This window comes from Cuculus canorus, chromosome 2 (assembly GCF_017976375.1).
Source record: "Cuculus canorus isolate bCucCan1 chromosome 2, bCucCan1.pri, whole genome shotgun sequence".
NCBI classification, from domain to species: domain Eukaryota; kingdom Metazoa; phylum Chordata; class Aves; order Cuculiformes; family Cuculidae; genus Cuculus; species Cuculus canorus.
The window spans coordinates 9,698,360-9,935,312 of NC_071402.1; the positions used below are offsets into that span (position 1 = coordinate 9,698,360).

Genomic DNA, 236,953 nt, shown 5'->3' on the forward strand with positions numbered 1-236,953 from the left:
CTACACTAGTACAAGCTGATTTGTGCAAAGGAGTCTGGCAACTACACAACTTCAAGTGTCCTCGCAACCCTTTTTTAGTGTAGACCTGACATATAGCAGCATCAAGAGTAGAGTGTGAATGTGGTCTCTTCTAATTTATCTTTCCCTGAGAGTAATTTCTTGCATTGCTATACCTCAAAACCTACCTGGTTCTCCATTCCACTCCTGTGACCCTCCCAAGACAACAGAAAAAAGGAGTCAAGCAAATGATGGGAGAAGCCTAGGCACACATATCTGGGGGCTTACAGCTGTCCCAGCGAGGCTTGCATGTGAACCAGTACACTGCAGAGACATAAGCATGACACTGCTGGCAAAGTGAAACTCAAGAGCCTACTGAAAATCTGGAAGAGGCTCTTCTCATTTGTTACTTAGGCTACTTACATCAGGTGTTTATTGCACTCATCTGGTTGTAAAACAGGGATAATAAGAACTGCCCGTTTTGCATGCAGGAAGGAGAAGTAAATGCTTCATATTGTAAGCTATTTGATTTTTATTTGCTTGTTTGTGAAAAGTAGAGAAACATCCTATAGAGACATAAGTTCTGGAGATACAGAGTATTCACCTTCCCTCAAGGTCTGCTGTTAAGCATTTAAAGTAGTAATGCTCTTAAGCATCATCTTGCACAACCTGTGGTGGGATGCACCATGTATGTCATGTTTACATTCAATGCCGTGTTCTGTAAGCACTATGTTAACCAAGTTTGAAGTGATGACCATCAGCAAAAGAGGACCATGAAACCCAGGAGTCTGTGAGAGGAATAACCAAAGGAGGTGAACCACTGACACCAGTCCCGGGCCACCAACAGGCTCTTGTAAAGCCGAATATGAGATCCTCTAGCAGCCTGGTCAGTCATGGGGAACAGCATGCACAAGACAGCCATGAGAATAGTAATAGGGAAGACGTGTTTCACTCAGAAGAAAAGTTGACGGTTGAAGTGGCAGGTTGGATTTGTCTGGGCAGATCCCAAGCACCTGACTGCTGGAAATCAGCTTTCTTGTCTTCCATGAGGCTCCACTGATCTCCAGTCTCTGACACAAAGCCCTTACTGAGAGCTAAACACAGGCTACTAGGCCTATTTTTAGCCTGCTAAAATATTCAAAAAAGCTTTAAAAAGGGTGTCACTCTGGAACTGGATTCCAGGGAGGAGTGTTGTGGGTGTTTGTTGGGTTTTTTTGTGTGTGTGTGAAAAATAGCTTCTCAGAAAAAGTACTCCTTTTGGAGGATTTGTGGTATCTTGGCAAAGGAATAATTCATTCAATCATAAACAGTCAACACTCTGAGTGCAATCGGTGTAAATCAGGGCAGCTCACAGCCTCTGGCTCTGCTGGCATTTCTGACTTCAGCTGAAAAGCAGGTCCATGGCTTTTAATAGAAGGATCACTGCCAAATTTAAGAGCTTCAGCTCACATTCAGACATTTATTGCCAGGCATGAAAGGGGTGCAAACTGCCATGCAAGTGATCTGAAGCAAACACGTCTGTCAGTTTGACTTCTTTCTCTGCCTGTCAGCCCTCTGCTGCCTTTGAAAGCAGCCAGGCTCATGACTAGTGTGTTTGCCTGTGTCGGCTGGGTTGGAAACAATTTGTCAGGCTGATCATTTAACTGGCTCCATGGGAGCCTGTCTCCTAAGAGTGCTAATTCCAGAGGATTCCCACAGGCCGGCATGCACCCTTTACATTGTGATGTCCAAGGGCTTCAGCCTTCATCTCACAGCACAAGTCTTGACAGCCCAGGACACTGCAACAAAAACTGTGGAAAGCAGTATTAGAGTCGAGCCCTTTGCCACAACTTTGGATAGCTTTGAAAGTCTTATTTCATGCCCACATATTATGTGGGCATTTAAAAAATTATTTCTCTAAGGAATATCTACCTACAAGAATTAATACCAGGTAACGGGTGCAGTAATATGCTCGGCTCCTAAACAGCTAAGTTGGGTGCCCAAATAACTTTGATTTTGGAGCAAATGGGAGATGGGAGATAGCACAGGTCTTTCTTCAGCACATTCTGGGAAGAAACTGTCTCTTTTCTGGATGCTTTATCTCTCCCCCAGAGCCCCTTCCTGGCAAGGAAGATATGGGATGAGGTCCATCCTTCCCCTGCTGTAAGCATTGCTAGAAACACCCCTACAACCTCTGAACAAAGGGCTGATGTGCACCACTCCTGGCTGATCTACACCACACCCTAAGTGATAGGATCTGATTTGCGCAACAGCCATAAACTTTACCTCTGCTATGAGTTAGGATTGTGAACAAATCCCACCCATTTAGACTTTTTCTGCACTTCAGGGATCTGAACAGGCTGGACCGCTGGGCTGAGACCAATGGCATGAGGTTTAACAATGTCAAATGTCGGGTCCTGCACTTGGGGGACAACAACCCTATGCAGTGCTACAGACTAGGAGAAGTCTGACTAGAAAGCTGCCCGGAGTAGAAGGATCTGGGGATGCTGGTTGACAGACGACTGAACATGAGCCAGCAGTGTGCCCAGGTGGCCAAGAAGGCCAATGGCATCTTGGCTTGTATCAGAAACAGTGTGAGCAGCAGGTCCAGGGAGGTTATTGGCCCTCTGTACTCGGCACTGGTGAGACCGCACCTCGAGTACTGTGTTCAGTTCTGGGCCCCTCACCACAAGAAGGATGCTGAGGCTCTGGAGTGTGTCCAGAGAAGAGCAACGAAGCTGGTGAGGGGGCTGGAGAACGAGTCTTGTGAGGAGTGGCTGAGAGAGCTGGGGTTGTTTAGCCTGGAGGAGGCTGAGGGGAGACCTTGTCACTCTCTACAACTACCTGAAAGCAGGTTGTTGAGAGGAGGGAGCTGACATCTTCTCCCAAGTGACAGGGGACAGGACAAGGGGGAATGGCTTCAAGAGGTGTCAGGAGAGGTTCATGCTGGAGATTAGGAAAACATTTTTCATGGAAAGGGGCATTGGGCACTGGCAGAGGCTGCCCAGGGAGGTGGTCGAGTCACCTTCCCTGGGAGCTGTTTAAGGGATGGGTTGGTGAGGTGCTGAGGGAATGGTTTAGGGATTGTTAGGAATGGTTGGACTCAATGATCCAGTGCGTCCTTTCCAACCTGGTGATTCTATGATTCTACAATTCTATGATTCAGGCTGGGCTCAGCTTCGGAACCCAATGATGCTGCTTTGGCCTGTTCCTTTGGTTTCAGATCATTCTGTTGGTCAGATTTTTGCTCTTTCACCTGAGCACAAGTTTTACTTCAGAGTTAAACCTCCAAGCTACTAGCGCCCCACATGATCTAATCAAATCTAGATACTTCTAATTTGTATATCTGAGGTCACATCCCTCTGACCAGCAAGTTGCCAGCCTTCCTACTCCAGCATCTCTCATCTCCACTTGGCTGCCTGTGGTCCTTTGCACTTCTTCTCTGCACTGCCAAATACAGTAATACCTGCATGCAGGTTTTATTACATCATGATGCTGCAGAATTGTATCTCGGTCTACTACATCACTGAAATGCTTCATTTCAGGTTTATTAAGCTCAGTGTTTGCCTTTGAGAACAATTTTCATCATAGTCATGCTAATAAAGGGCTGTGATAGATGCAACTAAATGCCTGCTTGAGGTGGAGCCTATCAGTCTTTTGGGCTTGAGCTGTGCCAGTTTATGTAGTTACAGAATAAGGTAGTGAGCACCCAGCCATTCACGTTTGACTTGTCACTTCAAAGATCAGCCATTAATTTAAACTTGTATTTGCTGTGATTTATGATACAAGTACCAAGCAGGATCTTCACAGAATCACAGAATCACAAGGTTGGAAAGGACCCATTGGATCATCGAGTCCAACCATTCCTAACACTCCCTAAACCATGTCCCTCAGCACTTCATCCACCTGTTCCTTAAACACCTCCAGGGAAGGCGACTCGACCACCTCCCTGGGCAGCCTGTTCCAGTACCCAATGACTCTTACTGTGAAGAATTTTTTTCTCATATCCAACCTGAACCTCCCCTGACAGAGCCAGAATATATCCTTGCTGTACCTAAATAAGCTGTTTTTAATGTACCTAGCCAAAATCTTTTAAGAAAAAAACTTTTCACTGAAAATTCATCCTTCTATTAGCTAAAATTGATGCATTTGGGCAATTATGATTTCATAATGTAATTCTTTTTTATGAAAACCATAGCCTTCCTGCTGTTGGTGGATTTTTTTGGTTTTATTTTTCTTTTCTTCCCCTGCTTCCAAAAAAGAAATAAAAAAATCAGAAATCAGTTAATCTGACTCCTGCAGGGTAACAAAAATCTTAGAGTGCATTACAAAATCTTTTTTTTTTCCATTTTTTTTTGCTTTGGTGTGATTTTTTGATCATATTTGATTTTTAGCCTTTTAGCCCAGGGAAACTCAATTTGCTTTGCTGTGGATAGGCAATTCTACTTCATGCACTCTCTACACATGATGTGTCAGTTTGTGGGAGCTGAAATGAGAAGAAACAATAAGTCTCTTTGGTCTTCAGCTTGAGTTCTCATTTCATGTACGTGGCCTGACACATGCACACCAGATCTCTACCTTTAGTGGCACGTGTAAAATGCTGTTGTAAATTGCTTGTAACTCCACTGACTTCTGTTACACTGTTGTAAAATAAGGGTATGTGGAGTAAGAGAGTACATCTATGTTAATTATGAATAGTGGTCATGAAAAGTGCTAGCTGCCCCTGAAAAATGTCTAGATTTTCACATAAAACAAAAATGTTTTTGTCTTGCTAAATATTTCATTCTTCACCAAAGAAGAGAACAAAAGGCTAATTTCCCGTTTGCAAGCCAACGTGCTGCTGCCAACTGCAATAGTGCTTTGCAATGTGGACATCTGACCACAAGACTCTTAAATAAGCACTGACAATTGCACAGGTGCTGGGTGGGTTTTTCAAAGCCACTATGGGAACTAGGCATCCAAATTCCCTACTGGTTAGTGAAATCTATCTTACAGAATTCCTTAGTCAGCTTTGAAAAACAGATGTCATGTTTAAAAAATATCCAGTCCTGTCCGACTTTGATACAGTGGCCTACAAGATACTATCTATTAGCTTCATTGACTTTGCTCAGTAGCCTTTCTACAGAAGGATTGTATAGGAAGAAGCCAAGATAAACTACTGAGACATTGTGTCTAGTGGTGTGATAGCAGAATACATAAACAAGAGTCAGGAAAAGGTGGTCTCTGTAAAACAACTAACAGCTTTTGTAATAACAAAATCTGTACTTGAAACACGGCATTTTCCACACCCAGTCATATAGCCAGTATCCTAAAGAGTAAGTAAATTTGGCAGGAATCCTGGTGCAAAACTCCTTGATGACACGTCAGCTGAAGTTCATCGAGTTGTAGTCACTGCTGGAATTAAAGGCTCTTTCTTGGGCAGCTGGAAAACTAGGAGAGGGAGATAACATCATTTTGTCCAAAGGCCATGGTAGAAGATTCACATCTGCAGGGGCAGGAACTAGTGACCTCTCTGCTTTGGGCCAGATCAATGTCATGGAAATAAAAAAAGTTGAAAGCACTGACTACCATACTTCCTATTAGCCAAATTCTCTCACCACCTGAAACTTATATAAAATCCCTGCTAGGCGGGTGTCTATGTTTCAAAGACCAAATGAGAACCATGTGGAGGATCTCTGGCTTTGTGATCATATTTATTTTTTTAACTTCATATAGGGAGGAGTCATGGTCCATAAATCTATAATTACTAGTATATAAGCCTTTGCTATATACTGTAGCTGGAGCAAATTAGAAAGAATATGAGCCTTTCATACAACACAGAGCACTAGCTGTGACGCTTCTATGGTGAAAGATTGAGTTGTTAAATTTAGCCAAGAGAATTATATGATGTGGGTCTTTGCAATAGCAAGAAAACAACTGTGCTGTTCCAGCTGTATGTGTCAAGTACATATGAAAACAATTAACATTCCAGCATTGCCATTTTTGTCAGTTTTTTTCTTTCCAAATCTGTATGGTAAAATCTTTCTAATACTCTACATTTTTTATGTTGCCTAATATCTCCTGCGCAAAAGAATCACACAAAATGCTGTAGGTTAGGTATTCAAGCCTTAAAATACAACATAACTGAGCTCCATATACAGAAAGGTTCTGATGGCTTATCTTTCAAATAGTTCAAATGAAATAACTAACTTGGTCTACTTATGTGTGTGTTCCTAAGAAAATTTCGAAGGATGATTCACTTTTAATAAATTATAGGTATTTCCAGTAGGAAGGAGGAAAGTGTGGCTCTAGTCAGCATGCTTCTGTGCATTGTTTCACTACCAGATCACTGAAGTCTTAAAGCACAATGACCTAAATAGTCTGAGAATGTATTTTTCTTACTAAGAATTATATGTGGGAGCAGACTTAGCCTCTCGGTATCACTAACGCTAAAGTCTCCTGACCTCTCTGTCACTCAGCCCACACATAGGCTTTTCTAATTAAATCTCTTTATTGGATTTGACTGGGCTATTTCTAATGGTATGATTCCCCATAAAGAACAGTAGTAAAGTCAGGAAGGTGACCAGATTTACAGACATAGAGTGGATCACTTATACTGCTGCAAAAGTCACTTTAGATTTCAAAGATATTCGAGCTCATGGACCCAGGATAGAAGGCAGGTGAAATATGGGACTAGACAAACATATGGAACCATAAGATTGCATTTGTCTGCACAAAAATGCACCCTGGGAGAAGTGAGTTAAAAGAGGTATGGAGAGTGAACAGGACTAACATAAGGGAAGAAGAGGGTGCAGAGAAATCATAGAATCATAGGATCATAGAATCGTAGAATCATAGAATAGTTAGTGTTGGAAGGGACCTTCAAGATCATCTTGTTTTAACCCCCTGTCATGGGCAGGGACATCCCACTAAACCAGGCTGCCCAAGGTCCCATCCAACCTGGCTTTGAACACCTCCAGGGATGGGGCATCCACAACTTCCCTGGGCAACCTGTTCCAGTGCCTCACCACTCTCATAGTGAAGAAATTCTTCCTTACGTCTAGTGTAAATCTGTCCGTCTCCAGTTTATAGCCATCCCCTCTGGTCCTACCCCCACAAGGCTTTATGAATAGCCCCTCTCCAGCTTTCCTGCAGGCCCCTTTCAGGTACTGGAAGGTTGCTATAAGATCTCCTCTGAGCCTTCTCTTCTCCAGGCCGAAAAAGCCCAACTTTCTCAACCTGTCCTCATAGCGAATGTGTTCCAGCCCTCTGATCATCCTTGCAGCTCTCCTCTGGACCCCTTCCAACATCTCCATATCCTTCTTAAGTGGATGGGAGAGAGTATTGGTTTTTCGGAGGAGGAAACAGAGGGCTGTAAAACAGAGTATGAGGGCTTCTAGGGAACCCCGAGAGGGAGAGAGAGAGGATAGTCCAAAGAGCTGCATCCCATTCCACAGGGTGGGGTTGAGGCAGTCAGTCACTAATGAAATGAAGATGTTTTACAGAAATTCATTAGTTAAAAAGGCTCTTTTACCAAACTGACAGTCAACCTGAATACCTTAGGAAGGATGACCTAAAAGCCTGGTCATACCGTCCTATCTACCAAGCCTACCAGAAGGCTGAGACTGTCATTAGGAGACTACAAGGCTAAGCTGCTGAGTTTCTATCTCAGAATTAAAATCTTTTCTCAAATTACACTGGCTTATGTGGGCTGAAGATGGAGCTGAATAGTGAGAGGGGAAAGATTATATATATTGGATTTTACTAACAGGATTCGGTACTGAAGCCTTTTAAATCTGTCTAACAGCTCCATGGGAAGCAGATTAATACTGGGGTTGCTGTGTACAGCAACTAGTTCCCAAAGATATTTAATTCTGTGTGTTATATTTTATGCTTTATGATATTGTGAAGTAGAAGACAGTACATTCACAGTATTATGAAAGGAACTCTAATAAGCTGAGCATTTCCTGTTGGAATTACTGAATTAATTGGAAGGGTTTGGATTTTTTCCTTAGGATTTGATAATTTAGAAGCCAATTGGAATTTGGAAGCGGGCCTGTGTGGAATGACACTACCAAAGCTGGAATACACAGCAGGAACGAAATTCTTCATTTGCATTTCTATTTGTAAATATTCATCTATACAAAATAATAATTAAAAGTATATGCTTGTGGTTTACTAGTATTAAAATTATTTAGCTATTATATTTAGCATTCCAGTGTCCATACAATAGCATTTAATGTATCTTCAACAGGAGCTATGGGATACTGGGTTGATTCATCAAAACTGTTAATCTTATGGCCCATTTTTCCCCCAAGTGATTATTTGACTCAGTGTGAAAACACAGCGTGGCATATAGCTATCCCAAGTCCATTTTTTGCAATCAATAGTGCTTTTAATGTCAGTATTTCACAGGGATTTTGCTGATATTCCAGAGAATTTGATTTTTTGGAAGAGTACAGTTCAGAAACAAAGATCATTAGCTGGAAGAAGATGACTCAGTGCCAGGACAGAAAGACAGGAAAACTACAATAGAGGGTACAGTGGCCTAAAATACTTTTAGATGAGCTATAATGCATTTGTTTTATGGATGAAGAAGAACGTTCTTCATTTCCTGAAAATTATTTTTTTATATACACACACACATATAATTCATAATGAAGATTCACAAGATTTTTAGGGTCAAGCTGAGGAGGACCAGGTTGCTGCCACTGTGGAAATTAGGTGACAGAAATAGATAAACCCACATTTCTCTAACCCAACCCACTGTTAAATGGATAAGAAATACTGTAGCTCAGCTTTGGATCTTACCAGGGCTGGAGATAAGCATGACTGTGTACATACGTGGTCATATGTAAAATCACATCTGTTATTAAAATAAGATGTTTTGGCAGGGTGCATTAAGTTTTAAATAGAATCTATTAGATATCAGTTTCCAGGAGCAGTCTCAAAAGAGGAAAAAAGAAACCCAGTCTTGGCCAAAGAATCACAACTGCTGCATCTATAGTTACTGCAAAGAAAGCATCCTCTGTTGAGTTATACAATTAAGGTCTTGGCTTTTAAAAAAGTTCTTAAATATTCTCTTTTTTGTTATAAACAGTTAGCTAGCACAGGTAAAGATAATGATAGAAAACACAGATTGATTTCTCCACCTTTACTTTTTTATATTTAACCAGTTAAGCCTCTTAATTCTTCTGTGCCTTTTATTGTTTGCTGAACAGGATGTAAGTACAAAAACTAGGAGTGTTACAGTTTTCTTCTGGCTAGGTAAAATCTTTGGAAACCTCGATACATGGCAGACAGCAGTAACTGCTCATGCACTGGCAAAGGTCCCAAGCAGCAAACAAAACCTTATGAGTTGTTTTATTGAATCATTTCAACACTGAACAATAAATTTGGGTCCTACTGAAACCAATAGAAATTTTGCTTTTAGATTCATGGCAAACCTGATTTCACTTTTTGTTCTTAAGTATCATGAACATGTGTGTGATATACTGTCAATTGAGAATTATCTGTTGCCAAATGATCTCAGCAATGATTTAACAACCTAACTCAAAATACTTTCAGAGTCATTAGAGATATCCTATGATGTACTTTTCCTTACGCTTCCAAAATTATCCTGTATCTCATGTCTTTACAGAAGATAAATGTTCCAAGGACAGCATATTTTAAGCTTTAATTAATACATGCTTGGTATTATCTCTGCCATATGTTGTGCTTTACCCAAACGGTCTTATATGTATTTTCACAGGTGAGCATGAGCTGAATATAGCATGTGTCCGTGCCTGGCTTCATGTGAACACACTCAATGCCTACTCTTGGTTCTCTTCTTACACCTTGTTTCCTGGATTCAACCCCTTCCCATTCTGAAGCTTTTTAATTTTCTCCAAAATGTCAAACCAGGCTCTCACACCTACCAGCAATTTGTCATAGGATGATTAATAAGAAAGAAAGAATGAGATATGGCATCTAGCAAATTTGAGCCTTATCAGCTGGGGGACTTCTCAAAGTTTCAATGCACATCCTTTTCTGGCTGATGGTAAAACAATGTGTTGGCATTTGTGTACCTGCAAGAAATAAAGTCCGAGTACTTTTGTTTTGTGTTTTGAGTTTTTATTGATACTTTATCTTTCAAATTACAGTTTCTTTTGAACTAAAATAATAGCTGTAGGCCTGTTTTGTGCCACATTCAACATATTTCTTGAAAAACTACTTTCTTGAAAGGTCTACATTAATTGTTCAGAAAGTTAATTAAAGAAAACAACTTATTCATCCAATGTGGCCCATTTGCATGAATGTATTGTATATTTGTGTGACAAACGCATCCAGTAGCACTGTGATTTTCTACCTGCTGTAAGCCACTTTGTCTCCCAGCGGCTGGCTCTCCAGGGAGGTAAGCCCTTCAGTGGGAGCTTCACTAGGCCTGTTCTCTGCAGATGGCTCTCCATTACTTGAATTTCCTGAAAAGGCGATATAATTAAGATTAAAAGAAATGACACATCTTTGATGCAGCAAGCTAGAAGATATGCACTTTGTCAATGACACTTAAGAGCCTTTCTATACAGGTATAAATATTTAGGAAACTATTTTTCTCAGTTTGCAGTCCATTTGCAAAATGCTTTAGGGTAATGGCAAACCACCTAATGGTAATCATCATGCTTCCAGCATACTTTACCTAGCTGCCCTGGGAATGTATAATCGCTTGCACTCCACTTATGCAAGATGTGTTCTATTTTTTGTGTTACATCCTGACACTTATTCAGGCAAGAAATGTGGAGAGCATTATTTTTTCACCTGTCTGGCATACACAAAGTCCCAGGCACCCACCTCCAATAGATCTATCCTTCCCTACTCTTTATCTTCTATGATTTTAGTCTTCCACTCTGTTTCAGTAGTGCAGTTCCTTCAACAACACCAAACTTTGCCAAGAAATTGTATTGATGGTGTTTATTTAAAGTATCCTAGCCAGAGCACTGTCATTACCGCACAAATGTCCCACACATTGAAAAAATTTGTTTTCTGGTGGAGATTTCCAAAAAGAAGGTGTGGATAGAACGGGTAAAAGATGAATGCTAACCACAACATTCCTGATTCGGTCTTGATTCAAAAGTCTGAAGTTGGAATACTGGTGCATTATTTGGACTTCTGTTTGGCTACATGTGGTTTCTCAGAGCTAATGGAGAAGGCTTCAGCTTTGCTAGACATTGAATATTCTACAGGTGGCATTCAGTCTGGCTAACTTAGACACAAAGTATGTCTGAATGTCTAAAGTTAGGCACATGAGCCAGGCAGACAAGATTTCACTTTGGAGAAACTAAAGGTATCTCCTTCTCCCCAGGTGCAACACTGCTTACAGAGGCCCCCCCTTATTTTAGGGGGACTGGTTCTGTTTAGATACCAGTTAGGTGAGTAAGAGATGTAGACTGAAACCACGCCTACCTGTCTGGGATGCAGTGACAGGACCTTTATAAAGGGACTCGCTGCTAGGCAGTGCAGTCCACCACAGTATGCAAGGGGAATTTTAGCATTCAGACATTGTGTCTGAATATGCACAAACATTCTGGAGCTCCTGTTTTTAACTGAATTTCAATTTATCAACACATTCCATGGAAAAAGTCATCCACAGCTTTTCTCTATAATGGCCACTCTTCCTGTTACTCATTTTGATGTTTCTCATGGAAATCCTCATGATTCAAAATACAAAGCATGTCTTTGAAATGCAGCCATGGGAACCCCATTTACTAAATCCAAACCTTTCCAAGATCCTTTACTTTAATAATTCCCCACTTAAATCGCCTCTCAAAATGCCAATTGTACGAACTTGTTTCAAACAAAATTTCAGCAGATTGACAGATCATCTGCAATGAAACAGATTCACTTTCCTCCATAATTTGTAAAGACACTGCTAGTAAATACCATGAAGAATCATTGCATTTATAAATTACTTTTGCTAAGTTGACTTCAATTATGACAACATACATTTCAACTATATACCATGAACACATGATACATTCGGTCATTAAATATTGCAGTCTGATCACAAAATGAAACACCTGCTTCACCTTCAACAATATTTTTTACTAAATGGAAAGAAAATTACAGGTACCATTTTTGTTGGATATATCCAGAACAACTTCTAGTTCCAGCAATGAATAAACTAAAAAAATATGTAACTTCCATTGTACAAGAGATTCTAAATATGGGAGTCTCTGTTCCAGAAATTGCAATGTGTGAGTTCAGGAGTAAATCAGTTTTCTGTTGGACTTACGACCTAGTCTCTAAGATATTGAGCTTTGAACCTTTAGTTATCCCAAATTTGACATTTCTAAGTTGAGGCATTTCACAAAAGGATTGAGAAACAAAAAATTGAAAAGCCAGTTGCAGTTCAATTTTATGATCACTTGTTTGTCCAGCTCTCCATTTTACTGAAATATGTTGATTTTCTTCTCGTTATAGATCACAGATTATACCTTAGTCTGGGAAGATACTGATTTGAAGTAAGAGGTCAGATGGACAAAACAGGATTCATCACACTTGAGACTGCATCAGAATAGAATCTCTATAGCATTACACTTGGATGTGTAAACTGTAGTGTTTCATTAGCAATGCCTCTTGCTAGCACACTTGTGAACCCCATCTACTTGGCATGAGGCCATAAATAGTGACCCACAACAGCTGAGACTCAGAAGTAATAATTAAGTGTACAATTCAGTCCAAAAATGCTATCATGAAGATTTATAATTACATAAAGGCAAGTTCTTCCACTAAGTATGTGTCAGATTGGACCTCACAGCTGATGCTCAGGATGGAGTGCCAGATCAGTCATCCCTCAGGATGGAGTGCCAGATCAGTCAAAAGTAGTTTTCAGCATTGCACTCTCAAATCTAGCATCCTGTATCATACCAGGGTCTCATATGATGGCCTAGCAGCACTCCAGAAACAGAGTCTGGAGCAGGCAGGTAACAACAGAGGTGCAGTGGTTCAGTTGCAATGGAAGATACAGCAAGCTATCTCTGTTTCAGGGAGGCACACCAACAAAGCAGAAACATGATATTTGGTGACTTAAACAAAAAAAGTCTGAAGATTTCAGTTCCCCTGAATGAACAGAATTGAACGCATTCCACAGTCCCTTTTCTCTACTTCTGCTGAATATGAGTTTTGGACTAATGCAAGTGATGAACCTGTACTAGTGGACTGAAAATGCTTTGGCGTTAATTTTGGCACAATCCCCTCTCAAAAACAAATTGAGGGTGTTCAGCCATCATCATCTGAAGTTCATGCAATCCTTCTAGTTGAACTGATGAACATTCCAAATCTTTATTTTTTTTCATAAGGAATTAGGCTCGTATTGTTAACAAGAGACCTGCAGTGGGAGGTTCTTTTAAGTTACCATCTAGTGTTGAGGTATGGAGTGGAAATAGGATGGACATGATACCTATTTAAGTAGTCATATGAGAAGCTTCAGTATTCCAAGGCAAGGTAAGATCAAAGATTACTATTAAAGCAAGGTGACAATCCAAGGCTGCTATGAGACGGAATTCAGTAGAATTGAATTGTGTGGTTGCATTACCATGGTGCTGAGACCAAGTATATACTGGCTTGAAGAGCAGGAAGGGTGTATTCACTTCGTCTTGCAGAATAACATGTTGACGTACTTTTTAAAAGCTTCTCCTTGGCAATCTATACTCCATAAATCTCAGACTTTGTGGCTTTTTTTCCAAAATTTGTCTCAACTTTGTGAACACTTTCAGTGTGTTTTTCTCTCAGTCTCTCAATTTTTATATTTAACATTCAAGTATTTGGGTTTTGGCCACTGAAAGGGGCAGGATACTGAAGTAGCCAGATCTTTGGACTGACCTATACATGAATGTTGTTGTGTTCTTATGCCAGTTTGGATGGTTTTAAACCTTCTCCGTCTCAAAACCAATCTGCCCTGACAGGTATTTTCCCACCTTTCTCCGGGATTTTTTGCTAACACTGAGAGTAGCCTCTGTCCATGGTGCTCAGTCAACTGGTAGTTGTTCTACCAGAACTGTGACTTCAACATCCATAATGCTGTGAGATTAAGTTCCAAAAGATCTAGAAGCTATACCTAGGACTGTTTAAACATCAGAACCAAGTTTGGCAAATTAGGAATATATCAACCAGTGGAAAACCATCAAAGAGGTCAAAATATCACCTCTGAACTTGAAAGACAGTGAGGGGTACAAAGAAACTGATGAGAATACCTACAGCGAAATCTTGAGTCTACTTTTGAAGAAAGACTGTGATTCAAGCTATATCTTGAACAAAAGCATTAATGCTGTTTCACCTATGAAAAATATTTTTCCACACTGGCATAACTATAATATTGACAGAACTACTGACAGGGGAAAATATTCAGCAGATAGGTTAGATTTTATTTAATGACAGAAAATATGTTGCTCACCTGTGGATGCTCTCAGTCTTCTGATATAATCAGACCAAAAGGAACAGTCTGCTTTTTTCAATCCTTTAAGAGTTGGCAAGGAAAGAGTGAATTCCTTGTAGTTATCACCATCATCATTTGACAGATACATAGGCCACAGGGGCATCGCCTCTGACGTTCTTCTTGAGAAGCTATGGGGGTAATTTGGATTTCTAAGGGAACAGGAGAAGTGATCATTAGAAAATAACTACATGAACAATAAAATGCAGAAGGAGATCGACTAGGTCAAGGAAATGTGTATTTAGTCCCTCTGATCAGTAGGATTCAAATTCAGTCCAAACTGGTGAATTGTTTATGGTGTCACACCTGACAGTAACTTGTTAGTCTGGTTCACTTCCTACAGAACAGGTACACCAAGCCTGTATAGACAGGTGTTCAGGAACACCCTCAACATGCCTTTGTCTCAAAGAAACCCAAGGTATTCTAAAAAGCACATAAAGTCATGTTTCCCTCAACAGCTATCCAAAGATACTACTCATTCTTGACAACTTGGACACGATTTTCCAGCAGCGTTGACCAAAGCCCCCTCTCTAGGATTACAAATTTCTAGAGGAAAAGGAAGCTCCTTGAGTGATGAGAGGATCTGGACTACATTCTCTCTACTCCTCTCCCCCTTCCCAGTCAAAGCAATTCTTGAATGTCACACACTTACCCAGAGTTTACAAAATTGGAGATATACTGCATAACTTGCAAGGAAAGCCTCTTTTCTTCTAAAGTAAATTGCTCTTCATACTTTGGGTAAAATGGCAGTCCAAATGTATACTGAACATCCAGCAAGAGCTCCTGACCTGGACTAAAAAAATAAACCAGCATTTATATATTTGGTGGAGAAAGGGAGCTAATTTAATTCAAAGAACAAAGAAGTTTTAAATAATTAATGATCATTAATTAGAGTCTATTGAGCTGTGGAGTTTCTTCAAATCAGAACACAAAAGAAGAGCAAGTACTAACAAGAAGAATTGACATTAAATTAATGTAGAGTCTTTAACATCAATCACAAAAAGAAATTGTGGAAGATGGCAGAGCATATTTTCTAAATTAACTGGGCATAGAAGAGAAAGTGATAGAGGGAAAAAGATACTTGGCTATTCCTTCAATGCCTCTTAAGCTTTGTACAGATTTTCACTAAAATTAAATTCAGAAAATGGAAGCAAGTGGTGACATGGAATCTGGCAGCCACGATGGAAGGTTAATTATGGTTTATTTCACAGATTTGGAATAAAATCCTGGCCCTTCTTAACAGCAGTTGGAGTTTTTCCATTGACTTCACTGGAACTTCATTCTGCCCCAAATCTTTGAATAAGAAAAGATGTAATAGGAGATGTTTATGAAGATTTCTCTTAGACATAGATTTAATCCAATTTCTCTGCTGGCTGGGTGGTTTTGGTTCATACAGTCTGTTCTCTTCACGTTTTACACGACAGTCAAGTTAAAACAGCTTGAGATAATCACCTAGATCAGATTTAAGAAAGAATAATTTTGTTTACTTCCATGTAATACTTAATACATATAAGAAGGAATATTTAATAATTCAGAGACAAGACTGGCCAGGCAAGATAACATTTGTAGGACCTAGCAGTAAAAGTTACACAACTCAACATGTTCAAGTCCTACAGAAGATCAGTGGGCAACTTCTACTAATTAAATTATACCTAAACTATGCTGAATGCATAGCTTTAAACCACAGCTCAAAGGAGATATTTCTGGTATGGAGTCCAACAGCATTTTCTTTATTCCACATTTAGACAAAAGTTCTGCAAGAAGGAACAGATGTCTGTGAGGTTAGGACAAACAAATCCCAGCTCCACTCAGCAAGATTTCATCTGCAGCAGCTGCACAGGTTGTTGTCAAAAGGTGGCACAACTGAAACCACTTTATCTTTGGACATGAAATGGAGCAGCACTGATTTGGCCCTGATACTACCTCTAATGGAACAAGGCTTGTAGTTCAATCTATTATGGGCAGGTGGACTGCAAGTAAGATGACTCCTCTACATTTTATGACTGGTGGCACCAATAGTTCTATTTTGAAAAACAAACACACAACCTTCTAAATGAAATACATCTTTGGTTGTATTTTCCTTAGTCTTATCATAATACCTCAGTAATACTTTGCATCTGGAAAGTGAATTATTCACAGAAAAAATGTAGAACTGAAACAAGATTAAAGCATATTTTTCTTCCTCAAATGTTTATAGAAGGATTACGCAAGATCATAGTTTAATAATTTTACTTTAAAAATAATTTGCTTGGCCCGGTATATTACGGCAATGTTTAGTGTCAGTATTGAAGCAAAGGTACTATATACTTCAAGGAGCTGTTTTCTTTTCAATAAAGAGGAAGAGAAGAGACGAGAAGAGAAGAGAAGAGAAGAGAAGAGAAGAGAAGAGAAGAGAAGAGAAGAGAAGAGAAGAGAAGAGAAGAGAAGAGAAGAGAAATTTTACAGGCTTCTTTCAGTATTTCTGTTTGATGCTACCACACTCTGGCCAGAGGAGATCAGTAGAATGAGGATGAGAAAGAAAACATAAGACTAAGATGTGAAAGAGGCACATATAAATGACGATGCACAGAATAGCAGTAATGACAACTGTGAAACATCTAGAGGGCAGCTAGAGGGAAAATATCAGGGGAACATTTCCATCTCCTTTGCCAAACTCGATCATCATCCATTAATGCCAGAGAGGAGTGCGAAATGGCCAGAAACACCCAAACAAGGAGTGTGGAGTCCTGTTGGAGCTCCGAACATGCTCAAGGTAGCAGTGGGTAGTGATACTGGTTTCATTGGAAGAAAAGTGGAGTGAGAAAAAGAGAGGAGTGACAGAAAAGCATTTATAGTTTTGCTGTTGCATATTGCTAGCTCTGCAGGGAGGCTTTTTTTGCTGAGCTGCTCCAAACTGCAATCCTGAAACCCCAGGATGCCATACAGGTGCCTCTTAATGGGGGATTGCAGAGCCCAGCAACTGGTGTACTTCAGAAGATAAATAAAAGAAAGGACTGCAGAGACAGTGGCAAAAGGGATTTTTAAAGTGTTTTTAAGGAAGGCAAACTAATACCAACTAATTTCCCCAACAGAAATCTCTTTCAAGGAACATATCTGTTATTTTAATAACAGCAGTGTATGTATTTACAAGTAAGGATGGGATTTTGGATTTGGTGACTTCATGGGACTAGTACTTCATATGAAAGTATTGCTTCAGATCTTCTGTGCATACCTTTTCTTTTTAAGATATTCAAATTTTTAGAAATGGATTCACAGCTCTTATTTCACAGTATAACAGACAGGTAAATTAAGCCATGGTGAAGACAGGAGCAAGACCCTACTGCTTTGTTCACACTAAAGTGAACTAAAGGTCCCTTTCAAGAATTATTACATCACTTCAGAAGGAGACACTACTGGACTTCAGCTATCCCGTTTACAGAAAAACAGGTAACAAAATCAGAAACTGTAACATTCATAGCCAAAAATTTAACAGCAGACCCTGAAATATCACTTGCTGAGAATTTTCATTATAGAGTGCCAACCTATTTAACTGGGAAAGTATTGGTTCTGAGAAAATTTTCCTTAAGCCTGAGATGGAGTTTCCATATAAATGCTTCCTAGCCCTCAAATACTCCACTGCATTCTCTACAGAACCGTGATTGCTTTTGCATGCAAAGAACAACAGGGAAGAGCAAAAGACAAGGTCTGGATTTAGAACAAAAGTACTCAGCTTATGGTTGATTTAGTTCAAATTCTGTCCCAAATAAAACAGAACATAAAACTAAATCTGGATTTCCGACATTTGAAGTGAATATCTTAATCATAAGCTTTTGGAACAGCAAATAAATAAATAAATACATAAATAAATGAATGTATAAATAAATAAATAAATCCAAACAACAACAACAAAACAACACAGAAACCCTCAAACATTTTCTTTGCAAAATGTAATTGGCTATCCATAATCATAGAAGAGCAGAAGACTATGACCTGGAAGATCACCAAGATATTCTACATTAGGACTGAATGCACAACTTTGAGCTGGGTCTGCAGAGACCTCAAAATGTGATCCACTGTAAATTAGGACATTGTAATTGAGATTCCAATACTGTGTCCAGTTCTGGAATCCTCAACGTAAGAAGGATATGGAACTGTTGCAATGGGTCCAGAAGAGGGCTACAAAGATGATGAGAGGAATGGAGCCCATACAAGGACAGGCTGAGAGAGTTGAGGTTGTTCAGCCTGGAGGAAAGAAGTCTCCAAGGAGACCTTATGGTGACCTTCCAGTACCTAAAGGAGGCCTACAAGAAAGCTGGACAGGGACTTTTTACAGGGGCATGTAGTGACAGGGCAAGGGAGAATGGCTTTAAATTGGAAGGGGGGAGAATTATATTAAACGTTGTGAAGAAATTCTTCACAATGATGGTGGTGAGGCACTGGAACAGTTTGCCCAGGGAAGTTGTGGATGCTTCCTCCTGGAAGTATTCAAGGACGGGACCTTGAGTAGCCTGATCTAGTAGGACGTGTCCCTGCCCATGGCAGGGAGGTTAGAACTTAATGATCTTTAAGTTCCTTTCCAACCCAAATCATTCTATGATTCTATATATGTAATTTTGAACTTTATCCTTGCTGTAGATTTGGCTAATCATTTTATACTGGAAACTGATTTTGATGCTTATTGACTGACTATGGCTTAATACTTCTCTTTTTTTTTTTTTTCTCTTCAATTTAAAACTAGTCCTTACTCTCCTAATGTAACAATTTAAACGAATCTCAAACCTTTCTGAGACACAACTTCTATTCTTAGTTGGCGTCATGCAGTTTTGGGCTCTTTCTTAAAACTCCATACACAGGTAGAAGCCAATATAAATTAACTCAAAGTTCAAATGACATCCTACACCATACCAAAATACCGAGCTTCCCACTGCTATCCATTCATTTAAATTTTAAAATAACAAGGTAAACATAACTCTGGTTAGAGTTCAGCCAGAGTTACCAGTAAACTGCTCAGGATAAAAAAGCTTCTTGTAGAAGAGCTGCTTTCTCGTTAGTGAACGTAACAAAGGGATATTTATTTATCAGTCTTTTTAGCTGTATTTACTAATAATTATAGATATTTCAGTCCTCACAGAGCAAAAACAACTATTAATGTAATATTTTTCTAACATACGGTTTAGAACAATAAACTCATGTGTGGCCACAAGTTTCCATTTCTTTTTGTACTTTAATTTTTTTTTTTTACTAATAACTTGACAAAAGAACCAAAGAAATATAAATTTAAACATACTAAAGAACCTGACATCACGTTTTAAATAGTATATGTGAGGAATTTAAGTGATATTTTCACCCCAAAATTTATTCTATGTTCATTCTTAGAAACTATTTTAGCTAATTTTCCTCATACTGCTTTTCATACAATTTTATACACTCAACCTGTTGCCCATTCTATGACACTAGCACCTTCTTTCTCACAAGGGATGCTGTTTTGGCACTCTAGGTTTGGGATTTTTTTTGTTCATTCATTTAGTTACTCTTCTAATGAATGACAAGTTTGGAATAAATATAGTGTCACAGCCATATTTCTCAAGTCCCTGAAAAATCGTCACCCTCAAATTATCTTTAGTCTCCACCAGCTTTGACTAGAGATGTTGGCCTAAATTCTCACTATTTTATGTGATATAAAGCCAAGCTACATAGCTACATAGGCCTAGAAAAATCTAAGCAGATAACTTCAGAGGCTTAAGTTCCCAGCCCCATCACACTGGGGACAGTAGCATCATTAGTGATAAGTGGTCCACTGGTCAACTGCTTCCTTCTTCAATACCCGCATAAACCTTTCAATTCATCTAGTCCACTGCAACCCACCCTCTTCAGGAGATGAAATAGAGAGATCTGCTCATTTTGTTTCAGCTACAATGACTGTCTGTGAAAAGTAAAAGGAATAGTGTAATCAAACTCATGTTAGTGACTAAATTTAGCAGATATTGGCAATCTGTGACAGATTTGTGAGATAAGAAAGCCGTTAATCCTTTAAATGTCAAAATTTCTGAGCATAAGTGCTCATCCTAACAATTCTGTGAAGTGGTCTGTGTTAGAGATGGGATCACGGTTCTGAGTTCCTCGCCTCATACTCAAGACGCAGTTCAGTATCCCTTTGGCAAGGATAGATCTATCACTAGGAAAACAAAACCCATGTCCACTGTCAGTTGGCTTTGGTGAGAATAAGTCGTTTACATGCTAATTGGATTGAACAGCATAGGTGAAACCCAGAATCATAGACTTGGTGACCAACCCTCTACTAATTTCAGTCAAGATAAAATTTCTTAATAACTACGTCACTGGAGGAAAGTGTATGATTTATATATAAAATGCACTGCCTGTATGATTTTGTGGCCTCATTCTGTGTTTATTTTCAATAAATGAATTTAAGGGTTTTTTTCCAAGAAATATTGAAAATACTAGATGTGGTTGTTTGTGCACATCTATACTCTTTTCATATTAATACCAGCAGATTTACAGAGTGGGATCAAGTAGCCTGAGCCATTAAGGGGCACCATCTCATCAGTGTTGTGGGAGAGGAGCAGCCTGCTAATACTGCACTTAGCCTGGACTGATATGTTCATTTTGACGATAAGAAAAAATAATTTCAAAAAAATTATACATAACCACACATCTTAGAAAAGGAAATGGTACATGATCGCAGGGAGACAAAATAATCAAAGGATAGCTGAATATATATAGAAATTTAATGAGCCAATGGAGGGCCCTCTGTGACCTCTGCAGTTCTAGCGATGCATTTGGCTCATTGTGACTCCTCACATTACAAAGTCCTGCCAGACAAATGGGGGAAAGCATGTGAAAAACAGATGAAGGTTTTTCTTTCTTCTTTTCAGGAAAATCAGGACATATGGAAAAATCGTAGCTCCTAACAGGATTAAAATGCCAAGTTTATCCACCTTTGTCCCAAAAAACCCTATAGATACATGTGACTTGCAAAACTATCCTGCAGTTTGCTCTGTCTTTTCCACTCGGATTACTCCCAATACACACAATGTTCTACTTTGCGTTACAGCTGTGCCAATTGAAGGAAATGAAACTGAAGTAGCAGATAATAAATTCAAGAACCTGAAAGTTCACCCTAATTGAAAAAATATAAAGTAGATCTTAATGCAGGAAGAAAGCACTTTTATCATCTTGTCAGAACTCCCAAATAACACAGATTACAGATTTTTTTCAGTGAATTACTATATTAGAAACCTAGTAATAGGCATATTGACATTTGAGTGCATCCTTTGTGGGACAGAAATTCGTGCATTTTTTCAGTATGCCTACTCCTGAGCTGAATGAGAGGATGACTCTCCTTAAACAAGTGATGTGTCTATCCAAAGACACCAGATCACCAAGAGAGACCTCACTAGGTATATGGTCTTTTTCTTTATCTTCCTGCTTAAATTATGTGGGAACAGCCTGTCCCCATGAAGCACATGCAGTTCTAAAAGCTGTTTTGTACTTTTTTGTGTCTTTAACTGAATTTTGATTAATTTAAAGCTGATTTCTGCTTTTTCTGAGATTAGTACTTTGCCTTTTCATATTTATGGCTAATTTTCAAAATCTGAAAAACCTACTGAATTGTAAAGGCCCCTAAACCACTCTGTGGGAAGAAAAACAAATTGTCTAGACCTCAAGTCTTTAGCAACCCAAAAACTATCTAAAGACTTGAGAATGCCGTGATGTGGTTGAGTCAGTGGGAAAGTGTTTTCATAGCTGCAGCTGGCATAATGCAATAGCTAAGGCCAGAGGGACGAGAGGCAATTCCAACTAGAGAAGCAAAACAACTTTTAGGAGATGAGAGGGGTATATCTTTATAGAAAAAAAATTACAAGCTGTTGTTGCATCAAGTGTATGTAACTACTTAAGTTGATTGTAGTGCCTGCCCAGCTAAGGAGGCAATGTGCATCTTGTCGTCACCACCTTTCTGGTACCTTTCCTGCTCTCTGTGTTTAGATGTGTTTCTTTGAAGCCCAGAGACATAACTTTCAGTCTGGTTCACCAGCATCCACTTCACATTGTAGGCTCCCAACGTGTGGGGTGTTTGGACTAAAAGCTATGGTCAAGGGGAGCGACTCAAGCTGACAACAAGCGGCAGACAAATTAAAGGACTGCAGAGTAGTATCCCAGGGATATGATTATTATAAAATCAAGAGAGTAGAAAAATCTCCTTTAAGTGAAATGATATTAAGAACAGCCAGACTTAACACAGCGCATAAATACTAAACAGAAAATGAAAATACATTTGCATAGTTGAATGCATTTTTACACATTTTTATCAGTCAGAAATTCTCGCCTTCAGTTACAGGAATCATAAAAAGTGTCACCGAAATCCAGCCAACTATGTGAGCATTGGCATGGAGCAGTCTTTGAATAACTCACACCAACGTACACAAGAGCACACAGTCAGGAGGTGAAGACAGTCCCTATTAAGATGACTCAAAACAGACAGCAGCTCATTAATCTTGGATGAATCTGTGCAGTCCACAATGGTTAAGAAAAGCTTTTGTGACAATTATTATGGTAAAGTAATGACTATAATATAGAGCCTCATTAAGTCCCAGTTTAGACCTCTTCAATAACAATAATGACAAGAACAATAGTTTTCCATCTTGCTGCAGCTGATAATCTGGCTCCTCAGTTAGCAGAGCACTGATTTTTATCCACTGTCTTTAAGGCAGCACATCTGGCACCACAGTGTGACTTGGAAACTGCTCTCACATGGCAAGAAGTGCTATTTCATATAATATGCAAAAATCACTCAGAAACCTCTTGAAGGGTTAATGAGGCAAATCTTTGTACAGTTTATAATATTATCCTTGTCAAAACATATTTCTCCTATCACATATTTTTTTACTGTAACTAAATCTATACTCCAGCCCTCCCCACTAATACTGGGCAATGCTGAGCAGTTACATTCCTCCCACATTGTTTAGAATGAATGTTTGCTCCAAGACCTAAATGTTCTCAAAAAGAGAGTAAGAAAATGGCATCTGGATTATGTATATGTTTTTACCACAGATCATTAATGTCGGAGCTGGCTACGCATCTCGCTCCTTATTCAAATAGGAACTGAAGACTAAAGCAGACAGGGTGTCACGCCAAGCTGAGGAGAATGCTACCACGTGGAAGGAGATATTAGTTTGCTCTCTGCAAGGTATATGCACCTATATGAAAACTGTCAGTTCATGGTTTCATGCTTTCCACATATATCATGGACACCAGTTAAGAGTGGCCTTTTTAATCCTACCCTTGTATCTACACATGCTTGAATGTATGTACGTGTACACATTTTAGAAACATCCAGTCATGAGACAAGCTTTTGCTAATTGACTTGTACTGGTAAAAAAATCCTCCCTGTTTAATAATTTTGTGTCTACTTTGCATCATTGCAGTTGGGTTTCTCTTTACTGGCTGATTTCTTCCTCCCTTTCGTTTATTTTGCTGTGAGCTATCAAGGAACTGCTCCATGTGAAACAAGAGGAAATACCAGTACTTTTTCATCTCTGCATTTTAACTCTCTCTTCTATCACACATTTTCAGAGACACACATAAAATGAGAGTGAAGTGACAGAGTAGGAATTAGAGAACACATTGCCATACTGCCTCTTATCTTAATTAGTGAATGGCCACTTCCCCAGTCAGAATATTTTATCTAAGGCTAAATAGCCTTCCATTGCTGCAGTTATCTGAACACAATATTATTTTAATGTGTTCTTTTTTTTTAATGTATTGTACCCATATAAGTTAGCTATTAGCAATTATTATAGAGAATACATAATTACATCATCATCATTTTTGTGATATAAAAAACAAACACAAAGAGGGAAAGGTCCATATCCTGTTTAAACAGAGATCGTAAGAATTTAGACACTAAATGGGTTGGACTTAGATGATCTCCAGAGGTCCCTTCCAACCTCAATCATTCTGTGACTCTGACTTTGTAAAGAACAAAAAATCATTATTTTATCCCTGATGTTACCCTACAGAAATAATACACTTTTACAAGCAGAGGTCTTTAACTCAGTTAACCCAGATGTGATTCAATATCAAGCAGTTTGATCAATCATTTTTCTGTCAAATACCTGAGAGTGACTGGAAATATCATCTAGCACCCAGGGGATCTGATCAAGTCTGTGTACTCACAGAACTTCCTCTACATGCCTACCACGTGCAAAACATACTTTTGGTTATTGTGTTCATTAACGCACAGAAATGTCTGTAGGAGGGTTCTTCTGTTAAGGAATCTAGTAGCTAGAGTGTTTGCAGGGTCCCAGGTTCAATTCTCACTTCTATTGAGCAAGTTCAAACCTACATATCCTAACTTCCAGCCTAAGCTGTAGGTTGCTTGGCAGTGTCTGCCTTTCCTCCTCCTAAGGAGAGTCACAGTTTTCAAAGAAGAACTTGAGAACTAGCAAGATTCATTACTCCAATGGCTAGCAAAGTCCCTTAGGAATTGGTGACATGGTTTCCAGTTCTTTCCCCAAGATTAGTTTAGGTATTCTACTTGAAGACTGTTTCATGTACATTATCCCTTTTAATCTGGTAGGGCAAGTTGCCAATAATATTCCCAAATACTGTGTTTTGTTGGTGTCACATTAGTGATGATTTCTTACATTTTTTAACAGTTAAGGTCACTCTCCCCTGTGAAGTTCCTACCCTCAACAGCATCACATCATCGGTATGCAGTGAGGCTGCTGGACAGCCTGCAATGCACGTGTGCTATATGGAAGGGCAAAAGTTGCAGGGAGAGGGAGGGAGGTCACATGGCAAAAATGAGATGAAGAATAAGGAAGGACCTATCTGAATGAATGATAACAATATTTAAAAAAAAAAAACCCTCGCAGTATATTCAGCAAAGGTCCTACTGTGTGTTCCCTTGGGAAAATGAGGGTATCACTTCAATAAATAGTTGCTTTGTACTGTCAAATGAGATCCTTCAGTACGCTGACATGCTGAATTATGCAATTTCTGTTCAAGCGCTTGCTTTTGTAACCTAAACAACATTTATTTTAACAATACTTAAGCATAAATAGAGATGAAAGAAGAAAGCAAACAAGCATACAAAATTTGGGCCCATTTCTCTTTGCAAGTAGCTTAGCCTAAGGCATTTGACCCTCCACCCCACATTCCCATAAGTTTCAGACAGCATACTGGCTTTGTTTGGGTTTTAAATAGAGTTGTGTAACAGTAAAATCATAATAATTTTTGCACTAAAATTTAAATTAATTATCTTAGAAGACCACTGACAACATCAATATTATTAAAAAGTGTAGCTAAATGCTACATAAAATACCACTACTCTGGAGAGTTGAGGAGATGTAAATAACACAAGCACAAGAGAAACCTTAAATAGGGGTAGATAGAAGAGGAAATTCTCATCAATTCAAAATCACTGCCTCCAAGCCAGTGACTCTAAGTTGTAGAAGTACTATTTCATCTACTTTCAAATAAGATCTTATTGTAGATGCCTGGGTCACTATCATTCTGCAAAGCAAGAGAAAAGTTGCTAGCTAATTTGAGAACACATCTTTTCTTTTTATGTGTCTGGATTTTTGGCATAGCATAGCTCAGCCCTGTTGAAGCCTTGTAAAACTCAGTTATCTGAAACTATCGGTAGCCAAACAGAGCACTGTGAACATTCCCACTGGAGCTGCCAGCAAAATAATGTCTCCCCAAGGATTAACTTCTTCTCAGCTAAAAAGAAAGTGAGCCTGTGTTACTGCAGTATAATGGCCTTCATCTGTAACCTAGATCTTGGCTGGCTTCTTTCAAATGCTTTTTCACTATGCTATCAGGAAAGGAAAAATAACCCACATAGTTCACAGGGAACTTCACAGTATCAAATGGTGCCAGCAGGAACCCACTGTTCCTGCCCTGAGCCCTTTAGGAGAAAGCCTAAGAAGAACGATAAGGTCTGGAAAATCTTTTTTGTTTGGAGAAGTACAGGGAGCAGGGGACAAGTATTGATCCATCATAAGGGAACAACTGAAAGATAAGTAACCCTGCGTACTTGCTGCCCTAATATGTGGATCTCTGGGAACAGAGGGGTTACTGTCTCTGCAGTTTCTGATCATTCAGCCCTTCAGAGCAAGGCACCAGGAGCCACCATGGTGTGTAACATAGCCCAATGTGCTGAGTGCTGCCCACAAAACTCACTGCCTCATCCTAACTTCTGGGAGGTGCTGGCTCTAAAATAAAACCAGGGAAGGTCACCTTAATAGACTTTAACTACCAGTTTGTTCTACACTCAAGGAACAAGGCATTTGCATCTCCCACAGGCATTTAGACCTTTCTGTCTAAAATATCATAGAATCGTAGAATCATAGAATAGTTAGGGTTGGAAGGGACCTTAAAGATCATCTAGTTCCAACCCCCCTGCCATGGGCAGGGACATCCCACTGAAGCAGGCTGCCCAAGGAGATATGATACAGCTTCTCCTGATGGAACTTCTTCAAGCAAGCTTCTAACACGAAGGATGACATTGACCCTGAGTATGCGAATACTCATTTTAAAAAAATTTTTTTCCTGACATGAGAGAGTCTTCCGGCTGATCACTGGTCATGATACTGGGCAGGAAGGAATAAATCCTGGACCCTGTCCACACTGAAGGCCAGTCAGTGTAACTGTGGTACAACTGCACTGACTTCAGAAGGGGGCAGTGTTAAATTAATGTTGAGTCTTTAGAAAAGGTTACTCCATTTACCTTTTGAGCAGTGGATAATGATAATTCAGGCCACATTTTGGTTCTTTGTGGAAGATTTATCAGATATAGAACAGAAATCTAAAAGATTATCTGGAACTGGCAAAGGTAGGTAAGTTGGAAAATGGACACTTAATTTAGACATCTATCTTGGAGTTCAAGTTCATCTGCCTCAGTTCAGAAACAGCATTCCTATACAGTCAACAGAGAGAAACAATCTGTTACAGCCCAGTCCCTCCTCTGCTAATCCAAATCATTTCTTTAAGGTACCTACATCTATCCATGTATTCCACAAGGTGCCCAAACAGACTGCCCTGTTTTTGCAACCTCTAAATCCAAGAAACATAATAAAATACATCTCCTTACCTGCTTTGTGAGGAGCTCTCGGGTACGTAGTACATGAAGACATTTCCTCTAGAGGTAGAAGCCCAGTGATTTGCCATGTCTATGATAGGGCATGTGATAAACTGGTCTCTGATAAAAAAAGGAGGAGCAGGGAATAGACACAGTCACATACGAGAAAGACAGAAAGAAAAAAAACCCTCAACCAACAGGCCTCTCGATATATTGATAGCTTTCTTTAAACCTTCCAAAACAGCTCATATCTCTGCCTTCTAGTGCACTTAGGGAAACCACATTCACCCTCTATGAGCACAGGACAACTTAGAATTCACTAAAATTACTGTTTTATGGAGTGCTGAACAACTATAACTATGGTAAATATACAAGATCTGACACATAAGGAGTATCTCGACCAAAAAACCAAGATCATTTTAGTCTAATTTATGTGGGCCCGTGCTTGTAATAGTATAAAGGTCTTTCTTCTTGCTCCACTAGCTTATGGTAGCATCTAGTGGAAGGACATACATTTCATGGGTTAAGGATCAATAATATTGTTTCTGCATTTGTACCCATCTGATTATTTGAGGTAGAGTTCGTAGAGCTGGAAGAGGTAAGAGAACACTTTTGGAAATATCCTGCAGGACTTCTGGCAGGGCTCATTAATATAGAGTATGTGGTGCAGTGTGCTTGAGAGAGAAAGTTTAAACAAGAAGAATGCAATGAGATAGTTGAATGATCAATTTATCACCAGGTATTACAATACAAAATTATGAGCGAAGCAAATATATCCAAACCTTCCAAGATTCCACTGCCCCAAGAAATGAGGCTGGAAGGTGGGGTGAACTGTTGCTGGAAGGAAAACAGGTGGTTCAAGAGAGGCAGGCAGAAAACAGGACACCTTACTACAAGATATCTCATAATGACTCCTTCACATAATATTATGCGTACACATATCACCACTTCTTATTCGACGTATGCCCTAAGATTCAGCACACTCTTTGGGTGCTTATATATCCATAACTATCCAAGCACACACAAATGTATCTGCTGCAGAATTAGGAGGTTTCAATTCTCAGTCTAGTTAATGTGGAACAGTAGCTGTTCCTTCAGACTTGGTAGGTCAAAAAAGAATGACTGATGGCAAGAAAGAGTAGTGTTAGAGAAGCATAAAAACATGTTGTTATATTTAACTAGCATGACTATGAAAGCCACTGTTTGGGTAGCTATCTTGGTTCAGCAGAGTTTATTTTAAGCCCATCTGTGACACCACAAGCTACGGGCTCACTGACCACAATGCTCTTTGACAGTTATGGTTGACAACACCCATATGAAATGAAAATTACTGTTCTTCACATGCCTACCGGCATGGGGTTTTAGAGGAGCAGATGGTCTTTGAAAACTTGGGAGTCTACAGAGAGCATTAGCTCTTGAGAAATGCTTTGAGATACATTTCACCACTCACAACTGATTCTCTGTTGGTGTCATGGGGTGAAAGAGTCAGCTGTCCTGGGGAAGGAAAAAACTAATAACAGTAACCACAAAAATGAATTGGTTGTTTATTACAGGCATGGAATACTATAGTGAAAGGGTTGGGGGGGTAAAAAAAAAAATTAAACTAATTCGATAGCTGCCAAAGATACCACAAAATTGCAGCTAAAACAATTTTTATAATGGAAATGTATGCACAATGTATGTAGTTTTTAATAACCACTTAGGCTGCTTTCTCATACTTTACAACCTGTGAAAATTATAATTATTTATAACTTCCTGTCAGAAAACACTTATTGGGTTACACTGGTAGCAAGGTTTTTCTCAAAAAGAAAGTAAAAATAATCAATTCCCTCCTCCCCCACACCCCAAAAAAACCCAAACCACCAAAAACAGAACAAAAAACTTCTTTTCTCCATCACTATGTCATACTGATTTAGGTGACTGTAATGCTGTAACTGCTGTCTCTGCTCTCTTTCTGCTGTAGTTGGAGTCATCTCCAAAGTGTTTACACCACAGGTTTATCATCAGATATCCAGGTTTCACTGCTCATACTTCCGCTTGCTCATGGTGACTCTTTAAGCCATTCACTTCTTTCCTTGGCTTAGGATTTGTATCACAAGCAGGTACACCCCACGCCCACAAGGCTGTTGCGAGGCACTTGTAGGCTAAAAGCCAGAGGATCTACTTGTGCATTGCATCCCTGCTGCAAGCAAGCAGTCTGCTACCCATTGTAGGTTTCAAAAGTCTGTATTTGCACCACGCTAAGCCCTGAGCTGAATGTGGGTGACCAAATGCAACAGCCTCCTGTTATAATAGCTCCTTATGGAAGTATCTCTGGATAGGAACAAAAGTTAAGGTTTAAGTCCTTCAATGTTTTGTTATGGCTTAGAACTTTACTGGTCTGACTAAAGAATTATAGCCCTATGGATATGGTGGTGATAGAAAGAGATTCAAGATGAGTTCTGCCTTTGGTTTTAATGTTCATGAACCACAGGATTTCCACGTGTGCTGCATGCAGTGGCCCAGATACTGCAGTGATAGGTGGCTTGTCGCTAGGACAGACAACAAGACAGAGCAAATGTGGCACAGCCCACAAATGTGGACTTGAGAAACATAACAAAGCTCAATCCACAGTCATCTGCCTTGTTTACTCCATGACCTTAATGCAGTGGCACACCTGGACCACCCAGAATCCTTTCCCAAACATATTTAGTCACCACTGTCTTGGATCAGGTGTTGCCAAACTACTCTTGGCTCCTATTCTCCAAGGCTACCCTTGAGAAACACCTCACACTTGACAGAGGATGAAGACTTCCTGAAAGGAGGTCCTTTCTTTTATAGAAAGGAAAACTTTGTCTCTAAGTTTTTATGGAGAGGGTCATAGCAGGACAGAAAGCTGTTAACACTGAGAGTGCTGATACTAGCGGCTTGTAGGTATGTCTCAATTCAAAACAGAGGTGAAACAGCTTGGATGAGCACGCTAGGACTCAAACCACCAGCTTATAAAACGTATCACCTTAGAAACGTAAAAAGATTTCAAGTCTGCTTGTGAATCAGAGACAGAAACAGGGAAAATTGAGTGATTAACTTTCTGAAAATGGGCTCCATTTAATACTCAGCCCCTGAGATTGCACAGAGGCAGGAAAAAGGGGGCAAGGAGGTTTCCCTTCAGTTTGCCTCCTTTCAGATAAAGGCCCCACCCCACCACAGCTCAAGATCTGTACCTGGCTAAAGTCAAATAGCTGCCCACTGGGGAGAAAGCAAAATCTACAGTCTTCTCAGCAGACCAAACCACCGTGTGAATCAAGCTAAAGATATCCACCAGCCTCTGTGGCCTATCACAGGTTTCACATCTACTGTGGAGTCCTAGCTCAAGAGGGCTATGGACTCTTCAAACTGACTGTTATCCAGAACTGACAGACCCTGATGCCATACTCAATTAAAGGATAAAACTATGCATATATACTAGGTGGTGTGAACATGGCCCACTGCTCTTCTTCCACTTCCTGATGGTTCCTGCCTGCAGTGTTTCAATGCAAACCATGGGAGTGTGGATACTGGAGGCAAGTTGCTCATGTCTACTGACATTTCATCACTATTTCCATTGGAAGAGGCTGGGAGTCCCTGTGGGTCTGCAGTGTGTCCTGACGGATCAAACAAGCCAAGAGTCAGATATTGTGTGTTCTCATTTCACCTCCACTAGAAGACTTCCTGCAGAAGCATCCTAATGCCTGATTCTGCTTTCTGTCACCATAGGAAACCATACACAAAGGGATCACATTGTGGATTGAGCAACATTATACAATCACTGTACAGCAGCATAAATGATTACACAAGGGTCAAGGAAATATAAGAATAAGTTTCAGGGGATTCTTCTACCATATGTAAAACAGACATTAGAAATACACAGAATGGGGCTGGGAGCCACTTTTCTTCATATTGACAAATACTTTGCTGTTTGGCACAGGATACTCACCGGTAGAAAGCCTGACATTGAGAAGAAATATATTTTGCAGGTTTCATAACATAAAAATCAATGTAATTGCTGAAATAAAAGTTTTCAAGCTTGACCACTCTCCAAATTCTAGGAATAGTATCTGACTGTATAATTAGGTGACTATTTGTGAATAAAAGCCACTCTATTAATTCTTTTACTGTCACAAGAATAAGAAGACTCAAGAAATAGTTGATGCAGACTATGCAAACAACCAAGACATCTTTGACACAAAAGAGTACACAAGGAAGCATTAACACTCTGAATCCAATATAGAGTTAAGGAAAGACAATTCAGACTTTTCACAAGGTATAAAAGTCTGTGCGATTTGTGTTTACCAATGACATTGGAAGCCTCATAGAAAACGAAATCATATTCCCCATTTTCTGTTCATTTGCATAAGAATTTCCCAAGTTCTTCTGAACATAAATGCATGCCTGAGATAAAAAACCCAAAACACACAGTTGTTATAGGATGCATTTCTTACCGAGTGGCATTTTCCAGAGCCCTGGAAAATGATGAATAATCATCAGTTGAGTGTTCGAGGGAGTAATACCATGTAGCTGCATCTTCAATGAACAAGTTGGAGTCTTCTCCTCCCAGAGAGTTTTGCAGAGCCTGATAAAAGGCTGTTTTGCTGTTGGCTCTTCCTTGACTTTCTTCAAATTTCTGAGAACAAAATGCATACATGGAATTTAGAAAGAAAAATAAAGCATATTTTTTTAATGTAACAGTATAGGCTGAGATCTCCCTCTGCTGGAACAAGACCACTCTACTGTGATCTCTGATTCCCAGGGGAAGAAGGAGGAGGGGACAGTCCTACTTCTGCTTTCCCAAGCCAGCCAGCTGAATTGCCTTCCTCAGAACATACTATAGGACTGAATTCCTGAGTTGGTAGGTCCAAATCATAGGTACAGTGCTGTGCGGATACACCTCTAAGACTAGAAAAATATAGCTGTCTCTCACAGGAGTAGTCCACATGGAGAATTCTCCACCGTAGGTGTACCCAATGCTCTCTTTCTAATGAGGTCCCTGCAGGAAAACTAAAAAGGAAAGAGGAAGACACTGTTCCTGTCCTTTGGGAAGTCCACAAACCAAATACACCATATATCTATTTCACGGCCATATCACTCCTGCCTCTTCTGGAAACACCTACAAAGAAATGCAGCTGCCTTAAGACCTGTATTTCTGTCCCTCCTCAACTAATATCTGCTCTAGCCCTGCAAAAGAAATCCCCTTCCTCCAAATCACAATGAAAGCAGCAGCAGTCAGGATCTTCAAACTTTGTAAGATCTGGGGCATTTCAGACACAACAACCTCGAAAAGCCCTTTTCTCCGGATCTGTGGTCTGAAACCTTTCCTGACATAAAAGCATTTTCACAAGAGCAGAGTGCCCATGTCACTGCAGAATTGCTGATAGCAGAGGGACCATCTCCTGTGACAAGCTCTGTACCCTATCCTACTTCACCAAATTGAAAGCCTGCTGGAAGTTTTCAATACATCTTTCTTTGAGGAAGATTTTTACTCTATCAATCTAGACTTCCCACTACTTTCCTGAACTTTCCTATGGATCAACTCTTTTTTAAAGCGGCCACCTTGTAGGTGCACGCTGGCTGAAATTTAGTATAAGAACTTCAGAGAGAAAGACATAATAAACCACCTATATTTTTCTAGACAGTTTGTCTGATGAAAAATACATTGTTGTCTGCCTTTCCAGTTATCCTAGATGCTTTACTGAATATATTATTTTGATGGCCTGCACCCGGTTTTCATCACGCACCTAGGTCTTTCCACAACCCTATACAGAAAGTACAGAGAGAATAATTACTTTTCAACAGATTCACAGAAATGAAAGATGGAAAATAAGTTCCCGACTACTGAGGCTGAGATCTGTCCATACTGGCATACTCTGATGCTTTGTGCATTTTGATAAGTAAGTTTACAAGAGATTTTAAAACACTACCAAATATTGTAAGGTCAAAAAAGATCTTGGAAATTCTCCTCGTATTTGTAATAAATTCTTTATGCTAGATTTTGGCCCATACAATGTGAAAAGAGCCATCTGGTGCCAGTTTTAGTAATACAGCTGTACTTCGAGAAAGGTCTGCAACTCACATGACACGTCACTTCATGTGCAAAGTTGGCACATATGAAACTGCATAGCACACTTGCCTGCAAAATCATTCAGTTTAAGCACAGCAAGGACCCGTATATTTTCCTGTAAGAATCAGAAACCATCACTGAAGACCGGACTGCAAATTCAGAAGTTGTATTTCCATTGGCTTCTACACATGTTCATTCAGGTTCCTACTAACCAGAAGAGGCATTGCTGCTAATTAGGATTCTCTCATTTGGTGACTAGGGCTAGTGGATTTGTTAGAAGCTATGGACAAGAACAGCTACTTTTCTGTGTCAACGCAAAGCCTAAGTCCTTACCTGAAAAACACCCTGTACAAAGCAACTCTCATGCAATGTTTTAATTTTGTTTAAGTTGTGTTTTTTTACATGGATTTGTAATCTTATTTTACACCGGTCATGGATACTTGAAATAGAGAAAAGAAAGAAAAAAACAACCTTTAGGGTATTATATACCCTACCTTTACTGCCTCATCAACTGCCAAGCACTAAATAAACATTACAGTTGAAAAATAGAGAGAAAGAAGTGGATCATCATACAATGCATTGTTAAATCAAGGAAATCCTTGCCATATGGTTTTGCAGATACCTAAACTGGTGAAGATGAAGTTTCATGAACAAGCTCTTTAATGTCAAAAAAACCCCAACCCTGCTTATTAAATACGGGAAGATCAATTCAGGGTAGGAAGACCCTGAGCGGCAAAGTCCTAGAAGTTTGGAGAGCATTTAGCAGAAGTATCAGATTTGCTTACTCTATTCTCACAAACATCCACTCAGCTATTGCTGAAAACAGCATTCCGTGCTAAATGGGCCTTTGATCTGACTCAGTGCGGTCAGTCTTAGGTTTTTACTGCGCCTATGTGCTAGTTTCTGTGATCTTCAAAATACATCAGATATTCTGGTGAACTTTCTCAGCAATCATTGATAACAGAGTGGAGCTCTTGAGATGTATTGAGTCAGATGAAAGAAGACTCAACCAGCAAAGATGGATGAGAAACAGAACTGGCATTTGCAAGACATTTTTCATCCCAACCATCACTAAAACAGCGCAACCTGAAACACGATGTCTTCAGTGTCACTTTGGCTACAATATAATGTAAACATCTAACCTTAGCATGATAGCACAAAACAAAGTAATACAATCAAAATAAAACCCATGAAACAGTGAAAAAGTAAAAATATTGTAACTTTTCAGAAATTGATTCAATTTGACCAATTTTCCATGTTCAACAAATGTTTCCCTTTAGAAAATGTATGACCAAGGAAGAATTTCCAAATAGCAGTAGATGCCACAGCTGTTATCACATCAATACAAACAGCTGCTCATGATGTAAAATAATTTACATTCTGCTAACCTTCAAAGAGGTATAAGCAACTGGCCTCAGAGTTACAGTAGAGTTTTGAACTTCTTTTAGGAAGTAAGTTAGAAATAGAGTCAGCAGGTGCACCGCTTTCTACTGTTCTTTGGTGATGCAAATCAGTCATAAAAGTTGTATACATAATGAGTTATATAATGTTTGCTGTTCTTGTTGCTGCAGCATAGCTTCTGGAGAGTATGAATGAGTCTTGTCCAGTGTTTTACTTAAAAAGAAATTGTAGCAGTTGGTAGATCAAATGTTTACATCTTCCGGGGAACAAAATGTACTTTTCTGACAAACTGAAATAGTGATAACACTAACAAAGTATGTACAGGTCTTAGGTCTTAAAGGGCTTTTGATAAACGTTGTCACAAAAGATGGTGAAAGACCTGCCAGCCAGTCAGCACAATGCTTTAAGGACTCCAGCTAGTTCCAAGATGAGGGAAAGAGTCGATATCAGCCTATTCTCATCACTGATGACATTTATGAAGATACTGATGCCCTGATCATTAAAATTAAGATACACGTATCTGCCACCTGTTGTATGTTGCTGAATACCTTTATCCATAAAGAAATTAAACTGACTGTAATATACTGCAGAATGGAAGATCTAGTCTGCGTAGATCCAGATGCTTATATGAACTAAATAAACTGTAGCTCTATTTATCTACCTCCCCATTTCCTGGTTCTGGATTCTGCAGCCAAACAGATTTTTTCTAAGGAGGGAAAGAAAAAGAAAGAATATACACAAAGTGTCCCAACTAAATGGAAAGTTTGCAGTCCTTTCATTGTGGAGATTACATAGTAGGCACAGAACATATGGAGGATATAAACAAGACCATACTGACTAATATAAATATACAAATACAGATGTGCATCAGCATGAGTAACTCTGCACTTAATGTCAGTAGGAACCATTAGATCCAGCCACCTAAGCATCACATGTAGCACAGGGATAAAATTTTGCCCAGTTGGGAACTGAAATCAAAATTTGTAGAGGTTTATGCTCAGCTGCCCTAATCTGTGACTGCTCAAAAGTAACATCCTTGGAGGCCTGCCATGGGAATTGCAGTTAATAGGTTCAGGCCAAATCAATCCACTTGCCAGACCAAAATGCATTAGGGCATCACTTGCCATTCCCTTAAGAAGCTCTGCTTTGTTTCTCACTTAGTTTCAACCATCTGATGGCTGCACTGAGGATGAGTACGAAATGCTCCAGGAAGTGGTAAATCTGTCTCAGTTCACATGAATAAGCATTCAAGTGAATGCCACAAAACGGTCATTTCCATAGGCAAGACATTGACCACGAATGTTCAACATACTCTCTGCTGTGAGCATCACTGAGACCTCAGCCTTTAACTGTAAACAAATCAAACACAGATGTTTTGCTACCACATAAGTGGTGCCTTCTGTCTTTCTATTTAATTTTTAATAGTAAAAAGGTCTTAAGTGGCATAAGCACAGTGTTGCAGTGGGAGTACAGACACCCAACCTAGCCGAATGCCAGTAAGCCCCCATAGAACAACATGGTGTCAACTGGATCTACCAACTTTAGATCTAATTGCAGTCTAGAGGTTTTGCTCTCAATTCTAAGACTCTCCTGCTATGAAAGTCTTATCAAACTTGCATGCAGCTCCAGTCTAAGAAGCTAAGATTTGCATCATGTCTCAAGTTTGCTTGCATCCAATGGATAAAACAAATAAAGTAGAAGAGTGGGATATAGTGGGAGCTGTCTCAAATCCTTCTAAGGTCTGTAGTTAGGAGAGGACAGCATAGATCAAAGATCCCATATGACATTACAACAGAGGAAATGGGGTACAGACTTCTCGGTAGCAACTACCACTTGTACCAGTTTCTACCACTGGGGCTAAATAAGTCTGTCACCCACTCAGGACTTTATCATCTGACTTTGCAACTGCACATGGTCGTGTCTATGACATAGAAATGCCCTTGCAGAACTGGAAAATGCATGGGTTTAAGTATCACAGTGATGGAGAAGTTATTGTATTTCCCAACAATTAATACAAACTGCATCAACAGGGAAGAAAACGGAAAAATTTAACCTTGCAGCAAGTCTTTAAGAATACAGTCTGAAGACAGGAATGCAGACTTGTCAAAGCAGTCATATTTCCTCAAGTCCTAAAAACCTGAAGGCACAGGAAAATAAAAATAGAGGGAAAAGAGCATAAAAAAAATCATTGGTTCTGAGAACATGAAAATAGCTTAAGGAAGTCAAAAGGGAGAAAACAAAGTTTAACCATGTGCCAAGAACATTTGAATTTTCTGGAACACAGATAAAATCTGACTTACAGCAGTAGCACCAAGTAAGGGATATACTATTATAATAGCTAGTAAAGTTAATTGCCCTTCTAAGTAAGGCTAGTTAAACTTTTGCTGAAGGAGATCAGAAGATCAACAACAGGAGATTTTGAAACATCTCTTATGTTGAGGTAGACATGACCATTTCTTAGGGTTGAGTTGCATCAAATTTTTGAGTCCCCCTCCATTCTTATATTCTGTGAGCCTTCATATAAAGACAATATTCCAGAATTTTTTTTTTTTCAAAGGCAACATTTTACTGTTGAGCTCTCAGTTGGAAGTGTTTTTGCTTTTCATTTCAACCTGACAGTGCTGGCTTTTAGCACTTATGGCTTTCATTAACACCATGATTTGTTGCATAGTTTCTAATACATCATGGAATTTCATTTTGGTTATGCACACTGTCACATGTGGAAATAGCAGTAAAGGAAAGAATTTCACTTCACAGTCTTCATCACATGACTTGTAATGAGGTTACTGAGGTTTATTCTGTCTGGTAGGGTCTGGAGGCGTCTGCAGGCGTCCAGCATCACAGTCTATTTCCTATGACTGACTTCCTCTTTTAATTGATTCCAAGAGAGAAAGATACATAAAATAAGAGTAGGAAACTTCTAATGGAGACTGAAAAAAGTAATATAAAATTTATACGTGTGGGTCAAAAAGCATTCTTTCAAAGGGGTAATTTTGTTATTAATCCTGAAGTAAATTGGTCTATATGTTATTGGCTACCAGCAAAGAGAAGCTGCGATTGACCTTTCACTGTCTCCTAAGAGTTGAATTCTACACAATTACAGAAAGAGAATAACAGACCTCCATTTCACTTAGATAACCCTCAAAATAATCCCTGGCGCATTACATTCTCCTGTTGATTACTTAGCATATATCTGAGCACGTAGGAAGGTTTAATTTAATTTGGCACTGTAAAACAGGAAAGTGCTAACACTCCCGTCGTAGAGGAGGATGAATGAACAAGAAGAGGTTGATATGCTGTCTCAAGAACAGACAGACCTTAGCCCACATGTCAGGCCAGTGCTATTCTTAGTCAGTGCTGTTCTAGTCCATATTCAGAATTATCTTTAAAAGAAAATGCACTCTTTAACAGCAACAGAGAAAAATGGTTGTCACAAAAAAAAATGTTGGCATGGAAAAGACTTAGTCCCACTGCACAATAACCAAGTTAAGAGCTTGCTTTTTCTATGTGAGATAGAACTGAAATTGCAATATAAATACGGTTTTAGAAACTGTAAAGCATATTGCTGCATATTAATCATAGAATCATAGAATGGTTTGGGTTGGAAGGGACCTTGAAGACCATCTAGTTCCAACCCCCCTGCCATGAGCAGAGACAACTCCTACTAAATCAGGCTGCTCAAGGCCCCATCCAACCTGGCCTTGAACACCTCCAGGGATGGAGCATCCACAACTTCCCGAGCAACCTGTGCCAGTGCCTCACCACCCTCATGGTGAAGAATTTCTTCCTCATGTCTAGTCTACTAGACTCCCTCAGCACGTCCTTATGTAGGAGGTGCTCCAGCCCTCTGATAGTCCTTATGGCCCTCCTCTGGACCTGTTCCAACAGCTCCATATCCTTCTTATGTTGAGGATTCAGAACTGGACACAATAATCCAGAGGCCTCACAAGAGAGTAATAGAGGGGCAGAATCACCTCCCTCGACCTGCTGGCCATGCTTCTTTTGGCCCAGCCCAGGATACGGTTGGCCTTCTGGGCTGTGAGCACACATTGCTGGCTCGTGTCAAGCTTCTTATCAATCACACCCCAAAGTTCTTCTCTGAAGGGCAGCTCTCAATCACATCATACTCCATCCTGTATTGAAACCCCGGATTTCCCTGACCCAAGTGTAGGATCTTGCACTTGGTCTTGTGAGGTTCTCACAGGCCCACTTCTCCATCTTGTCCAGGTCCCTCTGGATGACATCCCATCCTTCTGGTGTGGCAACTACACCAGTCATCTTGGTGTCATCTGCAAACCTGCTGAGCGTGCACTCAATCTCACCGTCTATATCATTGCTGAAGATATTAAACGGCACTGGTCCAAGTAAGGACCCCTGAGGGACACCACTTGCCACGGATCTCCATCTGGACATCAAACTGTTGACCACTACCCTTTGTATATGACATCCAACCAAACAGTCCACCCATCAAATCCATATCTCTCCAATTTAGAGGGAAGGATGTTGTGGGCAACCATGTCAAAGGCTTTGCAGAAGTCCAGATAGATCACATCCATTGATTTTCCCATGTTCATTGCTGTGGCTGCCCCATCATAGAAAGCCACTAGGTTGGTCAGACAGGACTTGCCGCTGGTGAAGCCATGCTGGCTGCCACTAATCACTTCCCTGTCCTTCACGTGCTTTAGCATAGCTTCTAGGAGGATCTGTTCCATGATCTTCCCTGGCACAGAGGTGAGGCTGACAGGTTGGTAGTTCCCAGTGTTACCTTTCCTACCCTTTTTAAAAATGGACACATTACCATTCTTCCAGTCACCGGGTACTTCTCCTGACTGCCATGACTTTTCAAATATCATGGAGAGTGTCTTGGCAACCCCATCATCCATCCTCAGGACTCTGGGATGCATCCCATCAGATGCCATAGATTTACATGTTTTCAGGTTCCTTAGGCAGTCATGAACCTGATCCTCCTCTACGGTGGGAGGGGGTTTTCCTCCCTGGTCACCATCTGGTTGTCCTATGACACAGGAGGGGTGAGGAGAGTGGTTGTCAGTGAAAAATCATGCTAAGTCACTACTGATCTCTTTTCATATCTCTCCCATAATATATTTGTTTTAATCAACAAATATGATAATGTCATCAGTTACCCTAAACAGGACTGTCTGAAGATGGACAATGCCATTGCATATTGGTAAGGAGTGTAATTCAAAAATTATATAAATCAAAAAGCCTGTGTCCTGGCTGTATATAATTGCTGTCATCACTACAATAATAGCAATACCATCAGTTCATTCACAGTGAGTCTTTTCCTACCTTAATTGCCTTAGCTCTGCTGATCAAGCCATCCTGCTGAGCACTTCCAATGAGGAGATCTACCTTCTGAAGTTGTGGACGCTGCAGGGCTTTAGCTAAAGGTTCCCGAAGGTAAACTCCATCCATTACTGGCCCCCAGTACTGGAATGGGCCACTTATAGCCAGGAGCTAGGTTAGCAAAATAAGAAAGAATAGTGCAGTTAAATTAGCTTACCCTGTTCATTTCCATTTTGCTTATGCTTTGGACAACTAAGTTGATAGCATTTAAGTGAATAAGGATCAGTTAACGTAAGCGCAAACTAATCACTGGCAGGAAACAATGTTTGTGCTGAGTGTCTCAGTAAATGAAACAAGCTGAATAGGCCAAGGGAACTGATTTCCTTATAGTCATAAAAATATTGATTTAAATTAGGGATTGGTTCTGTGCTGGTCCTGACCAGAAAATGTATTGCCAGTGGGTGTTTTAATCTGTAGGTAGAGGACCCATCTCTAGAACTGTTTATACTGCAGCTTTCACAAGTCTCCCACTTAAGAGACAGAACACTGATATCCCTCCCCACTTCCTCTTCTGCAAAGAGGCCTTACTGAATTTACAAACATTTGATCCTCCTCAATACCCAGGGCAAATAAGACAGGACTGAAAGAAAGTAAAAAGTACGTTTACATTAATTTTGGAAGACCTGGTCAAAGTCATGTAAAAGGAATTTAGTTTGAAAGAGAATCAAGCTGTGAGTATTTGTAAGACAGAGGTGGATGTCAAGGACATCAGCATCATTCCACCAAAGATAGTCCAGTTTGCTTTCACAAGGATTCAGCCCAATTTACTTTTTAAGCTTCTTCACAGCTTCACATCAATGGAAACTTTTTGATTCCCTGTAAATGGCATATATTTTGTTACCGTGTACCTTTGTCTGTGCATCATTGAGGACACGAGCAGGCAACTGGCGGAGGCAACCTATGATTTCCTCACTGGTGGATGACAGGCATCCCACATCTTCAGCCAGGACTGCTGCTTGGGTCTGCGCTCTCCTCTTAGTAATAACGGATGCTGGAGAAAAAGCTGAACCTCCCTGGAAAAGAAACATAATATCAGTCAAAACACTTACTGTCAAAACACCTGATCCCTTTGTACAGGTAAAAAAAGATCAGAAACAAAATTGGCCCAGTTGCAGAATGTAAAATGCCGGTATTTAAATAACAAGAAGCAAGTTCTAATGATCAAAGCAATGGGAAGAAGGGCGGGTTTGGCTGTTTCCAGCTCTGCCATGGTTATTTTGGAAGACATCTGAAAAGTGTCTGTATTACATCTATAATAAGGTCAAAAATCTATCTGAAAATTTTGCTAGAAGCAGAAACATTCAGACAGAAGCAGATACAAAGAAGGTGGTGTGAGGCAGATCAGGGAATGGAGAGTCCATCTTGCAAGAGGAAACTAAATCGAGCTTTTTTTCCTTAAATGTGACAAACAAGGACTGAGATCAAACATGATTTTTATGAATAAATCCATGAAAAAGAGCTATTTATAACTGAAGGGCAATGCTCATACAAGGCCAAGTGGGCATTAACCACTCACATTGAGAGTAAATAAATTTAGGCTAAAAAAGCTGACATACCTAACCCAAGGAGCAGTGAGGGTTTAGAAGAAATATCAACAGAGGTAGTGGGACCAAAGCTAAACCAAGTCGCAGAAGATCAACCAGAGCTGGAGCACATCAAAAGAGGAGCACAGGCTACAGTGAAATCTCTATCCCAGACTCCTTTCTATCTTTCCTACAGTTGGGCCAGCATGGAAAAAGTCCTCACCAAGAAAAGATGGGACAATGTTATTGAGTAACCACAAAAACTACTTATTGAAAATGCAGATAAATTAGCATAAATCTGATAGGATTTGACCTAGAACAGAAAGGCTGGAATAGCTCTGACATGGTTCAAATGACTAATTTCCAAACATTTACATCAGTTTACTATAACTGTTAAGTTTAGATTCTGTCTTCTGAAAAAAAAAACCCACCCAAAACCTAGATGCATGATGTGAAAGACCCTGATCTATTAGTTCTTACTGAATCTGTTCAAAGGATAACTACAAGTCTGGGTAAGCATAAAACTGGGGGAAAAAAAGTTAAAAAGAAACAGAAAACAAACAGAAAATTCTTAATTTGAAAGTCTCAAAACTTTGAGCCTAAAGAACTCTGTGCAGCCCTGGCCAGCACCCAGGACTTTTTTTTATACTTCAAACAAGCAGACCCATTGATACTAATGGATACCTTTGGTCACAACTGGACAAATTGGTTTCCAAAAATAATTAGAAAGAGGTTGTTGTTTAGATGAAGAAACAGTCTTTTTAGTTCACTGTATGTAGAATTTCTAGCTTCCTGAAAGGTTTCTCTTTTTTTTAAGGGATCTTGAAAACAAGCAATTATTAGTGTAATGACTGTGTTACAGATGATTGCAAGTAAGATTGTCAGTCCTGGGACACTAGAAGAGCCATCTCTTGTTTTAAGAGAGCAGAAGGACTAAAGAAGAAGAAATAAACACCAGTTGGTCTTATTCCTCACTTCTGTCCTCCATTTAGATGAGAACTTGAGTGACCAATGGGCTTTATCCTCACGTGGGATTTGCGGTGGCCTATTTTGCGTTTGTAAGGCATGATATTTGCCAGCTGCTGACTAGGTGCACTGAGTCAGTTGGTCATGAGTGAGAAAGACAAATATCCTTGATGAGAGCATCTCTGTGTGTGGGTGTTTCCCCAGGATGCAGAATGAGAACACTGCTTTTCCGTCTGGCCTTCAGAAGAGCACATTCATCCGTACTGGGATGGGTGAGACTAGAGAAAGGATAAACTGCATGCCAGTTTTCCTCAGAAGAGAAGCTTCCTTGCTGTTCCCTTGGAGCAAGGAATCATATGACTCCTTTGTACAGTAGAGAGATCAGATCTAGAATCGCACAATATTTGCCCACTAATCCAGCAAACTTTCTTCAACATCAGATCTGAATGTGGTCAGTATGTTTTATCTAAATGGCATTAATTTAAAACAAAACAAAAAAACCCAAACCAAAACAAAACTAAAAGCCCCAAATCATAACAAATGAAAGAGCTTTGGTTTCCCAAATTCTGAAAATGGAAGTTTCTGTGGAAATTCCAAAGGTGGCTTATTAGATGGCTAAGTTTGACAGGGAAAGAGAGTAATGAGATCAGATGACATACAGAAATAAAAAAATCCACTGAGAACAAGCAAAACATCGTAGTGTTTTTGAACACATCTCCTCACAGGGATTTTAAAAGCTGTGCAAAGTTCCTCTATCTGAGAGAACTCTAGAAACTGAAAGATTGCCCTTGATTCAAGTACCCAGTCAAACAATGATCACAAAAGGTTCTGGATAGAAGTGTCCAACAAGACGTTCCTGCAGAGGAAATGCTAAAAAGCCTGGACAGGCAAATCCTCATGTCACAGCACTGGATGTGTTTGGGTTAGCATTACATATGGTTCAAGATCTACATGTAGAAGAAAAACTCAAAACTTCTGCAAATATGTTTCTGAGGTGAGGGGAGTTCTTATTTGGAGCCTTATATTAGCTGTGGATATTTTCTCTTCTTTGTGTAAGTGGTTAGAACAGGTTTATGTGCCTTTATTCTGTTTTTTCCTTCTGTTTTTCATGGTAATGGCCACTTCCTTAGTCTGGTTTTGTTTTTTTTTTTTTTTTGCTAACATCCACATTCAGGAAGCATATTTTGTGTTTGGGGTTTGAAAGAGATGTGGTATTGACTACTGTTATTCATGTTTAGTTGTCATTGGGACTGGAAGCGGATGATAGGGGAACTTAGGACATCATTCAAGCAATAACTTTATGTTCCTCCCTCTGGTGCGTCTGAAATAAGTTCCAGGCTCTGGAAACAAGACTTCTCTTACCACAAAAGTTAGGCAAGCAAAACTGTAGTTCTCTGTTTTTCAAATTCCCATTGCAATTCATGCTCATTGCTTCCTCATCCTCACCAAAAAAAAACCCTCAGGAACACATAAATGAGAGCAGAAGATGGAGACTACCCCAAATTAAATTGCTTCCTTTTTGAGCCTGCAGTTTTCGCATTAAAAAGAAATCTTCCCTAAATGCTGCAGCCACATTAGAGGTATGCTCTGGACACAGAACATTCAGCATTTGTATTGGCCTCTTTCCTTATAAAACCATAATTTATTTGTGTCATTAGTCCCAGGAACCAGTAATGAAGGAGTTGTGTGCTTTAAAAAATAAGACTCTTTAAGCAGAAGCAGAAATAGTGGAGGACTGTTCATTTCCATTACGTGACACTCATATTAGCATCAACATGTCAGAATCATGAATCAGGAAAACAAAAGTCATGAGGTCAGCTCAAAAATAAAAAGCACTGTGTTCTTCTTGTTAGTCTTCAGTTTGTTTTAATTCTCCAGAAATTCTTCTATACCTATAGAAACAAGGGCTAAAAAATTCTAACTAAAAAATAACTAAAAAAGTTTTTTGAAAGCAAACCTTAAAAAAATGTGTGATATACAATAAAACTGTGAATGTTATCCCTCTTGCCGTCACAGGGTATTTCCTACCTCAGCATCATCTAGAAGGGCTTCACAGGGAACACAAGCCACATGCAGTCCTTGTCTCAATTGTCCTTTACAGATTGACCCACTGCCATCAGAGGAAGTTCCAATGACATTTTTGACAATATCTCGGATGAAAGCATTCAGTACTGAACAGCTGAGAAGACGCTGTTGCAGCTGTGTTGCACAATCCACAACAGCTATATTACACTGTCCCCCTGAACTCATAGGAAAAGTGGGAACATTACAATGAGTGTTGGGCAATAGTATGTACTGTAACAAGTTATGGCATTGAAAATGGAAGGCAAAGATTTCAGTACTATTTAGTTCAGGCACCGACAGCTTCACAAGCATTTCTTTACTTCTTTTTGAAAAAACAGAGGTTAAACTAGACAGTAGAAATTCACGTGCTAGGAAATTTTGCAACTTGCAATGGTGAGAGGTTAATGAATGCAAATAAGTATTACAAGAAGATGAATGCTTTGATATTGGGCTGTGACTGGCTGAGTTGAGGCTGGTACCTCTTGCAAACTTCTCTCTTGGGACATCATAGCTCACAGATTGGCAGTGGTGCGATCCTGTCCATCCCAATTCTCCCTCCACTTGTTGGGTACACCTGTCTATTCTCATTTAGCCAAATGCTTGTTTTCTGCTTCATATGTCTCACAGTTCAGGAGCTTTTCATTAAATAGCAACCCTTGCAGCTACTCTGATTACATAATAAAATAGAATATATAGACTAGTAATATAAGCTCTACCTCTGTCTCCCAGAAATCCCGGAAAAGACAATTGCCATATAAGCTGCAGTGCTGAATATCTTGTAGTTCCTCATTTACTCTGGAAACCAAATTCGGCCAAGTTTTTTTAAAAAAAAACTGATTCACACAGATCTAAGGATTAGAAACTTCACTGCAAATTATTTCTTACCACCCACGCTCTGTAAACACAAAACCTACGATTTCTCCTCACATCATGATCTCTTGTTTTTCCAGCCTGACTTGAAACTGAAAACCCTGCTTGAGCCACATTCGTCTCTTCAACGCATACATTACCTTCAAATTAATGCAGTTTTTTTGATGGCTACAAGTCAGCAGGCTTTCTGTCTGCTCAGAAGCATGGTACAGACCATCCAAATATCAAGATCAAAAAATATATAATGAAACCTGTTAAACCAATGAAATCATAGAATCATAGAATTATATAGGTTGAAAAAGATCTTTAAGATCATCCAGTCCAGCTGCAGACCTAACACTGTCAAGTCCATCAATGTCCTGATGCTTGTACTTTTCAAAAAAAGCCAGATGCACACAGTTTACAGCCAGAAATACCTGTTAGACCATCTGGTTTGACCTCCAAGTTTGCCAAGGCTCTCCCAACTGCTGAGCTCAAATGCTTCCTATCACTTAAAACCTTGTCTGTGTTTGATTAAAGACTGATCTTGCACAAAGCATCCAAGCTGACCTCAGAGACACCGAGAAATGGGTACTGCAGTCATTTCCCTCGCGGTTCAAGCTTGAAGATTTTCACTCCACTGACAGAAAACTGCATCTTATTTCTGTTTAAGGATATCTTCAGTTTAAGTTAATGCCAGATTAAAGAAACCGCTTATATCCTGTTTTTTTCTCCCTGTAAAAATAAGCAAGCTGCAACTAAGTGACCACTATATTTTTTCCCCAATTAGCTTAACAAATTATTCTCTAAAAGACTTTTTGTGCAGAGTTGTATTTCAATATCCGTCATTTCTTTTATTTAGATATTGTATTCTGCACATGGCAAGTGCTTACAACACAGCAAGGTTGCAAGGGTCTCTGTGAAGATATTTTTTTTTTCCAGGCTTTCAGATAAAGTCTGTCTTCAAGAACCTGGGGGAACAGAAATCTTTAGAATCAACTCTGGGAGTGTCTCTCACAGCTAAGGAGCTACGTGCCAGACACATGGCAAATACCAGCACACAAAATGTAACAGGGAATCAGTAGGTCAGTCCAGCAATGAACAGGGAGACATAAAATGTTTTTCCATTCATAACTATCTACTAGAATTTTGATTTCCAGATAAAAAATAGGGGAGAAGAGAGGGTCCTTTCTCTTCTTAGAAAAACAATGTTTTGAAGGTTTCTTTTTTTATACATGACTCTTGGCAAATCCCTCTGCTGTAATCAGAGACAGTCCTGCAGGTGCAATATTCCTCTCTTAAGGAATTCACTGAGTTGTTGTGTCAGGTTAGTGACTTAAATAACAGGAAACAAATACTTATAACATGACATATAAAGCCCCACTTAATTCCTATAAAAACTTTCTTCCTTTTAGATGTAAACCTTACCTTATGAATTATTTTATCATTTAAAACATGCTAGTAAGTGAACACACTGCCAGGGTAAATTGGTCACCAGAAAGAGACATAGAAACAAAGAATATTATTTACCCTCCTTCCCTGCAAACTCATTATTCCTCTATAAGAACAGTACAAACAATTGCTGGGGTCTATTGTGCTTCAAATAGAGCATGTTCCATCAAGCAAGTTCAACCTCTTCTTTAGGATGACCAATCTTTCCAGCTTAGTCTGCGACTGCCCTGTTCATGAGTGCATCTTGGGAAGTAACCTGACTTCTTGCAAAAGCACAAAGACCACCGGAGCCAGCCTAAGGTAGACATAGGTGAGGAGGATCAGAAAAAGGGAGAGCTCTGCTACTGACTGTTCCCCTGTGTGGTGCAGGCATCCCTCAATCTGTGATCTTTTAGTGATTTCAGAAAGATTGTACATCCATTCAGTGAATGCAATTAGGAAACACGCGTGTCATATCCCTGTGATTTGAAGAAATCAATAAGGTCCTAAACAATCAAAATATAAGTGGCAGGGACAATCATGGGGCATTATGGTAAAACCAGTCCCCTAAAGCACTGGCTACAAAGCTGTCATGGTTCTGTATTTTAAACTGACTTGCTTATCAAGCTCCCTGATGCTTTCCTGTCCCTTCAAGGTGAGGATATTCTCCTCTAATTAACATAGCTCCAAGTTTTGGCACAGCTTTGGGAACTCAATCACTGTCTCCTGTTTCCAGTTCTACAGTTCTACAACAGCTCCCACACTTGTCAACTCTTAGTTTTCATCACCAGATTAGAATTGCAATGAGCACCTACTCTGAACAGCTCTTGTGTAAAGTAGGAACTCTGCTTGAGTTTGATGGGTTTTCTGATGGTTGTTTTAGTTTGGCTTGGGTATTTTTAGTGGTGTTAGTTTGTTTGTTTGGTGGTTTTAACACAGAAATACAATTTATATATAAAATTATTAATATAAAACTAGAAGTGATCTTTTCAGATCATATCTTGATCATAAAAGCAAAGGGCAAACCTTAATAAATCTCTTTGATTCTATATTCATATCTGCAGTACTAGGGACTTTAGTGGTATTATTTAACAGGCTAGTATCTTATTTTCTTCATCCCATACACTGAGATGAGAGGTCCTGAGGCCCCTGCTTCTGCATTTTGTACAACTGATATGAAAATGTGCTTCATAGACAGACTTTCTCAATTTTATTTCATTGCTGATATTGACCTTCAATTATTTGCAAACATTGGTGTTTTAGAGCGCAGAGTAAAGAATAAAGTAAACCGTGCATTCCCACGCAGACTCAATAAAAAATGAAAACAAAGTTTAGTACCTCTTCCTGTCTGTCTGAAAAAAATAGCAGAAATACCTAAATAGATTTTAGGAAAAAAAAAAATATATAAAGGAGAAAGATAAACTCATTCTATGTACATAATGTAAAACGAAATTTTGCTCATTTCTCATATCTGCTCACACCAGCCCTGATGCAATAAGGTAAAAACCACTCTGTTTTCCTCAGCCCATAGATAAGAATTGTCTTGAGTAGTGACTTGCAACAGCAACCTCATCTGTTGCAAACACTTTGAGCCTTCCTTATTTCTCAGAGAGGAAGTATGTGGCCTGCTTGGCAAATGCTGCTCTACATGACAGTGTGAACTTCACAACACGCTCATTCGACCGGCTGCTCCTCGACTTGATCAGCTAAACCTTGCTGGCAGCAAGAAAGCAGTATTATGACTACAGCTTTTTTAAGAAATACTGCAATCGGGAATATCATGCTTATCATTTAAAGGTAAACATTGATCTGATACATTTTAGATTATCTGCATAGGGGACCAGATATTTCTATTTTATTTATATAATATAGACTTCTATTTCATTAACAATGACAGTGTTCAGACTATCAATTTCAAGTACCACCAAAAGTATAATAGAAAAGCCTGCCTTGATGCTCTTCCTAAAGACCGGTACTTAAGATAGAAGGGACAAGGAGCATTTCTTCTCAAAGCTCACAGTAAGATAGATGCGTCAGACCTTATGCTGAAGCAAACAGAAGCTTACTATCACACAAAATATGAGAAATGTGACAGATAGATTAGTGAGCTTTTTATTCAAAGTGTTAGAAGTTTGCATAATGTGATATTTCTGTATTGTTTCATAGTTACGTGTTTTAGTGAATTACCTTGATTACAGAGTTACATTGTTCTTTCTAAGAGTAAAGGTACAAGAGCCTAAAAGGTGAAATGATGCTCATTTTGATTCATGACAAATTACGGGACATTAATCAAAAATTATACAGCTTCTAAACTTTAAGCTACTTTTTCCCCACATTAAAAATAAAGGATACTAATACTTCAAACTAAATGGCATTCAGACACTACCTGTGAACTTCACTGGAAATTAAAGTCTAAGATCTTGGCGATATAGATATGAATATCAGGTAACAAAAATAAAACAAGCTATATCACCTCAGGAATGATGAATGTCCTAATTTTAGATGCCTGCTGTATTCCTTGCAGAGGGGCTTTACTCAGGTGCTTGTCTTGCCATTTTATTTCTCATATTTTAATTTCTTTATGTTTACTAACCCTCAATAATTTTAAATATTTGAAAAAAATATTGAAAAAATATTTTGAAAAAGTTATTACAAAGTGACAGGCTTTGCTATTCACTGTTCCATCTAACTACTCCAGAAGTACATTTTCTCAGAGAACAGATTCTGTGAAAGGAAATTATTGCTAGATATGTTTCACACCGGAACAGAAGGTGTAAATTGTACCACAGGTTTTTGGGATCCACCCAATGTAGGCCAGTGAGATTCCAGTCTTGACAGGTGAGGAGTTCATATCTGCTGAGAGCTTTGCCATTGTTAGATAGGGCACAAAGCAGAAGTAGGGCTGTAGATGTTCCTCACCATCCCTTTGGCAGCAAAAATAAAGCAGTAAAGATCAGTAAACCCTACTAACTGTATGTTTGCAAACTGCTACAGCTGCATCAACCTGCTTTCCTTAAATAGTATGTGCTCAAGTGGACAGGCGAGGGGAGGAATGACCACAGCTTAGAAGACTGCAAACATGATCTTAATGGTTAAAGTCAAATTTCCACACAAGCCTGATGTGGTGGCTGTGAGCAGGGAAAGCTGCAGGTAGAGTCTGGCTTGCAGCCCAGTGGTTCCCCCAAGCTGAACAGTAGCTGTGCTCCTCCGCGCAGGGCAATGGGCTGATATGACAAGGTGAACTTAGAGTCTAGCACATCTCTTTAATTCTTCTGAAAACCCCCTCAATTAATTATTTCCTTTGGATCTGAAATAATTATCTGCTTTTACAACAGAGGGATGTCACCTCTACTTGTATCCCAAGCTCAGTCACCAAGTTTAAGTGAGATGCAGTGCCTGGAGCAGATTCACCATTTCAAAATAATATCATCTATAAAGTTGTTATTGTTCTGCTGTTGACTGAAATAAAAATATTGGCTGAGCCACAAAATGCCCTACACTTTCCTGTAAGTCTGCTTTTGTAGCGTATCTTAAAAATTCAGAAAACCACCATAGTCTATTATATAGCAATGCAAAGGATTGACAGTCATGTGAACTGTTGTTTTAGGAACATTTAGGATACCAATTCCTACACAGTTACTCTAAAAACAGTGATATACCATTGCCAGCAAGCAAGTAGAAATAATTTTTTGCTCCTCCCTGCCCCTGCCCTCTTTCAAACAAAACTTCCAATTTCTTCCATTTCCATCCCATTTTCAAATGTCTAAGATTTGAGCCATACTGCAGGAAATTCACTCGACCACCTTTGACTGGATTTTAGGCACCTTTACTCTGCCCAAATGCATAATTGATGAGTGGACTTAGTGCTAGAACATAGTCTGATATCTATCATTTTCCTTTTAATCACTTCGTCTAAGTGAATCAGCAGCAGGGCTCACGGCTTTCCATTTGCTTGTTTTCATTGAGCACTCCTGCCATGAGTCGATAGAACATCTTGAACTCTGTCCCTTTCAAGGCTTTATGCTGCCACCAATGGTAACTAGTGACAGTAAAAGAGCATGGAAAATGTAATTAAACACAAGTTCTCACACTACTGACATCAAAGTCCAAAACGTCATTGCTCTTCACTGTTACCGTAAGTATTTTATGACATTTGTATTTTCCATAAGTCATATTCTTCCACATCTAAGGTAGCAGCACTGAACTGCATGCCCTGTCCTTTGAGAAGAATGATCATTTGTACGGCAGAAATGTGCCAAGCCAGTTTTGGCTGTGCTCTGCAAAAATACGAAGTAGGCACATGCCTGTTGTCCAGTACTTAATTCATTTAGACTAGACAGAAAGTGGTTTAATTATGAACTACATATAAGCAAACCTTCAAAAACACTTCAAGTATTTTTATAGCAATGTTTAGGGTTTAGACTCCTAAATACCATCTAGGAAAATGGAAGTGTCTTGCTCAAACGTGCCATGTTTTTAGAAAATTCGTAAGTGAGAGGTAAAGTTTTTAGAAGTCTTTTGATCATGGACAAATGTTACTTATTACTTTTCAAAGTGAATCAGACACACCTGAAAATTGCATCCACTGTATCTTAAGACTATGAAAAAAAGCCCTTGGAAGCACTCTGTCACTAGTCTGATCACTGATAGGATGACTTGCTCTCCTTGCCCTCAAATACCGAAACGCAGAATAAAGGGGTAGATAGAGGTAGGACTCCAGTCTTTTTATTTTTCCATACTTTTAGAGCACAAAATTCAATTACTACTCTCATCTAAATAACAATTGCATGTGTCAAAACTGTAAACGGTCATAAGATATTTATGCTGCCATGCTAAGCACCTATTTGGAATTGCACGAAATTTTTGGTAACCGTAGCTTACTTACTATACGCTTAGGCAAACTGAACTACCCTTTTCGAGTACTGCAAAAATGCAGGTACTATAGCACAGAACTCAGATGAGGTTACCTGTGCAAGCATTTATCACACTTCTCAGGCTGACTTTTTCAGCCATGTTGAGCTCGTTATTTCCATGCCCAGGAAATTTTGTTGGCTGTTTTGAAGATGAGCCAGGAACATAATATCTATTCCTATTCCTATCTATTCTATTCCTGCACTATTCCTATGCATATGCCTCTTATTCTTGATGGGATACAACTGAGTAAAATGTTGAAGACATTAAAATTGGGTCTTGTGAAAAAACATTCATAGTTAGTTCAGGAACTAACTATGGGAAACTATAATCTAGCAAATAGACAGTGCCTGCCAAAATGAGTTCTGATTTCAGTTTTAGAAACCTAAGTGCATTTAAATGGGGAATGATCTTGTGTTTTCTATCAAGAGAGACCCTTTTATTCAAACATGAATGGCCAAATATTTTATTTAAATTTATGGCTACTTTTTTATTCAGCTTCTAGACTTACTTCAGGTAATGAAACAGCTTTTTGCTCTTGTGAAAGAAGATTTCAGACCCTTGTCAGAAAGACACTGGCACAGCTGCATCCTACAGATGTGCCACAAACTAGTTCCTGAATGTAGACAATGTAAGGGTAATGCACTATTTCGCCAGTGAAATACAGATATCTAGCAAAGAGCCTTGGGGAACAAGCACTAAGAAGCTTTCAAATAAGATGAAGTAGCGTCAAACAGTGCATTACCGTCTGTTTTAGCACTGATCTGTTTGTGCTGATAAGATATTCCTTCTCTTTCTTTTGAATAGCATTTAATTTTATAGGATGCCTTCCAAAACTCACTGTAAAACATCAAAAATTTATGGTATTAAGCACTATAATTAATTCTGCCAGTCTTATTCCAAAAGAGGATTAGTAATAAAGGCTCACTGATTTCAGCAGTACCCTTTCAGTCAGGCTCTAGCCTGTTGTAAGTAAAGGGCAACTTACCAAAGGTAGTAATCACCTTTGAAATGTTTAAGCTAGAAAAGACTGAAAGATGCAGAACCCACATGATGCTGCTAGAACTCCTGTTATCATTTGCACAGTGCAACTGACAGAAATATATTTTCAAGAAATAATTACCTATCAGCTAGTATTGTTAGTTTACTTTAAACCATGATTTCAAATAGATACAGCTCCACTATAGCCTGTAGCTGATCTGCCTTCAAAAATATACAATAACATGATACACCTTCCATATCCAAAGTGATTCTCACTCTATAATCAGGGAGAATTAGGATGGGTGCAGTAAAGCCACGAGAAGGAATTGTCCCTCTCACAATATTTAGTCCTATGATTGATGCTGTTTCTTGTATATCCACCAAGACTTTTTAAGACAAGTATCTAAAAAATTTGCACCACTGGCTTTGTGCAGGAGGAGTGCTTTGAGATGAAATATTTGAAGCAAGGAGTTACAATAGGTAGGTAGGTAGGTAGGTAGGTAGGTAGGTAGATAGATAGATAGATAGATAGAAGGAAAAACAACATTGCCCACATTTGGAGCAAGCACAACTATATTAGATTAAAAAAAACTCCCAACAATGTTCTTAATGTTCAGCAATAAAGTGATATGCTATATAAACAGCACTGAAAACAAGGTACATAATCTAATTAATTGCTTTGTAGCTTCAGAACTCCAAATGTTGAAAAGAACATTTTGTATATGAAACGACTGTATGGGCATGGCTTTGCTGTGACTTCCTATTATGCTGAGGTACTGGTAATGGAAACTTTTACTACATTGCGTTGTTCTGAGCAACTTCCCTAGCTGTGGTTTTCTGCTATTCCCCTGATAAAAACACCAAAGTGGTGAGAGTTTAGCAAGCATGTAAAACTCTCACATGAACTTGACACAAGAGTTCTCAAAAGCAAAACTTTATAAAACAGGAGACACCTAAACTAGGTCATTTCTCATCTGTTGGCTTAGCAGGTGTTATTCTGATGTTTAATTTCAGTGTCTCCTTTGATTTAGCTCTGAAGAGCTTTAACAGAATTCGAGAGCGCAATGGGAAATAGTGTGAAAACACCAACAGCCTCTGAAGAAACAAATGTACTGAGCCAAACGGGTAAGCACTCATTTAATTTCTTACAAGAGAAAGATGCTTAAAAATATATGGCACATTTCATGTGTCTCCCTTCATCCACCTGACAGTAAAAGCAGGCAAATGCATGACTGCTGTGGGAGAAGGAGGGCATCCTCTAGACAGTGCCTATTTTTAGGTACGTTCTAGCTCATTTTCCAAGTTCTTTAATTAAAAAAACCCAAATGTTAAAACTATATTTGCTTGAAAGGCACTCCTTCCAATTCAGAAAGCACTGAAGCACTACTTCAGAAAACAGAAATACTGTATTTTTATATACTTGCCTGTAATATTTTATACAAATTTGTTCATGAAAATTGGTTTTGCTTCATTTAAGGTTAAAAACTTTAATGTTGTTGCACTTGCACTGAACCACTGTTAGACATTTGCATTAAAAGTAGCGCACACAGTCAACTTGTCAGCAGGTTTATCAACAAAGGTTGTAGAGATACGCACATTTCAGAGGCCAAGATGCCAAAGGGGGATATAACACAACTGCTCTAAGCATCCACACGTGAAAAAAACAGGTTGTAAATCTCCCACCTCCCTATAGGCTGGTAGAGGTCATGCATCTAAGGGGGAAAATAGGAGGTATTCAGCAAGCTCCTACTCTCAACCTGCAAGGGAGTAGATGGAGAGTCACTACAACCTCAGCACTCATGCCTCAATGCAAGAGACAGCTGGTACAAGAGGTGAGGAAAACAGCTTTTGGGTTTTGTTTTGGGTTTTGATTATTTTTAATTATTATTATGAGGATAGGGGATCAGCCTGGTTTCATTAGTTTTGTAAGGAAACTCAGCCCTGCTTCTAGCATGGCCAAGAACTAGTGGATATGGGTATCCATGTAGTTCTAATAAAGCAGGAAACAAATACTCTTAATAGCTACTCAGAGAGCCATAATATGAGCTGACAGTTGTGGGTTTTCTTACGAAGAGTGCCTTATGTTGATATTCCAAACAATTGCTGTCACAAATGCCATAACCATCAAAACAGAAACATGCATACACTCAGGGCAGGACCAGTCTGCCATGGCTGTGACTAAGTTTGTTTTTTCCTGCACATACTAAAAGTCAGGATTTAGCACAGCTAAAGCCAACTGCATCCCATCTGCAGACATAAATAAAACATACCCCTAAGAACTAACTCAGCAAACATTGATAGCACAATGACTGCAAGGGGAAATTACCCATTAAATAATTCAGAGCTTGATCTACATGCACTCTCCTACATGTCTAGCACAACTAGAGAGGTGCTTTGTCAGATCCTGCCTGACCTTCTGCTGACACTTGGGGAGGAAACAAGTCCCCCATAGCTGCAGTGGCATCTGCCAAGACCATAGGAATATCTCAGACACTCACACAGATTAAATTGCACTGGATACCTATGTTTAAGCGCACAAAGTTGGCTTTTTGGCCACAAAAATTAAACAAAACAATGGAATGACTGTCCTGTGAAGAAAGGCTGAGACAATTGGGGTTTTCAGCCTGGAGAGGAGAAGGCTTCAGGGAGACCTTCCTGAGCAGATCAAAGTCCAAATCACATCACCAAACACAGAAGATTGTCCTCCAGGCCAGGATCAGCCACCCATGATTTAAGAGAGGTGGAGGACAAATCCATGGACTTACAACACTCCAAATAGTAATTAGGTAAAGCAGATTTTACACTGGCTTATTTCAGTAAGACTGAATAAAGTGAAGGACTGAAACGGAAGGGAAAGAGAGAAAAGAACGCATATCCAAAAAGAAGACAGAAGAAAACAGATAATTGGAGTCTGCAGACTTGATGTGCAGTGTAAATATGTTCATCAGAGCCTTTTAAGCCTCTTGTGCTGCCTGAGAGCTGCACTGAAAGCAAAACATTATGCTTTCCTCAATTCCAGTGCACGAGTCTTGGTCCTGAGAATGGGAACAGTGCATAAGCTGCATTTCCCAAGGGGGCATTTGGACTCAACATATGACTGCACTCTGTCTGAAAAACCGCACTGTGTGGGCATCACTGGCATAACCTAAATACTGATAACAGAGTAGCTATGACAGCAAGGGGTCAGCAGGGGTTGTGAGCCCACCCGGTTCCCTTTCCTCCCTTGGGACCGTGAATCAAGGGTTAATCCTTACTGAGCTGCACCTGCATAACTCTCAGTTCCCAAGCTGGTTGGTTTAGATCTAATTTGGGTACAGCAGTGCGACTCTGCAGCCACACCTTACGGCTGCTGCACAGCCAGCCTCTCAGACACACACCAGTGCCCTCCTTTACCCTCTGGTATATGCCATGCCACAAACGACAGTATTTCTGCTGGGCAATAAACCTGGGATGATGCAGGGAGGTGAGTTCTAAGATTATTCTCACTCCAGGTAGGGACCACTCTGGTGCACACAGAGCACACCACAGCACAGTGGTTTTTGAGGGTGATTGACTGGATCTGCCTGTGCTCTCCCTTCTAATAGTGCTTTGTAGTCCATTCACAGTGAATAAGTGGAAGCATGCAATATTCAGCCTCACAAGTTGCAAGACATCCAGGGATGCAGACATCTAAACTAGAATGTATTTCAGGTTAATTTCCTACTCCTAAAAACGCCCAAACAAACCAGAATTAACACCTGATTCAGTGGAAATGACTGTGTTTTGCTCTTTCCACTCTAACTTTTGAGTTGTTCCATTTCAGACATAGTCTACGCTTGCACTGCAGAGAAGAGGTGGCGTTAGAAAAACTCAGGAAACTCTTCTCTTTTCTTTTACAACTTAAATGTGTGGAAAGTTCATCAGATTAAATCTATTAGATCATTGTGAAATTTAGGTGTGGAGAAACAGTGTAATTTCTTTAGACCCTGTTTCGAGGCTTTTGCATTTGAAAGGAGTTAGTATGGGTTCTGTGCAGTGAAATATTTTACTTGACCAAAAAACCCAGTGAGGCTTGATTTAAATACCAATTAAAATGAGGTCTTTTTTCTGGAGTAGGAGGGTTGAAAAGCTTTGGGTAGTACAAAACCTGTTTACTTTCACTGTAATATAAGCACATGTTGTTTAAGAGCTAACTTTGGCTTGGATGTGGCATCCAACACTGTGTAGTTCCTTTTCAGAACGACAAATTAACGTGCAAAATTGAAACAAAAACAAATATAAAGATGAAAGTGCAAGCAAAGTAACACAGGTCTTGCTAAAGTAGAGAAAAAGTCACATACTCTGCAGTGCATAACAAAATGCAAACCACCCATATGCAAGGAAGGAGAGCAGAGAAGCACTTGTTTTCCACCCTTTCAGTATGGAAACAAAACATTTATAAATAAACAGCATAAGTTTTAATAGAAGCATTGCTAAAGATATTGTCATTAACCTAAAAAAAATGGCATTCCATGTAGAACTGTTGTCTAACAACCTACAATAATAAATTAGACAATAGTGCTCTATCCTCACTCTGCAGTCCTCACAAGTGACCTTGTGGCATGTATTTCTCTTAGTCCATGGTAAAGATTTTGCTTCATTGAAAAAGACTCAGCACTGATACCTCAGTCTTGCTAACCCCAGGTACTAAGCAGTTTCATAGACAGAGAAGGTGTCTCAATTTTTAGTGCAGAACAGGGAAGCAATCAAAGGCATACTTAGCACAGAATTTCTTCAGCATAGTTGAACTAATTATATAATAAGTTACAGTAGACTAATCACAGCCGTTGGCTGATTAATAGAAAGGTACTTCTTAATTCAGTGGCATTAATAAATTAAGAAAACCATGGTGATACTAATACTAAACACACTGTAACACTAATCAATGTCTATTCCAAACTCCATACATCTATGTCTATAAGGATTCCCCCTAACTGCATTGTGGGGCTACTTCAATGAGCAAACTTTAGAAAGGCCAACAATGCTTACAGTCAGTTTGACCGTTAAGTAAACGACCCACTAGTTTGCATAAAACAAGTCTTTATAGCATAACAACAAACAGCTACTCAAAATCAGCTTAGAAAACATTGCTTTTTGTTTCTTTTAAATCATTTATGTGGAATGTTTTCCTTAACACTCATAGTCTCATTATCACTGCTATAAGGATAAAAAGTGTAAAATCTCTCCTTCTGAAAATATTTCTTTTCTCCAGGCTTGCATTTTTCCTCTAGCATTTCATCATTATTACTGTGAGTTATTTGCAAGTCCCTGGGACACAGAGGCTGAAAACACAAAGCCAGTCCCAGCATTCATTCAGGATGCTGTTTCTAGGTTTCCCTAAAAAAAAAAAAAAAAATCTATCTTTCCTAAAGAGAAGTAGATGAGGAATCTATATTAAATGAGAAAATCTAACAGGACACAGAAGTGTGTCTATCTCTCTGGGTAATTTCTTTCTCTCCTCCCTTGAATTCATTCTTACTTTTGCACATGGTGAGCTGCACAGAGTGGGCAAGTACGGAGGTCAAACCACCTCTGCAAACATATGATTACACTGTATTACTAAGGAATGAGGGGCTGATCCTGCTAGAGGGAGAAGGAAAGCTTTGTCACCCCATGTACTGGTGGAGGTTACTGCAACGTGCAGAGGGAAGGGACCTACTTCCAGGAGAAGTACAGGCACCGTATTGCATGACACTTCTCACAAGGATTTCTGCCGAAGGGCTGAAAAACTCAGCATAACACATTTCTAAATCTCCCACCCAGCAGCATTTACCAGACACCACAGTTTCCTGCTGGATGAGGAGCTCTTGCACATTTGATAGTCCCAGTGCAAAGTGCCTTCTCCATCCTTCAGAAAGACAGTAAACCCAGCATGTGTCCTGCACAGTGCTGCAAGGCCCAGAGTAATCCCAAATCATGTAAAAGGTCCTCTTCTCACTTTACTGACCTCAGTTCTGCAAATTGAAGTTGTCTAGTGATTTAATTATAAACAACTCTGTTGCCTCTCTTCTTTAATTGAACATAAAGAGTATCATGTGCTACCTCTAGTACAGTTTCCACACAAGGGGGTAGAATAAAACACTCTGGCTGATCATCAAACTAATTTTTTTAAGCAATGGGAAATGGGCAATAATGGCCACACTCTTATTGCTCTTGATCTAAATTAATGCCATACCTTTGAAAAGTATCAGTGGTATTAAACGATGGAACAATGCAACATGCATCTTCCTCTCCTTAAATGCAAATCATCAGCTTGGCTCAGAATTGTAGCTGGAGACATTTAGAGACAGTGACATTAATCAAACTGGGTTACTTCCTAATACTATAAATACTTACTAATTTTCGTAGTTTCAAACTGAATATGTCCTTTAAATATGGTAATTACTAGAAAAAGTAGTCTAAATTTAGTTTCGTACAATTAACCCAATTACTTAATTTCCAATATCTCCATATTGTTCTTGTAAAGTTATAGGCTCGTATTTAGCTTTTTATGTTTACCAAGTGACATTTCACAGTGAGACTTTTTTCCCATTTGACTTACTATATAAAATATAACATACATAATGAAAAAACAATTTCTGCTCCACAATTCTATTTTAGTTTCAAGTGACATTTATTTTCTTCTTTAACAGGTCAGGAGAGTGATTTCCTTGCTGTCCTCTATGACTATCCTTCAGCAGACATAAGCCAACCTATATTTCATGTAGGAGAAAAACTACGTGTGTTATCAGAGTAAGTTGATCCATTAAGAAAAAAAAAAAATAGTTTTTTTTACAATTGATGCAAAGCTCTGTTTTACATACCTGGCCCAAATTGGATGCAGTTCAGCAAAATGAACTGAGTTCAGAATTTGCAAGGAAGCATAGAATTATAGAATAGTTTGGAAGGGAGCTTGAAGATCATCTCATCCAAACCCTCTTCCATGGGCAGGGACTCTTTCCACTACATCGGGTTGCTCAAAGCATCTTCCAGTCTGGCCCTGCATACCTCCTAGGATGGGACACCAAGAACTTCTCAGGGCAACGAGCTTCACACTAAAAAATACCTTCTTTCAGCTTAGCTATGCTATAAATTTCATTATAGTTTAACGGTTTGGGATTTCAGACTGTTCTTTGATCCCTGGATTCCTCTAACGTGGTTTCTGAAGCTGGATTCAGACTCCATTCTAAAGTAGGTCTCAAAACAGAATTCTGCTTTGAAAAAATATTTTGAGAAAGTATCCTTCCCATGTTAGCCAAAAAGGAAAATAATTCTGAATGTCTCTGTGTCATGTGTATCTCTCACTTTCTCTATCACCCTTTTTATCTATCAGCTCTTCTATGATTAGGCCTAGATTTAAAGCAACACTAACAAAAATAAAATTAGAAATAGAGCTATTCTTCTTGTTAACTTTTTAAATTGATTCTGCATTTTCTTAATGTGGAAAAAAAAATGTCAAACATTTCCCAGCCAGTTCCACACAAAAATTTATGAGCTCAAGAAAGAAGTAGGCTTGAAAGCAGTAGTTCAGACTGGCCCTCATCTGTCATAGTACAAATATAGCCACACACAAGAGTGTGCACTCTTCTTGAAAAAAAGGAAGCCAGCAACCTTGATATTCTTTTACTCACAATTTGTATCCATACACAGTTACCTCCTAGAAGTTACTCAGTCTCCCAACCACTGTTTAATTTTTGTTTAAGCGGTGTAAAGATTTCATTTTTGCAGCTGGTAGATAAGTTCCAGGGGAGACCAGACACATTTCTAGCAGAGAAATCCTCTAAGGAATTTTAAATTTGTAAAAGAAATTCTCTACCTGAGAAAGTTAGAGTGACAAATAGTTGGATGACAGAACTACTCAAGAAGTATCACAGATGACTAATAAATTCTTGGACTCTTGTCCAGGTCACTGCGACGAAAATGGCCTTTGTCAGTGACAAGATGAAGGGCTACACAAATCGTTGGTCTGACTCAGGGTGGCCGCAGTTATGTTCTGCTGATAAAGCGTACTTTCCCTGCTCCCTGAATCTAGAGATCACAAGGCTCAGACAATACCATCAGATTCATTTTCTGCTGATTGAGAGCTTCCTTAAACCATGGGAAATCTTCTCTGGTAACTTCCAGCTGCTTAAACCTTGCTGCTGTTTGCATAACATACATGACATCGTACAAAAATTGCCTTAGCTTGGAAAATCCAGCTTAAAGCTTCAGTCCCAGCCTTCAGCAGCTATGAGCCCTCGTAACGTCACATAACTACATACCCCTGTATTAATGGGAATTATGTGTGGTATATCATATGTATACATGTGCTACATAGTACAATCTGCTGGACAAACTCTGAATAAAACTAGGCAGGTTTGGCAGTGATCAAGAGCTTCTCCTAACACTGAATAAGAGCTAAAGCAAGCCTTGATGGGAACTTTCCCCTTCCTGTTTTGAATCTGTGTGCTCACAGAAGACAGGACACCCCAATGCTTCATGCAAAGCATAGTATCCTAATGAAAGGCCCGTTCCTGCCTGCTGTGCTATGTGCTGACATCGATAGGAACTGTTTGCATGCAGATTCTTGCTGAACGTGAGCTCTAGAGACAATCTTTTTCTCAACTTAGCCAAAGAAGGAATACGTAATGGAAGAGAGCAGTGGCACGGCAGGCATGATCAGAGCATGAGTGACAAGGAGTCACCACAGAGAAGCTAGCGTGAGTAGCCAGCACACACTGCTTCTGTTCTATAACAGCAGCTTGTCAGCCTTCTACCACAGCAATTATATATAGCAGTGATCAGCCCCACCAATTCTGACAGGATATGGATACATGGAACACCCATAGAAAATAGAACTCCTCACGGATGCTTGTTATTGCTCTGGATTGGCAGCATTTTATAAGAAACACTAGCACAGTTTTTCACTCTCCATAATTGTTAGGCACCTCTCGTTACGAGATGAACAATAGCAATTAGCTGGCAGAGGTCAAACCAGATGCCCTCCAATGATCCTCCCCAATCGGCATAACTTCTATGGCTCCTGCCCCAGGAGAGATGTGCTGCTTTGGGACTTTCAATGATCATAGGGATTTTTCAGGGTTAGAATTACTCTTTACTGAGTCTCTCGGACTTTTTGATATTGCAATTCTTGGTTCTGTCTGGGAGAGTTGCAGGGAAAAAAAATGAAAATAACCTAAATTTCTTCTAGATAATTTCATGTGAGCTGCACACTCACAAACAAAACTTGTGTGGCCCTGAAATTTCCAGTAGACACTTGCCTTTTTTCCTCAGCATATGCTTTCTAGACCACGGTCCCAGCAGCTATAACTCAGGAGGTTTAACCCAAGGGTTTTCAGTGCAGCTGTTTTGACATACTGAGACTGATCTGCAGTTCAGGCATTATATGGGAGCATTTATATGAACATACACAAAAATAGTTCCCCAACACAAGAGACACTGTTATTTGGATTCAAACTCTTAAAGGAAAAGGTAGAGAGAACCCAATCACCAGCATCCTTGCACTAATCACTAAAGCTCTGCAGTATCCCTGTGAAAATCCTTGTTACTCTGCCCTTCCTAAGGAATTCAAAAACCAAAGTCAGCATTCAGTATCACAGCAAGAACCCAAGATATATCAGTGAAGAAACATATATCTGATCACCTAGTTTCACTATGAGGTTGTTTATTTTTTTTTTATTGGTGTCCAGTCAGCAACTCTTTGAAGAAAAGGAAAAAGGCAAACCATGAACTGGGTTCTGTTATACTGAAAACCCGTTTCCAGGGTCCTTTTGCTGAGTATCTCTGCCCTGGTGTTACAGGAGTAATTACAGGGCTGTCCAGACACAGCATATTCAGCTGCAAGCTGAGTATATTGGATACCAGTATAAGTCTAACTGCAGGAAGGGAAAGCACAGCATGGTATAACCACTGAGTATTTACTCTTCTTCTTTAGCTACAGAAAAAATATTTAATCATTTATGTTATTTTAATGTAACAAATGTACTTTATTTCTGTGTCCAAAGTTAATTCTAAGGCAGATTTAGAAAAGGAACTACTCTAAAAGAAACAAACTTGGGTCCCTTTCTGAATGCATAGATCCAAGAACACGGACAGAAGCTTACAGGCTAACCTGTGTATCTTAACTCATTTCTAAAATGAGGACAAGCTCTGAAAGTACATCTAAAAATATCCCTTCTCTTGCTTTCACACAGTGAAGGAGGCTGGTGGAGAGTCCATTCCCTTACAACAGGTCGAGAAAACTATATTCCAGGAAAATACGTAGCAAAGGTTTACCACGGGTAAGTAAATGCCTTTCCTATGGCCTTTCAACACTGCATTTGTACATGCTACATATACTATTCTGAGTACAGTTATTCAATATCGTAATAAAAAAATATCAACAGTGACTAGATAGACAGAAATTTTATTTATTCATAGTCCTTTATTAGTTTATAGTCCTATATTTCTTTGAAATCTGAGAATACTAAATTCCCATCTAAGTACAGAAAGGAAAATCCTAGTATTAAGAGCTGGAAAGGATCAAAAAAAAATCTCAAACTTTGTTTAAGCTATTTAAAATACTACTGTTTCATGGACTGATGTCTAATTTTAGGACATGTATAAAAACCCCTCAGATAGAAACAAATATTAATATTTACAAAAAGTAAAATTTGAGCTACAGTTGCTGATGAAAAATATAGACCAAAAAGAACAAGTAGAAAAACTAACAAGTCATTGAAGAATGTAAACTCTCACACTAGAAGAGCTAAGGAAGGTTCAGAAGTTTCCTGTTGCCCTAGACACCAGTAGGGAAAATGAAAAACATTAAGAGACACACTTGAAATTTTTCTGGCAAAGGTTTTAAATCCTGTTTAATTTTAAGCATATGAGCTGTGAACTTTACTGTGATCTATGTAGGTACTTAAATTTTAATATGCTTTTACATCCTCATGAATTAGAGATGCTTTCCCAAAGACAAGGCACAGGTATGGTAAAGGAAAGATCCTGTCTGAAGTTTCCCTAAGAGCATTTTGCTGATAGCTGACTGTATCAAATCTTACTGATGATAATAAACAAGAAGACTGATTCCACTTTCCTTTATCCACAAAGCAAATTAACTTGAATTACTAGACTATGCCTTAGCCAAATCAGAATTCTATTTCATTTTGTGTATATTTACAATATAATAAAATAAAATTTGGGGTTAACAGAAATGCTTTAAATGAAAAAAGGGAGTTAACTACTGTCACAGATTTGCCATCAATATACCACATGGTATAGTTGTAACTATTCAGATCAAGGTAATTTGAAAACTTTTATTTTCCTTAATCAGTCCAAATCTCATTCACTCTTCTCTTAGTCTCACAAAAGTTAACAGAACTCAATACATGAAAAAGAAGAGCAAAATTTTCTCCACAAACTGGAGAAATATGCCTGGACACAGTTGAGAGAATAACTACAGAAAGGCAGTGTTAGTTTTGCAGTCACTGTTCCTGGCTAATTCACTTTCAAGGCCACATGCTGCAATCTGTTTCACTGGTGTCCAAATTTCAGAATTTGTTTTTTCCTGCTTCACAGCTGGTTATTTGAAGGGCTGGGAAGAGAAAAAGCAGAAGAACTTCTACAGCTACCCAACACCAAGGTCGGCTCCTTCATGATCAGAGAGAGTGAAACCAGGAAAGGTGAGAAAACACAATTTTCCCCCCTTCATTTCAGGCATTAACAGTTTTACAGCTCTTTAATTCATTCCTTGTTCTGCTTCATATGGATCAGTCTGAAATCAGAAAATGTATGTAATAGGAAGGCAAAGGCACCCAGTGCCAGTTTTCACCAGTCACCTGTTTTACAAGTGGTGATGGAAACAGGGTTAGTGATGGCCATGGAAAGTTCCATAAGCATAAGCACAAACATGACACAGTTTTTTAAGCACTAGTATTTACTTTGGTTGCACGCAAAGCTTACTAGGCAGTGGGACTTCTCAAATGGAGGAAAAGTCAGAGCTTTGCCCTGGTTCACAGAAGATTGCTCAAAAAAGCTAGAAAATACAGTTCAAAAAGCAGGGGTGTCTGCTAAGTGCATTTCCTATATAAACAGCTGGTTCTTTTATTTACGCTTAATAATGACATGCCTTCAATTTTATTGAAGGCAAACAACTTCTGTAAAACTTCCTTTAAAATATTTTTTAAAAAATCCCGGTATAAATAACGAAAAACATACAAGAAATTTAAATTTAATTAAAATCTCAGGTGCTGATGTTGGAACTTTTATTCTCTTTGCTATGCTTCAGTATAAAGTACACTATGCAAGTAGAAACTAGGATGGATGGTCGGGGTTTTTTCAGATCTTTCTGGGTTCACAGCACTACACCTTATAGATACTGTTTGAGGACACCTATCTATCCAAAGCTAGGGACCTACTTTCATTTAATGAGTTCTCCTCTTTCTTCAGGCTTATATTCCTTGTCGGTGCGGCACAGGCAAGTGAAACATTACAGGATTTTCCGCCTTCCAAATAACTGGTATTACATCTCTCCACGGCAAACTTTTCAGTGCCTTGAAGACCTTGTGAATCACTACTCAGGTAAAAAGAACTACAGAATAAACATATTTTCCACTTGCAACAGTAAAACTGCAATATTAAAGGTCCAGAATAAGAAGTTTTGCCTACATCTGAGACTTGCAACTCCTACAAAGAACAAGTAAACGAAAACACTTTGGTTCACATCTTTTATGTTTTATCCTAAATAGAAATATATACAACTGAAATCAACCCAAGAACTCCACTAAATAAAGACAGATAGGCTCTGCCCATATTAGCATATGATATTGTATGGCCAAATAAATAGAGTTGTCCCTAACACTATTTTGTTCCAAACTAACATCTTGCGATTCCCTAGACAACTTTCAAACACAATCTGGAGGTTAACACAGGCCAGAGGTGTCCGGCACCTCTCAGAGCACAGCTGATGTCAAAGTTCAAGGGTACAAAAATGTTAACCTTCATGGATGCAAGTCTTGTTTCTGGGTCCCAGGGCCAGTGTCCAACTCCTGGCTCATTTTGTTTACCGGCGTGGACATGTCTAGTGTTTACTTATTAACCATGTAGGAGGTAGATAGCATCAGGGCATGCAAGATGAGGTTCTGCAATCACATTTCCCTTAGGAACTCCTGTATCACGCAACCTTATCTACAGTAGAAAATTCTTAGAAATATTGTTGGTTTCTTCCCTAATACTTTAGAACAGTATGGCTGGATTTTATCAGCAGAAGGTATCTCAAGGGGCTCAAGCTGTTTGCTCAAATTCACCAGTCATTTTTTACTAGTATCTGTCCAGTGGATGACACCTGTTTTAATGATAATTTTCTAGATTTATGGCACTCTAACCTGTGTCAGAGAGATAACTTCACAAACACCACAAATAAGTGGCTGCAGTTATCACACATTAAGATTAGAACATTTTAAAATGAGGAAGGAAGATTTCAATAAGTTAATTGCATAAAAGTTATGAGAGAACTGTAGATTCTGAACTCTAATTAATAATGAGTATTCTGTAATTTTGGAAGTGTAAAGCCACCATATCTGTGTATATATGACAGGTAAATGAAAAAGTGCATTAGCTAAAGAGTACTCTGATAAATTTGGGAGAAAAGCCATATTCACACTCAAAACATGTGGAAGAAGGTTTCATATTCAATAATATAAATACAGGAGTGAGAATATGAACTGGATCATCTCTATTTATTTATTTATTTTTAGATTTTAGTTAGTTGGTACCTTTCTCTATCTAGAAAGAAGCAAACAAAGCCTACAATTCGGGAAGGTAGAAACCCAAACATAAAACGATTGACATGTTTACTTGTGTTATAGGTGTAAGAGCAGACATAGCGAGATTTAACTCCCTTCCCTCATCACAAGATAATAGAGAATCTCACTGTAAAATAAAGCTCAAAGATGTAAAAAGGTGGTGTTCAGCCACAATGTTCTCTACCCGGGCAGAAAACCACAATATTCCTAGTGCAGTATTCCTAGTGAAGCAATGAGAAGAGGATGAAGAGAAGAAACTTCAATGAAAGCAATATGTGAACCTTGATTCATTCCCTAGCCATATTCCATAGCAGATTAGGTACACATACAAACCAATCTGAGTGGTTGCATCTTGCATCTATTTTACACTCTGTCTGAATGGCTGACACAATAGGAGGCAAAAGCAGAACTCACTGAGGACTCAGGAAACCTGAGGTTAAGTCCCTACTCTTTCACAAACTTCCTCCTAGACTTTGGGCAAGTCACTTTATATTTCTATATCTCAGTTCCTCACTTGTACTCTGGGAAATATACCCTATGATAAATTAAAAGGCAAAGGAATGAGGAAAGGAAAAAGTTAAGCCTGTATTTCAGTGTTCTTGCTGAGAACACACAATTTATCGAACGCTACTACTGCTATGTCCAAAGCTTTTTATTTGAATATGCACCAGGGAGTGAAAACAGTGAAGATAACAGTGGGCATAGATTAAATTTCTGGGTATTCATTTCCCTTTTCAGAAGTTGCGGATGGTCTCTGCTGTGTCCTTACAACACCTTGTCTTACCCAATGCACTAATAACAACAGCGTAGTGAATCAAGTTCCTCCTGTGGTGATGCGGAATAAAACTTTCAACTGGAGAAACATTCACAGGTACCACATGCAACGCAGACTACCAGAAACAAGGGTTTTTTTTTCCAGTCTTGTACATACTTGCACTAACAGCACAGAAGAAACAGCCATTTTCTTTTTCTGAGACCTGTTTTAAAGACCGGACAACCCACGAAAACTGGGTGTCCATCTCTCTAACTGATAGTCTCGGTCTAACTTTGAAAGAAAATATAGTTAACATTCAACTGTTTCTCCTGTCCAGCTAAGAGTGTGGCCATATATGCAGTCCCTTTGGGACTCATAAGTCCTCTCACTGAGGGGGTAGGAGTAAGAACGGGGCCCTAAAACATAGCCAGATCCACCACCATCGGCACACTAATGTGCAATGGCTTACGTGTGAGCCTCTGTAGTCTGAGGTTCCCCTCTGTTCACATGGTTGCCATCCCTGAAGCAGCACAAGTGCAATGAATACACTATCCCAGCATAATTCTTTCCTGCCGTGTGTCTCTCAATACACAGCCTACTTGCAGTGCATGAAATTTCTAATATCATGACTGCAACTAGAGAAAGTAGGTCAGGTTTCAGAATCTGATGAAAAATCCACCTACAGAAACAGAAGCGCCTTTTATTTTTGATGTGTAAATTTCCCTGCACTATCTTTGCTTCACAAAGTATACTAATTTGCTTACAAATGCAAGAAAATTTTGTGCAGTAAAAGCCATTTTTCCTACTGATAAAGAGGAAAGAAAGTATATAGATGATATTTCCTATTCAGGTGCCAAAATATATTTAGATACTACTGTTGTACTGATTGTTTCAGAAAATAGCTAAGTGACGAGAAAATCTGTTGATTTATGAGACAGGAATTTTTTTACACAACAAGATTAACATGATTTAGTTTAAAAACTGCTAATAGTACATTGATAGGCTCAGTTCAAGTAGCTGGAACAGTAACAAAATTTTGTTCTTTTAAAGGCTGGAGATGACTGAAGATACTGAAAGCACCCTGGCAGCAATAGATGATTCTTGTCTCAGCTATGGCCTGAGGGAAAGTATTGCTTCCTACCTCTCCTTAACAGGGGGTGACAACGCATCTTTTGCAAGTGCCAGAAAGAAGAAAGCCCAATCTCTTATATACACAGGGAGCAAACGTAAGAGTACCCTTCACTTGCCCCCTACATACTATGAAGACTAAATGTAACACAATAAGGGGAAAAAAAATACAACTGAGTGGTTAGAAGAGAAACTCAGCACATCCTGTGGTCCTGCAGTCCTTCAACAGCCGAGACACAAGCACACCAGTGGATGATCAAATGCTGGCAATGCTTCTGCATTTCCTCTTCTGAGTGTTAACTAGAGACTTTCTTAAGAGTGGTATCTCAGCCACAGCATATGCTGGGGATGTCCCCCGTGCACCTGAAATTAGAATCTGCTCACGAGCGCAATAGGCTCCAAGCTAAGAGCCAAGTGAGGCAGATGACTTCATCAAGGGTGATGCCAACCATGGTACAAAAGTGATTGCATAGGGAAGGACTAACTACAGCTCAAGAACATAAAATAAGCTTTACTCTGGTATCCTGAAAACCATCATGACAGAATCCATCCACAATGAGAAAAAGAAGCCTTTTTCTTCCCTATATAGCATCATTCATTGTCATTGACTGTGGGTCAAAAAGCTGTCAGTAACCCCAAGGAAGCATCCAACCTCTGACATCCAAGAAACACCTGATTTTATTGACTTCATACTTCTGTCATTTCTACCTTTTAGGGAAAAAAATTAGAACTATTGACTTTCCAGGTGGCATTTAATTCAACTGCTGGCAATGGTCTGCATTGCCACAAAATTAAGAACAGGCTTAACTCACTGAGAAGTCCCTGCTTAGCACTAAGGTGGGAGTACAGGTATATGCAAAAGCATAACTCAGGTGCCCATAGTCTAGCAGACACACATCTAAGAATAAAGTGGGGTTTAATTATAATGTGATAATATCATGCTTAACTGCAAGGGGAGGCTTGCAAATGAGTGGCCTTTTATGTGTAGAGGACCAGATTTTAACCTCATCTTCTGAAGGTACCCCCATATTTATGTATACTATTTATATTAATAGCAGCTGTTTTAAAACAAACTAAGAAAGCAAATCAGCAAGAGCAGATGTTAGAGTTTCCTGAATTTCTCTGTCAAACAGAAATGACACATTTCATTAAATTACTTAAAGATTTGTAAATGAGCTATCCAAAATATAACAAATTATTTTTTCTGTATGTATGTATCCTTTGCTAAGTTATAAAAGAGTCCTTTGAACCTGATTTGTGACGACTTTCTAAATCAATTAGTCATATCCAGGGGTGTAAAACGCTGCATTCTATGTTCTTCAGTCAAGATCTTTTCAATCTAATATTCTGTCATACCTTTTAGCACAGAGTTGAGTAATGAAGGTTTGAAAAGACAAGGAAAGGGGTTTATATTTTTTTTCCTCTGTAATAACTCAGCACAATTCTGTGCGTTTTTTAGGAAATCTAGGTGTTTGTAGAAACTCATTACTGTTGCTGATCATTATTAATATGTTAAGGTGACTGCCTATTATCCAGTGATGTGTATATGGAGAGCATGGCAGACTTCTAAGTCATAATTTGTATTTATTCATTAAAATAATATCCAGTAGGTTTTTTTACATTGTTTTTAGAAAACAGAAAACCTAGTGTGCAACTAGTACAAACACCTAGTTTTGCAATGACTCTGCCAGAAGATGTGTTTGATGGAATTTGACAAAAGGATCCAAGAGCCCATGTAACTAGGCAGCACTTGGAACACGCTCTGTAGGAAGGTGATGTGTCCTGATGACAACAGGTTCACACAATCACAGACTGGCTCAGGATGGACAAGGCCACTGGAGGCGACCTGGTGCAGCGCAAATCGGGTGGCACCAAGCAGGGTCACCTGTTTCTCAAGCAGGGTCAGCAAAACCTAGTTGCCCAGGGCCACGTCCAGACAGCTTTTGAATATCTCCTGGGATGGAGACTCCACAATTTCCCTTGGCATCCTGTGCCAGTACTCGATATTTAGGATTCATGTGAGAGCTCTGCACCTCATTGGAGTAGATTTCAGTAGGGCAATACATGCGCTTTTTCCAACGTTGGCTGCCCTGTTTCCATGGGCAGGAGTGACCTGCTGTCTTCCTTTGCTTTGGGTGGAGGAAGTCTGGGACCTCTCCTTCTGACACCCTCCAGAGAATGCCTATAGGGAATACCTTACATATCTGGCCTCCACAGCCTGCTGCAAGAGACAGAGGCAACCCATGCCATTGATCCATTCTTCTGCATCAAAATTGCACTGGTAAATAAACCAGTTAATCAAAAGTTGAAGTCAAACACCATGTTAATTCTCTTAAATGATTTTAGGCACCATAATTATTGAGACTACTTTGTTTCTAATCGCACTACTGAAAGATGAAATAAGTTATAAAAAGTACCCTTGACAGCTTTGCATTGCTTTTGTAACAATCTTCTTTTAGAACCGTTCCAAACAAAATCTATTATAGGGCAGACATAGGAAACTCAATAGTATTTTACTATTTCATTTGCACATCTTCTTGTAGAGAAAGTTTAATACATCACACCTCTCTGCAGACAGTATAATTTCTTTATGTATGACAAACACCCAGCCAATAATTGTAAAACTATCTTTTTCAGAAAAGCTGTATTGCTTCATGAGATTTTCCCTCAGGAAAGCCATATTTGGTATATATTCTCAGTTTCATGATTTTTAACCTGTGTGCAACTCTTTTTAAGAGTACTCAATGATTTTGGTGTCTTGGAACAAAACCAAGATATACCCATTTACAAGAGGTGTAAATAAGAAATCTAAGTAAGCCACAGTTGCATTCTGCATCACTTCATTACAAAAAAAAAAAAAAAATCAAAAAAGAAAACCAGATGAAGTACATTTTTAAGCCACTGTCATTACTTCTTGCTTTTTATTTTATCAGTGTATTTCACAAGAAAACTAAATCCACTATGACATTGTAAGGTTAAATATTTAACATTAATTTGAAAGTGGAGATCCTGCTTTTGCCAAGACAGTGGTCTCCAGAATTCTCAGGAAGAAAATTGTTAGAAACACTATATTAGTGGGAAGAATTGATACACGCACCTGCTCATGACATTTGTTACCGTTTTCCATTATTCAATATTCTGCTGTAGGAGTTCAAAACTTATTTTATAAAAGAAAAAATGTAATGTGGAACAACACTCCAGCAGTAGTGATAAGCAAAGAGGCCCTTGCATTTCCCTTTCATCAGTTGCTCAACTGGTAAATTGCTCTGTACGTTATTACAGCTGTCACAGAGCCACATCCTAAGACAATAAACCAACCAGTAAAGGGTTGGTTACCTAAGAGAATGAGTAGGATGGAACTGTATTTCAAGAGAAAAGGACTCTGGGTCTACTGGCAAATTAACCACTATGCCAAGAGGCATCTAAAAAATCTGGGAACGGTGTGAGGAATTATCTGAAAACGACACAAGAAAACCCCAAATACTGAACAGTGATTTTGAACAACTTCCCTTGCTTTCGCCACTAGAGTGATACAATTAAATAATCTTATTGAGACATGGGGATGCAAAAGGCAAGTTATGTTTCCTGGAGCGAGTGTACACTGAAAAAAAATTAAACAGTAAATAGAGATGCCATTATTTTCAAGGCAAGGTTTTATTTAATTTGGCCTTTGGTTTCCTGGACCAAGAACTCTGTTCCTCTGCTCACATTTCAAAGTGAACACTGCTTGCAGAGAGATCATTTTGTTCAAGTGCTGTTTCTGCCAGATGTGAAAATCACCACTGAACATTAAGCCTCATTTCAGAGCACACTGCTCTCATTTGAGGCTTTAAAGATCAATCATAGTATCAATGCTGATAAAGCTGATCTCAAAGTCCTGAGATTCAACATGGGAAGGGCTGTAAAAATACAGATCACTTGGGGTGAATGTGAAAACATTCCAACAGCCAACAGCAAAAAAAGCAAAAAAAGGGATTTTTGACTGACTCTCTGAAACTTGCTTTCTCTTTTAAATGAAATCTGTCATGAGATCAGATGAAAAGATCGGATGCTTTAAACACACAGATGTTTGGCTCATCAGTTTTGGAGTCTAAAACCTGCTGATCAACAGGAGTATTTACAGAATGGAAACCAACCTGTTGTACCTCTAAGTTATGAAACCAGACTATTTATATAATATACAAAACCCACAATGACGAAAACCAGATTCTTACTATGACTAAATCAATCATCAAGTGCATGTCTGGTACATCCTTGTGAAGCACCTAGTTCCTGGAGACAGCAGCCACAGGTGAGATGAAACTTAACAGCAATAACAGCCCTATTAATGTTGCCAAGGTATGGATGAAATAAAACCAGCACCCACGCACTGCAACATCATCATGTCTGTAAAAACATCCTTTCACAATGAAGTTGAAACTGCAGGAATGGGACTTACCATCAGCAACATCCTGCTGAAGAGGCCCATATCCACTGTCTCTGTGAGCAGGTGAATGCTGGTTACATCTGCCCCACCACGGTCGGCTCCCAAAGAAACCCGGGTTGGATCTCCTCCAAAGCTAACAATGTTCTGCTGCACCCACTTCAAAGCTGCCAACTGATCCAAGAGGCCAGCATTTCCACTCACCTCAGGAGAACCTGTTGTGGAAATTAAAGAAATGGGTCTGAAAGACATAAACCTAAAAAGAAATAAATTGTTACATTTTTAGCAGCTCTTGCACCTGAACCTTGACTAAACTGACATTGAAGTTCAAAAGCCTGAAGTGGTTTCTTCCAAGGCCTTCACTATATTAACAGACTTAACTATATTAACAGACTTAATATCAGTTTTTAACACTTCAAGAATTAAAAAAAGCTAGTGTAGTTACCACATATGCTTATTCACTAGTCTTCTGAAATTATCAGATATTTTGTAAGACTTCCCCACTCAAACAACTAGAAGTTTCATATTATAGGTGTGATGCAAGCCAGAGTAGAGGACTCTGTGGTCTCTGTCTGCAGAATATATTCAGCATGCCTACTTGGGATAGGATGCAGCTAAGAGTAACTAAACATTACTCTGTTTAATTCTCATTACTTTTAAAAACAGATGAACATCTTTTTCTCTGGATACCATTTCAAAGGAGGTTTTTATGGAAGCCTCGTAACAGAGTGTTAGTGTATTTCATAATAACACAAGAACAAGTTAATAAAAATACAAGAAATGACAGTTCATAGGAAGTTAATATAATTAACGATTCTTCCCACTGCATTCTTGGAGGTGCCCAATTGCCTTTCTTTTTCACACAAAAATAACACTCCATCTTTAAGCTTCATTTGGACACCTCATGGCAGGAGACATGAATCCAGGCTCAAGTATCCATAAATTGACTACATGAGATTCTTTTTCTAAACAAGTAACCTGATCTTTAAATGAATTAAAAGTAAATAGTAACTGGTGTGTTTGTCAAATTCAACCGACTGTTCCCCTGCAGTACACCTAATTGCATCTTTCTGTTTCCTAGATACCTTTCACACTTATTTGTCTAACTAATCATTTTTAAATCACACCATCTTGCATTTCTTTACACATGTACATATATTATTTTAGAAATTATAACATCACAATATGTATCCTTTGAGACTGGCCTATGCCTAAATTATAGAGATCTGAGTTATATGTATTCACATTTTTTTCCCATTGAAACAAAAAACCAAGTAATAAACCATATACTTCCATGCTTAACTATCACCACTTGAAAGTCTTTATTTTCAACACCAATCACTGGCAAACTTTTACTTTGATTAATAACAAAGTAATGTTGAAAGCTCCTAATTACGTAAACCTCTAGGCAAGCTTAATTTTACATCAATCAAAGCAGAAATAAGTAATTCCTACACAGCCTCTAAGAAAGGAATAGAAAATGAGTATTCATTGTCTAGTTATTTTTAATTCACAACAAGCTATTCATTTTTAACAATTTCAAATTCTCCATATTCAGAACTAGGGGAAAGGAAAAAAAAAAACACCCAACCAACAACAAAAAAGACAGAAAATCCGGGGATATAAACAGAGCTGAAACTATTCGTTTCTTCTATTGCCAAGACCAAAACATACAATTTTAAAGGATAGGTTTAGAAACTAGAGAATTAAAAGAAACGGATAGTGGAATAAAATGCTGCCTCTTTGTGGACAGGTAGCTATTTCTTAGGCAAAGAGCAATTTAAAGCATCCATCCTGTAGTAGACATCCACATGCCTACTGTAATGAGTTTCTGAGATATCAGAGACTGATTTCAGCAGTGGAACAGAACATAGAGGAGGCCAAATTATTTATAGCCTTGCAAATCTCACAGATATCCACATCACAACAGCCATCACTACAAGTGCTCTTTCAGTGGGTCAGGCAAGAATTAAATTGCCCCAGAAACTACTACCTTCCGCCTATAGCCATCGTTTCAGATGGTCAGGCCAAGTCACACCAGTGAAGCAACGGAGGAAAAAAACTCGAAACCTCTCTTCTATAGTTTTCAGAGTTTTCTTGGATTTTTTTTCTGCACACCATAACTACTTCCCAGGATTCTCAATTCAGCAGCAAACTCATTCTAAGCTGTTAAAAAGGATTCAAGTGCTTGCTGCATGCCTCTTGAGACCTCCCAGAGGAAGTGAAATCCATGTAAAAGTTGTAGCCACACTATGTGCATTGCAACCAGTATATTAAACAACTAGACTGAGGAGGGAAATATAACCAGTTCCTTCTGCCCTGGCAAAAACCACAGGCAGGTTGTGAAACGTACAACACTGGTGAACAGAAATATGCATGGACATTCACAGTAGCTAGACCAAAGGAAACGTGTTTGCCAGCAATCTTTTCCACTACTTGAGTGATAGGTCTGGATATAAATCTCATAAGCTGTCTTTTTGCAGGGAAAGATCACATTCCTGGGGACCACAGGAGAATGAAAAAAAAAATGGTGTCCGGAAGGAAGTAAATAATGACAAGCATATGCACTTCATTTATTACTAAACAGGAGAATAAAAATAGTGTTAAATCTAAGCTTGAAAATCACCCAATTTTATATGACTCCATGGACTCTTAAAAGAACCAGGCCTAGAAACATGACTGTTTTCTCCATATTCTTCCATTCATATCATTCACCTTAACTTTTCTGGGTGCAAAGACAGAGTTGAAGGCACTAGTAAGAATGTGCATCACTATTTGCAACATTAATGGATGATACCAAGTCAAAGTAAACATCCTATATGCTTGGGAGAAGAGCTCTTTTAATGCTTGTAAAAGACCTGTCAATGAGAGATCAAAACAACTGCAAAACTAACAAATAAGGAAATCTATGGTTTTCACTACCCTTCCTCCCCTAAAACCTCCATTTAACATCTTCATTAATAGTTTTGCAATTAATAACAACTCAGGTTTAGAGGATTCAACACTGCTCTCTAGCTGAACAATGAAACTGATATTGCTCACAAGATCATAACCTTTGTTTGCAAATTCAGAGCCTTCCAACAGTCCTGCAGCTAATGTTCCCACAATCCTAAGGGTAAGATCCTGCCCCCTTTGAAACTGATGGCAAAAATTCCAAATTCAGGATTTGTCCAAAGCCTTCTGTAATAGTGGAAATGTCCCTGAAATATCATTTGAGCCTTGAGAAAAATGCTGTATTTTACCCAGCTTGATAACATTCCTTAAAAATATCCAGTGGCTACTGGTCATGTACAGAAGGATTCAGAGGTGATGGGCCAAAGAACAGGCCTTGCAGTAAGTGCATTACTCAACAGAATAGGTATGACTGAAAAAACATGCTGACAGGGAGCCTGGTACAGACATACAGGTTGTCACCCCAAAATGGACTAAAGGAATATAAAGGTGACACGAGTGTGGCATTGAATGAATGTATAGGGCTTCCCAATATTGTGGGGCTTAGCTTGCTCTAAGAACTCTGACAAAGAGCTTTTCCTACTTGCTACAGTTCCCTCTGGAACTACAGGTTTTCCCTGATGGACAACAAAGATAGCCCGCACAGGAAGTTCCACAGTACAGAGAAGAAAGACCCTGAACACTCCTTATCTGTAGTGTACAACCCTCGTCTGGAGGTTTGCAGAAGTACAAATTTGGTACATTCAGTTCATACATTGACTTTTGGGGACATGAGGGCATATCCCTATGAAAAACAGGCTGGAGAATTTTCCTAATCTCTAAATTATTGACCATCATATAACTGCTGCTATACAATATTCAGCCCAGATAGCAGTTTCCACTCAGGAAGAAACCTAGGTGAGATTCACAGGGCTGAAGGGTGTTGGTGGGTAATGTGTGGGCAGCGCTGCGTAATGGAAGCTCACACAGCATGTATCCACGCTGCATTTGGCTCTAGCCAAAATGAAGCCATGGTATCACTTTCATAAGTATCCTGTTTGCACTGAAGAAAACAGTACCTCTTTCTCCAGATATACCTGTTACCAGCTTCTTATCTAAACGATTAAGGAGTTCATAGCACTAGCTCTCTTGCTACTGAATGAAAAACAGTCTTTACTAGGAGTGAGCTTTAAATAAAACAGTAAAACAGAGAAGGGAAACAATAACCAATAGCCATAGCTATAAACCCAAACCAGGCAAAATCCACTCAGTGTCACTAGCAGTAAATACTCAAAAGAATCATTAGGCACAGTACAAAGGTCTGGTATTTGCAAGGATGGCAAATATGGTGTCCTAAATGTTATGAAGTTACTGAAATGTGCACTAGAGAAAGCAAGCATTGCGACCAGACTGGTGGAGCCAGAGCTCCATTTGCAGTTGTTGCAATTTTCTCTCCATGCTTCTCTACCTTAAGTTCCCCTGCCCCAGCCAGAACTGAAAGATGGTAGAAAGAAAAATGTCCACTACTTGCTTAAACAGGCAAATTTGATAAAAAGCCAAATTAAAAAAAAAAATAATCCCAAAGATGAGCAAGGAGACATGAATGTGCATTTTAATGTCTACATGCCTATTTGCAGAACATAAATTCCTGTATGTAATAAGAATTTGTATAATTTTTAATGGCAATTTGTCTTAGGAGGCAGTAGGGAAATGAAAGTGTCCTTTACAATAGTATGTGGGGAATGGATGCAGAGAACATGCAAATTTCAGTCATGTCCGGGACAGTAAGAGCGGCTAACGGAATTCAAATTAAACATGGCAAGTCCTTTAGAGAAGCCAGGCCGAATTACTGAGGAACCAACAAACTATCTTTGCATCATACTTTCTGTTTTTTCACATCCTTCTTACCATTAACCTGCAGTTATTCTCTCTGCCTCTTCCCCATTTTGACATGGGCACAATCAAGCATTAGAAAAAAACCACAAATGGAACACCTGGAAGTTGGACATGTTGAAAACCATGACAGTCTACTGAGGTTAGCAGGAATTTTAATGCCTAACCTAGCCTCATGTTTGTCTGCAAAATCCAATATCCACAATTTCATCTGTAAACAGAAGTCTACCCAGTGCTTCGCTATAGACGCTTGGGGTTTGTTTGTTCTTATCCCTTGCCTCCAGTCTCTCCTCTTTCTCTTCAGATCAAGACCTCCCTCTTTGCCATTTTTCTCCCCAAAGCCAGTGAAAGATACAGGTTTCTTAAATTTAAAAGTAACTAACCTTTAAAAATATATATTAGAAACAGAAGTGTTGCAGAATGCAGTTTAGTCCATAATTGTGTTTATTCTAGAAATCCATGACTTACCAGTACTAAGGAAGCCAAAAACACCAACCCGGTAGTTTGCTGTCACGACAATCGCATTACTGATGGCAGCAATATATGATCCATCTATGGTCATCTTTCCCGTCTCAACACTGCAACTCCCTCCGTTGTGGAAGAATAGCAGCACTGGCATGTTTTTGACCTGCCATGACAACAACCAGGTTTATATTCTTGCAGCCAACTGCTCTTGTAGGTCACTGATGAGAACACAAGCATCATCCCCACTAACATTATCTAAGCCATTCATAGCTCTTTAACTCTAACTATAATGAGGGAGAATCTATCCAGCCATCTGTCTGCAATATTAGGGCTAAATTTTCAACCACTAAAGAGCACACTATTTCCAGTACAAAGATGATTTAATGCCACCACTGTGTTCCACTGGTCAACAACTCTACCAAGTTAGCTCTAGTCAGACCCATCCTGCTAACTTGGTCATTGAGCACGTGGAGAGCTTGTCTTTGCTGCGATGTCTGCTTTACAAAAACACGTGGGAAAAGTTCAAACAAGTGGGAAAAAGGAGAAGGAAAAGGCTTGTTGGCTTGCTTTATCTTGAGCAGCACTAACTCAATAGCTGTGTAGGGCTGCTTCGTACTCTCTACTCTTCAGCTCTTAAACACTGCCTAGTCTCAAAAAATCTCACTTGGCAAGAGCTCTTCATTGCTCCTTCAACCCCCTGCTACATATATACATGAGTCCTGATGAAAGGACTTTGTCTCTGAGTGGGAGAGACTCACCTCTGACGAAGCACAGAGGGTGTCTGCCTTTGAGAGAGCCCAACAGGACTAAAATGGGCTGCTAGGACTTCTTGTAGAGAGACACTAAATTTTGCTCAGAAATTGAGGCTTTTTTTTTCCCCAGAACACCACCCCATCTGTGTGGACCCTCTCTGCACACACAGCAGGGCTGCAGCCAGGCTGCTGCAACATGAGCAGCACAAAAGCAGAACTGCCTGGGAGACTTCAGTATTTACCAGCAGATTATAGCTCTGTGTAGATGACAATCAGAAGAAATACCGGTGAAATATATGAAGGGTTTGGTTTGGGGTTTTGCCTTTTTTTTTTCTTCCTGCCAGAATAAGCCATTCCAATGCTAGAAATGTTTTTCTGAAGTGTAACCTTAATTTTCCAGTACTTGCAACCTTAAAGTCCCACTTTGGGACTATCCTAACTGAGGGTCCTCTCTCCTCTACTCAGCAGCACATCACACACCCACCTGTTCTGCTTTCTGCTTTGGCAGCTGCTAGTGTTTTTCAAAGAAGGGCTGGTGGCCCCAGCATCAGCATCAAAATACATCTGGGATTTGTTTTTCCCTGCAGCTAGAGGGCATTGGGCTCTGTTGCTGTTATTTTCTGGATTGAGTTTAGCTAAACACAACAGTGCCATGTGCTCTGGCAAAGGATGTCTGCATCAAAAATGCAACTAACTGTAGAGGAAAAGCAGCAGAGAATTGTTGGTTGCAGACTCCTGAAAAATTACAGGATAGAAGGCAAACTCCCCTCAAGGCAAGCTGCCCTTAGTTTGTCCTACTAGTGTGCATTCCTTGTTTATCTATCTGAAGAATCACCACAATCTTACCAAGAAAACCCCAGAACTTGCAAACACTGAAACATGTTGCTCTTTCAGGAACTTTTGGTCCTGAATAGAAATTGCCTAATTCACATGTCCCTGGTTCCCTTTTCTGCACCACACACAGCACACAGAGAGACGGAGGCAGAGAAAAGAAAAAAAAAAAAAAACAAATCTGTTTTCGGATAGAAATTCATTCCAAAATACAACACTGAGCCTCGTCAGCTAAGACAGTATTAAATATGATGTTGACTCTGCTCTGTTCCCTTAGCTGAGGAAGGTTAAGCCTGAGGTTCACACCAAGCATTTTTCACGTGTCCACAGCCTGCGTTCACCATGACCTCCAACTGCCCTGTGAGAAGTGTTACAACTTATGCTCAGCAACTTTACTCAACGGTCTAGTGATGAAAAGCTTAAGAAAAGCGAATGTGGGAGATAAAAGTCAAAACCAGCAAAACAAAGCTTGCTGCAACAGCTATTGAGCAATCCAGGGGAAGATCTAGGACTGGGGCTAGCTATGCCTAGCACTAAGTGTCCTGATGTAGCATTCCCATTTCTAGGCTGCATCAAGAAAACACAGACTCCTCTCCTATGTTAAAGCAAACTATCATGAAAAATAATCTGGGTTTTATTCCCAAAGGATTTCAATATCAGAGCTCATTGAATCAGATATTTGATATGAAGGCTGTTTAATATAATGGCCTTTCTGTTTCTTGTTAGACATTTTTAAGAGCATAGCATGAATATTTTCATCCTATAATTGAACTATGCCTCACAATATGAGGTATTTCATATCACACATCTATCTACAATATATTTGGTGGCCAATTAATTTTTAACTATATGTTAATTGCTGGGTAATCTGTTTTGAATACAAGTGAATTGCACCCAAGCCTTGCTCTCTAAATCAGTGAATCACTGAATTAAATCTGTAAGGCAAAAGAGCTGTCAAGAGGACCCCAGTAGTTCTGCCTTGGTCTCAACTGTAGGGGCATAAGTCCCATGTGTAAACCCTTAAGGAAGAGAGATGTTCACTATCCAACTAGGGAGCTGCAAGTCAGCTGGAAGTCTGAAAGGTTTTATAATATTCAGAATTATCTTCATCATCCTTCTGTAAAACATTTAATGAGCTACTTGACAGGGATAGATGTAAGCCAGACAATCTCAAGTGCTTTCACTGTCATATAATACTGCTCTGTAAAGAATTGATTGCAACAAGGTTGATTCAATAAGGATGGAAATAACACACGCAGGGGAAGGGAGAAAAGGAGAGAGGGTACGCTTTCTATTCTTATTTAGTGCAGAGTTTCAACTCTTGATCTTACATTTGAACCCTTTACAAATCAAGTTGAAACACATTTTTGCTTTGTTTATGTGATAGATAGTAGTAGCTAGATGTGGAAAAAAATCTCTCTGAAGTGCCAGTTTTGTTTGGAGAGTTGTGTGGTACACGTAGCTATGGAAGCAAAATGAGGTGATGTCATTCACCTTCTTCACTGGTTGACATATAAAAAGTCCTTCAGTGGCAGACAGAAGTCCCCACAACATGCTCTTTTTCAAGCTCAAAATGCACCTGAATGACCTCTGCATCTGCTGGTCTCCAGAAGATTTTTGTATTTAGTATTTACTACCTCATTTAAGTTTCCATGGGCTGAATAGATATAAATATAACTCTATGTGTGAGTAAAAAATAGAGATTGTCAAAAAAAAAAAAAAAAAAGCGTTGGGGAAGGGAGCGGGAAATGCCATGCTTTCTTCTCTCATCTACTTCTGCTAAAAAACAGAAGTTTTGGTTCTCTCTTAGGATAGAGTTATGCATGTGAAACTGATTGACTTGACTGGAGCTACTTCTACCTTACAAAGGACAGGATGGATTCAGTTCTTGGTACTGATAAGGTGAAAAGACAGGCCAGTTTAGTCTATCAGATGGTAGAAAATACAATGCTTGCAAATAAGTTATCTTGAATGCATCACTCGGGGTGAGATGGCAAACTGCCTGGGACAGTGACCTGATGTTTTCAATCAAAGACTGCTCTCAAGGCAAAGTGACTGTCTAATGCTGCAGGGAAAAAACAGACTGCTGGTCTTTCTGGTGATTAAAAGGACCTGCAAGGGACTCTGTGTGCTGCTGTCAGAAAGCTAGACCAGCTTTTTCCAGACAGGCATCATGACAGACTCACAAATTTCTATCATAACCCCACCATCCCTTTCTCAAAATCACCAGTACTGCAGAAATAAAGACTCTGTCCCTGTGCTCTGGGCCCACTCTTTGATAGGATTAATATGTTATTCAGCATCTTTACACACAGCCCCCTAGAGGTCTGGAGAGCCATCTAAGCTTGGCTCTAACTTAAAGCTTTATCTTATAGATGTTTAGAATAAGAAATTCAAGAACTTTCAAATGACGGTTTCTCAGATTGTACCATTGGCCCAGTGATCTTTAAAAAATCTATTTTTATGCTCTGTGGGTTAGGCACAAATCTACCATTTCTTGCAACTGTCATTACTCAACAGCTCCCACAGATGGCAACAAGGGAAAAGTAAAGACAAGGGTGAAAAAAACCTCATCTGCTGCCACTCTGGTGGTAAGTGTTGATGTGACATGTTGTAATGCACTATCGTCTCCTGGCCAAATGGTCTCGTTTCAGGGACACTGACATTTCTGTCCTTAATTTCTCCCCCTTTGCTGCCACTTTCCTCTTGTGTTTGGTTTCCTTTTTTCTCTTTCTGATTTCTAGCTTTTTAATTTGCCTCTCTCCCTGTTACCCAACAGGCTCCCTGAAGACCTGTAGAGAATAGTCCTTCACCAGAACAAACAGCACAGTGCCTAATTTAACCTTGCAGGGTTTTGTGTATACCACATGAAAAACAGTCATTCATGCCAATTAGTACCTAGAAAAGCTACAAAAAGAAATTCGACTTACAGTGGTGGCAGGAACAAAGACGTTCAGATACAGGCAGTCTTCACTGACAGAATATGATGGAGCCTCTCCATCTCCTGGCTGCCAACAACCAGCCCTAGAGACATAGAGTGAGAAAATTACAATAAGAAGGCTTGTATGCTTTTTCCACTGCTGCTATGTCCCTATATTTTGATGCACTAACCTTATAAAACCTTTAAATCTGTTGATCTCAATCACATTTAGAACTATGACCACCTATACCTTAATAACAAAATGTTGGTTTGTATACACACATACAAATGCAAAAAACACACTGAATTTTCATGTCTAGAATCTTTCCCTCAGAAAACCTGCCTCAGGTGGAAGAGATTAGAACTTGAAAACAAGTCTTCAGAAAAACTCAGGTTTTACATAAACTGCACAAAATTAGCACCAGATGCAAGAGGAGCAGGACTGCAGGTCTAGGGCACAGGTCTCCCCCTGCTATTGCCTGCACACCTATGCAATCCATTCTTTTGCTGAAATGTCAGTTATTCTTTTTATTTTATTACAGTCTGTGGGCTACATTTATTTATATTTATTTTAATTTCTAATGGCCTGTGGGAAAATATGTTAAACTTAAAATTCTAATGCATTTTTAACATCTTTTCACTCTAAGCATCATAGCAGACCATTAGCAGCACCCAGCAATGTTAAAATCAAACTTTCAAGAGGAATGCAGCCAGCCACATACAGAAAATGATTTTCTGGCCATCTTCTGTATGAGATTCATATGCTCGAGATCTCTTCACAACAAGAATCAAGTGGACGACCTTTGCAGTTCAGATAGAAGCTATTTTGAGGCCAGTTCCTTCTACTTCACAGCCATATTTACATCACATGAGTTAGAGAAAAGCATCATAAATTATTATGGAAAAAGCTAAGAGGCTATGGTAAAGATAACTTAGAAATACTTCTCTGAGATCTTACTATCATTTTTAATGCCTTTATAAAATTTGAAATTTTGACGAACTCAATAGAAAACTGCAAGGTAAAGGATGAACTTTAATGCAATTCTACAAAATTTTTCCATAAGGAAGGTTCCTAAGACATCAGTATCACTCAAAAGCTTTCACACCAACATAGAGAAGCACGTAATCTCCAACCAAAACTGCTCAAGCCATTTTAGGTAGGCAAAATACAAATTCCCAGGTAGGAATTCAGCCCGAACAATAGGTCTAATGCTATTAATCGTGCAGCCTTCAATAGGGCAGCAGGAACCATCACCCATGATTTTTCTAGTATCTCATCAAGATTCCCAGCTCCTCCAACTCCCCGGATCTCCTTACACCAAGATCAACTCTGCAGAAAGGCTGCCACCTGCTGAGGCAAGTCCACAGCTCCTCCAGCTGCTGCAGGCTCCACAACAACCAGAGGAGGTTTTGGAGGGTTTTTCAGTTGGTTGTTTGTTTTTTTTTTTCTGATGGAGAGTCTTTTATCATGTCCAGACTGATAAATATTTCTCTTCTGTCAGTAATGGTACTGCACTAATGTAAATTTCTTATATACAAATATTGTGCAACACCAAAGTAGAGTCCTAGTAATAGTAGTTATCAACATATTTATACAGAGACTGTGGTCCTTCTGATTCTACAAATGCACTTTCAAGATGCTAAACTCCAAAAATTCTTTTTTTTAACCTTAAATGATTAACAGAAGATTATGTCTAAGTTTTTCACCAACCCGAGGAAGCACTGAGAATTCAGCAGATAAGCTAACATCCCTAAACTGCTTTGAAAATCTCAGCCAGGCAGCTCAACAACAGGTCCTCAAAGAGAGGCCACAGAGGCAGATGGGTTTTACCAAAGTCCTAGCAGACACCATGCTGTGGCTGCACACACAAAGATCTGATGGTGTGTATGCTAACCTAACATCACTGTGCACCTGAGGAAACAAAAAGCCACATCTCACCAGATCTCTTCAATGTACGTGAAGCTGCATGGCTCCTGTGCTGTTATCACCTCCACAAATCAGGTGCAACCTGAAGGATGAGACTATCAAAGGCCAGATGCTCTTTCAATTCCTCAAGACAACACTTCATCTCTTTTTACTCAGTTCATCACAGGCTTTGCTAGAAACATCTGGAGACACACACAGAGTAATGGAAGGACCAAACAGCTTCCACAGAGTTGATAGGTCTCTAAATCTGTAGCCTCAGGCTGCCTTGAAAGCTCTCAGGTCACTAAACCTCAGCTCTCAGCCCTGATTTCTGCAAATCCTCCTACAGAATGTTCACCACGTCCTTCCACCACTCTCTCTGCTTCTGAATGTTTTGCACCTCCTCTTTTTTCTTATTTTTCCTTGCAGCTCCTCATGTCTGCCAGGAAACAGTTTGCTTTTCATAGACAGGAATGTGATCAGGTACCAGCTCTTGTGTGTCAATCTCCTCTGTACATGTGCAGCATCACTCGCTCAGTGGGGTTTCATGTGCTTAATAGTTGGCTTTTATTACATGGACCAAGGACACTATGAAAAATATTCCACTTTCACACCCTGTTTCTTGTTGTTGCTAAATTCCTATTTACAATGGATTTAAAAAAAACAAACAAAAAAATGCACTGTCCTAACAGGTTCCACAGTGCAGATATTTTAAGTAGTATCATCAAACCCTCTTTTCTTTAACTACAAAATACACATTCACAGTTTGCCATGGTTCCCCAAAGCAACAAAACTAAGATTCATATCGTAAGACTAAATGAAACACAAACTTGCACACAAAGGGTCTGGACATAAAGAGCCTCCAATTTAAACTCAGTGACTGTGATGTCTGTCCAGCCCTCAGGAGCCAGGTTCAACCCACATTAGACATAGAGACTTAGGAGAAATTTAGCCCATACAGTTCCTAGTTCTCTTTTCCTCTTAAGGCATTACCTGAAACGTTTATAACTTCTGTACTTCCATCCAAGCCATTTAGCAAGTATCTGGCTTTTAATAGGTTTTGTACAGAAAAGACTATCTGAGTCCTTCAGTCTGATCCCCTAGACACTAATAGGCAGGGGATTTCTATGTAAGAGACACAGCTTCTGGTTACATCACTGTTAAAGTGCCCCTGTTCGATTAAATATCTACAAATGTATGTCTCAGCAAGAGTAAAATGTACTTGTATGAATATTATAGATAACTTACAAGTACTCAGAATGAAGATGGATTTACAGCAGACAGTCAGTGGGGAGTTATGCATAGAATCAAGGCAATGTACTGCAATCTACCTTCTTTTTTCTTGAGGTGCTTGCATGCATTAACAAATAGATGGAGAAGTTATTCCTTGTGCTAAACAAAGTCCCAAACGTGTATCTGTACCCTGTAGGTTTGTTTGCAAGAAAGGACATGAATGTTATGGTCATCACTCCAGCTACTTTCATGCACTTGGATGAAGAAGCCCTTATGCAGATGATCAAAGAGGTTTCTTACCGAGCTACAGTAGCATTCCAGATTTCTACCCAAGCAAATGGCTCTGGAGGACTGAAGCGCCTCTCTGCAAGCGGAGGTGCAGCATATGGAATCCCCAGGAACTGGCTGATATTTCTCCACTCTGAGCCAATGCGAATCACCTGGGATTTGCCCATCAGATCTCCATGGGATGGGATGTGCACAGATGGAGTTAAATCTGACCCAGAAATGGGCAGAAATAAATCTATGGAAAGGGGAACAGAGGAAAAATAACATGCTTTGTCAAGTTTTTCATTTCAGAAATGAAAATTAATTCCATTTCCCCTAATTTTAAACTTTTAAATGTCTTATTCACTTCTTTAAGTGAAACACAAATAAATTTGTGTCATCTTCTCCCTATAAAACAGTTCAGACTGTGCTAGATATTAGCCTCTGGATATGAACATTAAACTTTCCAAACCCTTTTTCAAACAATTCTTCCAGATCAGACATCACATTAGAACATAAATCTTAGCATTTCTATAAAAAGTTAGAGAGATTGTCAGACTTCTCCTTCTCCCCTGACTCTACAAAGCACAATGTTAAATATTTAAACATTTATAGTGAGTCAGAGAGAAGAAAGACAACCACAGAGCTCATTGGTTTGGACTGTCCCCAGGAAAGACTTGCACTTCAGTCCTCTTTCCAGTGACTGTTTCATCATGTGAGACATAAGAAGCAATAAGCACAACCCATGTCTTAATTCCCTGCAGTTCCATGTGGGACTGCTGTTCTCGAAGTGGGAATCACCAGTGCAATTGCTCGCTTTCAATCAGGCATGTGTGCCTTCTACATGCCAGAGAAGGTAATGTCAGACTTAGGGTACCAGAGGGCCTTCATCACTCTCCTTGACTTACACTCTCTTTGGAATATGGCCATTTTCTTCCATAGAACCAGCTTCTACATTTTAGACCAAACATAATTGCTACCTGAATTTATTTTTTGCTCCTGGGAAATTATGAAATATTAGGGCGTTGTAGTTTGATCCGATGGGGTTTTTTTAATCCTTTTAATATAAGGATTGTCTGAATCACTAGCTATCTGTCCAAAGATGAGGGTTTTCAATAATGACTTAATTTAAAACATAGCTAAGTGATTCCTGGTACTATTACTCTCCCAAAACAATTTATTTGACAGTCAGGAACAAAATTCTAAGTCAAGTCAAGTGACTAAAACCAAAACTGTACATAAACTTACAAACATATAAGTACAGCTTTGATGTCCCACTCTGTGATTTTGCCTCACTTGATAATGCTAAACACTTTTCTCATCAAGTTTGAACCTAGAAGCTTCTCATTGATTGTCAGTTCTTCACAGAAACCTCAGTGAGCTGAAAAAGAAATATTTCTTCCCTCTTCCCCTTGTTGCAACCTGGTTCCTAATTACTTCTAATAAAATAAAGAATTAGTATTACACAAAAAAGAAGAAAGTAATATCTTTTAAAAATCAAGGGAAAAGCCAACAAACACTTAGAGTTCAAAATATGTATATTGCTAAAAAATAGATATTTTACCTTTCTACACAAATTCTATTTCTCTCATATATATAATTTTCACTTCTTTAAAAACGAGTTGATCTTTGCTTGGGTTTTTTTGTTTCTTTTCTACAGAGATAGTCCTTAACACAGTCAGTTGACTGTGGGTTTTCAACATGTCTTTTGTTATTCTCAGAATTATAAGGAAAAACTTCTAGAAATATTTACTGCAGATGAAGAGGAAGGAGCTAGGCTTTTCACGCTGGTTTTGTTTGGTTGGTTTTTAACATTCTGCACTTTCCAAAAACTCTTTTACAGTCCAGGCTTCCTTTATTGTACCTGCTTCAACATCATAGAATCATAGAATCATTAGGGTTGGAAGGGACCTTAAAGATCATATAGTTCCAAAACCTCTGCCACGGGCAGGGACATCCCAATAAATCAGGTTGCCCAAGGCCCATCCAACTTGTCCTTGAACACCTCCAGGGATGGGGCACCCACAACCTCCCTGGGCAACCTCTTCCAGTGCCTCTCCACTCTCAATGTGAAAAAATTCTTCCTAATGTCTAGATGATGTCAGATGATAACCTTATGGTTTTACATATTTTTGTGGACAAATATTTGGGAACATTTTCCCCTCCTACTTGTCTGTAACTTCACTAAAACAATAATGGACAACTGGCTAGGAGACACTCATACTTCTTCATGCCTACTGAAGATTTCCTCACACTCAATCAAAAGAATCATGTATAGGCCACCAGAGTTGAGTTCCCTCCTCCGTAGCCTTAACCTGTTCTTACCTTGCCTCCTATAGATATATGTAGCTGGCTCTTTGAGTAAAATCCAGCAGCTGTGCCCTTGCAGACCATGTGTGCATATCTGTGTATCGGGGTAGAAAAGACATCTTATAGCTGAAGGCTGGATTTCCAGTGTAATCACTGTACATGACTGGTTCTTTGAACAAGCTGTAAGGTGAAAAGCAGAGAAAAAGGGCGGGTAAAAATATATGTTCAAAGTATCTTCTATGACACTTAAGATGCTTAATAGAAAGGTTTTACAATGTCGTAAGCAACAAGGATTCTGCTCTGAAGTAGAAAAGTGGGGCATAAAAGTCCTCAGACCCCCCCAGAACAGTCTCCAAAATAGCTAAAGAATTCTCAAGAATAGCCAAAGTTTATATTGGCTTTAAAACAGAGTAGTACAGCAAGAGAACTGGTAACACAGCCATTAGGAGAATAAAATCATCTTCTAAAGAAGTACTGAAGAGCTCAGCGGACTTCAAACAGTCCCCAGGGAGCCTAGGGTAAGGTTTCAGAATAAGAAAAGTGATCTTCTCACTTGTTCCAGTTTGTACTCAGAGGTGGATATCCTACACTTTTCCCTTAGAAAGGCTTCTTCAAAAAGATATGAGAAAAGGAGAGTGAAAAAAAAAAATACTGTGTTCACCTCCATAAAGTGAGGACCATCTTCAGCAGAAAATGGGATCATTACAAGGGCCATCTTCTGCAGCAGGTGGGAACAATAACTTGACTTTTCTTTATTTCAGCCACTCCATAGCACCTGAGGATTTTCCTAAACTCTGCTGTCTAGTGAGGCTCTTGAGTAAAGTAGTTTCCTTTGTTGTTACTATAGCCCAAGCCCAGATTCATCCCAGCTTTCAGTTAACCTGCCTTCCCGCACCACACTTTGGGGTTACTTTAGATAACGGTAGGTGACTATCATCTGTCTCACTTGACAAGTATCCCTTAACAGTTCTTTAAAAAATAATTACATTTTGCCTGTAATTAGACATTACAATATCCTCCAGGTGGTACTATGTCTGGACAAGCAAGAGGTCTATGCGCCGATGAAATGTCAAAATCACCCAACCACCATTTGACACTTTATATCCATTCTGTCTTCAATAAGATAATTTCAGATTGCTTCTCTCAAAATCAGACACTAGGTTGTCTTTAAAAACAATTAAAATCAATATAGCTATGTAAGAAAGGGTGTAGGGAGGGAGGGGAGAAGCTACTATCGGGGTGGGGGGGGGGGTCAGTCTCAGAAGCCAACATTTTCTGTAAAGCTATGAATAACCATTTCTTACCGGATAGACAAAAGTCTCTGGCAGTGGAAAAGTCATTGGATATATCTCTACTGACTTGTACAACTTCAAAGTTTGAGATGGATGAATCCATGAGAACAGAGGACGTATTTAAGGGTTGCCATATATCTGAATACTCTGTAAAATGAACCACACACAAATAATTTAACTAAAGAAATCAGTAAAAACTTCAGAATAAATATAGAGGTAGAATCACTAGGGAGTTCCCCAGTGAAAGGCTTCCTTTGCATCAACAGGGAATAAACGAGCCGTAATATTAACAGGCTTCTGATTGACTAGAGGGTCCAATCTCTTCCTCAGAGGTCACATACAACCAGGTTTACAAAGATATTCAGTTAATAAAGAGGTAAACTGGGATCAGCTCCATCCATGTTTGCATGTAAATCCAAGTGATTTAAATAAAAGTTTTCTGAAGAGGCCTAACTACTTTAAAGGACACAGGTCATAATTCCTGCACCCAAGTTCCTGAGCAGGTACAGCCACTAGCTCCTTGGAAAGCAAGTGGGGATCCTGCATGTGACTGAGCAATTCCAAGAACCTCCAGCAGACATCCATATCTATTTCTAAAAAGGCAGCTGGTTTCCTAAGGTAGGCTTCACCTCAGTGACGTGCAAGGTAAAGTCTACACCTGAGTTAATTAAACTAGACTCCTTCTGCTGTCAGGAGAAATAAACAGTTTTACAGCATCTTCTTCCCACTTTAGATGTCTGCTTTAGGATTCCCCCAGGAATCCACTGATTGCACGAGACAGATGTCCATGTTTTCTGTATAGGGGACCTCATGTGAGTAGCTGAAATGGAGATATCTATACTGTTTGCATACATCTACATTCAGAAAGCCAGTCCTGAACTTACAGATTAAGTGAAAATGAGACAATGGTTTTCACAAATGTTATATTTTGTCTTCACTTCCCTCGCAAGCAACCAACCAGACTCCGACAGAAATACACGCAGTTTTCACAGATATACAGAATTTTTTTTAAAGGTCACAAGGATTATTTTGATCATTTAAATTAGATGGAATTATATGAAATTCTATCAACTCTTCTAATGTCATTTAACTGCCACATAATTCAGATTTAATTCTATTTCATATGCACATAAACACATATACACAAATATGCACACATACACATCTATATATATATATATATATATACACAAACAGGTATCCAGGTACCCATGCCTATACGTGTGTGAGCATATAAATACACATACATACTGATGCCAATATTCATCAATATTCTGTCTCTTAGTGGATTTAAAAAAATACCATAAACATTCTTTTCTCATACACAAGCAGATAAAAATATCAGCAGGCTTTCTATTTTGCACACAGAAGTCAAAAAAAAAAAAAAGGCTTGGGAAAAAGGCCTTTAATTATTTTAGTTCCTTTCAACAGTTCAATAGGTTTTAAAAGCAAAAAGGCCTTGCTGTGGCCACCGAGTCCTGAACAAGATGTTGGTGTTACCGTCTCTGTGGAACTGTAGGGAGAGGACAGAGCTGAGTCAGCTGTTGCCTTGCAATTTCGGGTGAGCAGATCTTGCTCTATTGCTTCAGTCAATTTACCACACAGATGCAAAAGTTGTGACTGTTTATTTCATTGAAGATTTCTTTTAGCCTTCGGAGAAATGGGTGACTTGCAAAAATGGCCACTTCCCTCCCCTCCTCACAGAAAGACCACACCATTCAACATTGAATCTGAAGCTGAAATCTGAAATCCATACAATCAGGGCTGTGATGTGCCCTCCCTGTGACCTGAAAATCCTAATGTTGACATACTTGTCCAACTGATGAAAACCCAAAACACACCACAGACTATCCTGGTTGCATCTTTCCCAAGCAAATAGGCAGAGAATAGCAATGACCATATCAGACTTCAAAATTATTTTATTCCAAATAATTCACCACAACCCAGGGCTTTAAGTTGATGCTGAAAGTCTTTGCTTTTGCGGTGTAAATCCTTCCGAAGGAAATGTAAACCTCAAGCAACGGTTATCTCCCAGAAGACAACTCCACCATTGCCAAGGCTGTTGCCTTAGCGCTAGTAATGAAGGTTAATTTGGTATTGCACTGTCATATGTTAAAGACCACAAGCTTACTTGACATCACAGAGTAGCAAAGTCATCGTCAGCACTACATGCAGAGAGAGTCTGAAATAGTAAGGAAGCAATGAACCTGCAATCACAGCTTGACTAGTACAACAAACCTACTGCACTTATTTTTTTCCTCCCTTTAAGCACTGACTATTCAATTGTTTTAGAAGAACACAGTGATTTTAGTCATGTGGAAATTTCTACATTTCATGTTGTCTACTTTTTCTCTATTTCAAAACAGTCTAATATGACCTGTTGCATGGCCCACGTAAGAAAATTTCAACTTCTACATCCAGGGTGACAGTTTGTAGCATTCATTTACAAAGAGTCTTAAAAATAAATTTAACTCTGTAAGTGATGTAGAATTAACTATTATATCCTCCAGAGAGACCATCTGCCTGCACTTCTGGATCCCCCAGGTTTTACTTTTCCAGATTATATCTTGCTGGCTTGTGTTTTCAATTGTTTCTTAATTTTTTCTTCCTGGAAATATGATCAATATTCTTTTTAATCAATATGGCTTCAACTAGATTTAAATGTAAGAGCAATGTTGCTGTCTTGCACTGTGTTCAGTACTAGTAACCGGGGTCCTATAGCTGAACAAGTAATCTCTCTAGATTCAGACACAAAGCTTCAAATTACTAGTTGTGGTTCTTTCATAAAAGAGCCTTGTCCGGATTCCATTGTAAGTCAACAAGTTTGAGTGCATCAGTGGTTTTAGAAGATAATTTCACCATACTGACGCTCTTCCCGTAGTTTTGCTGACCCAGTAACTGACCTTGGACAAGTCTCATAATCCTCATATGCCTCCATTTGCCCATAGGTAAAACATTCAGAAGCACTCTTACAAAGCTAAATTCTGCTCTTTCAGAAATTCAAAGAGATTCAAAACAATTCCACAAAAGCAAAATAAATTCCTGGGCTGTACATTTCCACCACTTGAATTTGGCCTTCTGTATCTATAATATTGTTATTGAAATCTTTTGAAAGTACTCAAATTAAGCTTGCAAGTCCACACTGACATATAACATACATAATATGCATTCTGCATTTGATCACAAGCTAAAATTCCTACTTCTATATTAAAAGAATTTTATTTTATCCCTTTAATTGGGATGCAGTCAAATTAATAACGTTCATTTTAAATACTATAAGACACAATAAGCACTTCACAGACCATGCTAAGCACAGAACTGTGACCACTCATGATACAAACATCCATAGTTCATATATTTATACCTAAATAACATTTGATTTTTCTTATCCTTTGCCCTGAATCTCACAGAGGTGACTATTGCAACATCCCACTACGCACGTGGGGCTGGGTTTTGGGGTTACTTTGGGGTTTGGGATGGGGTTTTTTTCATTCTCAGTCCTGGATGAAGCATTCATATTCGCAGATCAGATTTGTATACTGAGGCTTCCAGTGTTTTCCCTTTCTGACCTTTTGCCTAGCTGACCCCCGATGAAGATGAATGCAGAAACACTAATGCTTATTGCAATGAAAGAGAAAAGCCCTTTAATCTAGAGCTGTCCATGGATGGCACCATTGTGGACATTGCCAGCCAACAGTTAGCTGCAAATGACATTTTGGCTATTAGTAGTTTCTTTCTTCCGTTCTCCTGGCAGCAAATCTGACAATGCCTGCAGCCATGCACACACACTTAATTTTGTGGGCAAACCAGAACTTTCCATGGCTGATTTAGGCTTGCTTCATCTAGAAACTGCTCTCACAAGGCATAAAGCTACAAACTGCCACTGCCTTACTGAAAATGCATAGTGCACCTGATGGGCTGGAAGATATTTCTGGTTTATATATAGGTTTAGCTCTGACTTTCCAAACCACATTTTGGCAAATGCTTTGATTGGATAATTACAGAACTCCGAATCCAGCCAGCCCTGTAACTTTTATTGCAAAATTATAGATGTCCCACACAGAGAAAGCCTCCCTCTTCCAGATGTTCTTGCTTGGGTAGGCAAGGTTTTAGACTTGATTTGCAAAAGGACTCACCCTGGTCTTACTCTGCTCCCACTCAAGTTATAGGATCACAAGAGCGGAACAGATTTCCTGGAGACAGAGTTCAGCCTCCCATTTTCACAGGCAATGGCATTAATAAATCCTTTCCATAAAGTCAAGTTTCATGACTGACATCAGTGGAAGCAAAGCGAGGTCAGTTCTGAGTTTGCTGGAAAATTTGACATTTGATATAGGGATATTGAGATAAATAACAAGTTAAATTTAGAAGAAAACTCATAAAAGTTCAGGAGGAACATATATCAGCTGAGATGAACATAAGGTTCAGGAGGTACGTGAATCAGATCTCTGGGTTCAGTATGCCTAATTTATGTTTAAAAGACAAATTTGATCTTAATTCTGACATGTGTGAGCCATATTTAATGGCCCCAACTCAAGCCAAAAAATATGCTTATGGATTTAACTCAGTACTTTGTGTTCCTAGCATTCAGAGTTTTTTTCCAATGAAGACTGATAGCCTTCCCATGTACCAACAAAATCCAAAACCAGAAAATCATTAGCTCAGAGCAAACCTACAGAAAATACACTCTTTCTTAAACATAACTTCTTCTAATTTTTCTTCATTCACTCAAATTTGAGTAATTCAAAATGATACATTTTCTTAAAGCTGCTACATAATAAGTACAATCACTCTTCAGACAAACATGTCCCAAACTAACAAGTGTGTTATTTATGGCCTTTAGCAGTGGGTAATCTTGCTACGCTCATATTAAATCCAAGCTTTCTCCCTTCTTCAGTAGTGTCAGTTATAGTAAATGGTATAGGATACTAAAAACGTATCAGATATTTATCCAGGTTTAAAATAAGCTGTTTTCAAAAGGCTAAAATCCTCATAGTTACAAACAGAATAAGAATTGGATTTAAGAGCAAAGACTGAGTAATTCTACGACAGAGGTCCAATACACTGTATGGGGGCATGGTAGATCGGTTCCCGAGGTTAGATATAAAGACTGTCTTTGTTTCACACCCAAGTGAAACAAAGGTGCTTGAGGTGCTGAGGGGCATGGTTTAGGGATTGTTAGGAATGGTTGGACTCGATGATCCAGTGGGTCCTTTCCAACCTAGTGATTCTATGATTCTAGGTTCTCTCTGACATATCCTCAGTATTGTGGGAAAACAAGAAGACAAATGATAATCATCAAAGTCAGTAATATCAGCACCTGTAGTACCATAAGCATCTCTTTTGAGAATGGAAATACCCCATGTGCTGAGATAGCTCAACGGGAAATTTGTTCCCACATTGGAAAATCCCGTAGCCACTGCTCTGTGGTGCATTGAGGGAACAACTATAAGTCATTAGGGGATCACGGGAGGCAGAAACCAGAAGACCCTTATAGATCATTACATCCATATGCCTCAGTGGTTTTGAAATGAATTAATTGATCTGGATGGAGTGCAAATGGAACCCATATAACCCCCCACACATTTCTATGTACAATCTGCAGTCCCATGCAGAGATAACCATTTAGCAGAGATAAGTCCATTGTAGCCTAGCACCTGCCAAGTCTAAGATGGATAGCCCCATCCTATTTAAAATTGAGGAAACTGAAGACACAAATGCTCATCAAAGTTTAGCTAATTAAGGTATAAAATTCCTAAATCTCTTAACAAAGTACAAGAAGCTTTGCAGTTTGCTTTCAGCAATAGTATTCCTTCTAAAAATCTGGGTAATGTGTCTCATAGATTGTTTTGTTTTTTCAGTCTTAATCGCAAAGACATAAAAAGTTCCACAGCTCAAACCCCTGTGCATAAACTATTTGAATAGTAGCATTATACAACAATATATAACTTTTCTTATCTTCCCATATTTTACAGCTGGCTGCAGAAAGTTCCATCTCAAATCTAATTATTAGACCTGACTGTTTTCTCTTCTGTGTAACACTTCTCCATACTCACACAACTCAGCAGAGTTGTTATTTAAGTACTAGCATAAGTAAACCACGTTTGCAGCATGACACATTAGCATTTTCAGCACAGGCAGTCTTAAAATAACAGCTGTTCTCCCATCATTAAGAGTCATAGATCATACCTAAAACTCATCACAGATGGTTCCATACTCAGGGTCATCACAGCACATTAACTTCTTGGGGAAAAAGTGCTCCAAATGTACAAAGTCAGATTTTCTCAGTTTGTTCAAGCATTATTTCTCAAGTAAGAGAAACTACATGGAAATCACAACAGACCAGTAGGAGCATGCTCTGCTCCACGTGATAGAGGCACAGAACAGAAATAAAAGTATTCATTTAAAGATGAAAACCACACACTCAGTTAAATATGCTACAGATTAGTGATGATGACTTGCAGACTCAAACTTTTTATGAGAAAGGGTATTGCAAGAATACAAATAGGCAAAAGACACTAAAGCAACAATAAAACAACAAGAATTCAGGTAAAAGGCACTAAGGACACTGTGCAGCTCACCTCTAACCTCCCAGACAGCAGTGACCTACAGGCATTAAGAAGTGCTTTATTCTCCTTTTTTTGCAGGGTAATGGGGCATGTAATGAGTATTAGAATCATCTACTGATGGTGTTTGTAGAGAGAGTAAGCTGTGGAAATTGGAGCCTCGGGCTGGAGAAAGGAATCATAGGGCTACTGGATTAATAAACCTGTATGAGACAAAGCATGGGAAGGACCTCATGCCTTCCCTCTTGCTGTCTCTCTCTTCAGGCTAGCCTCGTACAGGGAAGGGTTGTGGGTTTTTTAAAATCTCACTTTTCATCTTTTAAAGCTGAAGTGACTGTAACAGAATTCCCCTTTGGCTACGGTGGGACTAATAGGGCTGAATAGTGCTTTGCAGACCCTTGGAATTTTACCTGTAGGCAGATACTAGGATAAATTAAATTGTTCTACCTATTCCTTGTTAGGTTTTGACAGCTGAAGATTGTATATTCAAGCTTTTTAAAAACAAAACAAAATTTAAAAAACAGTGAGATTCAGAGTTTAAATAACACAGAAAACAATAAATTGAGATCTAGTGAAAGTCCAAAGAAAGACAATCTAGTTCTGGGAGAGCTGGCTTCGTCGTAGAACAATTATTTCCAGGATCAGTTGCTCTATTACCTTCCCAGAGATCAAGGTGAAGCTGGGCAGACTATAGTTCCCTGGATCTTGTCATTCTTGAAGACAAAGGTGTCATTGGCTTTCGTTCCAGCCTCAAGAACCTCCCACACCACTAAGGTCTTTCAACGGTAACTGAGAGTGGCCTCACAATGACATCCACCAGTTCTGTCCGCACTTGTGCATGCATCCTGTCAGGCATTTGTATGTCCAGATTGTTCCCTAAGATCCTGCTTCATCAAGGATAAATCTTCCCTGCTGCAGTTTTCCCCACTGGCCTCAAGGGCCTGAATGCTGAATTTACCAGTAAAGACCAAGGCAAAGAAAGCATTAAGTACCTCAGCATTTTCCACCATTGCCATCAGGTCTCCTGCCCCATTCAGCAGCAGACCCGCATCTTCTCTACTCTTTCTTTTGCCGCCCATGTATTTGTAGAAACCCTTCTTGTTGAAGCTTTTTCCACTTTTCTGTGGTTCTGCACATGCCTTTACCCTCGCTATCAAGCAGAAAGATGAGTAAACAAGTGAAGTATCTACTTCCCACAAGACTGAAAATAAGTTTGCTAATCTAGTTTTCTTCATAACATGTTGGGGCTAGAAAAAACACACACTTGGAAGGGTTTAGCCCTCTGATTGCACACAGGGGGAAGCAAAGTGCTGGGAGCTCTCTCCTGAGCATTGCAAACTGGCTAACTAGAAAATAAGGCAGTCAAATTAATTAACTGTATATTAAAATATAGGCCTTAATTGTGCCTTAGTAAATTCCAACTCTAAATTGGAATTAATTAACACCACTATTTCATAGAGCCTTCTGGAAAAGTATTCAAATTTAAATATCTATCTGATCTTTTGATGGGAAGTTTTATATGTATTTTTACATATATATATGCACACACATCCATATATAAACATATACATAACAGTGCCCTTTAAATAGTGGTATTTTCTTACACTCACTATCTGGTTACCACACAGGAGTCACAGTATTATTTTTTCCCCCATATAGAAGCAATACCACAGTGTAGCAAATTCAGTCACTGCTATCTTTTCTATGATGCCCAGTTCTAGAACCATTCATCTTCTACAGTGTATTAATATACACTGTATATAATCATAAAAAGTTTGGAAACAATATTTTTAATATGTTCAGCACCTCTGACAACACAACACAGAGAGCAATCTGACCTAAATAACCAGGCTGGTGCTTTTACTATCAAAATGAGGCAGGACATAAGAAGAACAGGTGGTGCTCAGTTGCATTTTGAATATATTGCTGAATACATTGGTGTCAGAGACCCAACAATTAGAGAATACTTGTGGCAATTTGACATCCAGACTAGTTGTGCCCTTTGTAACTCAGTGACTTCTCCTGACTGCTGTCCTCAGGACAATCACCTCAATCCAGAATCCTGCCTCTTCATGGGAGGATTGGCTCACTTGGGTGGTTAACCAGACCTTTGCAAACCAAAGAATTCCCTATTTGCTCTGCATTTGGAAAGATGACTTGGAAATGGGTGTGACAGATCAAGATTGTTACTAAGAGTAAGATGAACACTTCATTTGCTGTGGCTAATTTCTGGGAAGTTTTTAAGAGTAGAAAACAAATGACCAATAGAAAGACCCAGTTTCCTTGAGTGCTGTTTAGGTCAATATTTTCCTAGATTTAAGAGTGCAAGAAAAACATAAAAGGAAAATTATGAAATTACAACAAATCTTCACACTGGCAGAAATAAAGCTTCAGTAAAGCAGTTTTCTGCAGCTCATTGGAAAACAGTTTGCAAAGGAGTTGAATTATCCAACCTACACATTACCCAACTAGCTCTTTCTAGCATTTCAGACAAAAGTTATTTCTGCTTACCTATAGTTTTCTTTCAATTACATTAAAAATTATCATTGTAGAAGTACAAATTCTACTAAAAATGCAAATTGTCTGATCATGATCATGACTGGTGGTCATATATATGAAGACGAATTAGTTAGTAACAAACTCTGAACTCAATATTGAATATTAACCATCTCCTGCAAGCCCAGTTGCATATGAATTAAGTAAGATAGATGTAAACAGATTAACAAATCTGCTCAGATCAAACAGATAATCAAGTGCAGAGATGGATGAGACTGCTGAATTTCAGTATAATGTGCTGAGTTACATTGAGTTACCTAATGACTAGTCAAACTGCTTTCTTTCCGTTACACACAGCATTTAGCACATATGCTGTGTATTTCTGGAAAAGACAGAAGGGAAGCCTGTAGCTGTTGACAATTTGCATGTATTTTTAGGGGGAGATAAACATAAAGCCCTGAAAGACAACAGTTAAGTTTCATTTATTAAGAGGATCCACCCACTTTTAAAATAATATGTGAGTACCACAAGATTAATTTACTGCAAGAGTGAAATAATTTTTTGTTGCCAACACAAAAAAAAAATGATGGTGTCACAGTAAGTTACAACATTTCTTCAAAAGCGAGACCTAAAACACATCTCAAATACAACATTTCTTGTGTTCCACTTCTGAATAATCTTTGAGATAACATTCTCACCCTTGTAGGAAACTATAAACGTGGACTAAAGGCAGTACGGTTTATCATTCTCCTATACCATCGATTATAAAACAGTATAAACCTGCACTAATTTCTGGAGGAATTATCCCTTTCATTATCTTGTTTTTTGAGGAAAACTAGATTTGCTAACTTTGGCTTTGTATTTCTATTGCAAATGTCTGTAACTGTTTGAAAATTCATCATCACTCCTGGCTTTAAGATAACTGACAGAAACTGCTGGTGATTTGTCTAATCTGTCATCCCCTGCCACCCTGGCAAGCAGCAAATGCTACAACAAAGGCACTGGAAATCCCACAACAGTGGACTATAACGCAATAAACAGCTTTTCAGGAGGCTACCCTTGCCAGAGCTTTTCTTCATTGGTACTGCACTAATATATGAAGTTATGTAGATTGAAAGCAATGCGAAATTCATAAATGATAAATTTCTTTATCGATCCTGCCAAAGACTTTGCCTCAGTGATCTCTTGTGGTAGTGAGTTTGATAAATATTAGGCCAGCATTGTTGCTGACAATTATTTTACTGTTTAAATGATACAAAATTAATATAAAGAATGCATGATACATTTGAACGAACTAAGTCATGGGCAACACAACCATTCCATTCTAGTGTGGTCTTTGAGTAAGACATACAAAACAAAGGACTCACCATTTTCTGGCCTGAGAGGTAAACTAACAGGTGGACACAGATTAGGCATGGTATTCTTCAAGTCAGCTAAAAGCAGAAAACACAAAACATTTGAAAACAATTACTTTTGAAGATTTAAAATTTAATTAAAACCTTAATTTTTCCAGTATTACGTCTGGATTGTGTTGCATCAAGGGTAATGATGCAAGGCTGCTTTGCTATCTAACCCTTTAGAGCTTGTACATGAAATCAGACTTCCCTAGATTTCCATATTTATAAACATTCCTACAAACACTTTTCAAAACACAGTTATTTATGAACAACTTGTTTCAGTATGTTCTTCCATGTTCCTTTCAGTATTCAATTTCCTACATCGCACGAGACACGAGATTTTCTCTGCTTCCTGATTAGCAAACTGGAAACTCTTAAAAGGAGAATGAGGGATGTGTCACTTTCCAGCAGGAAGCTTTTCAGATAAAAATTCAAATAATCATTCAAACTTTCCATACATGAAACTTCTAATTTGCTGACATTTCCCTTAAACATTTTGTAATTTTAAATAGCAAATAAGAGGTTTCCCCTGCGCATTCGTAATTTTTAAACCACTTAGGCTAAGCAAATCAGTTATAAATTCTCTATTAAGACAAAATAAACCATCACCCCTACAAAAGCTGAAGACAGGTCAGATTTTCTGTTTGCTTTTTCCAATTATGTACTGCCCATGCATGCAACCAACAGATATATCTTAAAACTCAGAAGTGTTACCATTTGCATTGACATGAGTGAAGAATTGGGGCTGTTCCAAACTCTTTAAAATGGCACTACGTAACCCTTACTGACTGAGCTGCAACCATGTCTATACATAAGAAGCCAAAGTGCTAATGACCACAGCCACGCACGCAAACAGCTCACACATCAATTTAATGTACTGTGAAATGTGGTGAAACAAGTACCTTCCTACACAAAAGACTGTAGTCTAAAACGAAAGACCCTGCTTCATGTTAATGTCACACTGCCTATGGTAAACTCCTCCTTCAGATTTCACTCATCTTTCCTTTTAGGCTTGAGCTTTCTTGTTCCTCTTCCTGGTTTCCAGACCCCCAACACACCAGCACAACTGATATATATATTTGTATGCAAATGTCTCCATCTGCATGAACATCTGTGCTTCGCTGTGCGTTATAGTGGAAACACATCTGAAATTTCCTCACTACAAAAGGAAATGTCACTCTCTCTCCTGCTACTTCACCCTATGCATCTAGCCCGGCCTCCTCATCATCATTCCTCTGCCTGTGAAGTGAGTAGAATCCTTTATTTTTAGTTGATTCTTTGTCAATGAGAGGAAAAGAAAATATCAAGAAGTGGAAGCGTATCTACGCCTCTGCTGTCTCCTCTTCACTTAACCTTTCTACCATTCTTCATTCTTATCCCTCTCAGCTCTGCCCATGCACAGCCTCCTGCTGTTGCCTACTTTATCAGGGCTGTTGTACCCCTCTCAGTGCTAGACCCACAGTCCATCCCTCCCCAAGTCTACACTAAGGATCTCGGAAAACCTACAAGCTTCCGCAGAGTCCTCTCAACTCCATGTTGTGCCTCCTCTTTAACGAGGGTTGCCCCACTGTGGGGCAAAAATGGATGTTCCACTGGGCAGAATGCCAGCATAGGATATGGAAAAGTTCAGGATAAAGTCCATATTTCAGACACTTCCAGCACAGATGAGGGTTTTCTTTAAGTTTACCAACACTGTAAAATCAGGCACATTGCCAGGACATCTGATTTAGCTCTACACAACTTTAACTGGATTATCTTCATAAGCACCTGCACTAGACAGTATATATCCACACTTCATGCCTCCACTCTCCACCCAGATTTCAATCTCCCTCTGCTCTGCAAGAACTAAGGGAGTTTAAAAGCAGAAAAAAAAGTACTCAAAATTCAGTTTATTTCCTTGATACTGTCAACATCACCACGTCTCCCCCCATGGGGCCTTGCTGCCCTCAGTGGAGGTTCTGCGTATGTAGACCAAATCATACAGTATCCTGCCATGAAGGGAGACAGTCAGTCAGGCGTTTCTTTTCCTTAATGTTTCAGTTATGTTAAATCAAAGCTTAACAAAGTAGAATGAGACTGACCCAAAAGGAGTGTGACAAACGACAAACCCATGGAAATTTTTCAGCAAAGTAGTGGAGCCTTTGTTTCACTACGGAAAAAAAAAATCACTATGACTAGGAGTAGGTTTGATTCCTCTTGAGAAAATAATCTAACCTCTCATAATTTCTCTTCTGTTTAAATACACAATAGCTTCTTACTTCTTGAAGAATACAGTGTTGCCTTGGAATTTGGTCTTGGACTTTTCTTAGCCAAAACATCCAAAAGTGAACTTTAAATTCCATAACAAACCAAATCTTTTGAAGTTATGCATACACACACATACTATTAAAGAATAAGCCAAGCAGTGAGAAACAAAGAATGACGTCCTGACCAGGGACTGCGCAGTGGGATATGTTTGGATTCTGACATTGGTTGCAAGTCTCCCATACAATCTAAGAAATTAAATCATACCTCTCTTAGATATTTCTATCCCTTCTCTATAAAAATGGAGATTAAATTGCACTGTTCTTTCCCTCGGACATACTTGGCCGCCTTGTCTAGTTGTGATCCTTGCAAATGAGTCCTCCATCTGAAAGCCGACGCTTCTCCACATAAATAAGAAGCTTCAATGTGCAGAAAAAACAGTGAGAAAGACCATGTGCCCTGCATCGCTTACCAGGTTTTTGATACCAGCCGAACGGGTGTATTTTGACTCCAGTATCTTGTGAACTACAATTTGAAACTTGCCAAGCACTTCTTGTGTCCTCAGCACACATCTGGATGCCTAGGCTGTTCAGAGTCAGGCACACGATCTTTCCACCTGCCAGGCAAATCCACGGTTACAGAAAAGATGAGGAAAATTTTCCTGTTCTAGATAGTATTTTGAGGAAAGTGAACATAGCGTGGTTCCACTGAGTGTCAAAAGGAATTCCACTGACTTAGAAATCAAATGAGAGAAATACCTAAAAAATGGGCCATTTTTTACTGTTGTTGAAAACTGTTGAAAAATCACAATGAATTCAATGTGAAGGAAGGTGGGTAACCAACATTATAACCCATTAAGGTCACTAGGAGCATTTCCACTGAGCAAATTTCAGGACCCTCTCTTTGAGTAAGCAGCCCTTTCTGGTTAACGCAATCCAGGAAATTAAAACTCTGCATACATGTTGAAATATGGCCCCTACTTACATCAAAGAAAAATTCTGCCTAGTTTAAATATTTTTGTGCCTGAAAAAAAGTGAAGTGTTTGAAACACAGCTAGGAATTTCATTGAAGATTTATCCTAGCTCATGTTAAAATCACTCTTGAATGTTCTCTTCTCTATATGAATTCCAGGGGTGAACGTCTGAAATGTCACAGAAAATAAATAGTAATCAATTTAACTAAGAGGTGTCACTTTTGCATATTCTCTGCTTTAAAATCCTTTATTTATTTTAGATCTATTTAAAGACACTTAAAGTCATATTCAGTTAAGACTTCAAATTTCACATGGTCACACAGAGGGACGTAAAAACTGTGAACTATTTTGATTTGCACAGTAATCCTAATCTAAACTACACGGTATTAATTTTCCAAGTTACTCATTCTTGACTGAGTGAAAATTCTGTCAGCTCAACAAAAAAGGGAATTAAAAATACATATTCATGAAGCATGCCAATTTCTCAAATGAATTCTAAACCCAGCACATCCTAATGACCTCAGAAGAGTTGTTTAGCGCATGACATTTACGAAGACAAGGTTGGCCATTTTAGTGGCCAAAATCTGAATCAGGAATAAAATATTAAAACCTTTATCACATTGACTGTGACCTGAATAGCATCCAGCTCTAAACACCTGCTGAAGACTTTCTTTTAAATAAAGCACTTCATTTACAACCAGTAGAGAGAAAGGAAAGTACCTCCAGAACAGAATTCAGTCAACCAAAACTCTTAATGACCCTATAGTTTTGCCTGTAAATCTCTGACTAGAGAGAGAGCATAGGGTGACAATGCCCTCAACAGAGCTTTGTCAGGTGAGTAAAATATCTTTGTTTGGCTTTCTAATAGCTTTCAGGTTATGCATCTTTTTAAAGATCTGATTTCCTCAGACTAACAGGAATGCTACTTGAAATGTCTTAAGTGGCTAAAATACTAATGAGGGGATTATAGACAACCTTTTTCCCCAAACAATCTTTCTCAAGAAGAATAACAACATTTGGGAGAAGAGAAGTTCAGATATCCAAGAAATCCAAAAGGCTAAGCTGCCTCAAATTATCCGGAGGCATTATGTTCTTAATTTGCATTTAATTTCAGTGATATTAAGGGTTCTAAATCCCTTAAGCTTTAAAAAATGAAACAAACAAAAATTAAAAATAAAAAGAAGTTAATCAACATTTTGGAAAAGAGGTTGATAAATGAGAAGTAAAAATTCCCTGGTTTTTCATAATTTTGAGTTTCACGCTTTTGGAACTGCAGCCCCTTAAAGACTCATTGTCACAAAGTTTTCTTAATTTCTGAGATGTGGAGCTTGTCATTGGGCTGAACTCCTAGAAATTACTATGATTACTCAAAGATATGCTAAAGAGAGTTGCATAAGAACTTCAAGAGTTTTTTAAGTGCCCTTCACAGCAAGAGAATAGTAAAATTTGTAATAATGAAAGAAGACTGAGATGCTTTTTAAAATAAAAATAGTGAAAAAAATACCTGATAGCTGGGAGTCATTAAAAAAGCCAAATCCTGTACAACAAGGATCAGCATCACACCAACGCTCACACTCAAAAAACCTGAGAAAGGAAAAACCTCATTACTTCTATTATCAGTCATAACCTGTCTCTGTCACTAGGAAGGGAAGAGGGGATACTGCATAGGGGAGAGAAACTGAAATCTCGTAGAGATGCCTTTCACACTAAGACCATTTCATGTTCTTCATACTGCATAGCCACTTCCATATATTTTCCATTTGTAAATGAAATCTTTTTCTATCAATATACTATCTACCACACTACATCTAATAATTTAGACTAACATTTTGATATCTGCTCTAGAAATATCAGCTTAGCTTAATTTGACCTATTATTGCCAAGAAATTTAACTGGCCAACCAGCAACTTAATGGCAGTATAAGTCGTAATTCACATATATATATATAAAATTACTAATTATATAAATTATTTGTTACTTAATTATAAATTGAAATTTAATTCACTTGCTTTTAGTTCTTTGTTAAACATTCTCAAATGATGATTTTTCTGGGATAAATACATCTGATCCCCTTAATTTCTGCAACATGGCCTTGGTATTCCAGGCATGATTAAACCTCCACTGAAACCAAAGGAACAATGATGTCCTACCCATCAGAAACAGCTTTTCTGCTCATGTCAGTCTTATTCCTCACTGAGATCCCAGTTATTTTCTGGAATGGTACACGTGTATAGAAGCTCATTACGGAACTTTTGAGAGTGACTGGAAGGAAAAAGGAAAACAAAATTGGAAAAATTAGCTTAATCTTGTAATTTACTGATCAAGTAATCATATTGTAAGGGGAAATTTGATGTTTCCATGCTACAACAATGTTGGTCCATCAAAAAGCAATTTTTACATTATCACAGTAAACTTATGACAGTTAAGTCTGAACATAAACAAAAATCCAGAAGTAAAGACTCTAAAATCATAGTAAAGTACATCACCAAGAAAAGGCTTCTAACCCAGGGCTTTTGTTTCTGAAGCCTATATTGACATTATTCTTTCTTTGAGGTCCAGAAACTGGGGACCAGCTCCAGATTGGAAGACTCTGGTGTACTCATGCATTAGTTAACTTGTGCTATACTTCGAGTTCCTCCAAAAGACACAGTTTAATAGTTTTGCTCAGCGGACATGTACAATTTTCACAGCAAAAATATAGGTTCCTTGTGGAGTAATAGCAGGCTTGTTTGTCCAGCTGCCATAAAAAACCCATACCAAAACCGCCTGACCTTCCCTTGCCCCATCATTTCCCAGGACTCATTCATACATTAAGACTTTTTATTTTGGAATCAAGAGAGAGTTGAAACACATATTATACATCCAAATCCCCGAACTTGCCTATTTTACGATATAATGTCTGTGGTTGCCGAGGTAGTACGGTTTGACAGTTTCCCAGTGCTTGATCAACTCCACCATCACAAATCTGTGCCTCTGGATAGAGGGTGCACGCAAAATAGATCTCTGTGGCATCTTGAAGATCTGCCAGTCGACAAAACTCATCTTCTTGTGCACAACCTAGGAAGTAAAGTTACAAAGAGTTACACACTCACAAGTGTTTCTTCCTCTATTCCTCTTCATGTCTTCAGCTCACTTAAAGCTACCCATTAGGAAACAACTAAAAGTGAGAACTATTCTACTATGGTGCAAAAGGAACAGGGACAGATTCTGTTTCTAGTGGTGCTGAAGAGCAGGCTAACATGGAGAGCACAGAAAAAGAGTTACACCACATCGAATTGGAAAGATACATTTCCTGGCTGTGACAAGTGTTAGCCTTATTCTCTCTTTTCAGTAAATTTGACCTGCAAGCTATATAATCCCAAAAGAACTCTGCATCAGTCATGGGTCTCTTAAGGAATAAAAAGGAAAATAAATCTACAATGTCATAGGAAGTTCATAGAAGAAATATTTCTGAAGTGTTCACAAATCACACAAAAATATATGTAACTTCTCTAGAATCAATTGTTCAAGCCATTTGCCTATTGCAGTTTGCACTGAAATTTGCCCCAGGTTAATAACACACCTTCAGAAACAAAACAAAGCTGTCAAATCCTTTTCATAGTTACTGTGGCAATGGCTTCTGTAAAAATTTACATGAACATTTAATTTTAAATGGGCATAGCTCAACCAACCTCTTACAGTGAAGTTCATGCATTGTATCTTACTTTCTGTTCTTTCTCCCTGGTAGTCAGAGCTAGAAACTCGTCTCCATTTATCATATTAAAAAATACTTGATCCTTAACCCCAAATATCTGAATTATACCTTCTCCTTTTACCACTATGTCATCTGTTTGGCAGGGTACATTTCAAGACCAGCAGAGTATTGCCTAAGCTGAATTTCCTACTTCTCTTGCCCATAACAGGGATGCTCTGATGATGAATGAGAAGCACCCTTTCTGTCACAGACTGTAAGGAAGAAACAGATTGCCCTATCAACAACTTACATGAAAATTTTGGGTTCAACCCCCAAAAAAATCTCTAAATCCCAAGTTTCTACTCATCATGATGATATTACTTGTCACAAAGTTTTAAGTAATTATTATTTCCTACAGAATAACAGTCTCCAAGATGTCTTACGTGTGAGACACCAAAGCACAGCTTCCTCTGCTGAGTACTTCTGCCTGAAGATTAAATATTGCTGGTAAGGGAGAGAATAGTTCCGATCATTTTGTATTCGGCTGCTGTCCATTAGGTAGAAAAGATCCTTTGTGGAATCTGAGATTCAAGCAAACAGACAAACTTCAAACACACAAAAAACTTCACTGTGATCTGGAATAAATTATATCTCTTTATATATGAAATCCTGCCTTTCACAGTAAAACAGCTGCAACTATTTTGTAGGACCAGCATACACCAAAGGCTATTTTTAATAACAGAATTGTCCACACACAATTATTGATGTTTGTGTAGGCAATGCCTCCTCACGGAGCTGCACTGATGTAGCATTGTCAGATTATTTTCGCTGCCCAAAACCTAGATGAAGATCACAGGTTCTAGAAATAAGGAGGATCTCTTTCTTCTGTCATGTAATGCATCATCCTAATGGTGAAGTATGATGTCTTAGAAGATGTTTACAATACGTTAATCAATCTAGTTTTACCAATCTAAAATACAGCAGTTTCCTTATTTGCTATTAAGCTCTTACACCTCTCAGAGTTAAAAGTTTTCTTAACAACCTTAATATCCACTTCAGTAATTTAACATTATTTCTCCTAGTTTATGCTCCCACAGATCACATTAAACAATTCCTTTCTGTCACCTGTGATCTTTAGATGTTTATGCAATGCTTTATATCTCCTGAGCTCCCTCTGAAACAATCAATCACAGCTATTTCAAACTGTTCTTAAATTAATCCCTCAAAACAAGTCCAATATTAAAAGCAAAGGACAGTCTTCACTGATTTCTTACAAACTTCTTCATAAATACTTTTTTATTTATCAAATACCATCAGCAAGCCTCATCCACAGTCACTCCAACATTGTGAGAGATTCTGTTATTTAATCTTACATGCACTGAAACAGCCAGACAAAAATGAAAATATAAAAGTAAAGACATGCTGATGATTGCAGCTGAAACACTGAAGCACCTACTGACATGTAGGGAGTGCACAACAGCTTTGATCTATCAGAAAATAGAAAATAGATGTTACTATGTCCTTTAAGGTCAATCATCAAGTAATAAAAGCTCTTTAGACATTTTCCCAGATGTATCTATACCTTTTAAAAAGGTGACTTGTAAGTCTTGATACATCCCAAGGCTGAACTTCAGCCTTCGGTTTCTCTTGAAACAGCTCACATCGTGACTAAGACTAAAGGCTGGAGGAAGAAACTACATTCCTTGCATAACCTCAGGTTTTAATCATATCATCAACTGCAAAAAGGTAAATGGAGATCCCTAAGGACTACACTCATGCCTTGGTAGGTAAACACAAGCGAATTTCACCCTATGTATAGGAGCAACACTAGGTAAATGGGTACTTTAGTTTATCTTCCTTTCAAATGACATAAGTGAAATGGGCAATTCACTTAGGATTTTAGGATTTTACACATATTAAATCACACGCTCGGGTATTCATCAAGGCTCTTCAGAAAATATTACTGTTCAATAGAGACAAACCAAGGTGCTCTGAACAGGCTCCACTGCTCTCTCTCTTTTAGGATTATGGTGCTGAAGGCCCAAATGAATGCTAGTAACTTAATACAAGTTATTCTGGATATATGCATGACAGAGAAATGAAGAGCAGACCCTGGAATAACAAAGGAACTAGGGAACTTGAAATGACCCTCACTTTCATCATGCAGGAAGGAAACACTTGTGATTGTAGTTTCATCCCACGTTGCTCCAAGCATCATATTTACAGCCATATTTTTCAACAGCAGTAAATATGCCCAGGTGCCCCGGCTAAGGATTTGATTCCTGGGTTTACATGAAATATTTTCTCAGCCAAATAATATATCCTTAGTCTTTACATTCAGTAAGTCTGAAAGAGCAACCTTTCACAGAACATTTTAAGACTTCAGTTTACAACCTGGCCTGGGAAGGTAAAACCCACAAAGACAGGAGACTTACATTTTCAACATCTTTTTCAAAATCTACCTAAGAGAAATCTTTCGGACTTCACAATACTTATGTTGCAATATATAATATTTTCTGCTTATACCTGACAACATTAGACCATTCTCTGTCTTCAAAGCAGTAGCATCGCACTCTGAGGTCCTAGGCCGGGTGATCATATCAGAGCCTGGAACACAACATGAATTGCAGAGCATAGTAATTCCCTTTTTCTTTCTCCCACAAGACAAGATCATCCATAGTTCCCTAAATTTAGCAAATATTTTAAAAAGTACACCATTTTTGAAAACTCCTTAGGTAGTCCCACCAGCTGATAAATCAAAAACGAGTAAAATCTTCTACATATAACTCTGGGAAAAACATCAACTGAAATCAGCTGTTTGCCATGTCCAGAATGACTCTGGATTCAGCATCAGTGCTCTGGAGGCTGTGTGCATTTATAAAGCAGTATGACAAATCATTTGTGCAGGTCCTGCTATACAAGCTGCAGCATTCAGAAAGTGAAACTGAAAAAGCAAAACATACATAGTTATCATGTTAATCAAAGTAACCCATCTATTACACATAATGTGCCAAATTATTACAGTACCTGGACACTTATGAGACAAAGGCAAGTGTCTCCACAATACCATTTTTCACGGGTACTAAAAGTTAGAAAACATACTCTCAGACATAAGAATTTACCCAAAATGTCATGAAACTGACAGTAGCAGAATTACTTCAGATTACATCCTCCCCTGCCAGAAAAGATTTTTATGTAGAGTCTCAATTTGGATGATAAAAAAAAAAGTGAGAACGATACTTCCGTTATAGATCTATAGAACACTGACTACAGTTCATAATAAGCTCTTATAACAACTTTGAGATAACTCACCTCTCCACAGATAAACTTGCCGAAAGGTAGTAAAATTTCTTTCTGCCTCTTCTGCCAACTTAGAAGCTAGTAAAGGAAAAGGGTTGTTAGAATCGCTGCTCAAATTAAACAGGTAGTATTGAAATTCTAAGAAACTGCATCAAAAGCTCATCACTAGATTATGCACCAGCTTATTTAAAATCCCTTAGGAACAAAGACCTGGGTGTCCTGGTATTAGTCTGGGGCCAAGATACCAAGGCTTTACTCTATTATCCACCGTTGTGTTTTCTGTGTAGCTCTGTGCATCTACCTTTTTGTATTTGCTCTAGAGTTTACCTTTCTTAGGGATTACTAGCTTGAGTCTGCCTAAATTTAAATTGGAAGTATTACACTGTAACATACCAAAACAAACACATACTTTACTTTCATTAATGTTCACACAGTAAAATGTGAGAGATCCATCTAATAGTGCACCCAGTTAGGGAGTTCTTATTCTCTTGTGATTGTACACATATGGATTTACTTGAGAAAAAGTAAGAGCTGGAGCATCTCTGTTATGAGGACAGGCAGAGAGAGTTGGGGTTGTTCAGCCTGGAGAAGGCTCCAGGGAGACAATCTAGCAGCCTTCTAGTACCTAAAGGGGGCCTACAAGAAAGCTGGGGAGGGACTTTTTACAAGGGCATGGAGTGATAGGATTAAGTGGAATGGCTTTAAATTGGAACGCGGAGATTTAGATTAGACATTGGGAAGAAATTCTTCACAATGAGGATGGTGAGGCAATGGAACAGGTTGCCCAGTGAAGTTGTGGATGGTCCATCTCTGGAAGTGTTCAAGGGCAGCCTGGATGGGGTCTTGAGCAACATGAGGTGTCCCTGCATGGCAGGGGGATTGGAACTGGATAAACTTTAAGGTCTCTTCCAATCCAAACCATTCTATGATTCTATGAAAAAACTCTGAAGTAGCAGAGCAGGCTAGTGAAAAAGTCAGTATATGAATTAAAGAAAAGTAGCATGAATTGAGACAATTCATTAACATACTTCCACTGAACACTTGTCCTCCCAGGGTGAAAGAAAACATCATCTCTTCTTTGTCATAGCTCACACCTTTACATATCCTGTCTATGACAGATCTTGGTGTTGAACTCCAGGCATTTGTATTGCAGATTAGCACATCTGGGTAGCTCATCAAACTACACAAAATGGTACCTAGGTTCAAGCAAAGAGAGAATTGCATCAGTCCAATAATGCTTTGCACTTACAAACAGCTTTCACCCAAGTATCACATTACTTTCTCAAAACGCCAATTGATCTTGTGTCACTGAGATAGATACCCTTTAGTATTGCTGCTAAGAAAAAAGAGGGGGTGGGAAAAAGAGCCATACATTTAAATTGGAATATTAAGTTTAGCTATTCATACCTAAAACAAATATTTGTAACCTCTTTTCGAGAGAGTTGAGCACACGTTGTTACCACCTAATAAAATATTATTATTATCTGTTTATACCCAATGGTGTTGTCAGGTGTTCTTCTTTATACCACCAAAGAGACATTTTCAACCATTTGGTGGTCTTGCAGTCTCCTGGTCTGAACCAAGAAAGCACCTATATTTTTACTGGGATGGTTTCCTGGATTGGTGCCTATTTCAGTCAGGCCTGATTCTCCCCTAGCATCACAGTGTGAGCTGAGAGGACTAGCACGCTTAAGGCCAGGTGTTCTGGCATCAGACTGTTACCATAACATCCAGATAATACTCAGCTATTGCTTTGTACTTGCTGTGAGAGCTCAGATATTTCTATGATTTTTTTTAAAATTTGTATTTTTTTAATGAACTGGGTATACAAGATACTGCATGTCCTACTTTTTTTTTTTTTTCTTAATAAAATGTGAATCCATGTAATGCATTTACCCGTATTATTGATCCAAATAAGTCACTGCAACTAGACAGAGAGCTCTACAACATTCACCTTCTCCATATCCCCTTCTAAGCTCACAAGTATGGAGAACCCAAAAATTTGATGGTTAATATATATATATAGAAATGGACTTACAATAATTACCTACACTATTTTGATGCAAAATATGTGAAATGGAAAAATGGAAAATAATTTTCTGGAAGCATTTGCTTGACAACTTCCATAGAGAAAGTTTTCTCAAATCCAGGATCTGTTTCCCTACAAATTGGAGAAGTGCTTGTCACATAGCAGCCAGCAAGGCATGTCTAGAATTGTAAGAGCCCGTCTTTAAAAACTTAAGACATTTCAATTACAACTTCACATTTCGTATGGGGAATGCACCTCCAGTGGGAAAGCTGATCCCATGCGACCTCAAAATGAAATTACAGAAAGAAGGCACTGACATTAAGTGTTTAAATTTGTTGGCAGAAATTTGAGGTCTGCCTAGATCCCACCTCTGCCAGTTTCTGTCCATTCCACTTGCTCTCCTTACTAGACACGCAGACTTAGGAGATAATAGCATTCCTGCATGCAAAACCATAAGACATTTCCCTGTTTAGCATCCTCTTTTCCTGCTCCCAAAGGGAGTTGATTTACATTTGCACTACAAGCACTGTGGAGGCACCATCTTCATCCCCCCATCAGCTGAAAGGCACCAGCTTCTGGAAACCAAGCTGCATTACATAGAGAGGGGCTGTTTCATTTGTCCTATTAGATGCCAAGAGAACTACCCTTTCAAAATATCCATTTCTTACAAAGAGCAACTTGCTACCTAAGGTCTTAATCTCTACTGCTCCAGGCCAAGTAGGCATTACTTAGATTCTGCCTACACCAAAAAATGTAAGTGATGTAGAGGCTGCTGACATCCCTATATGATGTAAAGGCTGTGTACTGTGTCCAAAAATGAATTCTACTTAGTTAGCATTGGTTTTCTACAGCATAACTTTTTATTTTGCAGTTAGACAATACCTCCATCAAGCACAATCTGACTCAAGATGAAGCCATCACAACAAGAGTCCCTACTGCACGTCTGCCGACAGAAGAGCTGAGCATCAGTCAGAGATGTGTTAGCTGCCGACAGCACCATGGAGCGATATACACCAGAAAGCACATTCTGAAAATTGGTCCTTTCAAAGGTCTTGAATCCAGATAAGTTAAATTCTTGTCCTGGGTAAACAGAAAGGAAAAAAAACGTTCAAAGGAGCTCAGGAGGAGACAGGATGCTTTCAGATTGCCTGCAGGCTGGAGCTGGTTGAAATTTTTATGATAAAAACTCAGCCTTAAAAATAATTTTCTGGACTTGAGTCTCAAATGCAAGATAAGATCAAGTGGTTTGGTGCAATTATACCTGGGTAGTTGGTCAGAACATACTGCCAAGGTAAGAAAAACAGTCCACTGTATCAGCAAAGGGCTTCTAAATCAATACTCAGTAAAGTTGGTAATATTCCACTTTCTAACAGCAGAATAACTCCCATGTGTAAATGAGACAAACTTGTCCTGTTAAGTAAAATGTGTAATTTGGCCAGCATAATTACATCTGGATTTAAGACTTCTAGTGTCTAGACACATATGTAAGAGCACCTGGTTCATATAGTCCTGGATCCAACTAGCAGTATCAGCAGACATCTAGAGTAGATGGCGTATCAACAAGATTACATTGATTGCAGCAATCTCAGTGTACTTGCCATTTTCCAGGTGAGACTTAGCTCTTTTTTTTTGCTGTTATTAATAAATGGTGATTCAGAGGTTTGGGTAAAAGTCAAAAGAAAGTAGTAACCGTGGAGAGTTTTGACCCAAACCCCGCAGTGTTATGCATTTGGTCATCTTGTTACAAATTTGGCATGAGGCTTAAAGTTGGAAACATATTGGATGGGACATGCAGTAGTATCAATCACACAGCAAAAAAAACCCATCTTGTACATTCATTAGTTCAGCTTCATCATTCTGGGATTCCCTGGAGAGCAGGTTATTTCTTGGCTGATATATTAGTAGGACACTTTACAGTCAAAATTAATGTATACTGTTAAGTTACATACAAGCAGATCATTAATAAAACCTTACACAGTCAAATAAACTGTTTAATTAAGAGAAACCATAGTGTAACAAAACAGAACAGAATAGAACAGAGAAAAATACATCTTGAGCTTTTGTGGGACTATCTGCCATCACAATGGCTTACAAAAACTGTATCCCTAATTACTAGAGAACAAGACATGATAGGAAGTTTTGCTCAGATTTCTGGTCTAACACTAAATGTTAAGCTCTGAAAAACATTGTGTCACCTTGAACAAAGATGCCCGCCCCCCGACCCCTCCCCAATTAATCATAATCCCATATAAAAGTAATTACAAAGCTGAGCACAGCAGTCCAACATTAGACAAAAGATTTGAATATGATACCTTTCTTCAAATAGACCATCACTGCATCTCCTGGATTCCTGATGTGAAGCAGGCAGCTGATACGACCGATGCTTGTGGCAGTGGGGTTCCCCAAAACACCTTGCACCTGAGAAAGAGAACAGGCATGCACAATAACTGCAATCTAATTTATTTCTTTTCCTAAGATACATTTTCTGTATTAGGAAACTTCGAGGGAGGAATTGCACACACAGTTTATAATCATCACAGCTCCAAATGATCCAATGTAGTAAGGTTTTATTCTATCAAACCGAGATCTTGACACTTCAATGTCACATTGCTGTGTTTAAAAGCAGTGAACAGGACGCTGTTACACTGCTAAGGAGCACATGATTCAAACCCTTGACCAGAGGAAGGGATTGAGAAATTACCACTGTTTTAGGTGACCTGATTACTGACCTGGATACTTCTAGTTGGGACTATCCTGTTAAACCCCACTCTCAAGTTAATCTGATTTCCAGATTGTGGCATTTCAGCATGTATGATGTTTCAGCCAAACACTGAGGCATTCAGAAAGTCAGTTTTAGGAACATCTGGGTGTAGCCTCTGTACCAGCATACATATTTGCCATAGTGAAGAGCAATATCCAAGGGGTCAGGAAACAGTCTGCCTTTCTTCTATGATGCCTTCTACTTATATTAAATCTACAGTATTATGATAAACATGTATTTTTAAATCTGATCATTTTTACCAATCCAGAAGGGGTGCAGTTGAAGTTAACTTCAGCAGCACTGTACAGTTCACACAGAACTTCAGCACCAGCAGGAGTTACAGTGGCAAAACTGCATGCTTCTTCCCCCTCACAGTCTGAAAAACAGAAAAATGATCATAGGTTTCCTAGCATTTCTTGTGCAAAATCTTCACTGCAATTTCCCTGTTTAGTACCATTTACCTAGTTTTTCATACCTCTGTGAGACTGCAAACACATGAATTGCACTACCCAAATGAACTTTAGTATTCAAGTATTTTAGTAGAGGGTTAGGTTTTTAAATTAACTTGAGTTAGTGCAAAAAGTTGTTTTAACATTCATCATCTGATGATACAAACAGCTCAGTTGGGTGAGCAGTTAGAACTAAATACGTAATGTCTGTTGGATAATTTTGCTTGAGACAAAATTTCACCTCCTGTCCCAGGAACAGAGATGTGGTGAGTGTACAAAGGCAGAAGGATTTTCAGCCACTCCCGCTCATAAATCTGCAGAGGCAGCGGCCGCTTTGCTCTGGCCAGGTGATAGATGCAGCAGTGACTGTCATGATTGAAGAATTTAATGTTTCCCTCCTCCCTATCACTCAAATATTTGTCACAACCTGTTTGCCATGGGGTTACTGTATCAGGCAGATGTGATGTAGTGGCAAAGTGGTCCAAAGTTTCCAAATGCCTTTAGTATAAAATCAACCAGCACAGACCAAAATATCATGAGAAATGTGAGCTAAGCTGTCTGACTTGGTCAGGAAGCAGAGAGGGAAGGGTTCAGCCTTACTTGTCAGTGAGCACCTCAGTGGTAATATTTTGTAGTAGTGCTGCCATTTGACTGTGGATGCTACTCATAATGATAATACAGGCTACACACACTGAATCATATCACTTGACAAAGAGGCATCTTTTCCTCCCAATGTTCATTCCCGCAGTCCTCTCAGCTCAGTGCTTTGGTTTTGAAGACCACCAGTTTCAGAGGAAGGTGCAAGAAACCTTGCACTGTAGAGATAGAGGATGATCTGGTGCAGGAAAATCATTGTAGTAATTCATAGAAGGCTTCATGGATTCGTCTCTAAGCATGAGATGACTGTTCTATCTAGACAAGAGTGTGTAACACGAAGTCACTGACTTTGTCAGACTTCGGTGATGTCTGTGCTACAAACAGGTCACCAGTGTTATTGCTGCCAGGGTGTCTTTATTTCAAATGTAAGCATTTCTGCTTCTCTCCACAAATCTAAGCATTAGGAGACACAATGCCCTCTGAAAGGGGCACAGTTATTCCCCTTGGTTTTATATGACTTTGAATCAATATAAACCAGCAAACATGGCGTATCCATATGTAATATAGTATATATAGTATATATGCTGCAAGGCTTGGCAAAGGAATATCTCTGCACTCCTTACAATATCCTTCTAATGCAACTAAGGATGATTATTCCTCTTTTATGTGTCAATCCAGTAATCTGGGAAGCAGCAAAAGTTCACGTGTCCTGAACATCTAATCCTTCTTTTGTCTGCACATCTGAGGAGTTTGATGAATGTTCCCCTACCTTAATTTCAGCTCTCATCCATATTGCAAACTATATCAATTAGCTTTAAATCCAGATTACTTGTTTAACATGGAACATAGTCGAGAGACTTCTTTCTGAGAGAAAGCCCAATCTCTTCCCTGAACAAAGGTCATCTAAAGTTGTAAATACATTGCTGCAAGTTGTTGCTGAACTGCAAAACACATAGTTCACCTAGGAACTTAAACATAAGCTCAGCATGTGAAAAGATTATTATTTTCCATGATTATTAGTGTTGCCTTAACAAATTTTCTGAGAGTCTCCTCACCTGAAATGCACTGAAAAGTTGGACTTTGCAGGTCTCCTTGAAAGGACTTAGACTGAAGAATCTGAGCTTCTTCCGATCCATAAAGCAGTCTGGAGGCAGGAATGCTCTCAAATTTTCTGAGCACTAAAAAGAAAAAAAAACAAAACAACCAGGTACTATTATCAGTTCCCACAGGGAGAAAAGGAGATTCCAGGCAGAAATACAAATCCATGAATTCTGTAGGGAAAAATATTTGTTCAATAAAGCATGTACCATAACTCCACAGATAACACAGGAGATGACTGGATGGAGTTTACAATATCTGTTCTAAAAAAGAAAAAGTGAAAAGTTATTTTAAAAACAGTTATCTAGGAGCATGCTGGGAGTTTATAGTCAAGCAAGACCTCTAGCAGTAGACTAGCCATTACTTGTTCATGGACCTGAACCTCTATTGAGTCAACAGGGATGCCAACTTTCTGCAAAATAGCCATTGAAACAAAAGACAGCTTCAACAGAACTTGGCTAAAAAGGAAATCTAGGAAACCTACTGTTTACAGGAACAAAACAACACTCATCTCCTCTGACTTTGGGCTCGGGGATCTATTCAAGGTATGTTCTGCAATATTCCTGCTTGACTCCTTCATTCAACCTTTAACTCCAGACTGTTACTTTCCTTACCAAACCTTTCTACTCACTCGCTGAATCGGACACACCACATCTGAGTTTAGGGAAGTGTGACAAGCAGCACTGTCCGCAAACTGCAAAAAGCTTGTAGGGTCTGGAGGTGCAAAACGCAAAGGTCACTAAATGGGATGAGGAATCCAATTTAAGCTCCAGAAGGTTTGACTCTGCTGTGCCCTGAGCAAGATTATAGCTTAGTGAAAGGACATATCATGGCAATGCCACTACTCTACACTGCTCAGGGTGCTATTATCTGTACTACCAAATGTTTTTTTGGTATAGTGTGACCACCAGCAGGTATAGTCATATCTTTCAGTGAACACCGTATGTTAAGGAGAAGAGAAGAACAAGGTGGCTTAGCATCACCCCTACATTGATTAGAGTTGTCCTCTAAATGCCCCAAATGAATGCAAATCTCTGGCTCATTGCAGCTAGTGCCTGACTTAGATGTAAAAGTACTAAGAAGCAGGAGCCCTGGTCTGATCTTAACCCACAGGAGATGCCTGTGTGTGGAAAAGCTGGATGCTCAACCCTTCTCTCCAGTGCACACATAGGCACAGAGATCCATCAGGAGGATCCCAGGCCTCTCTCCCTTAAATGTCTGGATAAACCACAAAATAAAAGTCAGGGATAAGTTCTTAAAACAATCATTTGTTCTCTTACAGCAAAACAGTCAGGACTAAATCGGAAGCAAATGTCCACTGTTGTCAGGGCTGAGTCAGCAGCTGCTTTTGATAAAACCATCATTTCTGCTCAGAAAAAACAGATGGCCTAGCCAAACACTTAACACAAAAAAAATCCTTGCACTGTGACTTAGCTGGGGAGAGGGATGAATAATGCTGTAAACAGAGGTGGAAGTTTTTTCCTTCCTAGAAATACAGAACAACAAAATAAAAGTATTAACTTAATTCTGCACTGAACTGAATTCCATCTACATCTTAAACTTGCAGTGATGCCTGGTTAAAACTAGAATTCTCATATTTTCATAAAACTGAAAAGCAGACATGCTTTTATTTTGTTCGCAGTTGTTTGTTGCTCTCATTTCTAATGCAAAACTCAAAATAAAATATTACTTTGTAAATATTTTTCTGTTCTTCTGTTTTTGTTTTCCTAATTCTGGCTTCATACCACCCCTTTATTTTCTCTGCAATAACATTAGACAAAAGTAGAGAAGAGATAGAAAGTGTGATGAAACTTTAAACAGGAAACATCACAAAGCTAATAAAAAAAAAAGCTGCCTTTATTTTCATTCTTGAATTTAGTTATTTTAATATACAGAAAGGTAAAAAAATTGTGTTCATAAAGCTACCTTTTGGGCAAAAATAAAAGTACAATGAAAAATATTCTACCAGCCTAAATTTTCAAGACCTTGTTAGTGATAGTGCCTTCTTCTTAACAGTAATACAACTTCTCAGCCATTTCATGGGCTTAGTCTACAGCAGTTCTCCTTCATCTCATGTCACTATAAAGCTCTAGGTCTCATCTCTGTTATTGCAATAAATGTTAAGTGTGGCTTAAAATATAACAGTAAAGAGAAAAATAAGAATTAGCATGAGTTGTTACATCTTCTTACTGTGCATTCATAAAAGGAAATAATTCCTCCCAGTGCAGCTCCAAAAAAGAAAGAACAGTTGGGTTATTTATTGACCCTGCCAAACGCCAGTCTTCTGTCAAAGCGAGGTCAGTCTTCAGACCCTGCTGTTTGTTTGCATGCTAAATTCAGTTAAGGAAAGTAGAGAGGCAGGGAAAAGTTAACAATAGGTTTCACATCATATAATGCTTTCTGGAAATGTAGCGTGGTCTATAAAAGAAAAACTGAAATTGAATTAACCTGTAAAGTATTTAAAACAAAGAACCAGACTTCTCATGCGTCCCTTCTTGTTGTTCTTTTAAATCTTAAATTGTCAGCACATAACTATTTATTTGTAGTGAAATCTAGCATGATTCACAAAAATATGCATAGGTATCTACAACTGCTCTGTCCTGGACAGAGTCAGAAATGCTCATGCAGGTGGGCTCTAGACAAATAAGTAACAGGAGAATTAAGTTGCTGCGAGTCCTCTGCTCAGAGAAATATCCTTATTACCCTGTGACTGAAAGAAGCAGAAGCTAACATCTTGTATTCATAACTACAATAGGTCTCCAAGTATGCTTTGAGGAAAAAATAGCTATTTTAACTGAAGACAGTTTTGCATCCTCTTCACAACTGAGGGCTTTAATTTCATATTCCTCCCACTGATCACATTTGTCATAAGACATTGTCTAATTCACAGCACACCATAATATCACTTTCTAGACAGAATATTCCATTAATTTTGATGCCAGTCATACAATGAGTAATAAAAATACCGGAAAAGTATTTTTGGGCAAGGGAAAAATCTTTGGGATTGAGCATTGTAATTAGACCTTACTGCAAGCCATTTGGGGACTGTTTGACGGTTGACTTCTTTTCAAATTATTTATCTTTAAGAACTGGTATTTCTCAACTGTTTTCAAGCACCAGTGTGTTCCTCCAGCTTGCAAGAATATGTCCACCAAGGCACATACAACAGGATCCCAGAGAGTGACATTATGCCGTCACAGTGAAGTCATTGCCAAATGAACACACTGATGAGTGATAAGTTAAGAAGAAAACTCCTTATTCTGCTTTTTCCCATTAGCCATCTCATTATTCTTTTGGTTTCCAAGCAGAGAGCAGGAGATCAGCACACACAGAAAGGTGTCAACCACCTGAGAGTGCAACAAACCCGTTTCTCTCTCTTCACTGACAGGAAATGACTTCCCCAATGTAGTCAAGAAACATAAAACTAAGAAGAATTGTGGCTTATGGCAGAGGCTACAACTATGGGAAAGTGAATCCTCATAAGCTTGTCAGCCAGCGTTGGAACGCAGAGTGTTGTCATAAGGAGGTTTCACTTATCTGGGGTTGAGACACACCCAAAACATTCTTAGGACACTTACCTAGGCACTGGTAGTCTGTAAGGAGATTATCTGTTTCAGTCCAGTCAAGTGCCACTCCAAAGTTATTGACACAGAAGGACTTCTTAGTGTCAGGGTCTTGCTGGGAAGGTCTATACTGGCCATCTTCATCACACTGCAGACCTTGCTCATTGCTTTGACAGTACGTGATACCTGTTACAAGTAAATGAAAAGAGAAAAAAAAAAATCAGTACTTTGTTAATGCTGTCAACTGGGTTTCATAGAATGGTTCTTGTTGGAAGAGATCTTTGGAGTTCATCTTGTCCAACCCCCCTGCTCAAGCAAGACCACATAGAGCTGGTTGTCCAGGACCATGTCCAGATGGCTACTGAACATCTCCAAGACTGGAGTCTCCCTCGGCAACCTATGCCAGAACTCAGTCAACCTCACAATGAAAAAAGTGTTTCCTGATGTTCCAAAGGAACCTCCTGTGTTTTAATTTCTTCCATTACCTTTGGTCCTGTCAGTGCAGCAAGACAATGTTTCAATGCTTAAAGACAAAAGTGCTTTAGGTACACCAGAGAGTTCACTGAAAATTGATCTATAATTTTCATGGCGTTTCATGCTCTGAAGTATGGTAGTCTCATTGCTTTGTTGTTACTGCAATTCATATTGCAAATATTTCTAGGATCCTCTGCAATAGATCAGATCTCATTTATGCTAAGTGCTGTATAGTAAAAAAGTATAGAGAACTGGCTTCTCATTGTCTGCTGCACTGGATCTATAAAATGTTATGAAGAAGAGTCATCACATTAACGTGTTAATTGTTGCACACCTACCTATCCCCCCTTTCAGTAGAAAGAAAAGTTCCTCACACTCCATTCTTAAGGAATGAAGAACTTGGATTTTAATTAGCAGCATTTTCCCAACTATTTATGATTTTTAATGATTTAGAAATCTTTAAAAAACAGTTATCTGGGCTCAACAGAGAAAGAACTCTGGAAATTTAGCCAATACCAAAGGCAGCGGCAGAGAATCCCAAATGAACTTAGCCTAACAGGTTAACAACTTTAATGTCCTCCTCCTGAGATGCTAAAGCAAATGAGGTTTATCTTTGTACAAAGAAACCACCAGAGTTTAGTCTAATATATCCAAAAGTGCCAATGTTAGCCTTGTTTCAATTCAGTACACTGAACTAGGATCTAAGGTAGTTTAGGAAGTTTCTCATGCAATCAGCTATCCTTGTCCCAGAGAGACAACCTCTGAGAGGAAGACACGGCAAGCAGGAGAGAGAACACTTCAGCCTTTCAGTTTTCCTGTGCTGTGTTTGTGAGTTAATATTTTCCTTTTGCATCTGACAGCTAATTCAAACTCCTCAGACTTTGTAAGGAGACAGGAGAGAAAGAAAGGATAAAGAAAGCTAAACGTGTACAACATGGCCCCTTTGCAAAGGGCCAGCACTGAAACTCAGCACAGAGGTAAGGTAGAAACCAGGCAGGGGGTAGATTTAGTTACAGGCACTTGCAGTAAAGAAAACTTAAGGAGAAAACTTTTAAACACAAGAGTGCAATAACTACCAAGGGAACACATATGGAAATGAAGAATGACAACTCAATCTAAAGTCTTCTCTAAGCAAAAGTTAATTGATGTCAGGTTGAATTACAATAAACTTGTTGCTTTTTTTCATCCCTCTGAAGAGAATAAATAAGTTGAAACAGAACAAAACAGTCCCTATACTTGTGGGGCCAGGCGATGATTTGTTAACCGAAAACGATAAAGACATTATTGCCTTAGTGAGCAAGAAACACGGCATTAGGAATTAGTAAGCAAGACTGCAAAAGTGAAGAAACCACAGGCTGAAGATTGTTGCTAAGAGCTGTAGATATTTGTGCTAAAGACAGACTATGCAAGGACAGGAAACAAGAAAGCATAACTGAGCTATTTGGGCAAGTGGAAAAGCACTGCCTCAACTAGGCAGGGGTATAAAAGGGATTGCTTTTGCTTAATAAAGATCTTCGATCATCATTTGGAGATTATGCCTCAATACACCACATATAGTTACCAACACTCCCCAGACACCCATTCTCACTACGGACTTTTATTTTTATCCATGAACTAATGCTGCAGAAAGTGAATTTGGACTTCATATAGGATTTTCTTCACAGAACTGCACGTAAATAATGAATCATAGAATAGTTTGGATTAGAAGTGACCTTTAAAAGTCATTTAGTCCAACCCTCCTACAATAAGCAAGGAGATCTTCAACTAGATCAGGTTGCTCAGAACCCCATCCAACCTGACCTTAAAGGTTTCCAGAGATGGGGCATCTACCATCTCTCAGGTCAACCTGTTCCAATGTAAATATTTCTTATGTCTAGTCTGAATCTACCCTTTTGTAGTTTAAAGCCATCACATCTAGTCTTATTGCAATGGGCCCTGCTAGAAAAGTCTGTCCCCATCTTTATTGTAAGCACTTTTTAAGTGTTGAAAGGGTGCAATAAGGTCTCCTTGGAGCCTTCTCTTTTCCAGGGTGGGGAACAATGACAGCTCTCAGCTTGTCTTCATAGGAGAGGTGCGCCGTACCACTAGTGATTTTTGTGGCCCTCCTCTGGATCCACTCCAAAAGGTCCATGTCTTTCCTGTGCCAAGAGCTCCAGAGTTGGATGCAGTAAGCCAGGTAGTGTCTCACCGGAGCAGAGGGGCAGAATCACCTCACTTAACCTGCTGGCCACACTTCTTTTGATGCAGCCCAGGATATGACTGCCCTTCTGGGCTGCAGGCACATGTTGGCTCACATCCAGCTTTTCATACACCAGTATATCCAAGTATACTGCTCACAGTCCTTTCATCCCCCCGATTGTACTGATCCTGGGGGTTGTGCTGACCCAGGGGCAGAACTTTGTACTTGGCTTTGTTGAACCTCATGAGGTTCACATGGACTTACTTCTAAAGCTTGTCCAGGTCCCTATGGATGGCATCCTTTCCCTCAGGCCCATCAACCATACCACTCAGCTTGGTGTCATCTGCAAACTTGCTGAGGGTACACTCAATCCCACTGCCTATGTAATTAATGAAGATATTAAAGAGTACTGGTCCCAGTATGGACCCCTAAGGGACACCACTCACCACTGATCTCCATCTGGGCATTGAGCCATTGACCACTACCCTCTGGATGCAACCATCCAACCAGCAAATCTATATATTTCCAATTCAAAGAGACGGATGATGTGGAGGACTGCGTCAAAGGCCTTAGAGAACTCCAGATAGACGACATCCCTAGCTCTTCTCTTTTTTACTGATTATAGATGGCCACTAGGTCTGTCAGGGAAGATTTGCCCTTGGCGAAGCCATGCTGGCTGTCTTGAATCATCTCCCTGTCCTCCATGTGCCTTAGCATAGCTTCCAGAAGGAAGTTACATGATTTTCCCCAGCACAGAGATGAGGCTGACACATTGGTAGGTCCTAGGGTCTTCCTAACTATCGTGTTTAAAAATGGGCTTCACCTGACTGCCAGGACTTTTCAAGTATCCTGGAGAATGGCTTGGCAACTACAATGGCCAATTCCCTTAGAACTCTGGGATGCATCTCATCAGGTCCCATAGACTTATGTATGTTTGGGTTTCTCAGGTGGTGTCATACCCAACTTCTGTTACAGTGGAAGGGACTTTGCTCCCCTAAACCTCACCTTGAAGAATGAGTTAAAAATGTTGAGTTCCTCAGTCAACTACTTGTGTGTTGCAACCAATTTCCAAGTCTTGCTTTTCTAAGGGTACAATTTCTTGTACCTGTTCTGGTTGACACAGCTGTAGAAGCCCTCTGTATTATTCTTTGCACCCCTTTCAAAGTTCAGCTCCAGTCACACCTTGGCCTTCCTGACCCCACTCCTACAAAACCAGGCAGTGTTCCTATACTCTTCCCAGGATACCTGTCCCTGCTTCCATCGCCTGTGCATTTCCTTCTTGCCCTTTAGTTTGACCAGCCAGTCTCAACTCAGCCATGCTGCCCTCTTGCCTTCCTCCTCTGGATTCTTACACCTGCGGACCAAGAACTCTTGTGCTTTATGGAAAGCATCCTTAAAGATCTGCCAGCTCTGTTCTGCTCCCATGTCCCTGTGGGCAGTTTACCAGAGGGTCCTATTGACTAACTCTTGGAACAGCTGGAAATTTGTTTTCCAAAAATTCAGGGTCCTAATTTTACCCATATGCCTCAGGACTGCGAACTCCACCAATCATTTAAACTGAATATACCAACTTTAGTGAGCGTATCGATAGCTGCTTTGTGAGAAGTATGTGTTTGCAGGTGAAAGTGCTGCACAGTAACGAGATTACTCTGAAGTTCATGAAAGTGGCAATAAGTGAACTAAGATCTTTCTCACTGATACTGAATACCCAGATTTCATTTCGGAGGACAATAAACACATCTGAAGGAACCACAACATCCTGGATGAGACTGACCACTTGTTTATCATGCATTTTTGGTCAAAATACCAGACATTTTGTTCTGTCTTTGCAAATTGTCTTTGAATGTATGCAGAAGGCATTGTATCCATCCAAAAAAAACCCCATTTTTTTTTAAGCTTACTGATGGAAAAAAAATCCATTAGTTATTTGAAGTCTGAATACAAAGGATAAGGGGAAAAAAAGGAGTTCAACTTACAGTGATCAGCACTGAATGCCCCATTGGAGCTGGTAGTTTTGTCCACAGGACACTTGATACAGGAGGAACGTCCTGTCTGATACTGATAGTAGCCAAGAGGGCATGGAATGCATTCATCTTTCTGGAAATAACTGCCCGGAGGACAAACAACTGCAAAGAGAACAACCACCTTATGACTCTTGTTGAATCCAATCAATTCAGGCATTTGCACACATGTCTGGGAGTGTGTGTATATAATGCTGGAAGACTTTACATAGGCTTCAAACTCTTAATATATATGGTTTTAGGTAGATAACACAGGCGAACACTCCTTAAATTTCCATTAAACTCACCAATGTCTGGAACACAAACAGCGATCTTTTCCTCTCACGTCACCCTAAACTTGTTCTTGAATTAGTGCACATCAGGTTCTTTGGAGAGGCCAAGTCCGGGCCTGATTTTCATATGTCAAATGCATTTGTAATAAGATAACTTTGTGGATAGGTTGTGAAAGAAAACAAAGGAATACATGCTACAAACAGAGTAACTTCTAACACTACAGACAGAAACAGGAAGGCTCCTAGGAGAAGAAATTCCAATAACATCATACAGAAACCCACCATACGGTAACACTTTCATTGAGAATTCCTGGTAATGAAATTTTTGCTAAGTACTTCCAACCTAAACAGTAATGATTGGATTAAAAGTCATCAGCTGTGCATATGACAACCCAAACATAAACCAAAAATATATTCTTAGTGAGTATATATATATCGTTTTCTGAACAATTAAGAGTAGTATTTTCAGCTGACCTGTCACATATTACCAAGAAAATTCTTAGTCTTCTGGGAGGTAATGAAACACTGTCTTTCCTTGTAGATAATTCAAATGCACATTAAAGCAGAAGAGTCACAGACGCATTTGCAGGACAATACCTTTACTTGTTATTTCACAGCTGCTTTCCAGATGTAGATTTCCTTCTAAACACTATCAAATGTATGTTTTGGGACTTTGACAAGGTGCAAAACTTCATTTCTGTTTTTGCCTCACATCTTGACAGCAGTTTAAGCTTGTATGAGAAAGAAACAGTAAAGAAAACTGACCATCCCCACTACAACCCGTACGATAAACTGCTATTCTGTCCAACACATTGGAAGGTAAATTAACTTAACTTAACTTACAGGAGCATCTAAATTGTAATAGAACAAAAAGACAGCTAGCATAAAAATGATTGTATCTTCCCTCATCTGCTCTAAGTGCTCCAACAGGAAAATCTAGGATGAGGCAATTGTGAGACTGATATTACCTTCCCAATACCAAGGCAATTGCTCTAGGTGTAACACATATCTAAAATCAATTATAGAACCAAAAAACCCTGGATGAGACAGAATGCTCCTTTCTCATGCATATTATTTAATACACAAGGGTGTCTGATACATTTTAAAGACATTTTCCAACACATGCAAAAACGATCATACTGATCGCAAATGAACAAAGGTGGAAATTAAAACCAAATGAGTAATCCATAATTAAACTAGACAAAATGCAAATGATAAGGGATGTTAATTAAGCAATTAAATTTTAAAAAGCAAAAAAAAAAAGCTTTTTAAAGTGTCCTCCTTGTTTTGTCATTACTGTCATGATGTGAAAGTAACATCTGTGTCTCCAACCACATTTTAAACATTTTTGCCTTTTGTTTTACACATTAGATTAACAAAAGGGCACAAAGATCAGCCAAACATTGGTGCAGAGACACATGTTTTCTAGAGTTTATAAATCTTGAAGACATGTAACATTTCAGCTATAGCTTACACTCGACACAATCATGTAGAGGTTAAGTTTGATTCTAGAAGTCAGGTAAACAATTATATTTTACATCTTTCAAGCTGTAACATTCATATGGTTTAACAATTAAGAAACTGGAGAATAGCCTTGAACCAAAGTCTCAGAATGAAGCGTTAGCACTGGCCTCAAAATTTGTTTCCTATTCTAGCAATACAATAAATAAAAGCAAATAATCAATTAATCAAATAAAATTTAAACTTAATTTAAATTTAACAGAATCCCTTGCTCGTGCACATCAGATTAGTAACCTGGCCTTGCTTCTAACCAGACTCAGGCTTCTCTGTACCAAGGGAACAACATGTCGAGTATCATTTTCCAGGCTAAAGAACAACTCGCTGGGGAAACACAAAGCAGCTCCGCATAGGGGTATCACTCCTCACAGTAGCCTCCTTTTACTTCAGACTAGCTCTCACTACACTAAGCATGCTTAAAGATTGTCACAACTGATCACTAACCAATGCTTGCATTTCTCTTTTCTCCCTCCAGGGACAGTGGGAAAATTTGAGATATTAGATTCTTCATCCAGATTATTATAAATGGAGACTTGAGCTGCCCGCTTAGCTGTAAATCTAGTATTTGATTTGATTTAGATTTTGCTTTCCTCAAAGAAACTCTGATAGGATTGGCAAGCATTCTAAATAATACAAAGGACCAGCATAAAAACATATAATAAACCAAAGATAACTCACAAATGGGCTTCAGGCTTTCTCCTGAAATAAATAAGAGGAGGAGGGTTGTTCATGTAGCTGCCTCCTGAACAGTTTCCAGCTCTTTTTCGCTTCACAGCTTAGCAAAGAAAATGTCTTTTGTCCTTTTAAGATTTAGCTAAAATAAAACTATTATCTCAGATCCTTAAGGAATTATATTCACAAACAGCTGTGGGGTAAAGTAACTCATTGTAAGACAGAGACAAAGAAAAAAAGTCACAGAAGAAAAATACATGATAAATGTTACCAGTTTTACAGGCAGAAAAGCAAGACACAAAGCTATAAGAGATGCAAACCTAAAGAAAAATATGACTATAAGGAAAATACATGAGAGATGAAGGGGTAGTTTCATGCAAGCTGGATGTTCCTAAATGGAACGTGTTAGGTTTATTAAGAACACCAGAAAGCTGCTACTACTAAGAGCTGTCCACACTTCCTGGAGCAAGAGGAAGTGTCCGTTACAGAGGAACAAAACCAAAAAAAAAAATCAATAAGATCAGGATCTGAAAAGACAATTTGTGTTTCAACAACATGATAGAACAGGAAAGGCAAGCAAATAAAGAAAGAATCCCTGCCACCCTCACACAACTGATTTTTGTAATTGCAGGTGATAACTTCTTATTACTAGCCCCTACTGTTAGTAGAGAAACAGATCCAGAAGGATAAATGACGAGAATATATTAATAATGCAAAATAAAACTCAACATATAGAGATATGTCTATCTCAGAGGAACCAGAAACTGAACTCCTAAATCATCTGTTTAGAATAAAATACACTCCTACTACACAAACCAGTGTCCAGCAGTGTGTTTACTATGACTTCTCAGTACAAAATCTCTAAAATCTCTGCCGAAACCTGGAGCAGAAACTGTCTCCTTTCAGAGTCTCTACAAGTCCTTTTTCCCGAGTGCCTTTTTCTAGAGCTAGCTTCTTCAAATATGTATGAACTAACTTACAAAGCAAATTAATTCATTGCTTCCTAGAGGCAGGAAATATTTGGCAGAAAGATCCAATTCTTTGTAAGTTCTGCTTTAAGTGAGGGACTCTACTTAATAAATAATGATACCAGTAATCAGTACAACAGTATATCTTGTTAAGTGACTGCAACTTGTTACAGACACTAGATTCTCAGCAGGAATTAACTGGTTTTCTGCATGGTGTATAATCAAATATGTAAATAAATCTGAAGTGTTTAAGAGAATGGAGTTGAACTGCAGTCAATTGACTTATAAAGGTCCAAGATGAAAACTGCAGCAGTTCAGAACTGATTCATCACTTGAATGCTTTGAACTACTTTGAAGCTTTTGCCCATGCGTTAGGAAGCCCTCCTAATTAAAGAGAACAACCACGCCAAGAAGGGAGCTAAGTTGTTTTCATATATTTTGATTTGCTCTTAGGTTCTCTAACTTAAGCTTCATAGTGTTGATGTTTTCCCATCTGAAAATATTTCCTATTTTGGAAACGTTATCCAGTACATGCTACTGTTGATCTTATACCTAAAAGTGGTCCATCCCCACTCTGTTCCAAAACAAAAGAAAAAAGCTAGACATAGCGGACACATCTCAAATTGACATAAGAAAGACACACTGAGGATAATTTGGCCAGCAAGAATGATGGCAGTTGAACTGCAGGAGGTCTGGCATTAGTAGAAACAGGAGCAGGCCTGTTAAGGCAAAGGCTCTTTAGTAGCATAACCTGGTATGCAGGAGTGCTAGGCACAGCCACGAGGATCCACCAAAAAGGTAAGATTCGCAGCCCTAACCAGGATGTTGGCAGAGAGGCAACCTGTTCTAGGGAAGCAGACTAAACAGAAGGAAAGAAGATGAAAAGAGGGCAGAAATGCAATCAGGTCTGAGTGTTGGTCAACACTGAGAAAGTTTTTATCTGAGTTTCCTGAGTTTGGTCCAGGAACTCACAATCTCAGTACTTTTGCCACGTCTGCATCTAGGTTTCTGTTCTGGGTAGCATATCATCAGCATCACCTGACAGTCTGGCTCCATTATCTTTGTGAAAACTTATTAAGGATCACATATATTACAGAAAAACCTTCTAATGCTAGATATATTTTTTCTAAAAAATAAAAAAAATGTTTGAAAAATCTTCTACATCAGTGCCATAAAGCCTACTTCCAAATCACTGGTTCAACACAAGGACGGAATAATAACCAAGGCACTAATTACCATCTCTCCACAGATTTGCCATTCGCTTTAGTGCTTCATGTCTTTCAGATATTAACCATAAACACAAGTTCACAGATGATTCTATCACTTTAGCTTTATACTGAAAGGGAAAGTTAAACTGAGACTTACCACATCCTTGTGAATTTTGGACTGCTTTCCCAGGAGACGAAGTTCTTCGAAACCCACTTGTACATCCTAGCTGCACACTTGGAGAGAGATCAAAGTCTTCATCCCGGGGAAAATCAATGAAAGAATCTCCTAGGAACTGCTTGGAGTCCAAATGCAGCAGAAAACCACCATCCTTAATCACTTTTATAAATGCTCCAATGAGTTTTTCTCCAACAATTGCATTTTCTAAAGGAGGGAAAAATAAAACAAAATAGCATGTAAGAGACTTCCAGTATGAGAATGGATAACACACAGAAACCAATGAACTTTACATTAAAAGCATAGTTAGATAGAGATATACAAAGATGTTAGCAAAGACTTGACAAGAATGAAGCTGTACGGTGTCTGTCTTCATATACCCAGTGTATTTAGAGAGTGCTAATGAAACAGGAAAAAAAATCCCAACAAAACCAGCATATTGAAAAATAAAAGGATCAGAGATCAAAGTTTCCAAGTTACAAAAATTTAGCAGATGACATTTGACAGATCAGGATCATTTGACATTCAGATTTAATTCAATATTTTCAGTTGGTGTCACCTTCTTTTTCAGCACTTTGTTGGTTTGTTTTTGAAGGCCAGCATCTGTAACAACACAATAGTCACCTTCTGTCACACTACTGATATTCAAAGTGTCCCCCCCTGTGCAAGAGACACCTTATTCACAACTGCTGAAGCTGGTGCTGAAAGTTGGCAACAATGAGTACATTTCCTTCTCTCTATATTCTTAGTTGCCGAGAGAGCTTCCCTCTCGATGACTTGTGCCAGGACAATTTTCAGCACTAGATCAACAGAGAATTCCTCAGTTTTGCTGGACCAGAAGTACTACAAGAACAGTGTTGCCAGGAGATTTTGTTTGCTGTCACGTTCTGTTAATCCCTGCAGGCTTTATGGCATTGAACGAAATGTTGGTGATGTTTACTGCTTCAGATTTGCAAGATATGGCCCTCCAGTAGCTACAGGTGAGTAGCTCAGTAACCCAGCAAACGGGAAGTTCTACACACTGTATACTTTGACATTTGTGAGTATACCAACAACCTTAGATGTTGAATTTTCACAGGGAGCATGTTACGTGTTATATACATAAAGAGAAGGAGAGGAATGTTACACTCATACGCTTTACAAAGATTATTTTGTGACTGGTGCGTCCAAGGCATATAGCTGAGGGTACTGTTGCCCTCTGACGTGGTGAGGTTCCTGAATTTGCGCTGTACCACAGAAGTGGCTTTTCAGTTGCATGAGGAGAGAATTTCACAGCCAGGTACGAGGTTTTGGCAATGCAGCATTGCCACCCTGCCTGTGTTGTGGGGACCACAGAGGTACCGTCACTTTTCTGAAAGATCATCCTAGACCTTTAATATTGATACTATAGGTGCTTTTTCTTCCTGAATGCTGGTCCGTAGATGATTGCTGTCATGTAGATGTTGTTTCCTCCCTTGCAGGGGAGGGACACCAGGATTTTACATTTATGGGCTAAAGCAAACAAACATTGTACTAAAATGGATGGCTGCAACCTTTTATTCTCAATGATCTTTTTCCTCTAGCTTTGAGCAACCCTTCCTTCTGCTGCTCTAACATATACTATGATCAACAAAATAACACATAGTTTTGTTCAGTGCCAGGCCAAAATGATGCTTAGCTCATAGGGAAATCATTGGAGATGATCACATAACCAACATAATTGAAAGAAGGAATAAGCAGATTAGCCTTTTATTCAAACAAATATCATTCTGAATTTCTAGTGACTAGCTGTAACAGAATGAAAAATAACCTTGAAATGACAGCTGGAGGGAATCTGCACGTAGAAAAGAACTAAACACTCAAACCTGTAACAACCCACTTAAGTCTGTTGAGCTTCCTTTAGTTTCTCTCCCCGTGTTAAAAAGTTTAACTCTGCCACTAAATGTGACTCTCCAATAGCCACAGTACGTATCTGTGCACGCAGAGTGTCCTTTACATTCGGAGTATATAAACAAGTGTTTAACTGTAGCATACATATTCATGCATTGCAAGAAGAGGGGTACATCCTCTAACATCTCAACAGAGAACGATGCAGTGCCTGAGACACACGTCAGCCACAGACTCGCTGGCGACATCTTACATGAGCTGGCTTGGTCCAGCCCTTTCAACACAGCTGGCCAGCTTGGGGACATACTTCACTGCTGACATGGGACCTGGCTTCTGGTCCAAGATGAGCTTCCCTTCAAAATGACCTATACAATAGTGCTTCCCTACTTTTGCTCCCATTTGGGGGCACAATTTTGGCAATTTAAGTTACTACACTTCTCATACTTTGTTGAATTTACTGGAAGTTCTTACTAAGCATTTCCCCAAGGCGTGGTATATCTTTAGGTACCTGGACTTTTAGGAGGACAACACATTTTTTCATACAGATCTATCCTGCAAATAGTTACATCCTGTGTTACGCAGTGGGGAGAAGTTTGATTTAGGGTTGCTCTTGTTGAACAAAACATTAATTTCAGTGTGAGAGGGATCATACAATTATATATTTATATCGATCAAATGAGAAAGTGAGAGACAAGAGAAAGGAAAAAAAAAGTAAATTTGTTTCTGGTTTGGTTTTCATTTTTTTTTCTCTTTAAGGAAAATACAGACAATAAGACATAGCTTGTATAAGGCAGGGGTTGATTTCTTCCAATCTCACTGTTGGGAAGTGTTTACTGTATGTTCATCCACCTAGAGCTCATTTTTATAATCATTAGTATTTTTGCCTGTTGAACAGAAAAAAGTTGCTGCAAGTGTTCCTCTCTGTTTTAGAGCTGAGGTCTAAGCTACAAGCCAAATGGCATAAGATCCTTCAAGAAGGCATTCACACAGCCTCAGAATTTAATACATGAAAATGTCTGCAAGAAAAAAGTAATAAAACATTTGTGAGTGATTTAGGTTTAAGGCTATTCATTGGGAACATATGTACGCTGTGCTTCTGTTTAGCGATTTTTTTTTCAGCTACTTCAAGAGCAAGCCCTCTTATTTACCCATAAATAAGCTAGAAAAGGACAAAGCTATTTTAGTAATGTAGATTTTCAAACCAGAGAGCAAATTTCCTCCCTCTGTGTAAATGCATCAGAAAACACCTCAAACAGAAAGACCTAAATCTGTCTTAGAAGTTAATGGAAGTTGGTGATGCCAAGAGGATTCAGAAAGCAGGTTCCCAGTTGTCTGATCTCCACACACTAGACTCATACAACCTCTCCTGAAACCATAGAGTTATTGTGTGGAAAGCAATTTTAGGACTACAGGAAAATTATAGTGTGGAGAGGGACAAAAATATAATGCCTTCAAAGCAAAACACTTTCAAAAGTAATGTTTAATATAAAACCAAACATCCTTTGATACACCTTCTGCAAACTTCTTGGATATTCATGTTTCCTTTATAATCCAGAGCAACTGAATGGATATAAACATAAACAGACTGAAAACCAAGAACTAAACAACCTCCGCAGCACTGTCAGTGTTCTGAAAGCTTTTGTACTCAGTTCTGGTCAGGCAAAAAACGCTGTAGGGCACAGGTCTCCAAGTGCCAATGTTAGAGGGAAGGATACATGCAGACATAGTTATTTATATTTAGTGCTTGACCACAAATGAAAAGCAGTAAAACTAGAGAAATTCTGGCACAGACAGCATTTGAACTTGGGATATGTATTTTACTTCTTTTATTTTAAAGGGAAACACTGATTGCTTTGAAAGAAGTTCCTTACACCATCCCTAACTCATTTGGAAATCACAGCGAAGATCCACCAGTCTGTGGTCTCTGCATAATTACTGTGGGGCTTCCAAGGTAAAAGCCTCTCTTTATTATCAAAGGTAATGTTATAAAAAGAAAAAGAGGGGAAAAAAAAAAAAAAAAAAAAAAGGAAAGAATGAAATTAAAAAAAAACCAAACCCACATTGGAAGAAATTAGTTATATTTTTGGTAACATCTTAATTGTGTTTCTCTGAGTACAACCCAATATGGAACACAATCTTTTCCACCCTGAGGACCCGTTCAATGGAAATTAACATCTGGGACAGTTCAGGTCATGCTTGATAAAGTGATTTTCAATCTCATTTAAGGAAGCTGGGAGAGGCAGTCCTATCTGAAATAAACATTCAATTGTAGCTTCTTTCCACCATGCAGTCACAGCCTGAAAAGAGCTCAAATCAACTCCAAGAGCTCAAAACCACAACTCCAGTGTCATAAAAACAGACTATTTCAGGGAGCATTTATAATACCTTTTAGTGCCTCCTAATAGCAAGACATGGGGAAGCAAAATCATTAAAAGCAAAGTAGGCTTAATTCAAAAGAAATATCAGAGGGTAAAAAAAACCTTACCAATATCATGTAAGTCAGGCAGAGAAGCTGCTGGGATGTTTTGCAGCTGAGTCCTCCATGTGACATTCACTCCTAGGCGGTCAACGCTCAGGCATTCAACATAGACACTGGAATCATCACAGACAGAAACCGAGCCGATATTTCCAAAAGCGTTTACCTCAAATTCAAAATTAAGTGAAACCACAGTTAGTCAACCTTCTAGTTCTTGCCTTTCCCTATTGATTTGCACTGTGCTATGCTTACAGACAACATTTTCAAAAGGCCCTGTAAAAACATATGTAGAAGTAGGAAAAGTTCATTTTAGCAGGTTATTTACTCAACGTAAGGACTGTCAAAATTCTTTTCCATCAACATATATTTGTAATAAACGACTTCTATGGCTACAGCTCATTGCCAATGTGGGCTCTGTGAGACTAAGCATCCTATTTTCAAAGCCATACATATGAGGCTGCCATTTCAGACAGATTTCATAGGATTTTCTGATCTTCCATCTCTCTCAAACAGTCTAAGTTCTACTTTGAGTCTCACCTTTATTATTTAAAAACAAACAAATAAACAAAAAACCTCCCAGATACCCACCACAGCAAAGAATAAAGAATTGAAATTACTTGGAGGTGACAGAAACCACGAGCCTTCAGCTCATCTAAGATAAATATCTGGAATGCCTCGAGTAATCCAGAGTAGTCAGAATTACAAGTCTTCTCAGCAGGCAGTAGCAGTTGAAAGTGTGTTTGAGCTTGAACTGTCTGAAATAATTGGAGCTCTAAAAAGAAAAAGGGAAAAAAAATAGAAAAGGCATTTACTAGCCCTAGTGTTTAATGTAGAAACTGACTTTCAAAGTTACTTTCAAAAAAGATAAAGTTGATTTGGCATTTAGATCTTGCATCAACAGATCTCCCTATTTCTAGGTGAAAGCAGTAGACTGGTAGGAAGTAATAAGCAGCAAGACACATGCTTGATAAGTATCTGTTGTTGTGCACTCGGGAAAAAAGACAGGTGATATAACCACAGAATAATAAAGAGATATTTTACACTGGAGCACTAACTCACAGAAGGATAAGGAACAATCTGGATCATTAACAAGGTTTTATAAGTCTTATCAGATAGGAATTTCCAGAGAAGTAGATGAAAGTTGACATTAGGCCAACACTTGGAAAAGAAATAGGAAGACAGAAGTACTGACACGTCAACCTCTGCTTCTCTTAGATTCATGAAAGGTCTTCTATCAAAAAAAAGGAATTAAATGGTTAAAGAAATTATTACTAATTCAAATGGGCTTTCAACAACCTAGCTTGTCAAATTAACTGGGAATGAAGTTTTAGGAGCAAAATTTGATTGCATAATGATGTTGACATGGACATCTACAAGGGCCTTTCAATTTTCTATAGCAAATCGAAGTGATACGAATCACACAAACTGATGAGAAACCCATGAGGTCAGTCTCAAAATGAAAATCTATTTGGCCAGTTTTTAGCTGGGAAAAAAAAGAAAAAATAGATGAAAATTTCTTGTCTCTGCTGGAGTGACACTGATCCCAGGCTTCATGGAGGGTTTGTTATCTCAGATTCAGCACAGCAGTGATGCTGTCATGCCAGCTCCAAATTGAAGCTGTCTCTTATCCCACCAGCCTGGAGAAGAGGCAGAGCTCTCTCTCATTCACCTTCTCTACAGACCTTCACTGCGCATCATGTAGAAATGTCATTGCTGGAGCACAATTCCCCCAGTCCCTCTCCCCTGAAAACAAGTGTGGGAAAGCCTGGAGAGCATCCATGGAGAATGGCAGGAGAGACCAGAGACACAAAAGCCTGCTTCTCCCTGCAAGGCACAAAGTCCTCTATCTATTTATTTTATCAAAGAGTAATGAAGAGCTGACTTAACCACAATCTTTAAGTGTACCTATAAGGAACAGGAAATAAGATTTTTAATAGTGTGGGTAATTATCCATTGGAACAAATGACTTAGGGTCGTGATGAATTCCCCATTATTGTGAAGTTTATTCAGTCACCTTCTGATGTGTTGGGAATTTTCTCTCTCTCCTTAAAACCATGCTTTATTTCAAATGCAAGTTAGTGTGGGAAGTCCTTTGCTTGCATTAAATGACTGCCACACTCTCCTTTGTCCTTAGAAACAGTTATTCAACAGCCACCAGCCAAACAAGAGGTAGTTCATAACATGCTAGAGAAACCTAGCAAACATGATTAAAGACAGAGGAAAGTGCCTAAGCTTTGAAGTTTAAAATAATTTACATTAGGAATAGAAGACCTGGGGTACAACTGGAAATGTGTCAATACTGAGGTTTCCAGAATGATTTAACTCATTCTGCAGACGAAGAGTAGCTGCAAACTTAGCATCAAGATCTGCATTTCTCAAAGTTCAGCAGTGCTACAAATTGCCGTTTTGATCAGAATGTATCTCTATTTGAAACAACTTACAAGGTCAAAATTACTATCCAATTACATAAGCTCTGAATAGACAACTGATTCTTTCAAGATTTAGTGTTGTGACTTTTTTTCTTGAAAGAAAAATGGTTTGAAAAATACCACAAGTCAGCCAACAAATACAACAATAATCCCAAAGAACAGACTGCTGCAGAAAGATGCAGAAGTAACAGTGACTTGATTATGCAAATAGTCAAGTTCTGCCAAATTCAAACATCTGGCACTCATCTGTTCTTCCAGGACTAAGTGGTTCCATCAGAATTGCTTCATGGTGCCAGCACCTTTTAACTTGCAAAGAAAAATCTGCATATAGATTGAATAACTATTTATAGCTATATTATTACAAAAAAGCAGGACTATTTCTGGCATAGGAGGCAGCCAAGAGCCAGACATGAAGATGGCAGAAGACAGAGCTAACCTTCTGCACCTTAATTTAGCAACTATCATTTAACTGTTGTGTCCTATTATTGTCATTCAGCAGCTTTGTGATGAATGTGCATTTCTGTACATCTATTTTTATTGCTTTGTGTTCTTCCCAACCCATGTCAGTTCAGACATACTCTGACAGGCCTGATAGAGCGGAGCAGCTGAGACCCATCGACGTTGTTGCACATCACACTGAAACGACGTGTTGGAAAAGGCACTGTGGAAGCCCTGACGACACACCAGCCGGCACTGTTGAATATTTGACACTTGCCCAGAAACATTTTCACAAAATACAGCTCCTCTGAGAACAGATGAGGCTCCAAAAGGCAGAGCACACTGCGGACCTTTAGGTACATGAGAAAGGGGACATATTAGTGGCATACTGTGAAGGAGTTCTAGTTAAGAGTACACATAACTCTCATATCAACAGAGAAAACCTAGAGAGCACTCTGTGCATTTCCCACTCATCTCATGTTGGATCTGGTTTGAAATCAGCACAGTCCTATCTACTAAAGCTGATAAAAAGACACATATTGACTTTCATGGGTAAACGCATTGGGTCCAGAAAGCTATGTGTGTGGTTTCTAAGAACAGATAATTTAAAAGAGTTATTAATAAAATTAAGCAGAAAATAAGAAGGAAGTTTCTAACCATCAGCAGAACAAAAGTTTACAAAAGACATCCAGTGGAAATACCAGGATTAAAGAAAAAAAAAATCTCAATTCCTTTTAGGGTGAAGTTTGAAAAGTTTAAGATCCATAGCCCATGACTGTGGTGTCTTCAACAGCACCAGGATGTTTATGGTGATGCTGTAGGCCCTTAGCAGTAGCATACAGCTACAGTTGGAGCACAAAGTTTGCCTTATCAACTCACTCTACATCTATACAGTTGTTTCAACACTGCTGCCAACTGTAATAGACCATTATAGCAGGATAACTACAATGATAATTAATTTCTACTACCCTGTGCAACCCAACTGCTTGACTCAGTATTAGCTCAGTCCCAACATAGTTACTGAATATATCTAGTAAAAATTAAACACTTTTGAGTTCTAGACCTACAAAACATAAGAAAAAAACCCACTTTCTTCACTTAGAAATAAATATGAAGAAAAAGATGTTCTCATATCATACAATTCACTTACTTGGTGTATATACAGAGCATTTACCAAAGAGCAGTGCTCAGATCAGTCCCCAGCTGCCTAGGAGGGGACCGGAGGAAGGCTAAGATTGCCGGTGTTTCGGGTGTGAGCAGCCTCTCTCACATCCCTTCTGATGGAGACATGGAGACCCGTTCCTTATCTCAGCAGTGACTCCAGTTAAAACTTAAAACTTTGCAGGATGAATCTAGGATCCAGTATGCACAGTACCTATTTATTTTCTACTTCTGAACATTACAACGCCAGAATAAAAGGCTGAATTGCCAAATGTGTCTCTCTGAATTGCCAAATGTGTCTCTCTGAATTGCCAAAGGTTTTTTTTCCAAGTCTCCTTTATAGCTACTTTTCTGCAATAACTCTGGAAATAGGGCCACTACATTCTTCTTCTTCACTCTGTGTCTCTCTGTCAGTAAAGCTGGAAACCTGGCATCTCTGTTTAACAAACTCTTAATAAAGATTTTAGGACCAAAAGATATCACTGTAAAACAGATAATAATACTTATCCTGACAAAGTAAACTACAACCACCATTATATGTAAATTACAGTTACATCTCTTCATACAAAGTACATAAAAATCAGTCTGTTTTCCCTTTATTGCTCTAACACATTCCTATATCCAACAACTCAAATTCAGTCTCAGCTGTATCTGCTACAGTCTTCTACTGTCTGTTCCAACTAGCCCTCAAAACGTAAGTGCCGGATGGTTTCCTGGTGTGGGTCACAGGCTTGAGTTCACAAACAGTAACTTGTTCATTTACTCCTCTACAGATGTCTCCTCATTGGCTAGTGTTATCAAGCCTGAACTATTTTCCTACTCTCTTATTTCTGTCCCAGTTTCTCAGTCTTGTAGGAGTCAATCAGCAACCTTTGAATAGTGACACTTCTTTCATAAGTGTTTCTAAAGATTTCCATAAGGAAATTACTGTCTGCAGGACCTGCTCTGGAAGGCTTTCTCTCCTCTATCTCTACTCATAGCTGTGGAAAATGGCATGAGGATGGGATACGTGTGTGAAGATTGCTAGGATACTTGGCATCGTCTCTCGAGTGCATGTCAACTAGAAAAAGTTGGATTTTACCTCTGATGGAAATGATTAAGCTAATGAAAACCTCATTGCATGCACTGGGCACTATGAAATTATTACTTGTTGTTTACAGCTGTCTGGTCTGATGTTGGAAGAGAAGTTCATCATATTTTCCCCCTACAACAGCTTCTTTTGCTGATCGACAAGATCTCCAAGACAGTGAGATAGTAATCTTTTCCCTTTTCCTGAGCAATAAATAGTAGTTCCTGGGACTAAAGGTGAATGGATAGAGAGACTGAGGGGAAAAACAACTTTTGCTTCTTTATTCTTACATAATAACTAAGATGTTTAGCATGAAAAAGTTCCATTGTTATTTCAAACCCAGGAAAATCATTAAAAAATACTTGAATGGTATTTCTATGCAGAAAATACCAAATAGTTTTTAGTAAAGCCAGGTTTCCACCATATTTTCAAAGCAGTTCTCTCTCTGTTCATTTTTTTCTTTTTAAAAGAGAAAAGTCATTAATCATTCGGTCACTACTTCCTCTAGGAACAGTAAAGCATTACGGGATCCGAAGAAACACCAAATGTGTACACAAAATGTAAAATCATCTTAAGGGCATATCTTGGTGGTACATCTAGATCATCCTTACAGCATATTCCATAAATTCTTTTGGAATTTAGGGAGAAATCTAGGAAATTATCTGTCATGGAGAGGAGGAGATATCAAGGACATAATATTTACAACTAGTTATGACTTTTCTCTGGCCTACTAGACACTAGACACAGAGTCTATGGGAAAGTCAATCCATACTGCTGAGTGCTGGCTGTCACGTTGAGTTCCTCCAGCTGGTCCAAATGAAATAAATATCACACAGCCCCATGTCCCACAGAGATACTAGCCCACAACACAAAAGCAGGATGACAGCAGCACCACATACATTAGCTCTGCTTCTCTTCTTCCTTTCTACAAACCTGTACTGGATTGCTGCGCTCCCATGGCTATGTCACCCTAGCTCTGGAGCTCATCTCTTCAGAGCTCAGTTGGGCATCTCCACACAACAACACACTGCAAGGGGCAGGTACAACCCTGGAGTTTCCTTGTGGGTTTTCATATAATGCCATCCACATAGCTCTCTATTGGTACAAGATAGCTCAAAGAAAACGGTGGTGTTTTCCAAGTCAGCCGAGGAGTTCCAATTGATTAAAATGCCTTACAGTCAGCTGAGCCTGATACAATCAGGCACTTGACTGGTAAGCATGTGTAGGTCTTTATATAGCAGAATGACAAAAGGACATGGTGCCTGGTCCATGGCTCAGGGACATGGTTTAGTGGTTGATAGGAATGGTTGGACTTAATGATCCTGAAGGTCTTTTCCAACCTAGTGATTCTATGATTCAAAGTAATTTCTTATCATGTAGTTTCATTTTCTTAAATCTACCCTCATTTAAAAAACCCAAAAGAACTATGGAAACAGTAGCATCCTGCAGGCACTGGTTGAAGTTTTTCTTTTTGCATCTCCAGTTTCCACTAATTGTTACACTTTGGAGTATAGCCTTGTAGCAAGTTTAATTTGTTTTGCTTCACTTCAATGATGGGAAGACGAATAAAGTCCACAGCAAATTAAATTTATCCGAAAGATTCCCATCTGGACATCTCACTGGAAACCATGAGTAAATTCTTGTGCTTTGCAGCTCTGTCCATGCAGGAAATATTCTGTGAATATGTAGTGTTTTGGCACATCTTTTTCACAACTCTGGTCACAAGCCAAGAGTAGGAATGGCAGAAACATACATTTTTCAAATTTTATTTTAGTCGGTTGAATGGCTTTTACTCCTAGAGCCAGCTCAAACTGGAAGAGGTTCAAGTTTGCAGCAAGCTGTTCGGATTGACTTTTTAATTAAGTTTTATAGTTCAACTGCTTTGATTTAACCAATTTTATGAATAAGTCAAAGATCCTTTTCCTTCTCCTTTCTCCCTAGCAAAGTACTTGAAGGAAACTAGACATCATACCCACGTAGATCTGAAATCTGCTATAAGATAAGTATACCACTTGAGCAAAAGTCTCTATAAAGATCTAAACAAAGAAGATTAAATATCAATAAAAACTAGAACCAGTTAGGATCTGAGCCAAGATCCAGATCTGGATTTACTTCAGAACCAATGCACCTCAAGTGGGAACTCACTTGCACATGCAGGTCTTCCGCCACTTATTCGTGTCCCTGGCACCTCTTCTCCATTTTCAAAGACGCACCAGCAGCTCTCTTGATCCTGGCTGCACTGCACAGGTGAGAAAGTCATGTTGTCCTCTTCACATTGTGGGGTGTAGCCTTTGCCAGCTTCTCGCAAACCAGTTTTAGACTTCAGCATATTACAGAAACTAGGACCTGTAAAGACAGAAATTCATTGCAAGACACAGAAGACAACAAATTGCCCTAAAGATTCTAACAGCAGTGCTTTCAGTCTCTTATTAGAAAAAAGAAATATGAGTGATCATGAAACCATAAATAAATTGAATCATTATAGAAAAGGGGAATTTTTCTTCCCCTAGAAAAATGCCATTTTTCTAAAGATTGAAGTGCAAGTTACATGGTTTTGTATCAATAAAATAGTTGAAAAAACACTGATAATTATTTTGCATTTACATATTTTTTGTAATTTGATAGCGTATCATTTAAATGTCAATATTTAATATTTTTAAATAAAATTAATCTTTTAGTAAGAATTTTTGATTAAGATAGTTTTAAATATAATAACAAGATCATTTACATTTTAAAATAGTCAAACTGTCCTAGTTTCATGCCTTCAAAACTGGGAAAAATACACCAACCAAAAAAATGTTAAAAATATTAAATATATGTTCTTCCCCAAACAGGGACATGAGTGTGCAGAACAACACCCTGACAAGCAGACCTGAAAAGTTCAATCCAAACTCGAGGCTAAGCTAGTTCTTACTAATTTTGTTCCTCTGCAAGCGTCAGAGTAAGCTGGTAAACCTGTGTAACAAACTATTACACAACTAGTTCCTTCATGAACATGCAGTTAGTTGTCACTCATCAGGCCCATTGCACATCTTCATAGACTTCTATTCATAGACTTCATAGCCTATGTATAAGAAAAAGAAAGCAGACTTGCTGGGTCAGATGGAAATACTGTCCAACTCACTATCCTCTCCTAAGGAATTATTACTCTGTGTTACAGATGTTCCGGGAGGTTTGCCTGCAGCCAGCCCATTATTCTCCCAAATCTTCTTTGGAAGATGAAAACAGAACGTCACTAGCTAAAGAACTGAAGAAACAAGCGCAGCAGAACGGTAGGCTCTTGGGCTGCCTGTACTGCTCAGAAGAGCACAGTCAGTGCACATGGGTGTGCCAACTCCTACGAGCAGGGATTCTTCAACTTTTTGGATCAACCATCTCTAGCGAGACCTCAACATTTCTCTGTCTTTATGTGAAGATAATGCAAAGGTAATATAGAGTGAATTGCATTCCATGGAGCAGTTGTTGACCTTTTAAAAGGGATTCACTAACTGCACGTGGCCCAAGTCTCACCCTTCAGGATTTACTGCCTTAGAAAACTCATCTACAAGCCTGAACAATTTTCTATGGTGGTAAGAAAGAGAAGGTTAAAAAAATCCATAGAAGCTTGTTTATCAGTTTGTCTAGACTGGCATATTTCTGGCATTATGAAAGTAAAGGATAACTATTTTCAGATATCCTTTAAAAGTCAATGTGCTTGTATATACATATCACTGAGGAATCAAACTGCAAGCCATCTGTGTTTCCCAGGCATCACTCTAAAAAGGAAAATACATATGCCTCAAAGCAAAAGACATTTCCACTAGCATCACAGGCTGCAGGTAAAGGATTACTCACACTCAGGATTGCCATCCAAATCTGTGCTGCCACGCTGAAATACTTCTCCTGACACAGGATCTACACACCAAATATCTCCGTCCGATCTCTGTAGCACAGCATATTCTCCTGTCTACAAAGAATCAATGACATGTCATTGCAGAGCAATGTATATTAATGCAGACATGCCACAACCCACACCCCAAAGGTTGGTTAAAATATTCTTACATTTACATTTGTCCATTAATATCACACATTGAAAGTAAACACAAAATATTAAAATACAATCTACTTAATTTCATACACAGACCAAGCCCCAAGAGAAATAGTATGCAGACTGAAAGCCCAGTAAGATAAAGTTCTGGTGTAATCTTGGTTTGAAATGTCTGTTTCTTGCCAGTCTCAGAGCTCTATCCTGCTCACTGCCATGTTTTGAGAGCATCACGGATCCTATTTTGGGATACCTGCATCTTCCTCCCTCTCACCCTGACATTCTCCCACAGCTGCGAAAGACTGAACACCCCAAATGTCAGTCAATTAAATCATCCCTTTTAGGCACAGACCTGTGAAAGGACTAGGCAGAGCCACCCTGTAGGAGGGAAGCGTAGGCAGGGACAGACCTTTCTATTCCCAAGTCTTCATTTGAAACTATTTAAATTCTGCCTTCTGCAAGGCAATGCCCACTGCTAGTTCTGTCTCACCCTTCTCTTTCAGGTTAATCAGAAGGCGGAAGGGATGCTTAAGGAGCGCAGACTGAAACTGTAGGTGCCTGTGGCATGATATAAGCAAAACTGGGGAGGTTTTGATTCTTCCTCCCTCATGCCAAATCACCTCAAGGCAGTAGGGAACAAATAGATCAGTCGTAGAGGCATCCAGCTTTGAACCAATCTGTCTCCAGCTGGAAAGTAAGGCATTGGTTCGAGATCGCTGACATGATGTCTGGCCTGTAAGAGAGAAAACATACATGTATGTTAAAATAAAGTCAAGTTCTCAAACCCAAGCTAGAACTCCTTTGCAGATCTCCATTAGGCTCTGCTACAGCCTCAGGCAGGGAATGCCTGATGGGTGATTGATAACCACAGAATCACAGGATGGTTAAGGCTGGAAGGGACCTCTGGTCACATCTGGTTGGACATCTGGTCCAATCCCCCTGTTCACGCAGGGCCAACACCAGTAGATGGTCCGTTCTCAAATCATGCAAGCCAAATTCACATATGGTGAAATTAAATAAATTAGCAAAAGCAACCATAAAATTCCTTTTCCTTTTCTTGCAATGATTGGAAATAAGCTTTGCTTCATGCATATCATATACCAGAATTTTCAATAGATATCAAAATCTGTAAGAACAGATCAAGACAAATATTTAAGAAGAAAAACCAACTGACATTTGGGAAGTTCTGCTGAGCGCGAGACCAAGGAATCCATGACATAACGTCCTCTCTCATCCACGCACCAGCAATGACCTGACCAAGGAAGAAAAGCAGCTTCAGTTCAGACATGGTACTGCAGTATGCTTTGCTGTGTATGGGGAAGACTTTCATCCTCAGCAGCACTGTTGGAAGCGGTAAGTAAATCTAAGTCACAGTTAATTCTGCTACATAAGTAGAACACATCTGAGAGCAGGTGCAAGAATGGAAATGCAGGAACTCTGTTGAGACTCTGGTATTGGAGCCCTATCCTTCAATGTATTATCTACTCCAAGCAATTTGGTATCATCCATAGACTTGCTGAGAGTGCACTCACCTCATTATTCTGTTTTTTAATTAAGCTATTAAGCAACACCAGCCCCTGAACTGAGCCCTGAAGAACACTACTAATGGCAAGGAACAGATTTGTGAGCCCAAATGAGCTGCTACTTGAGTCGCTCACTCCAGTCAATTTTCCACCTACCTTATAGAATAATTTCTCTCCAGTTTGGCTACAAAAACACACATTTTCCATCTTTTTTTAGAGTTCTGCTTAGTTTTTCTTTGTTCAGACAGCCCAGAGTATCTTGATAGCAACTGCTCACCTGTGCTTTCATAGCACTGGATTGGGTCCCAGTTTCCCAGACCATCACACTGTGGGATGTAAGGGAGGAATCCCAGCTGTGTTGTTTCCCCAGCGGAATGTTTTGAAGTAAAGTGACTCCGCCAGTAAAAATGCAAGACTACAAAAGTAAAAGAAAGATATTAGTGACCAATCTAAGAAGAGATAATTTAAGTGCGTGTGTGTAAACACCTGATCGTTCCCTGCACTTTCAAGGGAAAGTAACAAATGCCGCAAGTACATCAAGGGTGGTTGGTGTCCAGATCTTATATGCATGTTCTCATACATATAAGGCAACTGACATTAGCCCTTGGGTTTCCAGGTTAATTACACCCATTAATGATACTTGCTGTCTTGCACCTGTTTTTCAAAGTTGAATTTGACATAGGATACTCTTGCACAGATTCTGAGGTTTAATTCATTTAATTAAGTTCTCAACTCTGTTCCACCTACCTGACTGTGCAGCCAGCTGGAGAGCATAGTTACCACCCGATAATAACTTTTCAGAGACCACCACCTCCATCTCATAGGGCCGAGCAGAACGTAGGAGGTCATCATCTGTGAGCTGTATTCCCTTTGCCATCAAGAAGCTTTCTCCAAAAGGGAAGTGGGAACTATTCGATGCTAGGATGAGCTGCTCTGCCTCCTCCATAAACTTCACAGCTTCCTGCTTAATACCTTCACACATACCAGGACCTGTAGAATCAGAAGGTATTTTAGTACCTTTCATCTAAATCCAATAAAGATTTGCATGTGAAAACTAGCTGGTCTTTCAATTAGCATCTTCTGTTTCCTCCTTCCGTTGCTTGTTAATTGCTTAACAAAGCTGTTTTTAATTGCTTGACAAAGCAAGCAAACAAGATTCATCAGCTCTTAGCTATATAACCACAAGAGTAAAAGAGTACTGGGAATCATCCAAATATTCTCCAAGTCTTAGGCCAAAGGCCTGATGATTTTATGTTACCTCCATCTCATTAGTTACAAATGGAATTAATACGTCTTTACAGAACTATCCCACATAAAAAAAATGGACAATCGGAAAAGTGAGTAAGAAAGGAAATAGAAGGATGATCCTTTCAGTCCAGAGTGGAAGCTGACACTGTCCCCTCCATACACCTACTCTCTCAGACATGCCAGTTCAACACAGTGGACTAGCTCAGTGAAAGATACTCTACTAAAATAACTCTGCTACACTCCTTCACCCTCTTTATTCTCCACTTGCCCACAGGATTGGCATTCCTAGCAGTTTTTGCCCATTTAGAAGTTTGTCATTGATTGTTCTGTCTCTTCCTTCCAGAAGAAAAACCACTGTGTCATGAGAATGGTTTTAGTGACTACATTCATAACACAGGTCATTTGCTGAAGTAACCCCCAAGAGGGCCTAACAGCTTTGGTGGAGATGTCTAGACAAAAGACTTACCAAACATCAGTGCTGGCCTCACTCTTCTCCTAGAGCTTTCTGGGAGATGCATATTACTTTTGACAGTGTGAGAAACAGTACAGAAAATTCCTCTTGCCTCATTTTTAGGCATTTTTTAAAATCAGTTACATCACAATACGATCATGAATTTTCCATACAATTCTTCACACACTGTTTCTAACTTCCTAACGTCCTTTGCTGCCTGGCTAAGTATCTTCTGCAAAAGCATTATATGTCCAAATTCCAAATTATAAAATCTACACAAACTTGATATGGAACTTTAGTCCTTCTTATTCCCAAAGCTGAGAGACCACTTATTTACCAAAAATTAGTTATCCTACGCCTGGTGGCCAGTGACAACGGCAGTATTGATGACCTTTCCACTGAGTAATTTTCTCCTGTCTCCCAACAACTGAAAGGACTTTCTTCTTGTGGCGTAAAAGTAAAGACATACTGGTACTTAGGTACCAGAAATTATTACTTACATGCTGGGATGTGGTTTACTTTTGCCTTTGTTCCTTGCAGCTCCTCTCCTTTGCTATTAACACACCAACAATCACGAAGTTCAAAGTGGCTTAATGGAGCACTGAAATCAGTGTATGGTCCTGGGTAATAAGTCAACTGCTCATTCAAAAGCTGCCAGAATGTATACGGATCCAGTAAAATATTTTCAGATGCATAAGTCACATTTCCTTCCAGCACTTCAGGTGGGAGATCAGTGAAGGAGGAATATGTGGTCAACGTTGGGAAGACATTCTGGTGCCCAGCCTCGTACAAAGCTTTAATAAAAGTTGAAAAGCCTTTGGAAGATGCCTCTTTATACCCAATTATGATGTTTAATAGATTAGCAACTGGCAGAGGTTTGCCTTCATTGTTCTCTGCAATCCACCTTTCATACCACTCAAAGGCCTGCTCCATAGGGCCACTGCACTGCACCTGCCTCCAGGCACCGTCAGCATTACACTGCGGGAGGTAAATGCTGGAGAGCTGAGACAGAGCACTCGGATCTGACAGCAGGAGTTTCACAGCCTTTAGAAACTCCTGACCAGCTGTTATTTGGCAAGCACTTGGGCCTGGGGAAAGAAAAACATGCGCAGCACATCTTATGAATGCATGAAGATATACAATACCTGCTACCCGCCTAGTACTATAGACATCGTTACTAAAACTTGATATATTATTCCAGTACTAACAACAACGTTTCTGGCCTGTTATTAAGAGGCCCAGTGCCCTTCGGTTCCTCTGCTGAACTAGAGTAAGTTTCCCAAAGGTGTGTGGGCACAGAAAGATGCACATAATGATGCGTTTTAAAAACATCTGAGCACATGAATTCCACATAGTTCCCAATGAAGGCCATAAGGTTCATGATATCACTGAATGCCTTCCTGAATCTTTTCACGTCAACTAGGTATTTTCAAATGCACTTGATTATCTAGCTGTTAATTCTTATTCCACCAATCTCTGCCAAAGCAATCATCTGAATAGTAGGATAATATTGATTTTATTTCCCCTTGGACCTAACCAGAATTTTAAAATTTTGTGGCATTCTCTTCCTATTCTATACCAAACATTACAGTTGAATATAAAAGATACTGTCCTTCAAATATGCTAGAGTGAGTTCGTTTTGGAAGTCTCTTTTTGCCATTTCCAGAGCTAAATTTCATTTTGCCACCAAGCAGTTCTAGAAACATAGCAAAACATAGGAGCTCATCTCTTTTTTAGTACTAGAGAATTATGAACCTCTTTTTGATTGCACTACAGATAGGTTGCTAGATATAAATTGACTACCAGCTCAAATCATTGCAAGCCCCACTTTGTGATTCCCCCCTATTTCTGCAAACTGCTATTCAAAGGAGCTCCCTGACTATGTACCACTATCTTCTGTTGGATACTCTGCTACTCCTTCCAAAATGAGAAGCAGTCCCTTCTCCAGGTCTGTTCTCCCTGTTCATGTGCCATTTTCAATTCACAGAATCTTGAAAGACAAACATTCCTAGCCTATGTGCTTCCCTCTTTCTTTGTATTACATTATTAGAAGGGCAGAAGAGGCACTTTATGGTCTGTATAAATTTTCAATCCCAGGTCATTTTTCACTCACCTTTTTGGCCTGACTGCATGACCATTATGAGAAATCTATTAGCCTTTGAATCTCTCTCCTATGTATGGACTCCCTTGACATCCTACCCAGTTAAGGATATATTCTTGAGCTAAAAGACTAAAGATGTTTATGGCTAAAGGCACTGGAGCTCTTCAGTTCTCAGGACAAGGAGGAGCTGGTGACTGTGCCCAGGTGACTTAATCCTGGAAGCAAAATTTTTTTTTTCACTTGGTATGGCTCACACTAAGGTACACTGATGTCCCAGGTCTTCTGGGCATCATGGATGTCACACATTAGCAACACACAAAAGTAAAACAGATGCCAATGACATACTCATCAACAAGGTGAGACCTCAGGCTCCTTTGTTTTAAGTGTGCCTACTCTAACCCACTGAAGGAGGAGGGGACAATTTTTAAGATGCAGGATATCCAAGTTTACATGCACTGTATTACTCACTGTTCCCCTGCAGCTGACTCACTTATTAGGGAACAATATTATTGTTTGTATACAGCATCTATACATTTCCAGATATAATTAAATACAAAGAACCAGTCATGAAATTGCAACACAATAAGGAAGCATCTTTTCATTCCTCGTCTCTAGAACTTACATTGCCTCGGCTTTCCAGCTTTCCCCCTTATTCCTGGAATAGTCTTGCCATTCAAATCCACACAGAAGCAATTCACCCCATAACACTGAAGTGGCAGAAAGTCTCCGCTATCAGTACAAGAGGGAATAAAAAGATCTGATCCCGCAGGCAGGCTTTGCTTCAAGTTTTGCAGGTTTCTTCTTTGCTTCTCACAGTCAGTGGGACACCTTGGATGTTTGCCTTGAACTCTTGAGCCTGGAACCTCCTTACCTGAAGTGTCCAAACACCAGCACTCTCCTGCATAGCACTGAACTTCTTCATACCTCCCCTCTTTAGTGCACGTTGGAACAAACAGGTCTCTTGGCTCCTCACCACAGTCTCCAGATCCCAATGCTAGTTTCACTACTTCACCTAAATCTTCAGCAACACTTTGGGGGACAGAAATCACTTGCTGAAGAAAAGTAAAAAACTCTGGTAGTTCCAGAACAGAGGAAAGGAACTTCATCATATTCTGATTGTCCTGTAGAGTTACTGTGCGGCCAAAACTACCTACAAGTGGTTTATTCAAAACAGAGCTCCCCTTCGATACCTCCAATGAAAATGCCCCATCTGCCACAACTTCCTGTGGGAAAAACTGGCCAATGGTGTATTTCCCACTAGTGCCAAGTGCCCCAGTGAAGTTAAACTGAATCAAATTCTTCAAGAACCTTCCTCCAAAGAGATTTTCTTGGAAACGCTTTGGATTGGCAGTAAATTGCAGTGCCAGTTGAGCCAGTTCCCTTGATGGGAACATCCCTGTAATGGCTTCACTAAGGAGGGTTTCTAGCCCAGGAATCTGGCTGACATATGGGCTTTGTGAAACTGGGGATGATAATCCAGACTCCAGAAACAGCTCCTTGAAGGAGGGAGAGCAAGGTCTTGAAAAGCCAGCTATTTTCTCTGTCTGCATATCTGGCTTGGAAAACAAATTGGGCTGACTGAAGTACCCAGCAGGGCCATAGAAGATCCTTGATAATGCCCTTCGTCTCTCAGAGATGCACATTTGTTCTTCACCTAGACAAAGATTAAAAAAAAAAAAAAAAAAAAAAAAAGATAAATTAAATTTTGGAACTTCCAAAACAATCTCAGCACAAGTTACATAAAAGTATAGTTTAACCTGTCTCTAGTTCTTCAACTACACATCATGCACATTGATAAGGAAATCTGAACTGCTGTTGAATATGGTCTATAAATAAAATCCTCCAGTTAAGATGCAAAGGGAAAGGAAACTTTCCTTCACCACATCTGATTTGTCTGCTTTGTTGCCCATTTCTGATTCAGTCGTTCCCCAATGTAAATTCTCATTCCTCTTGTTATGGCTGAAAGAACAAATTAAGTCTTTTCCAAATATCTTAACACTCTGGTAGGGCGCCAGCTTCTAATATAAACTGCCAATGATACAGGTGCAATACATGAACCTAAGAAAGAGAAATAGACTGCAGAAAAACAGAAAACTATTTTAACCAGTGCTCACTAATGAGTAATTTATGGAGGCTTCCTACCTAGACCTTCAGTTTCATAGTTCATTAGAAAAGAGCTGAAAATACATTTTTAAAATTAGCAGTACTAGGACCAGATGGCATTCACAAATGAGCTCTCAATGCAAAATATACAAAATTTCAACAAAAATAGTCAAATGTCAGGGTACTGAGGGTACCAACAGTGGCTCTAGGCACATCCTGGGCCATACTATGTCATAGGTGTGTCTGCATCCATCTCTCTCTGTATACAGCAGACAACAATGGCTCCAAGTTGGGATGCAAGACATGACTGAAGAAGGACGTCTGAAAATGTCATCTTAAGGCTCAGAAGACATCAAAAAAGGAAAGACTTAGTGTGTTTAAAGACACTGAGAACAAAATAGACAATTATTATTCAGTATTTCTCACTGTACAAGAATTAGAATAGTCCAGAAGTAAAGCACATCATTACAGTCATCAATTTTATCACCAGAGGATGCTAGGAAAGATAAAAATTTAAAGAGCATTTAGGCAAATCCTTGGAACACAACTCCATAGAGGAGTGCTGAACAAAATGACCCAGGTTCAGCCTCCAGTCTGGGGCCTCCCTAGCCAGCAGACAACAGGGACAACATATGCAACTTATATGCATTTCCAATATTTCCCATGCTTTATATCTAAGCACCACTGCTGTCTCTGTAGGGAAGAGGATGGCAGGTAAACAGCTTTGATTTACTCCAGAATGCCCTCCCTCGGGCTCCCTTCACCATCCCCATTTATTCCACTTACAAGCAATATGATAAAGCAGTTGAGAATCCTGTTAACTGCAAAGATAAAAGCTGGAAATTTTAAAAGCTGCTAAAATAGATTAGCAAGTAATTTGAGGCTCTGTGATCAGCAGCTTCCTCAAGCCTTCCTTCACACTCATGACCTGTTCCATAGCTCCTGGCAGGGGCTCAGGGTCCTTCACAGTGGTCTCTTTATAAATGCATTTGCTGTAGGATGGGCCCTTCTGTTTTCAGTGTTTGTTCTTGGTAAGAGGGATGAAGATCATTCCTCTGGGGAACAATAATTGTGTAAGCCATAATCCCACAGGTATGCTAATACGAAGCAAATGTAGGATCACTGACTTTAAACGCTCTCCCATCCTACCCACTGTTGAATCAAATCAAAGCAGAGTGAGAAAGAATAAACTGAAAAGCACTGCTGAGGTAAATTTACCGTCAAGGTCTGAAAAGAAGCACGTCCCTGCCAGCACTGCCTGGTGCCCCAAGTGATGCGAGTACTCAACATGCTACCCACACCTAATCTCTGCCTCCTCCAGCATTCACACTGCTGAGCGTGAGTGGAAGATATTAAAGAGAAATAAAGAGCAGAACAAGAGACAAACTCATGGCATGCCAACTATATCCTTATGAAATACTTTCTCAGGAGTTAGTCTGCAGAATTTTTTCCCTGCTTAAATTTCCTGAGTCCACCAATAAAAGTTGCAAGCAGCCTCAAGTCATTGCCTCCCCCCTCCCAGAAAAAAAAAAAACCAAACTCATCAGGAGGGGTCAAAGAAAAGTACGTTCAAAGAGAAGACCAGTCCCAACATATGGCGAGGACTCTCAGGTTCCCCTGCAATATCCTTGGTGATCAGCCTTGAAGGCATGCTAACATTTTCATTTCACAATAAGCCTGCCTGTGCCCAGAGCGCTCTGAGCACTTGGAGTCGTAACACCCAGGGAAGGATCCTCCCTCTCTATCTGCCTGGTAAGACCCTATCCCACAGACAAAGCAATTCCCTTTCCTGAAGGCAGACCCTGCATTAAGACCCTGTGCCCCAGCCCTCCAGCACAATCCTGAATATTTGAGTAGCATGCTTGAGAGTGAAGGGTTTTAACTTTCCTCCTCCCTTCTAGCCCTTTGACATTTTTACTGTCATTTCCATTTGAGGCACTGATTTGATGGTGTATTCTCAACAAAAATCTCTCAAAGCCCAAACCCATACACCTTCCTAAATTTGGGGTGGCTTTTTCACTGCATTTGGCAACTTTCATGGCCAAATATGCAGTGACATGGTGAAAAAATAGTGCTCAGAATGAGAGATGCTTTAGGAATTCCACATTTCACCAAGAGAGGAGGTAAAACCGCAAACCCTCGATGGCTTCCTTTAATTAATCCAGATATTTCGACTTAACACTCCAGCTCCTGGAGTCGAAGGACAAATATCATAGCTGCAAAGGAAAGCCTTGCGGTATGCAAAACTAAAAGGCTAAGGAAAGTTCATAAAGGAAAATAAAAGCAATACTATATTTAATAATTCATTATAATATGGCTTTCAATCTCATGGAAGTTTTTGTATCTCACTATTTGAACATTGGTATCTGTCAAAGACAGGAAGGAAACTGGTCCTTCAGGTTTCTTTCTAAAGACAAAATTTCCACAACGGATGAAGTGTTTGGAGAAGTGAACAGACCTGGCTTTAATTTGAACACTACAGGTTTGGGGAAGAGTGGCTGGAAAGCTGCCTGGCAGAGAAGGACCTGGGGTGTTGTTTCACAGCTGGCTGAATGGGAGGCAGCAGCAAATGGCCAAGAAGGCCAGTGGCAACCTGATCCAATTCCAAAATAGCTTGGCCAGCAGGACCGGGAAAGTGACTGTGCCCCTGTACATGGCATCGGTGAGGCCGCCTCTCAAATAGTGTGTTCATTTTGGAGTCACTCACTACAAGATGGACATTGCAGTACTGTAGCATGTCCAGAGAAGGGGAAGGAAGCTGCTGAAGGGGCTGGAGAATAAATCTTATGAGACAAGGCTGAAGGAACTGGGGTTGTTTAGCCCAGAGAAAAGAAGGCTGAGGAGAGAGACCTTATCACTGTCTTCAGCCACCTGAAGGAAGGTTGTAGCAAGGCAGATGCTGGTCTCTTCTCCCAAGTAGCTAGTGATAGGACAAGAGGAAATGTCCTCAAGTTGCACCAGGGGAGGTTCAGATTACATATCATGAAAAATGTCTTCACCAAAAGGGTTGTCAGGCATCAGAACAGGCTGCCCAGGAAAGTGTTTTAGTTACCATCATTGGAGATATTTAAAAGATAGGTATATGAGGTTCCCAGGGTATGGTTTATAGTAGGACTCCGTGATCTCAAAGGTCTTTTCCAACCAAACAATTCTATGATTAAATGATTCTATGAAGCGTACACGGATCTAACAAGACAATACTGCTTGTCAGCTCCTTTTCCCTTCCTGTATCTCCCACAGACCGAGGTTGCCCTCTTGCAGACACCAGCTGAGGGAAATCCCGAAGGAGAACGGCTGGCATTTGCACCATGCTTTGACACTTACCGCCAAATTATTGCCCTCAACTCTCTTTGATTTTTCCAAGAAAAATTAAAGCAATGCACACATACTGGAGCAAGTAAGTGAACACAACATATGTGCTTGTTTTTCTTTTTCCAAACATACCACATGCTGGGGGTTGTCTTCGTCCCTTTGTGCCCTGGACCTCTTGCCCTTTGGTGTCCACACACCAGCACTGTCCTCCCTGCTGACACTGCACTGGCGTGTAGCCCCCATCAGGATCACAAGACGGCACATAGTCATGCTGGTAACGCAGGGCTGCGTATCGCTCAACCTCACACTTTGAGGGGCCTGGAAGAAAAACAGTATGCACTGAAGCAAAGAGGGAAATAGTAAAAGTTTCAGAGCCATCTCTGCTTGATCCCATTGCTTGTCTATTTGGAAGGAAAAAAAAAAGTTTAAAAAAAAAAAAAAAGTTTTAATTTCCTGACAGTGAAACTTCAAGTACCAGAATAAAACGCAGATCTTCATCATCTCTTCCCCTGGAGATCTGGCCCCAGGTTTTTTTCTGCTGTAGGTAGTCATTTCTAAACACAAAACTGAAAGTAAAACCTCAGTATGTTTTTCATCCTTAGTCGCAGGTGTGCAGGGCAGCACCCTCCGGGCTGGAGGCTAAGTGAGCTCTGGCCATTATCAAAGCCGGTCAACTGACATACATGTGCAGATGGGAGACTGAGACGAAGGCAAACATCAGTGTTTCAAAAGAGAATGAGGCATTGCTCTGCAAGAGGATCTGCACCTGACTATGATGATTTGGTCTGGGACCACCCAGTTTCATATTTCCCCCTGCAGGGACTTGAAGAACCTCATTCTGTCAAACTGGCCTTAATGGCAGAGCAGCCAAAACTTCACAAATAAAAGCTTCTGATTTATGTCCCAGTACTAGACCCCACCTTTCCAACAGAAATGTTGCTTGCTTATATAAACCTGAAATCCTACAGTCTAAATATTTCTCAGCTTCCAGAGCTTTCTTGCTACACTCGGCTATGAGGGTGAGACAGCCAGAGCATCACATCAGAGCAGACTGCTCATTAAGGAAGTCTGACAACTTTCCTAATGTGTACACCTTCAGGTGGTGGTGTGAGATGTCAGTAAGTCACTAGAGCCACTCTCAGCAACTGATGAACGTGGCCACATCTCCATCTTGTGGCTGTTACAGCTTCGTCTTTGCTGACAGCTGCTGCATGCCCAGCTACAGTCAGAGCTTATTGTACAACACTGTGGAGCGGAAGGGGCAAGATGCTTTCCAGAATCCCCAGAATGATCAGCTTGTCAGAGAAATAGAAGAACTGCATGACTACGTGGCCAGAAGGCACATCACTATCTGTTCAATAACTCTCGTGATGCAACTCCTTAGTGAGGGTCAGATGGCAACGTCAGAGGAATTTTGATGGGAGGATGAAGTATCACATGAGGGGATTCAATTCTCTTGGGCTCTGGTGTAGCAGAGAGGAGGAGGTATTCGACCTCCTGTCCCATAGAGTTTACTGCCCGTAGGCAGAGAAATTCTTTCTTCATTTGACTGCCCTGACTGGAGAGGGGATGGACCCACGGGCACATCTAGAAGTTCAGCATTGCTGGCTAAGAGACTAAAAACTCTTGTACAGCCTCCTGGGGATCAAGTGTGTTGTGGCCAATGTAAGATCCTTCCTATTTCTAAATGTACCACCATAAATTAGGGAGCATTTTCTCAGGCTTTAATTTAATCAATCATCAGATTCATCTCCATAATCTCAAGGCAAGAGATAGAGAACTCATGGGCTTTCCACTAAAGTGAATGCATGGGGAAGTGTTCATCAGAAGACATGTACAAACTGCTGGTAAGAACGTACAGTACAGAGTTTAAAAGTCAGCTGCAATTCAAGGACCTTGATTCTTGCACTGAGACTGTGATATTATATGCTTTAGTGCAAGAGACTCCTAGAACAAATCCCCCAAACAGCACCTGTCACATATAATCTCCAAAATTGTCATCTTATTCACAAGGCATCACCTGGGGTGTACTTACATCTGAACTTGCCAGAAGTTGCTAGCTGAATTCCCAGAAACCGCCTCTGCAGGATCCGATATATGCTGGTCTCTGTGAATGTGCGAGCAGGCTCCAGTGCAGAGAAAATTGTGTCATAAACTTCATCAAGCAGAAGTTCCAAGCCTAGGAAAGAGAGACTTTTAACATAAAGCCTGGTTTCTAAAACAGAAGTCACCTTTCTTACACTGTAGTAGCAGAATTGGAAGTCTATCAGGCAAAACAAAGGCAGGGTATCAGTAAAATCTAAGGGAGGGTAGATTTAGACTGGATATAAAGAAGAAATATTTTACAGTGAGGGGTAGGGAAACACTGGAACATTTGCCCAGGGACGTAGTGGAGGCCCAAACCCTGGGAACAGTCAAGGTCAGGTTGGATGGAGCTCTGAGCAACCTGATCTAGTTAAAGATATCCCTGCTCCTGCAAGGGCGTTGAACTAGATAACCTGTAAACGTGCCTTCCAATCCAAAGCATTCTATGATTCCATAATAAAAGAAAACCAGTCCTCTAAACAGGCCAAACACTGACACTGCATAACCACAAGGGACTTCTCCATACAACCCACAGGTCAGTGCCCAGTCCTTCATTTTAAGCCTCGACATCTACCAAAATAAGCAGGAGAAACAGTGACTGGTCATGTGCTGTGGTTTTGTTGGGTTTCATTTGCAGCAGAACAACCAATGTTTTGGACAATCAGTGTTTCCAAAAAACAATTCCTAGTTATCTTGGCTGTTTACCTTAAGTAAATAAAATATGTTCAATAGTTTCTTTGAGTGTGCAAATCTTTTTGGGGACTTCTCGCCCTTTTGGGGATTAAATGCTGAAGTTCTCATTTACCATCTAATTTTCAAGCTACAATGCTTTGCATTTTTCTGAGATTTTTTTTTTAAGTCACACCATCTAAAGAAAAGGACACGGAAGTTCTAAGCCTCCTCATTCCTTTTTCTTGGGAAAAAACATTCTTTCTTCTAAAGAGCTTCATCAATATGCCTGAAAGGGATCCTGAGGATATTAAAGTAGAGGAAGGATCATCTGATGTTCCTGCCTATGACAGAAGGGATAGACCAGGTGATTTTTAAAGGCCTCTCCCAACTCAACCCATTCCATGATTTTACCTGATCAAGAAGAATATATAATAGTTCAGTCTGCAGGCCCTTTATGTTCTCCTGCATTTGCTAATTTGCCTTCATAAATACAACACAACTTTCTAGTGTGGGCAAGGGTTGGACTTTCAGAAATCCTATTGCGCCATCCCAAAAAAGGACAGGATTAGCTTCTGGGCAGCAACTCCACTTGCTGCTGACTGAGCTCTAGCCTTTCCCCTGGGCACTACACTGGTCACAGTGCTCTTACCCCTTGTAAGAATGAAATCGAAGACTCAAATGAATCTTAAGACTAACACTGTGTCCTTTCCCTCGGAATTCAAAGCCACTCAAAGGATCAGTACTTACCAGTGTCTGCTAACTCTCTCCCCAGGCTGTCCACACAGTAACAGTACCCAGACACCTCCGGGAACCTCTCCTGCAAGGAGCTGAACGTTTGGAAAACTTCTGGGAGCCTGGAAAGAAAAGCAGCCTCCTGTGAAGAGCCTGGGAAGACATGCTGACAGCAAAAAAAATAGCATTTGTGTTTCCCTCCTGAATTTGTATGGCAAGGAAGTCTGTGCAGAACAAAGCCATTAGAAAAATTGTTGGTTGCTTTGTTGCAACAGACTCTGATATGACCCAAATCAGTGTTTCAGCAGGATAACATCTCTTAAATGCCATTTTTAAGCAAATACAGGACAATAAGATTTCCCTTCAGACAGATTTCTGACCCTTCCTAAGCAGGTACTTGGCATCTAACACTCGTTTTCAATTCTATTCCATCTTTCACACAACAGTGTGAAAGACTGTTAAATAGACAGACATTGGCTTAATGTTATTACAACATCCGTTCATTAGCTCCTTCCACAAATCTGCATGGGATGGCAGAGTGCCTTAAATAAACAGGTTGTTTCCTTTTCCCTACACACTACTTATGCTTTCTGCAGTGAATTAAGCACAAAAGCTGATAAAATCCTCACTAATCTTTTTCATTTTGAGAGCATAGCTCAACAGATTAAAGAGAAAAGGATTTTAACATATTGCAAGTAAGATCAGCTTTTACTTCTGGAGATCAAAGAGATGCTTCTTTCCAGCAAAATATTCAAGGAGCGACAACAGCCAGATTCCAGGAAAGCAATGATTTAGAAAGGAAACTTAATAGGGTCAGAGGTGGAAAAAACATAATTGTGATTTTATCTGACAGATACACCGAAGTTTCTCCAAGCAAATAGAAGATACGTCTTTTTTCTGGATTCAGATAATATGACCAGCAGAACAATTATGCCAGGTTCCAAAACATTTATATTATTTTACAGACATATACCCTTACTCTGAAATACAATAAGGGTCTGAAATACAATAAGGGTCTATGTGGCTTATTTGCGACAAATATAACAACAGGAAACTGGAATTTTCTGCTCAAGACATTGAGAGAATTACACAAAGTAGGTTTTTACCAAGGAAGGATACTTAGCAGTAAAAGCAATGGTGAATTAAGCTGTGATCTACTGGGAAAAGATTAACGTGCCAAAGGAGTTTACAGCAACCCTGGGAAACTGTAAATACGACCAGCCTCTGTTCTAGGTGCCCCTCCAGCAGCTTTGTGGCTGTTCTGGCAAGTGCAGTCTGCAGTGTCCCTAAGAAACGCAGGTAAACGCTTGTCTGGCTCAGAGCTGGCAGCATCCCAGCAGTCAGGTAGGAGGTGCTGAGCAAAGGCCCTTTGCTGCCTTCAAAGGTCTGCCTGAGAGTTCTGCCACCAATTACCGGGAGAGCTGAAGATGTTACTGCTTCCTCAGTACACAAAATGTAAGCTGAGGAACCTCAAAGCAACATCAACCCCTGGCAGAGGAAGAGGCTGATAATCTCAGAGTTGTCCCAACATTATCCAGCAGTGGTCCTGTCTCAGAGCTTACACATCCCTGCATAGTGCTGTTCTGCTCTGGCACTCTCCCATGTTTTCCAAGTAAAGGCCTGCTGGCTCCCTCCACGTTGGTTCATGAAATTCTTGCTTTGAGCAACCTAATCTAGTAGAAGGTGTCCCTGCCCACGGTAGGGAGTTTGGAACTGGATGATCTTTAAGGCTCCTTCCAACTCAAATTATTCTATGATTCTATATAAGCAGCTAAATATCATCTTTATACAGTTTTCTATGAACACATGGACATAATGGCTTGGAACATTTCAAGAGCTTTCTGGTCCCCTGAATTATCATGCACTGGCCACTGCCCAAGCAGGAATCCAATCTTCCATCTTTTTAGGAAAGCCCTTGTATTCAAATGTAGACCTCTGCTCTGCTTGTTTCCTTGAAGCTCATCACCTCAACATCCCGACATCTAGCAGAGAGAAACAGGATGCAATGAAAAAACTCTGCATGTTGCTTTCTTTCATCCTCAACGTTAAGAAGTGCATAATTACGCTACTTCTATATGGGGCAGATGTGTAGTCATATCCTGTCATTCTGGTTATTTTTGTTTCAGGTTGAGAGCACAGCTAAATAAAGTACAAACAGATATAAAATAGACTCACACAAACAAGAGCAAAGAACTTTGCTCACCTTATTTAGAAAACTCACTTCCTATTATTTCTTTTGTTTTCTCAGCCTCTTTTTAATCACAGCCATTGAGATGAGTATTGATAATAGAGAGTACCTCATCTATAAGACCCAGTCTCAAACAATGGCTGAATAAAAAATGACTACATTTAAGTTATGGATAAATTCGCAATGTATTTACATGTTTCAACAAGAATGCTTGTACTAAAAAACATGGGAAAGTAAATTAATGTGACATTGTCGACCTTTTCTTTCAACCATGAGCCTCTGCTCTTGGCTTCCAGCAAAGATAACTTATCACTGATCTTCAAAAGCAGGTTTGCAAACAGCCCCTTCCATGTTTCAGATGTGCAGCTCAAGTTATAGCTGCCTTTCTCATTGACTACTTTTTCCACTGCCAATGAAACAATACATAGTAGGGCAGAACGTCTAGTGAGCAGAGATAAAGACACTGACACAGAGTCTTCAGGCCGATAAAAATTATAGCAAGAAAGTAAAAAGATCCTCCTTGACTACTGATTTTTTGATCTTTCTCCCCAGTCTGCAACAGGGCTTTCTATATGGCTGCCCACCCAAGTAGGACCCAGGCACAGCCTGCATAAAATAATAACAGCAGCCAAGTCACCAGGGTGAGGCAAGAAATTTAGACCTATCTTTCTTTCCAAAAGCCTTTTTCTTGGGAAAGTCTTAGCTTTAAGTTTCTGAACATTTTTTTTTTTTTTTTTTTTTTTTGTTAACATACTGATTTATTCTGGAATATTTATGAAGGTGTAGGGAAACAATTTGGAAAGGGAATTAGTGTGACATGTCTAGATTTCAAAAATCAGTCGGTGGAACCAAAGAAAGTTGTTTCACTGGTTCCACATGAACATAACATATGGGTTTAAATCCCTGTTCTGCTATAGTCCTTGCTGTGGAATTCATCCTTTCAGTTCCTGGCCTCCTGTCCAATAATGACATTTCAGGAAGGAATAGTGTGAAATTAAATATATTAATGACCTGAGATTCTCAGATGTGATGGTAATGGGTTAAGTTAATGCCATAATTAGAAAGGTAGTCAACTGGGAGTGAAATGATCCTGCTGTGATTAATTGCATGACACAGACACAAGAAAAGTCCAGTCTTGGAGGTCTTTACAGAAAAATATCCCAATGGGAGAAAAAAAATGTTAATTTAAAGCATTGCTTTCTCCTCTGTAATTGCTCTTTCAGTATTTCCACACTCCACAGACCAACAAACGAGATAGATGATTTTGCTCTTGCCAAAATAACCTCTCCAAAGCTCTGACAAATTCGCACTGTGCATTCGGGCCTGCCTTTCAGGTTTCCTTAGATTAAAAAAAGAAAACTCCCAAAAGGACAAAACTGACATTTACAATAAAATGCATTTGCTACCACAGAGCCAAGTCAAAATGAGACATTATATATACTCCACTGCCCTCCACCGGAGAAATGCATTGACTAAGATGCCAAGATCACAAGAGACAAAAAGGTTTCTCTGGAGAGTCTAAACATCTGCACTGAAACAAATTCCTCTCCCTGAGGTTCCCCTGGCCCATCCTTTATTTCTCCACCTCTGTATTAATTCCTCGCTCCTCCACAGGACAACAAATTTCTGTTCCCATGGACAAGCATTTAACCCAGTGTTATGAAGTCTTCCCCAGCCCACTTCAACAACCCAAAGACAGTTGTATGTTCAGCACACGCACTGATCACTTGCTGCTTCACCTGTGCCAGCAACGCTGGCACTGCCTCAATAGTCATGTGGAACTTGCTCTTTGCATGTTGCCACTTGCCCATCTGTCCATCTATTGTCATCTCCTATATGGGAGAATCATTTTTCTACCTCACATGTATGTCTGAACTCCTCTCTTCCTTTCACGTTTATCTGATTTGCTGTTGTGTGTTTTCCTGAAGGTAGCCCTAGATACTTCTCCGAATATAGATCACAACGTAGTATCCACTGCTGCATAAGAACATGCTGATTAGACTGCAGGGACAGAATATCAGGCCTTTCCAAAGGAGAACATTTAATTCAGAACAAAAAGATTTTACTTTGTCTATTCACTAACAGCAAATATCATCATATGCAGTCACATGTGGAAACAAAAATGCAATAAGACACTGACTTGAAGCAGCACGCAGGATTGCCTGTTTCAGAAACCTACATTCTTACCTGTTATAACTATGAATGAGATCAAAAAACATCATGTCTGTAGTGTTGACAAACTTGCACTGGACAGGCAGGAATTCTCCATCCGATGAGCACTGTGGTGGGCTCTTCTCCCCAAACCCATGCAGAATGCGACGATCTCGGATCTCACAGTTCCCCGGACCTGACAGGAGGTAAAACTAGTGTATACTGGTGTTTTTAATTCTCATGAACAGCTGAGTAGCTATCACATGGTTTGGAAGGGGTTTAGATTAATTACATTGAATGTGGACACCGAGGTGCCTCGTATTCTCTTTATAATCAAAAGAAAAGGAGACTTATGTTCCTCACTTAAGGATAAACGTAGGGCTGCAGTGTCCAAGTTCCTGATCTGCCACCTTTAATTCACACCAAACTTTCCCACATGACAAACCCCACTGCTTTGTTGAGTATTACTTACACCGTGTTGGCTTTCCTCTCTGTCTGGTACCATAAATCTCCATTCCTTCTGGATCTACACACCAGCACTGACCCAGCTCCGTGTCACACTGTACTGCATCAAATGCCCCTGAATCCAGGCACTGAGGGATGTAGGAGATGCTGCTGCTGTTGATGTATCGACTCACCAAGATCGTCTGCTTTTGCAGCTGGCAAAAGGACAAGCCTGTAGCACCAGAGTAGGGCACTGTTAGAGGAAGGTACTTGTTGGGCACTGAATCATATAAGAAAACCTTTGAGTTTTGTCTGAGCTGCAAGCTCTGATTCTGCCACTCAGGTGGCATGAGGACATTGGTGGACTTGAGGTCACGAAAACTGGTACATAAAAATCTACCACAAAAGCAAATGGACTATTTTGATTTTGCATTCATGATTTACATTACTGTGACCTTCATGAATAGAAACCAACTCGGTGTATCAGATCTCCATGATCAGCTTTGAAGAAACTCCAGAACTTCCACTAGAAAACCTCAGCAAATTACAACAAATTAAAGTCTGTCAAAGTCTGGGACTAATCTATTCTTGATTTCAGTGGTTCAAAAGCAGATTAAAATGGCTCTTTACCCAATCTGAACAAAAATAGAAGCTTGCAACTTACAAGATCTAGGATATCCATTCTGTTTGCTGCCAGGAACCTCAATGCCATTCTCATCCACACACCAACAGGAAAGACCATTTCTACTGCACTGAACTGTCCTAAAGGAGATTACAAGTAACATTTTGTTAGTGTTGGAGTACTCAGACAGTGCTGGACATAAACAAAAACGCAAACAAAGTCAAACAGCTTCAAATAGTTTAACAGGGCAAATAAAGGAATCAGAAAGGCCTGTGTTTCTGATGGCTCTAACTTTATCTGATGGGAGCTCTTAATTCTAGTAATTTCCTGAAGTCTTCAGGAACTACAGATAAATGATTTGAAGTCATTCAGGGAGAAAGTAGGTTGGACAGAATCCTGATTCTCAGTATTTGAAATTTACTGTACATTTTGAGACATTTTCTAAGTCAAATCTAGAATGGTCAACGTCCCCCACTCATCAGCTTCTTGCATCTTCAGGCAATATAATTATTATTGTCTTACTATTAGTCTTAGATTAATCTCTTAACCTAGAGGTTATTTCCAGCCACAAGGAATTCATTCAGGTGAGGCTGGATTTGTGAAGCAGCTCAATGAAGTCACTTCAGTTTCCTGCACCCCTCACTCTCCTGTCCACCAATAACAAGGCTCTCCACAACTGAAGCTAAAGCTTTCATTAGTAGTGAAAGGTCTGCCACATAACAGCAGAATAATAGCAGGTATTAATTACCTGAACTGTCCATCTTCAGAGCACTGAGGAACATAGGCTTCTCCTCCTGAAAAAGCCTTCTCCCTCTGAAGTTCGCATAGGCGTAATGGTTGGGAATCTGTCTGGTACTCTGAAAGCAGAAAGAAGGTAAACGTGTAAAGACGGTTTCACCACAAGACTGTTCTATCAAAAACCTGTTAGTGCCAACGCGGCATGGCAAAAGACTCGAGTTCATGGGTCTTTCCTTGTTGTTTCTCCATTGCTCCTTCCACGCATTTCTGCATAGGACAGCACAGGGAAGTAGAGAACAAACTTGCTGAGCTGCCAGTGGCAGGATAAGAACATGACTGAGATGGCCATGAACCATTTTCCCAGGCCCATATTTAATTAGTTTCAGCTCTGCTCTGTGCTAGTACAGCTATTGCTTTCTGGTACCTGAGTCAGTTTGCATACTCGGAGTTAGTTGTGGCTGTCACCACAAAACAGCCCTTTGCCATAACATTAATCGTAACGTTATTAATGTTACTGAGAATCTATTCTTTGTTGAAGACAAATCCCTCACTGTTCCACCAAAAGGAGAGGTATTTCTCACTCTTGTGAAAGACCTAAAAAAGAATCAATGTCTAGTAGTTAGCAAACTCATTCATATTAGGAGCACTTTACAGTTTTTACCAGGGCAAATGATTAACTACTGAAGCCATCTAGCAAGAAAACAGGTTGATTCTTCAGTCCATAATGCATCTAAATCCACATTTGGATGCTGTTTAATACGAATGAAGAAATTTATTAGGTTCTTTTTTACAGAACAGCTTAGTTGATCTGACACTTCTCCCATCATCAAAATTCAATGAATATCATGCTCTTAATTCCATTGATTAGTTTTATAAAAATGCAGCTAACAAAACCCCAGCTACAGAGATTTGGACTAAAGGTTTACTTAGTCCAGTATTTGGTCTGAGTGTGACTACACATGCTAGGGCAAATACATCATAAGCATTCTGATTACTTCTCAGACTCCAATAATTTGCAGCTCAGAAGCTTCTTTAATCACAGATTATTTCTGTACTCTTAAGATCTCTCAATCACTTCTGTTTCTGTGAGTATTTACTGTGTCCCCTTAAGTCCACGTGAAATTTTTCATAAGACCGTAAAGCTATCACCTATAGACATCCACACGTAGGCAGACTTCACCATTTTAATCTCAAACATGACTCAGCCAGTTGCTCTGGGATGTGTGGAGATCCCTGTGTACAGTGCTAGCAGAGGTCTTCTAAGACATCTGAGTTGAGATGAGTGATTCAAATTGTTTGTTGTGCAGGACTATCAAATTCAGACGAAGGAACTAGGGACAGTACTCAGATCTTCCAGTTTCTTAAAGCTTCAAGCCTAAATTATATGACGGCACACGCAAGTAGAAGTTGCAAGACCCTTACATCCCTGCACCATCACCTTTTCTTACCCCAGCTCCTTCTTTAGCCCATACTGCTCTTCCAGAAATTTTTTTATTTCTTCCGAAATTCCAGGCTCACTGAACTCAGATGAACCTGACCATTAAAGATCTTATAGGTCAGAATTTAACCTGGAGCTCAAACTCAGTTTGCACAGCACTCAGCTAGCTAAGTTTGCAAGATTTCACTGTGCAAGATCCAAGATCATTATAGACTTAGTCGGAATAATACACGGAGCAGCACTAAGATCACAGGAGCACAGCCACTACTGGACACAGGCAAAGGAAAAGAACAAGCATACTTACCAAATATATTGGCTGTTGTTACGCTAATAAAGCAGCAAAGAAGTGTGCAGAATGGGATGGAGCCCATCTTGCGATAGGAGAGCTCCATCCCCTTTTGTCAGGGAGGCAGCCCTGCACTCCTCATGGAACCTTCACCTGCCTTTTTATAGCAACCATCATGCAGGAGGCTTCACTTATGTGCTGGTAGACTGGCCACAAAATTGGGAGAGTGACGTATACGATGCTTCTGAGAAAACCACAAAAGGCTCAGTCACCTGGAACAGCCACTGTGGTTCTCATCCCTGCTCCAGGGAGCACAACTGAGCCCGGTCATCAGAGAGAACAAGCAGCAGAAGGTGTAGGAGTGGCACGGGGGGACTTAGTTATATCAACAGGCAAATAGAGCATTTTGCCTTGACCCTAGCCCAGAGTTCAGGCTCTCACGTGCACTATGCCACAACCAGATTTTGTGCTCTGTACTAGAAGTCTGTGTCCAGAGAGCCCAGCCTGCTGAGGAGACAGGCATGGGTTAGGCCTCCAAGCGCTGCCAGCACTGGGAGTAAATAAATTCATAACATGGTTATTTATTAAGTGAAAAATAGGATGGATGCAGCTCCACTGAATAGGAAGGGAACTGAAGGTCAGAGTTAATTGCATTTGGCCTTTTGGGTTTAATCCCACCTGCACCATCCACTTTAATGCAGCCAAGTACCTGAGAGGAAGCTGCTTACCTTCTTGGGCTCCATCCTCCAGGTATGCCATCACTAACAATTAAGTCAAGCTTGATAAGTCAAGCTCTTTTGTACTAATTATATGCAAGATTCTAGACCTAAAACATATCAGAAATCCAATTTCCTTGGTTCCAGAGTATCATTTCTTACATGTCTACCTCTTATGACTGCCAGTTAGCAATTGCTTGCACCAGGAATTACGAGAACTCACCCTGTGCAAAGGTAGTTGGACAAAACCCATCTACAAGAAGGACTGCAGGGAGGATCCGGGAAACTACAGGTCTGTCAGTCTGACCTCAGTGCTGAGGAAAGTCACAGAACAGGTGATCTTGAGTGCTATCATGAAGCACATGCAAGAGAACCGGGTGATCAGGCCCAGTCAACATGGGTTTACAAAAGGCAGGTCTTGCCAAACTAACCTGATCACCTTCTATGACAAAGTGACTCGACTACTGGATGGGGGAAAGGCTGTGGATGTAATCTCCTTGGACTTCAGTAAAGCCTTTGACGCAGTTTCTCACAGCATTCTGCTTCAGAAACTGTCAGCCTCTGGCCTGGACAGGTACACACTCTCCTGGGTTGAAAACTGGTTGGATGGCCGGGCCCAGAGTGTGGTGGTCAATGGAGTTAACTCCAGCTGGAGGCCAATTACAAGTGGAGTTCCCCAGGGCTCAGTACTGGGTCCAGCTCTGTTCAATGTCTTTATCAATGACCTGGATGAAGGCACTGAGTGCACCCTCAGCAAGTTTGCAGATGACACTATGACACTAAGCTGGGTGGAAGTGTGGATCTGACGGAGGGTAGGGAGGCTCTGCAAAGGGATCTTAACAGGCTCTTCTCCCAAGTGACAGAGGACAGGACAAGAGGGAATGGCATCAAGCTCCACCAGGGGAGATTCAGGCTGGATATCAGAAAAAAATTCTTCATGGAAAGAGTCATCAGCCACTGGAACAGGCTGCCCAGGGAGGTGGTTGAGTCACCTTCCCTGGAGGTGTTTAAGGAACGGGTTGATGAAGTGCTTAGGGACATGGTTTAAGGGAGTGTTAGGAATGGTTGGACTCGATGATCCAGTGGGTCCCTTCCAACCTGGTGATTCTATGATTCTATGAAATGGGTCCACAATAATAAGCTAAATAATAACAGAAGCACACATTTGAGGCTAGACTTAGGTTGATTTCAAGCAAAAGTGACGGCAGCACTTGTTTGTGATTCATGAGTATTAGACACTCTAAAAACAACTCCACTGATACTCTCTTACAGACCAAGATTGCACCTACAGTGATCCAAGCATCATTCTGTGTGGGTTATAGACCACTGCAGTGCTATAATGTTTGATATATACTGTAAAAGTGATTTCAAACAGCAGCACCAGTTTGCTTTAGCATGACTAACCTTTTAAAATCCAAATATAATCCCATTTATTTTAACTTTCAATCACTACTCTGTACTTGAAGCATTTGTAGGGAAACGTATATGCAGAGCAACTAAACAGACAATAGTGAGTGTGAGCACTAGGGTGGCTGAATCAGAAAAGATGAAAACATTGACCATCACACATTTCTCACGCAAGCGTACTTCAAGAGTCTCATATTTGTATCTGGTCCTCATTGCAGTTGGGCAGTTAAAGTAGGGCAACAACCCAGTCCAGTGCTACAGGCTCTCCAGGGGCAGCAGGGCCAGTTCTTGCAGGCACAATGATGTATCCAAGCCACTGAAAAACACAGCCAGAGTGCGTTGGGGGGTGCATGCAATATTGATGTATTCCAGTTTTCTGAAGTTAGTAAAACAATTGTCATTTAGGTTCCTTGCACAGCAAGCTCATCAAGGGAGGCATTCAATTCCTCCTTTATTGTTTGCTATCAAAGGCCATTACTAGCTGACAACAAAGTACAGCAGACAGGAAACCAAGGTGGTATTAAAGTGCATTACTAACAGAAAGAAGCACGAATCTGCAATATCTACATAGTGTCAATTCCCAAGATTATTTTTATTCCCTTCAGAAGCACTCAGAAAACCATCTGAATTATGCAAGTTGGGAAGATCAGCCAAGTCTTAAGAGTCTCTTGAAAAACAAAGTGAGAAAGTGAGTTTTAGCAATTGGCATCCCTTAAACCACTTCTAGATGTGCGTCAAACCAAGATGGGTATCTCAGTACACGCAAGTTCAGTGGGATGCAATAGCCCGTGGATTAAAATAACCCATAGTTTACAGAGCAGTATGCACAATTCACATTCTTCCAAGAAAAAATGCACTTGTCATCTATGGCTGGTCAAACATAAATTAAGAAAAGCCTCACTGCATAACCAGTGAAGGGACAATTGAATTGACCTCTATTTTTAGGACCTTGGAAAACATTGAGGATTATCTTAAATTAGCTCACCAATGAAGGGGAGAAAAGGAGTAAGTGGAACGGGTCCTGTGGCCAATACGGCCTTAAAACTAATAGGACTTCAAACTCATTGCTCTAGTGCTGGAAATGAGGGTTTCATTTGTCGGGCACTGACAAAAAGCTACTCAATCTAGACTATAATTGCTGAAGGGAAAGAAAACCATCTGTGTGATTAAACACTGAAATCATAGCCTCAAGGGAGAAGCAGACCATTTATTAATTGTTCCAGTTTTGCATACATTTTCTTAGCAGAAAAGACAGTTTGTGCAATTTTTACATATTGAAAAGCCCAAAGGTAAATGATTCCTATATATGAACAAATATCAACATCTATGTCCACAGAAAAGTTGCTCTCACCCAAATAAAACTTGAGCCTGAGAAGTCAACCTTAGTTTAGGAAACAAACTTAATAAGGAAGCCTCCTGGATGAGGTAGTGAATTTGAAACAACCAATTCATGAACTAAAAAAGTTATCAAATTATGCCTATATCAATTAGTTCATTTATTTTTAAATCATGAACTACTACTCCGGGTTAAATAAATCACCAATATTGGACAACCCTCTGCCATGTTTCAAGAAAAAAATCAGGTAAAACCAGACTCACACCATTTGTTAGCAACTTATTACACTTACAGATAGAGGAGAACCACGTTTTACAATTAGGACATTTCTTTCCAAGAATGAGACATTCATTTCAATCTTCGTCACATGATTTTGGCATAGACAACTATAGCAAGACTTTGTGAAGCACTTCTCTCAATGATTAAGTTTTAAGAAGTCCTCATGAAATGCAAATCTAAAAGGTAATAAGGAAAAAAGCATAGCCACACCAATACAAGTTTCAGTCACTTCATACGTGATACATTCTTCAGATTGAAAGAATGATGAGGGGCATTCCAGTAACTTCTATACTACACTTGGTTAGATCAGAAAAGTGGGCAGAGAGCTTCTCAGGTTTTTGGTACTATAATTTGCCAGCTGGCTATAGAAAAATTATAATTTACCACCAAAATGCCTTTGGTAAAAAAAGACCTAAGGAAGTCCATGTAAGAACATTTGAATTTGCCTTCGTCACTACAGAAATGAACCATTTTTAGGACAGGTAAATTTGATTTCTCTTTACTTATCGATTGGACATAACATAGTTCTCCTCTATCTAATAGTACCATAGTGCTGCAAGGTAAAAAAATATTTATTTTATTCTCACGACATCTTGGATGGAGATTGTGTTGAAACCCCAAGTAGAAGCAGTTCTACCACCCGCAGTGTCACGAAAGATAAGATTTACATACTGAATCAAGTCAGGGTTTGACCAAAGTAAGCTAATGAGAAAAGGCACTGCCAGTCACGCAAGGACAGTGACAGGGCACCAAATTTGTGGTGTTGGTAGGATAAAACTACTTTTGTTCCTTTTCATAATGCAGTACTTCACCTTCTCTGATCTGAAGGCAACAGCGTACAGGCAGTGGAGTCAGAAAGGAAGTTCAAGAACAAACGCAGCTCCTTCTGCCACACAACAAAGCTGTGGAATTCAGTATTCCACCTGCTTTTGCAGAGAGAAATGACTGAAAAACAGATAGATCAAACTCATGGAGCACTGATCTGTCAGTGATTGATAAAACTGATGGTTTTCATGAAGATTTGGTAAAGGAAACCTCACTTTACCAGCACTGAAGGATACATTAAGCATAAGACCAATTTGTGCAGATCACTTATAGTCATTATGTTTCTACAAATGCTATACCATATTTCTGCTGAAGATAAGACACTGGACTGGCTAGAGGTTTGGTCTGAATCAGGAAACTTCTTCTTTAATAAGTCTGCTAATTACAATAAGTGTTTCAGTGTATTATTCACTCCAAGATCTCAATTTGACCTTTTATCTTAAGTTTGAAAAAGCTTTGAGACTGTACCTTCAATAATGATTAAAATGTTTAGAATTAAAATTCTGTAATTGCTTGCATGTTTAAGATCATGTTTATTTTGGCTGCGAAGAACATAATATTTCTCTGTTAGTAACTCATTTAGATTCTGTCTGATTTAATACACTTGCCACTTACCATTTGAACCCTGTTCCACAGTACATCTAGGATAGAAACTTTCTTAGCATTGTTTGCTTTTTTCCTACTATAAAAGTGTCCTGGACAATCGCTTATAGGCAATACTAAAATATAAAAAATCACTAAAAGCCAATTGAAGTTATTTTGTAATGAGGATTGTACAAAGGCAGAAAACTAGAAACACCCTTAGAAGGCAGATGTGCCCACAAGATGAGATGCAGACACTGTGATGTGCTGTTGAAAGACATTGCCTTCCAGGAATGGACTGCACTGCAAAACTCAAACCCTGAAACTGTTGAAACGCCAAAGCAGTTAAGGAATAGAAAAATTTTCCAATTACTTTGCCACACAGTAAGTAATCCAATACTGTAAATAATCTACTGAGTGCATAATTTGCCTACAGGCTAAAATACAATGGAGGATTCCCTAAAGCTTTGCAATGTGTACAAATAAGTGAGTATCAATTACTGTATACTAGAGGCTAAAAATGCAACTGAAGATTTCCTAAAGCTTTAGAATGTATACAAGCACTCGCTAGTTCACCAAAGCAAAAGTCCACTAAATAGGAGCCCAGGCACATAACAATCTCAACAGACCTTTATTTTGTGTATTAGAATGCAGTCAACATTATTGCTATTATAAAAAACAATTCACAAAAGAAAGTATTTCGCTTCTCTTATAGAAGATTTAATAATAGCGCACTGCTACCTCTCTCAGAGCACATAGTGACAATACACTGGCGCACAGGCGACAGCTGAACGGAGGCAGCTCTGTCCAGTTCTACAGAAAGGTAGGCTGCTGTTTGAGGCAAACAGTAATTGAACCAGCTTTAGTTATTCAATTCATAGAATAAGGCTGGCTTATCTTCTGTTTGCACACCGGCCCAGTGTGTATGGAAAGGAAAACTCACTAAATGACTTTTCACACTAGTCCGTTTCCTATATGCAGCCTCCAGTGTTTTATTTGACTTGTTCAGGCTGGTGCAGAATGGCAGCCAAATGCACCATCTGCTCTCTGTGCAGTGTATTTTCACCATCATTACACGCTTGACACTGTTCTCCGTATATAAACAGATATACACATAGTGTATAATAGTTATTGCTAAAGACAGGCCCCCACACCCTGTGCCCAGGACATAACACAGTATAATAAAAACCATTACTGAAGTATTTCAAGCATCCTCTGTAAAATCATCACCTAAAGCCATATGGACTCAGTACAACAGAGAAAAAAAAAGCATCAAATAATAAAATGTGAGGATATCAACTGGCATGTTAAAAGTGATTAAGCCTCTGACTTTAATAGAACTCCAGAATTGAGATGCATGTACCACAACCTTTCTAAGCCACAGAGAGAAAATCTATGGTTCCAGACTTCTAAACCAACATGGCAAAGATGAGTATCACTTGCAAATTGATGGCACAACTGCATGCACCTTTACACATAGGCACCTGCATATAACAACACAAGGCAGTCAAGATGGCCTGATTGCACTCGTGCGTTATGAGTCTCCTGTTGGCAGAGTTCTTCCCACCCCCTGTTTCTGTTACTAATTTTTACATCAAGCTCCAGTTCAGGATCCATTTTGCATCTTTTAAGGTTTCAGCCAAGAAAAATAGTCGCAGTTTCCCTTCAAATACAAAGCAAAAAATATTCTAGTTTGCAAGTATCAAAATAGTTCTAAATTTTTTACTGTGATGTTTAAGCACCTCCTTACAAATCCCAGCCTTCACCCTGATAAGGAGTTCTGGAGCTTAATAATGCCAGAGAGGTTTTGCAGCAATACTCACTCTAGTCTCATCAAGTCAGAAGTCAGATGGGTGTACAAAGAGATCCTCATTTGCACAAGACCAGAACAGTCTTACTGAGGGAAGGCAGCAAAAACCACCTCAACATTTTGATGACAATACACACAATCCCAACTGTACACAGCTCATAGAACACACTGGAGGCAGAGGACAGAAGGGCAGAGGATGCTTTTCCCTTCCCTATGACTGCTTTCCACAGCAGCCAGATAGAACTGGGCACCAGAATGGAGGAGTGAAACCCTCTGGGCATCACAGAAGATGACAAAATGCAGAAAGTTGAGAAAGAGAAACAGATCCAAGCTGCAGAACAAACATATAAGAACACATAGAAGCCTAGAGGCAAAATTGAGACAGGTGGTTGTCAGCCATACAAGAGGACTGCATCCGTGGAAGAACAGTTTCAGCTGTCACCCAGCAAATATATGAAATCTATCACAAGATTGCAACCCACGTTCTTTAATTATCTTAAAGAGGACAACAGGCTTCTACCACTGTAAATTACTCCACATCTGAACAAAGATTCACGCATCTAAGGCCAGAATATCCACAATACCAGCACTTATCAATCCTATTCAAGGGTTAGCAGGAAGCATCTTCCAGCCCATTCCCTACCACATAACTTGAAGTACCTCTGTTTTGTAACTGAAACACAGACAGCCCCATCATGCGATATCTGATCATGTCACCAAGACTGTATTTAATTTATGACTGCAATACTGGTGTTCCACTGCTATCACCTCAACTAAACATGCGGAAATCCTGATGTAGATGTCTACTGTATGATTATGGGAAAGAGACGGCTTTGAAGTGATTCACCCTGATACCTCCATGAAAAAAACTTAATCCTCAGATCAAAAGCTGGGCTTTTAAAGGCTCTCCAAGTTTACCATTTAGTCCTGTGAAATCACAAGAGGCTTCTGTACAGTAGCATCTCCATTTTATTGCTACTGAGAACTTATACCAAGTTAAAAGAAGGCTGCAAATTTAAGAATTTTACCTTTCTGTGTACATGTATCAAAACCAGTCCTTACATCACCATACGCTATTTCCTACTTAAAGAGGGTCTGCCTCCTCCATCATACAGAACAAGTAATGGCAATTCACACCCCAGTAAATGACACTGCAAATAGGCTGTGTGTAGGTCCCTGGCTTCTTTACAGAGGAAGCAGGAAGACAGATGGAAAACAATGCCTACAGGAAAAAGATCCTCTCGATAAGGCCAGCTAGAAGAAATACTGCTACGAGCCAGATCATAGTGGGTTCAAGTGGCAGACGAGCAAAGCGATCAACTGTAGGCTACATTTTGTGCAAAACACTTAGCGTTTTTATGGCACTTGACCTATAAGTGTTAAGAGAAAACTTCAAAAGCACCCCAAACCTTTCAATACTTGAGAAACTGGGGCCAAAACTAATGTTCACATGTTACAGACTAACGTCACGATTTGAGAAAGCAAACTCAGAAGTCTGTGAAGCATTCAAGCAATACACAACGTATCACGGTACTGTCCCTAAGGACACTCGGATAGTATTTCTTAGATTTGAATGCTTGCAGGAATTTTTATAATACATGACTATATAGGAAATGAAAATAAAAAATACTGAACAGATTATTTGTTTTTCAAGCACAGTCTGTCCTGAATAAGGCAGCATCCTGAGGAATAAAATTACATACTCGTGTAAATTTAGAGACCATTACATATACAAACAGAAGACAGAAGTTAAAGCTGCAACAGTAACTTTAACTTTAACCTTATGATTTCTTTTTCAGGATACCAACCCTCCATCTCTGCACTAACAATCAAACCTCCATTCTCCCATCCATAACCTCCTGGACCACCTCTACCTTCAGTAACATTTACAATTATATTACATCACACACATGCACACACATTGCATAAAATTGCTACAGTGTATGCTGTATAAATTATGTAAATACACTCCACTTTGAAATAAAGTAATTCATCTGTATTTACACTTCTCTTATACAGTACACACAGTACTACATTCAAGGATATGCAGCAAATGTGTAAGATATTAACAAGTCTCACATATCCAAAAAGCAAGTCACTCAATTATTCATATTGTTTGAAGCAGTTATTTAAGCATCCAAGTACATAACAGAGTATTTTATTCATTAACAGTTGCTATAAAAATGTCAACAACTCCTCAGCTCTTCTGTTCTTTCTGCATTATGAAGTTGCCAATCATGATTCCATAATTAACTTCCATGTCACCACGTAGCTCTGTAATGTCTCCTAGAAGTATGACGTGGCGAGACTTTTTAAATAGCAACCACTCTGTAACAGGGGTTTACACATTGCTTTGGACATCAAGAGTGACAACTCACTTCAGACATGATAGACAGAAGGGAAATGTCAGGGTTGGTTTATTTTAGCAGTGAACCAGCCATGCTGCTCTCTCTCAATAATGGTTTTATCATGAAAGTTCAATGCACTGGTTGCAAAGTCTTTCCCAGATAATCCATCTTTGGCACATTTTTCAATTTTATGCATCCTCAAAAGGCATTCCAAGAGTTTTTGATTTTTGATAGTCTGTACATTATATCAATCACTTCTTTTTTACATCTGTATGTAGATCAGGAAGAAAAGTGGAAAACGTAGAGTATGCAGAATAGTTTTAATAAACAGTTTTACATACAGTACCTTACATATAGAACAGTGTGTTTGCAAATTTAAATAATTTTTGAATGTACAGTGGCTTGTACTCTTATCAAAAGGTAAATTCAAGTTTACTGTCTATCGGTTCTAAAATGCATTTATACAGATAACTAGAACTGATAAACAGACATGAGGCATAAAATGTTCAAGTATCTTAATGTCATCAGTTAAATAGCCTCCTTTTAACAGTCATATTTTACAAATTTCAAAACCTGTACATACATTATTTTCAATCTTAGAAACTGCTTGTTAAAAGGTAACATTTCATGTTAACCACCAGTTCTTATAGTCTATTGTAATAAAACTAGACGTGTAGATATAAAGGTATATAGTATGCATATATGTACATGTGTAACTATACACATATACATACAAATATGTACGTAGCACTGGGTACAGCGGCAACTTAAAAGCACAGGGAAAATCCTGGGCTAAAAATCCAGCAAGAGCTAACAGAGCAAGTAGGTTGCCTTTGGTTTCATGATGTCTCATTCACTGAAGCTGAAAGATTTTATAAAAACATCTTGGATAAAGTATCTTGTGATATTTATTCTAGTGGTTTAGGCTATTCACAGCCACAGACGGTTTTGCTGCTCTTACCATTCCTCATCCCAGTTGAGGACAGTAACGCCTCAGAGGGCCAACACCAGAAAAGCGCTACCCAGGACAAAAATTGTACCTTGAATCCTGAATACTGCAATAGAAAATAAAAAAAAAAAATACAAACTAGATACAATTTTGGATTGATTGCTGGCACCGAGTAGGACTGTGGAAGAAATCTTCATGAAAGTCACAATTTAACTCTCATCCCAGTGGTTTTAGTATTATTTGGCACATCTGACCACTATTTTGCCACTTGTTTTAAAGGAGCCTAAGGGTGCTGTAATAAGGATTTCTATTTTAAAAAATACTTTAAAAAGGAGACCATGATAAGTAATTTCTTTCAAAAATCAAAGCTAGCATGTCCATTCTTCTGAACATTCATGAGAGAAGGAAATAATCTAAAAAAACTTTCCTTGTAGAGAGGATACAGATCTCTGTGTCTAACTTTCACTAGCAAGGTAAAGAGAATTCATTAAAAATCAGTTCAAGAATTCTTGTCAGTGGAATTCTGCGAATTTAGATGTTTTTGCCAAAGGTTTCAAAATCCTAGCGTTGATCTTTGCAGGGTTTGTGTTTGTTCAGCATTCATATATATGGGGAGTTTCTTTTTTAGCACATTAACATCATAAAATCATTTCTCATTATGTAACATAATACATTTTGAAGCTTGGACATCGAATATTCAGATTTTAAACATAACATTCCTTACTCTAGGTTTACTCTCCTCTCTCTAAAGCTTCAGCTATTAATGAAATCGGCAAAGAACCAGTTAAGTGCTCAGCTTTTTGCTGTCTTCCTGTCAGTCTTGCGGCTAGTAAGTAAATTCACTGTCAAAACCCTATTTTTATTTCTTTATTCTTCCTTTTGTCATACAGAGCAAAGTGTTGCTATTTGCTGTACTTTCCCCATGTCAATTAAGAGCTGTTTGATACGTCGCTTGAGCTGAGGCAATCTTGCCAGAGGATCTGGTGGTTCAAGTTCTCCAGTGAAATCAAGCCAGCTTTCCAAAACTACAGGAAGGAAAAGAAGCTGATTAGAATAAGTCTTTGAGAAACAGTTTTCATAAGAAATTAAACCTTTTCTTTCTTATTCTGTCTATTTTAAGAAGGGAAAATACACTGAGGTTGTGATTTTTATTTAAAAGAAGAAATATTTATTGGGGAAACACAAACTAATTCTGTGTTTCACTCAAACAACCCAAATTAATCTTCCAATTTGACTGTACTAGAAAAACGTACTTAGGAACACATTTTAACCTCAGACAACAATTTACCATCTACATGCACAAAAGAAACCTCAGATCAAGGCCTTCTAGTTATAACAGATCTGCAACAAAAAATGCAGGGCTTGCTTCTGTCACTTTAACAGGCTCCTGTTGACAAGGTCCAGATTACAAAATGGTTTTCCAATCTTCAACAAATATTTTTCAAGGAATTTCTACGCTTGTAGAGATAGAGAAGGGAAAAGGTCAACCCTGTTAAGCTTAGAAATACTGCCTCGTATAAGCAGGAATACTGAAAGTAAAACTGCAAACAGTAATAAGACAACTTTATTTGTCAAAAGATAACTCCCATGACTAGAATGCAATCTCCCCTTGTTCTTAATTTCTATGACTAGTGAGTAAACTTACGTACTGCAATATTTACAGTTCTTAAAAACACATCCTCAGTGCCTCACATCACCTTTAACCTATGAAAGATGTTGCTATAGGTGTATTAAAAAGTGTCTTGCAATGCAGTTACCATCAACTTCTTTTTCAATCAGGTCCATTCTGCTGGTGACTTCATTCTGAACATTCTCTATATGGGTAAGGAGATTTAGCTGCCATTGAAGATGTGTGTCCATTTGTTCTTCCGAGCCTTTTCTTTCATTACAAACAAACACAGTGTTTCCTTCAGCAGAGTTCTTCATAGGAGCAACAGAAAGAAAAAAAATTGTAATTTAAGAGAGTTGTTTTGTTTTTTAATTTCTGGTGTTGATTTCAACATGAGTCACATGCTCAACTATGCTGTTTTAGAATTGTCTTTCCATCTACTTGACAAAAAGCTTATTCAAAAAGCAATCTATCATGACACACCGATAGACCAAACTAAACAAAGTGCAAATTCATACAAACAAGCATGTATAGCACCAGCGGAACAAGGTAAAAGGTAAAGTTTACCAGTTCAAGCACTTTGTTTAATGCAGTAAGACAGACTGCATTTCTGTGCCCTTTTTAAATAAATCATTACTTAAATCATTAAGTGCTGGACTGCATCAGTCTCCTGCCATCAGAAATGTGCAAAACCCTAAGGTTTGTTTGAGCTTTAGCCAGACAATGAAGGAAAACTCCCTAAAACTGGGGACTGGACTACATGACCTGTAAAGGTCCCTTCCAACCCAAACCATTCTATGATTCTATGAAAAAGCAGTAATATCCAAGATGACAGAAGTCATCATTCTGCACAAATACGCTGGCCATCCTATTTATTCATTAGGACAAAAGACATGTCTTCCTGCCATTGCCATGGTCCCACATAACTTGCAAGCACAAGTCTGGGACAGAATTGAACATGTTTAGGGACAGTTACAAGGGTAGTAACATGCAGAGTTATATAGACAGAGTATCTGAGGAAGACTGACTTCATCTTCACAGCAAGTCAGAGATAATACACGAGTTCCTCATCTTTCTGTATTTGATGTTGCAGCTAATGGAAATGACCAAAGGAAGTATACTGGATTTAATGAGTTAAAGTGTTCAGCATCTACATTAACTAGCAGGATTCACAGTTTCCATTTTACATCCACTATGATTTCATACCTGATGAATTTCTTTCATTAGTGATGATTCTATTTTAAGGACTAAAATGCTGGATACATGTGCTCACATAGCATCATTTCACAGCAAATGCCCGAGCAAGGTGTGAATTTTACCATATTAATACATGTCCCTGATTAAGTGCTCAACTAATTTTTTTCTGTTACATAATAAAAGACTTTAACACCATATTTTTCATAAAGTATTACTTCATCCAGTCAAGTATGAGAAGAATGAGAGGAGAGGGAAAGAAGAAAACAAGAGGTCAACGGATTTTAAGATACTTCTTAAGCAAAAAACGTAATGGTTGATTCTAAGACTTACAAGCAATTAAAAAACCAAAACTTGGACAGACCTGCTGTCAGTTTTATGAGCGAGACCTGAAGGACAAGTATCCTTAATGCTGATAATATCCATTAAAGGAGTTATTTACCAAAGACAGATTTTAGAAGTCATAAAAGCCTCTAAAATCTCAAACCTTTCAGATAAAATCTTTCATCTCTCAAGGCACAGTTTGCCTCCACAGTGTTTTCACTATTAAAACTGTTACTAATCCTTACAAAGGATATTTCCTATGTAAATAAGAAATGTCTCATTTCTTACAATTTCAGATCATCTCTCAAACCATGCAAGAAGAATGCTGGTTTTCCCTTGCTGTATGATGACTTTAGTCCATAATTCTAAAACCAAGATCATCTGTTAGGTGAATCTTTTATATGTCCACTGCAGCAAGTTAGATAAAATCTTAAAAGCTTATGTAACTTAACATTATTAAAGATTTCTTTTTCCTTTGCATGACCCCTGCATTTATTCAAATGGCTAGTAAATGCTCCTTGAAAATATAAAACACAAAATCAAACAGGTCCTTCTGTAAGCTAAGAGATCAATGTACGCAATCAGGAAGCAGTGGCAGAAATGGCAAGAGAAGCCAAGTACAGGATCCAGCTTGTGAAGAAGAAATAAACAGGAGCTTCAGGTGAGGAAGGCTGATGCTTTCAGAAGCAAGAACAAGGAAATTTAACACAATTTTACAGATAATTAATTGTCCAAAAAGGGACTTGATAATAGTCAATCTGAACGCTTTCTAAAAAAGAAAAGAAGATACGTACAGCAATGTAGGTTAGGATAAGACAAAACAGTATGAAAAACAGAATATTCAAGGTGCTGTGGGATGCTAGAAGGGAGAATCCAAAGCCCCAGAGAAGTGAAGAAAGCACCTTACAGTAAAGTTAGGTCATACAAAAATAGCTCTTCAATGCCAGTGTCATCATGGTTTTAAGGTAAGCACAAAAACGTTCAAGAAACAAAAACGGCCTCTTCAGTTGCCTTATTGCATCTTTCAAGGCTTATTAAGGCTGACTATGGATAACAAGGTGAAGTACGGTGTCCCAAAGACAAGAGTACTCTGACACTGTCTCAAACACCCTGGTTTAAAACAGCGAGCATTTGCTTTATAGATATATGCCTTAGTCTCTGAAGGAAACATTAATTTTGTTTCACCACTCACATATATTTTCTTTTAATTCTAAAAATACTGTTTACAATGACAATTTAGGCTACTGTTGGAAGGAAAGTATATTTCACACTGTTCTATGTCTCCTTAGCAGACAAACTGAGTATAATCATGCGATTTAGCAGACAGTTATTTCTAACTAGAATGTGCCAAAATTTTCCATTCTAACTATAGAGATGACATGCCACGTTTAAAACTAAAATTAAGAGAAAAAAAGATATATCTTACTCATTTCTTCCACACCAGAAACTGTACTTCAAAAGGGGGATAAGTGGGGTAATTTATTCTCACACAGTTGATATTGTAGAAAACACAAAGGTTTGGTTTACTTTGTTTTTTTGCTCAAAGAGAACTCTTCACTAAAACCAGAGTAACAAGTTTCAGATCTTTTCCACAAAGTAATGGATTCAAACCGTTAATGGAAAAATAAGACACGTTTCAATAGCCAAGTATAATCCTGACTAAACACCCGTGAAATATTTAATTAGAAGAAATATGCAATACAAGAGACTCAAAAGAAGTTGCACATGAGGTGAAATTAGTTGGTTAGTAAATCATTACTTGTGGACATAATTCCAGACAGTGTTGCATTCAAAAGAATATGGTACAATAAACAGTATTACAAATCTCAGTTTAACATACAACAACAAAAGAAACACGTAGAAAGCAGACTTGAGAAAAAAATGGAAGTGTCTCGTTTTCTTCACCTTGCAAAACACTTGTAAGTTCTGTTTCAAGACTCTGCATCTTAAGTATAGGCTTGCCTCCCTTCCCCAAACACTGTATTGAGCATAAACAGTTTTAACATAGGCAATAATTTAACCGTACTCTGCACTTCATTCACCAGCTGAGATGGGTATACTTCACCTGAAACTATTCCAGTGATCCAGCTTTCCTTTTAGTGATCTCTGCTGACTGATTTGATAGAATATATAAGTCGACGCTCATAACAATGAACACCTCTCAATACTTGTATGCACCTGAGTTTATCAGACTGAATATTTTTCCAACTAAGAAACTTCCCAGAAGAAGAATGATACTTACCTGCTCATTCATGCCATCATCTTTAAAAGAATATTGTAAACAGTTTTTATTTTCTGTGTGAAATTCTTGATCTTCCTCAAAACTACTTGTATCTTCATCATCTGAGCTCATAGGGTCAGTGACTGCTTTGCAGTCTTGACCAAAACTCTGCGGTTTTTGGTAACTGTGCTCACTTGTGATGTATGTTTCTTCCATCTTCAGGGGTATACTGGGGGGCTCTTTATGGTTTTGACCACGACACGTCCTTTCAGTTGGATTAATGGCATCCGGCAAAGTCACTATTTTTTTCTCTACCCCAACAGTTATTTGCTCTTGTTCTTTTCGCATCCCTGAATAAGCCCAGAGATGAAGGTCTGGGTGATGTTTATTTCTGCAAGGAAGGGAAGAAAAAAAGGCAAGTTAGAGAACACCACTTACAGCACTGAACTATTAAGCATCCAACTTGGCTACTTCTTGCACTTCAATTATTTAAACTATTATACAAGTAAGAACTTAAATGCGAAAGAATAATGTACATGGAATAATGGTAGTTTTTGCTACTTAAATATATAAAGGCAGAGAATAAACCTTGAACTGATACTTACTTCAATATCCCAATCTTCAGCTGCAGTCCATGCAATATTTCAGTTACACCATACACATCTGCCAGTAGGTGATGTGTAGACACAATCTTTTTGGCATTAAGATGAGAGTAGTTTTCTTTCAAAAATGATAATCCACACATGTGTCCATTGTTTAGCCACTCCTTATCATAAAGATATTTGGCACTCCATCTCTGACCTGGGGTAAGTAATAAATAAATTGAGGGCCACCCAAAGGCACAATAGAAGTGTATTTAAAAATACAGTGCTATAACTATACGGTGTACTCTCCTAATGTCTCCTACCATCCATTAAAGGATGATTCAAGGTTTTACTATTAACATATTAAAATTTAATTTTCATGGATTAAGAGGAAACTCTTAACACTTAAACCCAAAAATAAACCTGAAATCTCAAGACTTCTCTAACTGGCATTTGAAATTAAAATCTAATCACCTTTGCAACCCAATTACAGGATATTAAGAACTGTGCTGTCATCAACCTAACTGCAAGAAAAAAAAATGTGTAAATTGGCATTTTATTTATCTAGCCACTGCAGCTTACTTTTTAAAAAAAGAAAATCTAAGTTGCCAAGAGATGTTAAGAGAGTGGATTTTATATGGACTTATTCAAAACACCTAGATTGTCTCTAAAAGACAAGTATTTTCCTTCAATACTGAAGTCAAGATCTATATTAGAAGCTAAGAGAAGGCTTCATAAAAAAAAAAAAAAAAATCAGAACTCCTACACTTTCCTTTTAATGTGCCTTTTACCAGAAACCAACAGATCGGATATTAATGTAAATGGGCCTTAGGTCTCCCACGCTACAGCAATATCTACAATCTTAACCCAGTAGGCATGAATTAGTATTTAGCTAATGCTTCTATAGTAACTTAGTAACTATTTAAACAAACCAAAACCCATAAACCACAAAAATAAAACAAAAAAACAAAACTAGAAATGTATAACGCTAATTATTCCAATATCGTTGCTTACAATGAAGAACCCAGACAAACAGACTGACTGAGACCGCAATATCTTACACCCAATTTCATACCAGACTATCATCATATACAGAACAAAGAATGGGTTGATGGAAGCCCTTCATACCTTTCAGGAGAATACCCTGTCTATCTCCTTTCTGCCCATTATCCCAATACACTTTAAAATACTGACATTGTGAATGACCTTTTTCTCCTGACATAGAAAGAAAAGAAGTATTGGTTAGGAAGGGAGAGAAGATATAAGTTAGGGACACAGTCTCTGCATAGCAGGGGATAACGAGGCACCTAGTACAGTGCAGGGAAAGAAGACAAGACAAATTAGTTGATTTTAATAAGAAAAAGCTTGACTGCTCAACAAGTACAGCACACAACTACCAAAAAAGACTTTATACCACAAATTTACATTCAGATTGGGGCAAATGGAAGAAGCCACATCTGTCCAGCTCCATTTTCTTAAATTTTCTTCTAAAAAATAACTGATAAAAACTTTTTTATACCTCTGCAAACAGTTTTCAGACTTCATTTCTTAAATTCAGAATGAAAGTAAATTTGGGGGTGCAGTCTGACTGCCCTTTTGAAACGAAGGATTGTTGGATATTTCACCAGAAGACACGTACATGTGTTTGTATTAACTGTCAGGAAGAATATTTAGAACTTTCTTCCAAATTGTATAGTTTTTCTCCAAATAACTGCTAAGAAAAATAGGTTTACAAACAGAGTAATTTTTAAATCAACATTTTCTTCATCAAATTAAGCTTAAAAGTAAATAGACTTTTCCTAATTCTTACCAGTTCAAAATAACCCACACAATCTCAAATTCAAGAGGTGCTGTTCATGCAGTACTGTTTACCAAAATAAGTGTTATATTTTTTTCATATTTTCCATATTCAGCTCCAAACTTTTCTTTACACATTTCTGGACAAACACAAACCTTACAAAAGTCAAATTGATATAAAACATCACCCACAGTATATTGGAATGTACTGTGGTAATGAGTCCTTTTTCTCTAAAAAAAGAAACATTTAAATGAATAGATGTGATTGCAAGTACAGGCAAAACATCGCTGAACAGGAATGATTTGTTTAGGAAGACTTTTCAGACTACAATGACAGGAAAAAGTACTAAGTTTTGGGGGGAATTAAGTTTCAATAACTAAAGTAATGGTAATTATGAATTAATAAGATTTAGCAAAGCTGAACCAACAAGAAAATAAGATTCTGCTCAGAGCCAAACTTAGAATCACTTGCCCCAAAGAAGTACAAGAGAGAACACAAAACAAAGCTTTACAAATTTAAGCAATGCTTAAATCTCTGCTTAAAAATCCCAAGCAGACAGCTGCAAATAAAGGTGGTTTACCCATACCTGGTGGATCTCTGCAGATATAACAGATGTACTGATCTGGAATGCTGTCCTCCAACAGTCCCATGCATACACTGTGCTGCCAACACAAGCACTCTTCACACTGACATTGGAAACAAAACAAAAGCAAAAACTAAAACTGAGATAAGTAGATTAAAGAATCAGAAGCTATTTCTTGTATCGTCAAAACGCAGACGACAGTAGTTTAACTTAAATAGCTGCTTTGAGTAAGATTATTTTAGTTGGGCAATTTGTGTAGGCAAAGACGTCATGCTAAAAAAAAAAAAAAAAAAAAATCACTCTAGTTCTGAAAGTTACCTCAACCACAAATTCCAGACTGGAAAAAAAAAAAAGAAATTGAAGATGTAATATTTTATAGTATTTTATTACAACATTCAATATCTTAGCACCTAAATATTTAGTAGTGAAACATAAGACAGGAGTATAATATTACAGTAAAGTAGAAAGATAATGTAATACATTACAGCATAACAGTGAAAAGTAGAAAACTCTTCAGTTTAATTATTTATATTTACAAAGCATCTCTCCAGTGCGCTAGAAAGATGTGTTTTTAATATCGCACCAATGGAAAATCTAAAAGAAAAAGAAAACGAAGAGAAAATGAAAGAGGAGAAACAAGAGAATAGGAGAGCAAAATAGAAGTGGTAAGACATGGGAGCCTAAAAATAGCAAACTCTTCGCTCTCAATGTGACAAGGCATGAAGAGGAGAAGCAATCAAAACATGGCTGTCACTGGATTTCAGAAACGGGCAGGAAACTACCACTTAAAAAAAAAAACATTTCTCTTTCTCAACTCAGCATTGCCTGTGTTCTAAAAACCTACCAGTTTACTACTGAAAGTCTCTCCTCTTTGCTTTCACATGCTTTCAAGCCTCAAATCATTGAAGTCACCTTTCTTCATCATGCCTCTATGGGTACCATTCCTTTTTCTCTCTCCAAAGTTCACTACACTGGCTCACTTTTACATATTGCTACCATAGCTGAAGTCTGCTGAGGTCCTCCAGACAGCACTGCATCTCTGCTTGCAGTGACACCCTTTCTGTCCTTCATTTTAGGTCTTTCTGCTGCTTTCCAAAAGTCCATTTTCACAGGACAGTCATACTTGCTTCCTTCAAATCTCAACTAAAAACGCTCATTATTTTCAACAGAAACTGTACCACAAATTGTTTAATACAAACCTGGTTTTCGAGTGGAGTAAAATACACAGGAAGTTCATGGCTTTTTTAAAGTTACTGACAACTGAGTTTTTCCTCACTGTTGCCAGCATCTGATCTAATCACTATATTATGAATTCCTAGAGACACTTGAAGTTATTTATTACTAGATGGGAAATTTGTACTCCTCATTGGAGTACAAATAAATAAGCAGCAGTTGTTGCAATCCATTATCACCTGAACACTACATAGACACTGTATACTCTTCCCATTTTTCTACACCAAATAAAATTTAAATTCTTAGCAATTTCTAAAACCAGCTAGTGGTTTCCAGTTTGAGAACTGCTCTTCTAAAGATGAAGCACACACATGACACACATCACAGTTACTGACAATATTTGTGTTTGTATAGCAGAGATCTTGGATATAGCTGAGCTACATTTATGGTAAGCAAAGTGGCTTCTACAACTGGTACTGCAAAGCGCAGCAGCCAAACCAGAAGCGCTGGTGTAACTGCAACGGTCTGTGGACAGAAGCAACATTTTTTGTGCGGGAAAGGATACTTTACTCCCAATTTAACAACTGGCTGTACAGAAAAAGGTTACCTTTTCTTACAAACCTGTTCTACATATCACTTTGTTAGAGAAAACCATCCTAGAGCAATTGTTCAGTGTACAATGAACAGAGTCCCACCAAGTGCAGAACACAAACATTTTGTTATTGTTCACTTCTTTTTACAGCTCTCTATGTGATTTCAGTCTCCAACACATCAAAAGGGCATCTTTCAAAAGAAAGAAATTTGCATGGAAAATATACCCCTCCCCTCAAATTTCTTTACCTGAATCATAAAGCCATTTTCTTCATCCAGTTCACAAATGCATCTAACAATTTCATTGAGAGCATCATCTTCATCCTGGGACTCTTCGAAGTTAGTTGAATCAAAGTCCTGATTGTATTCATCACCACTAAGTAACAAACTCTCTGTAGAGGAATCATCCAAGAACTCCACATCTGAAAGGTCTAGTGAAAATAAAAACGTGAAATTGTGTGTGCAGAGATGCAATACTTTACAGAAATAAAGGTGGGTTTGCAGTCAAAAATTTTAACCTGCAAAGGTTATAGCAAAAAAAAAAAAAAAATCACTCTCAAACACTGCTGGAACATTAGATTTTTTTAAGAATTCTGTAAAATGCCTTTAATGTGATCTCCTCAGGAGCAGAGTAACAGCACTTAAGCTAAGCCAAGTACCATGCATAAAAGCTTGAGGAGCGTAAGCATTTTGATTTAAATAGATGAAGTGTAAGCCAGTCACCACAATCCAAAATATAAAACAAATTATTTCCTTCAAAGTCCTCTTTCTTAGGCAATTAAGCTTATAAACTGAAAGCTGCCATTCAGCCAACCTACTTTCTCCACTAAGGTCAACAGACAAGATAGCTCTTGGATACTGGTATGATGTATTCTTCTCTGAGAACATGCTGCGCAAAGTTAGAGAGCTCCCCGAGGACCTTGTTAATGGAGAGGAGCACCTGTCCAAGTATTCCACAGAACTATCTTCATAATCCGAATAATCTGAAAAGGTATAAGAAAATAAGTCCCTTTTACAAAAGTATAGTTTATGACAAATGTAAAAAAAAAATAATTGTGTATTTCTGAACATAATGTTGCAGTGAGTAATATCAGCAGTGATGTATTAATAGGCTGATGAAACTGTATATATGAATTGGCAAAAGTTCTTCATAACATACTTTAACAAAAAATTACCTGTAAAAAACATAATGAAGTTTTAAGACCTAAACAAGCACTACCCATTTAACTCCCCTAACACCCATCTCTGAAATTACAGAGGAATAATTTTTCCTAGAACACCATGCAGGAGATTTTTTCCCCCCCACAATTCATCTTGTACTATCTGCTGTCCTTAAAAACGCTGCTAGTGCTTCTCTCTTTTTGCCTGAAGCCTGTTTGTAGGACTACCAAAACTGTTTCTGAGAAGTAGCTGCAGACTGTCCTGTCAGGTTAAGTGATAAAAGTTTGTTTGCACACCTGCAGAGGAGCACAGCGAACCCAAAGAAAACCTTCCTAAGACACTTAATGGGCTGATGGCTCAGTGGATAGGCCTGGAAATATCCCAGGAGGGTATGCACAAGCCCAGAGGAGGATAATGAACAGGAAACAAACACAGTATTCCCAGGCCCCTCCCAGCGCTGTCCCAGCAGTGCCACCATTCCCATTATCCAGATGTGAAACCCATCATGACGTGTTACCCAGAGTAGCTCTCCAGATCACCTTTTGGATGGACTACAGAGGTTGCAGCCCAGGCAAGGGGCATGCTATGTGATGTAGGAGAAAAGCATTTTCCCCTACACAAGACTTATTATGGGATGTTTAGTGAAGGAACCAACGGTGGGGAAAATGGTTATACCCAAGTGATTTGAGGAGGGACAACTGTGAGGAAAATAGATTAATAAAGGGATAAAAAGAAGCAGTCAAGCGTAAGTGGTTTGCTGATCAGTACATTTGTCTGGTCATGCCCCGTGACCAATCAGCACAGTCTGTTCTTTCTGCGCTGGTAGAGGTAGTGAAGTCTCCCTCCTTGGAGATACCCAAAAGCTATCTGGACACGGTCTTCGGCAACCGGCTCTTGATGGCCCTGCTTGGGCAGCAGGGCTGAACCAGAGGACCTCCAGGGGTCCCTTCCAACCTCAACCATTCTGTGATTCTTATAAAATTCCATTTCTAATTCTGAATGAAGTGAGAAGCTCTCTATTTAGTGTGCAGGTGTGTGTAACAGGGGTCAGAGTGCCAGCAAACAGAGTCAGACCACAGAGGGCCCATAGGTCTGTAGTGTCAGCACCTGAAGAGATTGGAATGAGGGACTGAAGTTCCAGCCACTTCCAAGAATCTCTGGGCAACCTGTTGCAGCACCTCACCACCCTCACACGAAAAAAATTCTTCCTAATACTGAAACTAAATCTCCCCTCCTTCAGTTTAAAACCGTTACCCCTCATCCTATCACTGATAAATAGCCCCTTCCCAGCCCCCTTTTAAGTACTAGAAGGCTGCTATAAGATCTCTTCAGAGTCTTCTCTTCTCTAGGCTAAACAAGCTCTCAGCCCCCACTTCTCTTAAAACTTACTACTTTGAATATAAGTGAGTAATCATCCTTCCGTAGGAAGCATTCCTGCTACCACCTGTACCTACAGTTTTCCTGCAATGGGTTTCACAGTATACTTCACTACAATACCTTCCATAAAGCCACTGTTCATATTTACTTTCTCCTTCTGTCAAAACCACACTATCTACACATTTCCTAGGTATATTCTCTTTAGGGGAGCCAACTCAATGAGTAGTTGAGTTGGTTACTTCATGTTTTACTGCTATAAACCTCACTATAACAGAACAGTATAAATAACAGGAATTAACTACCTTCTGTGTTAAATGGGTTTTATACGAACAGTCAATTATGCATATATCAGAGCACAGAAATGGATTTGTTGGGGTTTTTTTATTTGTTTGTTTCAAAGCTTTGCACAAAACAAAGAAATTTATATTCAGGCATAATATCTCTATTTCCAGAACTAGATTTTCATAAGATGAATTCGCAAAGAATAAAATGCTTAAATTTTACCACACTGCTTTCTGCATCTAAATTTAGGATTTCTATTTGTTGGGGCACTGGGAGGTACAGTTTTCTCCTAATACCAAATGCCACAACAACCCAACTTACAACTTCAACAGCATAAAACCAAAGAACAATACTGGGCACAAGAACACGTCTCCAATGTTGATTTGCAAAAGGTACTCTTCTTGAATCAACTTGGATGAATGGGGTTTGCAAAACACATTGCATATTGGAGGAGCATGGAACCAGCCCAAGACAACGCGAAGCCTTAGATTCTCTAATCTCAAGCACAGTGTTTCATGAAACAGCAAAGTATCCCATGCTTATATGAGAGGCACCAGTCTGACCAGCTCCTCCCAAATCTCCTGGACTGTGTGCATGAGCATTTTCTGCTGATTCATCTAAATTCCGGAATTCAACACAAAGACAGCGGATGAATTCTTTATTTACCTTTCTCTCTGGAAATGCATCAAACAGAAGGCTGGCAGAAACATCATTTAAATGTTACCCCACTAGAAAATATAAATCTGTACGTCTGAATGCATTTCAAATCTGTACCTTTTAAAACAGCTCTGCTCAACAGATCTTTTGGCAAATACTTCAATCATAATTTTGCTTATTTTTATGCAAGTTCTTTTCCAAACACTTTCATAGCAACATTCTGTCTGTCAATACTCAAAAAGAGAACTATAAAACATTTTTCTTACTCTTACCAAACTGAACTGAGAGTGCTGCTGGGGATATAGCCCTACACAAGGTGATGGCACATTAGTTTTTAGTATCTCCCTAAAAATAGAACGTGTGGGGAGTGTTAACTCACTCTGCCATGTTTTAATAGTCATGGATGTAGTAGTCAGAACTGCTCAGGGTCTTGAGGTTTTGCTTTGGCTCTTGCATACCCAGCATTCACCAGTATAATCTTCCCAGTGCAAGTAATAAACTCCCAATAACTTTTTAGGTAAAATAAACACTTGCAGTTCGTAGATTATATTATTGAATATAAAGATGAAGTACATGAAACCTGGGTTACTGCTGTTCACATTCAAGCACTTAATTTTTTGGGAGCATTTCCATCTTATAGCAAACGGTTAGGACAAACGCATATTCACACTGGAAAAACACAAGGCTTCTTTAAAAGTCTGTGGTCAGAAGCTTGATTTAATGCACTGGGTTTTCCCACATGAGAAAAAAATGCTCTCATTTTTAAACTTCTGCATATTTAAAGTTGTTCTAAAAGAAAAAAAAAAAAAAACAAAAAACCACACACACACACCAAAAATCAGCAGGAAGATAAAAATAATCAGGACCATTTTAAGTCCTGAATCAATTTTTGAAGTAAGGAGCCATAGCATACAAAAAATATAGTTTAGACTTGGGCAAGAAGAAACGACTGCATGAGTCTGAATTTGCTCTGTTATTTCTATTGCCCTAAGGCTGCAACTTAGACTACTGGATGCAATAAAAAAGGTAAAACAAGCAACCTGTATTATGATTTTATGGGAAATTAAAAGAAAAGGATGAAGAAAAGGGGAAGAAATACAAAGAAACAGTAAAATTGTACTGATCAGCAAGATAATTATCCATTTGTGGGGAAAAAAGAGAATCCAAACACTGCCCAGTTTTTCCACAAAAATCATGCCAAGGAGCATTACACAATGGATGGCACTAAAATATTAAAACACACTTTTATAGAAATACTTCTAAAACAAGGAATAAAAAAAAGAAAGGGGTTTTGAAAGGGATTTTGTTTTGTTGAAAAAAGAAATAAGCTACCCAGAGCCTCATACCTAAAAACCAAAAATATTTTTGTCCCTCTATGGAACAGAAATAATGGAAAAGAAAAAGATGAGTGATATTATCAAAGAACTGGAAGAGAGAAGTGAGGTGAAGACAAATAGAATTACCATTTGTCAACAGACAAGGTTGTTGCAACAGAGACTAACTTCAGCTGTTAATTTAGTAAACCACTGAAATTTAGCAACAGACTAGATTTAATTTTACTGTCCAAGTAAAATACATAGGATGTGCATACAGAGCTTGAAATGAAAAATCTGAAGAGAAAAGAAGAACAAGTATATATTTTGAAGGAATTAAAAAAAAAAATCTATGAAATATCTATCATGCTAGAACAGGCTACAAATAAAAAGCAAAGAAAGTCACAATGTGTCCTTTCAACATTTAAAACAAAAAAATATTTGGAATTTCTAAAATTTGACATTTGCATTGTTTAGAGACAATTTTTCACATCTATTGTCAGGAATACACTGACTAGTTCTCCTTATGTAAAAAAAATAAAATTGAACTTACCATGCTGTTTAGATTTCTTCTTTTTTTTCTTCTTCTTTTTCTGCTTTGATTTATGATCTTTCTCCTTTTTCTCCTTTTTCTCCTTTTCCTTTTCTTTCTTTTTACCTGAAATAAATATTAAACATTTTAAAACAGCAATACCATTCCAAATTACTTGCTTCATATGGCTTAACCTAAACATGACATTCAAAATCAAGTATTCCAGTTCCTTAATCAGATCAAAATGGTTCAGTTAATTTACATGACATCTTAGGCGTGTCTTATTAACTGGTAGTAGAATGTTTCAAAGGAATCTCTCTAACAGAACATTTTACTATTTTAAGTATTTCCAAATGTGTTATCATAGCAGAAAAAGAGCAAAGCATACAAAATTAAATGACATGATTTAAACAGGTTATAATATCTATTTTAGTTACAGCTTATAACAAAAGTGTTCGGGCAAGAGAAAAAGCTTTCAGCAGTGCAAAATTCCAAAGTAAAAAGATAACATTGTCTTAAAAACACAGTAATCCTCCCCAGACAAAATATATCCCACACATTGTCACTTCATAATAATTTTTAAGCAATTAGTAGTGAGATCAATAGTGAGGAAATTGATTTACTGCAGAAAATAAATCCTTAAAGACAGTACTTAAGGATCATTTCCTGCACACAAATTGTAGTCCTATTATTTCCTTGGGCATTACAGAACCAGAACTTTTACCTCCTGGAAAAAACAGGCAGAATCAATCATGAATTCTTGTCCATGTCTAATATATTTTTTTTTTAACAGGATAAACCCCAAATCCTCTTAACTTATATTTACTTTCAAGAATTGCCAAATGTTTTGCTAGTAACACTTGACTGTTGTCTTTTCATCCCCCTAAATCCATCAGTTATTATTCAGGCCTCTCAGGGACTTCCTTCCAAATGTTTGCTATGGGCATTTTCATCTTCTTTCATATAGAATTATTCTTCTACTATAAACTTCTCTACATGTAAAAGCTGTTTTTAAGACCTAAACAAACAAAAGATGTGCAGCTGGACCCAGGAAATATTTTACACTTTTACATTTGCTCTTCAGGGACATCAAGTGTCAAAGAACTTGTCCTTTTCTCCTGAAGATATTATTGCTCTGTACATACCGTATGTCGAGGAACTTTTCTCTTCCACTTTTCCCTTTCTTTCCATTCTTGCTGCACCTGCAAATTGAAAGAGAATATATGACATAAGTGCAATGTCTGGCTGATGACCCACTTTCTTGTAAAATTCATTAGATCATAAAAAATCCTAATGGTACATAATAAGAAGAAACATACAAACAATAAAATTATTTTTAATGTCACTTTACAATTATTTTTATTGTCTAAATCACTGGAAACAAAAAGTAGCGTAGTTTACCAACTTCTGAATGCTTGTCCTTCTCAATCACGTTCTTTAATATTTTCTCCTTCAGACTTTCAAAACATTTCTCCTTTACAGGCACAGAGCACTGTATCTCTGTCCCTTCAGAGCTCACTGATGTGGAAGACCTCTTTTTTCTACTATTCCCTTTGGTTAACTTTAGACTACTGGTTAAAGGCATTTCCAGATGCAAGGCATGTACATGGGACGAGGGTGCTGAAAACAAGAAGACAGATTTACTAGGCATTCCATAAATATTGCAGCCATATCACTGCCTGGTTCAGATCACTGAAATATCAAGTAATAATATCATCACACTTAACATACAATTACTGCATATGAATGCCTAGGTCTTAGTCTTACATACCAGACAATATCTGCCACAAAAGTTTCGTTTTGGAATTTGCACTCACTTTTAAACTTCTTGTACTGTTTAATGTGCACTTTTGCTGCTACTTTTTAGCCTTTTTGTTTCCTTTTTACTTCACTGTAACTGCAACCCATATAAAAAGTAAGGGTTAAAGGTATTGACATTGTGAATATAGTTTAGGTTAATATTCCATTGTGTGAACAGAGAAACTAAGCTCTGCTACAACACTTTTAGTGCTATATATTAAATGTACACTTCTCCTTACTACAATTTTCATTTATTTTAATATTTAAATTATTCACTGTCTTTCATGTGTATATTTAATCCAATTTGAATTACATGCAAAATAGTGTGCTAATCTGTCAGAATTCAGCATCATGTACTGACAATACTTTTCTTGCACAATTCAAAAAAGTTTATTCAGTGAAATACTTTGGTGTTTTTTAATCTTTACCTGATGCAAATTAGGAGATAACATGGCAAAACAAAACTCAAATTATAATATTCATTGCTAATAATTATAATCAAATATAAGAATGGAATTTTCAAATAATTAAACTAGAAAAGTTATTTCTAAAGAACATTACTGAAATCACTCAAAATTCTTTTAATGTTGATGAAGACAGTAACAGAACTGTAAGTTTCATTTAAATGTAATTAGGAAAGCCGAATCTTCATTGGACCATTGAGAATATTCCAGGATCATGTCAAGGACACACAGTACAAAAATGCAGCTCTGCAATGTCTTAATGGGTTCAGGATCCTCAATGTCAGCTTGAACCACTTAAAGGCCACAGTCACCTTCAGTGTCTCTCAGTATATGATTCCAACAAAAGTATCAGCACGTAAAAGATCACTTGCAGGTTAAAGCGCTGATACAAAAAGCCCTGAAAAACACCCACTTGTGGTCAAGATAGTAAACAAGGCCTAACCTGAAGCTGATCCGGAATGGGTTCCTTTTTAATTATTCAGTCATAAAAGCAACAAACGCATTTAAGTAAGCAGTGTTAAGATAATACAGTAAATTCATCAGTCATAAAAGGATTCTGGAAAAGGCAAGAATATCTTAAGGTTGACTCTGTAAGGCAGCCTTCCAAGCTTGGACAGATCAACATGGTTCTACCACACCTAGATATAATGCACACACTACACAAAACTTACTCCAGCCCCCAGGCAGCCTTCTCAGGAAAACAATCCAAATGCCACAGAGTGAGAAAGCCACAAGGGCAGCAAAAAGTGATAGACATAGTATATCACTTACCACACCACACAGCACTCTAAATGCCAGATGTTCCCAGCTGCAAGATGCAAGACATCACCATATCATGCAATCCTACACAGAAGCCAGAAGCAGCTGCTCCATTCTGCGTACTGGCTTCTAACACAAGACACAAGCTGCACAACCATGGTTGAGGCTACTTAAGCCTTTCCACTACCTCAAATCAACCATCTCACTCAAACCCACCATCCTTTCAAGACCAGTCTACTACATAGCTTCCTGTCTGTCTCTGTGTTTTAAGTGGACTTAGCCTGCTGGGATACTTAGGATCGATATAAAATACTACCCAAATTATTTCTTTCTTGGGTTTCCTAACTAACATTTGTGTCTGTTACAGGACTGAAAAGCTTCGCCTCCTGTGAAGCAATGAGTATATTTTAACACCTCAGTAAAATAAAAAAGTGACACTTTTCCACATTATCACACCATCAACGTCTTGTCTCATTTCTAAAAAGAGAACAAAAGGTTCACCCAATTTGGTTAGGTCACTACCACTTTGATGAAAAGATGTGAGAACACTCAGTCCAAACAATCTCAAGAGATATGTAGTCTCAATATTAGATGAATTCATATTTAAGGTTCATTATTCATGAGAAATCCTGACCTTAGACATTCAAACATGTTCTGATATCAATAGCCACAACACAACAAAACTTTCAACACAAGCACATCTGACAAAGTAATCAGCTTGTAACTAAATAACTGTTTGAGACAGCATCTATGTTAAGCAGAAATCTGCTACAGTTACACAAACTCCCATGTTAATGACAGAGCTCTTCAGACTGCCTTTCCAGAGTAACCTGAAAAGAGAAATTACTATTACGCCTGCATACACTGCAATGATAGTCTTTACTTTTACTTATATTAATCAGAAATCATTCTAGATAGAGAATCATAAATTCTCAAATCCTAAATAAAGTCTTCAGGCTTGCAAAGTCTAATCTTCAACTGTGCAACCACTATGCCCTGCAAGTAACCACAAAATCAGGCAAAGTAGACAATCGCAGTCTGAAAGGCAAGTCAAAAATACAGCAAGAAAGATATTAGTTTATAAGAAAATTCTTTTGTGGAAATACTACCATATTTTTTTTAACTGTTACTTTTCATTCCAATTTCATTCCTGTTAAGGAACCTAGTCAGCCACCTCCCACACAGCGAAGTGTGGGAGGTCTGCAATTAACACTCAGCAGAGAGAAAGATGTTTAGAAATTAGACTTGATAAACCACTGATTATGTCTTTGTTCCAAGATCAATTTTATCACCAGAAGATTGATTTCAGACTGAAACCAAATGCAAACCACAGCAATTTTCAGTCTGCTTTACAACACACTTCCAGTGCTATCTCTTCTGGCCTGGCACAGTGAAGCAACACAAGCCTCCCCCATGCAAGCACAAGCACAGAAGAGGAGGAACAAGTGCTGCAGCACAGATGGGCTTTTAGTAGTACAACTTGGTTCAGCAAATTAAAATAAACTGTATCAACATGAAGTGACTTTTGTTGAATGATATTCTATTCCTTAGCTTTTGATGTTTTAATATTCTTAATAACAGAAACACCATCTGCATTAACATACAACTTAAATCATTAACATAACCAGCATAATTTATAGTCCTATCATAATTAATTTTGTGGTTTGAATCTCCAGTGCATAGGACGAATCTTATACCTAAACAGGCTTTAAAAAGATTAAACAGATGAGTACCAGATCCTGCACAAAGTGACTTCTTTAGGAAGGATGAAGGACATGAGAGTTCTTGATTGCCTTCCGCTAGCTACCCCAAGAATCAGGTGGGAACTTCAGGGCATAGATCAGAAGGGCAGACTCCCAAGTAATGAGCTCTAGTTTATGAGAGTCTTGTGAATCTCTCTCTTAAAAGCAGAGTATCCAATAACATCAGCAAGAGCTCTCTTCAGAAAAGAGAGACCGCTCTTATTTTCTGAAAATTTGGTACATCAGCCGTTTCTTGTTCCTGCTGCAGTAAACTATTTCCAATAAAATTATGTAAAATTACACATTTTTTTTCTTTTAGTACTAGGTTAACCTAATGTTAGCTTACTTGCAAAATCGTCTAGACAAAATCAGCTAGAACAGGAAATAACAGCTAATGATAATATTGTTATATTTTTATAAATATATCACTATTGTTGTCTTAGTAAATGTAACAATATTTTCCTTTTAATTATATTTTAAAACCCAGATGGCTTGCTGAAATTATCTTAACTCAAAACATAACAGCTAAACTAACTCAAATGGTGTATTTACAGAAATGAAGAAAAATTACCATGAATTTAAGGAAAACTACAAGTACAGAAAGATCTGAAACTTCATGTAGTCAGAACTGGAAAATTAGTGTTTTGCATATATTCAGCCTGACTGTGAATTTAAAGTCTATGAAAGGCTAAGTGACAAAAAGCCCAGTTATCTGCATTTAAAGCAGTGCGATAAATGAAAGCAAGGATCCTTAGTTACATGCGTACAATATCAGGTGATCACAAGTAGGTCCATACACCAGTTTAGGCAAAGCAGTACCTCTGTTCAATAATTACCTGTTAGTATACCAGTGCCTACCTAAGTGCACAGTAATTCCATGTAGCCTGTGGACTGAAGGAATTGATCACAGTGCTTTTGTGTTGCCTTTACGAAATTGCAAATTGTTCATTTCGAGCAATGATTTTTGAGAAAGATGCTACTTGTCAGTACTGTGAACTGCCATTTCTGCTTTTGCACTTCAGTGCACCTCATCTCCTCCCATTTAAAGAGCATCAAGTCAGTAACTTTTAAATAAAGAAGTCAATGAAATGCATCAATAACATAAAATTATATTTTCAATTGACTCAACTGGTAACTCCCATTAGAAGTCTAAAACACTACAGCTCTTTGACAGAAGGGTCAGTGATTATAATAGGTTGTTTCAGGCTAAATACTTCCATTACCTCCGCAATATCTGAAACTATCTACCGTCAGCTATCTACTTCAGCTATTATAAAGACAGCCAGGTTCAATTTAAGTGCACTTAGCAAATTTCATAGTGTTGTCAAAATCTATAACACTATCTGTCCAGAAAGTGTCAATAAAATCTAAACAGCAGAAATAACTTAAAAGGACATTGATTTAAAGTGGTTCTTTCAGATCAAAGACATAATTACAGAGTAATTTGGATTTTACACCAAAGTTCTCAAATTGCAATGCATAGAGTCACAATGCATATACTAAACAATTCAATAAATTAAATTACATCTAGGTAGGCATTCCTGAATAACTTTTCTCAACTTCAAGCATCAACAGGAATGAAAAAGGAAAGCTTTGGGCACCTCTCCTTTATATATTGGCTTGACGTTGTTTAAACAGGCTCATTAGAGAAGTAGTGCTAAATAGTGTGGATTCTATTTGTTCTCCCGAAGTATGCAAGAATTTTGTGTACTTCTGTGTGCTTAAGCAACACGACCAGAGAATCTGTGCTATTTCAAAAGCAAAAAGGTGCCTTCTAGAGTAGAGAACACAACAAAAGCTATTTAACAGTGTACAGTAACTCCAGAGGTTTAAAACCTGAATTTAAAATCTACATTTTCCTTATTCTTCTGAGAACATGAGAAGGATAGAGACAAACAAGTTTCAGAGTTAGAAGCTTGAGATGAACCCAAAAGACACATACTTCAGTTGCAGAATCCTAGAGATACTAATGACAGTTGGCTAACTAAGAAATTTTCTATGAAATCTCTGAATTAAAGATATCAAACTGCTTATAGTAAGTCTTTCAGCCCACAAAACAAAGCTTAGACTGCTTAAGTGCATCCTCGGCTGCATAATTCTGAAAACTAACATTTGGACAAAAAGTCAGCATTAAAGCTCACAACAAAGTTCTACATGAAAGATAACTGTATTACACGAAAATTAGGAAAAAAAACCAAACAAGTCTGTCTAGAAGGCAAAAAAAACTACAAGAAAAAAAGGTAGCTGGAGAATCAGTTTCTTGAGAGCTGGACTCAAACTTATGTAGGTTCAAAAAAGCTCCACTAAGCTTTAAATAGAGTATAAACTGTATCCTGCAGCACATGTTGCAAGTACTCCCAACTTCCTGCTCTGGACTCAAGTAGTAGTACCAGATAGTTTTGTCAGGCAATGGTCTTCTCTGACAAAGCATGTGTACGTGTCAAATATTTTTGAGTCATAAATAAAGATGGCTATAAATGAAATAGATGAATTCTTTAGACTCAGCTGTAGCCAAGACCATGACCCAGCTCAACAAATAAAAAGGTACAAACGTACTCATGGATGCTGGGTTTAGAACCAGCTCGCTCAGACTTGAAGCCAGTCCTGTGACAGAAGCAGGCCACAAATAAAATAAAATAAATATCCATCAGCATTAGAATAATAGAATCACAGAATCACTAGGTTGGAAAGGACCCACTGGGTCATCGAGTCCAACCATTCCTAACACTCCCTAAACCATGCCCCTCGGCACCTCATCCACCTGTCCCTTAAACACCTCCAGGGAAGGTGACTCAACCACCTCCCCGGGCAGCCTGTTCCAGTGCCCAAACACAATTATACATTAAATGATCCAGAAAACATCTCAGAAAAGCCAGAAGTTGAATTCCTAGTAACTGAAATGAGTTCTAATAATCAAGAAACAGATGGTAGTTAGAAGCTGTTAGCTTCTTTTATGATCTTGTTCTATAAGTGGGCAAATATATAACTCTCAAATGCACTTCTCTTAGAGGAAGAAGACATAAGAAAAAAGGACTTTTACAAAAGTGGTCTTCCCAGGAATCTGCAATTCTACTGCTATGCAGTGTATCAAAGGCAAACGAAGACTGTCACGTTGTTTCACTTGGGAAATTAACTAATATTTTTAAAGCTTAAAAGACAGCTCATTAGAAATTCCTGTACCTCTTCTTTTGACAAAACAGTTCAAGAAATTAATTTTTTTTTTGAGAGAAAGAATAATTACAATGATATACGCAATATTGATCCAAGAATCCTCCCCAGCTCTTGCTACATCAGGTTAAATAGCTCTGCTACAACTATGAAGCAATCACTTCACACTTTCAGAGGCAGCTCCTGTGGGCAGACACCAAAGAAGAGGCTATACAAAATGCTTCACTAACCTACTGAACACTGCAGCTATTCTATTAGCTCAATGGAAAGCTGTTGTTTTATTTTTCTTCCTCCTAAACAAGACTAAGTTATAGTTTGAGTGCCATAATTATATCCTTTAAGACCACGTTCTCCCTTACTAAACATCACATTTACCATTCAAGGCATGTAAGAGATTTTTTTCTTGGAAGCCAATCAAAAATGGTATAATACTCACCCACGTAAGTCTTATTTACAGCAAAAAAAAAGTATATGGACACCTAACATACACTGGATTGAAACAACCCATGTTTTCTTAGTGTCTGCAAAATCACTATGTAAACCCTTCCCCAAATTTCTTCATTTCCTCTACCTAAACAATTCACTCAAATGACAGTAGCCAATAAACTGTTACAAAGTGAGAGGAAGCCAGTTCCAGCACTGGGCTCTATGCTCTACTCTGTGAGGGTGATCCAAGTCTTTACGTTCTAGAGGATTTTTCAGAAATATTTTCCAAATAACATTTTGTAGCGAGCAAATGACAAAACTTCCACTGTAAACAGAAGCAAACATAAAGATATGCTGAATGCCTCACAAAATGCTATGAAGTTTTAAAGCTGACGCCACAAGATCAATGAGTATATCTAGATTTCGTATATATTAGTATGTTAGTAAACAACTTCATAGATTATTTCAAGTTTTAACAAAATAAAATATTTCTGAAAGAAATACTGGTTTTTATATTTCACACTCTCAGATCCTCCTTAGAGTATGTTAGTAAAAGCGCTAATGTAGCTCAAAGCCAGTGGAAGATGCAGACAGAGGGACCCCAGATAAGAGTGGCAGGTTTGCAGGTGTGCAGGAAGTAAAAAGTGTCCCCTCTTTCTGTGTGACTGAATAAACACACACATTTTAACCTTACAACTATAAACCTAACTAGTGGTATACTGAATCTCTTTACCTGACGCTGTTGTAGCTACTCTTCCATCAGTTACTGCTTTGGAAGAAAGATATGTAATCATCTGAATATCTTCCTTGTCTTTACTGGGATACTCATTACGGAAAGTGGGTTCTGTGGATAATGGTGCCGCAACTTCCGAACTACGGCTTAAATCAAGAGGGAGACATGGTCCACGCTTCTCAAGGGACATATGAGCAACATCAGGTACTACATAAAAGAAAAAATGTAATATTAAAAAATGAACAACAGTTTGGATTGTAGTGTTACATAACATAGGAACACCATACAGCTTTAGCTACAATAAGTCAAAATACCCCATTAGATGAAAACTGTGAAAGGTCTAATTTTTTATGATTCAATTTCTCTTGGGCAGTTCTTTATTAGATTAAGATACATTACCCTCCAATTTTGATGACTGTTGGTTTTGACCACTGATGGAGAACACTTTTCCATCAGTAACTGGAGAGGGAGAAGAAACTTTTTCTACAGAATCATCAGGCAAGGAGCAAGTGGCTAAACGTTGTGATCTTCTTCTCCGTTGGCTATGTTTGTAGGATCTAGGGGAATTCACTGGCTGTGATGGACCTAAAAAGAGATCTTTCAATGTTCATGAAGCAGAGAGATACACCATAATCTTACCGCAGTATTTGAGATCTAAAGATGGGGGGTGCTTTAAATAGCTCTTATTTGCAAAGCTGGTGATCACAGCAGAACTGGTAAAAGTAACTATAAACTGTGACTACCAGAGGCAAAAGAAGAGATATATGTTCAAGATATGACTCTGCTTTTTCCTTATTATACATTACTAGGGCATCTACTTCCCCACTGATAAAGGCTGTTGGCTTAGACAAACAGTGTACTTACAAATAGCAACCCTCCCATATAACACATGAGAGCAGGCTACATATAATGGAAGGGGGCAATAGAATTGAACAGTAAACAGAACAAATGATCACAGTTAAAGATCTAAAAAGTCATGGATAGTGATAATGTAAAAATTAAAAAAAATAATCAAAAGCAGTGGCTAATTTGATATCCCACCTCCCATTTTCCGCTAACCTATTATCAATACTCCAACTATATTTCAAATGCACACTGCCAATAACGGCCCAGTAAGAAGGCTCAAGAACCTTACACTTACAAAAAAAAAAATAAAAAGATGGGGGGATTGATATAGGCCTGATTCATTAAAAACAAAACACCTACACTCTTCTACACCTCTCCAATTTCACTCAGTTTCACAAATATTTGTATTTGCCTTACAAAAACGTTTAAATCATCATTACACTCCGGCTCTCTTCTTTTCTTAAGCAGTTTTGAGTCAAAGGTGAACAGGTTTAAAAATAGACATAGCAAAACTAAATTTTATTAAAGGTGGTAAGGACTTGGAAGCCATAGTCTGAGAGATCAAGCTAGAGATGTAAGCTATTCAGTGCTCAAATTTTAAATGAGCTAATTTTTAAAATATTGCTACAGAGAAGTCTAACTTAATCCAAAACACAAACATGCTCAAGGAAAGCTACTTACCATTGTTTTAGGGATAGGGAGGGAAGGCGTACTACAGTATAGATGACTGCTAATAATTTGTGGGATCAGAGTACAATTTATAGCAATGTGTACTGAATAAAGGTGACTGAAATTGCACCCCTCCCTCTGCCATTCAAAGTTATCTGTGAGAAAGAATTAAAAGAAACTATCTCCTAAGGGAAAATATCAAATCAAGGTTAGGGGGAACACACGATACAGGTATAATCTTCCATTCTCAATCACTATTCCAAAAGTGAAACAAAAATGTAGCTTTTGACTTACTGGAACCCAAGTTTATTTCAACTCTTGGCCTCATCATTTAATGTTCTTCAGGCAGCAAAGCGCCTGACACTAAGCAACACTAAAAGCTTAATGTAATCTCAAAAAAAAATTATCAAAATACTTTAAAACTGAAAACAGGTGCAGCATAAACCTTTCCCTATTCTGATAGCAAATAGTTTGGTACTTTGCAAATCAGTTCCATACGTTAAGAAGCTGAACACCTATGGTATCTTTTTGAGGCAAAGAAGCCTGATTTTTTATATTTCCCCAACAGAGATCTTGAACCCATCTCTCTTTCACATCATATTTGGAGGGAATATCATATAAAGTAAAGAACGCCACAGTTAACAGCACAGCACATCAGCTTGCTAAAAGCAGTGAAAGAAAGGTCCACAACCAAGGTGCACGTCTTTTCTTTTTAATGAATCAGGCCCCTTTGAAAGAGAGGTTTGATTTTTCCTGTATCACTGTTAATACTAATGTGGAGATCTAAGCTGGAGGGAAAGTCAACCATTACAAGCCACAACTCTATAAATAAATAGAAATATATTATTTAGATGTATTATTCCTGGTAGAGTAATTCATACGTCTTATTATGTGATATGACTTTCAAAACACTGAGCTACCCCTAATTCTCCCACTTGGACCTTTTATTTAAAGCAGATTCATTTTTAAAAGCAATAGCCATTTACAATCCCCAAAAAATTCTGTATATCTCTTATAAGTAATTACGGTATTTTTTTTAAAATGTCTGTGCTCACTAGTTTTATTTATCACAGAAGAAGGGAGCTGAGAGACCAGCGTCAAATCCTCGACTTGTATTAATTCTGGGGAAAGTGGTGATTTAGGGGGCTTTATACACCCAGAAGAATCTCCAGATTCTTGTTTGCATTTCTTGCTGCGAGCCTTTCCTGAAGACAAAGTTGAGGATAACAGTGCAGGTTTCTGAATGTTGGCAGAACTGCTAATATCAGCTTCATTTTTTTTCTGACTTTGTGGTTTAGGTGAAATCTCCTGAATAAATAATAAAAAATTGATACTTTTATTTCAGTTTCTTCGCTGTAGTTCTTGTATTCTATTTTGATCTTTTTAAAAGCAACTTTAGTATTCAAAACACATTTTAAAGCAAAATTATTTTCAGTACAAATGAAAGCTATTTAAAATGCATCACATTATACTTTTTTTTAAAGGAGCACTATCAATTATTTCAGTATTCAGAACACCCTCATAATTTACTATTTGAAATACCTGCAAAAAAACTGAAAACAAAACAATTTTTCTCTATTCCCATTTAAAAAACTTAAAAGTTTTTTTAGTTTGCTTTTTACATCTTCAGTAGCCCAGGACTGTCAGTGCAAGGTAACGTGGAGAACACTTGTTATGAACTAGAATACATACACTGATCTACATTCATAGAATATTTCAAGTTGGAAGGGACCCATCTGCATCAAGTCTAACTCCTTGCTTCTCACAGGACTACTTAAAACTAAACCAGATGAGCACTGTCCAGACATTCCTTGAACTCCTGACAGGCTTTTGCACTGCGATGAGCAAGCAATTCTTTTTCAGAGGATTGCAGTTCTAAAAAAAAAAAGCTGCCAAGATTTTCGCTTCACAATCATCTCCCTGACTATTAAAAAAAAATAAATTAAAGACTTCCGCAGGAAAACACAAATTTCATTTCTAAAGAGGAACCTGAAAACGTTGATAATGCTCCTTTAAGAAATGTCTGAACACAATAAAGATTCCAAATATTGAACACATTCTCACACAACCCCTTTCAGTGCTGGGAGTCTGGATTTCACCACATTATATGTTTGTGCAAACACATGAAGAAATCACAACTTCTAGCACCACAGGGTTAAATAGATTGCTAACTGTTGGGGAAAAATGAGCAGATAAAAGAGTTAAAAAGTTAAAACAGTTTTTGAAGAAAAATAACAGATAACAATCAACATATAATGCAGCTTTCGAATTTCATCAATTTTCATCCTTCTAAACACACACACTGAAGTATTATTTTTAGACAATTAGCATGCATTGACAGACATTAGCATTTTAGATTTTTAACTGGAAGTTCTTCCCACTTTGCTGAATAAACTGTGCATGTGTTACAACTTGCCCAATAATGGCAAACTTCAAAATCTGAAGATAAGTTCTTAAACTTGTCCCCTTTCTTGTCCCAGTTACATCACGTAGCATAGTACCATCTAGTAGAACCATACTAACAAAGCAGAAAACATTTCTAGAATGTGTGCACCACTTTATCCAAACTAAAAAGGTCACATATCTGATGATGTGAAGGTGTAGTTGGGTTTTGTTATAAATCACAATTTTGTTTTCCACTGGAACTTCCTGTGTTCCAATGGAAAAAAAAAAAGCAAAACAAAAAACCACCAGTGCACATTCAATGTTTGTAAAAGGGCACCCCTGAATGCTACATGAATAGCTTGCTGGAAGTATCGCATAAAGATCTGGTGCAAAGCAACCCGTTCAGCAGACAGTTCTACTTTGAATAATTCAATAACACATGTACTAGAGTGCAGTTTATTCATTTAAATAAAGTATTTCCATGAACTGTGGAGTATACCTATGCTGGTTATGAAAGATACTACCAGAAATTAGAGTCGTAACTTGTAAATAAACAATTTTATTGTTCATCTTCACAGATGTGAAAGACATTACTACAGCATCCATTACTTTCAAATTACAAAGTTATTTAAACAAGATTTAAAAAATTAAATTAATGTTTTGATAAGGTGCTTAACCTCTTAACAGGACAAATTAACATTAAAAACCTTAATGAATTCATGTTATTCATCTAATCAGGTCTTGGTCAAAAGGAAATATAACATGACATACCCTAATACAGTTAAATAAACTACTGTATTTGTAACTAATCATCTGAGGTTTTGGGTTTAAGACCACTGTAAACTAAAAATATATAAATATAAATAAAATAAACTTCCATCAACAAAGTCAGTTTTCAGCTATTGGCCTGAATACTTCTACCATGTTCTGTAGGACATTTTTAAAAAAACCCTACAAGATATTTTACTTATTCAATTTTACAGCAGTAGCAGACAAAACCTCTAAGGTCTGTCAGCTTTGCTATTGGAAAACCTTATGGGGAGGTTTATAACTCGGCCGTTTTATTTTGCACTTAGTGAAAAAAGCTTTAAGGGCAAAAATTTTCCTCCTCACAGTAAATCATTTCAATATTTGTGAAGCTTCTGGCTTCAGTTAGAAAGAGAAAGAATAGGAAATTTGGAATTTTAGATGCCTCTTTAAAGGAGCTTAACTGTTATTTCCAAAAATGAGGTTTTTCAGACCATTACCATGTTAACAGCTAACAGAGACATCTTTTTTTAAAAATCTAATCAATAAAACAGAAACAGCCGAGTTACTAAGTCTAAGAAGTAACAAAAAGTTTTTAGTAAATATGCACTGTAGTTTATACTGTTGCATACACAGTCTATGTAAACCACAAAGTCCCATTCTCTGTAATGGGATTCTGCATGAGAAGATTTACATTGTAATGATTCTTCCAAAAACAACATGCTGTAAGCCATTTCACAGTTTTTTGCACATTGAAAATATTACACACAGTAGCAATAAAATCATAGCATCTTTAATATGCAAAAATTTGAGAAATGGAATGTCATGTCAATACATTGTAAACCTTGATGCAAAATATCGGTCAATGCATTGACACCGCAGTGGCTCCATTAGCCATTACAGGGACAGCATTAAAAACAGAAAATCATGTTCCATTGACAAGACTTGCATCCAATGTGGTGTCAATGGAAAAACCACAGCAACGCAATTATAAACCATCTGTAAATAACCAGTACAACCAAAATATCAAATAAAGTTTGGGGTAGGGACTGGTCGTAGAGTGTGCCGGGACTTAAGAACAGAAGCGTTCTTTTAAGAATTGTGGGCAGCAAGGCTGTTTCATTCGAATGCTGCTGTTCAAGAAGAATGAAAATGAATACAAAAAAGCTGTATTAAAACTACATTAAGGCTCTGATTAAAATCATTGGAAAACAAAGATGTCCTGAATCAAGACTACCACTCATCCTTAGCTTGCTTGACCATGCTCAGGCATTCAGCCCTTTTAATATGCAAGATAATGCACAACTCTGAGTCAAGCAGTGCCTGAACACAATGGAACCAGCAAAAGATAAAGAGGCAGCCTTCACATCCTGCAAGTATGCAGGTTTAAAAATCAGACCCTTAATATTATTTAAAAGTTTCTTTTTTGTATTTATTAAAATACACACCCTTGCAAAATGTATGGCTCATTGAGCGGTTCATAAAACACATACAAGCCTACAACACCAAACTCTTACAATAAAAAAAGAAACTTCTTTTAAAAGAAGTTTACTTGATGCCAAAACCCCCATTTCAAACATAAAATTTGTGTAAAGGCCTTTTCCTATGCCAATCATGGTTCCAGCTATAAAACTGGACCCTGGGACACTGGTGGTCTCACATTTGTTGCATGGAGACTTCTTTTTTCTTTGCTTTCTGTTACTAAAATTCAAGTCAACACTGTGTTTAGAGACAATTAAATTCCATACTCCTGGCTCTGCCAGAAATGTAAACATAAGATCAATTTTAGGTTCCCTATTATATCTGAAGGGGCAGGTTTTACTTTTGTAGGTACTACATCTCCATGGCACACTCCAGTGGGAACCTTGCAAAAGAATCAAACTCTACCATCTCATACCTGCTCCAGGACTGGAGCTGTTTCTTTGTTGCCTTCCTTTTTTTCAGCACCATCCACAACAACAGCTTTGGATGCCAATAAGCCTTCGGAGAAAAATTGCAGAGATTTTTGGTTAGAAGAAGCTTGCAACAAGAATTTGTGGAAAACAGCAAAAAAAGTGAGAAGAGAAATAAGAAGAGCTTATATCCAGAATATAATAGTCTTTGAAATAGCTGCACACAAAGCTGAACACTTTAAATTAAAAGAAACAGAAAGTTGAACAGTCCCATGAGAGTGCCCTCTCACAAGGGGTATTTCTCTGGAGTTTCCACTAACAAGATAAAAATCAAATTATCGATTACAAAATAATGCATTGCCATCCCTTAAAAGCCCAAGCACTTGGGCTTTAAAGCCAAGCCTATTTAAAACCAAGCTTTAAAATCAAGCCAAACCAAGCAAATTCTGAAAGATCAAAATTATTTACAGACCTTTTCTATTTGTCCACTTTATAGTCTTTAAGAAATTTGCATCAGAATTTGTATTACTACTTCTTAACTCTAACACATGCAAACCTTTCTTAGACAGAGTAGTACAAGGGATTTAATTTCCAAATGAATATTCTCAGCAGTGGAGCTCCCAAATTGCCCCAATCACAAGACCATACTGAGAGCAAATTCATCAGAATATGTCACCTCGCTCATGATGTTACTACTATAAAAAAAAAGTCAGTAAAAGACAGGGCAACATAAACACAAGGGAGCTTTTTGTTGGCTAAGCATATAGCAATAGCTTCTGTTCTGCTTCACACAATAACTCCAATTACTCAAGTATGCAGGGAGAGAAAAAGTTCTATGCCATAAAGACAAAGCAGACTGATAAAACTGGAAAAACATGAATCTGAATAAAAGTTACTATTATAATCCCTGGGAATGTCAATATTGGGTGTGGAGAGTTTAAGTTCCCAAGCATGACTTGAGCTGACAGATCCACAGGGAATTCCTTTTGTGTTCTATGAAAAATTAGATGTGCTCAAAATTAATTTGCTGTGCACAGTGCCCAAGGAATTATAAATTAGTGAAGCCTGGGCTCTCAGGAAGTATTCAGGACATTGAAAGAAAACGCACACAAAACCCACTGTGGTATTTTGCTCGAGAGCTATCACGTTTCAGCACTCCACAATAAAGACTAGGAGCTTTCTTTCATGTACTTTATGTTAAATTAAATTATGCTTCCATTTACTAGGAAGTAGTTATGATTTACATACTACTTTTACTGAGCAATATCCACAGCAAGAGGTGCAAACTAATTAATTGTACTGCTAAATAGGCTAACTGAAACACAGTTAACACTATTGTATTAGCAGTTCCCCATCCCCTGTCAGTAACAGAGCCTAATAAATAAGCAGCACAGGGTGGTATAATGAACCAGAAGTGGTTTGTTCTGTAAGCTTGCTGCAGATGATGTCTGTTCTTTTAGGTATCAACACTGCAACAGGAGATGTGGAAGCAAGTATTCTAGAGGCAGAAATTAATTGGAAGAAGACATTAACGCATGCCTAGCAGGAGACAACCTTCACCTTCGGGAAATGTAATTTCCCCCAGTGGCAGTAGCAGAAGAAAAAGGAGCAAAGGAAGCAACTTTGTTTTGTTGAATGGCAAGCAAAGAACACTAGATGCAGCTATGGCCCTTGTGGCAGAAAAGAACCTTCTGCATCAAATACTGAATGCTGAACTGAAATCCAGAAAACAGTTCCCCTCAGACCACCTCCTACAGCCACATTATTTGCTCTATTTCCCCAATACACCTGTAAGACACTTGGTAAACAAATGTTTTCCTAACAGCTACAATGCTTTACACAGACATTCCAACGTATACACCAGCACCATTCACGTGCTTCCTTCAAAGCTAAAAGCTTGTGTCAGAGACACAAACAACAATTGACAAGTATTTTGAACATAAGAGAAATTTCATAGGCAGTTACATTTTCAAAATACTCTATTATATGCAATAATAAAAAGCTTATTACAGTATGAGTTGCAGAAGTGTGTTAATTTGAGAAGTTACACAAAGTAGCTACCAAGCATGATCATCTTGTAATTAAAGAACTAATTCACTTTCACTGAATGGTAACACATTCTCTGCTAGTAGAGTATGCTTTAATGTAGAGAGACAGAGGTTGTTTCTAGAATGATAAAGTCAATGCCTGCAACACTACGTTTTCTGATTATGCAGATCACTCCATGTGATCCCCTCTGACTGCTATTGTTCTCACAACACTCCTTAGGAGACACTATTCACAAGCATAGAAAAATATAACTTCTAGGGCTACAGGTTTATGCTATCTTCTACTAATTGCTATTGCAAAGAAACAGGGATCTGAAAATACATATCACTAGTATATACCTTATACTTCTGCTACTCATGGCAGCAATTAAATTGGGATTTAACTGAGGGTGTATGCAGTATGGGCAAAGGAAAGTAGAAACGAAGCTAATAAACTGGACATCTGTTAACTAAACTTGCTACCAAATAAGAAGCCTTCCAGAAAAGGAAATGTTGCAGGCAGAGGGTGGGTTTTTCTAAAGGCTGATTATTCCTTCCTATCACATTCCATACTGGCCCATTTAATTTATTTTCTCCTTTACACTGAAGATTGAGAGACTGAAATGGAACCACACTCATAAGCGAATTCACTGAACATCCTCCACTGCTGACTTATGAAAAGCTAGATTGGCCAAAACAAGTCTGGAAAAAAACTCAGCATCTAATTTAGTAGATCAGGTTACTTGTATCTTATAGAAACGAGTCAGACTTTTTATATGAATGACCATAACCTACCAACTACCAAAAAAAAAAAAAAAAATCAAACTCCCCTCTCATCTGTAGCACAGAACAAATTGCCAGACTTCACAACAAATATTATTCACTAGAATGAGTGGAGTGCATTTCTATGTTATTGTTTGTCCAAAGTCCCCTCTGTGACAAGGAGGGGGCAACAGACTGACTTCACAACTTTTTTCCACCCAGCTCTTGAAATGTATCTGATACTTCCCCAGCACAGGTACAAACACATTACCTCATCCTAAATACTGACAGGATCAGTGCTGGCATCACAATTTGTTTATTAGGACGCATGGGGGAGGAAGGATATAAATTGAAATAATTTTTTCACGGGCAAGTAAATTTCTATTAAGTTTTGGAATAAAATGTATTTTTCAGCTTTTAAAGATAAGACCAATTATCTATCATTCCATTTCCTGTCGTACAAAATGTATCATAGCTGTATACTTTTATCTACTAATACCTTTGAGTAATAAACAGAATGAATGCCTTGGACATTGAAAAAAACTTTTCAGATCTTCATTGCTTTGAATTGTATCTAGGTGTGTATACTTTCAAAAGACATACAGTAAACTCTCTTCAGCAACATTTTTACTTTACGACAAACTACGACAACACATTTAGTTTTTCCACAGTTAAAAGCTTTGATTTACAGTGATGGCATGTAACTCAGGAGCATGTTAAGAATTTGTACAAACTCCAAATTCACATCATAATGGAGAAACATGTGCAGCTGCAGTTAAAAAAATACTTGAGAAATTCATCATTTCGAGATGGCTATCTTCCTGAAAACTAAAAAGACCAGGTCAAGTCTGAGAGTATTCTCTGAATTTATGAGAAAAGTAGATTTTATAACCATTTAGAGATTCCTTTAAGATTCCAAACAAGCGAAGGACTGTAGTGAATACCTGCCTCATGAATGTGCTTACATCAATGTACGCTACATGTAAGCCTATATTAAAAAGGAAAAAAGTCAACAACAACAACAAAAGTATTTTACCAGTGATCTTGTTAAGACGTGCTCTCTTTGCCTGAAATGAGTTGCCTAGATTACTTTTCCTCTTGTGTGATAACGTGCTCTCTGCCTGCACAAAGGCCATCTTTGGAACATCCACTACAGGAAATCCTACTTTTAAACAGAAGAGAAATCTAAAACTCACATTTCAAAAGTATGTAACAACATCCAAATACCAATATATTTCAGAACTTCTATTAGCATACTGCAGTAAAACAAACTTTCAAATTCTATGAAAAATTAATATGACACATTCTGAAGATGCAGTATTATACGTCAAAAAAGCAGATAGTTTACCTCAAAATTTCTAATTTTCACTCAATATTATCAGAAATAAAGCCTTAAAGACTACTAAAATAAACAAATCCTTGTCAACCCAGAAATAAGTTTCAAACATCCCTGAATTTGGATATCTCATAAACACTGGATTTTTTTTTCTTAGAATGGGATCAGGTATTATCTCAGGGTAACAGAAGAAGCAGGAATATGAACATACAAGGAAGCAACTAAAAAACCAACCAAAAAAATATTCTATGTTCTGCTCTTATTAGAAGTAGTCACAATTTTCACACAATGCATAAATATTGACCATACTGGATTTATCTGGTAAGTGTAATTTCTGAACTGGTGAATGTTATATTTCATAGCAGTTATCAACACAGCAAATAAGTCTTCCTCTAGAAATATTAATTATTAACCAATAGAAAAATTAACAACAGGACTTCTAATTCGACATAACACAAAAAATTATTTTATCTTTTATAGAATTTGTTTTTACCAAATGTGTCACTAGATGTAGGCTCCTCTTCCTTTTTCTGGACCTCCTGCATGATTGTAGAGGTTGAGGTTTCTTCCTTTTTTGAAGGAACTTTTAGCCATTTTCTGTCCTCTTTATCTTTATTGCTGTTTGCACTGGTTCTAGGTTTACTTCCTGTTTTGTTCTTGGCTGCTGCTGCAGCAGCAGCTTTGACCAAAGCTATCCAGTCCTCCAAAAAGGAAAAAAAATGGTAAGTAATTATTAAAAAGTGCCCGAGTCTCAAATAGAACATACTTATAAACCCAGCGAAACTTCATCTAGAAACGTTCAAGAGCAGTTGAATTTATTTTTATGGCTACTACTCAAAGGGTGGTAAAATGACTTTCTCAAGTTGCCTAAACAAAGTATTATCAGTACACCACACAGAAAAAAAGAAAAAAACTTCCAAAATAATACACTACATAAAGAATTCTGTCTGCACACACTCCCTGCTACCTATTTTGTGTCCTCGCTTTAGAAATCCAGAAGCTCCCCCACCTGAAACACTGACTTTTTTCTTACCCTTCAAGCTGTGGAAAAACTCCAATTCCATTGTTGCTTAACTATTACTCAAAACTACAATTAACTAAAAGAATGGCCCAGCCAGCTGCATGATCAGGCAGAGTTCCTCCTGAATTAAACTGGTAAAGCGGGATCGACTCTTTATTATATCCAAATTTCTGGAGTAACTATAGACAGCACTCTTTTTGTATTACATATTACAAGTTTCATTCAATAATTTCAATAAAGCATTCTATAATATGACCAGATTTCACAATCCACACAAAACGTAATCCAAAGTGTCATTTTGGATAACGGCTTATTGACAAGGACTTCCAGTACCTGAAGGGAGCCTACAAGAAAGATGGGGAGGTATTGTTTACAAAGGCTTGTAGTGATAGGACTAGGAGGAACGGCTATAAACTTAAGAGGGGCAGATTTAGACTAGACATAAGGAAGAATTTCTTCACTATGAGACTGGTGAGGGACTGGAACAGGTTACCCAGGGAAGTTGTGGTTGCCCCATTCCTGGAGGTGTTCAAGGCCAGGCTGGATGGGGCCTCGGGCAGCCAGATCTAGTGGGAGGCGTCCCTGCCCATGGCAGGGGGGTTAGAACTAGATGATAACTTTAAGATCCCTCCCAACCCAAACTATTCTATGATTCTATGGCTGAACTCAACAAATTCATCTACTGTTTGGCATGTAGATGAAGCGTAGCCACCTGTAAATCAGAGAGAACTAAATACTTCCAAGACTGAAGCCAAGCTCTTTCCAGTAGTTTGGAGTTACCAAACTCCTGCCTTATGTCTCCCAAGCGTTATGGTTCAATCTGATCACAAAAATTTTAACTTGATCCTTTTTACTGAAGTATTTTTTGAAATTTTGCATACTTCAAGGTACAGAATTTTTCCACAGAGAAGTCATATGCAACATGAAAAACAATAGCAATGTTCATCCTCCATCAGTAAGAATTCAGCACCCAAGTGTCTTGAGCAAGAATTAATTTACTGCATGGCAATATGACTACAACAGTATTTGCAGAATTGTACTACCATATATGAAAAAAAAAGGTATGATAAAGACTATTATATGTCTAGTTTTGCATAAGTGCTCTACAAATAGTAAAACTTCTCCCCCCACTGTAAATAGGCTATATTTTATTCTGGACTGTTTCCTCGTTGCTATGCTTCAAAGCTAAAGTATCTTGATCTTATAAATCTTGTTTCAATGCAGCTTTTTTTGCCACTAACAACATATTGTAAGTCTTTCAAGTCTCTGTTCTACTGAGGTTTCTTTGTCTTTTTTTGATGCATGAATGAGAAAGCGTAACACAAAACAGATATTACTTTTCCTTGTATTATGCTTTTCCATAGGTCAATACTTATAAATCACTGCCTTACGTAAGTTACGTTTCTACATTGCGTCAAGTTATGTACTCAGTAACACCAACAGTTTTGGTTCCTCTAAGACATGTTGTACCATGTCCAAACTGTCAGTGCAAGATGCATACACCCAGTCTAGCTAGTAGCAGGAAACTTTGTAAGGGCTTTGGCAATGCTCACACAACAGGCAACTACCAAGACCACTGGTGACACGCCAGCCACAAAGAGCATCTGTAACTGCCAGCTGCACAGTCAAATCAAAACCACACATACCTCTTTTTGGCCAGTCAAAACAAGCACACACATTAGCTCCAGTCCATCCAGAGCCTTGCCCATCCAGCAGGACATAAAAAGGATGGAGCTATTTGTGCTGGTGATGAATTAGGAGACCTGAGAGCAAAAGTCTTAAACTGTAATCTGGCCAAGGGATGAACAGTGTCAATAACATGGCTGGAGCCTGCATCTTATGATACAAGTGGGAAGCAAACAAAATGTAGCACACAGTGCAACAGCTTCTAAAGAAGACTTTAATTTTCAGTCAAGATAAGCACTCAAAAATTGGAAGCTTTGTGAAGATACCAAGCTTCGTGAAGATACCAAGCTTCAACGACCACTCTGAACTCAGTATCCTGCTCTATTTAGGTAGCTGTTCTGGTGCAACATGAAGGGTCTCGTGTTTGCATTTTATTTCATTGTTTCGATACTCTCCTTAAGACAGAGAGCTTAATAAAAGGCAGCAGGACATATAACTGAAGCAAACAAAGATTAAACACTCAGTGTACACAAATCAGGGCCCAAATATGAACACATTATAAATTAATAAAATATAAAAGAAAAATCCTTCTGAGAGAAGTTTTCCCTACTACTCTCCTGTGTCCTGACATTGTCCCTCTACTGGCTGTGCTTTTGCAACCCTGCACCAGTTACTCTGCACCATCCAGCCTGATTTCACAACTCCCACAGTATCCCATCCCAGTGAAAGTTTTATTCATATATATATATGAATATATATATTCAATATATATAAAAGTCATATATATATGACTTTTTTTAAGTGCATTTCCTTCTTTTTTTACTCTTACTAAAATTCCTCTTTCAAGTTGAGAAAACTCACAGGAGAGAACTAATGGAATGCTGTGGTTAGAAGACAAAACATTATCACTACTGAGGAAAACTATTGTTATGCTCATTAGATTCACTAACTCAAAGTGCAGGAAATTGCAGGATCAAGAAATACATTAGTAGAAATTACCCAACAGCCTTACACATTGATTGGCTAAAGCACTTGTATTTTAAAATATTCCTTTACATAACCTTAAACCTGCAACAGTGAGAAGGCAAAACCAGAATAATTTCTAAAAATCCAACCATTGTGCCAATAGCAGAATTCACACACACTCTTCGTCTGCCTACAACTATCACCTTTTTGCTCCTCTACAGTACTAAAGATTCAGCTGTTTTTCCTCTCCTGACACAACTCCCACACATTCACATACACACATATGTAGAGCATCATCAAAACTATTGACTGGCTGATTCCAAATTAAGCCTTCATTCCTGACCCTCACCTTTCAATTCTAAACAGTCTGCCCCACCTACATCCTGGTTCACATTGTCTCCTGCCACATCATCTTTTTTCCTCTGTCCCGATCACAAATCCATGCTTTTTCCTCAGCTTCCTCTTCCTTGCGCCAAGTCCCCTCCCTCTCCTTCAAAACCCTCCTCAAAACTCACTTCTTTTGGTTCGATTTCCGTCACTAATCTCAGCTCCGGCGCTATCTGCTCCCTCTCGCGCGCCTAATTATATCGAAGATAAAACAAAAAACATGAAACAGAAAAAGTAAGTTATCTGAATACTTCATATGTGCTCTCACAAGGGCAGTCTCAATACCCCCATCTTTTTTATTTTCTCTCCATACTATGTTAATCCCATTTCTGTGTGATTTCAATTAATTTACACTTATCTGCAGAGCAACCTAATCTATTGTCTCATTGCATTGAGCCACAGAAATATTACCCACTCTTTAAAAATTTTGCCTTTCCACCCTCACAGCTGAGTTTTCTATTGCCACTCAAAAACAGTTTGAGCATTAGAGTGTTTACAATCTCTTCCTTTAGGACACACTAAGCTCAAATCAAAGAATTAGTCTCTTCTCCATGTAATTCAAATTCTGCATGCTTAGCACGCATCTTGCAAACAGACGTTACATGTATTACATTTACTAACGCAGTAGTATGTTAAACTTACAACCACCTCTTGAAATGTTTGTCTGTTTCCAAAGGAAAAAAAACCCAACATGTTGTAGGTTTACATTAAGCATGAAGTGTTGGATCTGCCACCTCCTCTGGTTTTCAAATCAAGTTACAGTCGGCATTTTTTTCAGTTTTACATAATTTTTAGTAAATGCCTTCACATAAAATAACACAAAAAAAGTAAAAACACCCATTTGAGTTCTAGGTTTAGACAAAGCTCAGTTTCAGATAACTTATCTTCAAACAAAATCTGATCATGTTTTTATTCACAAATACCATAGCATAACTATGTAGGAGATGCTGCTGACAAAAAAATGTATCTTTGCCTTTGGAAGCTACAGAACTTCACACCTATCTCCAGTTTTGCAAAATGAAATGCTAAGACTAGTATCAATTAACACTCTAGAAAGCACAATTGGTGCTGTCCTTGCTGTAAGACAACTTAGCAATTCTAAAGCTATCTCAGAAAATGTAAGCTTGCCCCCCTTATTCTTTTTGAAGACTTCATTAAAGCCACCTACATTCATTCCCCAAGATGCATGAGGCCAACACCATAACTCTAAACTACTGAGAAAAAAATAGAAATAATAGATGAGCTGGACTGCCACCAAGCATGTCTGGATGTCAAAATTGCTGCTAAGAAATGGATTTACTACTTTTTTTTAAAGCTGAAAATGCCTATGGCCTAAAGGTAGTAACTCAAGATTAGACACAACATATGTCCCTAGAAAAAAGCACAGGACAGAGTAAGGGACGACTTCACATTGTCACAAAGGGTCTATTTCAGTCCAGTCACAATCACATTAACCAAGTTTTTCTTTCTGTGAATAAAAATTAAATAGTCCAGCTTCCTAACTTACTGTCATACCAAAAAGTATTGTTTGAAATACTATATACTGGTTCAACAGTTATTTTAAGATAGCAGCAACAAGCCAGTAGTAGTGTGACTACGGATTCTGCTTTAATGTCTTTAAGGAAAGAAAGTTTAAGTAGTGCAGTGTTGTCTGGGCAGAGTTCCAACGTTCTTTGCATAGATGATAAACCCTAGCATACAGCTACCTGTAACCCGGAGGCCAGGATACAGAAACGTGTACAAGCCATTTCACTCATTCAGCTGCCCTTGTCACAATATAGTTACACCAGTAATTCCTTTGTTTGCCAAGTTAGGAGTATTTTGAAGAAAACTAGGAACAAATAAGAGCAGTTTTTTTACTTTTCTTGTCTCCAAGTCTCAAATAGTACTAGCGGAATAATTTCACGTTAACTATGAGAACAGTTACCAAGCAAAAATATGGAATGGCATTTCCACTCCAAGTATGTTACAGTTTTCAAGGTTGTTTTTCTTTTGCAAATAAAGGTATACCTAGGGACTAAATCAATTCACAGCCTCCCTCAACTTCTACTCAGCATCTCTTATTTAACAGCAACTGGACATAAAGAAATATTTACCTGTCTGAATCCTCCAGAGGTCTGACACAGGGGAGAAAACCCCCACAGAACAGTCATGTTAATAAGAACACGAGGGCAAAAAGCTAGCAAACAAAAGTGATGGGGTGGGGGAAAAAATAAATAAATTAAAAAAAAAAAAGATCAGTAGCACAGACTACTGACAAGCTAAATCTTTTCCTGAAAGGACACCAGAGGAAAAAGTCCCTGGATGTCCCTGGTTTTGTAAACCCTGGAAGGCAAAACTCTGGGAACAGATTAGTTGGCAATGGGGTGTATGGTAGCCAGACATTGCAGGCAGAAGCAAGACTACTTGAGCAGCACACTCTGGAGCATCATCCATAAAACTCGTAAAGCAATGTAGTCTGGGACACAGAACAAAGACTGTAACCCAAAACTAGTAGTGATAGGCGACATTTTTACTGTCTCAAGATATCTAGCAAAAAAAACTATATAAAACCTAACACAGAGGTAACTGAAGTATTCTTACCTGTCCCTTTGCATCCTCTGGCATAGATTTGATATGCATCCTCTTAAGACATCGAATAACACCATCATAGAACTGTACTGTGAATGTTCCTAGAAGAGGATTGATGTAATCACTATGAGTAGTTAAGAAACAAAACACACCTCGTGTTACGATGAAAGCTTTAACAAAATGTTTTGTAGGCTATATGAACAAAGTAACAAGGAGTTACCTACAGTCAGGATGGAGAATTTTAAGAAAAAAAAATGACAGCTCAATGAAACCCTGCTTTTACATTGTTGTTCTTTGTCCACTTGTACAATTTCAAGCACATCTAAGCTACTGTGTCACTTTTGCTTATAGTTCATTGAAAGAACTGTGTAATATTTAAGTTGCCGTAACAGGGAAACAATTCAATTCACAATCAAATCCACATTTGCTTTAAACTACAGTAAAAACTTCAACTTCTATCTATGTTCATTAGAAATATCACCCCATTGTGCAGTACTGTACCCGAGATACTCCTTTATCTCCTAATTTTCTATTGGTTTGCTTAAATGAACAGAACATTAAAGAGATCTACCATTCCTAAAACTGTTATTAAAATTTAAACGTGCCATTAGCCCAAATCAACAGTAGCACAAAATTAATAACTGCGTGCAAGATAGTCTTCTCAACACTGAGGAAACATTAAGCATTTTGCTTTCCAGGAGAAATTCCAACTTTCTAATTTTACACAGATAAAAGACGGACCTCTTACTAAATTTGATTAAACAGAAATCTTTTGACTTAATGTTAAGGCAGTGAGGAAAACCTTATATGCATGTCACATTTTTAAACAGACTACATCTGCAGCAACAGCATATGCAAACACACGTATACATACCCTCTTTATTAATTGCTTCAATCTTTGCAGGGTAATATCGACAGTCTGTCCAACGAGCTAGGACTTCTTCTCCAGGTTTAAAATCCTATTTCATACAAATTTAGTCATTAGTACTGCACAATTTGTATTTTTTCCTGAAAAGAATTAAACATTATGTGCTAGAAATTTAATGTAGGAAAACAAATAGGACAGTTTACAAAAAAGAAAAAAAACAAGGACAGTAAATGTGCCACTTACAATAAATTCTTCATCATCTTTCAGCCCTTCTTTCCTTAATGCTGGTCGCTCCAGGGGTCGCAACCTATTGCTGTCCCAATAAATCCACTCATCATAGCGATGACTCCAGCGTTCAAAATGGACCAACATCTTCCCCTCTTCATAATCTATCTTCTCAATACGAGATGGATACCTTGGATGATAAACACAAACTGATAAATTTCAAAGCATTTTAAAGACTTGGTGGTTAAGGTTTTATTTGCATACAAGTGTTTACATGACCATTCATAGACTTGCATTAACACTCTGTAGTGAGAAATCTCCAAGACTGAAAAAGATGAAGTTACTAAACTGATAGCAGGTTAACACTTAGTTTAAGAGTAATTTGTATACATCAGTGACATGTCACCAGCTCCATCCTGGTCAGATGATTATACACAAATTTAAACCTTAAACTCCCAGACCAAGACTGTCTGAAACTGGGATCAGAAGTTTGTGCTTATCAGTTTTAAGACCTGCGTTTGTCTAAAACAAAACCCTGTAAGAGTTTTTGATTACTTGGGGATGGAAAGGATATAAAAGAGTTTTAGGAGTACTTCATTACTTTTCTCGTATCAAAAGTGTCATCAAAAGTGTACCATGATTCCAAACAAATGTGAGTAACTAATCAAGCATAGAAGTCAACAGAACATTATTAATCTAAGCCACTTACCAATTCATAGACCAGTTTCCATTATTTCACTGCCTTTAAACTTGATTCACAGTAACTATTCTTAAGCAGTCACCTCTCTAACTCCATACGCACTAAAATAAATATGTCAATCTTAATTAACATGTGAATGTTCCTCTTTGCAAACATTGTATGTGCTCAGTAGAACTAATCAGGACTGAGTTGTAACCAGATCAAGTCCTAGACATCTAATTTTGGGTTCAGCATATATGCAGTTTAGGAACCACAAAGGTTGAGATTACATTTGCAGGGAAAACCAGCAAATTTCTCTAACTTTAGCAATTAATATTCAGTCTTACTATTTCTGTTTCACAAAAGTGAAGTATTTCATAACATTTGAGGAAATGAGCAAGGCACAAACTAGTTTTGCCACACTACTTTTTGCCACCAAAATTATAGATTCTATTATATTTCCACTGTACGAAACACAGAGAAAACTGGAGTAAGGCAGAATTCAGATCCTTCTGCCCTTCACAAAAGTACTGCAATGGATTCAGAAGTGCAAAGAATATCCTAAAACAAAGTTAATTAGATCATTAAATTTTCTCCAGAGTTTATATTAGGTATGGTCTGAAGTTAATAAAAGATGCATTGAAAAGAAAGACCACAGCAAAAGGACAGCTGTCTTCCACTTTCAAGAGGCAAGCTGTTTTTCTAACAAAGTGGAGCAACACTACTGTGGAGCAAGAGCACAGAGGATGAGCAATCAACTTCCAGTCCTACTGCAAAATTCTTCAGCTAGAAACGCAACTGATGCATACAGGAATCCTGACAACATTTTTGATTTTGAATACTTTCTCTCCAGAATACTGATGGTGCTGATAGAGGAGTCTGTTAACACTATGCTCTGATTAAAATGTAAGTTCTCAGGAAGCACAGGCTTTCCTGGTGACTAGAATAGAGCATTTAAACAAAAGGTGTCAATCTCAATTTTTTCCTTCATTTCCCTAGTCCTACTTCTTCAGCTGTGGTGATGCATGCAGCTCCCAAACACCTAAATACCTCAGGAGTTGCTTAATGAGAGAAGCTCTCAGATTTTCTAGGTAACTACTGCAACTACTTCAGCCAAATCTCACCGTCACATCAGAATGCACACAGTCCAACCTCTTGTTTTATGTCTCTCATCCATACATTTCAGAAATGCAAACTATTTTTTCATAGCCATTCTTTAAGTTCCCATCATCTTCTCACTGAACTTCAAGAAAAAACAATGTCTTGATGTCAAACTGCAGACTGCCATTTGCCACTGTACTAACAAAATCATTTTTACAACAGAAGAACTCCATGGAACTTCTGTGAAAGGAGCTGGTGAGATTCAGGCGATAGACCCCCTTTCCCTTTTCAAGTAGGCCGACAACAACAATCTAACAATAACAAGGGAGATGATGATACATTGTATCAAAACAGAAAGTAAAACTCTTCCGTCAAAACCTGAAACCAATCAACAGCATTCTGGTTTAACTTTGAACAGGCTTCAAGAAAATAAGTCAGCCAAGAAATGGTTTTCCTAAGCCCTGCCTCTGACAATGCTTTCTTAAATCCACATGCTACTATATTTAGGAATTTTATTATACGATTTCTCACTAGTTTTTTCATCTTGCCCAGCATTCCAGTTTCTAGATACCAAGTGTCAGAATAAGCAGGAAGAGTAGCAAAGCAAAGGAAAGCTACTGTTACTACAGCAAACCTTTGAGTAAGGATATTACCTAAAAGACTTCTGAATAAAGGTAAATTATGACACAGAAACACAAGGAAAGCAAGAGGACAGCAAGTTCACTTTGTAGCAATCAAAAATTAGAGCTTGCATATCAGCAGTGAAGATACAGTTGTGAAATGGAAGACAAGAATGATGGTGCTCTTCCTCACTAGAGTTGGAAATTTCAGGTTCACAACATGCCAGCCAGGTAGAGTTGGAAAACTACAGTTATTTTACAAAGTTCAGGGTTCATCAGCCAAAAGACAATTCTCCTTTTCCTACACATCTACAACGAAAATACCGTTCCCATTGTGGCATTACCCTAGAGTGGTTCCCTTGCTAGATTTTTATTGCTGCCATGGCTGGTAGCTTTCACCAGTCATCATCAGCAAGTCATCATGCTGATCACTGTGTGTAAAAGACAACAGAAGATAAACTGGAAAAATATAGTACACTGGTCTGGAAAGAGAAAACAGAGTAAGAGCAAAAGCACAGAATATTGTCTAGAGACAAATACATAAAAAAGAAGGTAGCTTTAATGTAAGTTCAGCAAACCAAGAAAAAAGAAATCTAGCGTTAGTTAATAGAAGATATGCAAAATATTGTCTCATTAGGAATCACTCAAAAGAGGAAACGCAGCACCAAGTATTTATTGGTTAATTTCTCCATGATAAACATGATGTATGCTACCAAAGCCTATTTAAAATGTCATTATCAGCTCTGCATCAAAGTCCATAGTACTGGGTATTGCACAGTTAAATCTTTTAATAACCATGTCATCACATTAAGGCTTTATTCCAATCATTTATGTTTCTTCAATGTATGTTAAAACAGTGGTGGCAAGATAGAGACAAAGTCTGCACTCAACTCCAGTTGTCAGAGAGATTTGTTAGCAGATCTCTGAACTACCTGAGCTATATATGATTGTTTATTAAACAACCCTAAAAAAATTTTGTATGGATTTAGCAACAAGCCATTACCCTCAATACACACTAAATTTAGCAATAGAACGTGTCACAAATATCTACCAACACTAATATTTCACAACACCAGTCCCACAGCGGAAAAGAGCAGAATTTACTACTGCAAATTTTGCACTACACAGAAACATTTTTCCACAGTTATACTTCTTGCACTTTTACTGAAAATGATCAACTTCATAAATGCAAAATTACACAAATATTTCAAAGGCAAGTATACTTTTCCTGCTAATAAAATTAAAAGCGTCAACAAATTTTTTAATCCACTTTTTTAAAGAATTCTAGTAACAAAGCATACAGGGAAACTTTTACTACAGCTAATATGAACAAGGTTACATCTCACTAACATAAGAAATCTTATGCAGAAGTTCCTTCCATTGCAAAGCTACAAGCAGGCATTGAAGTGTTACGTCCAAGACCCAAACAACCTTGCAGTCAGGTTAATTCTTCCTGTTCACCCCCAGCAAGTACTCCATACTAAGGGACTGGAATGAATTTGGGATACAGACAGATTTGCCAGCCTTTTCTTCACACAGACCAGAAAAACACACTCTAAAAAACTGAGGAAAAGTCTTTACTTTTCACAGAAAAAACAATCACACTCCAGTTCAATAATGAAGATGTTCTTTTGGGGGAAAGAATAACCTGCAAGTTTTGGGGGTTTGTGGGTTTTTCTATTAAATAATATTTCCAGCATGTGATGAGAAAAATCTCAAATAGAGTCTCATCCAAATTTCAGGGCATTGTGGTTTTGGGTTTTTCTTAAAAGAGGAGAGAAAACTCTGTTAGATGATGGTATCTGGCCAGTTTACACACTGCATGCTCTCCATTCTCAGGCTCCAGAGGATCAAACCCATAAGAATTAGGCAACATTTTTGTAAAGCTTCAAAATTTAATATGGATTACAAACTTTACACTTCAATAATGCTCCAATGTTGATACAGGAGAAATAATTGTAAACTTCCAGTTTTAATGTCTTGTCAGTGTCAAAAAAGAAAAAACCATCCATTTTCTCCAATGTACTCAACACAGTAATGGCCACACGGACAGCATTTTTCATTTTTACATCATGATCTTCCTTTTGACCCTTCAAAAGTGATCAAAATGCAGTGAATTGTCTGTGAGATGGGAAAATAGTTATGTCAAATTGTAAAAAAGGATGCAAAAATGTTTGTGAATTTGACAGAGTTTGCACCTACAAAGCTTAGAAATAGACACATAGTCCTGACTTCACAGTAATAACACAAAAAGTCTCCTCTTCTACCCTGTAGCGGATATAAAATCAAATACTCTCCAGTCTGACTTTTCCACAGATTGTCTCCTAGTATCTGCAAATACCTATTTCTAGCTCACCGTCTTTTATTGAATATGTTATATTATATCAATATAAAGCAGAATTTTCACAGTCCTTTCAAATACTTTGCTTGTCAGGTAATGCAGTGGACTGAAAACCAAAGCAAGGACTGTACAAAATGAGAATTCCCAAAGTCTTAGAGAGAAAAAGCTTCCTCCATACTGGAAAAAAAAAAAAAAAAGAAATCCACCCAAATAATCAAATATACTAAGTCAAAGTGCTGTTGTTCTGAAAATGAGCAAGTTGTTTCCATTCCAGAACTGCAACAAGGGCCATGCAACTGTACTTCCTTTATCACCTAGCTTACAGTTTAAATCAAGCAAACTAATAAACACTATGGTCTCAGGAAACTGACAGGGTTGCTTTTTCCAAGTAACATCTGACACTTACAAGACAACCAGTAGAGTGCTAGAAATACAAAAGACACAAGAAAACAGAAAAAGAGCTTAAGAACCAGTCTTACACATGGGCACGTAACTGCAGATATATGTGGTTTTGCTGCCCTTCTATTTGTTTTGTCAGTAACAGGCATGGGTGGGGTGCACACAGATCAGATTTTTTAGAAGGTGACAGGATACTTTGGAAGGCACCCCAGAAAGCCTCTAGTACAATCTCCCACTCCAACTAGGGTCAAGCTATGGGATCAGACCAGGTTTTCCAGTTTTATACAGCCCAGTCTTGAAAACCTCCAAAGTCAAGGACATCGCAAATTCCTCGGGCAAGCTGATCCCCCACTTGACTCTCCCATGGGGAAAAAGATTCTCCTTGCACCTGGCTTGAATCTCTCCTTTCAACTTGTGCCTGCTGTCTTTTGTCCTCCAAACACACAGTACTGTGGAGAGCCAGGCTGTCTTCTTGACATCTCTGCTGGTACTGGAAGGCTGCTAGTGCACCTCTTGAAGCCTTCTCCAAACTAAACTTGTCCGGTTTCCTCACCCTCTCCTCACAGGTCATACGCTCCAGGCCCCTAGACATCTCAAATATATTTAATACTTTTTTATCATCAGTCAATCCCATCTCATCTACTGTCTGCTAACAGATGATCACACTGGTCTTGATCAAAGCTGCACTTCAGTTTGCTTTAGCAAACTTAGATTTAACAAATAGTACAAATTCATTATATAAGATGACCGACCCTCCCTGCAAGAGTGCATTGTTTTTCAATTGATAAAGAACCGCAGTTACCTTTATAATAACACAAAAATAAACACCCTCATTGACAGTCTGCCTTTGCCGATCAGTTTGGTCAGGCTTTCTTCTACTCATAAATTACACGTGCCAAATAATACCCGTCAACCAAACACTGTCTGCAAAATCTTCCTCATTTAGAAGTACAGGGGTTTTAAGCAATAAAGAGTCAAGGCACACAATACCCTCTCCTAAGTTCATAGAATTCAAACAGAACATCAGATTCCAAGGGATGAATTGAGAAAATGCTATACAGATGAAAATTTAAGACCTGCAGAGGTATCTCAGAAAACAAAATCATGCTTTACTATATTTTTCCCCCATCCTCTAAAAGCCTTTCTTGATTAACATTTTAACTGGTCATGAACACTGAACCTTTATATGACACCAGGCTTTCAAAAATGTGGAGAAAAAAATAAAACGTATTGCTATTTTTCAGCCAGTGTTCTCAATTTGCCTCTTGTAGAAAGACTGATCTAAGCATTACTACTGCTCTTCAGCTTGGGTTTTGTCAAAAAATATAAAGAGATGTCATGTAAGTTCAGCGACTTTATTTTTTTTAAGTCTGTGTTTCTGCACGCAGATGAGGAGAAAACATACAGCTTACATATAGAACACATCTAAAAAAACATCCACTATCCCCTTGTGCAACAGAAAGCCGTGGAAAAAAAATCACAGACTACTATTCTGGCCTGTGTCACCCTAATAAGAACAGTAGGTTTTCTCTAACAAGCTCTCTGGTTACGTGCATATTACTTCATTTGAAATAAGAGTCCTATTTTCACTGTTGCTGCAACTGCAAAATTTCAATATTAACTTTCTGCTCCTCTATACAGCACCACAAAAATTTACAGGCATACAAATTTGACCTGTTTTACCTAGGAAGTTCAGGATAAATTCTATTCTGCCTGAAAATACCCAGCAACTCAGTTGTCGAGTTTGCAACAGGGCCCACACATCAAAAGGCCAAACCTAGACAAGCACTTCAGAATTGACATGTGACCCTTCCCTGTGAAAAGGCTGGGCAGATCTGACACAAACCATACAGTGGATATTCAGTGATTTTTCTAATACAACTACACTGAAACCAAATCTACAGCAACAGGTAAGAATAAGAACTGTTCCGTAAACCATATTTTCCTTTAGAGACCATTTATGAAAAGAAACAGTTTTGCTACAATTAAAACCAAAGTGCTATAGATAAAAAAATTAATTCAACTTTTTACACAGAGCATATAACTACTGGAGTAAACATGTACATACTACACAGACCTGTCTATCACAAAACTTAAAGTTAGAAGGATCATTTATATGAACATGTTTAGTTCTCTAGGAATGAAAGAAAAGCAGGTACAGGCCTCTTACATTTCCCAGCCCTAACTAATCAGAGAGCTTTCATAAGAGATGAAAAAACTTCTGGGTAGAAGCTTTAACTTCTTGTGCTGTGTAACAAAACAAGGGATTTCTCAAACTGAAATAGCATGGCCAACATACATCATGAAATTGTCCCATTTGCACTAATAAAATTTAGAATAACAGTGTATTTCAAAAGAATAGCTCATTTCACAATACACCTGCTGTGTAGCATGGTCCCAGTGCTCACTAACTTCCATTTCACAGTCCAGATTCTTATGATATACCTGAGTGGTGCAGAGTCACAATTTTAAGCACCTCATTCCTCCAGCTGTTTGATACAATCATACTTACCTATCCAATGAACTCCAATTAAGGACACTTTCTTTTTTTAAAACCAGTTTTGTGAACCTATGAAGTGTGATAACTGCATACCAAATAATTTTGCTTGTATGCCTTCAAATGAAAACATAAAGTCTTCAGTCACAGAAGTTTGCCACACTAACACATTGATCCTTTCACACCGGACACTGCATTCCACACTACTCTTGGAATGCTCTCTGCTTACTACAGCTGCACAAGCAACCAAAAGCAAACAAACCAATAACCTGCATGAAACTTTAGCTTGATTTCTGAAGAAAGAGTATTCTCCTAAAAGTTAGTAGTGCTAATAGACTTATTATGTGTAAATTCATAAAGTTCACATGTGAAAGAGTCAATTAATGGGAGCGCTATGTTTTAGAATTAGACACAAAAATATGCTATATAAACAAAATAATTATGCTCTTTGCAAATGCTGCACAATGTCTTCCATACCATTTCTGTAAATAGTCCAGTGCCTCCAAACGAGCACCAATCTCGAATGTGATTCCAGGACGATTTGGAGGCTTCTTACTCATCTTGATATCTTCTTCTTCACTACCTTTGGAGGAAAAAGAAAGAAGAAATCACATTAAAACAAATAACATTGTCTAAAAGGCATCACTGACACCAAATACATTCCAGAAGGTGGAAAGAAATGTGAAATTTCTATCCTTACACTTATCAGCCAACTTAGCTTTTAGAAGTATAGTCAAGGCCCAAAGAAGGGATAAGATAAAATTCATGTAGTTTTATTTGGGTTTCTTTCTCCCACAAAAGAAAACAGTTATTAACCTTAAGTCAGTAAACTAAGAAAACCTGGTGCTTGTCTCTGAAACTGTAATACGCTGTAATTCCTTGATATCCTTTTGGAACACAATTTGAAGAGTTAACTAGAAACAATGGGTGTTCCCTTCTCTGCCGCAGAAAAGGACAAAACCAAGAGAAGCATACCTTACCAAGAACAGAAATTTAAAGGCAAACACGGGCTAAAGGAAAAATAAGACGAAATAGGCAAAAGACAAAATCAAATAAGCCACCTTCAGGCTTTCTATACACTCTGGAGTCTCAGTCACAGCACTAAGTCAGTGTCACTCACAAGTGACTGTCACGATTTTTGGTAATTCAGACACTACAAAATCACTCCTCCGCTCCACTACTCTCGCGACAAGCAAGACTTTTAGTGCCCTCATCCCCAGGGCACAGCGGGACGACCGCGGGGCGAGGCCGCAGGGCCGGAGCCTCGGCAGGACCCCAGGTCGAAGCGGAGCCCGAGGGGCCCGCGCTGGACACAAAGGGTCCTCCCCGGCCAGGCTCGGCCCGCGGGGCCCGGGCGCTCCCGCAGGGCCGGGGCTGGACGCGAGGGCCGCGGGTGCCGCCCCGCCAGGCCCGGGCGCTGCGAGGGGGGCGCCTCCGCCCTCCCCGCCCTCCTTACCGCCTCCTAAAGCAGCGGCGGGGCCTGCGGCGGCCCTGGCGAACCCAGCACGGCGGGCGCTGGTCCCGCTCGGAGCGGCGCGGGGCGGGGGGTCGGCCGCCCCTCACAGCCCCATCCTCCCCGCGCCCCGCCGCCGCGTCACCACCCCGCGACGGGACTGCGAGGCGCGGCCCGGGGCCGCCATGACACCGCCCCCGGCACGTGACCGCGGAGCCGCCGCCGCGTGACGCGCTGGGAGGGGCGGGGCGGGGAGGGGGGAGGAGAGGGAGAGACAAAGCGGCGCGGCTGCGCGCATGCGCGGTGGGAGCGGTGATTGATACCCTGGAGGGAGGGGGGAAACTGGGATGGGGACAGCCCCGGGGTGATGGGCAGCCCCAGGATGGGGGGAAAAGCGGGATGGGGGGAAAACCGAGATGGAGAGCAGTACTGGGATGATGGGCAGCCCCAGGATGGGGAGAAAATGGGGTGGGGGGCAGCTCCGGAAAATTGGGTTGCGGGGAAAACCAGGTTGGGGGAGAACCGGGATAGGGGGCAGCCCCGGGATAATGGGCAGCCCGGGATGGGGGGAAAACCGAGACTGGAGGCAGTCCCGGGACAGGAGGAAAACCAGGATGGGAGGGCGCAGCCCCAGGATGGGGAGTAGCCCCGAGACGATGGTCAGCCGCGGGATGGGGGGCAGCCCTGGGGTGATGGGCAGCCCCGGGATGGGGGGAAAACCGGGGTGGTGGGCAGCCCCAATGATACCGAAAATGCTGGCAAATAGAATCATACAATCACAGATCACAGAATGAATTAGGTGCTGCAGAAGACCAGCATCTGGCCAGCACTTCAGGAGCCAAAAAAGATGGGAGATCACGATCACCCTTATTTTGAACCTTATATGGAAACTTCAGAGGAGGCAGGTGCCAACAAAATACAATAGAGGGCTTCTTTGCAGACCTCTAACTCAGTCATAGAATCATAGAATAGTTTGGGTTGGAAGGGACCTTAAAGATCATACAGTTCCAACCCTCCTGCCATAGGCAGGGACACCTCCCACTGGATCAGGTTGCTCAAAGCTTCATCCAGCCTGGCCTTGAACACTTCCAGGGATGGGGCATCCACAACTTCCCTGGGAAACCTGTGCCACTGCATCACCACCCTCGTGAAATTCATGAAGAATTTCTTATCTCTAGTCTAAATCTTCCCCTCTCCAATTTAAAGCCATTCCCCCTCATCCTGTCCCTCCATGCCCTTGTAAAAAGTCCCTCCCCAGCTTTCTTGTAGGCCCCCTTCAGGTACTGAAAGGTCACTATAAGGTCTTCCTGGAGCCTTCCCCAGGCTGAACAACCCCAACTCTCTCAACCTGTCATAGCAGAGGTTCTCCAGCCCTCTGATCATCTTTGTAGCCCTTCTCTGAACCCATTCCAACACTTCCATATCCTTCTTATGTGCAGGATTCCAGAACTGGACACAATTCTCCCGGTGGGATCTCACAAGAGCAAAGTAGAGAAGGGAGAATTACCTCCCTTGACCTGCTGACCACGCTGGTTTTTATGCAGCCCAGGATACAGTTGGCTTTCTGGGCTGCGAGTGCACATTGCGGGCTCATGTGGAGCTTTTTATCAATCAGCACCCTCAAGTCCTTCTCCTCAGAGCCGCTCTCAATCTCAGCAACCCCCATCCTGTATTGAAACCGTGGATTGCCCTGACCCAGGTGTAGGACCTTGCACTTGGCCTTGTTGAACCTCATGAGATTTACACAGGCCTGTTTCTCCAGCTTGACCGGGTCCCTCTGGATGACATCCTGCCCTTCTAAGTCTCTCTAAGACTTGTTTTGGAGCTTTAGAAAGCAAGCATCCTTTATCACGCCTGGAAATATGAGGGAGTGATCTTCATCAATCGTGCAGCAAGAAAAGAGATGGTTACTGAATGTATTTCCTACTTACATGCATATGTATACATTTTCTGAGAAATCTTATGCATATTCTGTTAGTTTCCGAGGACTAATTTTAATGTTATTATGAACTTCACAAGAGTGAAAACTCTCACTAATTTGGAGCTGGCTCCAACTCTATGCTTGACCTCACCTTTGAGACAGGAAGAGACTCCAAACAGAGGTGATTACAGAAGAGAAGCCATCTGTTCAGCACATATGATAATTCATACAAGATGTTATCATCTTCAAAGAATGAACAGTGTCTAGAAAAACACCATTTGGAAGAAAAAGTGCTATCAGAGGGATGTTCTGTCTAACTTAAAAAAAAAAAATTACAACTGCTTAGATGAAACTTAACTCCACTTTAGCTTAAATAAAAAATTATTCCACTTTATGCAATAGCAACTACTTCTTGTATCGCCAGGACTGACAGCGAACAGGACTAACAGCCACAGGATTGACAGCCTCTGGCGGGTTGTATGCTGTGTGTATGGCACTGTTGTGAGTGGTGCTGCATCATAGCATCATCCGGTGCCATCATACACCTTCAAACTCAGCCATAAATATAGAGGAGAGGGAGAAAGCATTGGGTGTGGCTGCTGAGTCGGCTGCTGAGGTCGGGCGTCAGTCATCTCATGGGACGTACAGAGCGACAGCCTCATTGCAGCCTGCATTTACCTCCCTACTTTATCCATGAAACCAGCTTTATCTCAACCCACTGATTCTCTCACTCTTGTTCTTCCCAGTCTGTTCCCCCATCTCACTGGCAGCCAGGCATGAGTGAGCAGCTGGGTGGTCACTTGGCTGCTGGTGGGACCTGCCCACTGCTGTCCCTTTTGGCACCTGGCCTGGGGCTCTAGATAGCCACAGATTCAGTCAGAGTGTGCTAGGCTGGATTTGTAGGTGTCACAGCTGTTTACTGGTCCCAGTGGTGACTCATTTGCTCCCTTTCTTGCTGCACATTAAACTCGGGGACTTCTTAATGGCTGCTGTCAGCTATTGCTGTTTGCTGTGCTGCTTATCACTGTTTTGCGTTGCCTGGGAGGCCTATGATAAAAGTGCTGGCTTTGAGCCAAGTCTGTCATTTGGCCCCTGCATTACTGCCATCCCCGTACTCCGGGAACGATCTCATGGAGACCTTTCTCCTTTTGTCCTCCAGGTTTCCATCCTTGTTGTAATGGCAAGATCAGCATCATCACATCCTCACAGATGTGATCAGTAAGATGATAGTTTCTCCCAGGTAACAAAAAAGAAACAGAAGCTTTCCTAGGCATAGTAGGTTTCTGGAGACGGCACATTCTGGGTCACAATCAGCTTGTGAGACCTCTCTATTAAGAATCCAGAAAGAAAAAATGTTTCAAATTAGGCTCTAAGCAGCAGCAAGACAGATGGGAGATAGTTTGGGAGGTAGCCCTTGGGCCCATACAGAAAGAACCAGCTATGAGAAACATGTTCTACACTGTAGCTACAGAACATGGCTTCACCTGCCAGAAAATACTTGGAGAGACTCAAGATCAACATCTGGAGTTCAGGAAATGAGGGCTTCAAGGGTGCAAGGTGCCTGTGCTGCACTAGATGTTCATAGGAAGAGTCCCCTCCACACCTCATGCAACTGATGCTACATGGAATAAGTGGGTAGTGCTGATTGTGCAATGAGCTCAAATGCAGACTCTCAACTGCCAATAAGTCCTGGGAGAGATCATACTTTGGTCGGGAAGCAGAGGTTTCAGAACATCACCTGAGGAGGTGACTCAAGCCCAAGAGGCCCCACTGCATGATAAATTATCAGAAATTGAAAGGCAATATGCTCTGTTTACCAGTGGATCCTGCTGTGTTGTGTGAAACCATCTGGTGGGGAAAGCAGCTGGGTGAAGTGCAAGTCATGGACCAAATTAACTGGACTTTACAGACATTTGGAGGATGGCCCATAGACTAAGTGGATGATGTCTGTGTCTATGTCAAAGGACAAGGAGTGGGGTGGTGATTGGTGATGGTGTATTTGAGAGTGTAGGACCTGAGTATGGTACAAACGGTATGGAACAAGGGGTGGAGGTGGTACTGGGTCTGGCTGGGATGGAGTTAACTTTCTTTATAGTGGTCCCTAGGGTGCTGTCTTTTATATTTGTGGCTAAATCAGTGTTGATAACACACCAGTGTGTTGGCTCTTGCGGAACAGTGCTTGCACAGCATCAAAGTTTGTGTTTATTTTTCCACTCTGCCCCCCCCACCAAGTAGGCTAGGGGTGAGCAAGGCACTGGGAGGAAATACAACTGGGGCAACTGACCTGAATTGGCCAAAGGGATATTCTGTGCCTTACAACATCAATCTCAACAATAAACCAGGGGCAGAGGAAGAAGAGTGGTGGGGCTTTTGTCTCCCAGGGTTGCCAGGAGACTGATTGGGCATAGGCCTGCTGGTGGCAGGTGGTGAGTGATTGCTTTTGCATTGCTTGGGTTTCTTTGGGTGGATTTGGGTTTTGGTTGGATTATTTCTTTTCCTTTGCTTTCCTTCATTTATTAAACTGTCCCTATCTGGAGCTACACACATTCTCACTTTTCTTCTTTGTATTCTTTCCCCCATCCCACTGCGGGGGAAGTGAGCAAGTGGCTGTGTGGGTGTTTGGCTGCTGTCTGAGATCAACCCATCCGCTTTAGTTAGTCCGTATGAGGCTGACTCCCACTTTAAGATTCTGCAGAGATACTGTGTGATAGAACATTTTAGACTGTTTATTTGCTACTGGATTTTTTATCTCTCCTTTGATTTTTTCCTGTTCAAATTTTCCTGTTCAAATTTTCTGGATGCTGGTGACAAGCAGGAGAGACTGAAGGAAGAAGGACAAAACAAAAATTAAAAGTTTTTTCTCTCTCTCTAATAAAAAAGTTTCCATTGCATTCATTTGCATTCCCCAGCTCTTACTACCTTGAGTGTAGTTTTGATGCAGGCTTTGGTTTAGAGGGATTTTTGCAGGGTGGCAAGGGCTGTTGTGTTGGCAACGAAGGCTCTCCGTGTGGTGATGAATGTAGAACACCAAGATGCTGTTAGGAAAGTGAAGGTGCTTCTGTCCAGGGAAAGGGAGATGGGGAAAAAATAAGAGGTAGTGAGGATGAGGCTGGGTGCCTGTGGGTGGCTGAGTCATGGTCTATGTTGTGCTCCGATGTGAGACTGGCTCAGAGCAGCGAGTGGCATTATGAGCATCACCTCACTGCTGAGGCTCTCAGGAGAGGGAGGCAGAGCTGAGGCATACTGCAGAGGCACAGCGAGACCCAGGCATTTTGGTAATACAGGCTAAAAGCTCATCTGCACTCCCGCAAATGAGCACCGAGAGACAACAGCAGGAGAGGGACCCTGAGTAATACCCTGACCAGGCAGCTCCCAAGAGCCATCAGCCCAGTTCCTCAAGTCCAGAGGAGCATGAGGCACAATGACAGGAGGAAACCCAAGTTAAGGACTCAGAGGAAGGCACATGCCAACACAGGGTGCTACGTCTGGATGCTGTGTCTTACTCCTATCACACAGTTTTCAGGACAACAGAAGTCTGCTTGTGGTCCAGCAGTATGGGGCAACATTTCATTGCACTGTTATCGGAACAGTTAAGAAATCAGGGAGCCCCAGCCAGTGTCCCCATTTCCTTGCTGCCATTTCATGTATACCCACCCCTGTCCTTCTGTACCCGAGCGGGCACCCACAGTCCTTTCTAACTGTGACCTGCCTCTCCTACCCTCCCCATGGCCCAGGACACCTTTTCACCTACTACGTTCCACCTCCACCATAAAGCCAAAGTGGAGCAGCTTTGGCCAAGACCTTCTTTTATTCTTTTAACATGAAAACATCTCTGATATTTAGTTTCACCTCCTAGAAAAACAGAGCCTATGTGGCTGCATTGCCTGCCTGCCTTCTCTCTTCCCTTTCTCCTTTTACTTCTGAAACTTCTGCCTTACTTTAAGCTTGACAGAGGGACAGAGGTCTCATCACATTATCCCAGCCTGCCTCAGCTGGGCAGGGAAAAGCAACTGTGTTAACCTCTTCATGACAGAAAAGCTCTGTGCTTAGTCTCCTTTAGACATCAGAATATCACAAAACAAAGAGGTGCAGGAAGGTGGATTTCATTACATCTGATCCTCACAAAATTTGGTGGTTTATCTTGTCACAAAGCCTGTCTTTAGCATTGTGAATATGGTACAGACCATAAAACCAAACTGGATAGGAGATTTTATCTTGCCAGTCAATGACTCATAGGGACTTGGAGGGGGAAGAGAGGATTTCATAATCAGCTGAGAATGAGCTCATGGTGTGCTGTTGGTGCTGAAAAGACTAATGCAGTCTTTGCAAAGCACATGCACATGGGAAGACTGAGTAGGAGTGGAGAGGTGACATTTATCTGTGCACTTGGCACTTGTGCCTTGTTATTAAAATAACTTACTGTTCAGAAAAGCTATCCGAAAACTGGAAGGGTTCAGGAAAGATCTAGGAAAATAATCAAGCACCTGGGAAAAAAGACGTGATGCTGGGAGACCAACACAACAGTTTATTTTGTCATTTATTTTTTCTTATGGGCGACTGGATTAGTCCATAAAAGAACTACATTAAATGTCACCTACTGCAATCACAAGGTGAGAGACAATGGAATAAAACTTCATCTTTGCTTTAACCCTTAATATAGTAAGGCATATTTGGTGCCTGCACAGGCTCAGCCTAGAAAAGAGAGCAGATCCTCTGCCCTGCTCTATCTGTGTAGGTGGCTTGGTGTCAGCCTGACTCTGCTCTGTCTTCATCCGTCCTTTTCGTGCCAGTTCCTTTGTCCATTTTGACAACCTGTCTGGCATCAGTTGCTATATCTGCCTCTTCAGTTTCTCTTCCTTTCCTTTTCTCTCATACCAGAAACTTTCTCCCCTCCAGAAATTCCTCCCTCCTCTTGCAAAGATTTCCACTTTCTCACCAAACACTTCTCTTTTCCATTTAAAACCCTAAATTTTCCATATGTTGGGGAATATACTGAGGTGGCTGAGCTTTGGAGCATCTGGCCTTGTATGGGAAAAGAAAGTAGCTAACAGCCATTGCCACAGACACAAAACAAAATAATACCCTCCTCATGGATTTGGGACACCAGCTCCAGTCTTTTCCAGCTTTGAAAGACACTGAAGCTGGACATATTTTACTCAATTGGTCTCTGGTTCTTTGCAGAACATCTTTAACTCAATAAATGGTTTCTCCCAGAGAACTGGCTGTTTGCTGACAAGTATTGTGGCCACAGCACTGTATTTCACTGCATGCTGGAGAAGTGACATGAAGCTATAAACCAGGAGTAAGGTTCATACTAGCAATATTGAAAGGGTGAAGCATGGTAAGGTGAGGATACTAAGGAGTGAACCCTACTAAGACCAGGTGGGTAACGAACCATATTGCTAATAGTTGGGTCCTGCACTTGGGCCACAACAACCCCATACAACTCTACAGGCTTGTGGAAGAATGGCTGGAAAGCTGCCCAGTGGAAAAGGACCTGGGGGTGCTGGTTGCCACCTGCATGAACATGAGCCGGCAGTGTGCCCAGGTGGCCAAGAAGACCAACGTCATCCTGGCTTGTATCAGAACTAGTGTGGCCACCAGGACTAGGGAAGTGATTGTGCCCCTATACTTGGTGCTGTTGAGGCCATACTTCAACAACTTTGTTCAGTTTTGGGCCCCTCACTACAGGAAAGATGTTTTGCTGCTGGAGCATGTGCAAAGAAGGGCAACAAAGCTGGTGAAGGGTCTAGAGCACAAATCTTATGAGAACAGTACTGAACAAAAACTATACTCAGGGGCTGCAGGATAGTTGTCCATTAAAGGATTAGCCCTGAATGTCTAGCCCTGCCTGTAAAATTCTTGCAAAACATTTGTTTATGGGAGGAGTCACTTTTTTTCTTGAAACTAGGCCATTGCGTCTGTGTTGGCATCACATGGACAGGTTCCTGGAAGGCTATCAGAGTTCTGGTCTCTGTCCTCAATTGCCTTACAGGCCACATTCCAATTCTTGATCTTTATGCAGTGCTGGATAGCATCCAAGCTATAAAACCACTCTGCCTCTAGTGTATCATCATCTTCCACTGGATATAAAGACTGGCTATGCCTTTTCTTCTCCCTAGCAGCTGAATTAGTCCAGGACATCAGTTTGAATTAGACAAGTAAGCACAGCACGAACATAGCTGGAAAAATTGCAAACAGTTCCAGAATGGCCTGCGGACTCTCGGTACAAGCTTCACAGATTTGGACTTTGCTTAAATAGTGGTATACAGGCAGAAAGGAACTCAGTCACTGTCAGACTACAGTGTGGTTTTGCATACAAAAAAAGAGACAACGATAAGGGTACTGTGTAAAATAGCACGAAGGTTGGCCTTTTAAAATAAGTTAAAGCATCACTGTCACCTGTCATTTGTCTTAATTTATGCATCAATCGGTATGATTTATTCTAGAAATGACCACAGCATCTGTATCATCAGTATTTTGCTGGAATTGTTACTTGAAGAACCAGCACTATCAACACCTCCTGAACTACAAGTTTTCAGCATATATAAACTGTACTATGATCCTTTAGAATGATATGTTGGCCAAAAGCCTTCACTGGACGTCACTACAAGACCTTTCACCATTGGTCCACACAGATCACATCAGGACTGTCGCAGAAACCGTCCGGGGTCTCAGATACGCTCATCAGCAGTACATGACTGCCTCCAGAGGAACATT

The 236,953-nt window shown here is 39.0% G+C and overlaps 3 protein-coding genes across 12 annotated transcripts; 1 reads left to right on the plus strand and 2 right to left on the minus strand.

The window, feature by feature from the left end:
- Positions 1 to 9,957: 9,957 nt before the first annotated feature.
- TG (thyroglobulin) lies at positions 9,958 to 166,236 on the minus strand. Its single transcript, XM_054060798.1, has 48 exons — positions 166,170 to 166,236; positions 164,438 to 164,546; positions 163,732 to 163,829; positions 163,096 to 163,299; positions 162,660 to 162,819; positions 158,300 to 158,406; positions 156,831 to 156,974; positions 154,928 to 155,113; positions 150,003 to 151,034; positions 147,780 to 148,367; positions 146,328 to 146,570; positions 145,858 to 145,995; positions 145,232 to 145,309; positions 144,678 to 144,790; positions 143,868 to 143,979; positions 142,179 to 142,379; positions 137,944 to 138,153; positions 135,554 to 135,708; positions 134,946 to 135,102; positions 130,577 to 130,801; positions 125,737 to 125,886; positions 121,123 to 121,293; positions 117,502 to 117,624; positions 115,661 to 115,776; positions 114,952 to 115,057; positions 113,522 to 113,719; positions 111,639 to 111,806; positions 110,623 to 110,688; positions 109,837 to 109,917; positions 107,754 to 107,891; positions 106,518 to 106,694; positions 105,788 to 105,899; positions 105,142 to 105,221; positions 103,137 to 103,280; positions 100,391 to 100,456; positions 89,974 to 90,108; positions 88,685 to 88,849; positions 86,393 to 86,615; positions 82,964 to 83,057; positions 78,454 to 78,613; positions 73,177 to 73,376; positions 41,199 to 41,363; positions 40,294 to 40,461; positions 31,967 to 32,148; positions 27,519 to 27,626; positions 15,075 to 15,215; positions 14,384 to 14,574; positions 9,958 to 10,415 (listed from the first exon to the last, which is right to left on the minus strand). The coding sequence occupies exons 1-48, from the start codon at positions 166,234 to 166,236 to the stop codon at positions 10,300 to 10,302; spliced, it is 8,271 nt and encodes a 2,756-aa protein (XP_053916773.1). The 3' UTR covers positions 9,958 to 10,299.
- Positions 48,786 to 69,239, plus strand: SLA (Src like adaptor). Of its 3 annotated transcripts, none has more exons than XM_054059568.1 (8): positions 48,786 to 48,980; positions 54,090 to 54,200; positions 59,726 to 59,825; positions 63,266 to 63,352; positions 64,632 to 64,735; positions 65,502 to 65,633; positions 67,595 to 67,727; positions 68,661 to 69,239. In XM_054059568.1, the coding sequence occupies exons 2-8, from the start codon at positions 54,140 to 54,142 to the stop codon at positions 68,878 to 68,880; spliced, it is 837 nt and encodes a 278-aa protein (XP_053915543.1). In that variant the 5' UTR covers positions 48,786 to 48,980; positions 54,090 to 54,139; the 3' UTR covers positions 68,881 to 69,239. The 3 variants fall into 3 exon arrangements, with proteins under 3 accessions (XP_053915543.1, XP_009558315.2, XP_053915544.1); XM_009560020.2 differs by having other exon boundaries at positions 48,787 to 48,980; positions 54,107 to 54,200; XM_054059569.1 differs by lacking the exons at positions 48,786 to 48,980; positions 59,726 to 59,825 and having other exon boundaries at positions 53,950 to 54,200.
- Positions 166,237 to 169,472: 3,236 nt separating the features above from the next.
- On the minus strand, positions 169,473 to 228,533 carry PHF20L1 (PHD finger protein 20 like 1). Of its 8 annotated transcripts, none has more exons than XM_054057143.1 (23): positions 228,316 to 228,533; positions 227,337 to 227,442; positions 219,241 to 219,412; positions 219,004 to 219,088; positions 218,142 to 218,230; positions 215,687 to 215,749; positions 212,052 to 212,259; positions 211,259 to 211,384; positions 207,439 to 207,521; positions 203,465 to 203,717; positions 201,294 to 201,479; positions 200,895 to 201,101; positions 193,204 to 193,422; positions 192,948 to 193,004; positions 191,824 to 191,928; positions 187,299 to 187,463; positions 186,730 to 186,911; positions 184,720 to 184,819; positions 183,464 to 183,550; positions 182,357 to 182,552; positions 181,773 to 182,142; positions 178,161 to 178,323; positions 169,473 to 177,428 (listed from the first exon to the last, which is right to left on the minus strand). In XM_054057143.1, exons 2-23 carry the CDS (start codon positions 227,417 to 227,419, stop codon positions 177,286 to 177,288), a joined length of 3,342 nt encoding a protein of 1,113 aa, XP_053913118.1. In that variant the 5' UTR covers positions 227,420 to 227,442; positions 228,316 to 228,533; the 3' UTR covers positions 169,473 to 177,285. The 8 variants fall into 8 exon arrangements, with proteins under 8 accessions (XP_053913118.1, XP_053913117.1, XP_053913119.1 ...); XM_054057142.1 differs by having other exon boundaries at positions 211,259 to 211,387; XM_054057144.1 differs by lacking the exon at positions 215,687 to 215,749 and having other exon boundaries at positions 211,259 to 211,387; positions 228,316 to 228,532.
- Between the last annotated feature and the right edge of the window lie 8,420 nt (positions 228,534 to 236,953).

What these genes read in the sequence shown, in the direction of transcription:
- TG (XM_054060798.1), bottom strand. Translation starts at nt 166,236, where the DNA reads ATGGGCTCCATCCCATTCTGCACACTTCTTTGCTGCTTTATTAGCGTA. An exon ending in AACAACAGCCAATATATTTG is followed by an intron (nt 164,547 to 166,169) that starts GTAAGTATGCTT and finishes TTCTGCTTTCAG; the next exon opens with AGTACCAGACAGATTCCCAA. An exon ending in GTGGTTTCTGTCACCTCCAA is followed by an intron (nt 135,103 to 135,553) that starts GTAATTTCAATT and finishes TTTGAATTTGAG; the next exon opens with GTAAACGCTTTTGGAAATAT.
- PHF20L1 (XM_054057142.1), bottom strand. Translation starts at nt 227,419, where the DNA reads ATGAGTAAGAAGCCTCCAAATCGTCCTGGAATCACATTCGAGATTGGT. An exon ending in CTGGACTATTTACAGAAATG is followed by an intron (nt 219,413 to 227,336) that starts GTATGGAAGACA and finishes TTATCATCCAAG; the next exon opens with GTATCCATCTCGTATTGAGA. An exon ending in TTCTGTGATAAATAAAACTA is followed by an intron (nt 201,480 to 203,464) that starts GTGAGCACAGAC and finishes ATCTCTTTTTAG; the next exon opens with GTCCATCACAGCCAGTGAAT.
- SLA (XM_054059568.1), top strand. Translation starts at nt 54,140, where the DNA reads ATGGGAAATAGTGTGAAAACACCAACAGCCTCTGAAGAAACAAATGTA. An exon ending in GTAGCAAAGGTTTACCACGG is followed by an intron (nt 63,353 to 64,631) that starts GTAAGTAAATGC and finishes CCTGCTTCACAG; the next exon opens with CTGGTTATTTGAAGGGCTGG. An exon ending in CCTTGTGAATCACTACTCAG is followed by an intron (nt 65,634 to 67,594) that starts GTAAAAAGAACT and finishes TTCCCTTTTCAG; the next exon opens with AAGTTGCGGATGGTCTCTGC.